Raw genomic sequence first — 272,029 nt, 5'->3', positions numbered from 1 at the left:
CAATATTAATAACCTACCTAAAATTGAGTGAACTACTGGACATAAAACTTTCCTGTATTATGTGTAATACACAAGGGTATTATATATTTTTAACCTTTATAAAAGACAGTAGCCTTTTCATTTATAATCATGTAATTTTGGGGACATCGTATGAAGTATTTTAGAATGACTTAATATACATTTTTATTTTTAACGCCAGGTACTTGTCATTTGTATTCAATTTCGTGCTTTTTTTGTTAGGAAAATATTTATATTTTACATTATTTTATAATTTTATAGGATTAATTAAAGGGGAGTATTTTAGGAATATAACCTGCTTTTGTGGTGTAAGTACATCTTGAAACATCAAATCTAAACTTAAATTTTTGTGCATTCAATATTCATTAACATATCTGAATACCTATTTTTTTGAAAAATACTGTTCTGCGGCATATTATATTATAATTGGTGCGTTACTGTATGAAAATTTAAATTTGATATATTTAACAAAAAGGTGATGAATAAATTAAATTATAGGTATATAAGAAAAACAATTTATTTTACTGGGTTTTACGTTAAAAGAATCACTCTGTATATTATGATAATAAGACAATTATTTATTGAATATTGTAAATATTAATTATAAGTAAAAATGTGAGTACTATAATGTATAGATGAAGTTTTTATTCAAAACTAATATTAACTAATAACTATTCATTAACTATATAATATTTTACAGGTTAGGTCACAAAATACAAATATGTATTACCAACACACAGAGCTGAACATTTTCATGAACATTTTTTTAAAATTTAGATTTAAATGATTTAATAATTATTTATTATTTTAAGCTTATGGACCATACATTAACTAAACACAAATCATTTACCGACAATATAAGGTGTATCATTATAATTTAACAAACTCATATTACAGTGAAACACATAATAACAGAATGCCTAAAATACCAGCAAGAACGTCAAAACACCGGATTGGACACGACCCTCGACATCGCATTGGGACCCAATGCTGTGGAGAACAATAAGATGATCCTTTTTTTGAAGTCAACAGGTCTTTATAATTTAATTTAATGATTCACATTTGTTTTATTTCTTTCTTATATAAATACTTAGAAACCATACTGTTATAACTTATCTTTAATATTGTAATCCCCTACAAAAAAAAAAAATGATGTAAAAATCTTAAACCATGTAAACATACCATAACTGTAACTAATGGCCATGCAGTTGCCGAGTTTTTTTATTTGATCAATAAAAAAAAAAAAAAACTCCTATTACAAAATATACAAATGTTATTATATTTATTAAATAGTTCAGGTAGTAGGTACATTCTGTAAAGTATTGCAACTATATAGTCTATTGTCATTTATCTGTATATTACCATTAACCTTATTATTATAATAATTAACACAGTTTTTGTTATTATTACAAAATACGTAATATTAGGTACGAAATTGTAATGCTATTATTTCATACGTCGAATGGAAACGTAATTAAAGCCTACATCTACATACATACCAATATGCACGTACTTCTTGCACAAAATATTTAAAAAAAATTTTCATATGCAAATTTTCAAGCTTACAGTTCTAATTTTTAAGGTATAATATTAAAAATAACGCATTTTAGAATTTAAAATTACAACTATCGAAAGATTTTAATTTGACATTATTGATGGTGATCCAGGGTTGAACAATGTAGAAGGATAATAATATAATATAATATATTATATATATTAGATATTGAGATGGATGTGGTAATAATAAGTATTCAAAAATATTTTAGAATTTATTTACAACTCTAAACTAATTAATAAAATTAAAAAAATTGTCTATTTCATGTAAATAATGTAGTATTTAATAATGTGAACCATTTACTTATATCAGTCCAATGGCCCAGCTGCCGCGGACTTAATTTAATAAAAAATAAAAAATAATAAAAAATAAGTCTTAGCTAGCAAATTCTATCATAAACAGTATTTTTATACTAAATATAATTGATGTTTTTCTATTTTTAATTTATTACAATTGTGTCTATTGTTTGGTTTATACAATTATTTTTGATACCATGTATAAACTGTGAATTATGATGGTCAGAGTGAAAATAAGTTAAAATTAAGAATGACATTTTTTTCATTTTTTTGAAAAAAAAGGTGTAAGTAAATGTGAAATAACATGCCGATATTTAATATTTATTGATGTTCAAATCCCAAGCAATAGCTATAATAAACTATGGTGGTGATACTTGTTTTTAATTGAAATTGTTTTTAATATAGTTAGTGTTAATCTGGCACAACAAAGGCTCCTGGAGCATTTTTTTTAAGTAGCCACAATGTCACTAAAACTTTACACTTATTGCACAAAGGTTTTGAAAAACTAATCAAAATATAATCTATTAGTTAATTTAATTACCATTAATCTGTCAATTTTTAAATAAATTGTTTGTTTTGTTATTAATAAAAAAATATTAGGCAATAAAAATGTTTCTCAAAAAAACTCTATGTTTTAAAGGTATAAAATAATAGAATGAAGTGCTTAGTTTTTACATTTTTCATTGAAATGACCCCGCAACAACAGTGACCATTGGATAGAATATAAGATTGACACGATTAAATTACATAATATAGATAATATATTAACATGGAAGTAGAACAATGCGTCGATGCACAAATGATAAATCTAATTAAGTCTACTTAAATATGATTTAGTAGGGAGAGTGTATTTTGTACATTGTATTAACGCCGACGATGGATTTAATTGAGGCAGATTTCTATGTTGGGATCTTGACCCTTAGTAATTGGTTAGGTAGTATATGGTTATATAGTATTAATATCATAAATAATAAAACAATTAAATATATTTCATTTATATTATCATATTTAAATGAGCATTTTTTTAAAATTGATTTGAAGAATTTATAAGACAATATTTTGTTTGACATACCTAGTAATAACTGTAATATAGCTTTTCATATTTTAAATAATCTATTAAAAAACTATTCGATGTAACGCACCAACTCGATAATCGTTTCTCATAAATTTACCATTTTATTTATTCTTATGAATGTGATACATAAGGACTTGATACGTCTTTATAAGTCTTACTATTACGACTTTAGACTAGAATAAGGATACCAAACTCAGTTTACTGAAAACGTCCAGGGAAGAGTCATAATATTTAATGACATCGCCTGCCGATGACGGTCGAATCCGTTGGTATAACTTTAATCCATGTAGTATGAAATCAATTTATGTTTGTTTAGAAAATACGTAATCACTTTATGGTTTTTTTTTTTTGTTGTATTATTTATTCATAGCTAGGGATAATTATCATAGGCCATTGGGTGCTGTAATGGTGTGGAACACCTTTACAGTTTTCATATTTTTATAATTATAATATTACGTATAGTATTAAATACTATACAATATACATATATCATAGACGCGCGTGTCATATTTCATCCATTCTGTAAAATCAAGGAGTAAAGCTACCTATTTACGTATATGTATAACTATTTTGTATAGTAAACAAAATTTATAATAATCGTTAGGCCTGCTAGACATTCGTCAGCCGAACTAGTCTCGTTTCACCACTTGCTCCGTGTATTGTTGCTGCCAGGTCATCGGTAAAGTAAAATATTTTATATTACATTTTGTTTACATTTTAAATATATACGTTAATTATACTCGGTATAACTAGTTGTCTTGTCGAACATCCAAATCCTCTCACATTCCCCCGTTTGGTACAGATCTATCACTGCGGATACACAATTACACACCGTATACCAGTTGTAGTGATAGACAATAATTTAATTGTTACCTGCACGTACTATATTAGTCAATGCAAGGAGTTACGATAGGTTTGATACGGGTGTTGGAAACTCGTGTGTGTGTACCAAGGTTTTCGCCACTAAGGACCCGAATCACCCATCTGGGAACTAGTGGCAGTGGACGGTTGCCTACTCTCAATCACGTTGAGTGACTGATTGCAGCAACCGCGCCACGCCAAGCCACACTTGAAAATGAGTACAATTATTATTTATTAGTTATTACCAATTCATACATATGAGAGTTTTATTGTGTAAATAATTCAAATAAACAATTCGTTATCGTTGTACATTACTGGATAGTATAGTGATATATTATGTTATGCTTACCTGTGACATATAATAGTCAAAAACAAATACAATTTCCTTAATGTTAAACAAGTTTTAATACTTAAAAAAATTATATAATTTGATAAATGGTTATTCGAATTTAAGCACTAGCTGTAACAGTTTGAATTGTATTTCCATGAATTAAAATACAAGGTGGTAAATCTCTAGTTATCACTTCCATCCAATACATATGTATTTTTTCTAGTTTCTCGGTAGTTTTAGATGATGATCTATAAGTAACACAAAATAAGTTTTTTTCGTTTATTTGTACTAAAATTATTTTGATTAAATACTCTTAAATTAATGTACTGTGTACTATATTACGCATTCACTTACATAATGATCAAATCAGATTGCATTGAATACGTTTCTAATAAATCTTTAACGTACAAGGAATCAATCACAGATTGTTTGTTATATTTTTCATCATCCTGTTGTTGTTTTTCTAAATTAAATATTAAGACATGTGAAAATTTTAGTAATTTGTTTTCACTTTTCATTCAATCTTGAATAAGTAAAAATAAAAACAATGGGCCATCATACAAATTTGGCACATTTACCTACTAAACTTACTCGGAAACTACTTTTATCTCCAATGCGACAGTGCCTACCTACAAAGCCTGTAGGCTGATACTCACTAAAGACTAATGACTAACGAGTAATGGACGTACACATATAAATTATAATAATATACCAATTTCTCTTTCAATTTATTCTACCAATATGAGGTGAATAATTATTGAGAATTGACATTACACAATTTTAAACAATGTTCATTTGTGTGTAATTTAAATTTAGTATGAAAATAAATTTTTATAGGCGATAACAAACCAGTACCAATTTAAATACTCATATAAACTACCAACTCAGTTGACTAAATTCAAACGAAATGTAATTATTTTCAATCATAGTTGCTGAAAAATAAATAAGGTATTTAAGTTTATAAAATATTATTTAAAAATATATTCTATAAGTATAAATTAACTTAAAAATACGTTCGTTTCCTCCCCCCTTTTCATTTTTAGTAATCATTGGACAAATTTCGATAAAAACGTAGGTCATACGGACATTTATCAGAAATTTACAATAGTCACTAAGATTAGTTAATCACGTTGTTCGTGTAGATATTATGGTTGGTAGGTTAGTAAATTATTATGCGAGCATTTATTCAAGTGATAAAATAGATTTGTAACATTTATGGGTATTTGTAAACTTCTAGTAGAGTTTCAGGTCTTCTGGCTACTTCGACACATTTTCATTTTGTAACTTTTCGTACATATCGTTTCGTATGTACATAGGTGGCACTTGGCTCTAATTATTGGGGGGTAGGGACCAAAATTAATCACAATTTACTGGCCTATATTCAAAACGATAAGTTTGCCATAGCAAAATTTATTTCGGGGGGTCGACTACCCCCCTGGTTACCCCCTCCTCCGCCAAGGTATATCCTATGCGTATGTAGGTAGATTATACTAAATATACATGATGCAATATATTTATAATCTTATAAGTTATAAATTAGATTGAAAAGACGTACAAAATTCATAGAAATATTAAAATAAAAGTAATCAACTGTTCTACCTTGATTAATAAACTGTTGGTCCCATAAAGTGGTGAAATTTGCCATAGTTGTAAGGCTAGTTGCTTTTGCTAATACAACGTCTACAAAATCAAATTGAACTCGATACATTGATAGTAATTGTTTTAATCTGAAAATGAAATTTTGTTTTACATTATTGGTAGATATAATGTGGAAATGGCGTTTATTTCATTTTTTAATTATCAGTCTAACATGAATAATAATTATTTTGTGACAGAATAAATTGAAGTTTGAATTATAAAGTTATGAATTCCCCTGACATGTTCGTGCCGTTTTTCCAGAATTATGCTATATTATCTCATTTTACACGGTTATTCTACATAATACAACATATAACATTATATAGGGTGATTCACCAAGCAAGCTCACCCCCATTTTTCGTTTAATAATTCTGATTTTTGGATTTTTTTTTGTTCTACTGAAGGAGTATTTTGTGGCGCTACTAATTTCTGTTTTTCACATGATAACCCCCACCCCCCTCATCTCTTTTAACTGTAAATTATTCAGTGAATAATATTTTTGTAAATGTCGATGCACCTAATTTAAAATTCAAATGAGTTGTTATTCAGTTATTAAAATATTTATTCTAAAGATTATAGTCCCTAAAAATATAAAATATATGTAATCTTTAATCTAGGATTTATTGTACTTGGACTATTTTTACAAATTATAAATGTTGATGGATAAATATGAATTACTAAAATGATCAACTTACCATAGCATTACTATATCTTGTAAACCCATTTACATGAATCTATTATATATCCTTTATACACAAACTTAAATAACTCAAAAACTATCCACTCGAATTTTGAATTTGCAACATAAACATTTTCAAAGAAAATGATCCACTGAATTTTTTATAGTGAAAAGGGAGGATTCTCGTTTTAAAAACAAAAGTTTGTATCACTATAGGACAACCCTTAAGTAATGCAAAAAATAACAAAAATTTAAAAATATGGTATTTAAGATTATAAGAAAGTGAGCATGCTTGGTGAATCTTTCTGTATAATAAAGTTACCATTAAAATATTATATATTCGAAGAAAAAAAATATTCATGATTTATTAAAAAACGAAATATACAGATTGATAAAGCTAATTCATATTGGATATATTGATAAAATAGTTTGTTTTATCATGATCAGTAGGTAAGATAAAATATAACTACTAAAATTTGATTTGGCACTATAATTTTACGATGAAATAAAATGTGGAACAGTACCACTGTAAAATGTTCAGATATCAAATAAAATGTAAAACTTTAACATATTATTTAACTATTGCGACGTATCGTATTAACTAGTATAAAATATACAAATATTTACAGTTCGTTGGTGCCTACATGTCCTATGTATGCGTGTAATTTCTGTATAATAAATGAACTTGTGCATCGCGTCCTATTAATTTAACAGCCGTATTTCATTTATGGATAATTTATTATCATACAATGTTGTACGTTACATAATTAACTACAATATGGCCATAATTGACTATAATAAACTTAAACGACAAGTTGTGAAAGCTAAATAGCCTATAAGTAACGTGCATATTTTAATCAACTAAAAGAAGAGTAATTAATGCAAAAATTATTGTTGTTATTATAAGTATTATTATTACTTATTTTTCTCCGTGTCTACGTTTATTAATTGATCCGTTACACCAAATATACGAAACTTGCATTTTTTCCAAACATTGCACGATTTAAAAATATGTGAGATAATCAACGCTAAACCTGCAAAATTCAATTTCATTGTAAATATTTTACACATTTAATTTGTTTCATATAATAACACACCTCCATCGTTGAACAGCCACCATACATCCACTGTCCCATTATTCCGTTTTGTAAGAAACGAAAATTGAGTTTCGTGGATTTTTACAGAACAATCAAATTCCCTGAGTTCAAAATAATTTGATTATCTTAGACTGTGCAAAATAAAAAAATTAAATGTATGGAAAAAATGTTACTTTGCTATATATTTTTCTTCTTCATTTATTAATGATGTACTGTTTACTTTTTCATCTTCGTAAAATTGTGTTTCTGTTTGTTTAGCCAATTCGCTATTTTCGTTTTCAATGGTTGTATCAGTCATCGGTAACCGAGCTATTATAGTCGCAATTCCATCCATATTTGATAAACTTTTTAATAAAAATAATTTTTTTAAATACATAATAGTTTATAATCACACACAAAACGTGTACCTACTTTAGTATATTTAAATAGATTTGAATATCATCATCCGTGCTTTCAAACCAATTATGTTTATAACCAATTAGAATAATATTAGGTTTAAGAATACCATGACCACAACTATTTATTATATGAACACCAATATCCAAATCGATATTATCAAGTACATTATACAGAGATTTGATCCCATTTTGGTTTAACCAATTCACTCCTTTTTCCAGTAATTCTTTTTTTGGTTTATGTATTAAAGGATCCTACAAAAAATATAATACATAATGTGACCTCTAAAATTGTAAATAATAAAATAATATGTAAAATTAGATTTTTTCTACACAATTTTTATTTATTATACATGCAGAAATTAAAAAATAAAAATTTTCATTAAATAGTATTATCAATATGCTCAATTTTTATTGATAATTAATAGTTATTTACTGAGCAATAATATACAAAATATAAATAAGTCAGCAGTCAATAACGTTTTGTTAAAAAAAAAACGAAAGGCTTCGGATTTCTAACACTACTGCTCTTCAGTAGTAGGAACCCAGGACCTACTTACTATTATTTCCATTCTACTAGCTATTATAGTGTATACCTACCTAATATAATTTATTGCAATAAGTATTTAGGTACGATTATTCTTTAACAAATTAATTGATAAATAATATAAATAAATAAATTATTGTACCTATTGATGGGTTTTAATTTTTCGTACCTACACTGAATAATAAAAATAAAAAACAGTTTTTAATATATTTTCGAGACATTCATATTAATAATATAATAATTTTATTAATGATCTATATCGAGGTAATATTGTATTTAATAGAAAATAATTATAGATGACTTTTTGAACTTGTTTAAATAGTTTAATTTGTTCTAATACTTTATAACTATCACAGTATTCATTACATTTTTAAGATGAAATAAATCACGTACCTTTATTACATTGATACACATTTGTAAACCATTATTTTTAGTTATTATATGAGCAAAATAAACCAATTCTTTTCTTGATTCAGGATCACCAGAAAGTACCATGATATTTGGTACATAATTTTTGACGTGCTGTTGAATGGTGTCAGCCATGTATACATTTTGTATAACGGTTTTAATCTGTTGTATTTGCTTTGATGATCCCCAATTTATATCTTTGTTTATTTTCAATAAAATAATGATTTATATAAGTTTATTATAACTCAAAACAATTATAAGAACTATATGAGTTAATAAGATTACTATTTTCAATATTTACAACTAATTCCATACCATCTTTCTTTCCAGCTGCAATTGTATATAAAATCCATATAACACATCCAACAATAACTGACATTTGTCTGTCAATAAATATCATCACCAAAAAACAAATAATAGCCCCAGCAAGACTTAACCATTTGTTATAAAACTAGAAACATAATTAATTTACATTTATGTCGTGAAGGTAGCAGCTAACAGGTATGTTTTAGTCTTTATTATGATTTATCATTAATGATCTAATTGTATTATAATACTATTATATACCTTGTATGATGGCCTCCAACCTAAAGGTTGAAAATGTGCAACATGAAAAGTACACAAATTTAACAAAGCGTATGCACACAAATAAATAGTTGAGATGAATGACGCGATCGCATTCAGTTCACCTGTAAATAATACAAGAAAATATATCAAAAAAGGTTTAAATTTTAGTTTTAAAATATGTTTGTATAAACTATTCAATTACGTTGGCATATACAGACATAATGAAAATACTATCCTAATAGTCAATAGGTTTCATAATGAAATATGAACGTATGATTTTCAAAAAATAATTATTATTATAATAGTTATAGTATTAAATATTGATCAACAATTGAGCAATATTATATAAAATACCTATCAAAAGAAATATCGATGATATTACAATAGCCAGGATGTGAGCTCGATAAGGTTCATTAGATTTTCCATAACCTTTTGATAAGTATTTAAGAAATGGATAAATATCATCTTGACCCATTCTTTGTAATATTTTAGGAACTGCAATTAAGGCGGTTAACGCAGTACTTAGGGTGGCTGCAAAACAACCAAGATATATGAGAAACGGCCAAAACGATATTGTCTGCATCAACTGTAACAATATATATTTGAATTCAATAGCAATATATATATATATTAGTATATTACAGTGTTTATTGCAGTATAGGTAATTCGATTTCAATTTTAATACGAACGATTCATATTAGTACCATCTGTTTATTATGTTTTTAAAGCAGCTTAGCTATTTGTAATTACTTAATTAATTACCCACCTATATAAATGTATTATGAATTATGATAAATATAAAAATATTTACATTTTCGTTTTGTTTTAATCCTTGAGTACAATGTCTAAATGAACAGTTTAAATAAAATTCATCTAGTATTTCGTTTGGATTACCACTTGCTTCTCTTAGATGAACTGCTCCGGGCACTACTACTAAAACAACATACGAAGTAATGGTAATGAGAATCGATAACAGAGTTCCCTTCGGTATTGAAGAACTTGGATCCTACAAAAACACCATATTTATAATTATTGCCAAAGATAATATTTGATATTTTTAGGCAGGTTTATAGGCACCTTAAGATCTCCTGATATGTTTGCCCCAGCTTGTATACCCGTAACAGATGGGAAAAAAACGGCAAAAATTGTGAAAAACGATTGATCATTCGTATAATCTGAATACCAATTTTCTTTAAACGTCTTCACTGAAAAATAATGATATTCATTTCTGTAAATAAATATCATCAATTTTTATCAATTGTGGTAATTAAATATAAATTTACTGCTAAATCCAGTGAAGCCAGAAGCTATTGCAGTTTTTTTATCTTCATTAACACCTGGTCCTATAAATGATCCGATTAAGACATCAAAAATTGCACCAACAATAAAAACTAGCAACATATTTTGAACCTTGAAAAATAATTAATAAATAAAATAATTAGTTACATTTAACAATTATATTAACTACCTTTAACTAATAATATTAATAATTAGCATTACTAACTTTTGCTTCATCATCCATGCCTACACCACACAATACTCCCATAATAAGTATCGCTATAAATCCTGTAAGTATAAATATAAAATTGGAATCCATTGCATGTATGTTAAACGTATGCAGTAATGATTTTAATGATAAACAAAATCCGATTGTGTTCAACGCCACTAAAATGGTGTTGGCTAATGCCAAAAGGATTCCAATAGACGCTCCAAATTCCGGTCCGATTGATCTAGAAATAATAAAATATAAACCCCCTGAGGGATTATAATAGTATGTTAGTTTTCAATCTATACCTACATAAACATATTTTCTATGTCATATGCCTATTATTATTTATAATAGAACGTTAATTAATTATAATGTAGATAGATTTTGAACAATATTAGCATAATGCATTTTTAAATCTATTCCCTCAGTATATTTTCAATTGCAAAGATATAATATGAACTAATAATGCTATAAATATTCTGATTTCCGGGACATGTATATAACAATTTTGGAATGCGGAATTATAATTCATTATCATTACAAATTCAATGACTAAATGTTAAAACTAAACTTAAAAAAAAAACACAGAAGAAGTTTCTTACTGCCGTGGTTCTTAACTAGTGTTCTCTGCCGGAAAAAATGGATTCTTCATGAAAATTAGTGAAATTTTACCTCCAAAATTTAAAAATCAGTGAAAAATAAAATCGTTTAGAAGAAGAATTTTTAGACTTTTCGTTTTTACTAAATCTAGTACTATTATTTGATTTATTCTCCAAGAAGATAATGACTCTCAATGAACATGTTCGAGTGTGGGGAGGGAGCGAGGGCATTAACAATATCCAATACACATTATACAACTATGGGCAATATTGTCTATAATCGATATGTCAACTGTTACGTAGGTACATAAGATGGAGTAGGAGGCAGGTATACGGATTCTGATTTCAGATTTACACAACGGAGGAGGCGAATTATACTGCACAATGCCTATTCAAAAATAAAATACCCGTCTATATACTATAGCCTATAGGTATGTGTGCAGTGTGCGTATGCATGTTTATTTCAACAAAATGTGAAAATATTTTTTTTTTGATTTTTTTAAGTGTTTAGTTGATAATTTTGATTTTCCATTCTTTCAACATGACGTCGCAACTCATTGTTTAATAAAATCGTTATAACTTTTTTAATTTTTAAGAAAGATACTTTAATTGGGGCTCATTTTAAGGCTTATTAAAAGAGGTTTAAACTATGCATGATCATCTTTTGATCAAAAGATTATTTTGTTTTTTATACAGACAAGTATGCTCAACAATATATTAAAGTATATTTAAGTCTCTATATCTTAACAATTAAAAAAGTTATAACAATGCTATAGATTTTTTCAATTATTTTAAAAAGTACTTAGAATTTTATATTTTTGACTCCCTCTTGACTACTAAATAGATCCAATTTTCCTCCATCGAGAAAGCATCTTTAATATTAAAGTTTAAATCATTTTTTCAGCTATTAAAACTTAAATGTGTTTTTAGACAAAAAAAACACCATTTTAAAATCAAATAGCCCTGTCAGAATCTAAAACTATTTACTAACCTATTGAATAAATGTATAATACAATACTAAAAATACCTCCTTTAACTCGTCCATTCGTGCTGATGGCTGAGAGTGAAAAGGTAGTGATAATTATTATTACTAGCGATATGAAGATAATCAAAATTGAATCAAATATGCCAGCTTGTCCTACGATCCACGGCATCCGCAAGAAAAGCATAACACCCCATATACTGAGTAAACATGGATTTAGCACACCTTCGATCCATCCCAATTTTATTCCTTGGTCCACATTTAATTTACTTTCTTCATCACGAACCAGTTTCTCATAGGATTGGATCTATAAAATGCATTTCAACAAAAGTATTAAAGTAGATAATAGTGTATAATTTTTGTATTTGAAAAGCAAAAGTAATACGCCAATAAGTAGCACATATTTACAGTATTTACATTATTTAGTGTAATATTATAATGAGTAGTTAAGACCACATAACACGTGCAATAGAATTAGGGTAAAATTCAATACCATAACATAATCGCTAATAGTCATTATGACGATGCAAAGCGATATATCAAATGAGATAACTGGATCAGTTTATTAGTTTTAATCTTCAATTAATTAGTTTTATAAAATCTTTACCTACGTAAAATAAACCAGAAATGGTACTGCAGTCTGTTGATCCATATAATATAATTTTATTAAGTGTTTGAATCAAATATTGTTTACAGGTTAGATATTGTTGTTGGTAATATTATACTCGTAACAGGGAATATAAGTTATTACAAACTGAAGTTAAACAAATGTAGATCTATCAATGATCGCTCAGATGATAATTTGAAAATCATGGATTACCAATATATTATACTGCTTAGTGTTCGTGTATATATAATATATATCAGATAATATATAAGATAATAAATTAGTTAACTACTACCATACCGTAAAAATCGGCCCTGAAAATTGTTCAGACCATTAAGGATCGCAGGAGTTAAATACTGCACCTTCGGCTACAAACGATTTATTTTGGAATCATTACAATGTAATCATGATGTCATCACTCATCATGATAAACTTATAACATAACATTAAATATTCAAACAAATAGACAGAGTCTATTATACTGCGAATTTTCAAGGATTCATATAAAACTGATATAGGTCATAAGTCGTATGGTAATTATATAGGAGTGGGTCATCCATCCATAACATTGTAATTTGTTAAACATCCGAACTGTGGACGAAAATTACGATTTAAATTAAAGATATCTGTTCAGATATTATAACTACATTAACACTATATGTAAAAAAAAATGTAATGTAACCTTAAAATAGCCTACCCATGGGTATAAAGTATATAACTTAAAATTAAAATTTCTAAAATTATTTTTATTAAATTTGCACACAAGTGGGAATAGACTACTAAAACTTAAAAAAAATCACGAATTAAAATTTTACCAAGTATTTTAACTCACTAATCCAAAATTAGTTAGTTTAATAGTTAAATAGTTAGTTTAGTGACAAAAATGTACATTATGTTGATTGAAGCTGAAAACTATGATTATTTTTGTAATTGTGTATATACGTAATACGTAATGAGTATAAATATTAAATTTCCCGTAAACATTGCAATCTTATTAGTTTCAACAAAAATAGAATATAGTTAAATATACCTACAAAATATGCCAACCAACCCACAATCATATTGTAAGTTTATACAGACATATTATATACGTGTCATAAAAATAATAAATTCTTAATTTTAATGAACAAGTACCATTGCACCAACATCGTTTGAAATTTTTTATTATAGCCCTTTGAGTTGCTGTGGTACCTTTTTAAATGATCTGGCCCGGGACTAGTATATACTTATTAAAACAAAATATATAAAAGCAAAAAAAGGACAATTAGCTTTAAATTGATTTTTTTTTATTCACAATTTATGGGAAAATAATTTTTATCTTTAACTCATCTATAAGTACAACTATTGGTACAACAGGCATCTGGCACATTGCCAAGACTGAAGTGAGAGCCAGGTCACCTAAGAAAACTCAGTGGCCCCTCAATAAAAGCCGGTTTTTTTTTTATTAATATAGGTACCTACTGCTCAATAATCATGGCTCACCATTATGAATTATAAATAATAACATGTAATAATATGTCTCATAACTTTTTTCAAATACAAATATCTTTTTAGTTGCTATAAAATAGTATATATATACGCAAATGTAGTTGCTACATCTACAAAAATAAATTGCATCCAAATAATAGTTCAAAAATAATAGCTTTAAGGATACGTCATACACGCATGTGTTATTTCCGTCTTACAATTGTATAACATAGTAAATTTGCGTTCTTCTTAATAGTATTCGATTTCAAATTTTAAGAAAGTAATTTATTTGCGATATTAGCAAAAGATATAGGGTAAGAATACCTATTAAAAAAAAACTTTGTAGGTATATAGCATGAATTAGTGTGTCCATATCTACAGATTTATATTATTATCTATAAGTTGCGGTTAATTTTGCATACGTAACAATTAACCATTGGAAAAAAATTACCAATACTTTAGATATAAACACTTCTGACGATTTATTTGCTTAGCAAATATGTAGATAAACCACCATACAAATTGGCAGTATATTTTATATTAGAATAAAACATTATTTCAAATCAAGAAAATAAACACTAATACCTAAAATAATGATCGTTATATCGACTAACATTGTTTGATTTTAGGGGGGCGGGGCTGTCGAAGAAATCAAATATCAGTATGACCAGACCAATATAATATGGACAAAATTCTGACTCTATTCATGAGCATATTATTCAAATTCAATAATTATTAGAAATATTTTGTGATCACTCATTAGTTGCCAGCAGATAAAATATGATTTTTGAAGTGATAATATTTTGATTGTTAAAAACAAGTACGCTTCAGTATTATTTAAACAAAAAATGCACTTTACAACTACAATTTAATATATATATACATGTAATAGGTATCTACTTCAACAAAAATAAACATAATATAACATAAAAATAAATTCAATGGTGTTGAACTATACAACTGCATAGTTTTATGAATTAAATTTTATCTAAAAAAAGTTTTAATTTACTTATTTAGGTAGGAACACCATTAACAACCACTTAAAGAGATACATAGTCATAATACAACTATAAGTATAACTATCACACGCAATAGAATAAATCTATTATGTTCTTTTTTAAATATTTAATCTGCACTAAAATATTAGTTAGGTATTGATTATTTTTATATTCTAAACATATCGAGTTAGTTAGGTAACTACCTAAACGTTATCCAAACGTACAACCGTGTTTTGAATTTAATTTTTTTCCTGTACAAACACCTTATGGGAAGTGAACACTAGGAAAATTTACGGTCAATTTACTGGAGAAATGATCCAAAAATTGAATTCCTATTAAAAGGAACATTGCAAACATATAGAATACCTAGTTGGTACTTTATAAGCATAATTATGGTACTCTTGAAAAAATACAAAAAACTCAAAAACTACTTACCTATATCATAATTATTTCGGAACACATACATTTTTCAATAATGTATACTGGTTAGAAATTACTACATATGAGAAGCTTGGTATTTTATACTTCATATAAAAATATTATTTTTATTAAAATTAAGTTAAATATTTTATATATGTTATATTTAAATTAATTATCTTAATTTAATTACCTGATTAGTCCAATGATGAGTTTTTAGTTTAACATCCGCCTGTTCAGTCATATTTGTCAACTGGATAGATTAATAATAATTTATATAATTAGTTAATACCAATTTCGTTATAACAAAGTATCATCAAGAAAGTATTTACATTATTGCAGTTGGTATTTGTTTTATGTAAAAAAGCTTGATTGATAATTTAGTGAAAAGAAAATATTAGTAGGTACTTAGTACATTTTTTTTAAATAAATTTATTGTTGGATTATGAGTATAATTTATTTTTATATTTAATAATTAATATTTGAACATGTTTTTAGTAAATATTAATACGTTTACAAAATGAAAAGTTTCTAAGTAAACAAAAATTGTATGTGATAAACTGATAACTGTTGCAGTAGTAACTGAACCGGTTTATACTGAATATAGTATATTATTTTGCATTAGGTGGGGAGCTGTATAAAAAAGTGGTACATCATTTAAAAGATCATGGTTATAGTAATGAATAATTAATCCCAATTTAGCAAGTATTTATAGAACAAACAAATATATTTAAAATATTAAGAATGTTTAATTAAGTGTACGTTTGTTAATAATAATATTTATAAATAAAATAAGTAGGTATCATTAATTATATTACCTACTATTTCAATAGACGCACACGAATTCACAATGCAAATTGTTGTTGCTATGGAAATAATATTAAAGTTTATTTTAACTGTGCGTGATCGATGTTTGATGGTTTTGAGGATTCATAACAATATGACAGTATGTTGAGAAAAAACTTTTATTTTGACTAAACAATACATGTTCTTTTATTGAAAAGAAAATCACTAAAGTTTTTGGTGAAAATGATAAGCGATTCATTAAACAACAGTACGCACCAAGGACGCGATTACGTGAGTTGTATTAAATTAATACTTATTAGTTATTACCCATGTCGTTAAAATGTTATCTTTATAAATGTGTGTAAATAATACTCTAATAATTTAAATTTAAAAATAATCAGCGTTATTTCACCGATTAATATACTGATTACTGGGTGATTCTGTTAAGTGGCCACAACACTAACATTTGTTTTTCGTGTCAGCGCATCATATATAGCAATATCTAATATATATCATTGTATTTAAATTGTACCGACATATAGGTAATACGTAAAAAATACGTTTGGTAATAAATAAATAATAGTAATAAAAATATTTCGTACTTCGACACTTTGGAACAGTTACAAAGGCAAATGAACCATTATACATTTAAGTATGTTTATTTGTGTACGTTTCATAAAGAAGGATATTTACTGCTTTAACGTTATCATTTTTTATCATGATAAGAGTATTTTAGTTAAACTTAATTTCTTTAATTTCTAATCATTAATGACTTTTTTTTTCTTTATAATTGTTAAACATTTTAATTAGTTTATTGACAACATTATTTGAAATCCTATATTATTTAAATAACATTTTTTACTGGACATTATGGTGTATTTAAATAGAGTTACGAACGCACTCCACTCACCTAAACTTGAAACTTCAACTTATTTATAAAAATAAGTTTAAAGTATTTTTAACAAAGTAAATACTGATAAGTAATTATTTTAAAACACCTATAAATAAGTAACCACTACCTCAAAGTTCGATTTTATGCATCAATATTATCAAAAATATATTCTACTCAGGAATATTGTGAGACTATAAAATATAATTTAAAGACAGTGAAGTCGCTCTGCTATATAGTAGGTACTAGGTACCTCGTAATTGAGTAGGTCACCGTAGTCATAATTATTTTGATGTGTTATTTGTATTCAATGACTTACCATTTTATATGACTAACGATTCTGAGCAAAAACCGTCTGTCCGAAGATATTTGATATTTTTTTATTATTAATACGGTAGGTTCAAGGTTGAACTAATATTTTTAGAAAATCATTAAGTATATACTACCCATATGTCAATAATAATTAATTATCAGTGAAGAGTCTTTAGTCGTAAAGAGTAATATTTTTTGAATTGCAACAAAATATTAATTATTAATATGAAACTAAAATTGTTATTTTTCGTCAAATTACCCAATTTATTCTTACTTAAAACGTCTAGAAAAAAATTGTACACGTGTGTTTTCAATATTCATAAATCGCTAAGTAGAAGTGCAACTTCTTGAGTCATATTTTGAAGATTTTTGACTGCTAAAAACTGTAATTAATTTGTTTTTAAATGCCTTGAAAAAATTCAAAATTTAACTATAAATTAAAATAGCATAAAATTCACCATAATATTTTGAATATAAAACTAATACGTCTTATAATAGTGGGTAGTATATACTAGTTATAAAATATCTTAAAAATTGAGGATGACATCTATTACAAATTCATAATTACAGTGGAAAACTCCAATGACGAGGTGCACTCGAAACCACAGCAGAGCATTTTCCCAGATTTTTTTTCCAAGTTTTTATAGCTTGAACAATAGATTTTAAAATAGGCACTCATATTATACCAATCACCAAATTCGTTTACAGGTTTCCAAGTCCTTTTGCTTATCTTTACCCTCATTTGATAGGTACTGAAGCTTGTAGAGTTATAGACAGTATATACTAATTAATAATAACTAATTAGTATTGTGTAATAACTAATAACCTTTGACACAATGATTTTAAGCACAATGAGTTTATATTTGGGTTGAGATGGTACTTGACATAATTTAGACTAAATGAGAATCGCTATTAATTTAACCTGGTCACGAATTAATATTTTTTTTTTTTTATATTTTAATTTATTTTTAATTTACTTCATGTTCACACCGTTCACCGACGCAACGTTCAAAAGCGTAATAATATCATGTTTCTTGCGGTTATCATTTTATACGTACCAATTAATTTTCAATGACAGTTAATACTTTTATGTACTTATATGTACATATAACTGTCTTAATTATAGAAGCGATTTTTTTCTTTGATGACATTCTACTTGCTCCTAATAAATTTCCCAGCATCCTTTTATAGTTGGATAGTAATTCGTATGCGCTAGCGCTATAATAACCCTTATATATGTTCCTTCGCCTCCATAATTAATAATTATACTTGTGACTTGCTCTACATTTTTTATGTTCAAGAATTTTTTAAACATAATTCATGATGTAAACAAAATTTGAATCAAGTATTGCATACATTACATTTATTGAACAGACCTAAACATGTATAATAAATATACATATGTAGTGTTGCTTACATAATATACTTATTGTTTACACAAACATTAAACAAATACCAGAAAAAATAGTAGATTAAATGTTTATAGAGGATTAGTAAATAGTGATAACAGAATCATATATATTTGGTTCAGATTAAATTAAATAAACTTCCAAGCTAAAAGCCAATTATATTTAAAATGTATTCACAGGAAAAAAAGAAGAAACAAGAAAGAAAAAAGTCAATTCTTTATTTGATAGAGAATTTTTTAAGATTTGAAGGGTACGAATAGTCAAGCGTAATTGTATTATTTCATCAGTCGTAATATAATAAAAAGTAAATAATTAATAAATAAGATTAAGACTTATGAGGTAAGTATAATAACTTATTTAGTACTTATATTTATTAAAACATATATAAGTACTAAATGCATATATTTTTGTAACTAAAATAGCAAAGAGTAATAGTATTTAAATTGTAAATATATATATTAAACTATGTACATTGTACACACTATGTAGCATGTGTATAGGGAACGTCCTACAACCACACAGACTAGAAGATGTATGTATTTACCTACTAATTATTTATAATAATGGGATAGTGGAATCTCTTTAATTTCGTTATTTTAAATGAGTACATCAAATTGAGACTGTGTAGTGCACTAGTGTGTGTATTATATATTACCAAGAAGTAAATAATCAGTAACTTTTAAATAATGTATATGGATTACCTTAATGGTAATTAGATTTTCTCGATACCGCTTTGTTTGTTGTTGATTAGTTCTTTAGTTATTGAGAATTGGTTAGAATACTATAACCCTCTAATCAGATTATTCGTATTTTAAAAATATTTATCAAAATATTCAAGAAAATTCGTAGTAAAGTTAAAAATTGTAATGATAATTGTTAATTACACTATAGCTCATATTATTCTGAAGTACGTAATGTATTAGTAATAGGTAATGAAATAAAATCTATATATTGCATATATTTTGTTAAGTTATATTATACAGAGGAATAATTCAAAAGGTAGATGATGAGTGGAGTGGGTACATAATGTGTAGTGTGGGTATAGTAACTGTAATGGATGTATTAAATTTGAATTCAATGATATTATATCATTGTAGGTATACGAAAAATTATTCTGAACGACGACGATCTATAAGCTTATATTACTAAATATATTATATGATATATTTATGTTGCTATTAAAATATTTAATTCATTCATTTTACTGATATTAATTTAGAATTTAACCTAAATTAATTTTTGTTTGAGACATTACATTTGAAAATATTATTGTGTGTACATGAATTATTAAGTATAATGTCAAGAGTGAAATCACGAGTAATATTTTTTAATTTCAATAAAACGACTAAAATCGTTATTCTTCATTAAAATATCTAATTTTGTCCAAATTCGAACATAAAATGTCTATAAAAAACCCTTCCTGCACAATCGTTTATTGTTATCAACAAAAACAATACTTATGAAAACATTAGCATTCCGCGAATGCGCCCAGCTGCCTGACGGACTTTCCTTGAAGTAGCACATATGTGTCCGCAAAGAAGCCCATCTCGGGGAGCTTACAATCAAAAAATTACAATGTTGCTTATGGCGTTGTCTTCATTGTACTGGTCTTCGCGATCCGACTTGACAGCCAGCCAATCTCCGTGTGCTAGCCTCCTTTAAGCAATAGCTTGCCTTGGGTTGGAGGTAAAAAGTTCTTAAACTAGCCAGATAAGAATAAAATAGTTTCATATAAACAATACAATTAATTTAAGTGTTGAATCTTTTGCAGACTTAAAAAAAAAGTAATATAACAAAATAATATACATATATATTGGTCCGATTAGATGTACAGTGAGTACTGAGTAGTGTGACATCTACATCTAACATAGTACAAAGCGTTCTGAATGTATACTTTTACCCGACCGTATAAAGTATCCACATTTCATATTTTTAATTATTGACTGTACAAATTGACCTAGGGAAGTATTTCCGTATTGGTATTCACTATTCACTATTACTACTAATATTATTAATACTATTACATAATAACTTTTCTATGTTGTATAATATCTACCTATAAATCCTCCGAAAAAACGTATTCCTTTTGGATTTTACAAAAATATGCTGTAATAATTTTGTACACTGTTAGAAATATTATAATACTGATGGTTATTTAATTATTTATTAAGTACTACATATAGTTTTTATAAATTAGGTACATCAAAACGGCATCAACATTAGTAGAAGAAGCTTGTTTAAATACAAGTCATCATGTAGTTTGTGATAACATAGACTTAGATACTATACTTATAGAATACGAAAATTATTATTTTTTACGTTATCAGAAAAGACCACAAATCAGTAAATCATTGGATATTGCTAAATCCGATATTCATGCTACCAAGAATAAGACCAAAACTTTCAAAAAATCAAATACAAATCCACATTCGCAAGATATTCAATCAATAGACCCAACGTTTTTTACAATAACTCCTATAAATAGTTGCAATGAATCCTTAGCAGAAGAATATTGTTCACCTTCTATTGATCTCAGCCATTGGAAGGACGAGTGGCGAGTATATGCTGAAATTATATCAAAAGTAATAACTAAAAAATAAAAATACATTTATTTTTACTTTTACCAATAAAGATGAATAAAACGGAATATTTAATATTAAAATAATTTAAAGGAAATTTTAGTCACTAATCCAAATGTGAAGTGGTCAGATATTAAAGGACTTTCTACGGCCAAGAAATTATTAGATGAGGCTATCGTACTACCAACAAAATATCCTGACTTATTTACAGGACTTTGCACCCCATGGTCGGCAATGTTATTTTATGGTCCTCCTGGTACAGGTGCCTATATTATTATTTACATATTTTAATATAATACTATCATATAATATACATAGGTTATATTATATAATACAGTGAAACTTCCATACAACGAAGTCGAATAAGCAACAAAAAAAATTCGTAATATGGAGTGATTAGTTTAATAGAATTACGTATTTTTTTCAACTTTTTTTAAAAATTGTATTGTATGCATGTAAATACTTCTGTATTGTATATGTTATGTAAAAAACAACATCAAATATAATATTACAGTTAAATTTAGTTTTTAATTTTATAATTCAAAAGAAATAATTAGTGAGTTTTGTTTGCTTATTATTTTTATAAATTGTACTTTTTTCGTAAAAAGTTTCTATATCATTAAGTTTTAAAATACTACGATAAAATTAATCAGTTTACCTTCCTCCGGTGTCTTATCTTTATCGGATACATTGTTCATGTACAGTTTTAGAACTTTGTTTAAAATTTGATAGTGACAACATTTATAAAAACCAGTTTTTATCGAATAATTATTTCGTTATATAATAACATCAGATTCGTTATTTGGAGATAAATTTACGTATAATTACAATGAAGGTCATGGTTCTCAAAAATAATTCGTTAAATGGAAGTTCGTTATATAGAAGTTTCACTGTATATAGGTATAATAAAAATACATACTTTTTCCAGGAAAAACATTGCTTGCTAAAGCAGTAGCGACTGAATGTAAAACAACATTCTTCAATATCACACCTAGTACTCTAGTTGCTAAATGGAGAGGAGATTCTGAAAAACTTATTAAAGTAATGTTTGAAATGGCAGAGCAAATGTCACCAAGTACAATATTTATTGATGAGTTAGATACAATTGCATCAAAGCGTATTGACCATGAAGCTTCTCGTAGACTAACATCTGAAATATTAATACATATGGATGGTCTCTTACGTTCAGAAAAACGAATTTTTTTGTTGGCAACATCAAACCACCCATGGTAAATTTGTAACAATTTATAGGTATTTAGACGGTAACATTAAACAAATGGTTTAAAAAACAATCACAATTCAGAGACTTTATTCAAAGTAGAAAACTCAACCATTTTGTTCCTTGTAGAGTTGTAGCCTTATAAGTATATATATTTATTACGTAAGGCACGATTATAATAATATTATTTATTAATATAATAGTACCTCATCACCGTTAAGTTCAACATTGACAAAATTATAAAAAGCGTACAGGATACCGACAATACATATAACATCTTTGACGTTGTAGATATAAATATATAAATATAATATACATAATACATAATATGATTTCGCTTCTCTCAACTAGCTCGTTGAGCTTCAAAAGTCTACTGGTCTAGAACGTAATTTTAGTAAGCGTTTATGCTGTCGATTAAAACTAGTAAAAACTTATAATTAATAGACCCAACCTATAGAAGTATAAATAGCTACACATACACTATTCAATATTACAATAATAATATTGTATAACTAGACATTTGAATACGGAAAATAAATTTAATCTATTTGTATCTTGAATTAAAAGCATGTAACTATTAAATTGCATACACCAATTATGTACATATCACATGTAAGACAGTAATTAATTAATTATTATTATTGTATTTTATTTTGTTATACATTGGTGAATAATTATTATTTTTTTAGACAAACGACAGGTGGGGGCTTTATTGATTTTTTGTACCACTTAAGGATGATCCTGTGACAATACAAACTTCTGTTTTTTCCAACATGAACGGGGGTTTCAAAAAAAGGGTGATTTAAGTTTTTAATTAAAAGGCAGAATTTTGTTTGAGAATTTTGATGTATCTATATTAAAATTCTTAAGCGTGGTTTCTGAGTTATTTAAATGTTTATACTAAGGATAATAATCTTTAAGAAAGGTTGAATAAAAATAAAACTATATGTAATATTAGATGTAGCATTTAATATTTATCATACTTGGATAATTTTTACAAATTATTTATAGGTACATCAATAATAATTAGTAACTTTTTTTAAATCGTCGAAGCCCTCGTATATATTAATCATTATTCCATAGATACCATATTATCATTGGTACACAAAGTTATATCTACCTCAAAAACTATACTCAGTAAAATTTTGGATTAGATATACCTACCTATCTAAATTCTCAAAAAAAAAAATTTAAAAGGGGGTTCTTGTTTGAAAAACGGAATTTTGTATCATCACAGGATCATACTTAAGGCGTATTAAGTGGCAAAAACAATTTCAAGAATTAGAAAATATAGTTTTTAAGTGTATTTAAAAATTCCAAGAATCAGAATGTAAACATAAAAATATGGTGAGCATGCTTAAAAAATGTAAAGAGTGTTTTATAAAAAACACAGTTTTTGAAATGCTGGGTAATTTTTTGTTGTTAGGCTGGTCGCTGGTGGAACTTTTCTTATTATTTCTGTTATCTATTGTTGTTGAGGTTTTTAGTGATTGACCAGTATATTTGTAGCAGGGTATTTTCTTAATTTGGAGTCATGGAGCGATATACAATTGAGCAACGTGTTTTGTCCATAAAAATTAAAAACCCATTATTATAAACATGGTGAGCGTGTTGCAGTAACTGTTAGGAAACTTAGTACAATTTTCGGACACCATGAAGCACCGACCGAGGCCAATTACGAGACTGGTCAATATACATTTGAAGAGACATGGTCAACTGCGAAATTAAAGGGCAAAATTAAAATCCCCTTGGGTTTATCATAAAGAACGCAGTTTTTAATTTTGATATTTAATTTCACAGTTGACCGTGTCTCTTCAAATTTATACTGACCAGCCTCGTTATTATTGCGGTCGATGCTTTACGGTGTTCCAGCCGTTCCAGGATTGTACAAAGATTCCTAACTTATCGCAACACACTTGCCGTGTTTATAATAATGGGTTTATATAAAGACGAAACCACTTTGTTCGATTATATACCGATCTATGACGACAAATAAACAGAATGTACTGCAAATTGCAATATTTTGGTCAATCACTAAAGACCTCAACAACCATAGATATCAGAAATTATAAGAAAATTCCCAATAGCCTAACAACAAAAAATTATCCAGTATTTCAAAAACAGCGTTCTAGAAACACTTTATATACGAGAATATAAAAGACAAACACCACTCACTCATCGTTATTCTTCAAAAAATAGCTCTATACATTTTCTTAAATTGCTCAAAACGAATAAAAATAATTTTGAAAAGTATATAATGCATGAACAATTGGTGAAAATGTACACTTAAAAGTATCTTTTGTTATTTATTAATTTTTGAGTTACCTACACCAAAAACCAAAGTAGGTTAAAAGTACAATAATCTATAAACAATTTTCTATCAGAAAACATTCACAAACTTATAAGTAGTTAAATCTATTTACAGAGTAGACACAAAAAATATTTATAAAGTAGGTACATCATTATTGTAATATAATTCATTTATCGACATCGAGCTTTCCCCATCAGCCTCCTCCTTAGGCCTTAGCTACGCCACTGAACATAATACAATATACATTATACATTAAAAGAAGTTTAAATTTGTAACTAGTTTTTTTTTGGGGGGGGGGGAAATAACCCAGGAATATCTTACCAGGGATAAAATTATCCCAGGATAATCATACCCCCCCCCTCAACGGTAAAATTATCTGAGGGTAAGATTTGACTGCGACACGCCGGCATTAAAATAATAAATAAATAAAATTATCGTATGTACAAGTATAGCTATTAAAATTTGTAATTTTATAATATTATACCATATTACATAGATATAGCATATAGATCACAATTCACAGCATGTTTATGTGTTTTATTCGAACAGCAAGGACATAAAAAGCAAAATAATTGCTAAGTAGGTACCTACTACATTTTAAACTATTCAATGATATTCATATCGTGTTGAATTTTAATCTAAAGATGTAAATTCGAATTTTCATTGAATATTTTAAGTACTTGTGTACACTCTACAGTGTGTAATGTGTATAACTACTTATTTATTTAAAATACTCTATGAATACCTATAGTAAAATAAAAATTAACATAGGAACCCAATGACCATAGTCCATAATAATATACAAGTAATATACATGGTATACCATTGGCTAAATATTGACGAAAATAGTGTATTATATACATACCAATGTTGAATGTAGGTACTAATGTACTATAGCCTATAAAAGATAGGCACCTGTATCAATCCAATTATTACACATATTACATTTATACATATAAATATTATATACTGTTACTATATGCGCTTAACTATTATTATTATTTAAGGGAACTAGACCCTGCGATTTTTCGTCGTCTTGAAAAACGTATTTTTGTGGACTTGCCAGATGCCCCAGCGAGAAAAGATATGTTTGTATATTATCTATCGGAAATGTTACAAAAACACAAATATATCAAATGCGATATTGATAGTGATAGCCTTGCTCAAGTATGCTATGAATAATTAGTTATAACGATATAATTAATAATACCTATTTTTAGGAAACAAATGGTTATTCTGGTTCTGATATAAGACTTGTATGTAAAGAAACAGCAATGCAGGCTATGCGTTCAATATTTCAAGTGTTAGAAAAAAAAACAGGTAATAATATCAATTTTACAATAACCACTAAAGAAGTCAACAATGCAATTTCAAAAACTAAACCATCAACAAGTGAGGCAGATAATAATAAATATAAAATTTGGCAAACACAACATGCATCATGCTAATTTAAAGATAAATAATTTAACTATAAGTCTAGAATAGTCACAAACATTTTTGTTTTTGTTTTTTTTAAATATTTATAAATTGTGAATTTATGTGATCAAAAATATATCAAAAACTTATATAAGTGAAAATAAACCATTATCTAACATGAATTCGTATATTAAACAGACACACACACACACACACACACACACACACACACACAGGTGTGTTTAGGTTGGTAGTAATTGTTTATAATTAATTCATAAACATTTTATAAAAATAATTTTGTATTAGCTGGTTTAATAATTATTATTTTTTTTAATTTATTATCATGGAAACCATTTGACTTATGTGTAGGTTACCTAGGTTCTTTAAATTATTATGTGAATTTCTGTTTGAATTTTTGTTTTAATATATCTATAAAAATAAAAATATATGGATTATTGTTAATTTGGAAGAAGCCTCTTGCTTCTACCATTGATTTTATAATATAAAATATTATAAAATAATAAATAAAATAATAAAATATAATAAATAATACATATAATTTATATTATAATAAATATAAAATATTATAAAATCAATGCTTCTACTTAGAATTTAGATGGAAACAATTATTCGTTCATCAATATACGTATTTTATATATTTTTTTTTTAAATAATCATAAAATTTTTAATTTATACATGTGTCATGTAGTCATCGTTTCGTTTAGAATTATACTATAACAGTTTTCATCATCTCCAGGATTTTAACTTATCAATCCAAAACCATAATGCAGCACTCACTAATTCCTGATTCGTTATTTTTATAATCAATGGCTAGCCAAACCTTTGAATTGAGTTACGAGATAAATTAGTCGACAAGTAATAACCTTTTAATTTAACATACAATGTGTTGTAACCTACAAAATACATTTGTAACATACTAGCATTTCTATTTTCTAAAATCTAAAACCTTTTTTAAAATTAGTAATAATTCTGTTTGTTTTGAATTCCTTACAAACTTAGATACGAACATATTTAATTTATTATTTGAAAAAATTATAAGTTGCTTAACTTTTATCTTTCAATAGGTATACAAAATATTGAAGGGAGCATTATGACTATTCAAGTAACCATGGAAATTTAAGAATTGGTAAAAGATGTTTGTACCATCAGAGTATCAGACATCAACATAAACAATCATTTTTGCTTGAAAAAAACTCTAAAATTGTATTTGCATGAAATATTTGTACATTGTATGCGTTCTTTTAAATTTCAGCATTTTTTAAACCAGTTATTTCACATTATAACAGAAACGGTTTTGGTGTGCAAAGGAGCATCTTTTAAACTAACATTCATCATTATTGATGATTTAAAAAAAAAAAAATGTTAGGTTAGGTTAATCGTCAAAAATATGAAAAGGTTCTAATTAAATTAGGAAATTTTATTCAAGTTTCAAGTTGTTCAATTTTAAATAAACGATTTAGAACCTTTTCATTATAGACTACACCTAGGGGGGCTGATATGGGTGAATACCCCCTTAGAACTTTATATTGGATATGTTTAAATCGCAGTTATAGCCTATAAAGTTAATAAAATAATATAACATTTGAATAGTCCCCTCCTAATTAAGCTCCAGCTACACGACTTTTCTAGATCCACGATAAGTGTAATGAGGTAGGTACCTAGCAAACTATGTTAAGGAAAATTAAAGTACCTAAGTGTAATACGATAGTAGGTAGCTCAATGTTTTTAGGGGAATTCACATGTGCCCGATTGATTCATTTTAAAAGGGCGTAACAAAAAAAGGGCTTGTTTCTATAAGTCTTACATTAATATAATATAAAAGATACCAAACTTTTACAATTGTCGTAGTTACCTACTTTTGGCTGCATCCGAGTTGGGTCCCGAATTTATAATTGCTACACTAGTTGGGTCCCGAATTATTTTAGGTACTACACTAGTTCGGTCCCGGATTTTTATAGTTACTACACTAGTTGGGTCCTGAATTATTTTATCTACATCACTAGTTCTTGAATATTTGTTGGTAAGTACTACACTATACTAACATTTTCATTCCCATTTTAATAGACTGTCTATGATCTATTTAGATCACAGGTATGGTAAAAAATGTTTTTTTTTAACCTAACCAACTCGTCGAGGTTTAACCGGCATTTATCGCTGTTCCAGATAGTTTATTATAAGATATGTCAAAAATTATCAGATATTACCGCTAACACTGAAATTATAAGACGAATGCTCGAAAATCACTTACGTCTTTTTTTACTACGAATATCCCAATAGTCATATTAATATTATTGTATAATATTTTTACTAACTATCAATTACTTATACTTTAATATTTAAAAAAAATTGTAAAAAACATTTTTAACCATACCTGTGGTCTAAATAGATCATAGACAGTCTGTTAAAATGGGAATGAAAATGTTAGTATAGTGTAGTACTTACAGAAAAATATTCAGTAACTAGTGGAATACCTATAATAATTCGGAACCCGACTAGTATAGTACCTTTAAAAATTCGGGACCCAACTAGTATAGCACCTTGAAAATTCCGGGACCCAACTAGTATAGCACTTTTTAAAATCCGGGACCCAACTAGTGCACTACCTGCGATTAGTCCCTAGTATTCAGGAGTAGTAGTGTTCACACAGATCCTCCTCTGCTGTCGGTTCAAACGAAAAAAAAAAAAAAAGTCCCTAGTATTCGGGACCTAACTCGGATGCGCCGCTACTTTTAAGTTAAAATAACCTTAACGATTATAATATTATATTGCATTAACAGGTTCAGGGCCATCCTGATAAGGGATAGGCATGGCCAACATAAATATTCCAGGAACCAGCTATTACTTTTGGTGTAATATAAAGACTATTATCAACTATTATTTATCCTATATCGAAAGATGGACAATTTTTCTTAAGTTCGACGTACGTTTCTCTAGCCCCCCCCCCCACCATTAAGGGAATGAAAATGTTTTTATGCAAATATATTGCATGCAATTGGAGGCTTTTAGATAAAGCGTAAAATCTAAAAATATCCTCGCATTTCCCCTGCCCAACCAAACATATTACAACTAATTCCTGTGCCAATATTTAGTACGCTATTAGCATGAAATTGCACGACCAAATACTGAAAACAAATTAACCGAAGATACTTGAAATGCTGGAAAAATGTTTTTTTTATTCATTTTGAACATCCTCATAAAGTAAATAGCACAACTATGATACACATAAAATACATTCAACAGACTTTTTGGTCTTTATCCTTGCCGTTAATTTTTGAGACTTTTGTACTGTACACAGTGACCATACTTATTGTAACTGCCAAGTTGTGTCAATAGACGAAGATTTCTGATTGGACGTTACTTTTTTGGTATCATGTAATAACAAAGTTGCAACAGAGTATACCAAAAATTGACCACAGCTCAAATTTTAAGCCAATATGGTTACATGTCATATTAGCTTTTTTAGTTGGTGGGACTGAAGGGTATTGCAGGGATACAGTATTTATGTTAGAACTTAAAAATAATGATTACATTAAAAAAAGGGGGATGATGGGGTTCCTTGATGTTAGACGTCATAGAATATTTTGAACACTACGGCGCTACCGAGTGACGGAGGGGTTTAAAGGTGGATTCACACCTCGTCGTGTACTATATTCCATATATTTAATAGACAGGTAATAAAATGTTAGTCACACTTTACCTGCAAGTTGAATACATTAAAGTCTACAGTTCTACACAACACGGAGAGTTATGCTTATGAACCCCTATTTACACTACCAGTTCCATTACGGTATAGGTACCTGGTTGTTCGGCTCAATCGGCTTCGGGTATGACGACTAATTACTTATCCTCGCCGACATATTACCTACTTGATATATAACGGGGCGCGAACGTCATCGATGGCACCGGCAGTTCTAATCTTTTGTGCCCGCCGCTAAAAATATATTATTCAACTTTTCGCAGTGTGGTTGCAGCATAGTCTTATTTAAACCATTTTCTTTTTAGGTCTATGGGGTACAGTTATGCAAGGTCACGGACTGAGATATACCTTATCACAGAACTATAATAAAATGGACTGGAACGAGCTGCTCATCAGAGGTCACGAATGTATGTACAAGGGGCTGGTGCGGGGGGTCGCAATGGGGACCGAGAGTTTACAACGCCATCTGTATAAAACATAGACTAAGTCATAAGGTAAAAATTACAAAATATGATGCCAAATAAAACTACCGGTAGCACTGTTAACATTCGGGCCCCTGTGTGAGGAACCTTTTGGTGGCCGTCTCCCGACCATGTCGTTTCCAGTCCATTATATTTCAATATATGTGCAAGGTTTATAGATATCTGACATCTGTAACTATCTATTAACCATGACAGTTAATGTTATGTGCAGAAAAGTGAACACAACAAATTAAAACATGTACTGGATACAGAACGATACATGATAAGGATCTCCTAAAGTGTACTACTGCTCCAAGAGAATTAAATTTTTACAGATTTTATGTAAAATTATTTTGAAAAAGTTGAAATAAATGTAATAACAGCTGTTCTGGTAAGTCAGTTTGGGTCCAAGAAAAATAGGTCATTGGGTTTTCAGTATAATTTAATTTGTGATGAACACTAAAATAAAATATAAAAATGTTATCATCGGGTATAATATTCATATCCTTGGTATTGCATTTTGGTATGAAGTGTGAATCTACATCAAATTATTTATAGTGTAAAAATAATATTTTGGAATACACGATACGAAGATTGTGAACGTAAACCAAGGTTTGACCACAGAAATAGATCATTTTTATAAATGTCTTGTTTTAAATAGTGATGAGAATAATCGAAATAATAAATAATAGTAGTTACAGATATATTATTAAAATAAAATTAATGAAATAAAACAATTGGATGAAAATACATAAATAGCGATATTTCAATGATGAAAAAATTAGCATATTAAATTTAACTTTTCAACAAATTTACTGTATAATTAAATTCAATATTTATGTTAGTGTTTAAAAAACTAATACAATCAAATTTTTTGGGGTGAAGTCTACTCCTATGGTAGTTAGTTGCCCAGCTTTAGAAAACACACTTTATTATGGAACAGATGTTGCATGATCATTCAAGTATTTCACCTGCAACAATTCTGAAAAAGTTATTTTATCCTTAATCATAATAATTTGATAATTCCAATCACTAGTTTTCAATGCGAGGAACACTAACTGATAAGTGGTTATTCAAACTTATCAAAATGTCATTGGATATTACTTTAAACCTAATAGTATGTTATCATAAATAATCTACAATTTATGACACAGAAATTAAGTACTGCACTGTATCATTTAGTTATATTGATTCAAAGAAGAAAAATACAGACAGTATAGTAAATAACATTTTCAGACTATAAAGATGATTTTTAAAAATTATCTAGGTGAAAATATAAATAAAAATGTATCTAGATAATTCTAAACACTGCCATAGGGTAGGTAATATTTGAATATTGGTGTAAAAAGATAAAATATATTACACAACAATCTACAATAGTTTAATTTTACGCTTGTCTACCAAATAAAAATAATATAACAGAATAAATTCTGTTTTATCCACCAAGATTATTGTATTTGATGCAAAAATAAATGTAACTACCCGCTAATGCACCTTAAATTCTTGACAATTTAAAAAATAAATACATAAATAATGGATACTTGGAAATTTATTTTTATGTATATTTATTGTAATGGAATTGTAATTTCAAATATAATATTCAATTGAATTAACTTGAAAACATGCAATTATGGAACACTTATACTAATATAAAGGGATTTTCCAAAATTTATTTTTATTTTTTTACAACTAAGAACTTTCTAGTTGGGTTCAGTATCTAAAACTTAATTTTATTTAAATACATTTAAAAATACTTACCAGTAAAATAAATTCACGCAACAGACGATATAAATAAAAATACATGGCAATAACTGACTTTAGGATTATAAAATAATTTATAGAGAATAATTATTATCAATTCATTTTTAGTTCACTGAAAATACCTACTTTAAGTAAAACTAATATTTACAATAAAAAAAAATAAATTGACAATATTGTGATTTTGAAGAATTTAATTTTAATATATACTAAATAATTTAGTGGGGTTACTATTGAGTAACTTTCATTTATATTTAGTTCTTGACCAAAATAACCTATTAATAGGTTTTAACAAAAAAATCAATTTTATATACAAATATGCTTGGACATAATCACGATAAAATTCATAAAAAAAAAATTAAAATGACAAAGTATTCTCTATTTATAATATTATTACATAATAACCAACAGGTAGATAAATACTTAAATGTTGATTAAATGTAATAATCAGCTTCTTTCTTATAAATAAACACAATCACAATGTGTATTTTATAGCTTATAATAGTAGTTTATTATTAATAAGAATAAGAATGATTAGAAATAGTACGAGGAGCATAAGTGAACATATGTCACCAGTGATGATCCAGTCAAATAATAATACGTTCAGTTGCGCCTGTAAGGATGGTATGGTTGTGCTTGGTTTGAATTATAATTATTCGCTCTGGTTGGTCCTGGGGCGTTATTGTAAGTCGCCGCCGGTACCCCGGCGGAAACGACAGGCGTCACTACTGGGGCCACTAAATTATAGAAAGTTGACAATTTAAAAACCTAATTTTTAATTTCAATTTTTTCTTTTGAAAAAATAGAACATTAAATAGATAGAAAAGAATAGGCAACACTGCAAGTAAGAAAAATTATGTATATATATATTTAAAAAATGGCCGACTTTCATAACTGAATGACATTCTTTACTAAAAATTGTTGATGGATACAATAAAAAATTATTTTTATTTCCTGTTTAAATAAGTATGGGAAAACACATTTACTTACAACTCGCAATGTCGCCCAAAAAAATAGGAGGGGAATTAATTAAAAATGGACACTCAATATTGTTTGTATTGTTTTTTTTTTAATATTTAAACAATTATTATTATTATTATTATATTATTATTTTGTTTTAAATCACGCCAAAAGCGACCTTCTACATCATTGAAAAAACACTAACTGACAATAAATAATAGGATTTTTTTCTCAAAATAAAAATTGTTACAGGCTAAAGTATTAATAATAAAGCTCAAATTTGTTTTTTTTTCACAAAATAATTAAACATTCATAAATAATAAATAAAACGAGAAATATATAAATAAATATCTATATAAATATTTCATAGCTTTTGTCACAGGTTAAAAAAGTTCTCAATCGTGTCCTATCCGTCGAATATATAAAATGTCTTGATAAAAAAAAATTCAATAATTAAAACAAATTCTTATTTAAGACCATAACAACTGTAAACCTAGACTTATTTTGTACAAAAAATATGCTTATAACTCATCACATTTAAGTCGTTAATTCTTTAAAAATATAGTTTTGGTAAAAATCATTTTTTGAGAGTAATGTTCTCAAAAAATAAAAATTATTATTACTAAGAAAATGTCATCCTATAAGTAAATACAGATAATATTACTTTAAAGTTTATCCACTAATTGTGTAATCTTAAGTTTATTATTAAATTTTAAAAATAGTGACTTTATAAAAAAACCAGTAACTTACTAGGACGAGCTTCTGTTATATATTATATATAAATATATATATATTAAAAAAAAAAAATGACAAATAGTCGGGACAAGATATTTAAAGTAACCTTGACTTATTCATTAAATAATTCAACTTCTACTTAAAAATGAAAACAACACTTATTTTTTAAACGATTCGAGAATCTTCCTTAAGCCTGTATGTACATTAAAATTTTTTTACCAATTAATCAGTCCAGTGGTTCTTTAGCTATCTATTACAATGTGATTTTTAAAAGTAATTTTATAAACCTAAGAGCTTGAAATTTACCCGAATTTTGTTAATATTATTTATATTCCTTAACCCGATTCCCTTCACACTAAGTTATAAAATAATTATATTCGAAATATTTTAGATGTACTGCCTAGTCTCACTTTTGGTTTCACCTTAAAAAAACATGGTGCCGTTACTTTTTTTTTTACTTAAGACCAAAGAAAAAAATAAACAAACTATGATAACAATTGTCATATGTCTAAAAGAAAAAAAAACAGGCTAAATTAAATATATAATAATAATAAAAAAAAAACCATTAGAATCTAGGGAAATAATAATTATTACGCTAAGTTCCATTTGTTATTCGAGTATAAGTTAAATAGTATTATGTAGTAATTATAAATAGATTGTATTAATATAGATATTTAATATATAATTCTATTATATACGTAAGAATTACAAATATTAATCGATACTATAATATTCCTAAATTTTTCTTTTTTTTTATAAGTTATATTATTTTTAATTGTTTCGTTATTATAATAATTGTGTTACCCAAACCAGTGAATATTGAGAGAAGTGTTAATTGAATTCAATCAGTCATGAAGTGGGCCATTCTTTAAAGTCAAATGGCTTACCATACCCACCGCCAGACCCGAGGCCAGCGGCTGTGCCGTCCGCCCCTCTATAAGTTTGGCCTGCACCATAGCTGGTCGAATCCTAAAAATATAATTTACTCCAATATTATCCCATAACAAAATGTAAAACTATGTATCTAATAATACCACTATCACTACATTTACTATTATTACTACAACTAACTACCATTATTATTGATTACTAATAATAATAAAAAAAAAACAATGATTATAATTATTAATAATAATAATAAATAAAATGATAACGAACTTAAATTAAATTAATGATTATCTGCCTTTAAAATTATAATTTTTTGATGTAAGAAAATTAATACAATTTGTAATTCTTTTCAATAAATGAGTTGTGTGTAAATAGTATTTGATATTAAATAGACACAGTCAATAGGAAAGAAATTAAAACATTTTTAATTCACAGAACAATAAGTAAATTATAATTTAATTTCAATATCATACTATCTGTTATAAGCATAATTTCAAAAGGCAGAATAAGCTTAATTAAATTAGAACTAGTGTAAATTGTACGGCCTTCATATTTATAACATAATTTTATTAATTAATGCACAAGAGAGTAAATATTAAAATTCAAAATGAAATAAATCTAATTAATTTCTCTTAACTTACATAAAGTAGCAAAGCTTAACACAAATGGTTTAAATAATTTATTTATATTTATTGATATAATTAATAATATGAAATGAAAATAGTAAATTAGTAATTTTATTTAATATGTAATTTATGGGATTCATAAAAAATTAAGCATAAAATAATACCTCAAAAATGTTCAATATACATAATTAGTTCTTAAACATGGAGAGTAAAAAAAGTACTTAGTTGTTTAGAAAATTTAAATAATGAAATCAAGTTCAACCCATCTACTTATTAATAAAATCTAACAATAAAAAAAAAAAAAATTATGTTGATATATAATATCTTAAAATAAATTATTTTGAGTAAAAATCATCAAAAATAGTTATGTAAAAATATTAATTATATGTAAATTATGCATATTATAAAAAAATTAAAATTATTAACAATTATTAATATTAAAAATATTTAACCAAGTATGAATACTAACATAATACATTAGTACACGTTAAAATCAATAGATAATTTATTATTTCATTACAAGAACTTAATTTATAATTATTTCAACAACATAAGCGTAACCAAAACAATTTAAATTAAAAGAAAAATATTTTATTTAAGTTGATTTACTGTTAAAGAAAATATGAATTGTCTACCATTTTTTAATTTTTAACTTTTATATGTCACAAAAGAAATAATTCTTAGATTTAATATATATGATTATGATAGGAGAGAAATATTGCTTAGGAGAACTATTTTCCTTATAATAACTTAAAAAAACATTTATAATCACAATAATATTGATAATACATGAAATTATATTTTCATTTATTTTTAAAGTACTCAACTTCAAAATATAATCCTAATATATGGATAAAAATTAAAATAGTTCTGAACAATTAACATGTACAATAAATATGATATAATTATGATAAAAATAAAAATTATAGATAAATACTCAAATAAATGAACGTCCAATCTAAATTCTAATTGCATTTGTCACATTTGTCTTATTACTACAATACATGTTTTTTTTTAAATTTCTTAAAGTGTTATAATAAGTTAATAAAATATGATTTCATTGTTATTCAACAATAGTTCAAGTTTTTCAATGATTCATTAATTTAACTTTGGGAAAAAATGTTAACTACAACTAACTTTTACCAAGGCACGTATCAAATGAACATTAAAATAACTTTTAAGAAATGGCTTAATTAATTATCCAATGTAGGAATTTAGTTTTGAGACAACAAATAAATTCTTCAACTGACACTTAGCACGAAATAATTTAATAATTAAATGAAAATTTTGAATTTAGCTAGTACATTTAAACGGTTTAAATAAATTATTAAAAACATTTCAATTTAAAAAAAATTCAAAAAATTGAATAATTTTTTAATAATAGAGTACCTAATTATTATAATTATATTATGTTATCATTATGGGTATGTTGGGTTCTTTATATTATAATGTTAAATGCATAAATGATTTGTAACCATACAATTTACATTGTCCTCTATTTTAAAAAAAAATTCTCTATTATAAAAAAAAAATAATAATAATTACATAATACATATTAAATGAATTCAGGAACTGAGAGACCCTAATAAATTATTTAATAAATCATACCTGTTGATAGCCAGTGTAATTTCCATAGCCAGCATAATCACCAGCTTTTTGTGGGGCAGTTCCAGGCGGAGTAGGTCCAGTGGCTGGTGCTGCTCCAGCAGAACGAGAATACATATCATCTGATTATGTCAGAATTTAATAATACAATAAAATCGTTGAAAAATTTAACGATATAGCTTACTTTGAGGTCCTGGTCCAGTTTGTCCAGGAGGTCCAGTAGCTGCAGCAGGTCCATTCTGGGGTATATTCCAATTCCAGTTATTTCCGTAACTTGACTGTGGAGGTGCTTGAGGTGCTATATTGTTATGGATTAAAAATATAAAAAATAAATTTAACACTAAGTAATAATGTGTTTACCATAAGAACCGTATCCAGGTTGTTGAGGTGGAGCATAGTTTGAACCCCAAGTTGGAGGAGCCATTCCTTGACCTTGCGGTCCAGGTGGAGCTCCCCAACCCTGAAATCCACCTGGACCAGATGGAGTGCCATAACCGGGGTACTGTGATTGAGGAGTAGAACTCCATCCTCCTTGGTAGCCTTGCATCATATTTCCTGGACCCATAGGCCCCATTCCACCCATGGGACCTCCCATTTGTCCACCAGGGCCTCCCATGCCCATTCCCTAAAAGCATAACTCATTAATAAGGACTTAAAATAATTTAGCTTTATAGTAGACACATACTAGCTCAATAGCCATTTAATCCAGGAATTAGTTAGGTGTTAACTTGTTGTTTAACACATTTATCAACAATAAAAATAAAATATCAGTCATTGAAATGAGATTTTATGGTAAACAAAACAATATTACAGAAGACTAAGTATATGAGTTTTTACAATAACATGTCCACTGAAAAGCTGTTTAGGAATTATGTGTATATCTTTTAATGTTTTTATAAATTAGAATTTTAAGTCACACAACTTACACCCATTGCTAAATGATTATTTTGATTCATGCCCCACTGATTGGCTCCTACATCATTCATTTTATTGGAATCTCTTGGTTCAGCTTTTTTAATTTCAACCTGAAACATAACAATATTAAATATGAATAGTAAATATTTTAGTTTTGATGATATTAATTGTTGATATATTAGCACATGAATTATAAAAGCATATTAAATAACGAAATTTTAATTAATACTTAGGAATAAATGTAAATATATATAACTATTACTATAATACGTATTCAAACAGATTAATTCTATAGTAATTTATTATACTGTATTACTGTTTATATATATTTTTAAACATTAACTTAAAATTATCTCTTAAAGTATGATTACACGTTATAATTTTAAATTATCCTTAGGAGAACAATATATTATAATTAAGATAAATATCTTTAAAATATGACAGTAAATATCTGCTTAATTTATGTATTCACACTAAAAATTAATTATTTTATAGAATATCTACTTTATTATTTGAGTAAAAATGCATTCAATTAATTAAAAATTAAAGAAATAATAACATTTTGTTGAAAAAATAAAAGTTTATCCATTTGTCAACCTTTTCACTGCTGCAAATTTTTATAATACAATATGCTATAGTATTTACATTTCAGAAATAATAAAATTGAATCACAGAGATCAATATAGTTAGTAGTTAAGTTTAATTTTTTATATCCTTATTTAAGTTGTAGGAAGAGTAAACAAAGTAAAATTGTTTCCCAAAATATATTGTTTAACGGCCACTAACTTTTGAGCCAGACAATATTTTACAAAGAGATATTAACATTCATTCAAAAACATTCTTTGATTAAAATTTGGTAGGATATCATATTAATACATTTTATACTCAGATAGTTCAACTGTGGCTATTTTTGTTTATGCATAGTGGAATTTTGTTTAATTTTTCATAGACAGGAAGACTGTATAAAAGTTATTAATATATGTACGAAAATTATAAGTTAAAAAAAAACAAAATTAAAAATATTTTAGAACATGTTATAATAATTTTATCATTGTTTGACATTTTGGAATGTGACAGTATTAAATAAAATAGAAAATTTCTCTTGTTAGTACAACATAGTGAGAAGATAACATAAGCATAATGCAATTATAACATAATAGTACGATAGTGGCAGTGAAAGGGTCTAACACGATAAAGTGTTGAAATTTATTTTATCATTATTAATGTAATATATAAATTGAAACAATAAAGTGTCAAAAGAAAACTATTAATATATAGATAAACCAAGGTAAAACAAGTAACTTTGAATTAAAAATTATCTTGTAGTTACTATTAAAGCTTGAAAGCAGAAATTTGTATCAAATCAAAAAATGTAACAAATCTATTTGAGGTTAACACATTTTTAATATTCAAAGTTACCTAACTTTACATTTAAGTATTCAATTGTATTTACTAAAATAATAATACCTGTTTGCCACTAAGGTTGACAAAATGCTCGGCTACACATCTATCAACAGCATCATCATCTTCAAACGACAAAAATCCAAACCCTAAAAACACCATTGGTTATGTTATGGTGAAAATTTAACACCATGTCGACACTGCTAATAAGCTATTATTTAGTCATTTCTACAATACACACATTATGTAATTAAAAGTAATTATCAAAATTATTGTAACCGCAAAAGATGCTGTATACATTAAATTACAGCGTAATAAATACAGAAAACTACTGAGCTATAAACTGTATAAATAGATAGATTGACCTATTATCTAAGGTAACAATAAAAATATTATCAACTTTGATGGCTTTAATTGATATTTCAACTATCTAAGAAGATAGGATTGTAAATTTCATTATCAATTCATTGTTATATTGAAATTAACAGCTCAAAACAGATTCTTTAGAATTAAAATATACTATATTATGATTGTAGGACAATGGTCTTTTTTAATCAAATCGCCATCTAGATGAGAAGTTTATTGCATTATAATCAGTACCATTATTATATATTATGTTTAAAATGATTGAATTATGGGTAAAATAAATATTATTGGATAAGATATCATAATGTAATTACTTATGAAAAATCAAAAAGCAGAAAATGTTAGCAATACAAGATCTTTTTGTTTATATTAAATTTAAAATTGTATGTTTAGGTACCTAAATTTTATGTACGGAAAAATAGTAATATAATACAAATATAACATACTTGAAAGTTTATATGAATAAATCCTTACATCAATTATTATTAAAAAAAAGATTAACTAATATACCAATAATAAACTAATAAAATATAATATAGTAGAAAATCACCAAAATTTAGAAATTAGTAGCAGTGTTATAATAATACTAATTTAAATTAAGTTACATAAATAGGTGTATAAACAAACATAAAAGATATAATCAAATTTTTAACATCTTAATATAAATAATATAGTAGAACAAGTACATTTTATTAAGGAAACAAAAACAGATGGATAATATAAAAAACCAAGAAAATTAAAAAAAATTATTTCAATAAGTAAAACTATTGAGAATACATTGCATAAAACTATGAAATAGCTGGTTCAAAAGTGTAAATAGATGTTTGTATACTATGTATACTCAATAGTAATACAATCAAATACTTATTCATAAGTCTCATAAACTGTAGATTTATGTTCTAGTTAATAAATTCCATTAAACAAAACAAACCTTATCACACAAAAATAAAATTTCAGAAAAGTTTACTTTTTAACATACCTAAATTAGTAAGTATATAAATATAACATGTCTTTAAAAAAAAAAATGTTTAACTAGAAATCTTAAGTTTCATTAAGGTCTAATTTAAACTTAAATTCTAAAATTAATTTACCTATATCTATTTTGAAACCTAATTATTATGAAAATAAAACCATATTATAATTATACTATAAGATAACTTAGGAATGAATCAATTATATAGTAAGTATACTCTGCATATTCAAGTATTGAAATTGTTATTAAATTGTTTTATGTTTGTTTAGAAACCTAACAATTTTTGTTTTAAATATTAAATTAAAAAAAAAAATATTAAATATTACCTCTTGATTTTTTCTTTTCTTGATCGTACATGATTACAACTTCCATCACTTTTCCATACCGTGAAAAAAAAGTTCTTAAATCAGTTTCAGTAACATTAGAGGGCAAACCACCTAGAAAAACTTTAGGATAACTTGAACTTCTCTTGGGCTTTTGCAAAGTTCTAGGATTACACGGTTTCGGGTCGATCTGTAAAAATAAATATTTTCTTAATAAAAAAAATCCTTCAAATAATTACATTAGAATCTGCTTATAGCAGTGTTTAGGGCACTTTAAGAATCAGATCATTATACCCAGATGACAAAAATATATTGCAAGTGAGATAAAAAACCAACCAAGTACATGGCCAGGACTTTTTTTTATCAGAAATATTGTTATATACTGCATCGTAATGGTTTCTACTGTATTAATAAAACTTATGACAATATTATCACTTACAGTGCGGCCATCCAAAACATGTGGTCCATTTTGTAGCACTACATTTACATTATTTGGATCAGCAAATGTGACAAAACCAAAACCTCTTGACCGTCCACTTTCACTATTTTTCATAACAACACAATCAATCACTTCACCATATCGATTAAAATATCTTTGAAGACTTTCTAAAGAAACATAAATATAAATCAAATATAAATTTTTTTTAACTAAGCTTGCTAAATTTTCAGTCATGAATATTTGAATATAATTTTTAAGTATAAGTTCATATTTTAAACTTTTTGATCACCAAAATGTTAGATCAATATTTCTCAAAAATAAAAGAGTGTGTGAAAATGTTTTCTATTTTTTTATTTTAAAAGTATATTAGTTAGTTTACCTTGTTGAGTTTCCCAGCTGAGTCCACCCACAAACAATTTTCTGCAAACATAATATCAAATAAATAAAAATATTGTTATTACACATAAATTAATCAATACCTAATAAAAAGATAAACAAATGATCGCCTAATATTTATTTATAATTGTCTATTATTACATGTCAGCGTGAATTCTGTATTTAAAGAAGATGATTATTATTCTGTTTAAGTATTTTAAAATTGTTGAACATTATTTATAATCATATAATAAATTCTCCAAAAATGTGTAGAAACAAGAAAAAAAATATGTAGAAACAATTCTACCTAAATAGAATAAAAAAAATTTAACTTTTTAATTTAGATAATAAATAACTGAACAGGTACCAAAACCTATTTCATTGAACTGTATATTTTTCCATAATAAATTAATTTTATAAGATTATTAAGAGGACACCACATCTGCATTTTGTCTCCGTTTAACAAACGTACAACATAGCAAATACAGTTTTGCACAAAATAAAACCACTCAAACTGTAGTCCAAGCCTAGCAACTAAATGTTCACATCGTAAACAAGAGAACATTTAGTGTGCAACATCATTTTTATTTTTTGATATCACAAATACCATAAGAGATTTAATTGCTTAAAAATTCATTATTTAAAACTTAACAAAATTTTTTCATTCAGATGAATGATCGTCTAGCATTTTCTCACTAGCAGGGTACATATAGGTATCTCAAATTTTAAAAAATAAATATTTTTGTTAAATTGAATTAAATGTTTTAAATTATATAATTTTAAGTTCTGAACATCATAAAATACAATCAGAATCATCAATCTGACACAATAAAAATTATTTATTCTGTTTAATTTTATAAATTACAAAGTAAATTAAAAAAAACAAAATTCTAGGTGTTTTAAAATTTGTTATTATTAACAATAATATATTTGATTAGCTCTTATTTAGGTAACAACTTTGGATTAACACGTTAACTGCCATGTGCAGGTGGACGGCTTTAATACAATGTTTAATTTCTATACTTTAATGCCTACCAGCGTCCTAGTGTATCATTACTATCACACTATATGAGACCGCCAGAGACCATAAACTAATATGGTTTTATACTATGAAACTTTCCATGGCACTACAACAATATAAAAAAGTGCAGTTGTGCAGCGGGAATCATTACAATTTTTTTGATATGATAAATATATTTTTAAATATTTATCCAAATATAGTAGCATATACAAATTTGGAATGACATAGAAAAATATGTTTGGTGTATTGATAAACATTATCACATGGCTGCCCGTGAGAACATGTTAAGTATATAAGTTGATCAATCAAAACTTGGAAAAAGGTTCTTTTCGTAAAAAAAAATTATATTGCCGTAATATGTGCAAATAGGTACACGAGTTTAAAACAATGATGTCATAGAAATTGATGGCTAGTTAAGTTTCATGTTTCTGAGGATACAGTTTAAGTAAAGTCTAAAAAACAGAGATGACATTTTTGGACTAACATGTTCCTTCAGAAAAAAATTTGATAATTAACTTTAATATTACAAGTAAAACTAAAATATTGTTTGATACATACAAAAAGCAGATTACGCCTTTTGATTATGATTATCATGCATTATTGGGTCGATTACACAACAATGAAACATTTTAAATTAGGTTATATTAGTATATAAAAGGAATTATACTAGTTAAAATGTATTTAGAACTTTGATTAAACTTCTTGATGCATCATTATTACAATCGGAAAAGGCCATGGACTGTTTTCCTTACAAAATATAGACTAATAAATTAAAATGTTCAAACGTTTTCGGAATTATAGATATTTGAAATATAATTTAATATTAAAGACTAGTAAGTTTTTGTAAATGAGCACTAGCTTATATATATATATATATATATATTTTTGTAATTATATTGGTACAACACTTAAAAATCTTTCCTACATCAATACTAGGAAATTTAATATAATTAATAGAAAATTATAATAGTTTTGTTCTGATGAGAACAAAAGGAAGTATGTTGTACCCATACGACAGACATTTAAAAATGTAGCACTGCAGCAGTCTTTTAAAATTGTTTGTTCAATAACTGCAAGCTAATAGACTGCACCAAAATAAAATGTTTGAATATAAAACATGGAAGATACCTCGTACCTACATAACTAAATGTCATTATTTATTAAATACCAGGTATGATAAAAATTATATGAAATTTAATACAATTAACTTATGTTAAAATTATATGATAAAATGTTTTAATAACCTAACAAATAATTTGTTAGAAAAATATGTGGCATAAAATATTTTAAATAGACACATAAAAATCTATAAAACAATTTTTGTGAGGATAGGTATAGAATAGAGGAATATAAAAGCCGAGTTGCATTAGAAATTAATTTTTTTTTTTAATGAATTAAATAAACTAATCATGATCCACTGAATCATGTTTAAGGGACCATTTAGCTTACTTTCGACTAAATAAATGTTAATTGTTAATGCATCCCGAGATAAATATAATAACCTAAGAAATTTCAATAAAAACAGAAGAATCAACTACTCTGTTAAGTGAGTCAATGTTACAGTCATGTGCTTAGGTCTTAGAATTCATAATTGTAGGTAATCATGAATCATCAAAAGACGCTGCACCTGTTTTAACCAAATTACAAAATTGTGAAAACGCGTTTTTAAATTTAAGAGGCGGCGGCCGTATAGCAATAGGCCGGTACTAAGTACTGCTAAAACAAAATGCTCATAACGACGTAACAGATGGATTTAGTGCGTGGGCGGTAAATCGAAAACTAACAATATTCAGGTTAAATGATTATGACAATTATGGACAAGTGGAGACAACGCTAGCCCATCAAACTTACCCTTGTTCGTCCTCCTCTAAATCAGATTTGCCTCTCATCTTGTAGTGTTCTATATTATATTGTATATATAAAAATATAAAATCAAATGAGTATAAAAAAAAAACTATAAAAAGTAAACACAACGGTTGTCAAAGACGTGCAATAATATATGAAAATGTACAAAATTTTTAACGAAACACTAAGGTCTAATAATTGTCCGGTTGTCGGACATTTAGCATATCGAATCGACACAAAAACACGACACGTCCGACGCAAAATGGCGTCCGCATTTTTTCTCTCTCCTAAAATTTCGGCATTTCACGACACGCGACGTTGTCGCACTCACGTCAACCGATTGATCGTTTATCCAACGTCTTTGGGCTGACTAGGCGCCGAAAAAGTCTGCCGGAGCCCAAGACCGGCTAACGGCCTCGCAGACTGCAATACAGCGAAATCTATGCCCCGCAAACATATTTCTTCGACAAAAATTCAATAAATCCAATACTTAAACAATTATTATCGTCTTGCAACAACAATAACATTATGTTTCATCGTTTTGCATAATATTATTTTGTACTCCGCTTTGCTTGCCGGGAAATTTAATGCGTCCTTGCTAGCCGCCCGATAACCGTGATAAACCAGCGCGTCATCGACGGAGCGGCAACGTCGCAGTCGCGCGCAACACGCTCTGTCGGCGGCTTCTCGTAGACGCGTACGGCGCACCGACTAGACGTTAAGGAGAAAAAAAAAACAATAACACGCTACACGCACAATATTATATTATACTACAACATATTATAATATATATAAACGTGTGTGTTTGTGTGTGTAACTTATCGTGTCTGCCATTTTTTCGTAAGCCTTTTCCGGCTCTACTGCACGTTACAGTGCAAGTAAAACGTTCGAGGTATTCACCGTTTTTATCGTACCGACGAACGGTATAGTGTAACAGACTAGGGACACTCACGACTCACTCCATCGACGCTACACCGTCGAGGAACGCCACCGTGAAGACTTGAAAATCGTGTTGTCCCGCACGCATCACAGCCGGACGCTTTCGATTCGCCGATTGCCGGCGATGTCTGCGACCAAAGTCGAAATAATCGACGAAGACGATTCTGGGTAAATGTTCTTTTCGTTATTTGATATTGTGTTTAAATATTTGTGTGTATGTGTGTTTGTAACGTTTGTGCGTTTAACGGTGACCGCGGCCGAGTCGACGGCGGTTTGGCGGGCCCATGATTGACGCGACGCTCGTTAAACGGTTTTCATTTGCATTTCCAACGCGATCTACGGTCCGCTTGAGCGGGAAAACGGCGTGCTTGCCGCGTCTTCGAAAACGCTCTTGACGATAGATCCTTGTCAAAAACTCCGTCGGGAGTCCATCCCGAGTATGACCTCCGTTCGGTTGGTTAAACGTCCGTTTCGGAATGCGTTAAGAATGTCAAAAAGTTCAACGTGCGTGCTTCGTGACACTATACACACGAATTCTGATAATTGTAGATTTGAAAACTTTTGAAATTGTTCATCGTAATTTTGTTAATGTATACATTTTTTTTATTTTTTTATCTGGTTTTCTAATTTTTCACTATTTTTTCGCCTTTTTCAAATTTACTCAAACTCAAGAACTGATGTTTAATGTTGAGAGTAATAGCTTAACTATTTATTTATGATTGAAATCATTATCAAATTGAATATAACTTATTCATTCATTGTGCTTGTAATTGACTTGGCTAAACTACCTATGTTATGGTCCATGTGAACCGCAAAAATCTATTAGTATGTGTGCAATTGTTGGTAACCAATTAATAACTACCTACATATATTTTGTAAGTTTGATTTTTCATTTATCAAAATTAAATATATGTGTATACCTATTGTAGAAACCACTAAAAACAGTTTTTTATCTGATATACTGTTCCTACCTATCAAATATATATACCATGTGTATGGGTATTATAGTTTATAATATGTATGAAATGTGCTAACTTAACAAAATGTTTTTGGTTCAACTATAGTATTTTAATTTGTTTTTCTAATAAGTATGTATTTGAGAAACCCCTAAACTTCCATAAACGAGGGTAAGATACTAAGATGCCAGTTATTGTTTTTTATTTTAAAACTGATTACCTATCTATATGTCTACAATAATTCAATTTGATACATTTTTTGATTTAATATATTATTTTAAAATTAAGTAGGTGCCTTGGTTGTTATGAAATTACAATATCGTTATTTATATACCAAATACATAGGTACTGGTTTATGATAGTTATTTGTAGGTTTGTGTTGTATAGAAGTATTTTGAAAAATTGGAACTAGATCATTTATTTAACTACACATGTCATTACTCAAGAGGTGTTTTCATAAATTTATTTCCTTATCGTATTAACAATATGATTTTTCCAATATAATATTTTAAGAAACCAAGTCTAGACTCTCTTAACTTGTAAAAACCCTCTTTGAATTATCAACATTAAAATCCCGTTCTCCTCATTTGGTTATAATAACCATTTTAGAATTATGTATACCGAAGAACCAAAATATAAGCGTATGCGTACAGAAGACGATGAGTCCCGCAAAATGAGTTTAACCAAAAAGTCGTTCAACCCAAACTGGTTGAAGTTTACCATGTTCAAAGATTGGCTGATGCCTCATAAACTGCCAGATAAAGCTGTATGCAAGGTTTGTCATTGTGTATTGGTTGCTGGAAAAAGTGAGCTTGAAAAACATTTAGCTACACGTAAACATGAAAGAAACATGGAAAAAATCAATGGTTCTCCTGCTGAACAAGATGATATTGAGACATATACAATAATTTCAGGTAGAGTATCCTACTCGATAATTGATAGGAAATTGTGTATTCTAAACTGTCCTTCAACGTGCGTAATGATATCACTTAGAATATCACTCTTTCCATACATTTGTGTAACTGATGAGGCAGAACCCTTTAACTTCACTGGCTATAAAACAAAATGTGTCTTTCAATTTTGATTATTTTTAATTAAATTTAACTATCATAAGTATATTGAGCAAGTAAATTCTGCACAATGTATAAAAAGATGGGTTGAAGGCTGAATGGTTCAATATTATATTGTGTGATGAAATTTAATATTTGTATATATTTTGTTTAATGTATTACATTTTCTACTTAACATTCTATAAATAAAAATTATTATTTTGGTTTAGTTTTATATTTTGAAGATATGATGTTTTTTTTCAATGCTTGTCTTCTTTTTTTTTTTAGGTTATTACTTGGGATAAAATTTTACTTTACCTGATTAATCACAGTTAAATTGTTTCTGAATAATAATATTAGTGTTCTTATTGTTTAAATGTTCTCATTTGAGAAATAATATTTGATATTGGTGTCATAAGCTTACTGAACTGTTTTAGTTCAGTCTAAAAAGTATAGGTAACCCCAACAGTTGAGTGTAGGTCTCTGTAAAAGATGCTTTAAATTTAAATTCAATAATAAATTCATTGTATAAGAAAAACAATTCTGAGCGGAGGTGGTCAGCCTATATTACTAAGTATATATTTTTAATTGCTATTAAAGTAATATATTTTATTATATTGTGTAATATGGTTTAAACTAAATATAGACAATGGCTTATAACTAACTTAAACAATTTGAACATGTCATTGCATATGCAGTAAAACCTCTAAATACCAGGTACTCTCGGACGCTAAAATGTTGTCTATTGTTTGGTGGTGTCCTCTATTCAGAGGACCCAGTTTGTAGTTAGTTTCCCAAGAAAACATCCGTTAGGGAAGGTTACATTGTATGCATTCAGATTTTAAGTTCCGCCAATATTTTGGATAACAACAAAATAACAAATTGTTATTTTTGGTTTAATTATCCAATTTCATTATAATTTGAAATTAAATCATCTTAAATAATAATTATACTTTTTAGATTTCTGAGTTTCAGTTAGAAATCCTCTTGATGAACCTCGTTTTATATTTTCAAACTTAAGCTTTAAAAACATTTTATCAATTTAAGCTTTCTTGATAAATTTTGTATAATTTGAACTTTAAACGCTTAAAAATAATATTGTGACTGTTTTTGATGATCTTAAGTTGGTATATGAATCAGTTGAGGAACCTTGTATTACATTTTCAAGCTTTTTACACCAAAGGCGATATTGTAACACTCATTAATCAAAAGAAAAAAACCTATTATCAGTACAAAAAGAGCCTAAATATTTTGAAATTTATTTCGTATCTAGTATTTGGTGAAAATTTAATCTCAACAGTTATTGGTTTTTGAGTTACAACTAAAAAAACCCAAATGCAATGTTGTTAATATCAGACTGTACAGAGATATTTTTATTTTACTCTCACAGTACCAACTAGATTTGATATTCTATCAGTTGCTATCTTCAAAGTTGACAAACAAAGAATTTTTCTTTGATAAAAAGTATAAAAAAAAAGTAAATCCAATACTTTCTGCTCTGCTCAGAATTTAAAAATTTGACTACAATGATTTGTTTTTATAACGATTGTCAAATATTTCTTAGAAGGTATTTATAAGTTTCTGGTTTCTTTGTCCATTTGTATAATTATTTTATCTTGGTAAATATAAGACATGTTGACATTTAAGAATATTTTTTACTGTAGTAAGTTATAGATTTAAGTTATTTTTTATTAAGGTGTCACATGTTCATTTGATTCAGTTATTATTTTTTGATCAGTTAATTTGTAATGGGAAATATAAAGTCTTAGGCTACATAATTAGTTTATATGTTATTATTTTTTTGCAGCAGATGAAATTCAGTAACCCGCAGCACTTAGGGAATTTCAAGGTATTTGAAGCAGAAAGACAACAAAATACATTTTTAAATTAAAATAATATTGTTTGATTCTACGCTATTTCAATGTCTAACAACCAACAACACGAAGAATATACAATTTTAACAACAGGCTCAAACAACCGAGGTCAAATGTCTCAACCTCATCTTACATTTACACCACCTACTCAAGTGTTTCGAACCGAATGGCAACGTTTTCCAGAATTTCATGCTTGGTTACGGCCAATTGATGGAGATGTAACAAAAGCTTGGTGTATTGCATGTGAACGAATGTTTCGAGCTGATTTAAAATCCTTACGAGTTCATGGTGTAAGTAAAGCTCATGTGCGTATGGTACGGGCTCGTTGTCCTAATGCAGATGACAATCCTGTACCACCAATTGAGTATAACGTGGTGACTGACAAAAAAGGAACTTACGGCATAGCTGTAGTGACTAATAAGGAAGACAAATCTTCACTTGGGTCAAGAGCATTATATATGAATCAAACAAATCCTACTGAGGAAATAATTACATCTGAAATGGCTGCACAGTCACAACGAGACAAATATGTAGTGGTATCATTACCCAATGAAGATGATGATGACAATGAAGGTCCGCAAGCTTCTAGCTCAAATACTCAATACATACAAAAAGAAGTGAATGTAATCGACGAGACTGGTAATTTGGTGTCTGTGGTTACTGAACATCATGTACATAAAAATAAAGGTAAAATTTAGGTATCCAGGTCAGAGCTGCAATAATAGTTGTTATAAAAAAAAAGCGTTTTATTTTGGTACTTTTAATGTTGAACAATAATAAATTAAAATTTTATTTAGGGTGAAAAACAAAATTTTAAATAGGCTATTGAATTAAAAGGTTTAAATTAAATAAAACTTCCCAAAGAGGGTTTTCAAGTTCAAAGGTCCAAGTGTTAACATAATGTTTTAGTGCATGTGTGTTGTACATTATAGCAGTACTTGTCATGTAAAATTAAATTAATTAAATTCCTCAGAAAGCAGGACATCCTGGTTGAATCTGAGATCAAATCATCAGATAATGCTGAAATACAGAAACAATCTGCTGATGAAGATGACATAGCAATTGAAGAAGTTTTGACCCCGCTACGAATAAAACAAGAATCGGCCGCTAATCGTGCTCATATGATGAAACGAAAACGAGGCTTACAAAAGTATCGTACAGACTGGGAAAAATTGTCGGAATTCAGAGGCTGGTTGTCGCCTGAACCAAAGAGCTGCTATAAAGCTCGATGTGAAGCTTGTGACAAAAGTTTAGTTGCTGATATCACAGTCTTACGAAATCATTCACAGGCTAAAAAACATGTGATGAAAACTGGGGGCACAGTTTACGAAGGTCCAATTGTTAGAAACAAATCAAAAGCTAAGACAGATGATGACGATGAAGATTCGCCTGATGAGTTACAAATGAAATCTTTGAGCATTAAAGGTTTGGATATTGGGTATTTTTTGTATGTCTCCTTGAGTTTATAGCTTTTAATTTTTTTAATTAAAATTTTAATTGATAATGATTTAATAATCTAATAATTATGGTTATATATTAATAATTTTATGAAGTAAATTCCTCAAGCTATAAACTCTGTTATCATACATTTTCTATTAATTAAAAATAACAATTGAAGATCATCAATCATTGTATTAAAACGATTTAGATTTTGTTTTGTTATTATTAAGTAATTATAATTTTTTATATCAGTGTTAGTTTTGGGTCTTCAGTTGTGAACAAACGTGTTTTGACCTATTTATTTATAATTGGTCAGAGCTTACGCGCTTAATGTTGTATTTTATAGCAAATATATTTTGTATATTAGGCAAATAATAAATCCAAAGATTAGTTTGAGACCGTATGTTTGAAGGACAGTTTTAATCAACAAGCCCTGAAAAAGTTGGTCAGAGCTTTTATTACCGTGTACATTTATTTTTATATTATAAAACAATTATTTATTATGTTAATACTTGTGACCTTGATAAACTATTTGTTATAACTTATAAACAATCTATAAAATAAAATTATTCATGTTTAATTCATATATTTTTAAGTGGCATAAATATATTTGAAGTAATTTTAAGAGAAATTTCTTTTTAAATTTATATATATATAATGTATATATATAAATAGTATATGCATATAATCGTATATATCATCGAAAAATTGCAGCTCTGACCGATTTTAATAAATGGTTGTTTTATTTAAACATCTGTTTGCCAAATCATAATATCATTACATTATAATTTTTTATTCAATAGACAATGATGACGATTATGAAGTGGGTCTTCAATCAAATGACTATCATAGCACATCTAATTATGAAAAAATGGATCAAAAACATGATGAAATTCAATGCAAAGCTATTGGTAGGTTAAATTAGAAACTAAAACAAATTTAAAGAGCCAAAACTATGTTATTTTTTATTTCAGTTTCCAAACCCGCTCCATTTTGGAAAGCCACAGCTGTTGTTAATGGTCATGTGACAGAGTTAAAATTAAGTGACTACAGTGGACGTTATTTAGTCCTATTTTTTTATCCTCAAGATTTGTAAGTTGTATTCAATATTACAATTTATTTAGTTTTAAGTTAAATAAGTTGGTGAAATAATATTATATATATGATGAGTTATTCGCTGTGTATTTAGTGTATTCAGTATTCATAATTTTGCCAAAAGTTTAAGGAAAATAATATGTTTGGATGAATTAGTTGTCAGTTTGAATTGAGTGTTCATTTTATAAATAACCCAATGAATAAAAATTATAAAATGTTATGTTAATACTGGTTATTTATAGCAAATTTGTAAAAAATAAGAGATTAAAATACTGGTTATAATAAGTTGGTATGTTAAGAATACAATTATCATTCTTAAGAGGATGCCAGCTCGCTATTTGTTTTCTCTTTCAAACTTACTTCCAACATAGCAAATTTATGTACAGCAGAACCAACCCTGTGTTGTTATTCTTTTACATAGCGAATAGGAGGCTTAACCATTATGGGCTTCTTAAAAACAGTTAGGTTATAGATATGGTAAGAACTTGGAAACCCTAAATTTTTGGTGAAATAGTTCCCCTTAAAAAATTTTCCTTTTTTAACCACTGAATTTATAAATGATCAATTTCATAACTTGTATTTTTGGAATGTATTCTTACTATGCCCTAACTAATACCGTACTTGGAAATTTATTGAGCTTACGGCTTCGCATTGGGCCATACTAAATTGTTTATACTTTAACATGATCTATATTTATGTTTATAGAACCATTTCTGTAATAATCAAATAGTTTTTTATTTATAAATGATCAATTTCTTAACTTGTATTTTTGGAATGCCCACACTAATACCGTACTTCAAATTTATTGAGCTCACGGCTTCGCTTTTGGGCAATAGTAAATTGTTTATATTTTAACATGATCTATATGTATATTTATAGATTCACTTCAATTATAATCAAATAGTTTTTAATATTTAAATGATCAATTTTAGAGCTGTTGCGTTGTTTATTCGTTCTTAATATGCCCACACTAATACCGTACTTCAAATTTATTGAGCTCACGGCTTCGCTTTTGGGCAATAGTAAATTGTTTATATTTTAACATGATCTATATGTATATTTATAGATTCACTTCAATTATAATCAAATAGTTTTTAATATTTAAATGATCAATTTTAGAGCTGTTGCGTTGTTTATTCGTTCTTAATATGCCCACACTAATACCGTACTTCAAATTTATTGAGCTCACGGCTTCGCTTTTGGGCAAAAGTAAATTGTTTACACTTATATGTGATCTACATCAATTATATGTACCGATTTACTACAGTTGTATCCAAATATATATATTTTAAATTTATACATCTCATCTTATTTTATATTTTTAACTTTTTAATATTATATTTCCACTAAAATTAACATAGTAATTTTAATTGTTTAATTGTTTATAGTTCCCGTATTTGTCCAAGTGAGCTGATTGCATTAAGTGATAGAGTATCTGAATTCAGAGCACTAAATACTGAAGTAGTAGCATGTTCTGTGGATTCATATCTTTCCCACCAAGCATGGTCTCGTACATTGCGTTCTGATGGAGGCATTGCCATACCTAAAATGCCACTACTATCTGATCCAACACATGTCATTAGTAAAAGTTATGGATGTTATTTATCAGAGCTTGGCCATTCTCTCAGGTGATTTTATTTATCATAAGGTTTTTCATTATTATTTTGATAATAAAGACTTTAAATTATACTGTTACATTTATTTTCAGAGCTCATTATATAATAGACATGAGGGGTATTTTAAGACATGTGACAATTAATGATCTACCTGTAGGCCGGAATATCAGTGAAATATTAAGACTTTTAGAAGCTTTCCAATACACTGATGAAACAGAAACATTATGTCCTGCTGATTGGAAACCTGGCGAACCAACTATATCATAATTGTATTATTATTATTTCTATTATTATTATTATTATCACTACTGCTAAGCTATTTTAAATTTATATTATTATTATAGTTCATTTCTATTACTGAATAAAAGTAAATTTATTGAACTTAACAACTTTATAATGAATAATATTCTTCGTAATAACCCTGTATTTTCACATACATGTACTATGTACATCTACAATACACTCAAGAATGTTATGCAATTTGTGTACTTAGTCTTAGCAAAACTGTTCCAAATAAAACCTGTAAGTTACATGTTTTATCTATTGTCAAGACCAACTGATGTAAAACAATATATCTAATTTATAAATATTGAAATAAAAAGGTAATTTTTTAAATAATGTCAACCATTTATTTTTCACTTAATTCATGCCTGACATCTACAAATATATGAATTGTTTTATGTAGTCTTCGATTTTGTACAAAAAGAAAAATACTTAACTGTACATGACAATAATATTCACGCGCGATAATATTTACAACGTGTCCATTCAGTTCCAATAAACACTAAATTTTTTTTATAAATATATCATAATCTAGGTAAAACAAAATTTGTTTCTTTTGTAAAAAAAAAAATTATATATATCATATATATTAAAATAATAATTATTATTATTATTGAAATAACATATTTTAGATTACATTATTAATTAATAAAGTCTACTTACAATTCATTTTGAGGCAATTTAACATTATTTTTTCCAGTTGAGATAAATTAAAAAATAAATAAAAATAAACGCACTTACAACATTATCATTATTAATATTATTATTTTCTATAGACACATTTTATTATATACAGTACAATACAAAGTATAAAATATTTTTTTGAAATATTAAAAAAAAAATAAATAAAAATCAATGTTACATTTTTTAAGTATCAGTTTTGACTAATTTATAATAACCCCCACAAAAATTTATTTGGGACATTATTTACATTAAAAAAAAGAAAAAAGTGTTCACTATACACAATGTTTAATGCGGAAAATGTAAACTATTTATAGGCTATAATATAAATATTAACAAAACCTCAATAATAAAGGAATTAACATTATTGATTAGCTTGAAAAAAATTCTAAAAACAATCACACGGTCAGTCTCTTTGTTTGATTTGTCTAAGGATTTAAATTTTTATATATATAATTTTTAAATTTCTTAGTTTTTTTTTTGTTTTTGTCCAACTGATTCAAAACAAAAGATTCCGGAAATTTGTTTGCGTAAAATAGTAAACTATTTTAATCAATTCAATTATAAATAAATAAACATAAACAAAATTAATTTGCAGTAAGTGAAAAAAAAACCGTTATACAACTTTAAATGAAAGAGTTAAACTGGAAGAATAAAAATTGCATTCGTATCGTTATTGGGCGAGAGGAGACGGCGTATTTCTGGAACATTGGAATAGGACTCGCGATATGAGAGCCGCCACTTGCTGATCGAGTATTTGGCTCATGACTAATGACAATAACCTCTGCTCTTGTTGCAAGAACAACGGTCTGTTGTCCGGGTGTCTAGATAGCAGCAACAATATGCGTGCTGCTCTCCTCAACATGTCTAAGCTTGTTCCCATCGAATCGGGATTATCGCGGAGTGCATTCAGCCCATGAGTGTTTACCACACTCAGAGCATTCTGTTCAGTCTGTTCAATAAATGCTACCAGTAATGAAACACATGGGCTTTGAAGCGCTATCGTACGTGCCATACCACTGTCTGCAGCTGCTAAGTAGTGTAACAAATTGACTGCAAATTCTCTGAGTACCTGGAAAATAAAAATTATTCCTATTAGTTTTGAATGAATTTGGTTAGTTGTGACTCACAGGGAAAAATAGCATAATTTTATAGTTGCAAATATCATCTTGCCACAAGTTATAAAATGGTTTGTAAAAATATTAATTTGTGTGAAATCAAGAATTTAAAAAATGGATATTTTTTATATGTATAACCAATAACTAATGAAGGGTTACAAAACTAGGAGATATAAGTAAGTAAATAAATAAAAACCATTTAGAAAGTAACAATTAAATAAATTCGGCACAACCCATTACCCAGGGGGCAGTGTATATTTTTACAAACATGACTTACTTGTTCTTCGGTCCTGCATAATAACCGAGTAAGGACATTGGCCAATTTTTCCAGTCGTGAATAAGGTGGGGTAGCGATGACCAGATCTACATTATTATCGGTAACACATAACTTGCACAGACATTCTAATGCTAGTCGCTGAGGTGAGAGCGGTGCTGAAGGAAATGGATCTTGGCCTGCAGCTGCCGGACATATAGCCCAATGTAGCAAACCGTCTAAAATGGGACGTGAAATATCTTCATTGAACGTGCTCAAATCAACATAACCAGCAATGTTAGCCAAAGAAACAAGCAAATTTTCCCTGACAACGTCTAAATAATCCCACCACCACTTGGCATCATTGCCTGGCTCAATTGTATCGGCATCTGTTGTTGTAGTGCAATTGAATAAAGTTTCCGTGTCATCATCAGCTTTATCATAATTCCTAGTTTTAGATGAGCGTAGTGGATGTTCGTGGTGAGTTAATAATAGTTTGCCAACCAAACCTAAAAATGGGCCACTTTTTGCAAACTCTAATTCATTGCCAGGAACAAATGAAAGATTTCGTAAGATATTCGATATGCACACACATCGTTTACCAATGGAATCTTGGCTTTCGCTAATTAATGATAAGCTTGACTCGTCTTTAGAATAACTTTCATCTTCGTAGTCTGTTATGCTCTTACGCTTCAGTACACCCATTGGATCACGCACATTAATATTTTTCATATTTACAATATTGTCAATACTGTTTTGTACTAACTCCTTATCATCTAATTTTTTTATACATGTCTTATCATCTAATATTTCTGCTTTAGGTTTATCACTCTTCAATAGTTTGACAAATGGCACAAGACCAAACTCTGAACGAAAACAAGGCACAAGAAAACTTGTATCTGTTTCAGCAATGTTATATCCCATGTCATAATTATCAATTACGTCCCATGATCTCTTGCCATTTTTAATAAATAATTCTTTAGATCCATCAATAATTGCAGAACTCTTAATTGGTCGTTGATTGGGGAAGTTAGGATCAGCAAAATATGCTTTTTCATTTGGATTTACATTATCTACAGCACCAACATCTGGTATTTCTTCTATCACTTTAGACTTTTCATACCAGCAATATGATTTTATATCAGTTTCTAGCATATCAACCAACGACTGCCGAAAATGTTCTAAGAGTACATCTAATAATCCAGGCATGTGTGTTAGTCCAAAAAAGGGTATAGACACATCATCAAACAGCAATATATTGAGCACATCCAAGGCCCAAGTAGACTCTGCTAAAAGACCTGAACGTAAAGACATCATCAATCGCCATGCATCCACGGGAGCAACATCATGTCGCATCATTCGGCGCCGCTTATAAAGGATTGGTGTTACGGCTTCTATGCTATCAGGGGGGAAAATTACTTCTCGCTTCATTAAGCTACTGCCTTGGAACATTGGTTGCCCTGGCATTCCAGGCTATAAAAACAAAAAATAATACATTATTTAAGTATATAATAATATAGCACAGATCATAATATAGTATATACCCCGTTTCAAAAGAGAACATACCAGTGCCACGGGCAAAATCAGTTTTCATATGTAAATCTGGTATATTCTCTTTTGAAACAGTGTATAGATGAAACTATGCCCATCTCAGTAGCGTTAAACATTTGAATTTTGAAGTAAAAAATATAAGCAATGACGCATTGTATTAAAGGCTCAATTAGTACATGTATGAGGCGAATTGTGGCGTATTTATCGGTTTGGTTGCTGATTGATTTATATATTTATAAATATCAATTCAAATAGATAAATAAGTGACATTTCTCTTTGAGCATGAGCAGTTTATTGGTCTAATACAGTAACAGAACACTTGTAGCTAATATGTGCTTTAAATGATTGAGATATGGATCCAAACTATAACATAAAAACTAATAAGTAGTCCCTCAGAAGATACAATTACTTAGGTTATTGTTATTTTTATTTCAAAATGAGATAAAGAAACAAATATGTTCATTAGGTGATACATAAATATAGAAATTAAAAATATTACACGGAATGCAAATAAAAGAATATAGCTTATTTTTATGCAATATAATAAACTGTTAAATAATGAAAATAAAAAAATACCGCCAATAGGAAGATACAAACTTTTAATTTTAATTTTAAAAGGTCAGAATTTGAAGATAAATAAATTAAGATTATAACCGATCTGCATAAAGACAAAGATAATAGTCCTCAGTTTAAAATAATTTTGAAAATTTATTCACCTTCATATGTGGTGGTGGAGCCATTGGACCATGTGGTCCATACGGTTTATTCCCATCAGGTCGATATCCATGTCTTGGCATTCTCATTTGTGCTTGCGCCATTGGACCCCAATGATTCTAAAAAAAGTATGATGGAATATTTCGAGGTACAACAAATTATAAATAATCAAAAATCAACTCACTTGTTGTGCACCGTAAGGTTGTCCTTGTGGCGGATATCTATGCTGTTCCCATTGGGGTGGTTGTCCTGGATGTGATGGAGGCATAGAACGCGGTGGACCCTGTGACCAATTCTGTGGTGGTTGAGATCCAGGTGGATACCCAGGTCGGGGATATTGATTAGAGGCAGCATTTGGTGTACCTGTCCATCCTAAAATTTGTTAAGACAATTCAATTTCAATTTTAGAAATTAAAGAATTATATTTCAATATTTACCTGGATACATAGGTCGCTGCTGAGGACCATAACCAGGATAACTAGCTGGTTGAGGAGGCCCAGCTTGTTGATCTTTAGCAAAATCAGGATGACGACGTGGCTGTGGTGGTGGCATTCCTTTCCCTGGATAAGTACCCGGAGCACTAGTAGGAGGATATCCTGGACTCTAAAATAGTGATTAAAATAAAAAATTATGTCAAATAGATTTTAATTAAATTGATTAATATGTATACTTACCGCAGGAGGTTCTTGTCGATAATAATCTGGTTGAGGTTGTTGACCAGGTGGATAACCCGGGGTAGAAACTGATCCCCCTTGTGTTTGGTTTACTGTAGCAGGTGAAGAATTCTGTGGAGGTGGGGGTCCAGGAAACCTGGGGGGTTGTTGGTAGCCAGATGGTGGTGGAACTGGTCCACGTCCATATGGGTCTTGACCATTGCCAGGGCCCTGAGGAGTATTTGGTGGGCCTTGTGGAGGAGGAACTGAACCACCATAATTTCTTTGGTAAAAAAAAAAAAGTTAGCAAACGGATATAGTTTATATGCACAAATTATTATTAGTTATTACCTGTCAGCATCATTTGAATAAGGTGGATATAAAGGTGGTCTCACTGGGCCACTCGGGTAACCAACCGGAGTACTAGCAGGTGGATAATGTTGTCCATACTGTTCATTGCTGCCTGGATACTGTTGATTGTATCCACCTTGTCCTTGGTAACTTCCTTGTGTTCCTATCAAGTCATCAGATGTTAATTGACAATAATAATAGTAACGCATATTTAAGCATTATTCGTCTTCAATATTAATAGCAAATACATGTATATTAAAAATTAAATCGACTATAAGAAACAATTAAATTATCAGAAACATAACAACATTATCTTATATTTTAATAAAGTAAAAAATAAGCCATTTAAGATTAAAAAATAAATAACAGTACGAAAAACAAATGATAACAAATAATCATTGTAGAGTATTGACAGCACCACTAAATTACATGTGACTAAAATTTAACGACCACTGTGTTCTCGCATTTTTCATTAGTCTTATCAGGAGGTCTTTAGAATCTTAACGAATATTATTTTTTATTTTTACAGGTGGCTAATTCTAAACATTTGATAACGACGCTATTTTTGATTAATACGACGGAAACTCTCTTAATTTATTTCTTTCTCTCTCTGTTTGTCAACGTGTATAAGATACCACATTTTTATCTATCGCGAGGTAGATTAGACAACGCAGGCAGCCGATAAAATTAAGTGGACTCGACCTGCATGCGTGTCTCCGCGTTTTACAAACATAGAACATAACAAATCTGAGTTCAGAAGAACCATTCTGTGTTGTTACTCATTAGATTTAATGTTAGAGTGAATTGATCTACTGTCTAGTATTAAATGTAAAGCTAAAGAGTCTTGTAAGCATTTACTGATATATTAAGAGGGTTATAAATCATAATACTTAACATAGTTATAAATTATAACTTGCATGATGTCTTAGATAATATGTTTAAGCTTTAAATGTTACTTGCTCAATTGACTCTAATACTAAAGCAAAATGCTAATAAACCCAAACTTGGTTCTTTTAAACGAAGATTTGCTGTTGTACGTTGGTAAGAGACTACTCAGCGTGTTCGGTGTCCTCTTAACATATTTTTATAATTATTACCGAATACAATTGCAAACGGTATCTATCGAGGTATCTATTATAAAGATAACGTACTTCCTATAATTTTAATTTCGAAAATAATTTAGATCGAGAATACAAATGTCGATATAATATTAGAAGTTATTAACTGGAATATAAATTAAAATCAACGTTACACCAGAGACCTTATTGTCAATCCAGAGCCAAATGTGTGGAGGTCTTACGAAATTTAAAAATGAAATTCTCTACATAACCGTACATGGATAGACGAAATATAAACATACATCCTAAAGTATACAGTACAAATAAAAAATGTGTATATTACGTAACCGATCAATAAACTGCTCATAATTTAATACATTGAAAAGAAGAAACCATTAAATTTACTTAAATACTCTATATTGTATGGTATTTAAGTATATAATTTAAACTTTAATCGGCAACTGGTAAAATAATAACTATTTGTAATTTATTACAGTTCAGGGTGGCCCACGCAAGCCATTATAAACATTTTTAAACTACTATAGTATATTATAAGCACTATATATATTTTAATATCTAATTATTGTAAATTCTAAGAAATATTACTCATTACCTTAGTGATAACATTTGGAGTATAGACATTTAAGTATTAAAATAATGACGTAGATGAAAGGGAAATGCAAAAATATATTTTATAAATTATGTCCGAAAACTAATAGGAAGAACAATTTTCTTAATAGTATTACTATTATAGCGCGTCATTTGTTTCCTTTCTGGGTTTTGGGTAATGAAAATTGTATTTAAAAATACATCTCTAACTTTGATAATTCGGGTATCTTCATGTTTCATTAGTTGAAATCTAAGAATTTAATTTGTAATTTTCAACATTCATTTTGGTTAAAAAATGATGAGTTTATATAAGGACCCAGCCCCAACAATGTAATCTGTCTTAAGTCGTTATTATACGTTTGTAAGATGGAAACGACCATAATATTATGTAGGCGTCTTCTTAATGTGGCTAATGAGGTACTTTTTAGACACTATTATAATATTATGAAAAATTGTTTTTGTATACATACATCTAACGGCATTTTTATAGAGTTACAGTTAAATAATCTATCTGCCATATAAAAAAAATGCATAAAACTAATTCATAATGATCGATAATTTGAAATAAGAGCGATTTTAACAGTGTATGTTCAAATAGCTATTACCTATATTATTAATTATTATAAAACAATTATTACTATCTATGCATTTTTAAGACGACGCCATACCCGCACGCCGCCTCTAAATAAAATGCAAAATATGAGATACCCTGATCTAAAATACATCAATGCTAATATTACAAATTACATGTATTAACAAGTAATTATTTGAAAGTAAAAATAAAAATCGATTATCAAAACATAAAATGATAAAACAATATTATAAATAAGTTTCCATATTATTAGCACATTTAAGTTAACCAATTTTTATTAGTGCATTTTATTTTTTTGTGTTTAGCTTTCGTTGACATAATATACATAAAACATAAAATGTATCTAATTGAAATATCTTTTTTTATTTCTCTGCTCTACTGTCGTTGTGTAGACGCTTTCTTGCTATTAATAGCATATCTCCTATCAAAAAAATTATTTCCCAATAAAACGAATTTAATACAGAACAGTTAGATATAGTTAGATATAGTAATATTATAACCCTTTAACAAACAATGACGTATATATATTTTTAAAAATACTTCCATGGGGAACGTTAACGGTTAGAAATGTTTATATCGCCAATGTTTTTTAAATTACTTTATAGGGTTTTATATTAAAACCCAACATATTTATTATATACCCTTAAATAAGACGTATTTATACGTCATTACTAAAAAATATGGTGTGTCAAAATAAAAAGTAAATATGTCATTGGTCTGAGATTTATAATTATTTTTTTCAAGTTCACTAACTGACTACTTGTAATTTATTCCTCAAAGAGTTGATGCAATAGTCAAAGAGTTAACCAATAGGTTAATTGTGATTATAATGAAAACAATTTAGTATTTTGAATTAAGAAATATTATAACAATAATATAATGTAGACATTAAAACCAATATTTGACGAACATTTGAATCAAAACAAATATATTCCTAATTGATAACTTACTAATATACTTAAACATAAATAAATTAACACCATAAAATCTTACCGTGAGGTGGGTGTGGAGGTCTTTGAGGTGAATTATAATCTTGTGGACCACTATAACCTCCATATCCTGGATATCCATCTACATGACCTGGTCCTGGAGCAGTTGGTGCAGATGGTAATGAGTCTTGTGAATTAGATCCTGCAGAACCTAATCGTAATTATTCACTTGAATCCCACATTCTCAACACACTTTGTGTGTTGAACAAGATCACTTACCAGGAGAAGGCACAGATGTTGCTTTAGAACTTTTTTTCTTTGAAGAAGATTCAACTTGATTGATTATAGGTACAGGATCTATGCCTCCACGATCAAAGTGACATTCATAAGGTAACAAATTTTTAGTGTAGTGTTTTCTTAGAGTGTAAGCCGCACTTGATGATGCACCAATACCCAACAAACCAGCTACATCCTTCCATATTTTATTTTTTGTTACCTAATAAATTTAAGTGATATTAAGCAAATCCATTAGCTAATGTTACAGGATAGTTAAGTAGTCCAGATTTAGGGGCACTAAAAATAAGCTAATTATTTATAGTTATGCACCAAAGCTGTTTCAGCAACATACTGTAACTTTTACTTTATATAATTTACATAATATAACTTGATATTAATTCATCTTTAATTACAACAAACATGACTTGATAAGAACAATCTCTAGTTATAAAAAAAGTAAAAATCAGCTAAAAACAAAATTGACTCACCTTGCATACCTCCATAAAACCCCCTCGCTCTTTAACATATATATACAAGCGGAACAAATCAAGAGGGTTTTTGGAGATAGTAGGACATGTAGAGATTGGTGATCCTCTTTCTTCCATAAAATGTAGCAATTTATCCAACCAAATGCGTCGTTCTGGATTATCATCCATTTCATATAGTTTACTCAAGCTATCGTGTTTCTAAAAAATAAAATGGTTTGTTTAGTTTTAAATTACTCTTTGCAAGTTAAGAAAAATATTACCTTTGGTCGATATACATGTTCGTTTTGAGGAGCTATGTGGCTATTAAATACTGGGTTATGTGATGGAGGTCCTCTGGGCCAAGCAGGTGCCATTGGATCTGGATTTGAATACTCATCATGGGCAGGTGAACATGGCGGTCCCATTATACCACCCATTCCTTGTTGGTACATCATGCTACCACTCATGTTTTCTTTTCTTTTAGGTGTTGTACAGTTTGAGTCATCACCAGAGGCTGAAAAAAAAAAATTGATAACTAAAAGTTTTAAAATAATTTTATAATTTCTAAATAAAATAACTTAAAAAACAATTTACCAGCTGAGGCATTTGATAGAGTCGATTGCTGACTTGCATCATCAATAGCAGTACCATCAGGTCCAGTGGTAACGACAGAAGTTACAACACCACTAAGACTTTGCTGTTGTTGTGAAACTTCATGATCAACTGACATCATTGAAGAATTTGGTGGTGCCATTGGAGGACCAGTATTAGATTGAACTGGTGCTGGTGGACCCATACTATGAGGAGGCATGGAATTTAAATAATTTCCTGGTCCAGAATTAGGTGGGATTGGGCCTGATGTCTGATAGCCTCCAGGACCTTTGTGTTGTTGCTATAAATTGAGAAAAAATAATAATTTAGTTTTAAAGGGATTTACAGTAATAACATAGAAAAAACCAATAATATCAATTGAAGCAAAACATTTTAAGCCACATATAAAGCATTAGTTTTGTGGTTGTTTGGATGTTCACCTGTAAGTGTTGCTTGAGGTAGTGTGGATGAGGTGGTGTATGAGGCCTGGGACCAGGTGAGACAGGTGGCGGTGGTCCAGGAGAAGTGCCTTGCTGCATTGGATGCATTTGATGAGCATGTGGATGCATGTGGGGTCCTGGAGGGGGTGGGTGATGAGGATGGTGATGGTGTAATGGGGATTGTGCAGGGGGAGGGTGCTGAATTGGTGGTTGTTGGTGTTGCTGAGACTGTGTTTGTGGTGATTGTTGTTGTTGTTGTTGCTGTTGCTGTTGTTGTTGTTGCTGCTGCTGCTGCTGCTGCTGCTGTGGGGAAGATGACGGGGGAGGTACTTTGGTAGGTGTAGGTGGTTGAACAGGACCACTATGGTGACTATTATTTAATGGAGGTGGTGCTTGTGGTGGACCACTACCAGGCCATCCCTGCAAAGCACACATTGTGTCACAAAAAGCATGTCATGGGATTTATAAGAAGCAGATCCAATATAAAAATACCAAATATTTTTTGTAATCAAACAATATTTAGAAGTTCAAATTATTTCAAATATATATATATATATATATATTGTTTAATATATTTGAAATACATTTAAACACCAAATAGGGTACCCAGCAAAATGTTAAGTATTAGTAATGACAACACATTAAACATAATATAAGAATGCATTACACGGAACACTTCCCAATTTAAAAACTTACTTGATAAGGAGGAAATTGATGAGGCGGTCCATGATGCATCGGCATACCTCTAGGAGAGTATTGTTGTGGAGGACCATTACTATTAGGTGGCGGATACCCTTGATAAGGTAAGCCAGGAGGTCTAGCACCATAATTACCTGCATATTTAACATTTATAACATTAATAAACAAAATATTTATGAATGTTGATGATATTTTACCTGGAGGTTGTTGAGGGTAAGATCCCATAGGCGGAACAGGCTGTTGTGCAGGATAACCACCATGTGAAGATACAGGTGGAGGGGGGCCATAAGGATTTGGTCCGGGCATTTTGTAAGGATTTCCTGGCGCCCCGGATGAAGGACCTGTCATATGAGGCATTCCACCTGGTGGTTGAGGGGATGGTTGTTGTTGATATCCTTGTTGTGGCCCCATAGGCGAATGACTCATTCTATTATTTTGAGTTGCTTGCCCTTGGTCAGGCTGCTGTTGGCTGCTTGGTGGCCTAGGCGGCATTGGAATGTTCTGTTGCTGTTGTTGAGGTGGTCCTCCACCCGGCGGTGCAGTGACCGCGGGCGACATGGAACGAGAACCAGTAGATCCTGTTGGAGACGGCGATGGCCGCAAAGGAGTGCCACCATTGCCAGCACCGGCACCACAATTGCTGTCATTACTATTTTGACTTGTCAAATCCTGCATAAAAAATACAGTAGGCGTTATTGACGCGGAAATATATAAATACAAATAGAATCAACAGGTCGAACTTAGACTGTAAAAAGATGCAAAAGGATCATACGGTTAGAAGGGTGAAGTGGAAAGAGGGGAAGGGGGTCAATAAAACATGTGGAGGTTTCGGGGAAGACCTACCGTCTGGTCGGGGAAAAGTACGAACGAAAGAGACGGAACGAGGAAGACAGAGAAAGAGAAAACATGGTATGTACTATATACACATAAAAGGTATTCCTTCTATATTGCGGTAATTGGAAAAAGAGATGATTGAGCGGAGGGCTGGGGGCACGTGGAAGAGCGCGGGGACAACAAAGTTGTGCACGACGAGACGCGGAGGGTTAGAACCTTTCCGATGACTGGTGGTGGAGAGAAGGGTGAGAGAGAATGACTGAGAACAAGGACCGCGGCAAAAGGGTGGAGGTAACACGCTATTCTCCGACACATATATTTACACACACACACACACACACACACTATATGTATATATGTATACAAAGAGTGTACACAAACGGATGATAAGGACACCGGTAAGAGACGGAACAGGGGATTGGTAGAGGGGAAGAGGCACGTGTGATGCCATTCATAACATGGACAGACCACACCAGTTATTTCACCATCATTGCCAGTTTTCAATATAAATCAAATAGGTTGTACGCTGTTACATCTTCGCAATGTGTAAACGGTTGTGGCTTCCTTTTTTTTCAATGGAATGGGGTCAAAAACCGACCATGACCTTTTGGGACTTATCAATCACTGTGCATTTTTAGCAGTGAAAACAACGGAAAGGGAAAGTACCTAACGAACGTATTGTCAACAACATCGTTTAAATTATAATAAAAATTATGATATGATTTAGAATATCATACAACAATAAACAGAGTAACAAAAGTTCATGAGTCCAGAGTAAGTAAGTAAGCCTTATGTTTCAAATACACACGCCCCATCAAAAAATAAAAATGTCAAACCAAATCATTACTCATAAGGACCTACAAGTCATGCAAAAAATAAATACCCCTTCAAAATGATAAAATTTACGTCATTCCAATAAAAAAAAAACGGGGGTCGCTCTGCTGAAAAGGTTTCAAATGTACGTTACGTTATCATTGAGTAGGTCGATGTAATGTATGTGTCAAAGTCGAATTCATTGATAAATCATTGCATACGACAAACGAATCTTATCGGAAATGATGTGACAGTATCTTTTATTTCTAAGGATATTTTATGATTTATTAAATTACTAGTTGTAATTAATTTTTTTTCAAACGGTATATATTGGACTATACATTTTTCCAAAAACAGCATAGTAGCATAATATACTATAATAATTATTATAATTGTGGTATTATGATGTATTATTTATAAAACTATTAAATGGCAATAACGACGTATCTTAGAACGGTGTAAATAAGATCGAGGTACAAATAGCTCAAAATGAGTAATACGTATGGTTCATTATACTATAACCAATGAGTTTAGAGTTAATTATAATATAATTATTTCTTATTTAAATATCTAGATTCCAGAGTTAAAATTGTTTAGTTCTTAAAAGAACAAAAATAAAATGTATTATGTGTATCTCAAATTTTATCAAAATTAACTTCATATAATGTTAAACAAAATATTGTGAACATGTAGTTTTGATATTCTTTAATCACTGTAATAACTTATGAAGAACCTTATAAATTACAGGTTAACCTATTAAAGCTCCAAGGCATTTAACTGAAAAAAAATTATCAATATAAATCTAATCTTCAATTTTAAATGTCAATAAACAGCTCAAATACAGCAAAAATATTTAGGAAACTATAGCGTGTAATTTGTTGTTACAACAACAAATGAACAAAATAAAATCTATTTGGTGAAAACTTATGTTGCTTAAATTTTCCTGTTTTTCAGTATTTATTTAAAAAAAGTTAACTGATCGTTCTAAAAATAAGGTATCGTGATTTTCCTTATGTTTAAATTTCAAAGTACTAACTAAATTCAATTTTCTATCAGCTACCACTCTTAAAGTTGAAAATTGAAACGTCTTGAAGCAAACTTTAGAACACAAAAATAATTTTAAAACACATTATAGTAGGACTAATGGTACGCTCAGAATCTGAGATTTGATATTCCAATATCTGCATCGTATAATATTTAAAATAATATAGAAATACGAGATATAAACCTAGGTAAGGTAATAGCAAGTATATTTTATATTCCGATGATTAAGTTTTTATAGATTTATATGAGATTTAAAATAGAATAATTTGAATACAGTAACTATAAAAACACAAAAATAAAAAATATATAGGATAAACAAATAGCATTAGGTATGACATTATAAAAATGCACTAATAATTAATTTTAAATACAATATATTATGGCTGTCTATTCGATTAAAGCTAAAGAAAATGATTCAGAACAACAGGGTGGTATTAAGTAATTACCTAATAAGGAATAATAAATGATAGAAAACATTACAATGAAAAACAATTTACCGGCGTAAACATATTTCATGAATCGAAACTAATCCCTATACAGTTTTCAGATATGATAATTGCAGTGTTTCAATACTTTGCAAACTAAGTGACTTTTAATAGAGAATTTCTTATTGACGATGATAATTTTGAAGCTCAAGTAGATGCATCAAGTCTTAAATCAAGTACGATGAGTAGTCACGATGAAAAAATCGATTATATATATATTGTATAACTTTTTGCTGCACCTACTTTAAACGCAATGGTGCTATGCTGCGGAACAATAAAAAAAATACAGACCAATTTGAATTTAGTCATTGTTTCTTTGAATAAATAATATTATAGTAAACCGATTACTGACACTAAAATGTAAAAATATTGATATAATCAATTATTATTGATTGTATAAAAATTATTAAAAACTACAATAATTTGTTGATTTTATATAAAAAGAAAAAGCGTAAGCGAAATATAATAATAGATAAATACAACAAAGCAGATGCCACGAAGTCGATGACATTGTTGTATTGATATATATTATATATTGTCCCTCTTTATTGATCCCAACGCGGGCGTAAAAGCATGGACAAGGCCGCAGCCGATTTAGTTTACGAGGAGACTTTTTTATTTTTAAGTTCAATATTACTATAAATTAAAACGTGTAAATTTTAGAATTAACAAAATACCTAAATTACTTAATATAATATTGCATTACGTTTGAACAAGACATGAAATAAACTAAAATTGAATAGAAGCATAACAAACAATGCACAATAAAAACATAAATTGTATTAAACTCAATCGAAAAAAAAATTACTAACAAGTTTCACCACAATGAGCAAACATTTATTTGAAATCTATATAGCTGAGATTATAATTTTAATGATGTAATACACTAATACGTTCCTTGTCAGTGAACGAGTGGTGTTCCAGTCCACACAATAACATTTTATTTGTTTTTCTTAAATTTAAATAATATAATATTCGATAATTGATTACCTAATAATCATATGAAATAATTTACCCAGTACTCAGTATAATAATTAATTAAAATATGTTCAACAACGTTTAAATTTACGGAATAGTTATGAAAACCCTAAAATGTAAATAAATTATACTTCAGTTGGAATTCTTAGTAATCCTATGTTATCCGCCAGTTAAAATGGCACAATTGATGCATAGTTAATGGAAATGTTAGCGATCGGTCCGTATAGTACAAGTCGTCAGTAGAAATTAAAAAGTGTACACGTGCATAAACAAAGCATCTCGCACTCGTACACATTCAACATACTGCTGATGATACGTTATTTTTGTGGGGTAAAAAAGAAACGAATAGAAGTAAAGCGATAATAATAAAAAAAAATACACAGCTCGCGGAGGCGATGCATCATTAGTACACGAATCGTTAACAGTAAAGACATTTGGCAAAAAGTATCATTGTGTACTAGGTATTATAGAACTATTGCAGTAGTAAATAGTAATAGTAGTAACGGCAGTAATAGTAGTAATAATGTTAAATGGCTCTTTTGCTAATGTAATACTTTCGACACGGGGTCGCGAACAACGGAGGGCCCGGGTCGTGGTCCGGGGAAGAGGGAAAACGATAAAAAGGGTTAGGAGATGACCTCACCCTTAAAATACAACAGTACAGATAGATGAGGAGGACGGTGTCGTCGACAAAGGCGGTGGGTGAGGGGCGAGGGGTATGCAATACTACCACGACGGAGCGGAGGGGCAACCTGTCGGATGAAAGGCTGGATAAGTGATTACGCGCGTATAGACGCCACCGCCACAGTGCCGAAGAGAACCTATCCATCCAACCGTCATAAAAACTTTGTACATTATTTTCGACTCTCCGACGGCCTCGAGCGGAAGAATGAAAGACGGAAAATGATAATGAAATAAAAAAATTATACAAGACGACGGTCAACGAAGACGACGTATGAGTGAGTCAGCGTAAGAGGGGGAAAATAATGCGGAGAAGGGAGAGCCGCGTTCAAGTACACATAAGCGACGTGCACGTTGGAAAAAAACCAACAAAGATAAGCACGCACACACAAACAATATTCCGGTTATCATGCGGCGGCCGGTTCGGCTCTACCGATCTCCCGAAATTACGGCGTCGGCGACGGTTACACACAAGCTCGCGACGCCCGCAGTGTTGCCAACCGACGGGCGGTCAAAAAGGAAAACCGCCGCGGAAATACGGCGACGCGATGCACGCAATGCGTACCAACGAAAATGAGGGGACGACGTCGGGCGCGGAAAATCGAAATTTTAGTTCCGGCCGTTGGCGACGGCGGACAAAAGTCGAAACGGCTAGCTCGACCAGCCGAACCAAGTTCCCTACATCCACATTTTAATCGTAGGGCAATCGACATGTACGGCATAGTCGTAATTATCATTATTACTATTGTTTTGTATTGTAGGTAATGGGTATGTAATATATTTATAACGATAGCCTCGAGAGTTTTCTCCCCGATTCGCAGCTCGTCACACACGGGCACCACGCACCGTCGATCTACGACGACGGCGGTGATGATTACTACTACTACTACTACTACTACTACTACTACAACTACTACTACTAATACTACTACTACTACTACTACAACAACTACTACTACTACTACTACTACTACCCCCGCCACCACCATCATCAACATCCCCTCCGCCGCAACTACTACAACGCCGGGGACCGAGAGCGGGAGCGCGCGCGCAAAACGCGGAGAGCCCATTGCCCGAATAGAACATCTGTGGCGGCCGTAATAAACAACGTACGGATAACGCGCGCTCGGCGCTATAACGGTGGGGGGAGGATACCCGATTTGACGGTGGTTGGGCGGCGGTAGGACCGACGGAGGGGCCGGCACGCCGCGTGGCGTTGGCGGGAAGTGACGGGGTCGGCGGGTCGGGGAGGGGCGAGAGCGCGCGCTGACTGGAACTCGAGTCGAGTGTGCTGCTAGCAGCAACGTTCGTGCTCGGGAACGACGTGGCGGGGCATTGGGGTAACGGCGCAAATAATGGATGCTCGGGACACCGAGCCGACCGCCGACCGAGCCCAGGCCGCTGGTAACGTGTATTCAAAGCGTGGTACACAGTACACACACGCCGTACACTACAACAACGATACGCATTCTTTGCACATGATATAATAATATATTGCTTGGTGTATGTGGTTATTCGTTGTCGTCGTAGATTGCGGCGGCGGCGACGACGACAGCGTGCGCGCCTAACCCGACTACGACGACGGTCCCAGGTACCTATGGCCGGCTTACTGCCATATTATACGAGCACAACACACACGAGAACGCGTGTGCATTCATCGCGCCATCAATAATTATTATTATTTATTTGTGTAATATAGAAAAGAAAAAAAATGTTTTATTTCGCACTGGCGCACCAACGGTAGAAACCGGATTGCAGCCGCTCATGAATGTGCATCGTGCGTATGCGGTACACGCCACTTAGGCATAACTGTTTACGCCCGTCCGACTCCGATAAGAGCTGGCGTAAAAAAAATGCGCCTTTTTCGTGTATGCTTGGGCGACTGACTCATAATTATTTTCCGTCCGTTTATCTACTGTGGTCGATGCTGCACCGGCTATCGTTTTTCGCCTATTATTCGTCTTTTATACCCTTATCAACTGTCAACAAAGTGGCGGCTGAGCTCAAAAAAAAAGATCCAGACACGCGTTTAATGAATAAGTTATTTTGTTCACTTTAAACGCCGAAAATCGTTACGTTGGATGTTACTTTTACATTTTTACAGTGTACGCGCAACGGCATCAAAATGCCACCACACATTCTGTTTCAAATTAATTTCAGTAATTTTCCTCCTAATTGAGATGCTTATTGCTTCTATGACTACACATGGCCACATTCCTTATTACTCAATAAGAACTAAAATTAATTAAATGTAAAAAAAAAACTGTTCGCGTTTCGGCAATATTGTCATTACTACGGGATCATTTATTTTGTAGTTAGGTGTCCTTCAATAGGTATTTAGAAAGCCGGGTTGAAACAAACGCGTTTACATGGAAATAATTCATACATATATGTATAAACGTTACGTATTGAGAATGAAAAAAAAATCAAATATGTAGCTAGATAGGTTTATTATTATTACTGTTTGATGCAAATTAAATGTAACGGTCAAATACTTTCGGCATTTGTAGCCAGACCAAATAGGAACCAGTAAATGTATTCTACACTTACATACTAAAATGCAAGAATAATTTGACGGAAAAAAATCTACAAAACCTGTCGTACTGCACATAATAATATTGGTTCCCAAACCAGTTGCTATCGCATTTTAAAGGCCACGACCTATATACTTGGTTCAATGTACTGTTTGTCCAGAAAAATTAGACAAATATTATCCATTATCCGTGGATTTAGTTTGATAAACCACAGTGGTTTAATAACAATCTTGATTTTTAAAATACAAGACATAAAAAGCATAGTTAAATATTATTCGGAATACTTGTAAGTTTAATCTAAATCTAATATTTAATTCTGTATAGTAGCCAACAAATGAAATTATTAACCATAAATAGCTAATGCAACAAGGATATCGGAAAAAAAACAAACATTAGAACATGTTTAATGTCTATAGAACATCGAATAATACATTCCTAACATAAAAAACGTATTATAATCTGTTTAACTAAGTTAGTCATCCGTTGTTTGCGTAGTAATTCACGTAATTTTTCTGTATCGTAAAAAGAAAATTAACCACCCAACCAAAAATTTGAAAGTAGGTAATATATTTTCGACGTATTATAACAAAAGAAAGTACATTCCAAGAAAAGAATATCTTGGGCTGCATCATTAAGATGTATTTAAAAAAATTGTGTTATAAATAATAAACCAAACTTAAAACGTTTTACTTTGTATGCATATTATTATCACAGTCGTTTTAAGAACAAACCGGTTGCCATTTAAATTTGTTTAAAAAAACCATTTTGAATACACAGACACAATAGAATAAAAAAAAGGTCTTATGCTCTGATATAGATTCTGCTGACGATAGTGCATCAATTTAATGTTTTTGCGTATGTGATTTTAGACAATGACATTCCAATAATAAAAATAAAAACATAAAAATTTTAGTTGCAAGGGTTAAGTTTTAATTTTGTTAATCAACTCCTATAATATAATTATTACGATCGGACAACTAAATTTTGTACCTCGGCGTTAGCACAACGAGCCACGTCAAATATTATTATTGTTCCCGCTGCAAAAAAGCGTCCCAAGCCATGTGTTACGCGCGAGCACACACAACACACACACATTTGAATCAGACCAGTAGTGTTAACGATTTGTATCATTTTAACACAAGTGTTTTTAGAAAATAGAAACAAACGAATGTTTGTCACATTTTGATAAAATATCGAATAACTCACCGGATGAACCTGCGGCGGTGACTGGTGAGGTGGTTGCTGCTGAGGCTGTGGCGGCGGCGTCGGCGACGAGTGTTGCTGGGCATTTTGGCCCTGCGACACGGGTGGCAAAGCGGGCGGGCTCGCCGACGCCGGCGACGACGTCGTCTGTCCCAGACCAGCGTGAGGTTGTTGAGGCGGTTGTGGAGGAAGTTGGGGCTGCTGCTGCGGTTGTTGTTGCTGCTGCTGCTGCGGTTGTTGTTGTTGCTGCTGCTGCTGCTGACGATCAACCGGCGGTTGCTGGTTCGGGTAGCTGCCATAAGGTACCTGCAGAAAAAAAAGGAACCGCGGTCAACACACAATTTATACCCAACCATACGTGTACGGCCGGGGCGCCTTCAGTTCTTTTTAGGGTTTATTAAATGTTTATTTGCTAGACGTGTTCCAGGTCTATGAAGGGAGTAGGGACTCCGTGAAGTATCTATCGGAAAATTGAACTCTACGTAATAATTATTCGCAATTTTATTAAACAGGGCCCCAGGCCGTTCATAATGGAGCCCCTTATAATAATTGATCCATGGGCCGTCGACACTGGTGAACACTGTGCGCATACTATTATGATTGTACCCAACGGTAGTAATAGTTTAGTAAGGATTAAAGTTAATAGAAATAATATTGCAGAAATAGTAGTAGTAGTTGTAGTAGTAGTAGTAGATCAAGTAGTAAAATACGGTATAGAGTAGTAGTAATTGCATGGTATATACTATAGTAAACACTAAACAACGTGATCACGTCCTAGTAAAGACTAATAATAGTTATAGTGATGATTATGATAATAATAATAACGAACGCTGGTCGTCGCGAGTCGTGTATGTGTAGAAAGTAAGAGTAGACGATCCCGAGGGTTTTGGGGTTTTGCGTTTATTGTAGAGTATCATTTCGGGGCCGACGGGAAAACATTTCACGGAAGTCAAGGTCGTGATGGGTGGCGGCTACTGACTATGCGGCGAGGAGAGGATCAGCTGTGTGAGTGATAATGCCACACCGCCCGCCAGCCCGCCGATATATACGACCGTTACCATTCTATTTGAAGTCGACTGGGCGACGAAAAAACTATAACGCACAGGTCAATGACGTTTACTCGTAAAGAGCGGTTTTTATTTATATTTTATAAATAACCCGGATATACTAAACATCTCTGTTGTTGTATTATTATTGTTATTATTATCATTATTATTGTCTGGATGATCGGCGTAACGTGTCTCTCAGTTGATTTGGCCCATTCCCAGAATAAGTCTTGAATCGGAGTGAAATATTTTATCGCAACCGTAAATAAAAACAACTATTATATGGATCTAGGTCATTCCCTCCCCCCAGGCAACGGTGCCGGTGTTGTTTACACATTTAATCGTAACAAAGATAATTACCTGTTGATGAGGCGGCGGTTGCTGCGATTGCTGCTGCTGCTGCTGTGACGGTGGCCCGGGAGGATACTGATGATGTAGTGGTGGTACTCGATGGTGCTGCTGGTATCCGGTGGGCGAAGACGGCGGTGGTGGATAATGAGCCTGGTGACCAGGCGATGGTGGAGGGGTCGGTCCTCTGGGATTCGCCTGCAGAGCAAAAACAAAACTTTAAGATATATTGCAAAAAAGATCGACGAATCGGGAGAAAAAAAGCGACCTTGAAGGTATCCGGGGTCAACAGCCGACAATAAACACAAAGAGAGAGAGAGGGTATGACCGACACGGGGTGAGATGTGAGAGGGATGCGGAAAAAGTAAATAGGGGCAAAAAGGATTTGTGTACAGGTAGGCACACACAGCAGACTACTATATATTGTATGTATTATATATATATATATTACCACGATTACTATTACTATGCACAATAAACGTAGCGATGGCGATGCCGAAGAGGAGGGTAACGTTAAAAAGTTTTGCACAATGCTTGTTTGTGTGGTTGGCGCGAAACCTGTTATAGACAGGGTAGTGGTGGAGACGGAGACGACGTTTGGAATCGTGAAAGAATGTGTACAGGGTGGATGGGAGAACCGGAGGCCGGATGAGAGGGGGGGTCGTCGGGCGACGCAATAGTGGCGGGTAACACATCGATCGTGGTGGTTGGGAATAGTTAAGGGTTGTAAAATTACGAAGCCGCAAAACTGTGGATTCTGTCCGTGATAATGACGTTCCTTCATTCATGAATCACGAGCACGTCGTGGCGCTAGACGATGCGGAAAAGGTGACCCTAATGGGTCCAATGTGAAATAATTAATGACCCATTATCGTGACTGTATGAGCATTTGTCCGCGTGTGTGCAAGTATACGCACGCGCATACCTAACGCAATTATGGACGCAGACCACGTGGTGTATACGACGACCATAAATCCAAAAACAGCCACGTAGAACAATAAAAATAAGAACAGATTTCATCAAGATACTATCTTTAGTTCACTGGGTACTTGGTTGACTCGATGTCACTATTACGGTGTCTAACAAGATTTTAACAACTAACTTGAAAATAATTACAGAAATTGTATGTTAACTTACAACTAAATTAATACATAGAACGTCAATACTTATTTATTATTTTATTTTAATTACACACAGGACAAAACAAGAAAACATAGTAAGGAATCATACATCTACACCCTAAATTTTAGATCATATTTTATAAAACACATTTGTTAGTTTTTTCAATTCATACTTAAGCAATATTTTGAAAAGTATTTTACTTTTCATCAAATTTCAGAAGCATTCTTACTGGCTTACAAATTATTTGAAGAAAATATAAATTTAGAATTTGATTATGTTCTTCAGTATATAACTGCGTATCAAATAAATAATAATACATTGTATCTTTGTTTGTTAACAACAATTATTTATTAATTGACTATTAGTACCGGTTCCAACAATTGTAATTGAAAAGTATTTTACTCACTCCAGCCACATTATTATTATACTTTTTAGGTTTTATTTGCACCAATATATTGCCGGCTTTTTATAATATAAACTCCGTTAAAAGAAAAACAATCTGAAAGTAATAAGTGTTAAAAGTTAAGTTTCAAATAGATATAATTAGTAAACCATATCAGATCCTATAGTATCAAGCACAAAAAAACGTAAACGTAAAAAACTCAATAATCTACATTGTTGGACAATTCAATTGCCAACAACTGAGATGTTATAAATTAGGAACGATAATATGTAATAACAATGTAGTAAAACAAACAATCGACATAATAGTATTTATCTACTAGGTAAACAGAATTCGAATGCACATTGTACAACACATCGAAAGAGAATAGGTTTCGCGCCTTGTTTGTGAACCTTAAACCGACACTCACACATAAAAGTACTAAAATATGATAGTCTTCGGTCTTATAACATGTACACTCAGGTAATAGACAATTAATTGCATTACGATAACAGACTATACACTATTAACACGGGCGTGGTGAACAAAATCGAATACAAACACGCGTTATCGTATTGTTTTTCCCAGGACCACATAGCCCACGTGTACACAACTAACATAATTCCAACGTCAGCGTCGTAGATTTTTAAACAACACGCGATGATTTTCCCGTACAATACATTAATTATGTAATAAGCGTGCGTACAGAGTAGTGGAGATGTCAAATTTTCAGAGAACATTTTTTAAGTCTACATAAATAGGTAATAGATTTAATATGTAAAGGCTACTCTAATAGGTAACAGTGTCACCGTATTCTGTATAATCATGTGGTCAGTGTTCAGATTCTTACTATTATGCATCAAATTAAAAACTACTGTGTACTTAACTATACAGTGAAGAATATTTTCAACTATTTGGTGTATTATGGTAACGGGTTTACAAGGAATACTGCGATAGTGTAGTAGTGGGCAGAAGGTAGATTTAATACGTTAAACAATAATGTAGTTACGTATATTATATAATATTATACCAGTTTTAAATTATAATATTTTTTACTAATTATTGATTCCATGGTCACTAGACAGTGTTTTGTGTATAATATGACTACTATATAAGTATACTATTATACTTGTAATATAGGACAACTTATACAGTTATAGATTATACCATATAGTTATAGTTATAGTATTACAATATTGTAAATTTGTAAAACAATTACATTTTTTTTAAAAATTAGTTGTTGATTAAAAAAAATTGTTACCACCTGCCGGGTTAGTTGTTAGACCGAAGTTAATTGTAATGGATTTAAATAGTACTATCCTTGTACAATTAATCCGTCAAGAAACGCACGCACACCACAGACACGTTATGTACGAGACGGGAAAAAAGTAGGCGTCGGAGCGACCACGACATTACGCGTGAAGTGACGAAGACGACGAGATTTTATGGACGAGGCACTACGCATGGATACGGACGTACGACGACAACGATTTGTCGTCGTATAATGCCAATACATCACGCACAGACGCACACTGTGCAATTCTCGGCCACGGATAGTTTTACAAGCAACAAACGAACGATCGCGATACATACCGATCGCATACAGACGTATATTATGCTGTATTATTATATATAATAATATGTGATATACGTAAACACAAACGATTTACGATGTCGTCGACGGTGCGGGGGGAGGGGGGCGTGAGGCGCCGCCCGTCCTTTTGCATCCGTTTTTACGACGGACGCGCGACGCGGCGTTCTACTCTCCAACAGTTGTACACACACACTCACACAAGTTTACACGCACCGCGTAGTATCATTAATACTATTATTATAATATACGTGTATCAATTATGTCTAAAAATAAAATAAAACGTGGGCCCAAAATATTCCGTGTGACGTGTGTTTTTATCTGAATGTATTTACACTCGCCAGCGCGATCGCGTACGCGCCGCGCGTGTGTGTGTGTGTATGTGTGTGTGTGTGTGTGTGTGTGTGTGTGTGCGCGGTGTTGTTGGGTAAGGGCATGGGCGCGTACATAATGCGTGTGCGGTGTACAATAAACAAACCCATTCTCTCCTCACCGCACTCTCACGCACCGTCGTGTCGTACACACACGTGTGTATATATATATATAATATTATATATATATATATTTATATACATAAACTCATTCACTCGTTCTTTGCATGTATATACGTATATTATAATCTGGGTTAATAAACTAGGCTTGCGGTACACGCGGAGAATCAGAAATGATAGATGTGCATTTCCGCAATCGCTGTCACCGATAAAGGCCGCGGGGGACTACTACTACTACTACTACTACTACTACTACTTGCAAATTCTACAGTCAATGACCTATATAAATATACATACTATATGTACCAATAATGCATGTACTGTACTACTGTGACACCGGTCCTATGTAATAGTAGGTAATGACAATATTAAAACAAGGCACTGGTCACACGGCGGATTTAACATTGTTAATTGTAGATAAATAACGATTGGGTCGTCTACTCTTTAATCGACTATGTATGAACACATACTGTCGACCACTATAATTTTCAGTTACGATTGTTTATGTATATTAAGAAATATTTTTGAAAAATATATCGTTGTGAAGGTTTTTCCACTATACTTTGTTATTAAGAATTTAAGTTAATACACAAACAAAATAAGTAAATTCGGATGCTCTGTTATAATACGATTGACTACGATGGACAAATAGCCGACGGTTTGCTGAGACTCAAGACTATCCACACAGCGAATTCCTTATAACACCCGTTCCCATTGTACAATTTTTTTCATGCATAATCATATTATCACATCAGCAACTACATACATTTTGTATTTAAATAATAAACAGGGTTCACAACAACCTATTCACTGACAAAACAAATTCTAAACTCTTGGCTCTACAATTTAAAAAAATTCTGTAAGTCTATTTTCACAAGCTAACCGCACCTTCACCACAAACGACGACAGAAATTGTGCGGTTTCTACTAGTCATACTGCTGAGTAATATTTTGTAAAATCCATGAAGTCGTTTTAACGAGAAAGTGGCATTTGTTTTACAATTATTGTCATTATCAATAACGAGGAATACTATTATACTAACCTTGACTTAAATCCTTACGGCTTAGACTAATCGCCTTCACCGATGACATCACTATCGCGATGTTATAATGACGTAGATATCGCACTTAACATACTACCTATCTATCATATATATCTACATAGATAATATAAGTTGTAGATAACATGCCAATAACCTATCAATATTCAATGCTATTCAAGGTCTGTCGATACCGGCTCCCGATTGCTTATGACGACACGTCGATAATAATTATTAGGGTTACCGAGAACGGATCACTGATCCTCCATGAAAAATTAAACGTCACGATAATTAAATGACGTTTATAAGAAAATGATGTTAGATGTCATTAAAATAACTATGAGAAGTATACGATTGTATTTTCTATACATAGCAATGTTGGCCATTTATGAAATATACCTATCATCATCATCATCATCATCAATGTATTCACTATTCATTATTATTATTTATTACAATTATAATCATCATCATCTTCACACCACACTCGAGTTCCCAAATATTACATCAAAATCTATACAACATTATTATTATTTATGCAACCAACTTTAATATTTGAATTATTCAATCTCATTATAATGTTATTTCAATAAACCAAAACCAAAACACAACAATAGCGTCAAAAATATAATTTCTTTCAAATTAATATTCAACCGCAAATACCTACTACGTTTCTTGTATGATTTTGAATAAAAAATATAGAAGTTAATGACGAAAATACAATTACTATACAGTATAAAATCAAAACATATAAGTGTAATTTGAATTCTCAGTTTCCAAAGTGGCTATAATTTAAAAAAAAAAGTTTTAATCAATTAGTATATGTAGATAATTTGAGAAAAAAACACTGAGTAACCACGAGAGATTGTAAAAATAGTTCCTAATTATAAATTAATAATAAATATAAACTTACAAATTGGTTTTAAATTTTTAAATTATGAACTTCAGTTAATTAGAAAAGTATAAGTTACTCTCATAGTACTACCAATTTGCGTAAAAAAATGTGAAACATTTATAAAATTGTATTGTATTCTGAACACATTTATCTGAAATAATAACAATTTTTAATTTTTTACTTTTCTCCGATTTATTATATCATAATATATAATATATAATTAACCAAACTGAGCATTTTTGTTTTTAAATTCAGAATTTTCAATTAGTTGATAAAAAGAAGTAGCAGAAAAATATTTATTAGTTTGTACTCATAGTATCAACACTTATGTAAATACGACTTACTTAATATTTAAACAAAAAGTTAAAAACGTAATTGCATTCAGGTACCCGAAACCGTTTCGGAGAACATTACATATAATATACAAATATTAGGAACATATACGTACACCACGTCGACGTCGTATATAATATACAACAGGGATCACCCCAGGGTTCATCAATTGACATTTTTGAATTGCCAGTTTATTAAGGGTAGTAAGTTTAGTAAGTTGTATGGGACTATAAAATATGATGTATACCTATGTTTATTCAAAGAAAGTAAAGGCAAAAATAAATGAAAATCTCATTTAATTCATCACCAAAAATAAATTTCTTTCCAAAGGGCCACAAATTTCGTCCACGGGACCCTGATATTTGGTGACCGCTGATATACGGGATGTCTAAATTGTCACCCTAAATTAATTTATTTACGTATTGGTAAGGACAATTAAGTCAATAAATTACAGTGCCGCATAAATAACTATATGCATTCAAAATTTAAATTATTAGATAAACATAATAAATAGATTAATTCCTACTTTTATACTACAAAATCGATATAGCTAGTTTACAATAAAATATAAACAATTCCATAACTTTTGAAATTGTTTGTACTTAATTTCAGTACCTACGTAAAATGAAAAAACTATGATTATAACTGATTAATATAATAATTAATTAGATAGTAACCATAGTAAATTATTAATATTATAAATATTAAAATATGTAGATACTATATTCCTACGGTAGGTGTATATCACACGATTTTTAAATATTAAAAACTAAATACCATAATGTAACTAAACTCTAAATGTATATAAATCGCCATTCAACAGATTATATAGGGACACAATTTATGTACTGTAATTTTAACTATTATGTTGAAGCCAGTGGAATTTTATCTGATTCTGTATGATATTGCATGTCATGTATTTTAAAATATTTAATAATAAATAATAAGAAAAAAACTATAAATGCTATCCTAAATATTTTATTAACAGTGATTAGATATAATTTACAGATATTAAATAATATGTTCTCTTTAGTATTCACTATTTCTAGAAGTATTTCTCTAAAAAACAGTTTAATATTATTGTTTATTTAAATCGCCGTTTCACAAATATAATTTGATATTTTCCAGTAATAATATTTTTGAAAACATTAAAATATATTATTGATTATTAATGGTCATAAAAAAATATTTGAATAAGAAAATTACCACAACATACATAAGCGTTAAAAAATATAAGTAATATTATCTACACTTCAAATTACGCCACCATGAAAATTAAATTAACCTTCTCCGATGAGCGATGAACATTTAAACGCACGATAATGTACACAAGCAAAGTACATCAACAACGTTTAGAAATCTCAAACATAATGTAAAAATGTATAAATCATATGTATCAAAATTAATTAATTATTAATTACACAGTTTAGCTTGTAAAATGTATCACTGCAGTGTACCTCCGTCTTCTTAAATTAGTAACATTACTTGTTAATTAATTTACAAAATGTATCTATCTTGAATTAACTTTACGATGGACAAAATACAATTTAAAGAAAACATTTTTGTATATTAAAGCCAAGAAATTTCCCATGAAAAATAAAACCCCAAAGTTGCCTAAATAAATATTTTAATCCCGGATCGCATGAAATAAACAATTGAATAGGTTAATGATTCTCTAAGATTTAACAGACCCATCGTAGGCCACTGAACCTTGTAAAGGGATCATTTATTGATCGATTAAATTTTTATGCAACCAGAGCATAACGGTTTCAAACTTTCAAATAATATTGAATGTACAGTAAAAATTAGTCAAGAATATTGTGAATTCTTAGAGTACCAAACCTTTTTGTATATTAAACGTTATAATATATTTAAATTGTTGGAAAAATTGTATTTATATAAATAATCTAAAAAGAACTCTTCTATAATCGGTGGCTTTGTGGTTTGGAAAATTATTCGTTGAAAATAATAATAATAATAATATTTTTTTTGTCATAAAAATAATAGGTACTGGGTCACGCCGGAGAACGAAAAAGTTGTTCAAAAACGGTTTTTCGCTTGAAATATGTATTAAAAAGTATATATACGAGATAAGAAATGAGAAAAAAAAGGAAAATTTCCCGGCGCAACGCGGTGGCCCCCACGATACGATTTTTCTTCTCCTCAAGGTTGCCATTCGGGCAGCCGTAGTGTCATTATATAACACAAATGCGGCACCGACGCACAACGTGGCAACGCGGCGGGACTGTGGGCGTGGCGTCGAGCGAGCGGCGTTCACTGGGAATAATATATATATATAACGCACGCACACCATACAACATAATAATATATACATTCTACCCAACACGCAGCTGCCGCGCGCGATAGGAAAACGTAACGAAGTGAATGCCGCCGCCGCCGCTGGTTGCGAAGCTATAGCTCGTTCTCAACAAAGCCCGCGTACACATAACTACTCAGGAGCGAGCGAGAGAGACGGAAAAAACGGGGATAAAAAAATAATATAAAATGTTTTTATTTTTTTTTTTAAAGAAAACCCATTGACGCCGACCGTAGGAGAAGCCCTGGCTCGTGCTTTATGATAATTTTTTCAGATACTTCTATTTATTTATTACTATTTAATACGTCCCCAGAGCCCAAACACAATCACCGATTTTCCAGACATTTCGGAACACGTCGATATTACAAATCATAAATGCAACAAAATTAAACAAAAACTATGCGACAATGGATTTAAAAGTAGTAGTTAGACTCACGCACTCGTACACATCGGGTCACGGTGAAAAATATTTATGTGAAAACACAGGTTAATCATGGTATAAAATATTATGCATAAATACACTTGCAATGGATACAAACATTAATTCGGGAAATATAAATGTGTGTGCGGTGGTAGTAAAATAAAAATTATAATGACAATAATGTACCCGCTGCAGACGTTTATATAAATTAACGCGACGATTATCGAAGGGGGCGGAGACACGAACGGTGTCGCGGGACGTTAAAAATAAATATTTGGGAGCATTCCGCCGATCGACTAATGAATGAATCAATTACCGCCCAATAAAAGCGCCTCTAATTCTTAAAAATATGTATACCACTTGCATATAATTATAATATGATTATATAATAACGTAACAAACACACACACAAACATATGCTCACGTATTACAATATTATTATGGATATCGTGATACAGTGTACGGCGGCGATTTTTTTTGTAAAAAACTTGAGACGCGCAGACGAGCAGCGAGTGGCGCATGAAGAACGTGGAAATGCTGCCGCCACGACGACTCTATACATTATTAATACATAATACAAGTATACAACGGAATAAATAATAATCGCTATCGCGCGGGACCGCTTATTTATTGTTATTAATATAATAAGTTATTATTATTGTACTTCCACCGGACGCGATCAGCGGCAGTGGTCGTGGACTCATCGGAAAATGTGTGTTGCGGTCGTCATAATATTCTTATTCTTATTGTTTTTTTATTGTATTCAATTAATATTAATAACGAATTAAGTATTGCTCTCTCCATTCAAACGGCGCAGGTACAGCCGGCACGGATGGACGTAGTGTGGAAATATAATCGCGCGGTTACACACTCACACACGACACGATCGTTAATAACAGCCGGTTATCAAAATCCGAAGAACGGTGAAAACGATATTATTATATTATTAAACATGCACATGCCGGTTTTTTTCCGCTGTTATCTCTTTACGAGTGATATTATTCCTACTATTATTATAATCAATTACTGAGATGCATTTTATTATTAAAACACAAGGAGGAGACATACACGATCAAGTGCACGTTATTTAATAGTATTAAGTACAAAATACATATTAAAATAATACAAACATATATATAATATATAGTATGTGCGTGTACACACCACACACGATGGATAATTACCGCGTAAAATTATATTATTATCCAATATTGTGGTCTCTGCAGTTGAACGTACGTGTATCGTATAACCGACTTGCCAGTAAAACAACGCGACTCTACCCATGTGGCAAATTGATTCGACGGACGACGACGAGAGCCTCACGCGATGCCGATATTATTATTACATTATTATAAGTGACACGACGGAACGCGTCAACTCAGACATTGCGGCAGAATTCGAAACCCAATTGGAAACGTATCGAATTTTAAGAAAAAAAAATTAATATTAATACATATTATTAATGTAAATCGTTACAAATACGATCGTCCCTATTCTAACGATTGCACACCTATTACATTTTTTATTTTTTAATCCGTCCAAAAATACAAGTTTTTGAAGACTTCAAAACGAACGGTTTTCGTATTGTCAGAGCTTTTAATAATTAATTATTCAATGTGTTCACATCTGGAACCCTCCCTTGTCTTTGAAATTGCGGTGTTTGTGGATCACACACGATTGATATAATACAATTTAAAAGAAAAACAACTACCTACAATAACGTGTGCACTGTGCATTTGTATTAGTAAACAATCATTGACATTATATGTCTTATTTTCAAGTTTATATTTTCTCAATTTGTTTTTATCGTTACTTGAAACGCTAACAAGTTTTTTAATAATTAAAATCCGGAGTACGAGTTAACTACTTTAATACTATATACACTTTTAACACATGCTTCTCTCAATAAACCAATCGAAGTAATACTTTTGAAGTGCTTTTAACACAGACAACGTATCATATTTTCCGTAATCACTACGTTCCGACGAAACGATAAACCTATGAAACGATGATTATTATTAAATGCTATAAGGGGTCTATCCATAACTTCAAAAGTATTCGATATTACCTACATCAATTTTACCTCGATTTTTACACAATATTCAAAAATTCAGTCGTGTATTGTATAGAAACCCATCAAATAATTATTCAATTTTAACAATAAAATAAACTAAATTACATTATTTAGTTAGATTTGATTACTGTTAATATTTAGATGATGGACATGACAATATTGTAGGTACTCGTTATAAAAATGATTTCCAAAATAAAGAAATATATAGAATTGGAAACACTATAATACGTATATAAGGAAAACAACAATTTAATTTAATTCAGTTTATGAATTATTAAGATTATCTGACTGTCAAAGTGATATTGGTAAGTTATGTTCCGCTTCAATAATTAATTCATTAGGTTGTTTTAAAAATTACATAAAATAAAATAGTTATAACACTTTAGAGTTAATATCGGTATTATAAATAATACTTAATATTAATTTTAATTAATTTAATTAACTAAATATTTATGATAAGAAATGAGAAATTGTAAATTATTTTTGATAGTTAATGTATTATCAAATAATAGATACTCCCTAAAGGTATTAGAATTTTAGGTTAGCAAGTACCTATAAAAATAAAATAAATGCTTCACCATTGTAAATTAAGTACTTTTGGACTAGCATTAGAGGGACAAAATATATAAGATGCCTAAAGGAAATATATTTTGTGGCTTAATGAAGTTCCTTTAGAAATGTTCAGATGAATACTAAAATATAATATTATAGGTACCGGATGGATACCTATCAAAATGGACAGTTATTAAATATTAATTAATACCTAAAATAGATAAGTATATACCTAATAACATTTAATTGTGCTTTAAATATTCCAGTAATATGATCTAGGTACCTAAGATAAAAAAATGATAAAATATTTATAAAAGAAAAAAATGTATAAAGACCAACAAATTCAGTATTAATGGTATAATTCAAACAGCAGATGCTCTACTAGTTAAATTAGATTTATGATAATACATTATACACATTTGATTTGAAATAGTCTAATTTGTATGTCATGCTTAACTACAAACACAGTACCTATATTAAAGTTAGATTAACAAATTAGGAAAAATGTAAGACAGGACGTATTACTTTTATTTTATATATTCAGACTACAATAAGATTAAAGCCCGTGTTGAGCCATGGATACTAGGATTCACCCTGCTTGGTATCGACTAGAGTAAGGGAGTAACTAGTAAATTCAGTGCTCAATCTCTCCTAAATATTGAATAACATAGTATTTATTGAACTTAGGACAATATTCTAAATGAATATTGATTAAAAAGTTTGGAAATCAGCTAAGATGAGATAAGAGTAGAAAAATATTTGTATTTAAAAGCTTTAATGCATTTGCAAAATAATTAAAATATAACTGACCGATGGTGGCATATTCCTATAAGGCATGCCATGTTGAGGAGGGAAAGGTGGCATGTTGTGTCTTGGCGGTGGCCAATTTTGGTTGTAATGTTGCTGTTGTTGATTTTGAACCGGTGGCGGTTGAGAACCATCAGGTTTGGGATACTCATTGCCGTAATTATTCTGATAACGTGTCGCCGGATTCGATGACTGCAGCAGCTGGTTGAGCGTGGGTGTTGGTCCAGTCGGTTGAGATATACTCTGACCAGACAAGTACTGCCGCTGGGGAAACATAGCTCCTGGCGGTCCTGGCACCCGCATCATCGGTTTGGGGTAAGCATGCCTGAACTGGCCAAAACTGTTGGGCTCAGCATTGCTATTGGCATGGTGCTGTTCTGGAGGTGGTTGATGGTGACCAAAACTGTTGCGATAGCCACCAGGAGGAGGCGGCGGATAGCCATCCTTGTCAGGCGGCGTTTGTTCGAAATTATTAGTTTTTGGCATGTCACCGTCACCGGTCGGCTGGTCACCGTGCTCCGGCCGGCCGTACAGCTGTCCACCACCGTTTCCACTGCTCATGCCGTCGTAGTTATGGTGGTTGGTCGGCACCTGCTGCTGCTGCTTACCTTTCGGCGATTCAGGCGCCAGCAGGCTGCTGCCACTCATTGGCGCCCTGCGTTCGTGGCTGCCGTTCTGGAAACCGGGCACATCCAGCGGCCTATCTTGGTCGCGATTGTTCACGTCGCCGCCCGGCTGGTTTTCCGCGTGCGTAGCAGCCATGTTAGACGACGTTACAGGCAGCAGAACGTTTGCCAACACCCCGCCACCGCCACCCGTCAACGACAGCGTAGTACATAGTAACACGAGTCATCTACGTTATGCCCGCGCCGTTCGCACTCGGCAAACCGAATATTAAACATAGCAATGGCGCAGCGTACATAATTACCACACGACGTGTCCACTGCGTCCGTGCACGTCGGTGTCCGCACCGGCATCGGACATGGCCCGTTCGTTGGCACTGCGTGTGCGCGGCGGCGGTTCGACAACGGGAAACAAACGACGACGACCACAACAACGACGACGACAAACGGCGGGCGAGAAACGCGAAACGAGGTTAGGACGGCAAAAGGTTACGACGCACCTCTCGGACGAATATCCTATTCCCGGGGTATCGGCGGCGGCACACGGACGCCACGAACGGAGAAAACGAAATCTACAGTAATTCGATTCGGCCGAGGTACGCCGAGCGGACGAGGAAAATATTATCGCAACGCACGGCACAACAATAATCGCGTACACGCACACGGCAGACCGCGCACAGCACTCGTAATTCGTATACGAAAAATAATAACAACACTAGAAAATCATACGTGCCCGTGTGTGTATATGCAATACCCTTTTTCCAATAAATTTCGGTCGAGTAATACGCCGCGCACACTCACCGATTATCTCCCGTAGACTCTGAACGGAACAAAAATGTACGGCGGCCTACAGTGTGTACTCTCGGCCCGGCCTCACGCGCGCGTCCCGTGGCCACTCTGTAACGGGTGAGACGACGCCGCCGCCGCCGCTCGCTTGTGCTGCTGCCGCCGGCCTGTACATCGACATTTTTTGTTTCGTCTATGCTACGTATTCACTTCATCGTGCGTAGTAAAATAATATAAAGCTAAAATGTTTATTATTTCTGCTCTCGGAACGACGGCCGTACGCTCACGAGCAAATAATGTTTTTCAGATCCGTCCCGACCCGGCACATTACGCGTCCTGAAAAACTTTACGATTTTCCCGGCCGCGCTGATTGTCATTGTTCCACCCGCCCGCTGTTCACGATTTTTTATTCCATTTTTTAGCGCGCGCATCGATAAAAACTATTATCCGCCGGCCGATACGACGCGCGCCATCTACCCGAAAACCACCGCGGTCCCGGCGACGCGGCTGTGGGTGGCCACGACGACGCCGGTCACGAACGATATAATATTACGATACACTATAATTTTTAAACGTACGTGCGGCCGCGGTTGGCCGTTCCAACGGTCGGTCGCCCGCGTCTTTGCGTTTTTTTTCGGCTCGGAACATTCGTTTGTTTTTGCGCCGCCGCGTTTTTGCACCTCTCGCGACCACACGCACACGCACACGCATTGTAATATCGCCGTCGCCGTGCGTATAATGATATTATTTTATGCCCGTCGTCCCAACGGCACGTTATAACCGGCGGCGGGCGCGTTCCGAGTGTTGTTGCCATTTTTCTTTAGACGGCCGAAATTTTTTTCACTCCTTTCCCCCGTCATAATGACACGATGACAAACTCTGTTCGTTATTATTATTTTTATCGTCGTAGCCGGCGCAGAAAACCCGCACAGGTCGATCTACACATCATAACATTATATTATTACAACACACTGTTCGCTTTATACGAAATGTCTTCAGAATACGTGTATTGTACCTCTCCCTTTTTCGACTTGTTCTCAAACTTATTAAGGCCAAGATCTCTATTCTCTACATTATAATATTATTATTATTATAATTATTGTAAAATATATCACTGTAGGTACCTATTATGACAATGACACGGTTTCTTTCTTATATCATTATTATTTATACTATCCGAACCATTATATTGTACATCAAAATTACAACAATTAAATCGTTCGAGAAGTGCACTAGTCATTTTAAATAACACTTGTCTCTAGTTTCATTTATCTTATTATTATCAATCATAATATTAATAAAAAATATTACTCAAAGGACGTCCGTAGATCTGCTTTCCATTTATATAACTTTAAATTATCAATGTTTGCTTAATTTTAAGTTTATTTAGGTAGGTACCTAACATCCTAAAGCAAAATATTGATTTTTATTCTACTTGATTCGCATGTGTGCTAAATTCACAGTACCCATCTAAAACAATCATCAAATTACACACTTAAATAAATACATTACATTATATATATATATGATTGAAGGATACAAATAGAATACAATATTATATAGGTAGGTCATCAAATTAAATAATTGCCAATTACATAAAACAGCTATACAACAATAATGAATTACTTTTGTGTAAACAATATTACATAATATCATTTATCAGTATTGATTTGAATGAAATATGAATGTTTTAAAATAAATAAACATTTGAAATCAACATTAATTATAGGTCTGTGATGCAAATAATTAAATATTTGTGTATCAAAATGTACAAACAATAATTTAAAACTGTGCCATTTAAATTATATTTAATATGTATAATATTAAAATTGTTTAATATTAAGGTGTGATATGTATAGTAACTATTTTTAATTTAAACAAAACTCAGTACTGTCATTATATTTCATAGTACTTGAATGCTATACTGCAATACATTATAAACAGTAAATAATGTTTTAAACTTATTACTTTTTCTATAAAAATAAAATTTTTAAATAATCCATTTGTACAAAAAAGGTTTCAGTTTACATTTATAAATTATACGATACAACATTATTTAAAGTAAAATATATGTTTAAAATGTTTGATAATAAATTTGATGAAGATTAAATATATTATACATATATATATATAAATAATAAAAATATATATATTATATGAAATTATTTATAATAATATAATAATATACATTTTATATTTACATGAATATTAAATATAGAATATTATTTTTTAAATACTTTTACTGAAAAAATAAATGTTTAATAATTTATATACTTGAATGGTCCTACCACAATTATTGATTTATTCACATATGTGTATTTATTAAGTTAGGAATATATAAAATATTTTATGTTTGTTTTATGAAACAATAAAACAGATTATAAACTCATCTAAAGTTGTTTAAATATTATTTTTAACTTATTATAAAAAGCTATGAAGTATCAACCCATTGTATAGAAATGTATAAATAGATAGGGTGATAAATAATTTTCAGTATTTATAATAAACAAAATCACTTTTAACAAATTGTATACAAAATTTTCAATCTTGTAAATTTTATATTAAATAAACAAGAAAACAATTTAAGTAGCACAGATAAACTACAAAAATATATTTTTTCATACCATTAATTAACTATATTAATTCAGTTTAAATAAAACAATTATGCAGTTCCCATAGCTTGCATAGTCATAAAAATGTAAATATGTATTGTACAGTTATAATTCATAGTATTTACACTATCCCAGATCACCATGATTTTTCAAAGCAACTAATTTATTTCTTCTTTTGAGCAGTACCCCTGGCAGTCCAGGCTTTTTTCAAATTTTGTGCAAAATATATTGAGAATCCATGAATTTGAACTGCTATAGCAATAAATATATACCAAAGTATACCATAGGGGAAATTCTGAAATTAAAAAAATTAATTAAGTACAAATAGATAATTATCAATTCTATAGTACGATACTTACCCGCCACAGTTGAATAGATTCAGTCGAGGGGCTTTCTGTAATAAAAGTATAAACTTCTGGAAGGTATGTAAAAAAGCCATAGACTACTGGTAGAACACCAAATGAAATAATCCATTTGATGTAAAAGGAAATATTTTTTATACAATTATGTTTGATTGCACGTAATGCCAGAAAAGATGCTGGCAAACTCAAACACCATAAATATTCCCAAAGCAATGGCTGAAATAATAAATTATATTTACCTTTGTATATCCAGCCAAGTTAACTCAGAAAATTAAAATGTATACTACCAATACTTAAAATTATAATATAAAATAGTTTTTATTATTCAGTATTATAAATTGTATTCAGTAAGAAATTATTTCATTCTCAAATTTCATTACCTTAGGAATTTCAAGTTCTTCAATTTCTAATACAAATATATCCAATCTATCCAAAACATCTGGGCATAATTTTGCACCCATAAGAAAGAATAGAATATAGTGAAATAGTATACAGTATTTAAGTCGACTTTTGTTTTGTACACTAAAATTAAAATCAATTATTAAAAAAATATTTTAAAATAATTTACTATAAAGCTTAAAATATTATTAATTACATTTTTTAAAACAAAATTTATTGATTGGAGTATATATATGACAATAAAAAATGCATTAAACTACTATTCATGTACATTGTATAATATAATAATAATTAATTTGTAGAGTATGTAGTAAGTAGGTACCTGATTTTGTAATGGTCGGCAACTTTTTGACGATGAGAAAAATCTGAGCCGTCTGAGCCAGCAATTGTTGGGCCCTTCGACGACATTATCTGGTTTTGAACTGTTTTACTTAGAGAGTAAAAAATAAACCTAATAACGAAAAACTGTTACATAAGAACAATGTTCACACAAATAATATATCAAAATACATTGAGCTACATTCTCAAAAATAAAACTGCCAAAGTGGTCGGGTAATCGGGTCTCTGCTTAGTGATAACAGCGAATTCTTAACCTAAATTTAATCTGCATAAGCAGCTGTTTGCTAGCGTCAGCATGTAGCTAGTGATAACTATTTTTTATACAATTTTGGTTTAATTTTAGTTCCGTATTTTATAGAATTATTTTTGTGCGAGCATTGGGCAATACCTAGGCTTTGGAGTAGGTACATCGTATATCATGCTAAGGTGGACATGCTTAATATGTATACTATTTAGTTATGTTGATTATTTGGCTTGGTTTGGCTTGGGGGCCAAAATATTCGAACCGTGGTTGGGAGGCATACAAATACCTATTGAAGTTTAACGTTAACAGTTCAAATTGCAATTTAATCAGTCAATATTTGAACTTGTAATCATTTCTTAGATTTATTTTCATTGGAATAAATTTTAATTTTTGAGTAAACAAAAACTGTAAATGTATTATTTTAAACACGCCCTGATCTAGGCGTGCGCACAGGGGGCACCAGGGTTCGGACCTCTCACCCAAGGTCCTAATTATTAAATAAATAGACCCCTAGGATTAAGTTTTCGATATTTTTTGGTTTAATCAGCTAAAGTATTAAGTTTTTGAAGCTTCACTTAAGATAAGTTCTACAAATATAAATACCGAATATCAAAAGCGCATAGCTAATAATAAATTATCTTTAGTGAAAGTCGTCAATGAAACAACAAATTTCGTTTTTTTATCAAAAAAAGACCGGCTGTGTTGAAGTCGTTTACTGAAAATTTAAAAAATTTCTAAAAAAATGGTATGTTACTAATTATTTGTATAGGTATTTACCCCTATTTTTTTATTGTTTTCTACATAACTAACTTAGTATTAAGTGTACATAGGTACACTTATTTTTATTTAGATGGAGATTTTGATAAATTTTCACTGGAAGAATTATTAATATTATAAACAAATGACCTGTATCTAATGGTTTTCAAAAATCTTGTGAACCCTAATATTTAATGAGTACCCCAGGGACCAAAAATTTGCTCACGCCAGGAGCGTAGCTGGACATTTTGAAGGGGGATGTTATTCAAAATTAATTGACAAAATTATACACCTATGTTTTTTTATTAATTTACATGAGTTAATTAACTTTACTTTTACGGTATTGTACAATCATACAAGCACATTACAAGTGAATTCCCTTGATATATTTCAATAGCTAATGATTGATGTGAAAATGTTAATAAATATTTAGTTAAAATTTTTTTTTTCTTTATTAATATATAATATATACACAGTCTGTAGGTACCTCCGGCACAATAAGAGTATGAGCTACGATAAATATAAAATTGAAAAATTTGATTGAAGAAGCCACCCATCAATGATACTTTAGTAGTTAAAATTTAAAATGTACATTTCAACATTTGTCTCTTATGTATTATTAATATTATTATTAATACGAAACAAAAAATGTATTTTTTTTTTTGAATTAACGTGAGGAGTTGTTAAAGCTATAGTGCATCTCAGGGCCGGATTAAGATTTTTGACGCCCATAGGCTGAAATAAATTTACAGCCTAATTTACATAGGTATTGACATTTTACTAATATCTCAACGTAGTTTTTGGGTCACACCAAAAACAAATTTGCCGCCCTAGGCTTTAGCGTACACAGCCTAAGCGGTAATACGGCCCTGGTGCATCTATTATTTCATCCATTGTTATACAACTACCTAAATTGCCATATTCATAACTACTAAAGCATTCAAGCGATTTTCAACAGATATTTCTTATAGGTTTTCAAGCGACTTAAAGAGGAAAGAATCTTTCACTACTTGTCGTGTGTTCATTGATAACGTTATTGATATTAGTAAAAGCCGATGAACACTCAGGAATATTTTTTCATTACAGCCAATTGTTAGGAGTTTTGTTTAGTATCTGTTGATGCGTTATTTCAAATTCACCAACGTACTCTCTGTATATGAAAAAAATAAAATAATCATCGTGTATGAAACGAGTAGGCAACGACACGAAACGTTGTAATGAGAAACCGTTGTTATCTTATTTTATATATGTCGTTATGATAAATATGTGAACATTACGGTTTATGATGAAACTTTACCTTAATAAATGATAAGTCATAAATATAACATGGTCAAATGGGTGTCACTATGCCTGGCTCACGCCTATGATCCTGATATCTGTTAATCCTGTACTGCATATCTTTAATAGTTAATGTGCTTAATAGCACTAAGACACTTTTAAAATATTAATTATGATTATTTATTACAATATTATTACCAACAAAATACTATTGAGGTAAATATTCATTATTTTTCGAAACTATTAAATTTTTCAGAGATATTGGTTGGTCACATTAAAATATTCACTCTCTAGTCTTTATTATCTCGTATTTTAATATAATTTTTCTTATAAGTATAATATATTGTATACCTAAGTATTTCAAATATTTGAAAAATACAATTTAGTAATATGTCAATTTCTCCATTTGTACATAAATATTTTTATAAGATACATATACGATTCAACTTGACAGTGTGTTAAATATTTATTTAAAATGTATTGAGGCGAAATAACTGAAGTCTGTAAACAGTATAGTAGTTTAGCACCTAAATACTTTAATAATTGGTTATACTGTGGTTTGGTGAGGAGCCGTCGTACGCTCAATCTGCGGCAACTTTCTGATGAGCGTACTTACCGACCGTCGTTGCTATCACTTGGATGGGTGACCACACATACAAATGTATGTGTGACTACTCATACGTGTTTCAAATCAACCGTATCCCCTATAAATGGCTATTGGCCATAGCTGCCGGCTTCAGGTAAATAAAAAAAAAAAATTTGTTATAATAAATATTACGTGTACCTACCTAATATATTACTATATTTTTTAATATAATTATTTTCTAACCATGAATGCATAATTAATGTATTTTTATATTAATAATTAGTATTATCAAGGAAGTATAATAACAGAAGAAAGGGTGATGGCTGATAAGTGACGAGTGATGATCATTACAATATGTTTGTGTATATTCGTATCAGTTCAATGTTCTGACTTTCAGATAAGATACTTTATACCTACCTATGTAGTATAAACAATAATAAAATGTCTATAACTTATAATATATCAAAATAATATCATGATATTATTTTGTTTATACATTTTAATCGTTTAATCGTGATGATAGCGAGGCGTTGTGGATAGGCAACTAAAGTTATTCTGCTGTCGACGGTCTGTTTGTCTGGTCAAATTAAACAAACCCGCCGACAGAATAAAAATAAATTTAAAATGCATAATTCGGTACCAGGAGTGTACGAGAAAAAACGTCTATCATGATGCGGCCAGCCAGCGAGGTATGGGCGTACGGGTCAGTTCCGGGTGTGGAAAAATGTATCGTTGCTATAATATACCTAGTTGCTTCGAATCTGAATAAAATATCTAGCACGGCATAAAAAACGGAAACCGGTCTGGGGAGTTGGAAAGAACAACCACGGCTGCCGAGTCGTGGCTAAAAAACGCGGCATGTTCACCGACCACGATATTGACACAGAAATTCGTATTTTATGTCTTCCTGCATATTATTATGTATGTATTTTTTATATCGTCCCGCAGGGTTTCTTGCTTCCAACCGGAATGAATATAATGGACATTATATTGACATTTTATTATAATATAGACATTATTATGAATATTAGTATATGTTGTTGATATATTTAACCACCCTGATATTGGGATGAACCTTTTTTTTTAAAAAAAAAGACACGGAACTAGACTATTAAAATGTATGGAATACAACTTTAGCTGCTATGGACCAACACCGAATTATATTAAATATCATGTATATAATATTATATAACCGATAAAAACCCGACCTTAAAAAGGCCAAGTCATGCACAATATGAACAAATTCATAAATCCTTAATTTTGAAGTCCTATCCGAGATTAAGTGAATGAGGTCGTCAGTGAAATCTGGTCTTATGACTTCGTACAAGTTTGTGTTTATATTATGTTAAACACATTGATATTAATCATCAAACATATTAAACTATCCAACATTGTTACCGTCACTAAAAATATACTTTTATAAGACAACATATCGGAGAGAGAAACGATGGTTCTCATTTGCATAGAAACTTTTAAGTAATAAAGAAACTAACATTTACACAATAAGAGTGAATAAAGATCATAGGCATAATTTAGAGGAAGACTTACCGGGACAGACCAGGTAACCGCCACGGTTAAGCCCAAGCGCCGCCCAATGTAAAAACGGCCGAAGCTATATTCGCCCAACACTTATTTTGTTAGGCTTAATTTAATCATCAATTAGAAACAAAAAAAATGGGCCCTACTCAATCGGGTATCACCAAATCGGGTTGCAGCCCTTAGCATGCTACAGTTGAAAAATAAAGTTATATCTGGATTGACTTGTTATACTGCAAATCTTACTATGATTTACACACATACAAACGTTTTGGTATGCTACCTATTTAATTGGTTTTTATATGATATTATTATATCATTGATCATTATTAATAAAAGCTTCAACACGCTATAGCCTATAGGTATATTAACTATTAGTGGACAATTAATGTATTTGATGCGGCTTGTGAAAATCATGCCTATATTGTACATGTATACTTTCAGTATTTTATGGAACTGATGAAAAGATTTCTTTTTTTATCGAAATTTAAAGGAAAAAAACTAAAAATTAAAGTCTATAGATAGCTCGAAAAGTTTTAAAATATTTTTATCAGAAAATCTTAATATAAACATTTGGTAAAAGTTCCAAGTATATATTATACTTATTTATACTATACTTATATTTACCTATCTTTACGGTTATTTGTTTTTGAGTTACATTCAGTTTACATAGGCGCATTTTAGGAAAGACTTGGAGGGGTTGAGTCCTTCCAAATTTTTTAAATTTAATTTAAGTATTAAATCTGTTATTAGTTATCTTTTAACCAGTTATCCAGTAGAGTATCTAGGATTTTCTCTAAGGGGGGGGGGATGTCAAGTTTATAATAAACATATTATTTTGTACACACATTTATTCATATTAAAATATGGTATATTTACGTTAGGTACAGTGCTATATTATACAAAATGTTGTTCATTAACTACAGAACTAAGTCTAATTTTCTCGACGACAATGAAAGTACATTGCGTATCTCATCAGGCGTCACTGTTATATTTATATGCACTGATAGCATACAAAGTCCATTAAGTAGATTCTAAAAACAGATGTAGGCCAATTATAACCAATAGTAGGTAAGTGTAAAATTGTTTTAACATTTAAATAACCCGTAGTGTTCCTTAAATATGTTTTTACTCGTCTGAGTGTTGAAAACGTTCTCTCAGGGGTCACTGTGGAAACGGATAATGTGCATACATTTTTTAATAATTTATTAATGTTTGGAAAATGTATTGAATCACACTGCAAAAAAGCTTCAAGACTAGTTTGTGAACAAAATTGAGCCTGGAAAGTTTAACTTTCCAATTTCCACAACTTTAATTCTGATATTGCAGAATTATTGGAATCTACTAAAGGTGTATAAAACTCTAATAAATTGTTGAATGATTCGTGTTCTTCTTTAGATATTGAGGATTGATTAGAAAATAAACATTCAAAACATGCATAATTAATGAACCATTAGTACACGCAAAACCAAATTTTATAAAAAAAAAAGAACAACAATTAACTACTTAACTTAATAACTTACCTTCAAACATTTTTTTGTGATCCACAAATCTTAACTCGAGTTCAGAAATAACACTATCAGTACATGGTATAAATATTGAAATTCTAAAATACCTTATCAACTAATTCAAAGTTTTCCATCATTTCAGTATTGTAATTAGCTTGGCGTTTCTGCTTATATTTGTAATTCTTTTAGTTTTTAATTTTACATCACTACATCAATAATGTTTGCCATTTCCTGAAGAAAAATGTGAGTTTATTTTATTCAAAAATGTATGATTTAATTTTAAATCGACATGTCGACTCGTTTTGATCACCATTGCACCATTCGCTACCGAGGTTATAGGTTTAATATACAACCGTGGTTGCTACCGATTCGCGTCTCTTAAGTCTCGTCGAGCTTAATAATAATCTAAAATCCCTGTTATCATGCTCAAGTAGGTACAGTAGAAGTCAGTAACTATTACTTAATATTTTAATATTTTATAAAAACAAAAAGCTATAAGAACTAGGTACCTATGAATTTTGTTTTATTGATAGGTAGGGAGTTAAAATGTATCAATTAATATTTAAACATGGCATATTGGCATAGGTGTACAATATAACATATTACGAATTACGATATAATAATACTTGTATTCAAAGAGCCTCGGAAGCGAATTTGTCCTCAGATCTGGCCCCGTTAATACGCCTCTGCTGGGTACTCTGTTAATTTTGCCTTTTCTCCTTCCAATAAATACTTTTTTTTATTCCTATTTTGTGTTAAATTATTAATTTATTGTAATAGGGTAATTTATATAAGCATAGGAGTAGGTAGACAGAAGTTACATAGTTAACCTATTCCAACAGGGCCCTGGCTCACTATGGTTGATAATATTGACGAATTAACTAATACCTTAAACTAGTACCTAATGACAATATTATAATATAATTAAAATCAAATACTAATTTTTCTTCGCCAACGACCATACCACGTTGAATACACCAGTTCTCGTCCGATCACTGAAGTTAAGCAACGTCGGGCGTAGTTAGTACTTGGATGGGTGACCGCTTGGGAACACTCCGTGCCGTTGGCGTTATTTTAAAAAATTTTTGGAAGAATTCTAGTTTAGCAACCTATCGATTTTTTGGATTTCTTTTTATAATGTATGTTTTTGCATGCTTTATAAGAATGTAAAAAAAAAGGTCGGACAAACTTCGTTTTGAAGTTATCCGTGAAAAAGGTTATGCCTCAGAGGGTAACGGCGAGTACCGATACACCCATAATCACTGCCCAAGAAAAATACAATTTGGATTTTAAATTTTCATATATCCACATTTCTTTTGTCAATGTCACCTACTTGAGGTGGTTTTGCATAATAAGTAGAGGGATATTTTCGATGGCGACGACGCCTAGGAGCGTAGCGTCGAGTGCCGATATACACGCGTAATCACTGAGCAAGGAAAATAATTTTTGATTTTACCAATGTGTATTGAGCTTTGAAATCCACACAATTTGAAAAAAAATTGAAAATATTCAATTCTGCGTATTTTTTGTAAAAAGAGTAAAAGTTTGTAAACGTTTATCACGAATAACTTCAAAACGAAGTTTGTCCGACCTTTTTTTTTACATTCTTATAAAGCATGCAAAAACATACATTATAAAAAGAAATCCAAAAAATCGATAGGTTGCTAAACTAGAATTCCTCCAAAAATTTTTTTAAAAAATGCCAACGGCACGTAGTGTTCCCAAGCGGTCACCCATCCAAGTACTAACTACGCCCGACGTTGCTTAACTTCAGTGATCGGACGAGAACTGGTGTATTCAACGTGGTATGGTCGTTGGCGAAGGAATGTTAGCATTTGATTTTAATTATATTATAATATTGTCATTAGGTACTAGTTTAAGGTATTAGTTAATTCGTCAATATTATCAACCATAGTGAGCCAGGGCCCTGTTGGAATAGGTTACCTATGTAACTTGTGTCTACCTACTCCTATGATTATATAAATTACCCTATTACAATAAATTAATAATTTAACACAAAGTAATAAAAGGAATAAAAATAAAAGTATTTATAGGAAGGGAAAAAAGTAAAATTATACAGAGTACCCAGCAGAGGCGTATCAACGGGGTCGGCTCCATGGCTCCGTTCCTTATAATGTTCCTATCGTTCTTATTGTTCCTAATGTTCCCATGTTCATGATTCATTCGGTCGGATTCCAGGTCCGAGGCGTAATTTTAAAATGTTATTATAATAATATAGAATCTATATTATAAATTGGCTGACATACCGTCTCCGCTTAGTATGGTTGTTCGTTTACAATAATATTATAACATTGAAATATTGAATTGATATTCAACTAAAATACTCCATCCATTACAATGACCCACTTGCAAAATTGATTTAAAATAATTTTTATTAAAAGCGACAACTTGTTTGGTACCTATGCAAAAAAATATATCATCGAAAAAATTTTAAATTACATCATAATTTTGTTGACATAAAATACTATTTTAAAATAGCTATTTGAAGAACTGGCCCACAGGGAAAACTCCTAAATTACAGTTGACAGAATCTACCCGTGGTTAGTAAGTAGGTACTTACCGTTGGTACCATATTATCAATATTTTGTTACTATCTACTGGCCCCTAGGTACGTTGTATACGTAACACTACACGAAAAAACGAAAAGGTATTGTCTGTCACCTGTGTGATTTTTAGAACCTCAAAATTATTGATATTGAGTATTTATATTATTTTCATAGATACATATCACGACTTACGAGTACATCTATAATTGTGGTGTGAACCGCCTTAATTCCACTGTATAATTAGCCGCGAACACCGAGTCAGTTAGCTTGAAAGACGGATACGTAGGTATCAGCTGAATATTGAAAAAAAACGTACATAGCAGAGTTATCTAGTGGAGAAATAATGCAGCGACACGGGTGGCTCTCGTTTTTCACCCGCTCGTCAAAAGTTGAAAATAACAACAACAGATGACGCTGTTGTAATCGTTAAGATCGAATCGTTGACAAATATATTTTGAGAATTGAGAAATGTTTGATGTTAACAGTTGGTTATAATCTTATAAGTTATAAACTTATAAACATAATATATTTATTAATGTTATAACTCAGATCATATAACAGTACATATTTTAAGCAAATGTATTGGAGATTTTGAACTTGTAAAAATATTTTAAAAAATCAATGAAGTTTATTGGTTTCTCGAAGGTAGTAGGTACAAACTATAATTATTGCGATTTCCGATATCACAAACACATACTACGATACACAATAGTACGAAACCTCTATAATATATAGATTGTAAAAAATTATAGGTACTAGGTAGTAGGATCGTAGATAATATGAACTGAAAAATATTACGAATAGAACAAAATGAAAAATGTCTTAAGTTTTAAAATACTTTTGTTGTGATTTCCAAGTAGCATCGGTGAGTCTAATATTTTATTAGATACAAGTTCTAGTTTTCTAATTACAAATTTAGATAAATAATCCAAATGAGTAGGTGCTCTAATAAGGCATACTCGACACTCGTGCTTATATTATGATTATCTATTTATGAATAGGTACATCAAATACTGGGTATAAATCAAAACAATCGTAAAAAATGTATGAAATTAAATTTTTTAAGTCAATTTTTTTATTGAATTTCGTTTATACTAAATGGTTGGTCAACTTGATCAAGTACGAATTCGGTCATAAAATTTCAATAATATTTTTTAGATTCTTAGCTTCAGCGTGAACTACTTAACTATGAGGAACCTTGTTTTAAAGTTTAAAATCTTTAGCTTTTCCAGTACTTTTATTTAAGAACAAAACCTGTCAAAAACAATTTAACTCGTTAAAATAAAACTATTGACAATTGATACCATTGTCGCAATTGGCGCTGGGATATAAATTATATAGACTCTTGAGGCGTTGAAGGCATTTATAATGTCGTCAGTTTCTCTTTTGATATACGCTGCACGTCGGGCGGTACAACTGAGAGGTTGTAAATTCCGCCCGAAATGAACAGGTAAAAATAAGGTCTATGGTAAATTCCGCCTGAAAAAACGTACAAGTACAAAAATGTGTTTGTAAATTTCGCCCAGCAAAATAAATATTTTTAAACTAAGCATTCCCGTCCCCGTACTGTTCGCGACGCGGCGTGTTATATAGTATTTGGAAGTCCAAATTTCGAACAAGGAACAATCGTCTCAGACGAAAATCGTCAATCATGTCATATTGTCATATCTTATCACCTTTTACTATATTATCGTGGATCTAATGATTGGAAATGTCAGATAGAAATATTATTAATTGTTTGAATCACCTGAGTTTCGTTTAGAATTATGATGTTTTTATGTTCAATATACGTTCCTGAGTCTTATACGCAGATACCTAGGTATAGTGGCAGCTCAATTTATCGAATCAGAATGTGGAAATATACTTTTGGTATTAGACGATTTTAAATTTTCATAAAGTAAATAGACCTTTTGCTTCTGGGTTAACAAGATGGCGATGTATAATTAAAACTTGCTGCAATGCTTTTGTGAAAACCTTTGGTGAAACTACAAGCATCACTGAACAAAATGTTGATCATAGCCATACTGCAAATAGGTATAAGTACAATAATATGATTGGACTATGTGTGATTGAAAAATGCATAACATTTTTGGGCGGAATTTACATGTACCCGTACAATTTTACTGTCCGATTTTCATTAAGGGGACGTGATACCTGCATGTGTTGTCTCTGTCTTACAATTGCGTAATATTGCAAATTTTACGCTCAGCAGAACACGTGTAGCTCCGTTAGTTTAAAAATTAGTGCGAATTGACCTCTTTTTATACATCTTAAAATACTTATAACTCGCGTTAAAATAAAAATATAATAAAAAGCCTATGCGATTGCCTAGATAATAATCTTACCTTTAGATTTTATAAGAGGTCAATTCACTTTAATTTTTAAATTAACGGAGCTACACGTGTTCTGTCGAGTGTACAATTTGCTATGTTACGCACTTGTAAGACGGAGACAACACATGCAGGTGCCAGGTATCACGTCCTAAGAGGGTTAAGAACCCGTAACTGTAGTCAAGACTTTTTCTGTCATCTTAGAACCGAATATCGGAATATACCATTAGTCATTACATAAGTGATAGGTATCGCATTGTAAGTACGAAATTGACAATAATTATTACGATTCATCGTCATCTAGATAACTTCCATTATGACATAATATTATTATTTATTTATCTCAAAATGTCTCCACTGCAATACCCGTATTTAATATACAGCATGCATGGTAGGAACTTGGGTATTCTATAGAGTTGGTAGGACGCGCGTTCGTAATGTCTTTCGATGATTTTCTGATTCCGTTATTCGAATTTTAATTTTATGAATAAAATCGTTATTCGATATCGTGTACTTATTTTGTAGTCAACTCTTCCATGGTTGCTATATTTTAGCTAGCGAATAGTGTTATAATAACTATAATCATTCGGTTGTGTACTTGTGTCCGTGTCAAATACAAAACGGCGTTGGACTTGTCGGAGATATTGCAAACTGCCGTGATCCGAGTAAAATGATGGATTTTTAATTGTCTGCAGTTTTTGAGATATACGACGTACTAAAACAGTACACGCGAGAGATTTAATTTAACGTCTTGCCGCATACACGCACGTCGCACATGTAGAGTATCTTTGCCTCAAATTCGTATTTAATTCTACACTATCTTCATAGTTCATTTGTTACACTCGTGTGTCGTGTCATCGTCCAGAGTTTTATAATATATCACTCAAATGAACCCCGTAGTGTATTATTATATAGTCAGAAATACAAAATATAGATATTGCTCAGTTAATAATTAAATACTTATTTGAATTACAATTATTATTATGGTAATATACCAATATAATGTATTTCTGCAATCTGCTTCCGTAAATATTCCACAGGCTATAGGGTTTGGTTACAATGTGACCTTTGACTTTATAAAGCCTATAGGATACATATAAGTATATAACTATATAATTGTATAACGTCGTATCTGTATATTATTATTTTAGTTTAAATTTTTTAAATATGATTAATGGTCTATTGAGTATTTATTATATTATATTATGATGAAAAATATATATTATAAAATGTATCATATTTATATACATAATATTTAATATATTTGTGTGCCTTTATTACACGTTATTATATTTTATATTTAAGTTATCTTAGACAGCAATAAATATTTTTATGATTTTACAAAATATCAATGGTACAATTTTAATGACACAGACAAATAAACCTATGTTAGCTATTACTGATAAGTAATAAATGACTGGATTTTTTTGTTTTATTTTGAGCATAATACTATATAGAACTATAACGTAACTAATAATTTAAAAAAGCATTTATTTTAATTAAAATAAATTATTGAGGTTGCTACAAAAAGTTCTTGGTCCATTGGCATTTGGAAATATGAATGTTTCACGAAAAATTAAATAAAAATGCCAACGGCACGTAGTGTTCCCAAGCGGTCACCCATCCAAGTACTAACTACGCCCGACGTTGCTTTACTTCAGTGATCGGACGAGAACTGGTGTATTCAACGTGGTATGGTCGTTGGCGGAAAGCCTTTTGTATTTGATTTTATTTAAATGTTGAATTTCTCAATTAATATTGGTATAAATAATAAAAATTGATTATTAAATTAAATTAATATTAAAAAATAATGTATCTATTAAATCTATTATTTCATGGATTATGGGCTGGTTATTGGTTTTAAGTTGATTGGACAAAAACATTTTAAAACAAAAATTTAAATTATGTTGATGTTAGATTGTTAGCACAGAATAAAAGTTAGATGATATTAAAATGATGTTGTTAATAACTAGTAAAGGCCTTATTGAAAAGTGGCCTAAAAATAGAAAATATCGGTTTGCCCGGTAAGAATTATTGGTACCCTGTAGGTATCAAATATAAATGGTCTACCATCAGTAAAAGACACACTCCTAATATTATAAATGTCATTGCTAATTTTATTTAAAAAAATAGTGAAATCCATAAGTAATTGCATTATTTGACATTTTAACTTATATTTTATATTTACATTTCAAAATGTTTGTGGCCTGAAATCATAAAAGATATATTTTAAATTTTGTGTTTTTATCAGTGAATATTTTGACAGATTCAATGTGTCATTGCTTTTGAGCTAGGTATTCTGTATAATGACATAGTCATTATATTAGTTTAAAAATGTATATAAAATGTTCAGTTTTTAATTCTTTAGCTATAAAAAGTTTTTATAGCTAAAGATTGAAAAATTATAACAATGTTCCTCATAAACAGTTCATATTGGTTATTTGTTGTAACCAAAAAAATACATAAACACATTATAAATTATAAATATTATTCGTGAGTACTTGAAATGTCTACATACTGTACTGTTATATTTTGTATCATACAATGATGTATCAAAAATGATACCAAATTTATTCTATTGAATGAACAAAATGAAAAATGTTGATCAATTTGACATTTAAATAAAAAAAAATACTCAAACATCTCCGCCAACGACCATACCACGTTGAATACACCAGTTCTCGTCCGATCACTGAAGTTAAGCAACGTCGGGCGTAGTTAGTACTTGGATGGGTGACCGCTTGGGAACACTACGTGCCGTTGGCATCTTTTTACTTTTTTTTGTTGAAGTTTTTGAAAAATAACGTACTAGATTGCTGAAAATAAGTTGGTAGTATTTTGTTAATATTATGGTGCCAGGACAAATGTGTTTTTTCAATAGCAATTTATATGTATACGGGATTATAATCAATTTAAAGAAATTGACAATGATATAAATTTGGTATTTTAAACGCAATTGCTTAATGTATACGAAACTTAATCGAACGCAATAATAATTGTATAAAATAATAGTCTTTGGTAATTTTAAATTAATAATAATTTATAATAAATAATTATTTACAAAAATAAATTACAAATGGGTCAAAAATAACAAAAAAAGAAAATATTACAAATAAATAAATTGAGAAGATTCAATAGATAGGTAAATTATGTATACAATATTTTTACAAGCAATGTAATGTATACAGTATACATGTATATATTATAATGTATAATCGTATGATCTGTCCGATAAGAAAAAACTTTACACGTCGAAGCAATCGAAAATAATTATTACTGTAAAAATACAAACTAGGTTACGTCTACAAAACACAGCTCGAATAGATTTTCACAAAAATTATAATATTATTATTGTAGCCTATTCGTATCACAGAAACAAACCATAAAACTAAAATAAATCGAATTTACGATGACAAACATAAAAGTTTTAAATATAATATAAGGGAGTGGTTTACGAAAACATGTTTTGATAAAAATCAGTTTTTGTGCAATGAATTACATATTATTAAAATAGACGAGCAAAAGTCTGGAGAGAAATATAAAGTTAGAAATTATTTTCATAATGATATCATTTAGTAGGTACATAATAATATAATATTTTATATTAGTAAAAATAAAATCGACCAACGACGATATCGATATTATAATAGAGGTGTACCTACGTCATGTAGAGTGTAGGAAACCCGTTTTAATCGCCGTAAATAATATGATAAGTACTTATCGTTGCCCCCCGGTGATAATATCACTCGTCGAGCAATAAAAAACTCTCCTTACAAAAAAAAACGAAAAACTTTTCGTCTAAATACGAGCCAAGTGGAGTATAATAGTCGATAAGCTATGTATTTCATGAATACGCCTTGAGAACTTTTAAATATAGACAATTTAGTTACCTATACGGCTATACCTACATGACGTATGACAAACAGCATATAATGTATTTATATTATGTTATTGAACGAGCCGGCCGGTCGCGCATTTCGGTTAATGCAGGTAATCACTGGTTTAACAGCGTGTTGGTCACCTCCGAGATGGACAACAGAGGACTGCAGTCCTGTGATTTAGCCGGGACTGAGACGGACTCGGGTACTGCGCCGGCGCCGGCATTACAGCGGTTTGGTGGTGAGCAGTGTGATTGTACAGATGATAGTAGTTGTTGTGGTGGTACGGATCGTGATGATAAGCATCGACCATGCTGCTGCTGCTGCTGCTGCTGTTGCTGGTGCTGCTGCTGTTGCTGCTGCTGTTGTTGTTGTTGCTGCTGTTGGTGGTGGAGGTGGTGGTGATGGTGGTGTTGTTGTTGTTGTTGTTGTTGTTGTTGTTGTTGTTGTTGCTGCTGTTGCTGCTGAAATCAATACAAATCGACGTGGTCATTGTCGCAATTAATGTTACGCACGAGTTTTTGGTCATCTCTCTACCGTCTGTAACTAATAACTATATTATGATATGCGATACATTATTTTACGTGCTGTATACCCATTCGATTAAATAAAAGGTACTTGAACTTAGTTTTTTTAGATAGTTTTTACACGGTTTATTATTCTGAACTTGACAAGCACGTTTTTTGTTAGTTTAAGACATACCGCTTTTTCGTTTAAACATTCGACAAAATAAGATCCAAGTTTGAGTATCGAAATCATAATTATTATAAATACAATTATGTGTACATAATATTTATGATGTACATTTAAGACTAATATTACTCTGGAAATGTCTTTGTATGAATTAGCTTAACATTTGTTGTTGTTGTTGATTTGTATTACTTTAAAGTTTAATTATATTCTGTAAACTATTATAAGCTATATCCATTTATTGGCATTGTATAAATGCATAATATTTAGTATTTACTGTTTAGTGTTCAATGATCGTATAATTGCGGTAAAGCATGATTTATGCGCAGCGCGATCGGATTAGAAAACTAAAAACAATTAATTTCTAGAAAAAGTATTGTTATTTAAAAATTAAAAACGCATGTTTGCTTACAAAATTGTTTCTGGTTTTTTCATGTTTAGAATATATAAAGAAAATGATTTGATTTTTGGATTCGATCGCATTGCGCACGTTTGTGCTCAAAAATAAAAACACTCACTGGTGGTGGTGATAAGCATAGAAGTGGTGCGGTGGAGGTGGTGGTGGTGGGTGCGCGTGCGGGGGTGTCCATACCTCAGGGCCCCCGGTCAGATGATGCTGCTGATGATGATGATGGTGGTGATGATACTGGTTTTGGTGATGGTAGTGATGGTGGTTAGCATACGCGGCTGCCGCTGCTGCGGCCGCCGCCGTCGGGCTAGGCGGTGTATCTGGCATGTCCGTTTGTAGATGCGACTTGCAAAGTTGGTCGGACGGACTTCCGGTTGGTGGCTGTTGCGGCGCGGGTGGTGACATTTTCTTCCGCTGTACGTACGGCGACGGTGGATGGCCGTTGATCTGCGGTGACGTCCTCGGATCACCACCACCGTCGCCACCGGCACTACCATTACCTACATTTCCAGTAACGCTGGCACCACCACCAGCACCACCGTTAGCACAACCAGCACCACCTCCTCCCGTTCCACTGCCATTGCCGTTAACACCGCCGCCAACGCCGCCGCCGCCGCCTCCGTTACTATTATTAATACCGTTGCCGCCGCCGCCCGGCGATTGATTGGGCGGCGACGACGACGAAGAGTCCCCAACACACGTGCCCCACATGAGTACCGTTTGCCTGGGGACGTCCGAATCAGACGATTGCATTCCGTATTCGGATTTCGAGTCTTCGATTTTCAGACCATTCGGCACCGGTGGCGAGGAGCTCTTCGTGCGGAACTGAACGTCGCACAATGGCACCAGGTACGGTAGACCGGCGGCGGCGGCCGTGGAGGTGTCCATATGACATTTTCCTATGTTGTCTTCGCCGCTCTGTTGTTGCTGTTGCTGCTGTTGCTGTTGGTGGTGGTGGTGATGGTGGTGTAGGTGCTGCTGCTGTTGTTGGTGATGATCCATCGACACTACTGGTGGCGATCCGTACAGCTTGTCGCCGCATTCTCTGCCACCGACAGTCGCCGTCGTTACTGTGGTCAGTTGATCGTATGTGGGCAGACCACACTGCACTGGTCCCCTGGGACTTATGTCCAAAAACCCATTGCCCATGTATGGTGTAGTGGCCGGTGTGTGGTATTCAGTGTAATAGTTGCCCAAAGGCCTACAAAATTAAATAACGTATGTTGTACAATAATGAGGAATAAGAATGCTTAATAAAATTCACTAAGCATGTTCAGCCCCTTTTATCCTTTGATACTAAATTAATTCGAATTCTGATTGTTTTAAGTTATAAGTATACTTAAGTAGTATATTTTTAAAAGCTTGTAAATTTTGTTGTGCAATTTAATGAGTGGTCCGTCACAATACAAATGTACTTTTTTCTAGTGAGAACCCTTCGTTTCTACTATTGATTTAGTTATGACTATAAGTAAATTAATTTTGGTGTGCCTAAATTAAGTTTAGAATGAATAGCTTTTGAATTATTAAAGTTTGTGTATTAAGGGTAATAGTCCTGAATAATGATTTTACGTAGAATATAAAATATATTTAATATATAGTCAAGTTCTTATTACACTTAAGACATTTTTACAAATTACAAAATGTTAATAAACTATTATTAATTACTCAAGTTTTTAAACTATAGACCCTATATCTTTCAAACCTATTATCATCGACATAATATTATCTTTTAGTAGGTACACAAAGTTAATTAACTCTGTAAAAACTATTCGTTCAAATTTTTATTTAAATTCTCAAATATTTTAAATAAAAATTTTCTCATAAACGGTAAAAATGATTTTATTTTTTGAAAAACTATTCTAATCCTTAAATTATACAAGAATAGGTATAAGTATTAAAAAACATGGAGCTTTAAGGTGTATTATAACATTTAAAAATCAGAATTTGAATAAAATTATTAATGTATAAAGAGAGGAGGGAGTGAGCGTGCTTTAGCGAATTACCTTGTACCTATAGATAATATTCCTACTATATAGGTTTATCGTATACATCTCGACATAACTGTAAAGTTCGTTTTACAATGCTATATAGGTAAAGGTATGGTTTAAATTAATAGATAAATGAAATAATTTATACACAATGTATGGTATACAATTTTTTTTTTTTAGAAACTCAATTATTACTAAACATTATATTTTACCTATACTGGAACAGGTTGTCAGTGGCCGTCAGGTACGGTATTCGAGTATCGTAGAGGGTCTGATGGAAATTCGTCTGGTGGTATCCACCGTTATCAGCGACTACTGCCCCGTTGTACGGTCCGGCCGAGTACAGCGCCGCCGTGTTTAGGTTTGTGTAAAGGACGTCCGCGGTCGGCGGCGGGGCGGTGGGCACCGAAGGCGCCTGGACAGCCGTCGGATAATCGACGGCCACGGTGGCGGCCACCGTCGGTGCCGGTGTCGCGGTGCTCGCTGACAGTTTCCGCTTCGTCCGGCACGTTGACAGAAAGTCGCGTAGGTGCGTTTTGTACCGGCGTCTAGGCTGCGACGGTTGCGTTTGACCGGCCGACCCGGTTGTGCCGGCACCGGCGGTGGACGCCGCGGTGGTGGACGTCGTCAACGTGCCGGACAGTTGTTCCGAGTCGCTGAAGTAGCTATTCGTCAGTCCCGCGTCCAAGTAACTGACCTTGAAGTCCATGGTCCGCTTGCCCAACAGATCGCGGCCTTCTTCTTCCCTGTATACGGGGGACCAGAAAAATCGATGCTGTATTATAATATACACTGTTGGTCCGCTGTTCAATATAGGCGTGGCGTCCGTGACTTATGGGGTTCACGCCTATACTCTGTTCAGTGAGAGAAAACATGCGACGAACCGAAGAAAATCGGTTCTTCTGCTCATCCCCTCACGTTTCACGCTGCCGTAGGGGAATCCGTTTCGATGGCAGGGTGATGCAGGGGGATGTGCAAAATCGGTGTGTCCTCTTGCTGGTCAGAGGATACATCCTTATTATTAGTTCAGGCATAGATACTTACATTAAAGGTCTGTGCGTGCCAATCACAAAGTCAGGTTTCGAGTTTTTATAAACCAGTCTGGAACTAGTCTGTAGCCATTGCCACGTGCCCGGTTTGGTCTGCACCCTATAGGCAATCATTCCTGATGCTCCAGTCTTCAACACTAAAAAAAAAAAACGATGGACAAGTTTTTATAAATAAACATCTAAAGTTAATGCAATTATTATACCAGCTTTTTAAATGTATATTTTTTTTTAAAAAGATTTAACTCTTTTAAATTTGTATATTCGACTGTAATGAATATAAAAATGTAACCCAACATTTAATCGGGCCTGGGAATTTTATTTTTGATAGTACTATGTAGGTAGCATAATAGCGCGATTCTGTGATAAACTTATAATCTTTATAATTAAATATTCATTATGAATTTGAATATTTATTTTTGAACCTATAGGATAAGATAAGTTAATATGTTAATTATACCACCAGTGTAAAAAATAGTTACCTAACTGTGTGTAACCAAACAAACTAACCTAACCTATACATGTAACAATTTTTTTAGGAAGCTTCTATTAAGTTATCAGATAATTTTAAAGCATTTAATTTCTGAAAAACTGACATAATATTACTGTTGTTGGTATTTTTATTATTATTTTTAAATACTTTGATGTATATTTAATAGTAACTAATACCTACGTATTACCTACATTATTACATTCAAAGTTTACTTAAAGGTAAGGAAATGGCAAGCGATACATATCCCGCTTATAGATCTGACATTGATTCTACAATATTATAAAAGTAAATTTAATATAACGGGCCAGAAAAAACATGTTAATCACTTAACATATTTGTTGATAACTTATTTAAACATAAAATCGTGTAAGTTAAAAGTAATAATAGTATAATAAAAATGACGAATCGCGAATGCTACATACTATACCCATCAATATATATCATAAAATATATTTGTTATAAATTATAATAAGGCAACTGGACTGAGATTACATTTTTATTACCTACGCGAGAACTATAGTGTACCTACCTATAATAATTATAAGCTAAGATTGTGGGTGATTATGTGAGATACAGTATGATATTATAAGAAGTATTGATGTACATAATATATATAATATAAAAACACTTACGTTCTTGATGGGCGCTCGCCACGTACGCTAAATCATCATAATGGACTAAGTCGTATCCTCCCATATTAGCGAGTTCGGAATCGCAGTAACCTAATAATAACTTGCCTCTGAAAAAAAATTGCATGTTCAATTGTGTGTTTATGATTAATTATATACTGTGGTATTACGAAATTCTATTATCTCACAATGTATTAGTGTTTTTAAACTTTAAACAATTATAAAAAAGTCATGACAATGTTTTTTTGATATTTTTTAACTGCTAAGTTTTCAAACTTTTCAGAATGAAATCCAAAATAGAAATCGAATAAAAAATGGGAAATGTAGAAAATTTAAAATTTCTGTAAGTGGAGATCAAAAGTGCCAAAAATTATAGTAGGTATGTTACAAAATACTAATGTAGTTATTTAGTAAAAATGTTAATTCTTCAGAATTTTTTTTTATTATTTTTAATAAACAATACCCTCGGCGATATTTGCCACTAGGAAAATAGTTGTTTTACAAATCTTTTGAATTATTTTAGTTTAATTAGGTACATAATACTATCAACATTTTTGGATAACAACAAAAATACAAAATCGATTTTTAAGATCTATGATATGTAGTTTTGCCTAAACATTTCTTTTTTTCAGCTTTAAGATTTTAAAAGGAGTGTAATTTTTTGCTTCTGTTATTTTGCGTATTACAGCAAATAAAATGTTTCAATCACACGGAGCTGCTCCGCTTATAATCTAAAATGCACCTATATAATATGTCTAAATTGTCAATCATAAAACTAAAGAACTCACTAAATGGCAACAATAAAATATAGTTAAAATAACTTTGTTTCTTAATTTTCATAACTCTGAATTATGTTATCAAATATTTTCAAAACGATAATGAATGTTAACAGCCGTTAAAACAATCTATGTATAGGTAATAGAATATTGAAATAATATTATGTCCGTTTGATACTAAATAATTATTTAAATTATGCAAATAATTTGTGGCTTTGAAATTGAATTGAATAATGTATAATATAACATATCAGAATAAGTATATCTGCATGACTGCATACAACAAATACACAAAATAAAATAATGAGGTATGAAATAATTTGAATTTTTAAATATTTAAATTAAATTTACCTACCTATGTCAAAATTAAACAATAGAAAATTAATATAGATAACACAAACCTTTGGTCCATAGACACTAGGCTGAGATCTAGCTTATGTTTACTCTTAAACATGACTTCCTTGTGCGGTATTTCAAGTAAAGACGGCGGGCCGAAGGGCGTGCATAGCGCGAAAAGGCCCAATGGTGGTGGTTCGTCTGACTTGCGGTTTTGGCCATGAATTACTTTGATCCGTCCGCGGACGTCCAGTCTCTATCCACAAAACAAAAAAAATAGTCGCATTTATTATTATCGTATTATTGCACAAATGAGGAAGACACGAACAAATTGGGCTGCACATAATTACAGTAATTGTATTAATATGTTATATTATAATATAATATTAAATGTTATTCATTATTATTATTGTCGTTGTTGTAATTTTATTTTACCAAAAAACCGGAAGTGTTGTCCAACAGACACCGGAAACGGATGGTGAAACTACGCTGCAACAGACGGCCGTTATCCGGGTGCAAGGCCTCGTGCAATGTGATGGACGGAGACGGCGACCCCGGTTCCGTGGGTATGGCCGAATTCCACATGAGCTGTCTCTGCAACTCTTCTCGGTCCTCAGAATGCACTAGTTCGTAGACTGACTGGTGAACGATGTCGGACTGTGAAATCAAACCAGACAATATAGCTTTATAATAGCATTATGATAAGAACATATACATAATATACGACGACGACGACGACGACAACAATAACAAGGCAATCTTGAAAAAGAGCGCCGACGTCTAAACTATCACTTTAAAATCGAATTATAAATGCCATTATTGACGCATTTGAAGTAATTGTGAATAAAACCATTGAACAAAAGTAAAAAATTTCATTAACTAAATTTTTGTATTTTTATACTCTTGACTTTTTTTTTTAGTAAAAACCAGAGTAAATAAACACTTAAATATACAATTATTTTTTTGTATTTCATAGACAATTCCATTGCTTATTCATCATTATAGTATAGACAGCACTATACGGAGTTGGTTGTTTAACCATATTATATTATTGTGGTTGAAGAATCAGACTTTAAAACATATGGGTAATTGATATTTTTACACACATAATGTACCACAAGGTACGGCATTAAATTTGTAGTAAATAAATGGAGACTGCTTTTTTGGTGACGAGTTTATGATTATTTCCTGTTAACTATAAGTTTTTATTTAAAAAAAATGTTAATAGTTCATAGATTTTTTGGGGGAGGTTTTGTTTTTTATTTATCGCGCATTAATTATTATGCGGTAGGTTAGTAGAATAGGTTTTTAACACGGCCGTCATGCATATTCATTTTAATTCATATACATATTCATATTTGTGTAGGCTCACTTAAGTTATAAAAATAATAACTAATAAAAATGATATTTTGTACCTTTATGTATTTATACCAAAAAGTAGAAAGTATTACAATTGGAACTGTGAGTATTAATAATTACCGGGATAATATTCAAATGCGCACACTGTTACAGGAAACATGGTTCACTAACCACGCTATGTTCTCTAATATTTCCCTTTGGTTACTCCCACCTCTTATTTATATCGAGGAAAAATAAGATATAGATCTGTGAATAACTTCCAAAATTTTTATTAGGTTTTAGCATAATTAAAAATCAATGACAATATTCAAAAAAATATTGATATGTGTTCAATTATATTTTTTTTTATAATTGTAAGTTAATTTCAATTTAAATATTTGTAACTTGTAGAAAAGTGGATCAACAGTTTTTGAAAATGCAATCAAATGTCTATATTTTCGTTAACTAGTTTATAACACGAACATTGATATTATTATTCAAACACGTTTCATTTAATCTATTTTACTATGTTAGCTAGTATGTGATTAATAATCTACAACTTCTTTCATTTTTGTTTATACAATTTCTATATTTTTTTTTGGAGAAATATTATTTAATAATAGCTCACATTATTTTTATAACTGAATTATCATTGCAATAAAAAAAAATATTAGGTGTACAATATTGTTATGCTTGACTAGAATATTATAACCAGCATAAATAGGATAAACCGAGTAATTACCTTGTTGGACGTTAGCGTATTTAATGCATATAATGCAACCTTATTATGGTTTATTCAAATTTTGAATTGATAGTTCTATTATTGTTTTGATTAAATAAAATGAATTCTATTGTGAAGGGTTCTATCAAAAGGTGGTCTGTTCAAAATTATTGTTGTTATAGATTATAATAGTGTATTATATACCTTAAACATTATAAAGTTATTATATTTATTTATTGTGTTGACAAAAATAAATACATTGTAAGTTTATCTCATAATAAAAATAATTGGCAGTTAAAGAATAATCAAAGTGAAGCTTAAGACATTAGAATTGTTTTTATTCATTGAAAAGGTCGTTTAAAAATAAATAAATACTTTGATGACTATTATTTATTTCAAGGGTCGTAAAAACTGGTAGCAAGCTCATTTTTTATAAAAGTAACTAATCATGTTACAAAAAATTAAGATTTAAAATTAATTAATTTAAAAAAAATGCTATAGGTACCTAAATAAATGACAAATATTACAAAATATTATTGTTCACCTTAACACGAATGTTTTTAAAGCTTTATTCAATATTTCTTACCAATGTGGTGTAGTTTGGCTGTTAGATGTCTAAGACATGAAATAATGGATCATCGTTTACTGTAGTATATTACGTACTTAAACTTTATTATTTATCTAATTCAACCTTTAAAAGGGACGGAATTCGACGTTTTCTTATGTAAATAATTCTCACCGTCAGACTTTAATCGCCTTGTAACAAATATATCTGATATCAGTATAAAAATATTTTACTTTTTATAGCTATATATTATACAATAACTAATTTAAATATTCTACAACCGGCTAACGTAATCTTTAAATCGGCTCAATCGACAGTGATTATTAGGAAACTTGGTGCGTCAGTTGTCGTGTAAATGATAGTGAGTTGGCCTATTTATTATTATTTAAAAATAATTTTGTGAAGTTGAAAATATCTATTTTATTGTTATTTTATACTTATGTAAATGTCTGCAAATATATAACCATAGTCCGTAACATAATATCGACGAACGTTTGACTTCCTGTTATAATCCATCCAAATCAGAAGGGAATGTATTTAAAGACAATATAAATTATAAATTATTGTGTATGATAATAATTTGTTTCATTAAAGATGTTTATTATTGTTGTTAGGTAATAATATTATTTCCTGATATTTATGTCCAATATTTGTGTCTTTTATAAATGACCATTAGTAGATTTGAAAAGTCGTAATTTTAAAATTTCAACTGACACAAATACATTTAGCTTATAATATACATTTTATTGTATATACCTGAGGGTCTCTTGTTTGACGAAAGTTATGCTTTAATAATATTGCTTTGTATACAAATGTTGTCTACATATGTGGTATAAATGTTCAATTAATTTGTCAGTTAAAAATTAGTACCATAATAAAACATAATTAAAATAACAATAACAATGAAAGTGTCTTTTATACACATAGCCACATACGAGTAGGTATATATTGAAATAATATATGGTATGATATATGCGTATATAAATGTATATGTATAGGTAGGAATTATTTTTTTTTGTTAGAATACATCTGCATGACCCATTATATTGTACCCACGTGTATACGGAGTACAGATGCAGCTGTTGAAATGTTACTATAATATTATGTAGGTACCTATTACTACTTTCAATTTTCATTACACATGTTTATACCAACATTTTTAATAAATCTATCGATGATCGGCTTTTAATGTATTTTCACTATAATATGGTTGAAATTAAGAGTTGATTAAAATCAAACAGATATTAAACTTAACACAATTATATTAATAGATGAAACATAGGTACGTTTTTCAAAATTAACAGAAACATAGACTTAATATACATTATATATATGTATATATTTAAAAAGTCCAATAAGTTTAAGTTACCTGGTGGAAGCCAAGGTAATTTTCTATGGTATGTGTAGCAAAGAAAACTTCCCCGTCACAAGTGAGCATCACCAAAAATCCGTTTAATGCCTGTATGAAATAATAATTAGAATTTATATTAGAATCTTTTTGTATTGTCACGATTAAATTTCGTATTTAATTATTCACTTGTAGGAACATATCTCCGTCCAAGTACAAATGATGTGGCTCCGGGCACGTCCTGGAACGCTGGTACTGGGAGCTGGTAACATTGGCTTGTTCTTCTTTGGACTTGTGCATAGTAACTGTAAAGAAAAAAATAAAACATTATAATGCTATTAATCACACCATGAGTAGCAGAAATTATGTCAGTCATCCGTATAACGACTACCTATTATTTTAGTAAGTACACCCTCGTGTGATGATTCAATTTGAAACTGATATTTATCTATACTCCAACGCTTACACATGCACGCGTGGTATCATTAGCTATAGAATATGTCGTTGCTATAACATTTTATTCGAAATTTAAATAAGTCCTGCATAAATACAACATTTTTATTTCGTTCAGTACCTATATACTACACATATACATACACATAAAGATTAGACTACGTGCAGGTTAAGCTGGTTCGATCTTCAATGTAACACCATAGAACTTCATATCGTAACTTTATATCACGAATTACACAAAATGTTAATTGAAACCATTATAAAATGTTATTTGGCGAATTGCCCAATATACATATTTATCGAGATTTATTTTGTATAAATAATACGAACGTATAGAATACAAATTTAAAACCGGTATTCACAACATAAACATTTTAATCAGATTTTCTATGATTTCCTTGCTGTTTAACCCTAATAAAATCGAAACGAGTATAAATCTATTCTTTGTCATGTGTTTTAAGTTAACTGCTATAGTAATACTAGTCGATAATTTGCATACCAATGTCAAAATTATCCAGATTACTCGAGGCATGACGTTATAAAATAGCCAGGAACATTATTCCGTTTGTGCATTTTATGTATTCGTTATTGTTTTTTTTTTTTTTAGGTAATAGGTACTCTGATTTAAATCATTCAAGTTACTAAACATTATAGCCAACAATTAAAAATCGTAACAATCTCGCCTGGTAGAATGGTTCACAAAAACTTTAAATTTTATGAGTGTTAATATATTTATGTTCTATACCACATCTACATGACTAAATTGTGCCTACTATAGTAAGTAATAATATAGAATTTTGAAATTTCTTATCGTACCTCCAACATTTTTCAAATCGGTAAATTTTTTATTTTTACTATACCTATTTATTATCCAGGTTACATTATCGATTGAAAAATATTAACATGTGTTAGAGGTTTTAACTTGTAACTTATGTAAAACTAAAAATATCGTTTGAAGATCTGCGTTGGAAAGACAGTAACTATTTTTAGTGTTTTTTTTTTTTAGATATGAGGTTTCTTTCGAAAGCCATTAAATAAAATATTATTGAATTTGAGTGAAATAATAAAACTATTTTCGTATGTAGATATTTTAGTATGTTAAGTGTCTTTATTCGAGGCATTAGAAATGTTTGATTTTATTTTTTTTTAGCTGTAAAATCATTAGAATTAGGCGTGGGAATATGTAAATTTTTTTTTGGTTTTTATGAAAAATAAATAATAAGTGATCTATTGCATTTTTTTTTCTCTTCGTTGGAGCGCCATGTTCGTTAAAAAAAGAACCCTGAAAAAAGCAAATCGCGCGGTGTGTGCTTTGCGCAATAAATCCATATAGTAAATAAATAACGAAAAGACAAATAAATAAATAATGATAAAAATTATCGGCCGCCCGCTGGTGATGGCTTATTTACATCCCAAACAAATCGTAACCCATCGGCGCCCCACCTTAAAACGACAACTAACGAGCCTAGTTTATTACCTCTAACTCTTCGGTCTGTATGCATACCCTTTTCATCCTGTTCCCCATCTCCCTCTCACTTACTCTCTTCTACACATTTGCTTGTCCTTTTTATCCCGACGGTCTTTCAGTGGTTTTGCTTTAATTAACCGGACGAAAATTATTTATTATTGTGTACACAGCGGTCTTTGCCTGGATGGTATGAATGTTTTATTATTTATGAATTATCAGTTGTACGTATATATTATATTATATACACATAAAAAATAAATTATAAAAAAAAACCATGATTCTGTATGTAATAAAAACCGGATTCATAAACTTTGCCCGTGACGTACGATTTTTATAAAACTTATACCGAAGTAACTACCTATATACTCCTTACGTGTACGAACATTATACCTACGCCGATGGAGTTTTTCAGGGAAACTTTAGCGTGCGTAATGTGGGGGGGAGGGTAGGGGCGGTGGCGATGGAATTGCTTTTCTCACCGTGAGACCTGCAACCCGTTTGTAAAGTGACATAAATAGATCACATGTCAGATTTTTGAAATAAAAAAATAAAATTTGTGAGAAAAACTATCCCACCGCTATTGCAACCGCCAGGCGACGCACGTGCGACGGCGTACTCGGCTTTCACATGTTTCATCCTGCGCCGCATTTTCGCAGGTATATATAGTTATACACAGTACGCATACACATTGTATCATTGGCTGCATATGTGGGTGTTGGAGAATTGATGTCGGTAGGTGGTAGTGGTGGAAGTGAAAGGAGGGTTATCACAAGGGGAGGGTGCCAGCGTCGAAAAACCGTTCGTCGCACGCGATCCCACCGCGGCCGTTTATATGTAATCCAGTTACCATGGGCACCTGGCGTCAAAACAAATCATCCCCTATCCACCACAACCACCCCTTCGGTCACAAATAAACGATTTGTGTCTCCCTCGTTCCACTCTCCCTCCACTGCCGATCATTTCTTTGGATTGCTGCCGCCACCAGGTAGTACCTACCTGCCTGCCTACATTTATATATATATATAATATAATACGCATATATTATACATAATATATTATAGTTTATACGTATTACGTATACACATATCAGTACGCGTGCTCGAAAAATAATATTTCGGCGAAATACCATATAAACTGGATTTCGTCCCCCCTGCAGCCATTGCCGCCGCCGGATATGAAGTCCCAGATACATCAAGGGTGAAGACGTATTATGTTGTAAAAAATTATCGTGGTCATTTTGAACATGACGTTATCCAGCTGCGATCACGGCGTGTTTATTGTAATAAAAATAATATCATATATCTTTTTATGACTTTCGAGATGTTTTATTTCCCTCCGCGGTGCATTACCCCGCAACGCCACACGCGTCCTATTCTTTCTACAATATCGACGTGTGGGAACTGTGTTGTGAATTATGTAGTATATAATGAAATTTAGTATATGTTTATATATTATATTATATATACGTATGTTTTATACTATGTGTGTATATATATTTAGCCCACACGAACACATTATTTAAATGCCAAATGAGAGTAAAATTGTACCGACGTCTGTGGAATTTGCACCGGTCACCACTCATCGTTTTTTCCATATTAAATTGTTAATCGCGGTGTTAAATAGGTATAATGTTTTACACATTACACTTATGTCTTGTAGAAATAAATGTTCATGCATTGAATCTATCACCAATTGTGCCCGTTCATACATATACAATTCAATTACTATTATTATCTTCGATTTAAAATAGCGTTTTAATTTTATTTTCTCTGAGTGTTTTTATACGATTAAAAGATAACTTACAAGTATATCGTTCAAATTTTAAATTACAAATTCAATCGACCAATCGAATGCTTTAACGCACGAGTAAACTAAACCATAAACATTTTAGACATATAATTTAGTTTTATTTTATTACAAATAATATTTTTAAAACATTTTGAAACTACAAGATTTACAGCTTATAGAAGTATATTTTATTTATAGTGTACCTACCTATACGAGAGGATTAATCTTTGATTTTACAATAATATTTTTCTTTATTTCCAAAAATACATTTTATTGCTTTTAAAGACGTATACGCTAAGTTAAAACATCTATCAAAATAAAATGTGTGTATAATATACCTAATTAAAACATAATTACATAATAAAATATAAAGTGAAGTATTTTAAATACAACACTTATATTTAAGTATAGGTACCTATAGTAAGTGCAAACATGAAACATTTAAATAATTATTAGATTCTAAATATTATACATTTTTTTTTATTTTTACTATCCGGGTATTAATATGGTTCTAAATTATCAGCTAACTAAAACATTTAGTAAATTGGTTAAGGATATTTTTAGGATGTTAGTTGCATTAATTAATGTACCGTGGTGTCTATTGTCCATGAACGCACTAAATTCATGCATCTATTTTGTATAATTTATGTATTTATTCACTTAACATAATTGCAGAATAAATACACAATAATAAGCAAATGTACTTATATAATAATAAATTGTTAGATAATTTTATCAATAATTTTAATAATTCGTTTAAAATGTTTTATTTAATCCTAAATTAATTATAATTCACATATTATTGTCAAAATATATGTAAAAGTGTTTTTATAAATATATTTTACAAAGAGTATTCACAATCATCAGCCCATATGATAAAGCGTTGTTAAATGATTGAGTATTTTATAATTTAGGTACACATTATTTAAAAAATCTAAAATGTACAAGTTTAGTTGTATTATCCTTGGAGAAATAAAATTGTAAATTTTATAAAAATACAGTATCTAATTCATTAGATTACCAAATTAAATACGTCTATGTGAATTCCTCGCAGCCTAGATAGGTATAGTAAGAATATAAAAATAACAATTTATTGCTTTTACTTATTTCATATAACTGTATTATGGTATTTTACAGAACACAATATTATTTTTACTTTAAGTGTAATCTAGAGGAATATACAATTAGGAAGACCGTAGGTATAGTTCAAAACAAAACTGACAGCTGCCGTTCTATAAAATGTTTTAAGTGCAACGTAGAATATTTAATGTGATCTTAGCTCAATACTTATGCATAATCATATGGATCAATGAAAATTGTCAGCTATCCAAAATATTACTTTTATATGATAATTAAAATAATGAAATATATAGAAACGCTAGGTATTACTATTGCGTTTAAGAGTCGTTTATTTAAATAAAACGAATATTGACAAGCAACAAATTAAAATAATAATTTAATTTTTTTGAAAAAATAATAGCTTTCCGTACAATATGTGTGGATATTATAAATATACATAAAAAATATTACTCGAGAACATCACTAAATAAACATGTACAAATGCCGAACGAAATCAATGACTTATGAGACCACATAGAGTTTTAGACGACCATAAAATATAATGTAAAGTAGCTGCTGTGGTAGAATAATCGTATGTATATTTGATCAGTTGCTAGTGTTTTATTCTCGTTACAGCAGAATGCAAGACGTGATACATTACGTGATAATAGTATAGACATGTGTAATTTATAGCCTCGTGTGCATTACTGGAATTTTAGTAAACTGGAGTTACACCTCACACTGCAGCGGTGCGGTGAACTGTTAATATAATACTATATTGACTATTTTTATTCTATTTTCTTGGCGTATATTTTACGATAAAATACATTAATCATAGAGCGTTTAAAATTACCCATTGACATCGCGAATAAGTCCGATTTTGGAATGGAAACCAGAACATTCCCATGTTTTTGTACGGTTTCTGTTAAGTTGTTTTTTTGTCGTGCATAACATGACCGCAAAATAATTTGGTTAGTCCGAAACACAGCTAATACTATATATCTCCTATATGACTATATGTTTACATATACATTAATACGTACGAAAACCTTTAAGTTATATTGTTGACAACTAATTTGCGAAATCAATACAGAAATTGATACTCCAAAATATACATCTAGAATATTCGAATTATAATTAAATCTTTGTAGTTTCTACCTTCGGTTATATTATAATAAGATGGTGTTATGTATAGTAGGCACCGACTATAATAGCTTATTTTACGTATGTAGCCCAAAATTATATACGAGTAGGTAGAAGGTACGTAAAATATAAAGTATCGAGGTATTTATTATTATCGTCGCAGTAGACTATTAATTTAACGACAACGATGCGATGCGCATTTAATCTCTATCGCACCAACATTCTAATGTTCTATCTTTTCGAAGATATTTTTTAAAACTATTTTATCAGTTCAATATAATGTCAAAATGGCAAACAGTTTTACGCCATATTTAAATTATTTAAATTTAATATTATATATTTATTTTTCCTTACTTGACGTTTCTCTTAGTGCAAATTAATCATGACGTAAAATGGTTTTTTGGGATTTTGAATTTTCATGAATATGAATATTATTAATTATATGATATTATAAATTTACTACATTTTTTTGCCAATGCATTTAAAATTTTTTTCATGCATATCTTACAACTTTTTCGAGTATAATTACATGTATATTTTTCTTGTTTTTAGCTTTTGTAACTTCCAAGCCATACTCATAATACATTTTGATGCCATATAATAGGTACCATATACAGTAAGTTGCAGTTGCAGTTATTGTTATAATACGTTGTTCGACTTACATAATAGATCCTCTAACGAAAAAAAAAAACAATTACAATTTAAAGTAATTAATTTCCAACTAGTTCGGGAAAGAAGGCGTATACCGAGAGGTGGGGGCGATGACATCATCGTGGGGAAGGTAAAAGGGGGTGAGGGAGGGGGTGCCTGCCACCAAAACATCTGGTCGTTTGATTTATATCTGTCATTAGGACATTATACCTATACGGTTTAGGTGTAATTACCAGCGGCCCGCTATCATGTCCCAAACGGTCACACGTCAGCTGCTGCTACAGCAGCAGGGCCAGTCTATGCCGCTGTCGTCTCTCTCTTTCCTTTTTTTTCTGCTGTCCGTTCAACTGTATAATAATAATTAATACGTATACATACACGCGTAAGGTATTATTATTATTTTACGAGTATGCATACGTATACTTGCGTAAAATGTATATACAATAAAACACGGGCCGCACACCGACCGGTTTCCTGTGGGCATAACTCACAGTAGCGTTTCTGCACCTAGTCGACGACGCTGTAATGTAAATGAATCTCGACCATTCGGATCAGGTACTACTTTGTTTTGGCGTACCCGAGGGGGTCGCTTTTGCATGGTTAAGAAAAAAAAAGAACTTTTCAAAATATGTAATTTTACTTATTATATTATTATTCATTGTTTTTTAATGTCGTACATGTTACGCGACAGCCATAAAATATTGTGTCCCAAGTGAATAAAAAACCATAAACTAACTTGTTCTATTATTATTATTATTATTATAGCACTGAAAGTTTATACAAAGTTGGTACGAAATTATTTTAATTTTTTATGAATATTCTTATATTTTAATTAGCATTATTCCCCTGAATAAACGACCCTTTCGATAGTCACGGTCCAAAAACTTTTATTAGGGCGCCCTCGCACATGCCTTAAAAATTACACACCATATTATAATAATTGACAGGGTCAGCTTGCGAGAATAATTGCCAGCCACTGTCAGGTACCGACCATATACCTAATTTACCTATAAACAGAGTATGTGTTGGCAATATTATAAAAAAGTTATACAGTGTTTTGAATAAGTTTTGATTTGTGCATACATAAATTTATCAGACATTAAAGTTAACATAATAACGGGCACTCAAAATCGTATAATTTTACACAACAAAACCGTTTTTTTATGGTAGACTACAACTGTTTTTCATAACATATGTATTGCAACACTAATTACACTGAAAGATTCAAAATTGAGTACTTAGGTATATAAGAATTAAATACCGAAATTTCACAATAATATTGAAAATTGTTTTTTATTTGATGAAAAATATATATCCGGATGTTAAATCCGAGCTGGTTAACTGTAATGCAACTTAATTATATTATTATCATGCTGAATGCACGTATGAATATGTGTTTAATGTCAAGCTGTGTTGACGTGTTGTGTGTAAATATAGATTATCCAACATATTCAATACTTTACTATTGAACTGAAGAATATGTCTTATTGCAGTAATACAGAACAGCACATTTTATTATATACGTACATATATTTTGACATCGAAAAAGTTAGCCTAATAGAATTTTCTTTATCTGAGTTTTAATAAAACATAATAATAAAATTGCTGTTTAAAATTTTTGTTTAAATATGTCAACAAATCGGATCTTAATAAAATGAAGCATCTAAACTTAATTGGATGTGAAGATGCTTTGTTAAGAAAAAAAAATTGATCCAGAGTGCAATACTATTTTATATAGCAGGTTTTATTCCATAGACCATACTCCATACCATATAACATTATAACATGTCATACATAGTAGTATGGAACAATGAATTGTAAAGAAAACATAACGCAATTTATTATAAATATTTTATATTGTTTTTATACAATTGAGTCAATTATTTTATATAAGTAGTTTCAATATTTATTGAATGTTTAAGGATTAATTATTCGAATAATAATTTTTTTATGATGACTGTTATGTATAAACGAAAATGACAAATAAAATATTATTCGAATATTTTCTGAATGATGATTTCTTCTAACAGATATAATACAAAGATTGTAGTTCAATTTATGGCAAATTGTGCTGCAGAAGCCAGAATGTGTTCACTTTGATAAGTGATAACGTTGGTTATATAACTGTTTATGAAACATTCAAATACATACTCGAATCTAATATCTATATAGAATAATATAAATGCATTTAATTATAATAAACGTTGTTTTAATAATTAGAATACTGTCCTTCGGAAGACCTGTCTGGTTGTGACCTCTCTCTGAAGGCTGAATATATACCTACCATATGCGCAGACGCATTGTGTGTATGCATTAAATCTTTTTAGTGTTAATTTCTCGAAAATTTAGTACGGCGTATATTTCGACGATGATATCTATACGAACTACCATGGATTTATATAAATAAATATATATATAAATATATATATATATATATATATATATTTAACGTAAATATAAAAATGTGTGTATATTATATTTTGGATATTTTTTTTTTTTGTCTTCGTTGTAGTATATACATAGGTAATATATTTTATTAACGTATGGATACTGACAAATTGTACTTCCCACGTGTCTAAGTGACCCGACGTTGTACTAAATTTTGTGAGATCACAAAAATATTTGCATGCGTACACGGTAGAATAATAGGTATGTATCTTTATATCCAAACACTATTAATTTAACAAATAATAACAATAATAATTAATAACTCAAACTAGTTTAGTTGGTTTTAATATCGGCAAATGCGCATGCATAATATTATAATAATGTTAGTAGCGTGTGTGTATGTGTGTGTGTGTGCGTACTATTGAAACGGCTGCCGGCGTAGCCGTCTGTCGACTCCTGGAATATTGTTTTACTGTGGGACACGATACATTATTGGCTACACAGTCGGAACAAAATTATGTTAGCCACCGTTCGCCTACTCAACCTGTTGTAATGCTCCGTTTTTCATTAATAATTAGCGATATATGCTTGGGTGGAGGACCCCTTGTGGCGGTTTACTCATTGATACACATTTAAGAATAATAATAATAAATGTACCTCTGTTTAAATGGCTAGTATTATAATATATACGATGTAGTCGATGTACCATATAGTATTCATTTTTTTCTTCTTGGGTATCGTACCATTATTATTCCAAGTACCCCTCCTGTTCCGTAAACTTGAAGATTGTTGCAGTATTCGCTCGACAGAATTCATTAAGATCGTGTGTACAGTATTTACGAAACCGGACATTTTAAATCGAATATCTCATGTACAGGAACGGAATATTGTTTATGTTTTAAAAAAATACTAAACTAACGCATTTATTCGCCCGACGTATTCTTCAAGACGCATTATGTTGTGTAATGTTAGTTTACTGCGATTAAAACTCATATTTTTAATATCCAACCGAGTGTGTACAGATATATGTGTATATCGACTTTATCGTTTATACTTTATGGCTTTTTGTTAATTGTAACTTTCTTCATTATATTGCCCCCGCGGCGTTAATAATAATAATAATAATAATAACCGTCATATAAACAAAAGGGAACCGACTGAATTACGGTGTATTAGGTTATAATATTTTACCACAAATTATATCGTAATTGACACAACCGCATGTTCAATCTGTTCAAATGTTTTCCATTGTATTTATAGCCATATAGGTATGTATAAAACCGTTTACAAAGTAAATATGAAATGGGTACAAAGTATTACAACTATATAAATATACATTTAAAGGAATAGGAATCTAATAAATAAATTAAAATAAAACGATTAATAAATACCTATTACAAGAACTATTGCTCGAGAAAATTAAATATAATCTTGGAATATATATTTTTTAACAAATCGCGGATTAGAATATCTCAATTATTAAACGCTGTGTGTTGTTGAAGACACTACTTGGTAAATTACAAAAAAAAATAGTTGGCCTATTGGTGTGAATATAATCCACGTATATAGTATTACAGTATATACCTATGCGAAACAGTTTTCGGCACAGTTTTGTGTCGGTTACGAAATCGATTTAACTCTCGATGTTATGTCGTGACCATTGAAAACACAGAGATACGCACGACACATTCGTTATGTGTATTATATACGCGAGTCACTTAGTGTGGCCTACCCCAATATTTACCATCAAAGGATTACAAAACGAAACCTTGTAAATCCTATTGACAGAAGCCAAATGCGTGTAGGCCGGCGGCGACCGGCCGGCGATGTGTAGGCATACCTATATAAATTATAATAGTTCATAGTAATAATGTAGTATTCCCGGTTTTACGTCCATTTATTATCATTTTTTTTTCCACAGCAATCGCCCTCTATCGCTCTGTAATAACAATAATAATAACAACAACAATAACAATAATACCGAAAACCCGCAAACCCACAAACCGATCTCGGAAGTTAATCGATCCCGCGTGAATTATGCACGCGTACAATAATAATAATAATAATAATAATAATAATAATAATGATGATGATATTATTGTAATATACGAAACGTCAAAACACGCACAAAAACCCCCGACGCACAAAAACTCCGTCGCACAAAAGCGCGTTGACCAGTGTCCGCCGGCACATGAATACGTGTGTACTTTTACGGTGCGCGCGTGTTAATGTTCCGGTCAAACAGAACGAAATAATGGAAATGCCGTACGTACGTGTACGCATAATGGACCGGGCGGCGCGTGTGCCAGCTTTCCGCCGGGGGGTAGCTGCCCGGCGTGCATAGTTATTGCCGGCCGCTTAACGGTGAAATAATGATATGACAATGACGCGGTGTCCGTCGCTGTTGTTGTGTCACCGGACCCCGCGGTCGCGGTCCATTACGCCCGCTGAGCGTTTTCGCATTGTGGCGATTTCGTCCGGAGCGAGAGAGACGGGGCGGGAGTGAGATAGAGATATAGTGTGTGAGTGTGTGTGAGACAGAGATATAGTGTGAGTGTGTGTGAGAGAGAGAGAGACAGAATTGCGATCGTCTCGTCTCGGTGAACCGCTCGATACTGCTCGGTACCGGTTCCGGGACGGGTGAAAAAGACGGCGTTTCCCGTCGCCGAGTTTCTAGGTATAATATATATTTGCCGCCGGATATTCGCGCTGTCGTCGACGGTGCGTTCCCCAGAACAACATTCACCCACCCACAACAGCCAAAATTCGCTAGTTCCTCCTTCGGTGAACCGCCGCGCACACTCGCCACCCACCACACCCGTATCAATACGTGACGCTGACGCTATGTAATTATAATATTACACAAGAAACAATAGTACCAACTATCTACCTGTATTTATAAAACACGAAATGGCCCCACGGTTTTTAGACCCGGCAGCGGTGTTATAAGTACGATACGTATAATAGTAATATTGTTGTGCAGATACAGTTTTTGCGCAAACACCGTGTTATTTGGTGTTCGTCCCGGCGGAAAATTAGAGAAACGTCAGTCGACGAACTCGTAAGAATAGCCTGAATTACAAATGTAATTTAATATAATTTTTTTTAACACAAAACGAATTTTTAGATTTCATTTTAATACTATCTCTGAAAAACTTCTATAGGCCAAAACAAAAAGTCGACGTCATTGGAAAATGTCGAAAGACAACTCTTAAATCTGTCACTGAATGAACTCGTGTTATTATAAAATGTGTTATAGGTACACATATATAGGTTACACATATAGCGAGTATAGAGCGCGATACTACTTCATATTATACGACATTACGGGATTACAATTTTTAACAGAAGTGATGGTAGGTATTATTGCATTTTGTTTACTAAACAACCTCTCCGGAACAATATTTACGTTTTCGTGACTAATGGTAATTTGTAAATAAATATCCAAGTTTCAAATCGTTTTTATAGAATGTAAAATGTAAATATACATCGATTCACCACTCTCAGATTAAATAATAATCCCGTCCACCCCGTGTAAATCGCCTTCATCCGTGTCAAGGGGTGTACGGGGGGTGTAGTGTGCTACAGCACCAAGGGCTGGTTAGGGCATCACCATTTTCGGCCAGAATTTAGCCTTCCCTTTTCGGCCTGCAGTATCACTTTTGGGCCAACACTTGCAGTTCCCTTTTTGACCACCTTCCCGTTTCCGCAAGTATTTAATTATTATAAGACTATATTCATTTTCACGAATGAAAAATATCTTACTATCATAATATAATTATTATAATATGGGTACTATAAGGACATTTTATTTTATTATTTTTTCCCACAGACCACAATTGTGGCCTGTAGGTGTCTGTGTATATAATATAATAGTATAAAGTATATTCGAGTTCTGCAATGTACATTTTTACTCAAATTTAAACAGTGGATCTTATAAAGTAACCATTTACAGTTAAACCTAGTTAAAGAATCTATAAAATAATATAATTTATACTACGTAGATTGTAGGTACATAAAAACATTATACAAATAATGAATGCAAGAATGTACTCCCCAACAATTTTTTGGTACCTATATAATGCATTGGCTGTAAATTGATATATGGAATAGAATTTATTTCTTAGTTATTTCATATTGAATCATGTAACTGTATACTATATTTAATATTTATGTAAATTATACTTCAATCATGTGTGCACAAACTGTGTTAATTGCGGTTAATTATAATTCATTACTTCAATTTAATAAACAAAAATAATTAGTTATTTACAAAATATAATATGAATTTACCATGATGTTATAACTTAAAATAGTTTTAAATTTTTTTTTCTTTACCGAATATATTATAGGTTGGTATAATAAGTAGGTATATACTTTTAAAGATGAGATATTAATTTATTTTAAAACTTTTAACACTTTATTTTTAGTATTTTTCTTTACAAATACTTTTCATTTAAAAAAAAAAAATAGTGCTTGCATATCAGCATAGGTAAAAGACAATAATAATAGGAAGGTATAAGATTACAATTGATCTGAATATTATTTTTTGATAATGCAATAATTTTACTCTCTTTATTGAGCCTATGCGATAATACTATCAGTTATAATATATATTTATTTATTTATTTATTTGTTTATTTAACGCCAATCAGTTATTCAAGATATTTACAATACAAGTTATAATACAGAAAAGATTATAGTAATTATAGTGATAAAGTAATCTTATAGAAAAAACAAGGTGAAACATAGTAATTTACAGTGCAATCAATTAAATATTTAGTACAAATATTAATATTTATGTACATTAGGTTTAAAAATATTATGTTATAACGTATATGATATTTAATTTTTTCATTAAATTTGAACTAAAAATATAGAACCGTAATTATTTTTACTATCCACTGATTATATTTGTTTACTAACATAATACGTGGAGAGCAGAAAAAAATTAATTGGCAAAGAGTGGTAATTATATCAGTATACCAAAAGAGTAAGCCGGGGCGCGATGAAACGAGAACCCGTCGCGGTCGTTCCAATTGTTTCAAAAGACAACCAGTGACAAGGTAGTCTGGGTAACACTATCGGATCGAGTTACCTGTGACGGATTATCTCTTTGGTTTTGGCGAATATATATTTTTTCCGTCTAAGCACCCTACCAAGACTGGTTTTTCTGCGACGCGGAACGGAAACCCAACACGACCGTAACCACTGGACCTCTATCGGACCGCGATTAACCATAAACCGGTAGTTTTGGAATATATAACATGTATATACATTTGATCTTCGTTACACTGTACTCGAGTCAGGGACAAAAGGTTTTTGGTAAAATTAGAATTAAGACGATAAAATGAAAAAAAAAACACCACATGTCTAATACGATTAACTTCAGTATTTGAACAATATATTAATATTTATATGCATACAACCGCGCTCGACTGTTGAAAATGTAACGTAACTCACGTGTTATAATAGATGTATATAATATACATAATAGTCGTGTTATATCTAGGTATATGAAAATAGAAGCAGAGGTATATTTTGAAACTAACTCGAAAAGATATATTTGACGGATCGATAAATTTAACGCGACAAATCCTATACGTAGTTAGTATAGGTGTTGAACATCGTATTCTCGTCGTGTGGTCTACGAAACGGTACACAATAAACGCGTATTTAAGAGGCGAGTTAGACCGTTACAATAACCACGATGACGGTAAACCGCAGGGCCTGTGTATTATATATATTATTACACAGTATAATACAAGATACAAATGACCGGGTTTTGTATTCATCGTGATCCATGTACCCCCAACCCGGATTAAGAGAGAATAAATCGGGTTTGGAGGCCCTCAAAGTTATCGAAAGCTTACCGTAAAAGCCAATACCTACCTATTCATCTAAGTCGGTACCTATATTAGATTTAAACATTTTAAATATTTTAATATATAATATTTGAGTTGATAGAACAAACTCTTTCTGACTCTTTAAAGGGGGGGGGGGCAATATTTTCTCAATTTGAATTTGCATTTATACAAATTGCAAGTGTTTCTATACAACTAGTTCACAGTCACGTATACTCACATAAACCATATAGTACCCCTTCCCCCTCAAATATACCTGACAAGTGGCATGTTATATTAAGTACGTGTAAGCTATACGTTCTGAACAGGTCTTCCCATACTAAAGAGTACTTACTTAAACCGTACAGACTGAATGTAATAATATAAATTATACAATACGTATGTCATAACTCATAATGCATACATTACAGTATTATGCATAAAACATCAGCTACCTCATTGTACGCGAGTGTATATAAGTGTGTGTATATATATATATATATATAAATATTAAAACGGAAAACTCGCGTAGGTACCGGTGTCGTCAGCCTGTATAATATAATATGTAGGTGCCTACATATTTTATACACAGTAATCATTCGTGGAAAATCAATCGCGGGGCGTCCATCCCGTGCAAAGGGGGTCTGACCTCAAAAGCGGCGGGACGGCACGACCAGGAACCGAGAGTATATACGTATATTTAAACACACACAATATATACACTTACCTACCTATGTACACCGCACACACACACACACACACACACACACACACACACACACACACGTACATAATGCCCCCAATGATCAATACGACTTTCTAGCGCCCCCTTCTCCCCCGACATCGCTGCCGCTGCTGTACGTATATTATCGCATATACAACGAAAGTTGTGTTCGCGTATACACAATATATATGTTTATGAATGTATATATACACACACACATATATTTGTAAGTATATAAATTGTAATACGGGCGAGACCGCGAACGGCACGCGATCCCTTTATACGCCGCACGGCGACGCCCCATTGGTGCGGTGCGGTGCGTCGCGCGCGCGCTTTCCGACGGCTCACCCTACACCCCTCGCTGTACCGCAACGTTTTCTCCGTAATATATAATGTCACGACGACCCCGACGCCGGCGGCAGCACCGGAAAATCGTCAAAGGCCCCGGTCGCGACGAGGGTAGCGCATTATAATAATAATAATAATAATAATAATAATAATAATAATAATAATAATAATAATAATAATAGCAGCGGTGTATATGCGATGTATACGTATTATATTATACAAGCGTGGCGTATATTGGGTTGCGGAATAATAATAATAATATTATATACTCGTATATTGTTATATTATTATGTGTGTAACGTAAGGGTTTATTTATATACGTACGAACATATTATGCAGGTTTATGGAAATTAAACTTACGGCGGCACCCCGTTTTCGTACGTTCCCCTTCGCCCACGCCACTGTCGCCGCTATACTTTTTACCGCCACCGGTGGTCTGGTTTTTATACATTTTATATAGGTACGTTTATACTCTCCCCGAGCCCTTTGCGCCGCCGAGACCCGCCGCCACCGATTTCGTAATCTGGATAATGGATGGGACGCCACTGCCATCGCCGCCGGTGCTGAACCTATAACTCAACCGATGGCGGACGCTTTTTACCTGCCCAACGAAAACTCCCGTGTTATTACGTATTATTATTTTATTATTATGCAACGGGTATGTATATATATATAAGTACACGCTGCAAAAAAAGGCCCGTTGGTTAGTTTAAAAAGGAAACAAATTACGAGAGACAAAGCAAGTGCAAGAGTTTTTTTTTTTTTTTTCAGTAAAGACTTAGTGAGATAAGCGCAAAGGTGTTTGTATTGTTTTTATTATTTTCCATTATTCCACGCAGATGACGCACGACGCGATGATTTCGAAGGGGGGACACGTAACTTTGTATATCTGCACGCTAAATTCACACCATAGTATACTAAATACATTGCACACACACACACACAAACACACACACCAATATATATGATACACTTACTATTGTATAATATCCTTTCCGCGTGTAACAAGAGGCCTTCGTGACTAGACGATTTCAATGACCAATAATAACTCTCATGAAAATCTTAAGTATTTTATAAATTGAGTCATTTTACTATTTCACAAATAGCTGGTACGATACAATAGCTAGTGGAATAATGATAAAGATAGTTTTATTTGCGTCAACTAAAACTTAATCAATTTTATATATTTCTAAGGTGTTAGATAATAAATTCTACCATGAATAATAATTAATATTTTGGCTATATGCTAATAGCACGCGATAAATTATTGAATAATAGATGCTCTATAATCAAATATATATGATAATAGCAGAATTTTTATATTTTATAAATAAATCAATATATAGGCACGTATCAATAAATTGTGTGTACAAATATAAGTAACGAGTATTGATCAAGTAATTAACATTGCATAATTTATTTATTTTGTATTTGTTTTTATTGTTCTCAAAGCATAAGCACGGCATCTATGGCCATTAGTTCTTTAATTTTTTTGTATTAGGTACAATCTACATCACACTTAAAAATAAATACATTTAGTATGCACACAATGATATTTTATTTTATTCAAAAAGAAAAAATCCTTTTTTATCACAGGTATGTATTTTCAGTTAGTTAAATTAACAATATATTGTGATTAAGTAAATATTTTGTTGAAAAATAAATATTGAAACTTAATTGATATTAGATTAATTATAAATTTAAGCATAAATAAACAACATAAGTTTGAAAATTTGGGTCTACAATGGCGTTTGTCACCAGTCTTTTAAACGGCGTATTCGCTAAAATATTAGTGGTGGTGATATTATTAGGTAGATACAAGGAATAAAAATAATGTGATACGGTATAAATTGGTATTTGGTAGGTGCATTAGTTAATTTTTAGTTCAAAACATTTTTTTTTTTAATGGTAACTAAAATATTGAACTGAAGGGTTTACTAAGAATCATTAAAAGGAATAAGTATAATACTTTAATAAAAAGAAAAATATAAATAAATTACAAACGCAATAAATTCAATTTTGTTAAGAAATAAGCTTTATATCAGAGGTTGCAGTCAAACAATTTTTTTGCGTACCACCCTATGTGTATTACGGATCAATCCTATACCATTTATGACTATAATAATAGATTTATACAAAATGCCAGTATAATTATATCAATCAAAATATTTACAAACAATAATTTAACAGTATTTAATATCAATTTACACAAAACGCATAATATTTGATCCGTTACAATTATAATAGATAGGTAGTAAAAATAGATTTTTCACACAGTCTTTCGCGTACCATCAATTTTAGAACCACTGATTTATACTAAATATTAAAAATATGTTAAAAACAAAATATGTAGTTTAGTTCTTTATTCTTAAGGAAATTAAATCATAATTTTATTCTGTATAACCCAACATCTAAAAATCAATTATGTTTTATACATACACACTTAAACATTTTATAATAATTCACCAAGATACTGCTGCATGCGTCACCGTTGATGTCTAGATGTTTTCATATATGTGTCTGGTCAGTGGTAATTTTATGTGTTATTTATGGTAATGACCTTTCATCGCAACCGGTTTTTTTTTGGAATAGTTCAATAAAATTTATTCATATTTTTTTGTTACAGAAATAGTCCTTATTTACAATTATACCTAGGTCTTATTTGTTATCCAATAAAACATTTATTCTAATCATATTTTATACGATAGTTTATTATTTCACTGTTTAACCACCATTGTATACAAATATATAGGCATCAGGCACACATAATCGGGCTCCTCGCATAATAATATGATACAGTTTAGTATACAGACAAGCGGTTTTTCAAACATCATTGATGGTCAGGATTAATGTATAAAAACGAGCCAAGACAGTTGTTACGCCATTTTTTATTGCTCACATAAAAATGTACGTGAACGATAATAATTAGTATTTCCATTGCTCTCCCTTGTTTACGACATTCAAATTCTATTGACTTACATTACGAACTACTAGACTCCACGTTTTGTATCTCTTTGATGTCCGCCGTCGGTTAATCGTTTTCAATTTATATGAGACCTATTTAAGTCATAATACTCATCAAATGATGCACAATGTTACATTGCGTTATTAATTATTTAAAAATTAATTACGATCATAGACTATTATATGTCTATATAAAAACAAAATGGTACACATTTGATAAGAAAATAATTCTGCAAAATTTAGGTATGTCATTTTCTTAACAATTATACTGTTTAAAGCGTTGTTACATATTTTTGTTTAATCGACTTTTTTTGTACATTATTTTAATTAAGACCTAATAAAAAATTATAAAAGTATTATAATTATAAATAAATATTTTAATTTACATTTTATCGAATAATGGTACAAATTATTTTATAATGATGAAAGAAACATTAAAATAATGATATTGACATAAATACTATTGTAATTGCTTTAATTTACTTTATTACTTACCTACAAAACATGTTTTTATAGGTCACTTTAATAATATATTATGTTTCTTTAAATAATTTCTACTACGAGTGTGTTATTAAATATTTCATACAAATAATCCTAAATGCATTTCAATATTTCATGTACATTTTGCATAGAAAATAATTCATTATTATTAATAAATACCTACATAAAATTATGTCAAGATTGGAAATTTAAAAGTTTACATTTTACGATACCTACGAAACTCTTTCCAAAATATGAAAAGACTCAGATATAAAATTGCTGCAGTGATGAAAATGCATCTCTCTTGGGTTCTTATTTTCTCCCTATTAAGCGGGAGGTATATTAACATGATAATATCGACCACCTTCAATGATTGTTAATGGTTTTCGACTAACTCGAGGACAGACAATTAAAACAGAAACGTGTTTTAAATATAATTTATTTACCTTGCGAATACAATGGAATTTAATCCTAAAATAAAAAAAATTATACTAGCTCCTTTATTTGTATTTTTAAGACTGTTCATCAAGATAACATATTATTCAATGAATTTTAAAGCGCATTTTCTGTAAGGCAGACTGCGGATGTCATTCGTTAGAGTACCATCTACTTTCGAGTATTCGGTATAATATTATTATAGATACCTACGTGTGAAAATATCCGATTAAACAGTAAAAAAAAAAAATTAATAATAAATTCGTAAGAAGTAAAAATTATTTATTATTTGCCTTGTATCGCAATTGAACATTGTATGAAAATTCATTGGCATTTTAATTTATTGCTAACTGAGTGAATTTTGTTATTATCACCAAGATCGTTTTATACAAGATTAATTGTTTTGCATAAAACTTGTTAATAACATTCAATTCTCTTTGTTTTTTTAAACTTTGTGCACGTATATACAGTAGGTATATTATGCATAATATAAACGTATATAGGTAATAATATATGCTATCGAGGTGACGAGGTGTACTGAATTTTATCGTCTTGCACTGATCCCCTGGACGCGCATTGGAAACAACATATTTTTAACCAATAAACGAATAATAATTATTTAAACGCTATCCGGTAACCGGTAATGTCATTGTGTGTGTTGTATTTTTTTCACACTATAGGTTCGTAAACAACAGTTCCAGAGCATTATCGGTTCAGACTATCGGATTGCAAAGACGTTTTTTCTTTCTCTCTCTCTCTCTCCTATTTTATACATTGGCTCCCAACGTTTGAGGTGTAGGACACATATATGTACATAATACTACCTATAGATATACATTTTACGCATATAATATACACAGTGCAGCGATGAAACGGCGTGTGTGCTTTCTTTCCTTCGTCCTCTCCCCCCACCGCAACCACCCGTGCACCCTTCACCGTTGGCGAGATGGACTCAGCAGATACAGTAATTACCGGGCAACACCTTTGCAGCAAGTGTTTGCCGTAATTGATTTAAGGCGTGTTTATCACACGCTGGCTATACGGAAAAAACTGGCTTCGTGGCTTCGGGGGTATCGGTATCCGACATCTGGGGCTGTTCTCGGTTCGTTTAAAAAAAAACAAATAATAATAATAATACAAACGAAACGAATGCAAGGCGGAAGAGGGAGAGAGAGAGAGAGAGAGAGAGAAATTGAGAAATAGAGAGACAGAGAAGTGTATATCTCTCACACGCATATATTATGTGTAAATATATATACGTATATATGAGAATAAATAAGTAAAAAACAATATCTTCAATCGGCGCGCACACGGTAGCGAACAGGGGACCCTCTCAACGGTAATAAATTGTCCGGTATATTTATAGTTGTTTAACGTTCGCCCCGTTATCGGATTTAATTTTGCATCTGCAATTCGCGCCCCGTTTTCCACTCGTACACACACTTATATGTATATATACGGCTCTGTAATCTAAATCTTCCCACGCATAATAAAACATCGCGACACGCTTTTCCACCATCCCCCTATCCATCTAGCGTTTCATTACAGATAGGTACAATGACGTGTGTCGTGTATATATATATATATATATATATACACACATGTACTATGTACATTATAGTACGTATTATAAGTTACGCCTGCGTGTTACGGGGCTGCTGCTGCTGCTGCTGTTTCCGCAGCGTATTATAGGCGTGATTTCCCGCGACTCGATATTATGTTCACACTATATAGTCTAAATGAGCGCGTATATATTATAATATAAGACGAATGCACGATGAACACGATTAAGAAACGAACAATTTTTGTTGTTTTACGAGTTACGCTATACACATAGCCACTACATAGGTACTTATAAACGAAAAAACACAACATTCACAATAAAATATCATGACCCGACATAGACGGGAAATGTACCTACAAGTAATTTTGACAAATTTAGCACGTAAGGTAAGTACTGGGTTATGGGTAATATAAGATATAAATAATAAATTAATATTTTTTGTCTTGGCGGCGTATGAACTCTCAAGTTCGTCATTATAAGATATTGTTATATTATACAATATCATAGTCCTTTATAATTAACCAATTAATTATATGAATTTAATTTTAACGCTAAAAATGTAAAATATAATGTTTATGTACGGATCTCCTTATCGCATAATGAATATGTTGTATTTAATTTACAATCATAATTATTATGATTATGATATGAATAATTATACACAATATGTTATGTAAGTTTAAAAAGATATACATTCAAATTATAAACAGATTTTGTCATCAGTACTATAACACACACATTTATTTGATTTTTATTGTATGTCATTAGTCATTTAAGTAAGTATTGTTTAGTTCTTAAATCATAACTACCGTGACTTGCTTCTTATTGTAATCTGTAATATACTTATCATATAACTACATTAGCTGATTTTGCAAACAGTATGATTATAATCAATTACTTACTTAACCTGTTTGTTTTGATTTTCGAATTATTCAAAAATGTTAATTAACATTTTATAAAAGCAACGAATATTAAATTATTTTTATACTTATATAAGGCAACGGAAAATAAAATTATTTTCAAATCATTTTATGTATATTATGATGAATTAATTGTAATTTACACATACGTGTAATATGAATATTCATGAACCGTAATGACCTTTTTTTTATTTAAAAATTATAATATAGTTACGTAATATCAACTCCACGATTCGAGCATGCGTCTCAGTATTTTCTCCATAGAACCATTAAGGGTTTTAGGCATGGAATATTTATTCGGCTCTTGGTTTTGTTACGCTTAGTTTTTTATGTGGCTTTTCCGTTTCAATCTAAACTATAATATGTATATTACGTATATTTACATATTTAATAGGTAACCTCATGATGCTGAAAAAACATTACAACAGTACTCCATACTATGCATACGTATAATTAACACCTGTAGGTGATATGACTATATACATAGTTAATAAACATATATTATGTACATAATATATAAATTAATATTTAACAATGTGTAAGCTCGCCGCACCCGTCTAAAAGTAGTACCTATATTTTTAATAATTGTTTTATATAGATATATGTGCAGAAAAGAAAATAATGCTACAATAATAATAGTTTTAGTTGATTGTTTTATTACTCCGCATAAACGTGAGAATTAAAATTGTGCCTTCGTAAAATACGGCGGAGAACGATTCCGCAAGTTTGCGGAATCGTGTAGGTTTTAATAGCCATTAATATACATAAACGATTCCGCAAATTTCATATATATTTACATGATTCCGCATAATTTGAAATGTAACGTTGCAAAATTATAATTTAAATTTTGAAAACTTTAATATTTTTTATAATTGAGGCGAATAGCGAACCTAATATACTTTATACCCCACATTGTTTTGACAACTTTAATATTATTACATGTTTTATAATATTTTTGTTTAATATATAATGCATTTTTAACTAAGAAAATATTAGCTGTTTAAATAGTTGTGTACAATATAACTGTTATTTTTTTTTATATTTAATGAATTTTATTTTATTTTTTTTAATTTTGATTAAGGCTTCAACTACTAAGGTCATTATTATTTTATTTTATGTATAATATTATTATGTTCATATTTTTATTATGTCATTTAACTATATTATATTTAGCAATTGATTAAGTAGCGCTCTAGATGGAAGCACTTACTCATTTTACTAACCAAACAACTTAATACAATTAAAGAAAAAGTTTAATTTGTCAAAAATAACAAGAGCAGACAATTGTATGGCAACGTTGCATTTAAAATTATGCGGAATCGTGTACATACATATGAAATTTGTGAAATATGTATGTCAATATGTATGTCAATGTGTATGTTTGTCAATGGCTATTAAAATCTATACGTTTCCCCAAATTTGCGGAATCGTGTTGTAGCCGTAAAATAATCATTTGAGCAAACTGCGCATCGCAATAGACGGGCTTACATGAAAATATTATAATCTCATTAAATAATAATAACCGTACATACTAGTGTTCCATAACAGTTGTAGGCGTACGTGAAATTAAAGACAACTGGCACCCTACCAAAATACTGTCCAGTACCTACTCAAAGTTACTTCAGTGAGCTTGGGTATTATATTTATTTATTTAATATTTATGTATAGGTATGGCCAGGATGATCTATACGTTTGTACTCATACTGAATGCTGTTGCTGTATACTGTATACTAAATTTACAGGTCCGATCAGGCACGTTTACATTACTACCTTATTGTGAGGGGGGAGGGGGATCAATTCAAGATGTTTACAAACAATTTTTTTTCGTTGTCTATGTAAGATTAAACATGTCTGTGACCGATATGAAAAAATAAAAAATATTATTAAAATTCTATTTCCTTAGTTTATAATAAATAGGCATTAATGCATCAGTATTCAGTATAATAATTATTAATATACCTACCTAGTATAATGATGATTCAATATATCAAGCATTTTATATTTATGTATAATTATTAGATGCATTTATTATCAAAATATAATAATGACAACCTATTTAATACGATTTGTTAATTATTCGATGTTTTCTGTTTAATAATATTCCATGAGAGTTAAAGGGGAAGAATTCTTAATATATTTTCTTCAGAAAACGCAGCACCGCATCAATAACTCTCGGGCCTTACAACACACACAAAGTTCATTCTATCTACATCACGATATTCACGTATAATTTATAATTTGGGAGCATAGCAGAGCTAGGATTTTGATACAATAACAATTTTTTGTTTAGAGTTTTAAAACGAATCTCCGTAAGATGAAAACATGTGTTTTATATACTTTTATTGATCTTGATTATTTCAATCAAACTTTTATTTTGCATTTTTAGTGATAAATTCAAATGTCTATAACATTATTCACAACTGTGGTGCAATTGTAGGGCAAAATTATTGTTGCAATAAAAACCAGTAATTTGGTAAGGAGTGTACGATAAGTACATACTACACAGATAGTATTGATCGTGTTGTAGGCATAGATAATATGCAATACTCGTCGACCACCGTTTTCATATCTATATTTGTATACAAATAATTCAAATACTTGTATTAGTGCACTTATAGTATTTTATAGTGTCTTCTGAAAACAAATCACCATTGTACAACACATTTCCATTGTATAATTTCTTATACTGAAAGAAATACATATTTTTATAGAGCAAATTTTAAGAGCTTTGATTTTTTTCACGACAATTTTTCAGATGTTTTTGTGGATTAAAATCCCAGCCCTAATATACACAACTACTTGACACCGCACGCGCATAATATGTATTATATGGCGTGTACAATCGATCATGTATGAATATAGGTGTATACTGTATACGTCTGATATAATGTTATATAATCATAAAATAATATCAACAAGGTGGGTTTGTGTTAGGTGAAATATTATATTATGTTCTACACGAATGTCTTGTCGAACCAGGCGCAGTATCCGATTTTATTGCGGTTGTTTTTCGATTTTTTTTTCCCCACTCACGGCAACAAATCGTTCGTGGTCGGCCCGAAACCGCAAGAGACTATAATATTATTATATTCGCATCGTCCAGCAACACCTTCTACAATGGATTTTTCAAGCGAACATTCGTGCATCACACGTAAAAAACATCTTGATCCAATAATAAGTCGAGTATAATATAAACAAATAACATTATATTATCGTACACAAATGGACGGATTCTGCCGTTGACCATGGTCAAGGTCGCGTGTCCTAACTATTTTTAAAATGCCAATGTCGCGTGTAAAGTGTTTCGGTCACGTCACGCGCGTCTGCGGCATCCGTCAGACACGCAGCCGAACAGCCGCCGCCACCTGCACCGACTCGACTGCGGCGGTACTCTATATATTACTCTATATAGTCTATATGTATATATATACCTGCTACGCACAGCATAATGTATAGACACGATAGCGACCAGCCACGTGCGATTTTTAAGAGTATATTAAATAACAGTACATTTTGTTGTGATGTTGTGTTAAATAAGCGTTATAATATCATACCTATATCGCTTATCTGACCTATGCGGATATCCTATACTTTATATATGCGACACTTACCTTGGAAATAGCTCTTGGTACGCAGGTAGCTGACAGACAACCGGAGTATGGACAGCCGGTCCAACTTAGATAGGATATTGTGTTCGAACGGCAACAGGTTAGCCAGCGTGTCCAACTCGGCGTTCAACCGTTCGCGGTGCCGTTTGCTTGGGTTACTCTTTCCCACGCCCCCGTCTTTGGGCGTCGTCTTCACACTAAAAAAAAAAATTGGTTTAACTCGTCGGCTTTAGATACTTTAGTTAAACCTATGTAATGTATTAGTGTACGACTTTAACTATAATAATATATCGTTCTAATAATATAATATAAACTACAATAGGTATACGTGGTCTTCTCGTTATTCATTGTTAACGAACTAAAAAATTCTTGAAAAAATATGTAATAAATCACAATATAGGTACCTATACAACACAGTATGTATATTATATATTTGTATGTGTACGCAAAACGACTTTTGACTTCATAATAAAATATACAATGTACATGGTATACTTACATATTTTGTACGTCACGTTTATCATTTCTTGTTTTATTTCACTTAAAATATATTGCGTATTACAGTTAACCAATACTTTTACTAGAGTATCTATATTGAAAATGTACGTCCGCCATTTAACCTAGTTAACGCTGGCAATAACTTTGTAAATAATAATAATTTATCTACTTAAAATTGTTTAATTTTCATTATTATTGGAATGATTGTAATTTGCAGTTGGTATTTATTTTATGTATTAGATACCTAGATAGCTGCAAGTTAAAAATATAAATACCTATAAATGTCATTAAATATAATGATAAATTGGAAGTTTGAACTTAATTATTGAATATTTATTATGTTATTTATTTATTATACACATTAAAAAAATTATGGGTTTAAATCATGGATCAAGTATGATTTTAAAGTTTATATGTCTAAATTTAAAAGTGTCTATCAAAATTAATTTATAAAATAAAAATATTTCGAAATATATTTTGAAATAGCAAATGGATTTAATGGATATTTTTAAGTGTTGTAGAGGAGTACTTACATTTACTAAATTACAGGCTATAAAATTATGTAACTGATCTCGATTCTCCAACAACGCCATTAAAGTTAGATGTTAGGTAATAATATTTAGCATATCACAACCAGAAAATGAGCATAGGTAATAGCACAGATAATAAGTAATATAATATACAGCTATATAAAATATTATACAACTGTTGTACTTGAAAAAAAGTAATATTTTGGTAAATCAAATTCAAAAACGTCTTTCAAAAATCGTATATTTGAATAAAGTACAGATGCTGATAAATCCTGTTTGATTAAAAATTCAGGAATATTATTTTTTGATTTCCGTCTATTCTTCAACTCTCATATATTAATATATAGTATGTAGTTATAAAAAGCTTTCGCTGTTTTTGGTATAATAAAACGAAACTTCAATGATTCACTCACCTGCAAATGTATTTATATCTCACTCGCTTATTCTTAGCTGGAATATGCTCCTTTAATTAAGGATAAATAACAGCAATGGACATAGTGATCAACTCGAAAAAGTTCAGAACCATCGCTTTTTATGATAAGTGTAATACATCAATAACCTATCACACCGGCTACAAAAATATTTTAAGAATTTTTAACTCAAAATATTTAAAGATATGCAGAAGTATAACCTACAAGTTATAAGACGTACTTTCTTTCTTTTTCTTTTGGTTTCATCGAATCACTTAATTATAATTGTATTTTGTTTGAACATATAATATTAATATTATTTATCTACTTGTATACTCGTATTTTATTTTATAGTATTACATGTCTTCACTGTAAATTATACATTGATTTATATGAGTTAAAATGAATAAATTTAGTAATTAATAAAATACAAAAATAAAACTATGTTTAAATGAACATACAATTTATGATTTGTTTGATTTGTTTCTACTCAATTGACAACTGATAAGACATTCGATTATTTTCTCTATGATGAGTTCAAATGTGTAAATATTATCATAGTCGAGCAAAGAGAGTAGAGTTGTATAATAAAGTTATAATTTTATTTTTGACTGAAATAAAATAAATATTGTATTTGTTTTACTCATTTGAAAATCAAAAATATTTTCATCCTCGGAATCTCCTGTTCGTACAATTTGTATTATTGTGAAACATTATGTTCTCTGTAGGTAATTGTTTATATTTCACCGTAATTATTATGTTTTTTTTACCTGTAGACGTCATAAATCCGCTACTCTTATATTGGCCGCCGGCGGTTCATTATAATCATGTTGACTTCATTGACCGCACAACGTCGTTATGGAAAGACCATTCATAATTTCTCTCTGGACAAAGATCTACGCGTTTCAGTATAAGTACATTGTACAATACTACAACTATACTATAGTTATAATTTATAAGGTAGCCCGTAGTCGGAAATTATAGAGTAATATAGAATTGGATTTACTATTCCTCTAATTTAAAAAATTCATATTTTACAGTAATAAATAGCTTAGATTACTATCTATAGCTCCCGCTGTTACTTGTTAGAAATATATAGGTAATAAATACTTTTTTCATGACATTAAATGCTTGGACTGACGGAGATCCCCTCAATGACTTAACACCTATATAATATCGCTAAACCTACGGTTACGATAATGTTTTTTTTTATCTTTATATACCTACTCGTATTTTATAATATATTGAACAAATACTAAGTATGGTAATTAAAAAAGTCCAATGTTTTCAGTTATAATTGTTAGCGATAAGTAATAAATGTTAATGTAAATATTATTTTAGAGCATACAAATAACTGTTTTCACACTCATTAAATAATAATTCTTCAAATATAAACTTTAGTCAACTATAGAAATTAGTGATAAAAATGTGACGATGAATAAATATGGACGAGAGCAAAACAAAAAATGATGTGTAACCTACGTCAACAAAAAACACGACATGATGAGAAGTTAAATTTAAAAAAATACTTTTTTTAATATCATATTAATATGTAGTGAAATCAGAAATTCTATTATAAAACAATATATTGTGGTCAAAATTTAAAAGCAGTAGGTATGTAATAAACCTAATGATTATATAGGCCTAAAAGCAGGATATCGCAACCCCTTAAAAAAACAGGAAAAGGTGCAATTACGTCGTCTTATAACCCTAATGTGTTTGTAACTGTCGCCAGGATCATAGTATTATGCAGTTATAAATAAAAGTGTGTATATTATACACATTGTAATATGTATATACTATTGTACGTCTATATATATTTATTATTTTATTATATACAAACAAAATACGTCTTCCATTAACCATTATTCTGCAGTCAAATAGCCATAAAATACGGCACGTGTCATCGACTTAACCCTTTACATATAGTATCTACCATTTTATTGGCATTTTAAATCGAATAGGGCTAACTGACAGCCAACTGACAGGAATAGTTTTTAAACCAATTTAGAAACATTAATCATCATACTACGAAATTAAATAACGTTATTTACTGAAATAATATTATCAATGACTCAGTATAAAGATTAAACGGAAAACTGTATGATATACCATCGCATACTATTGAAATGTTGATTTTAATAACCCATGATTATTGTCGGTTGTTTTTTGTTGTATACATTTCATACCATTTTATATACCTACGAGTATTGGTTTCTAAATTAATAATTCAGAACAAATGTTTACGTAACGTAAAAATACAAATTCTAATTGACTTATAATATTAGTTATTATTTATTCTATGATTTAAATGAAACCCAGCAAAAATACAAAACAATTTTACTAGATGATTTCAAATATGTTTTAATATTAATTTTAAAGGGAACAGTATTTATTTTGTTTCGTTATAAATGTAACTTTAATTAGGTAATAAACAAAAACTATTTATTTGCAAAATGTATGAATTATTTCATTTTCTGATACTTTATAAGGAATTTGAAATTATAAGTTAGGACGTAGATAATCGAACACATGAAATGAAAATACATATTATATGATAAATATAACAAAACAAACCGGTGGATAAAATTTGCGTGTTTCATTAAATTTCTTAATGACTATGAATATGTCCATTTGTATTTTTTAAGTTTGAATTGTTTGAAATACTAAATTTATATAGTTTTCTATAGTGTAAACCTGTATTGTTAAAATACTTATATTGATATAGTTTTTACATTATGCCTCTATTGTAACTCAACAGTATATTAAGGGCCTAATATGTACTAGAATAACACCATTGATCCGCTGTTTCTCTCGTCTCTGAAAATACAGCTTAAAGGGGGAAGCCAATCAAAAACTAATATGCTAATAATACATATACTATAGTGAACTTACAACCGTCAATAATACTTTTACTAAAAGTATATATTACTGACCCATCGAACCCATTCTACTGTTTGTGTCATACAAGCATCAACAACTAGAATTAGTCTAAGTACCAACCAATTGGATTCAATATTGTACACTATGTACAATCTATTTAATCTAAACTGAAAATATACTACCGATGCCCTTGTACCATCATAATATTATATGATATGTAATATATAATATTCTACCATCTACCCAGAGAAGTAAATAAAAATATGAAATAATTTGTATCAGTAAAGAAACACCGTGGTTTATAATAATAACTATACTTCAGATGTTTAGTTTAAAATTTTGTGTTAAATATCATAACAAAAATTAGATCTATTTTTAATGGATTCATCTTTTCAAGACCGTTGGTTTAAAAATGCACTCAACAGCATTGAAATGAAAACTAAACTAAATTATATAGCACGATAAATTTATAGAAGAAAATACAAAAACAATACTATGAATAAACTGAGAATCGGACATACCAAATTGCACAAGTGGCTTAGCGGTTTAAGTTTACCAATGTTAAAATATGATCAACCAATTTATGAAGATTGACAACCAACACACACTGAAAGAACGTCACAAATATTCATTCACAGAAGAATAAATTCAACAAAATGTAAAATACCAAATGTTATGGATTTCGCTGTGACCAAGTCTAGAAAATAATCATACAAATATATCAATCAAAAAAACTCAATTGTGTGACGTAGTATAAAAAACTGTATTTATATAGTATATAATATTATAAAGCTGAAGAGTTTGTATGTTTGAACGCGCTAATATCAGAAATTACTGGACCGATTTAAATAAAAGTTATATCAATAGATTCTTTGAGACTCCGATGGTGTTTTAAGCGTATCTATTCTTTCAAACTCAATTTGTTGGTACGTGTGGTTCACACATGAATTTCGTTTTGGATCATGAGAATTGGATAATTGTTTTATTAATAATGTGTTGCAATTGGTTATAGAACTAACATTTAAAAATAAATATACCATATAGGTACTAGTCGACGATGGTGACTCTATAGGATTTTTTTTTCAAATAAAAGAAAGTAATATTTTATTATTTTTATTATACAACAATAGGTATACCTACATTGGTAGCGAAATCCTTGTGTTTGCAGTTTATAGGCTCAAAAAGTACTAGATCGATTTTGACGAAAATTTCAGACATTGTTCTTAGAGTTATCAGTTATCACTATATCAGGAAAGCTTAGAGATTATAGTTTGGACTATGTTTGAAAAAATATCAATAGGTTGTATATCCAATCTACCATAAGCGGAATGCTCGTTTTGGTTAATTCACAAAACGAGGTACATCAATTTAATAATATATAATTTATAATATTATAATGATATGTTATAGTAATAATTCTAAAAATTTAAATGTAGCTAAGATATTATATTGGCCACAGAGTTACAAACAATATCTGAACCAAATGTTGGAATCGCAGGCAGTCGAATAAATCTAGCTAGCAACAGTTATAAATACATATTTTATTCGTGCGTCATCATGAAATGGTCGCAAACCGGCGAACCCGACATTCGAATTATATGATATAATTTTCAATCTTTATTTAATCCCGCCACTAACCACGCAAAAGAACTGTCGGGCAAACAAAAAAAAGTACCGTTTAACATATACATAGGTAGGTACATAATATTATGTCCGATGTGAATAACTTAGAATTAAGTCATTATGAGCTGGAACCATCTGGTTCATCCGCCTTTTAGAAAACATATTTTTTAATTTACTCGTTTTTGAAAACTACTAATCAATGAATCGTGGTGAATGGTATAAACAGAAAAAAAACTACCTGTATAGTATTAGAATTCGCGAATTTAAAAATACCGACGTACACATACATCACTACATCAGTGTTGGACGATAATTTGCGTAATACATTTCCATGTACCCATGTACAAAATACGGTTTCACCTGTCAAGTGATTTACACACACACGTATATTAAACACACGCTGGTACATGAATCGAACGAACACTACTCGATGTATTCTTTTTTCATTTCGTGTATACTCTCACTGTTATTATTATTAGTTACCTATGTTTTTTTTTTACCTAGAACGCGGAAAACGTCGGCGAATCGGAGAAAGGCCGCGTTCAACCCGGACAACCGTATAATTTAAATGTATTTTAGACGTCTTCTGACCCCAGCAATTACCTCAAATTATCCCTGCTGTATACAACGCACACACAACGGGTTTGTTCTCGATTTTATTTTTTTTTTCCAGTATATAGTTTGTTATTAAAAATCACTTTTGACGTTTCTATACCGGCCTGTGTCTGTTGTACATAAGTTTAAAAACCGTATACAGTACATAATATATTATATATAGATATGGTTGTATACTTGTATAGTCACAGGTCGTCGGTGGTGCCCATTTCAAAAATTGAGAATATCTGACATTATAATGTAATATTATTATAGTCTTAAGTCGTTTTTTTTAAAAAAAAAATAAGCCCAATCAAAGTAACAAACAATTTACATCTATTTAATGAAAAATATTCACAATTATATTACGAATTTAAAAATGTTTTTATTTTGCATGCATTTTCAAAAGTATTAATACTTAATTTGAATACTCAAAAAGCACTAACAGAACGTCTTATAATATAAGACTTATATTATAACGACTAACGAGTGTTTCGAAATCAATTGTTTCACAAAGTGTAAAAAAAATAAGATTTTTAAGTTTTCATTTAACAATGAATATTATGATATATTATGTTCAAGGAAATCAAGTCGGTGTAAAAATGTTTTCAGGTACAAATGGTAAACGTAATTGTAAATATAGGTATAGATACGTTAGATAATATACGTTTTAAGTTCTAACGCTATATTTCTATGACAATTTAATGGTATGTTATAGTATGCCTAATGTTAAATATTAATACATATATATAATATTATATGTATATAATTAATTATACAATATTCCTTAGATCATTTTAAGTTTATAATTTTTTATTAGACAAGTCCTATCATTTTTGATAAATTATAGGTTTATCAAAGACCATAGAATATTTGTTCCTTATTCAATATTTTAAATCGTTTTTATAGGTTGTAACTTGTCTTGTATATTTTATTCAGACACTTTTTTGAGATTAACTTGTAATATTTATAGATACAAGATATAAGTAATAATATTTTATTTGAATAGTTAATTGCATAATTTTAGTTCACAATGTATTTGTCTCATTTAATATGCAATATTTGGATGATATTGACACAATTCGGACATATAAGAAATTCAACGAACAAGATAATATTAGGAGTTTCAATCACTAAATTATAGTATTATGGTAAATTAGTACACTATACAATATCCCTGATACTATAAATATGCCAGTATACTATATCATTCACTTTTTAACCCGTCCCCACTAGACATTGAATTGATTGCATGATTCTGTTAGTCTGCAGTTATTATATTTTAGCAAGAAATTAAATAGTGTAATAAAGCATTATTTATTTTCTTACTATTATATTTAAAGATAATGATATTTGATCTTAATATAATTTATTTCTCAGGAATAGAATTATCTGCAGTACGATAACAGATGCTTTTACGGAAAAATTCTAATTCGCCCTGTTTTCATTAAAATCTCAATTGGTATGATTAAAGAAACAAATTTTCACCATCATACATACAAAATTGTTCAATCGACCCAATAATCTCTAATTCAGAAAAATAGATTTAGCTTATTTTTAACCTTTCGTGTGATGTGAATAATGCTGCATATTTTCGTCCCAAGTTCTAAATAAATATCGCTACTTATAAAATACGTCTAGGTATACACACATGTTCACTATTGTTTTACAACTACAATATTTCAAAAGTTAAAGCACGGGTAATAAGATGTATAATTATGTAATAAATTATTGTACTTATGTATGCTCCGTGGTACTGATCGCAACCGAGCGTAATTTTCTTTCGGAAGAGCTGAAAAATCGAATTTATTCGGGTTTATCTTGTGGCAATTTTCGAAATAGCACTAAAGGTAATTTGCCGCAGACACACCACACACACACACAAAGTGTAAGTTCTATTTTATATATACCTATGTATACATACGAAACGAAAAGTGTATATAATATATATATATATATACAACGTATACGCAGTCTTTGTATGTATATAGGTGCATATGAAAGGATGGGCGGAGGGGATGCGAAGGGAAAACAAGTTATTACGGGCCGGATAGCGGGGCACCCGACCCCGGCATATAAGTCGTAAATCCGTCCCTGCAACGTGCAAGCCTACCTATACACATATTCACTCTATATGGCTATACACACCACACACGTGCGCGAGAGTTTAACTCGCGGAGGGCGCCGAGCGACCGATAGGAATTGACCACTGATGATTACTTTTGCAAAGGGCGGGCACCGCGGGAACCGAGAGCAGCGACGGAGGGCCGGCGACGCGAAGGTTACAACACATATGGCATAATATATATATGTACGCTCACACACACACACACACACACACACACACACGCACATGTATATAGTACTCGTACCGTACTTAAATGTATATACATATATATGTAGGTGTATATATTCGCGCCGGCCAGTGGCCCCCTCGGCCGTGCCCGCGATTGCGTGATGGACAAACATTACATTACCGGTCCGGATCCACTGTGTGTTGTTCTTGCGTTGTATATGATAAATATATATATATATATATACTGTATAGGTATATGTGCGCGAAGTTACCGGTGTAACATAATCTTCGGTAATGGAGCTAGTGACGTCACACTGCGGGAGTACGAAATGCATCAATTACACAAACACACGTGGCGCCCGCTGTACGTATATACCCGAGTATAATATTATATATATAAATTATAATAACATCACGTAGACGCGCGAGCGGCCGATTTGTATCAATCAACGCGAACAGCGGAACAAAACAAAAAACAATAATAGCGCCCGAGAAAAATGTTTTGAAAAGACCACCGCGCCTGATAACAGTGTTGATGTCCCACACTTATAATGTATAATAATATGCGCACGTCACACGAATGGATACCCTTTTGGAAGCCATTCACTCGCGGTAGTCGCCAAAAAGAATTACATACATATATAGGTAGGTACCTAAATAGGTATAATGGTTTATATGTATACGTGTACATCATAATATATTGTTTTACGTCACGATGACGGCGTATGTGTTACATTCCCGGGATTATTTTGTTCGCCTTTTATAAACCGATTAAAACGGCGACAGTTATACTGTCATAATATGTGTAGGTAGGTTATATTATACGCATCGTTCTGCACGTGTATTATTGTATAATATAATATTATAGATCGTGCTCTAGTTCACACACGATTATTGTATACGATTGTTTGATTATAAAATCATGATTTTCAAAAACTAATAATTAATTTCGGTATCGGAAGTCTATAATTTTAATTTGTCATATTACCGTATAAGTACTATTACTCTAAATACTTTATCGAATTGTATATTTTTAACATGTTGCCAACAAAATCAAAATTAGGGCATTTACAGATTGTATACTTTGTTTCACACATTTGTTGAAATTCTCAATAGAGTATTATTTTTTTTCTAGTTGCAAAAAATATACGTATCGCATAATACAAATAAATAAATTGCGAAATATTACTAGAAATTCGTCAATACTTTCGATAAGTAACCTCGTATCTTCGTAACCTTTATATTTTCGTGAATACAACACATAATTGTTAAGCTCTAAATATATTTTATTTTGAAACAAATATTTTCACATCGTCTTGATGATCGGATGTTATATAAACCTACCAATTTGAAGTAATTTGAGCATTCTTTTTAAAATCGAATAAAAAGTAAAAATTTCTTTACACGAAATTCATACGTGAGATACACCAAAGAATCATAACTTATTAAGTTAATATTTACATAGGTAACTAACATAATAATATTATCTATACCCATTATATTTTAACGCCTAATTTGTTAGATCACTTTATAACAATATTTTTTTTAACATTTTAACTTTTAAAGGTGAACACTAATTTGTGGGCGAATCGACCAGCATAATATAAGCAATAAGCTAGAAAATAAATGAAAATGTAGTGTACCTCTTGCCGTTGCGCCGTCGCCGCTTGGTCGCGTAGACGGTGCTCAGCGGGTTGACAGACTGGACTGGCGGTGCTGTGACCGCGGCCACGGCCATCGCGGCGGCGCTGGACTGACCGCGCAACTGTCCGTTGGACGCGGCCACCAGCTGATGGTGTTGCACGTGGTTCTGATGGTGTTCGATCAGTGGCTGATGGTATGTGGCTGGGGGGGCGCCGCATGGCCCCGTCCCCGTGACGTACTCCGTTTTGGGGGCGCCTCGAGCAACCTGCGATGTCAGCGCCGCGCGCCCGTTGTCACTCGGCCGCCGATCACATCACATCACATCGCATCCGTGTGTCGGTGGTACGATGGGTGTGGTGACTTTCGACTCGTTGGGCCCCGCGTGTGACCCTAGTGCCAATCCGTTATTGTCTGACACAAATATCGCGTCCAAGAGTCCGTTATATGTATTTAGGTCTGAGGACAAAAATCATAGTTATTAAGAACAAATACCAACAGTAAGGTATGAATGTGTAATTAATAATATAATAATAAAACCAACGTGGTTATAAACAATGTTAGAAATGGTAATACCTAACCGAATATAATAATAGCTATTTTATTTTTAGATTCTGCGAGGAGAGGAGCTATTGATAAAATATACCAACAAATTCTCAAACATTTACAAACCAATTGTAATTAAAAACTCGGTAACTTTTAAACAATAACATACACGTTTGAAAATGTAATACATATTATAAAGTTCCTCATAATAAGTAGTTGTAATAGAAGTTTAAAATGTTCAAAAATATAAAGCTTTTGAAGTTTAAACTATAATTGTATATTGAAAAGAACATAACAATTTGTCATTCGTTAGAATTAAAAAAAAAAAAAATTATTCGAATTTATTTTAAAAATATTAACCAGATATAGACTTGAAATTCTATAAGTGTATTACAATTTTCTATACACTATGAAATAGTCAAAATATTCAGACTAATGGTAAGCTATACCATATTTAATACCATGAAGTACATATTATGTACAGTGTAGTGTGTACACCTCATCTACTCTGCTGTACATCGAATACCTATACATGTTCACGCTATCCTACGGTACGTCGGTATTGACTTTATAAGTTATAACGCCAGATTTAATATGCCATACTTCTTACGACCTACCATAGGAGTCAACAGCTTACCCCATACCACGGTTAATGCCCGTAATAATATTATGAGAGTATGTACTATGTTTAAGTAATAAATGCAAAATGAATAATTGTTCATAGCATAAACAATATAGACGAAGTGCAAAGCTTCTGGACTACTTATTCCATCGAAATGTCATGAAAGTATTAGAGTTAAAACTTATAATAAATAATATTAAAATATAAAATCTCGTAAGAAACCATTAATTTTTTTTAAGTTTTTAATAGAGTTGTACTACTTATAAGTTAGTGATAAGCTTTTTCTTCAGTATGAAGAAGTATGAATAACGAAACTATGGTATGAAAACGACAATTACCATGTCTTGCTACTTTGCGAAAACGAATTTTTTAACATATCGGATATAAGAAACTGGAAACGAGCAAGAAGAGATATATCAATTTCATCTTCTGTCATCCACCCACAGATATATTATTATAATACGACGGAACAGCGCCATTACGCTGTTATTACAACATAATATTATTGTTATTGATAATTTATCATGTAGATATGTTGACAAAAAAGATATTTTATATTGTGCTAGGTTTTGAAATTTATCATAAGTTTATAAATAAATAAATAAATTATAAATAAATCGCTAAAAAATTCTCTTTGCGATTCGAATAAAATCATTCGCGTCCTATTTTGTAAACACTTATTAAAATAAGTATTCAATACTAAAATAGTAAAATATAAACTTAGATAGATACCTGCTATTACCTACATATTATAGGCTATAATGCAATAGCTGCAGGCTGCAGTTGAACAGCGGCATTTTAGTCACAATTTTAATATTTTATCCGGCGTTGCGTGCAGTAGAGTGTAATTTGTTTTGACATCATATAACAAAATACACTGTATGTGTATAACGACTGAACAAATATTTTTCCTGCCGTTTAAACTTACGTGATTTATGCGGTTTAATAACACAACGTAGTAGAGTCGTACCTAATGGATTATTTTATTTTTTTAATAATATTTTACGTATATTATATAGGTAGGTACATACATAATAGAGTTTTTCGTGTATATTTTTATTTTTTTTAATTACCAACTACAAATTTAAGTTTTAACGCGTCCACATTATATTAATTTTAAGTAGGTTGCTGTTGGTTGGGTCACTGCTTTTTGCAAGATGTATGTCACAATGTCACATTATACATACATTATATATACATTATACAAAATTTACAACTGAACAAATTACATACTCATTATAATTTTTAAAAAACCCGGATAAGTCGCTCTGCTGTATAGTAATAGGTGTTTACTGTATCTTGTCATTGAATAGGTAATAGTAATCAATGAGTGTAAAATTTGAATTTAACTCAAAAGATGATTCTGAACGGGGACAGTCACCTACATTTCTAAAGAATTTTATATTTCAAAATGTTTGCACTTGCACTAATATATTTAAAATATCAGTGAGCCTTAATTTAAAAGGATATTTTATAATTTATTTACATTAGGTACTATATTAGCTATTTTTTTTATTAGTTATTTGATAAGTTGAACAAATATTGCATAAATACCTATTATTGTTGTTAACTTATCAGTTATTACTGAAGAACTATTTTATATTTTTTTATATATTTATAAAATATTATATAATTTAACTAGGTATTATATATAAATATATATTTAGGGGTTAAAGTGGGAGAACGCAGGGGACCTAGTCCCCCTACCTCTGGCGGTGGTTTAACAAATTAGAAACAACACTACTCAGAGCTAAAAGTGGGATGAGTAACATAAAATTATATACATGGTACACTTAAAACTATATTGAGACATTAGTTCCCCCTTGGAATTTTTTCAAACTTTAAACTCTGGTGCATATACTACTATAATATGTATTATAAAATTAGAAAAAAAATATTAGTCATTGCAATGATATTCTATACAAGAAAAATGGTTGATTTACTCAAGTATGTTCAAGATTTTTCTTTCATTCTTTCAATATTGTTGTGGTTGTCTAAATACTACCGTTTTTAATAACAGAACGTTTCTAAATGCACAATCGCTATTATTGAATTATTATTACTGGCATTTGATGAATACCCCTCCTCCATGACGAGTTACCTCTAACGGGCAAAAAACATTTTTTTGAATTCAACACATAAAAAAAATATTCGAAGAAGTTAATTAGGTACAATAAGTCATGATATGAGGCTCGGATTGTAATGTTATTATTTTTTTGTTTTATTTCTGATAGCAAAAATAGAATTATTTTTCAATTAATATTTTAAACAAAAAAATGGTTTTATAAGTGTTGAGTTAATAAAATTGACATCTCTAAATTATGTAATCAACTCAGTGGTTGTGTGACGATTAGGTCATTAAATAAATCCGAGACTCGTGCAAGTTATTTTAAAACCAGATTACGACATGTCATAGTACAAGCATGGGAAAATACATACTAGTAGATAATATAGTAGTAGGTATATTATATTAAATCTAATATAAATTATTTTTGTTTTAGTCACAGATATTCCTAAAAATAGGAAATTTATAACTTATAAATAATGATCAAAAAAAAGTCATGTACATTTTCTGTAGTTATAAATAGCTCATTTGACAACAGTTGGCTAGGTAGGTATAATTTTAGGCAATTCAAAAGAAGATGCAAATCCTAGCTCTAGTCATGACAAGTTTATTTTAATATATTTTACTTTATAATATATAATTTATATAGTAGTATGAATATATGATATTAAATCAAATATTATAAGTGCACATCATATTAAAATTGCAGCGATGTATAACCTTGTTTAGAGCCAACCAAGTTTACAATTGTTTTTCATCTTATAGTGATTAAGTAATGTTGCGAAAGTGTAATATAATGTTATACAAATATAGGGAAACTAGACCAAGCAACTACGCGTAATGTATTATGTTTATGTATATATGCAATTATACAGCCGTATAGTCTAACACTCTAACCTAAGAAGCCTATTTAACGCGTTTATTACGTTCATTAACTACATTTTTATTCTGACGTTCTGTAACACGTTAAAACAATAACATTTATAGACGAGAACTAACAGTTTTATGCATCAAAGAGATTGCATGCCGACGGGCGACGACAAGTTATCTATATATAAACACATATAATATATACGTATACCTAATACCTAAATAGTCTGCGTGCATTATATATATATAGACACCTATCGTGCGAAGAACTTGAACGCGAGCTTCTGATTTTGTGATCAATATTCGATACGGTGGTACTTAAATCGTAATAAAAATATTTTTTAAAAGCGCAATCACTTTTTTAGTGCGCGCAATCACACAATTTACTTACACTCAATGTAAACAATACCTTCGATTAATTTGACTTTACGATGAAAAGGAAATTGTTTATTTTTTTATTGTATGGATATTTATAACTTAATAAATATTAAGTCACACTTTTATGGATGGAAATAATGTTTTCCTTTATTTTCATTCAGTTTTATAATTTTTTTTTTTTTATTGAAACTACAGCAACAAGGATGATTCCTTCTCTTCATTCAATATGAATACGCTTTTTTATATATATATATATTATTAATGATGAGGTACTAAAGAGTACGACTTATAATAATTTATAATATTATATACTTATATAGCAGGTATATCGCACTATATTATATTTTCGTATGAAATAAAACAATTATTTATTCATCCTGGTGTTAAATGTGATATTTTATATTTTTTAACACTTGCAAATACTTACACGTTACATCTACACGTCGTTTTGTTTTTCGTTAAGCAAAATTTATAGGTGAGCTCAATGCCTATGTGCTAACTGAACAACGGACGGCGGTACACATTGTTGAGCCTGCGTGCGTAGAAAACCCGTTATCGGACTGAAGACAAAAGCGATTTGTTTATGTGCGTGCTCTAAGTAGGTATACATCGTGGGTAAATATTATCCGAGCAATCTATACGGGACACTTGTCGCGATATGTAGGTATGATTCAAAAACAATTTCTGTTACATATAGAAAGTTTATACTTTTAAATTAATTGATAATAAATAAATATAATATAATTTTATAAGTTTTTTCGCATTTATGAAACACTGCTGGTTTTACTCAGCTTAAAACAGTTTTATCAAAAAATAGGTAGGTATAGTATATCCACATCATACCTATTTATATTTTTATTACTTTGCGTTGAAATTCGAATAAGGTAGTTAAATGTATAGCCGTATTGGTGCACTTAATTATTTGCTAACTAAATATTTTAAAATCTAAGAATCAGATAAATACTTATATTATGTGTTTATTATTAGGGTCTTGTTTCAGATAACTACTACACGTTTCTGTATTACATTTGGTGTTTTATTATCTAGTATAGAAAATCTTAACAGCGCTCGATTTTTATAGTGGAAATATATAGTGTCCACGAGTCACGACCATGACCATTAATATATTATATTCTGTACATATTTATTAAAATACAATAATATTTAATACATTGTTGAACACTTCATATAAGTTTTATTTTATTTATACCTACATATAGGTATTATATTATTATCAATCTTGAATTTAATTTGTATACGTATTATTATAATAACAGAGACACCTTTACTGATACCAATATTATAAGTTACAATTACTCTTTCAACAACGAACATATTATTTGAATTATATTGATTTTATTTTTAATAATAAAAAAAAACCATTAGGTACATAAATTATAGTTTTTGTAGATTTATAAATTATAATTTATGTATAAGAGATATATACGCGGCATAGTACATATTATATATACCTACATAATATGCAAGTGTATATGAATATTTTACCACTTTTATGGTTTACCGGCCGGTTCAATTATTTTGAAAACGTATAGGGCATCTAAAATGTATACGAACTACTTATAGGTATAGTCGTATAGATTATTTAAATATCCCAAGTCTTAGATAAAGTATGCTGATAAATATTTTTTATGTTTCACGCTCGAGTTGTTTGGTAAAAAGTATAATACAACCTGTTCCTATATAAAAGGTGAAAAATTATTTGGAAGTTATATATAAAAAATGAACGTATTCTTAATAATTGTTACACAAATATAGTTACTGTACAATTGTATAAAAAAAAAACTCCTAAATAACTTTATCGAGTTAATGCGCATGATGATAATTATAAATTTAAGTATTTTATTGGGTACCTATACAGAGATTGTAAATTATTATAACAATTACCTTCTATATAAATATTTACGTATATATATTTAATTAATTAACAATACGATTTCATTAACAAAAATCTTTATCTCACATAATGGCATTAAATATGGTGATACGGCATTACGGGTAACTTAAAATATAGTTATTGATAACTTAATGAGTCATAATCGTAACGAATCTAGTACCTGCCTATATTATGAAGTTATAAACTTGGATACCAATTAACCAGTGCCTATGCCTATAAATTATGATTTAGAAAAAATATCATTGCAGAGGGGTATACAATGTACACGGCGGCGGGCAATAATTGCATCAGGACAAGTTCGATCTTTTCAGTGTTGTGTTACGAAATTACGTTTTTTGCATCGATGTCGCCCGCACCAGCAGCTATAGATTAGTCGAGTTCGGACTTCGGAGCAACCCGTCTATGAATAATTCTAACTGCACATATATACATATATGGGCGGTTGCGCGTCGTAACCGTTTTAATAGGTATTATTAAAATATAATATCTATAAAAGTCCATGCCCACCAAACATAATATATATGGATATATGGATAAAGACTTACGTTTGAACTCGAAGCGACGGACGACACTGCTACAGGTAAACTGTTTTGTATATCATACAGGTATGTATATATTAAATCGCGTACCTATACAGTGGTGCAGTCCATATAAATAATAAGGAAAACTATATTGGCGCACTTTTCGCGGGCGGAACGCGCGATCCCCGAGTGTGGCACCTACCTATATATTATAATATTTACCGCTCAGGTACCGAAGTAGCTGAAGTTATGTTATATAAACGTACAACTAATGAACAAGTAGAAAATATAACGTCGGCAACTAAAATCGAGAGCTGACGCGTGTCCCGTCTTAACGTGTAGGTGGGTTACATTATACAACTTACGAGTGAAATATAAGTATATATGTATACCTACGATCGGACGGCCGGAGAAGAAAACCCGCGACCGGCGACAACAAATATGTTATGATATTACGATCCCGGGCGTAGGTTATAGACGTAAAATATTAAATTTTATTCTCGTCACACGAATGTGAGTACACACGCGTCCGCGCACTCGCACACAGAAACACGACACACACACTAGCAGGCAGACGCAGACGCACACGCACACACTGGACACCGTACGCGATGGCACGACGAGGCGCACTGCTGTTCTGGCGCGCGGTGAACGGATGGAAACGGCGCGGCGGCCACGGTATACGCTCGCGGACTGTAGTTCGACTCGTCGGTGAGCGGGTCTGCGCGCGCGCGGGCGCGTGTGCTCCCGCGCGCGCCGTCAGGTTCGGGTCGGGTGACGGTGGCGTCGGGGGGGGGGGGGGGCCGCGACGACGATTCCGCCGAGTTTTGTAATTTCGTCCCCCTCCGGCGGCTGCTGCTGCTGCTGCGGCTGCGGCGGGAGGCATCGAGCGCGCACCGCGTTCCGTTCGTTTTCCATTCCGCTTGGATTGGCGGCGGGCCGCCGACCAATGGCGCGCCGACCGCCGCAATGGCTGACGACTGCCGCCGCCGCGGCGTTTACACTTTTCCTATTACAATAATTACACCGCGGCCGTACGCTATGCCAGTCATCGCGGTCGTGTGTGTGTGTGTGTGTGTGTGTGTGTGTGTGTGTGTGTGTGTGTGTCCGTCCCGTGGGAGTCCGTCGCCCGAGCCGCGAGCGATATTGTTATTACACGCGTATATTATTGCGATTGCTTTGTATTATATATATGGCAAAGCGCGCGCGCACATCACACACTCAATCGACCCGAGTACCCGACTGTATTATTATATTATAATATTGTTATTATAACAACGTTTTATGCACCGCACACACACACACACGTCTATAATGGTTTGTATTATAATAGATAGTGTACCGACCGCTCACATACGACGCGTACCTGCCTGTGTAATATTATATGTATAATATGATAATATTATAATTCGTAGTATTGGTACAAGCAGCAGCGACCACCCCTGCGGCATTGCAGCGGCTTGCTGCAGTCAAATCCGTCGCGCTGTGGTCTGCTGTATTGCTGCAGGTCCGATCGTGTACATGTCGATAAGAGTACTATACTGTATATAAACTGAAAATATAGGTATATATAGGTACTGGTATATATTTGTAAAATAGGTACTTAAAGATATTATAGATAAATTATATTATATTATTATAGCCCATAGGTCCTACATTATGACATGACAACGATAGTTGGTTGTCGGGTTGTACACATGAAGGACGCAAAAATGTACTTTCAATAATTTACCTAGAATATAGGTACAACGTATATTACATACCGAAATACATGTATATGCATGAGAAGTCTCCACGACTTGAAATATGTCAAGCAGGAAAATTAAATAGAGGTACGCGTCTACCCTGAATTCTGAAATATTATATTATGGATTAAACGAAATACTACGTATCTATAGGTACATACTCCCTCTCCCCCGTCATCAGGATTCAAGTACTGCTCTGTAATAATAAATATTATTACTATTATAATTTATAACGTCCGTTATAAATATAGAGAGGAGTAGCTATATATAGTAATAATAATTATTAGTTGCTGTATAGTTGTCTTGTATTTTTATATTATGCTACAGCTAGATATCTCCTATAACTATAATTATAATAATAGATTATATATATACATACATAATCATAATACATATGCACAGAGGTTATTATATATGTATGGAGGATTTTTCCGATAACTCAGTCCGCCTCAAGGTAGACCACAAATACGTACATTATAATGTTACATTGGACGGCGTCTTTTTATCTTTAGCGGCTGACTACGCGTTACATTATTAATTATCATTAAAATATATTATATTATATTATTATTTTGTTGTAAAGAAAATTCCATTTTAAGTATTTCCAATGAATTATTTTATTCAGGTATACCTATTAAATACAGGTAGGCCTATATGTAGCTAGGTACTTATTGCCGCAATGATGCTCTCAGGGAAGGTTTTAGGGCTAAAATCTTCCACCAAAAAAAAAATTATTTCTATATTTTATATTAACGATTTATATGTAAAGTAGGCACCTACCTACATTATTGTTCTGTCACTAATATATTGTTAATATTTTTTTTTTTGTAGATAAAGTTGTACATGTCCAAGTTGGCAAAGGCCATCAATTATTTAGTTGAAAATAATTTTTAGATTTATGTAGGTAGGTAATGGACAATTGCGGTATTAGGTCAGCACGTTGTCATAGATCGTCGATTTTGGTCCAAATCACGACGGTAAAAATAATGTCGACTGCAGATATCACAAAAGTCGAAGAGGTAATGTGTACCCACTACCTGAGTATTCTATACCAAAAAAAATCCTCAGTGTGTGTCTGTAGATTGCAATAGAACAAAGGCTTGTAATAATATGTACAAAGAAAAAAGTAGTTTTAGTGTTTTATTTTATTATGCTCTCCCTGATAAATTTCCTGTGAACGCGTATATGAACGTATATGTGACTATGTGAGTACATTATAGTCGTCGCTTATTATTGGACTCACAATAAGACTAGAGCATTTTAGTCCATATTAAGGTTGTCGGAGCTGGTTTTTAAAATTCTACGCAATTCTATAAAATGTGAACATTATATATTTTAATTACTATAGCTTATGTATAATATAATACTTTTCCGTTAATCTGTTGCCCTGTTCTATGATAAGGCGTGCATTATATAAACAAAAATAATTTCATACCAATGCACAGGAAAGACTCTCACGCCTCATCTATTATAAGTAGGATTTTGATAAATTTTTTTTTATCAGAAATATGAGAACTTTTTGCAGGTCATCTTCATATCCCTAATTTTCATTTTACTTTTGATCGAGCCTGAAAAATAATAAATGCTGCAGATTATTCAAATATTAAAAGCATAATGTCTCAACTTCTATTATTATTAGTTTGAAAATCGAGCTGTGATCCGACCTGCAAAATGTTATCTTCTTTAAAAAAAAAATTAATTAATGAAAACGAAATCTGACTATTCTACAACGCCTGAGAGTCTCCTATAAAACATGTTTTTGCACTAAATATAAGCACCGGCTACGACACCCTTATAAGTTATTACCAAGAATCAGTCAATAAGGCGGAAAGTCCAAAAAAAAAAGATATACCTACAATATGCAGTATAATAAACAATTTAATTTTTACCTATAGGTATATATACATAAAATATATATATATATCAATTTCACATGAATTATGACTGTGGGTATATATATACCTATAACTTTTAATGTTAAGGCTATTGACATAGGGTCTCCCAAGGTAGGTCCGGGGGGGGGGGTTCATAGGACCTTATTCATTACATTAAAAAAATACTGAACATTTTTTTTAAAATTTAAATTATATTCATGTTAAAAATAATTTGATTTGAACTACGAAAAAAAATGTACAGCTGTGGAGTCTATTATCGTGTATATTATCTAATTATGTACGTCATTAGTTTTTCAGGGCGGTTATAATTATAAAAATAAATGATCATAACCTGTAAATCGTTATAATTGCAACACAGCTATAAGAATAGGTATTATTTGTAAGGCAGCCGCTATCATATATAGGCTCCGCAGCTCTATAACCTATTGATGAAAATATTGTAGTTTGTACGCCCTTATAAATTATAATTATTATTTCCATCCCCCAACCGGGCATGGCAGAAACCTACGGGTGCCCACTAGAAATTCTGCCAAACAAACACACACGTGTTCCATAACCCATACAGTCCCAAAACCCTACAGTCCCAAAACCCTACAGTACCACAACCTACAGCTAATGGCCTCAGTTGCTGAAGCTATAAAAAAAAAAAATTATTATTAGTTCTTAGAATCACTATTTATAATAATCAATATTTGTATTAAAGTTTAATTTATAATGCGTTAAAGAGGGCCTCGCTCTTATGGCCATATATATAAAGCCACTAAGATTTTTGCTACGCCACTGTATAATGTTATATAATAAACCGTTGTTTTAAAATTCTATAAATTTAAATATTTTACTTAAAGATTTTGTCCGTTTTCTCCAAACAATGAAGAGGGCGTGAACGCGAGCTTGCGTGTCACCGTTATACTGCTGCATAGTTATAACTTATAATATACTGCTATTAGGTAGGTACCTAAAATATCTTTCCGCAATGTATAAATGTTAAAATTGTATAATCTCTCTCACTCTCTCTCTCTTTCTATTAAATTGTAAATTATATTTTACATTAAATAATGGAAAATTAACTAATTATTAATTATTCTGCTAAATGGACATGCAAGAAAATAGGTTTGAAGTAATAACATATAGTTGTTGTAATAAGCTGTGATAATTGTTTTACCTATATATTCGATTTTCTCTAGACTAAATTATTATATATGTATGCATGGAATTTGTATATGTTAGGCAATTACACGTATATATACCTATTAACTATATATATATATATAGATTTACCATATAGTACTCCCATATATATAGATACATCGGCTACATCTGTAATACCTCCATAATATATATTATTGTATATGAACTATACTAGTACCAATAGTTGCATTATAATATCTTTCATCTATAGGTAGATGTAATATTTCCATGATTATAATAAAACAATATAATTTATTTGTCACTTATAGTTAATAGTTATATGTACATAAAAATATTATATTATAATAATACATACCTAATCTGAGTATTGAAGTTGGAAAAAGTTATTTTCATTTTTGACTTTGCAAATCCAATATATAATGTATACCTATATATATACAGGATGTAACAGTAAGAACTGACTAATGCAAAACTTTTTGTAATAATCAATATTTAAAAAAAAATGTTTTCTTTTAAATAATTTATAAACACGAAAGAACAAGGCTGCGTATGTTTAAAATATGCATTTTTTCATTTTTAATTCATGAAACTGAAAATTTAAATTTTTAATTCTTTTCGAAAATTTAAAAATATCCGATTTGTAAATCTAATCATAAGAACAATTTTGATGGGAAAATATTTATCTAAGCCAAATATTAAGCAATATTTTTTAAAATATCAATATTTTGTTGGAGTAAATTAATTTAAAACTTAATAATTTTTTTAAATATATTACTTTTGTGAATTCCGGAATCCCTGACATGAGTATTTTTCTTAAATTATTTATCATCCATATAATTTTCATAATTTTTGTCATACGTTTAACTTGCATAATATTTTTTTTGTCAGATCTTTCTGTTACACCCTGTACATTATATACAATATACGTATTATAATGTATTTGGACGGTTGCTACCTACTTTTAAACATATAATATATATAAGCATGTATATAGTAATGTTATAGGTATATCGTACATATTATGTACCTATATTATGTATATAATGAGTGTACAATGTACATATATAACCATGCAAAATTATTTCAAAACACCTGCGTCTATAATTTGAGTATAATTTCCTGAAATTTAAACTTTCTGTAATCATATGTTTATATCTACCACGTGTTGAACAAAATAATTCTATACTAGGATTCTATACCTTATGTCTATTAAATATGTATTTCCGCTGAAATGTAAAACAAAAACAGAAGATATAAACTAATATATATAGAATAAATATTCTAAATAAAATTTCAAATGATGCATAAAATATACTTTGAAAATATATATTATTTGTGCTGGATTACTAAAATATACAGATTACTTTCATACGAGTATATTGACAAAGGGAAAATTGACTGCTGTAGATTGTATATTCACATCATATTATATATTTTAATTATATATTTTTTAAATTGTTTAATTAAGTTAAGGTTTCAACATCTATATGGTCATTAGCCTGAAGGTTATTCGGTAGGTTTTACACTGTGAAAGAGGTTACGGTCGGTTAAAACACGTGTATATGTGACGAAGATTTGCCACTAAAACCCCGGCGGTCACCCATCCGAGAACTACTAACACCGGCTGCTATTTGACCTCAGACGACGTTTGTGACTGAGGCTCAATACCACGCCACACCAGGCCACATTAATATGTTTATTGATGTGTTAAACTTAATAATTATCTCAAAAGACATAAACATATTTTAATAGATTGAATAAAAACTATTAATTCAGATTTGAATTATCTTTATAATTCTTCAGGCATTTTAATTAGTTGGAAATAGATTATTACTAATTGTTATATATAATATGCATGACAAAAATAAAAATAAACAAATAGAGTATATTTACAAGAAGTGATGAGAACATAATTTAAGTAGAAGAACTTATAGGAATTGTTTAGAGCTTTTTAATATATAGTGATTTAAGATAAAGATCAATTATTTGCATCAGAATCATAGACAAATATTCGTATAGTTAAAAAAAACAAAACAGAAAATATTATACACTCCCCAGTCCCCATACTAAATTGTTATTGTGAAATTCAAATAAATAATATATTATTATAGGTATATCACAGGTATACCTACATTGATATTATATTAATATATATTATGAATATCGATGTCATTAATAAATTATGTCTGTAACGAATAAATAGCCAATCAGAGAGTTTATATGACTTTCTAATTGTATTTTATTGACTATAGGTACAACTTTAATATTTAATGATCTAGTCCTCCCACTCTATTGTAATTTTTTATAATACGTGTATATAACGATAAATATTGATAACAATAATTAATATTATGTCAGAGCGGTTATATTATTTTATACGTTATTATTATATTGATGAGGCTAATTAACGAAATAATACTATGGAAATAAATGTCAATAAGAATGTTTTGTGTTAAGAATAATTAAATTCTTTCATATTGTTGCAGCCGTCGGAATCAAAATAGTCAGTCAGTCAGACGATATGTGTTGATTGGGAGAGGATATGATATACAATCTATATCCCCTCATCCCCCCAGTTTGACTAGATATGTAATGTCATATTATATAGGCTATATATACTACAATAGAGTATTTTGAATTCTTATGGTTATGAAGTAATTTCTAGTTACTATTTACATTTAACATAGATATTTTAATGTTTAAAAAAACTTATTTACGTTTACAACTCATAAACCGTAGGTATTAAGCACCTAGTAGACCAAAGGCGTTGCGATGTAATCACGGGGCACGATAGAGCATGTTATTATTATATTAAGCGCATTCTGTTACTTGATTCACGGTATATGTATAGTGTGCAAAAAATATAAATTATACTTGCAGGCTGCAGTTTACCCATATATAATGTCGGCGATGTACGATAAAAACTCAAATGTCAATATACCACTTTGTGGTGCAAGAATAATTATGCACAATAATACTATTTAATAAGTATTTCTTGCTGATAGACTCGTTACGCGTGGCTCGTTTATATATACCTGTATATAACACGCAGACACGTTGTATCTATATATTACTACGCTACCTATGTGTAATATATGGGTGAAACAAGTTGATTTTTTAACCTAAGATCCTCATTATTTCAAACATTTTAGATACACTCATCATACTTAACTTAAGTAATTAAAATTGTATTAATATTTTTAAAAACGATAAATTTTCGAAATAATGAGCGTCTTATATGCGTAAACAATTATCTCTTATAGAGATCGATGTAGGTCAAATCGAAGTGTAGGCGACTGGACGTGTGGACAATTGGAATCAAAAAATAATAATAAATCGATTAATAAAAAATATTAGTAGTGAAAACTAAAATTGATGTTTTCTGATTTATACACATGTTATTAAACTATTGATATTATGTTCATAATATGACTGATGGTATCGTATATTATTGAAGCTGCAGGTAAATTCATTTTTTGATACATATTTTATATTAATTTTTGACGTATTATAAAATACACTAACAAGTGGGTTTAAATCACTGTTTTTTATATTGCACTTTAATTTTTAATTTTTACTTCTAATATTTAAATATTTTTATTGATTTATTAATTTTTTTTTTTGTTTTACGTCCAATATAGTCCTCACGGCTATGTCCATTTTACCCCATTCATGGTTACATATTTTAATAATCTGTAGTACATTATTTAAGTCTTATTGTGTAATATGGTATACATATGTATACCTTATTTATAAAACCTTGAACCTATGTATTAGTATATGTATATAGGTACCTAATATTTTTGATTACATTTTAAGTAGTGCTAAATTTTGGGTATACTAAATATATAACATCATGATGACGAAGACCCGCTGTATGTAACTGTGGGTATGGTAATATTATGCAAGTTATTACTATTAAAAAAAATAGTGCAGTAACGGACTGGCATACATACAATATTGATTAAAATAATAACGCCTATGCTGGTTGGCGGCGGCGATGCGTATATTTTATTATCATTGCGTGTACAATCAACCCTTGTAGGATATATACGTATAGATACGGTTATTACTTATTATACTTAAACAATTATTACGTTGCAGCTACACTTGTTTGACTATGTTTTATACTGCTATATATCCCTGTTCCTCCTACGGTAGTTAGAGGAATGGTGGACGTATGTGGACTGTGGTGAATTAATGTTCATTATATATTTGCATGCGTATATATAATATACTTTGATTTTCTGAACGTTTCTCACTGTGATTTTGCGTTTATAGGATAGCGTCTATGAGATTTTACACCATTCAGGAGCAGGGGGTCTAGACGTCTTACGAATTCTAACCCAAGGATATGGAGCTCAGATTTAAAATGTTTAAGGGTCAATTTATTATATAAAGTAGGTATACAAATATTTCAATAATCCAAATTTAGTGTAATAATGGCATGTGCACAGTGCACTATGACGTATACACACAGACATGCTCCTCAATCCTAATTTATAAATACATAATTATATATATATATGTTATAATTTAAATAGAAATTGTCTCGTGTATATATATAGGTACGTAGCTGGGAACTTATATGATAATACACACCAATTAAAATCATGATACGAATATTATAATGGTATTTATATTTATATTAGTATACGTATGTGTGTGTGTGTGTGTGTGTGTGTGTGTGTATCTTAACATCGATAACACCTTAAGACCAAACGAGGGTAAAAAAAAAATTGTATCGACGTTACGACTTCTTTCGACAACAATAATTATTGTGTTTTGCGTGTGTACCTACCTATATATAATAATGTATAGTGTGCGAGTGTCGGAATAAAAAGAATCAAAAATGCCTTATGTAATAATATGTATATATATATATGCACACGTATTATATACCTATATAGGTAACGCGTATAATATAACGTACGCGCCGGGAACGCGGCCAACACCCCCAACCGGGTTCCCCGCGGGTAATCGTCGCGCCGCCGTAGGAGTCCCGCCGCGGGCACGACACAAATCAAATTATGCGCTCATATTCCGCATCCGTTCGACAAAAGCCCTAATGGTCGTTTTTCGTATAATATATAATTTAACACCCGTATCGCAATCGGCTAATTTATCATGTTGCGGGCACACTGCACGCGTATTATAATATGCACTGCTATATATAATATAATATATATTATACCTTATACATATTATTATAAGCCATACGTCCTGCGTATATTATACCATGTATGTGTGTATATTTAGCGACACGTCGTCATATATATTATATGTATACAATAAACAAAATAATATATACATTTTATTATAATATGATAATAATAGTATGATATGATTCGTAATGTATATACCTAGTTTAATTTTTGGATCAGTTTAACTATGTAATAATAATTTATATTATGTATATTATGGTCACTAAGTAAGTATTCGTATACGTACTTTAAGTCGTCGTATATTTTATTGTCGTCATCTAGGCTTGTGGTTCACGTATTAATATATTATAATACAATACTGCACAGACCTCAAATGCGGTGTGCTGGATTATCATCACACAACATTCGATAGACGCCGCAGCTGCGGTATACCCCAAATTCAAGAACCTTCTAGCTACCTCCCCCCCCCCTCCCCCGTCAAGTGACAGACGTTCAAAAAACGAAAACTTCAAGTATTCTCGTATGCCCATAATACAATTATAGAAAATTATAAAATAGTATTTAGCATTTAGTATACAACCAGCAGTATGGGCGTAGATAATAATAATAAACCTGCATGCACTTCAAACCACTACAGTCTATAGGTAGCTTATAGGTAATATGCAATTTAACTGTGATGGACTAAAATAATAATAAACACGACAATAACATCTTGGGATAAAAAAAATAGGTGGTATATACATATTATATACAATTATTGTATCAATAGTTTTTTCAGGTCGGTCAAACACATTATATAGCTAATGTCCGCACGAAATACACTTGTATACACTTACATCCACAATATTATTATTATAGATATTTACATCGTCTCATACGAGCGTACATTATATATACCTATTACCTATACTATAAACGCGAACAGTTGGTACTTGGTACCTACTTTATTTGATTTTCTCTTTTTCGAGTTTTTTTTCTCACGACCTTATGTAGATAATTTAACGGATCAGTTATTTCAATATAAATAGTATCCATATATAGTATCTATATATCTATACACTTGTTTTTATTAATACACGACATATAATTTCAAGACTTTTAAACACTGTGTTTTTAATGTTACTTATAGTAATTTTTTTAACCTATTTTTACATTTATCATTCCTATAGTATATATATAATATGACACACCATGTGCAATTTTAAGACTTTTTAAAAGTTATTTATTTAATGAAACACATTAAAAAAATATATGTTCAATAAATCACATGTATATAATTAAATCTTTATTTAAACATACGTTTACCTACTAAAAAAGTCACTAGCAAATTCCCATACCGTCCTTTGCAAATATTTAATTATTTAATTACTAGGTATTCAAACTACCTCTATATTCTAGATAGGTACTTCAGTATGGGACGATGAATGTATAAATAAGTTTTCCAATTATTTATGTTTTTATATTGCGTCTGAACTTTTTGCAGAAAAATAAATGCTTACATTTTCAACACTGATGAGGTTAAAAATAGAAAATTATCAGAATTTTTAAAAATTAATTGTGAAAAACGTATGAGTTTTTATTAATTAATTAACTTCTTATTGTTGTATCTGAAAACACTTTTTATAATAGATCATATGCATTGGATCTTCAACATTAAAGTATAGAAAATTGAATATTATTATTACTTATTAGATACTTTTATGAATAAAATGTAATAAATCGGCCTTACTTTTCTTAATAGCCGTTGAAAAAATTAGTTATTGACAATATCGATTTCGTATTATTTTGTTACACCTATATCTTATTTGAAAATGAACTGTAAATATTTGAAAGTGTCATTAATATTTATAATATGATTAATATATATACTTAATATATTTAAAGAAATTTGTAATTTTAGACTTTTTTCATAAATAAAATATTTGCTCTATAAAAAATCTATTGAAAATGTAATATAATATTTCCTGTAAATTTTTCTTACTTCATAGAAAAATGAAACTTAAATCTATATATTTTGAAGTTAGAATTTTGATAAGTCATCAAAATTGTGCAATTTGCTAATTATTCTGTAGTTAAAAATTCATAATATTTTTAATTTTAATGCCAGAAACTTTAAAATTTAATACAAGATTCTTCGCTAGTTGTCCTTACTAGAACTGAAAAAGTTTATTTCAAGTTTAGATTATTTTTTATGTTGAAGTATAAATTTTGATGACATTGGATATTCAAATGTAACATATAGCTACAGGTAATTATACCTACACAACAACGAATTTTGTTTTAATTCAACAAATATTAATTGTAAAAATATTAAACAACCCGCTTTAACTCAAATTTTCATTTTCTATACACAATGATATTTTCCAAATATTAAGACTATAATATTTAGTCAATTAAAAAATGGTTTAGCTATTTTTAAAAGATGATTCAAATTTGTATGTTTTTAATCAAAAATGTGTTTATTGTAAAAATGGGACAATTTATTTTTATAAGCCATTTTAAACTTCACAAAATTCGTCAAAACACAAAAAATGCCAATTATTTTATAACTAAAAATGCAATTAGTTTAATTCAAATTTAACACAATAAGAGTACCTAGTTATCTATTTAGTACAGTGACCAGCTATTCAATCACATGGAACTTTTGGAACCTACTTAAGCCTATTAAACGGAAGAGCTCATATCCAGGTTTTTTTTATCATACACAATTGTATTTAGTTCAATATATTATTAATCTTTTTTATAAATATATTGTTAGTCACCTACACGATTGGCATGTCTATTCATTTATCATTTATTTGGCTAGTGTCCAAGAGTTATGGACAACTTGAAATTGCATTCTTTCTTACTTCTTTTATTTATTTACTGCATTAATGCATTATTATTTTTTTTTTTTAAAGATTTGTAAATAATGAAACGTTTAATTAAAACACGCATTCTACAGAATCATGCTGTTGATATACCTATCTGACCAGTAAGCAACTTATTATATTTATAATATGTATATATTACATAAAATAAAATATCAAAGCAATGTCCAATATAAATCGTAATGTTATTGGCTATAAATCTCGTTTACACTCGTATATCACTATAATACTTGAGCTGTATGTAAAGACTACATTATAGTATATATGACGCAGACGACATACAACTTAATAATAGTAATAATAATAATTACTATTATAAGCATGCACCCGACTTCGTTATAATACGTATTGTAATAGTGATAAGTGACTTGAGGACTCACAATATACGTAGTTTATTTTTGTTCAATTTGAATATAAGACTTAAGTCTGCGCACTCCCATCTGTATAAATGTAAATTGATTATATTATAAGTCATCACTATTTTAGTGCTTTTTCTTCATGTTTAAAAAAAAAATAAGTTTAAAACAGTAACAATAACAGTTCTGTGTTCCATTTTAACCAATAAAAATTAACGAAAATTGATCAATTAAAAAATACGTTTCTAGATTGTCTTAGAATGAATAGTGATCCAAAATCTTAAGGTTATTAATTGTCTAAATAAAATGATAACCTTCGTAAATATAAATGGTGTAGAGTCCTGCAAGTTTTGTGTACTTAAATTGTGTACACAAAATTGTTGTACACACCACACATGTAAATTTTGTACAAATTAATTTTCGCTATTAATCATAATTGTATTTTAAATATTTGTATTACTATAAGTAATACAAATTGAATAATAATAATAATATACTATAATATCGTCCTATCGACCAATTGTTACATTTAATGATACGAATTTTAGATTATTTATAGTTTTAAATTTTGTTATAACCAATTTTACAATCGTTAATTGTAATATTAAATATTCATCAAAACTCAAAACTATATTTTATACTAAATAGAATAAGAATTATGTAACTATATAACAGGTATATTTAAGTGACTAATATATATATATACTTATACCTATACTTAATAGAATACTGTTTACTATTATTATACTTCGTTATGATTATTTTACCAGGGTAGTAAATTGGGGTTACACAAATAATTAATTTACCCTTATTTCTATTTCATTGAAAAATAAATTAAAAGTATTAAAACTGTTTCTAGATTTATGAAAATATATTCACACCATAATGGCCTTGTAGTCGAAGTTACTAAATAAATCAATAAAAAAAAAATGTATAAAAACCATATAAGTATAGGTAGTTGCCAGAAATTGGAATAAATTATTTTGGCTAGTAAAATCTTCACATATTACAACACAATATCTAAAACATTAAAAATTATTGGTACAATACTCATTAATTATTATCCTTGTTCGTACGACTACCTATATAAATTATAATACCTATACTCATTATAATGTCCAATAATATTTTAAGACCTATAATCAGTTATAACTTATAACACTTGAATATTTTAGATTTATTTAATAGGTAATAGGTATGTGTTATTCGGTTTATCTGTACTGTAGTTGTAGTATCCATACAGATTATTATATTGATCTATAGTCTATACAGTATTCATATAATGCAATAATTGTATTGATACTGAATGAGCCTTGAAGGTTGTAATATTTTGGTGTATTAACCTTTAACAACCCAGGAATACGTTTATTTAGTAGGTTTCAAGTGTATATACGTACCTCACGGCCAATGAGTTCACTGCAGTGCCCGTGTTGAATATTTGATTTAAATAATAAATCCATGTTTTCTATTCTAGCTGGGAGTCCTGCTACCTCAATTTCTAAAGATATTGTAACGTGGTCAGGGGAACCTTGTTACAATAATAGTTATCCAAAGAAGGTTTTCTATTCCTTATAGATAAGTTTTCCGTAGCTGGGAGTTAAAGCTGTGTATGAGGTATTATTTTATCAATAACAATCAGAGACGTTTGGTTTAAAGTTCTTTATTAATTATAATATTAAAATAATACTTTACTAAACATATGGATTTCAGATGGCTGTTGGTAGGTGAGTTCGTTCCTGTTGATGAATGTTTCCGAACTGCCGTCGTGTGTCATTTTAATTACTATAAATTATAATAATGTGTACGGGTAGAAAAGTGTTGAGTGTGTATATTTTGTATTGTACATTGGGCAATTCTATAGTATGTGTGTTTTGTGTATAATTTATATGTATAGGATGTAACCAATGTTACAATATTTTATAATTTATTTATATTAGTAATTGCGACAATATATTTTTCCATTAGTAATGTATGGAAGGTTGAACTAATTTTAGACAAAGTAATCGTATTCGTATGTATACATTACATAATAATAATTATTATATTACAATATTATAAATCGTAAATTATTAAATTATTGTTAACTTCTTATAAGTCAATACTAGCATACCATATATAAGTGGATGAAGACAGTGATGGTATTTGTTAGTTAATGGTATATGTTTAATATATAAACATGTAGAGTACCTACAGCACTTTTCCTACAATCACAATACTAAATGTTTTAAAAATGTCATGTAAGTAATCACATATATTTAGATTAATTGGAAGAAAATTAGAGTAGTAAGTACATTTAATAACATGTAGTTCCCTATTATTAGTTTTCCTAATAATGTGACTATGTGAGGAAAAACTACCGACAACTACCCAACATTTCTTTTTGAGAAATGTTACTATTGTTAGCAATAAAGTATGAAGTTATTCATAAATAGATTACTAACCATACACTAAACTGCTTAAACTATCCTATGCTAAGGTGGGAGAAGTGAGGCAAGTGTGGAGTGTCAAACACTAGATCATTGTATCCAGGCCGTATTTATCTTTTAAAAACTCAGTATATTTATAAGATGAAAAAATCTGTTTTAATATTGATTGTATAATATATATACATTATATAGATATAAATAAAATTCTTTGATTACTTGTGGTAACTTATGGTTATAATCTATATAAGAAGTTAGAAAATTGCATAAGTAACTTATAACTAATAAGTAAGATTTTCGCCGATTTCCCATATCATACCTATGTTTAGCTTTACTTAAAATCCGTTGATATATCTACAAATAATAAAAAAAAACTTTCTTATAATCAGATTTTAAATTAGCCTCTGGTTACAATTCACATCCTTATAACATTTTTTTTGATCCATCACACGTATATGCAGTCTTTACAACAATCGGCATAATTGAGACTGTGGTACTTGGGTGAAGGGGCAGAATCCCCAGGGCTCCAATACGTAATTACAGGCTTGGGATTGGTATTATAATCGTCCAACATCGGTTGGCCTTCGATTTTTGTGTTGTATTTTTCTATAATTTTATCTCATTTATTCCGACAATATTTTCCCTATTTATTTTTCAATCGCATTTCAGTCACGCTATATCACTTCCTTCGCTTCAAAAAAAAAAAAAATAATAATAATAATAAAAATAAAAAATTACGTAGGTACCTATACATTATTATTATCTTCCTATCAATATAAAACTAGTTTGTAAGATAGACGTCGCTCATAGGCCATAACCCCTATGTTATTATTACAGGCATAATCGATGTACATATTATAGACATATTACAACAACCATATTACTGCAGCTAGTGTTTTTACTAAAATCATCATTTTATACAAATTATTTGATATTCCTAAATTCTAATTAATAATAATAAAAAAAAAATTCAGAATTATTTACAATTTTAAATACCTGATTTGATAATTTAAAGATTTGACACTTATCGTATAAATAATGATCATCGAGCCATTCAGGTAATTTACACATTTATTTTAAATACGTCAATAATTACATTTGATCATATTATGTTTTTCAATAATTCCTACCTGCTTTGTTTTATTCTTTTTATTTTATAAAATCACCTTTCAGTAGGTACTTCACAAGTCACAACAAATATTGAGTATGTCTGTTAGTCTGTCGTATATAATTATGCCATATGGGCATTATACGTTTGATGAAAAGTTTATCACAGAGTTTTAAGTAGAAGACTAACCAGGCAGAGGCTAGCAACTGAGGCAAAAAGTAGCCAAATAATATAGCATATTGAATCTGAGTTAACATGTCGACAATATATAATATTATAATATTTAATAGTTAATACATAACATAATTAATTAATTAATACGTAAACTAATATAGTAAATTGTAATTGATAAAACTTAATTTTCTTCTTTTCATATTTTTTTAAAAATATATTAAGTATTTAACGATTTTTTTGATTATATTTATAAGTTATGGGTGTATATGATACTATACGAATCCGTTGTTAGGCTTTTATTTTGAATGTAAACAACATCACGAAAGTCCGAAAATTGTAATATAATAAAGATATTTGTTTTAGCAAATAAGATGTTAAATTTATTTTGTTTTCAAGATCATAATATGTGATAATTAATTATAAAATGCCATTAATATTGGTTTTCGTCCTTATCGTGTTCTTTATTGTTTTTGTAGAAAATGATGTCAAAATAATGGTAAATAATACAACGTTTCAATTTTATTATTTATATTGTATATATCCTTAAATTACATTATCAGGACATCATTACATTCTCAGGATTCTGGTGTAATTCCCTGGAAGGAAGGGGATTTCGCCATAATATTTTGTAAGTCTACTTAATCATATTGAAAAAACTTAATAAAATATAATAATAATGACCTTAAAATAATATATTGTTTATTGATATCGTGAAGGACACATCATACATGTTTATACAACGACTACCTAGTTATTATTTTACTATTTTCTTGATCACACGTAATTTATATATGAATTATAAAGTGCAGCAGTTTAATTGTTGAATTGTTTTATACAGATTTAAGATTTTAATATAAATACATGATATCATGTATGTATTCATATTTTTTTCATGTGTAAGTGGAACCAGGTGTTTTAGGTGTATACAATATAAAATATGTAATATTGTGATCAATAGATTTTTATTGATTAAGTGTCTATTGTGCCAGCTTTATGGCTGTATTATTTATATTATAATTTATAATATACTACATTACATAGGTACCTATTGTAGGATATATTTGTGTTTTATAAATCAGCAACACATTTTCCGCGTTATTACCTCATACAAGACATGCATGTAGACAGCACACTCACACACAGGCACACAGCTGCTGTATCATTATCACACGCACGGCGGTACCCTTTAATCATAATATTATCTTGTGCAGCAAGTAGCGGATTCGTACTTATATATATATTTATATGTATAAAAGGACGACGGAGACAACCACTTCACCACTTGCACAATAACATCCACGCGCTCGTTTTCGGAAACTCGACTACCCGTGTCGATCGACGACAGTGCCCGCGCAAGTAATCTATATAATGTTGTTATATACGTACATATTATTATATATGACGATATTATTATCTAAAATACATTTATATAACAATAATAATACTGCCTACCTATATAATAATACGTATAGTGTGGTTTTGATTGAAGTTTCCGGTCGACGCGGCATGGCAGTGGCGGGGTGGTCCGAGGCTGGGCTCCTTGTTGCGAACGCGCGCCGCTAAAGGCGAAAGACTCTCTAGTCGTTTTGTATTTACGTATATATATTATATATATATATATTATACACATTATATGTATACATTTTTGTATCATTTTTGTTTTCACACACACACACGCACGTATGTATGTGTATACAATTATTACTCTTATATATACATATATATATATATTCGACCAGAGTATAGGTATATATATTAACTACGTATTATTGTACATACGAGGGGGTTCGCGTGATCAACTGCATTACGGACGCGTGTTCATTTTCGCATGTTGTCAACATAAACAATGCACTGTTTATACCATACACATTGCACGTATATATACACAGCGTACACCCAGTCTCGTTTCAGTCACATAATAGTAACAACGACGTATACGTTCTTTTTGTCCGTCGGTTATAGGTGTGTGTGTGTGTGTGTGTGTGTGTGTGTGTGTGTGTGTGTGTGTGTGTGTGAGTATATATTACATTGGTAAGTGCAGTATACATAATACTGTGAAGGGTGTGTGAGTGTGTGTATGACACTCGGTTTTTTTTCTAAATTTATCGTTTCCCCTAGAATTGTCCGATGTGATACGTATACCTCTGCGAATACCTGTTTGCAGTAGGTATACATCACAGCGACGAACTGCAGTGTGTTGCGCTTATCCCGCGTTTATTTACCGTTGAATGAAAACTATAATTAAATCAGACTTTGTTTCTCGGTACGTATAATTGCAATGAATCCCGACAAAAAAAATTGAAATACTATACATTACAGTATGTCAAAAAGACGCCTGCAGATGATAAAATAATATGTTTTGCACGTATATAAACTGAAAACTGTAAAATATTTTTTATCTCGTAACAATTGTCTACTATTCTAATCACTGCATTATATATTGCGCAGACATAACATTGACAAATTTTGGCTACCGCCCTGTAACTGTGGTGGCAGATATGATAAAATGCTGTGAACATATCGACGATACTGATATTGATTGCGACGTACGTATTAAAATATTTAATTTAGCACACAGTGTCACACTCACACACATACCTATAGTCGTATACTCGTATCCAATATAATAACTTTAAAGGGTGGAGTGATTTTATATAGTGGTTTTATGAACAAAAAAGTAATAATAAATGTGTGCAACCTACATGGGTATACTAAAAAAAATCGACGACGAGGGTGTGAACCCGGAAAACCAACCCCCTGAATATACCATCCATTATTCATGCACACATATTAATATAAAAGTAATTGTATGCTATTCTGTTGTCTTTGCCCTATATATAATAAAAATATAAACATATTATAAATATTTGATCAAAACATTTCTGATGAAAACCAATCCGTATAATACTTAAGTATTACTTATGTAGGTACTTAACACTAATAATGCATTACGTATCTATCTACTGGCTACTTATCCATTTATTAATTGACAATATTATTTATTTATGCTATGACTATGTCATATACCGTTGATTCCAAAAACCATACGCTTGCAGTAATAAAATACAAGAAGAAACCACACATTTTTTAAAATTGTTGTATACAAAAATCGCACACTTTATAATGATGTTTGATTTATTATTCATATTTTTTCAAAAACACTTTCCCCCTTTATTACTATCAATAATTTTAATATCCATTATATTTATATGAAAACGCTAAAATCACATACTTGTTATTAGCATGATTATTAACTATTGTACTGCAGTATCTTATTATCTTATCTATTCTGTTATTTGCGACTAATAATAATGTGTGATATTTTGCTATGCAACGAACCAAGATAAAGTGTGTAGCTTTTGTCTGCCGACCTTTTTAGGTTCGAGTTCGAAATCATAAGTGTGAGGTTTTTGCATGCAACCTCTTATACGAATACGAAACTTGCCTTACTCGAAAATTGGGTAATTTATTATTGATTAACCTATATAAAATTGTATAGTATATTGACCTATACGTATTTTTAAATATGGCTCGTCAAACTTAGATATTATATTATTAAATCAATTTAAATGGACGTGTGTTTTTTTCATTTATATTGTATTCAGCTAAGAGGGTTTTGACTATCTTATTAATAAAATACAATATATTTTATTATATTTGATTATTTGAATACCTATCTATAGGTTTTACCATATTTAATAAATATATTCGTAAATTATACTATATTATATACTATCACTCATTGGCAATCTTCGTTGAGAACTTAAAAAAGGCACCTATTGATATATTTTAATTTCAAGTCAAATATCAGTACCTACCTATATATATATAGTGAGTACAATGAGTATCATGGATAATTACCGACTTCTTAATCATACTTCATATGAGTAGTTTTTTTCACTTTAACTCACAACCTCAATTATAATGTACTTACTTATTGTATATATGTTTTTATAGATAGTACTAAAGTAGATACTTATATCTTATATAGGTATTATATATTTCTCCCCTGAAAAAAAATTACATTGTTATCTATAATTTGCTTTGTTTATATAATCTAAAATTCTAAAATGTATTTTAATATATATTTTAATTTGGTTCAATTGTAGAGTATAGACTATAACATAAATACAATATGTTATAGTTATATTAGTATTATTTTAACGATTAACCTATATACATATAACATATTACTTTATAACTGTATTATAATAAATACCATAGTAGGTTTACGGTAAAAATAGTGGGTAAGTAGTAAGTAGGTATCCATTTCTGTATAGAATAAAAACATTATTTTTCAATACTTATACCAAAATGTATAGTGGAATAACAGTAGATTTGAAAACAAAAATGTAGTTATGAATTACTAATTACTTATTAGTACAGTCACAGAACTGTTATTTATAACAATTGTGTTAAAATACATTATAGTATGATGATCATCGATTTTTATTTAAATATTATTGTCATTTGATTTAAGTTTTAATTTATTTATTTTTTTATAGGCTTCTTGTAAACTATGATACCTGAGTTTTAGTTATAACTTGTATTTAATTTCAAAGTAATGGCTAATAACCATTGTTTAAACTTTAAATGGCTGTTTAACATTATATAGTTAAATAACTGTAATATTATGTCTTTTAAGTTTTATTTATTTAATTTTATTTTACCTACCTATATTTGGGTATTACAGTGAATTGCTTATAACATTCCAGCATCTTCAACTAATTGGAAGCGGCTTAGATTTGGCAGCACAACGTTCTAAAAATATAACACTTCCGTATCTGAATATTGTAAGTTATTTAAATTATGACGTACGTATAACCACTTACATTACATTTAATAACATAAAAAGGTATATTATGATCATAATATTATATATATATGAACCAACCCATAGGTTAGTTTTATTCCAGTTTATTAGGAATCAAGTAGGTATTTAGTAGGTATTTAGAAATTCGATCAATATAATGTTATAGAGGTTAAATGTCATTTATTGTTGCATCGCATCACATAGATTATTATTAATATATGTGTACAACTAATAACTATAGATGTGCCAATATAAAATGCTTTATAAGCAAATGCATCTAAATCTGTAACCAAATTTATATTGGTGTTAATAAAAGAAAATAATAATGAAGTCACTGCAGCACTGAACACTAAAATATCAACACACAACTACTGTAATATACATATTATTTACCATCTCATTTTGAAATAAAATACTTTTTAACATGCAGCTTATGTTTGAGTATTTCATTTAATAGGTAGGTATAATAATATAATAAGGTTCATCAAAGATTTCTTTTCTTAATTTTTTTTTTATGACTCTTCAACGTACGGTATCATTTAATAACATTTTTAAATTGCACGCTAGTACCTAAAATATTATCAATTATTGTACAATATCCATTTATACATGTATATACAACTCATTTCGCTCTGGTCCAGCGGTCTATGCGGCCCTGTCCATTTCGTCCTTAACGCGACGTGAAAACTGGAAAACGGCTAGAGTTCATTGGGCGTGACCTTTCACCATCCAATGAAACCGCAGCAACCGGTTGTATTGTTTCCTCGGGTGCATTGTGTATGCGTTATGATGACGATGATAATAACGACTGCGGCGATGATGTTGATGATGACGACGATGACGATGATAATAACAATATCGACGTCGGGACTACATAACCTAGCCCGGTTATGTCGTAATTGACGTGAAGCAATTATTTGACGGCCGCCATGTTAATAATTTATATTGAATAGGAAAAATAATAAGAAAAAAAGTGTAGGTAATAATGAAAGAACCGGACGTACTCCTTTATGTTTATCATATAGATATACACACATTGCACATACATATAAATATACTTACATACATACATACATACATACATATATACATACATACTTACACACACACACACACACACACACACACACACACACACACATATAATATATGTATATACATTCGGGCAATCGATGTGGGAAAAATAACTAACCTCTGCCGCCGCCGTAGTCGTGTATACCTATGTATATGTATGATATTATATTTAATAGCGACTGCGCATATTACAAAAGTTTCGAACGGAAATCCAAAATTAATTCATCGTAATTTTCGTATACGTAAAACAATAATACACAAGATTTTGCCCTAAAGTAAAAATAAAACTACTATCACGAATTCCGATGGTGAGAAAATGTTTTCATTCCTTTAACAACGAATAGAATGTACCCACAACCCATGTATATGTATATAAATATAGTATATATATATTATATATATAAATATAAAATATAGATATAATACATAGGTGGGTATAATATAATAGGTACACATGTATTTATCGTTTTTTTTTGTTTTTGACGACGTCCTCTTGAATAATAATTTTATTATTCACACGATTGTCCGCACTATAATGTACCTAATCCATACGACCATACTCCACAGAATTAAAATATTTTTGTTTAAATTTTGATTAAAACCACATGTTTATGAAAAGTAAAAATTATGAACGATTTTTAAAAAAAGTATAAATGGTAGAATACCTTGAAAAAAATAAAACCAAAATTTAATAAAAATGCAATCAACGCACAGTATAATAAACTCTTTTGTTTAGTATTGATTGTTAAATTGTTTTAATATTAATTTGTCATAAACGTGATGTACCTTTTAAGGGTAATTTTTGTAATAGTTAGAGAGGACGTAGCAGGTCCTACCGACAAACCAAGTATTAATTTAATTCTTAATAATCAAAATAATAATATTTACTGTATTTATTTACAAGCAAATAGTTATAATTTATGAAAATAATATTATATACTATTGTAGTATTCTGATGTAACAGATTGTTACCTACGTCCGTCTTATATTATTATCAGCTTACGTATTATATTAAAATATGTCTTAATTATACATCATATAATTATATAAATATCTTTATATAATATCATGTAGTTCAAATTAAAAATATACTGTTGGAAATATCAGATAGGTATATTATAAATGCAGTCAAGCACGTATGGTGCCTGGAATTCAGGAAGAATTTACAATTAACTTACTTGCATTTATGTAAACCATCAGAAATACTTAGAATTCATAAATTTTACCTATATCACCTGCATATTATCACATTTGGCCTTTCAGATTCTGAGCTGAGCAATGAATATATTAATTTTAATACGACCTTCTTCACACGGAATCGTCTTTCGTATACAATGATTTTACATTAATAAATAATAATATCATTGAATTCAATTTTAACACAACCATTAGTGACCCGATTGACACCTAATGTACAGCAGAGTGGTACTCATTTGTCCACCTTTTTTTAAATGATCGGGAAAAACTAATATAAAAAGTGGGAAAATGGAAATATTTACACCACACGTTTTGACAAAATCGATTTTGTTTTCAATAAAGAGAAAAACAATTTATTCATAGAGAAAGTGTAGGAACTATTTTTACCAAACATTTTTTATTTATTCTGTTGATAGAATTTTGTTTCTGGGTCAATTCTAATAGCAATTCATTTATTGCAAAAAAATTGTCTCAACGTAGTATTTTAACTACTTTTAATTTCAAGTTTTGACGTTTTTGGATAACATTTAATCGTAAATTAATTATGTTTTTTGAATAAGGAAATTAATAACAATACTGTTATTTTTTTTCATAGTGTAAAATAGTAATAATAATTAGTAATATAATAAGTTCGATGTTGTTGGAAAAAATTAGTTCAACCTACCTTATAACTCAAAGAAAAATAAATTACTTATAGTACCTACTACCAAATATAAATGAGTAATGACCTACTTAATGACGATGTACGCTCGATATACCTTCTACGCAATTCCAGACTGACTTCTCCTGTTATTTTTTACCTTATCACAATTTATAATATTGCTTTAAAAAAAATACGTTTTACTTATTTTTATAACCACCATGTAATCAGATTATAATATGGGTTTATGTATTACACCTCGCTATTACTTATAATATATATTTATGTATTATGTCCTATCCCAAGTAGCAAAAAAATATTTTTAAATGTTTGAAAAAAGTTTATAAGTTATTTTTTAATCAATTATTAAAACAATTTGATTGCTACTTGGGATAATAGTTAGAGACATAGAGTATAAAGACTATATATGTATAGCCAAGTAGGTGCCTATATAATATGTGCTTAATTGATCTATGCCGTAAATGAATTAAAATTAATTTTCGGCCACTTCATACTATGCCTTGCTAATGACTATTGCCAACAATTCTAATATTATGAATACAGTATACATTTGTAGTCGCAAAGAAAATTATTGTTATTTAGTATCATCGCTTAAAAATTGGTATATCCGTCATTTACCAATTATTACATATTTACATCATTATTCAATATTCAATATAGGTATTCATAAGTAGTTATTATTTTGTACAGTGAAATTTCCGTTTATATATTTTTGATTTTCATATAGTATCTAATGTATAATTGTACAGAATAATGTTAAATCGTTTATTATTGCACAATAATATTATATCTTATGCTTACTAATTACCTAGTATGGATAATTAAGTATCAATTATTCATCGTATAGGTATATATTTATATTGTATGATAATAACAAACGTTCTTAAACGTTTTAAAATAAATATTTAAAAAGTTGTAACTCAAACATGAGTATGATGTTTGATTATAATATATAGATTGTAATAATTGTTTTTTTTACTAAAAAAAAAAACATGGTACATAAAAAAAAATATATTATTATAGTATGATATAAAAGTGTCGAGTGTACCACTGTACCACGTATACCTATTCATATTATTTTTTCTATAATAATATTATCTATATAGTTAAATTGAATATTTTTTTAAAATTTATCATACACTGTATAATTATATTGTTAGTTTGTATGATGTACAAAGAGTAACTGCTACATTTTTAATTTTTAAAAACAAACAAAAACCTTTGTTTTAATGAGTTAAAATAAGCTACAAATTGTAACAATATAATCTAATATCATATATACCGTGCATATAATTATAGATAAAACTAAATATCATACTATTTTATTTAATATTTGCATTAGTAGTCAAGTTGAAATTATATAACGTATAGTTATAAAATAAAAATGTTTAAATTAGACTTATCTAATATCTCCCCCAGTAATTTTGTATATGTGTACCTAGGTATATTTATGACACACTCCAATGTTAATGCCTTATTTTTTATTGTAGTTTATAACGTTACCATTGGCAACTAGTAAAAAAAACCTTCAGGGAATTTCCCTTCACATTGCTGCTGTAATATGTAAATACCAACTTAATGTAAATATGAAGCCACGCAGTTAGGTATATATTATATATATACAATACCTAGTACCTATCTAATATTATATTTAAAACTTTTCAAAATGAAATTACTTAACATAAGTATTGGTATTTTTTTTAGAATTGCATATACTTATTACTTTCGACCAGTGATAGGCCAAATTTGGGCCAACAACAATGTTCAATGTCGGCCACATACCACAATATTTTAGGTTGTAAAATAAATCAACATTATGATACGAAAGATGTAAAAATACATGCTTTTTTTGGCCACTTTTATTTTTATATTTGGCCCTCTGTTTTTTAAGTTTAAACTGATTGATCAGCTTGTTATCCATTGTTGAAACAGTTGTAATAACTATATTGACATGGATCTTAATCCGTTAGCATTGACACGAACGGTGAGGAGAGTATTTGTGGTGAACGAATTGATTGGTATTTTTGTTGTTTAAAAGAATTGAGTGGTTTTATGTGAGGAATATTATATTTTTGCCTTTTGGATTGTATATTAATAGGCTATTGGGCCTAATTATTTTAAGGATAATTTACAGTCATACAAATCAGCTACACTGAGATGTCAATGGAAATAAATTTTAAATTATAATTCTTACTAATTAGCACTAATATTATAAGAAATTCAAGAAACTGCTTGCAATTTGTACTTATTTCTATCATTTTATACATATAAATATATTTTATTTTTATGTTCACAGATTTATGGAATATTCAATTTAAATTTAGACACCAAATAATAATTATATATGTAGTCACGAATCCTAGGTATATACTCGTATTCTAATAATCACATGAAACATGATTCACACTGTCTGTTAAGTTATTCATCAACTAGAATCATAAATACTATATTATAGGCTTATAAGCTTCATAAAGGTGTAACTTAAATATATAATGTATACAAGCATAAATACATAAATCAAATTAATATTATTATAATAATACAACAATTATTTTGTAATTATTTGTTCTATAACAAAATATTAAACTATTTTTTTATTTAATAATATAGGACATAGGTAATCAACTATAACACATGGTTTACGGTATATTCAACTCATATTGATAGTAAATAATTATAGTTTAGGGAAAAAGAATAGCAACTTTTTCGTGTTAATTGTATATTACTTAGCAAATCGATCAATGTGTCTGACGAAATATATTTCTTTTCTTTAATAATTGAATCTTTTTTCGACAGTATTCATACAATCGCCAAGGAGAATGTGACATTCGTGTCAGTATAATATCTAACAGTCATGAACATGTGGAATCTACAGTCATTCAAAAGATTGATTTTGATACATCAGTAACACAAGGTATTTACTATTTTCTAGTTGACTATGAGGTAACTTAAATGTATACTTTTATACACTACAGTTATTTAGTATGACAGGACAATATGACGGTATCATGACTGTATAAGCATATATCATACCTACATAAACGTTGGGTATAAATTTAAATTTAAATTATGTTTAAGGTAGATGTTCGACTTTATATAAATATTATTAACCGGAAGTACTTTTAAAAATAAGTACCTAGGTATAGTATGTATGTATGTACATATATGATGTATTCATTTACTTAACATAATATTAGGAATTATAATAATTGTACACAAATTTAAATAAAGGATCAATCTCGTCTATGGTGCACTGGCGCACTTAAGGGGATGGTTACACCACTAAGTCCTTAATTAGCACTCCCAGATTATTTTGAGTTAAAAATATTGTTTAAAGTGTATAATTGTGCGTTTATAAGAATGAGTTTATTCCAGTTTATATTGGTAACGCACTAATGCCACTGACATATATTTCCTGTTTAAATATGTTTGGCATATTTAAATTGAACAAAACAAAAATGATGAAAGTAGTGAAAATGTGGATGACCATGATTGCATCGCTTGTTCATCGAAGAATGTAATAGTCCTTAAAATAATTGGTTATAATATATCAGTCAAAAAAAATTGTTTATTGAAAATCAGATTCACTACTTCGATTTTTTTAACGTAGTTATTTATAATTTTATTTGAAATTCGAATTTTATTTTGAAAAGCCGTATAGGGAGGGAGGGTGCAAATCCCAGAAAGGTCACTTTGGAGTAAAATATTTTAGCACTCCCAAGTTATGACTGAATGTGCGCCTATGATATGGTGCCAATTTTGTTCACTTTAATAAAGTGACTTTATTGTATTGTATTTTTATTTATAGTTTATATAATGTTGTCCAATTTATTATTAATTTTAAAATAATTTAAATAGTTTCGTGCACATCGATTAATATAAAATAAATGATGCATACATTTTTATAATCCATTCAAAATTAAATCAAATGACATAAATATTTTCAAATATGGTACCACAAACTGATTAATACGTATTATTTTTAATTTATATCTCAAAGTAGGACATCATATAAAAATGTTCTGAAACATTGTAGGTCTTACCTTGTAAAATATGTAGGTATATTTAAAATAATGCAATAGAGTTTTTTTGTTAAGGACAAAAACACTTTAATGAGTATTAGCCGTTGAATTATGTAAGTAATAATAGCACAAAATACGTATAAATACGCATTTATGTTTTAACTATTATTATATTTGCCTGCTGCCTACAAATTACTAATCTATATACACACATGTGACGTTTTAGTTTTTTTAAATATAAACATTCACGTGGTATAAACTGTACGAGTATATGCATAATGTTTGTGACAGGGATTTTAATTTAAGCAGAAATACATTTTTCCCCTCTAGCTAGTTCAACTTTTTTGAAATTAAACTATAAAATGGATTTTAGCTATATAATTATTGTTGTATACGGTTATTTTGTAAATTGTAATACGCAGGTGATTGACGTCTTGAAATACATACCGTATCCAATTTAATCGACAAATATCAATAATAATAATAAGGTTACATTGGTTACAGTAATTCTATACATAGTAAAATCTAAAGATGTATAGAATTAAGTTTACAGACGTCGAGTCTGAAATTTTCCCCGTTCGTACAATAATTACATTTGTCACTTAGTTATTGTGATCACGCGATCTGTTGAATTTCATTATAAACTATCCAATCGAGTTTAATAACACAGCTGATTGACTATACTGATAAGTATATATATTTATCTAATATAATATGAATTTCGAAATATCGAAAAGTAATTTTATATAATATTGTATGGTGTATAGACACCAAACAATAACAAATAAGTATACACCTACCTAAGTAATTAATTTTTTTCTAATAACAAAAAAAAATATATTCAATGATTTTACTTAATGTGGTTTCATTTTATATTTGTGTATTATAATATCATTAATTAATTTAATGTATTAATATATTATTGGTATGAGTTGTAAAATTAACTAATATTATATTAAATCATTTAGGGAATCATCATAATTTAAAATGTGAATTTCCTGATAAGGACCATTTAGATTATTGTAACATTGTAAATTGTCATATGAAATATTCTGGATATCGAGGATTTTTTAGTACAACAAATCAAAAATGTGTACGAATTCCGGAATGCCGATCGAAAAATAATAGTGATCACGTAAATAAATTATTTACTATTAATTTGTTAAGATAGATATTAATTTTTTATGTTATAGGATTTGCATTGTTTTATTTGTTTTATTTTTATATTATATAGATAATATACATATAAGGAGTATATATATATAATCACATATAAAGATGACTTAGCTGTGGTCGATATTGTTTTTTCACTTTATTGTCCATCCGAATAATGTAGTTTTATTTTTACAGCTAATATTTGTTTAGTTATAGGGACTTCTTGCATTTCTAATGTTTAGTTGAATAATAACATGCAAGTTAAAAAAAATCCTATTTGCAATATAAGGAATCTATAAAAAAAAAATGCCAAAATACAACCTATATTATTTTAATACTTGTTATAAGATGTTTTGTTAATGCGGCATATTTATTATACTCTCATTATTTTCTAACTTATTAGTGCTTTTTCTGCAAAAAAATTCTATTTATTTATTTATTAAAATTTAATTCAAAATTTAAATGCCTATACTCAACTTACTGATCAGTCACCACCAATGGTATAATATAAACTATAAATTCTATATTATATTGACTAATGGATTTACTTTTATTAAATGATTGGATGACGTTAATATGTAAATAATATATGGTTATTCAAAAAGAGAGAGAGATCATTAATTAAAAACACAAATAAGTATTAAATTAAATTATTCAGTCAAAAATAATTTGTCTTTACTTTTATAGGGCACATTTGTTATTTTTTTTTAGTAATGGTTGAGTGTTTTTTTATACCTACAACATATTTAAATCACTACATGTTTATAATATATATATAAGGATGTTGTATGTAAATACTTAGGTACTATTGCGATTACTTAGTACTTGAGTATGTTCATTAGACAAATATATTTCATTAAACTGATTTAGAAATAATAAATATAAAAACTAATTTAAGAACCGTGTACATATAGGCCTATATGTGGTCTAACAACCAATGTGTAGATCTAAATCATACCATTACTCATGAAGACATTCAAGAAGTATTGTATAGAATAGATAACAATAAGACTGATGAACAGTTCCAAGCATTCGACGAAATTCATTCTAACCAAGTATAAAATCATTAAAATTAACTATAGTTTAAAATTCAATTAAGCCAAATACTTTCTATACATTTTAGAAAATTCGTTGTCGCAATGGATATTTGAACAACCATACCGATTTTTGCGAATGTGATCTTGGATGGGAAAATGAACAAAATATGAATTGGGATGATTTTATACCGTCTACTATACCATTACAAATGTGTACTGTCCGTGAACACATTTCTAGAAATCAAGTGCAGGATTTTAAACATGTCACTATACCAGAAAACTGTACATTCGCGGAAGTTGTATCCTTTAATAAATACATCATTTATAATTTATATGTAGGTATTTAAATATTTCTCATAGGTATAATCATGTGGAGACTTCATAATTGAATCATTGACCTATACTACATACTATACACCTATAATCGGGCTATATTCATCAAAAAGTTATACTAAATATATATTATATATTATATTATACTAAAATATATACATATGTATATTGTATCTTATACTTAATATTCCATATTAAACATAATCTTATGTATAATTATTAAACATGTATTGTGTATAATTATGTATAATTAAAACAATTATTTAATTAACGAACAATTTTTGATTAATCAATTAACCTTTTTGCTTTGAAGCAAATCATTAAAACTAAATACAAGATACAGGGCCCTAATGGGATAAGTTCCAAAATACCTAAAAAAATTTAATTTTGAAAAAGATGCTTACTTATATTGGCAAGTATCAAATTATGTCCAAAAATTATTTTGATTAAAATAAAAATTTCATCAATAATATATAAATTTCAATAGTGATTGTCTCAACGTTTATTTCATAGATACATATTCCTTTTATGTTATATACTTATATCACATAACTTTTATTAAAACAAAACATATTTATTTTGGATACACATATCATTATGATATAATGTATCTAACTGACTATTGTTAAAAATAAGTGCAATAAATATCCACTCGTCACCTATCTGCAGTACCTAGTTATCTTAACCACATAAATGTCCAAAATTCTATTATTGATTTTTTTCACCACAACTACCAATTCTTTTGAAAAATAATTTCCTAAATTTAATTTCAGATTATATCATTGTTCATAAGTGGTGTGATTATAATGAGTATTGTGCTGCAACTATAAATATAGTGTTGAATATTCATCAATATTGTTATTTTCTCACAGGAAATTTTTAATTTTTACTACAAAAATGTGTTTTACAATTGTTTATTTATATTAAATAATATACCATGTAATATGTCTACAACTGTATATATATTATAAAAAATATTCGCTATAGTACTATAATTAGTAAATGGTAAATACTGTCAACAGCATTTGATTCATTTTTTTGTTATAATTTGTACTGGACATTTCTGTAAATGTTCTTAGTGTTTTTAATGATAAAAAATCTGTATCAATTTGAAATAAAGAAAAAACTCAACACAATTATGAAGTAAATATATCGCAGGCGCGGTTTATTATATTTTTTACTTTGATCCAATAAATATATTTAAAAACACCGCCGAATAATAGGTTTGCTCGTAATAATACCTTGAAATTTAGTGTAACAATGAAATACAGACGTTTTTGATCACGAAATAATAATAATATTAATAATAATAATAATAATAATACATGTAACGTATCCCTTGAAAGAGCGACTTCAACTGCGATGTACCCATACGTAATGTAAGGAACAACTCTTCAAAAACCTGACAGCCTGCCATTAGAGTTATTGATCCTATACAAATTTTTGACCCGCCGATTACCCAAGGCATCATTGAGAAACCAATTTAAACGTAATTCCTATACTATAATATAAGTAGGTATACTCGGCATCGACATGGCGCCAACGTCGTATACACATTTTAGTAAAACTGGTAGGTATATTGTAAAATATAAAATAAAAATTATACTTTTAATCTAAATGTACCGCCAATATAATATTATATACAATAATGTAATATTATATATAAGTTTAAACTCTATAATTTCCAAGTGTAGAAGACAAGTATTTTAGAAATAATATCAAATTGATCAGCAGTTTTTAAATAATTGCATAATTGGGTTGCAAATAATGTGAATACTATGTATGATTACGCTCTGTATAATAATGATTCTTTAGGTAATTAATAGTTATATATACTTATTTTTGATACTTTATATTATACTATTACGTTTACGTGGAACTATGTAGGGTGTATATTACAATGTTTGTCCTCGTCCTTCGCCCCTCTGTGACCTGCCAAATTATTTATTATGTATAATGTATATATTCCTAACCTCGCCAGGACCTGTCCAAACTTTAAAACTTATATGAGTTATACAACTAATAGACAACAGTGCCTGACAGAAATTAATAATTCATCTTTTGAAATATAATCTCAATACAGTCGCTTCTTTTTTTATAAAAGATTTTTAATAAGAACGAAAACAAACATTTTGATTTAGATATTATTAGATATGTATATAATGGTAAATCAAAAAATACAATAAATTATAGTCATATTGTGACTCTAAATATACAATAATAATTCTCCAAAATCATACATATTTTATTAATTTAAAATCAATGATTGACGGGGACTAACCAGTAACCATAAACTGATAGACTTATAAATATATATTTATATTATGTCTACTGGACTAACATGTGAATACTCTCTGTCAGTATAGGTACTATATATATCACATTCAATTAATTTAAGCTATATTGAACATATTTTCATAACCTATAAGGTGTAGCGGTATAGCCGTGTTATAGGTAATTTTGTATAATATAATATGTTTCTCAATTGTCTGCCCATTGCCCCATTACAGCTCACCAGTAAACTCACAAAAACTGTAATCCATTATACCAACTGCTATAATTAACATTTATTTTAAAAGTAAGCACTCATTTTCGAGAAAATTATTAAGATTAATAGAAATATTTTTTTTACACAATTTAAAATATCACAAAACAATTTTGAAAAAAAAAGATTATTGTTTTCATTTTATTTTATCAGTGCTTTAATAGCTGGATACATTTTATTTTAAATTCCAAATCAAAATGTCTTTCGGAGCTCTTCAATATAACATACATTTATGAAAATTGAATTTCTACCGAGTTGTTAGGTAACTTATTAGTTTTCTTTAGTTACAATAGTTTCTATATTTTAAATTTTAGATGAGCAATGGTTTAACATTTTGAGGAGTACCAGAAAATTATAATTATTTTTTTCTTAAATGTGGTTTTGTAATGATTTAAAATGATTTAAAAAGAATATTTACAAAAACGTGTGTATACTTTTCAATACAAAATGTGTTTAACTTTAAAAGTATCACATTGATATTTTACTTCAGCTTATTCGTTTCAAAATATGTTTTTAGAATTTATTTATTATTTTTTTTTTTGTGGAATTCTTTCTTATTCTAAATATGACGAATTTCTAATCAAAACGTGTGCTATACTATACACTAAACCTTAGATGCATCGTGCGACGTGCACCATCTCATGACGACTAATGACTGTTATTATTAAATTGATCGACTAGTGACTACCTACTGGCTAGGAAAAAAATCTATCACAACTAACTGCGCGAAGAAGAACCACCTGATGGCTGATTATATAATGACCTCAAATGTATGTATACGGACCAAACCTCGAATTTATTATCACAAACATTTAAACAAACATCTATTTGAAACAGAAAACCATCCTTCCCGCACGTCCTTTTACCACGTTTATTGGCCAACAAAAACACAAATAAGATTCGACACAAAAATAAAAATATATTACTTTGTTTCGCCCGCTGCCGCCGACGCGTCAGTGGCGCGTGGGCCGTGTGGCTCACGAGTATAGAAGAGTTTCTATAGAAACCAACACAATTTCAAACGATACGTCGATGTTGCTGTGAGCGACCACCCCGGCCTTTGGTGTATACCGTTTAATAGCAATAAAAAACATTGAGCATTATATACCTATTTACTGCAATACCTAGGTTCTGGTACTGAATGTCCAATGTCGATACTCGATTTAAATGTTCAAAACAACAGCCACTGCTGCAGTCCTCGTGCATGTGTGAGGACATGCGGTCACCTGCAGCTCACGGCTCTCTCCATATTTACTATAGTCTCTAACCGCATAATAATCGTCGTTTCTGTCCCCAGACCTACTATGACCGGACGCAACGACGGGAAATATGGTCGCGATTACCCGTTCTGGAGTTTACCGTACACGACATACCTACGACCTACCTACTATATTTTGTCACTCACTCACACCTGGACAGAAAATTTAATTTTCAGACTTTTCAAAAATATTTATAATTATATAATTTATATTTTTAATGTTCAAAGAGTGCAAAACGTTTTTAAAAAGTTGTCAAGTCCAGTTTGAAAAGTCGCAATACGCTATCCTTCTCCTTTAAAATCTAAGTAACACAAACGGCGCTTGAAACACGATTTTTCATCTCTTTTATAGTTAAGACTTATACTTTCGATTTTTTTTTTTTGCTAAAATGAAACTTACACATATGTTACACATGCATGGAAATGGCTATCACCAGGTGTCAACTGTATAAGTATTAAACAATTAAAATATATATTATATAATAATAAAAAATTAAAACATATTATATAACCTAGGAATGAGTTCTGAATTTTGAATATTTTTAAACATTAATTAAAGCAATATTATTTTTAAAAAAAATAAAGAACTTATTTGTCACTAGTTTTCATTAAATGCATGATTTAACAACAAAATAAAAATATTTTAGTGAGCTGTTAAAATTTGGCAACCTTTAGCATGCTTACAATAGATCGCCCTCACTGACCCATATGGCTATATGTAATATCATTCCCAGGTTACTGTTGTAGACATCGACAGTTATTCAAACGCTTCTGCTATCGTAATATTGGCGTTATTTAGAATGACTATGTTCTTAGCATATTGTATAAATCGATTATATATAATTATTAATTATTATACAACTTCAATCTTCGAACACTTGTAAGATTACTAGTTAAGCCTAAATACGATTTTTAGAATAATGTACAAATATTTTTAAGTGAATATAGGTATAACCTATTGTTGTGGATCATCTTCACTTCATTCATTACTTATAATGCACATAATAGGGGAACCCGGGACAAGATGAGTACATGGGGTAAGGTATAACAACTTTATTCCTCCATAACTATAGATAATAATATGTTTGAAACCTCTTTGGATAAATAACTACGTACCTATAACCTGACGTTAAAGGTATTGTAACATTTAAAGACTAAAAAAAACTACCAAGTATTCTTAATGTTTTAAGTTTCTAGTTTTGTCGTTATAATTTTGTCGAATTTTAAATTAAAAAATATTGTTTCTCATAATTTTAAGTACCAAAATGTCTATTTCAGTATGGCCAAAGTCAGGCTTAAAATAAAATATGTTTGTGCAATATTTATTTGTTTTTTTTTGTGAAATTCTTATAGATAAGTTCCTGTGTTGAAATATTAGAAAAAATATATCTGATGTGTATTTATCTGTCTCATTTTACCCCATGGTGTGGGTAAGATGGGACAAATTCGGTTTTTTTTTTATTTAATTTTTTTGATTTCAATAGTATTTTTAAATATTTTAAAGTGAACAATTTTAAAACTAAGGAACATTGACTTATAAATGATACATAAATTGAGTATTTTTCTCAAAAATCCAACATACTGCAGCAAGTTAAACACTAAGTGTCTCGTCTTGCCCCGGGTTCCCCTACATAATGTATATAATATTATGTTATACATGTTAACAGTGACGGATCCAGAGAGACCTAGGGGCCCAGCCCTCCCAATCATATTGTAAATTATTATAAATTATATTCATAACATATTCTACAGATCCTGATATTACTATATTTCAAATTACATGTATGTCTGATAATATACTATATTGTTATACGTATCATTCTGGTGTGCACAAACTAAGATAGTACTATCTTATTTCATGGTGGATAGTGATTCCAATATTGTAATTTTACATTAACAAAAAATTGTGCCCCCCCCCCCAGATCTTTGCTCTGGATCCGTACCTGTTTTAACGAGTTTACAATAAAAGTTTAAACCTTATTATGTGTTGTACGTCGATTTTTAGTCGGACTATTATATAATTTAATAAATGTATAATTGAAATTGAAACATACGACAGGCGTGTGAGACTGTAAGCGCTCTTAAAACATCATGCTACATTCGAAATCGGAAATTATTATTATTGTAACCTTGATGGAACACACGCTATACTCGCAGTGACATCTATCCGCTATCGTCACCGCGAAAAAACACATCAATGTCCAATATACTCTGTACAGACTATAGTAATTAGTAGTATAATCTTTACTATAAAAGTATAGACATTAGACTCTATAGTCTATAGATTATAGAATATCTATATTGGATATAATATAGAGTCTATACTCTATAGGTACTTTTGTTGTAGATAAACATAATGTATAATTTGGCATAAGTACTAAACGTCAATGATTATTATGTCAGTGAAATCGGCGCGTCATTGCTATTTTAATCGCTTACTTTACACCTGTATAGCTGTATGTACACCATCTATGATTATAGTACCTACCAAGACAATACATTTTTTTGTTTATTTTTATTTATAAATAATATCCAAACAGACTTAGGCCTAAAAATCCCAATAACAATTTCTAAAATAGGTATAAAATAACATGATATGAATTTACCTAAACGGAAAATACAGCACCAACGGTCCAGCATAACCAAAGTGATCAAGAAAATGGTAAAGCCGAGTGTCCCGGATGCATAGTGCCAAAGTATTACATATGTATATATTTTCCGTGTAGTAGCCATGACCATTGGCACTTATCGCATTGAAAGTCACATTCGGAAAAAGCCAGGGACGCCCGCAGAAAATCAGCTCAGTGGGTGCAAAATAAAATTTATGTGATACATACATAGGTAGTCACATATTTAAATTATTACACACTGATTTTTTTGGTTCATTAAAAAAATCCTAGTGGTTACAATGGCACCCACTGGCCCCTCTGCGGGCGCCCCTAGAAAAGGCTATGACGATCGGCGCAACCACAAGACCCAACCTATGCGAATGTATACAGTATTTTTAGAGAAGTTATGTACCTACATACTACATATTATAGGTCGTCGCGTATAGGATTGATCGTTTTTAATCAACGGATGATCACAACATTTGGAATTCAGAAAATCAGAAATCATAATGAAAGTCTTTGAAAAAATAATACTTCCATATATTACCTTAACTTCAATAATAATTAATAGTTATATTTTAAAAAATAGGTTTTTTAAAGCAATTTTACCTTACAAAACACTATTTCATGTTTTTTACATACGTACATAAATAAGATACATATTTATTGTCCGCAGTTACGATTGTTTATTTATACCTACCCGGCTAGCCACCTAGGTACTTGGGTATTAAGTTTTATAACGATTCTATTTAAAGTAAATTCATACTACCCAATAATAAACAAATAAATACCAAAATATAAAGGTTACCATTTAGGTATGAGGTACCAAATACTTTTTAAATTGTACATATTAGGTACCTATATGAAATTATAGCTAATGAGTTATATTCGAATACGTTTAAAAACCTGGAATCTAACAGAGTAAGCTTTCTTAACTTATATTTTAATTCTTTGGCATAATTTTACTTTTAAAAATAAAGTTATAGGTTCTTAGATTATAAGATATTGTTATACTGCAAATCCTATTATGATTTACACAAATGAAAGTTTTTATGTTACTCGCCTATTAAATTTGTTTATATTTGATATTATTCTATTATTATTAATAATTAATAAGCATGTCAACAAGCTAGAGTGGAAAATAAATATTCTATAAATGGCTCAAAATTTTGAGAAAATGTTGAAATTTGTTTATCATGTACCTACACACCTATCGCTGGTTTATTTGATGTTAGTATATGGTAGGTAGTTATCTAACTATAGCTTATATTGTGAATGGGACGGTGGCAAAATACCAAAATTTATTATAGAACATAAAACCGCCATTTTATAATGTACTTTTTAATACCTAGGTAACTACTTAAAAATATTATTTAATTAAACAAAACTATATAAAATAAATAACTGTCAGCTAATTACTCATCACAACAATATTATTATTTATTAGGTATTTAGGTTCATAATAATTCTTCTTAGGTAGGACACGACCAAGAGCTATACATTACAATAACAATTTCATTTACCTAAGTATTTTCTTTGTAAACATAAAAGTCATGTTTTCATTTTGGATTGTAAATAATAAATACTAATTATTAAGAATACCACAATTTAAAACAACATTTAGTGCTACTACCATACCTTTTGGTAAACCCAGTAAAAGTAGATAATAAATAACCTGCGGTCCTAAGTTACCCACTATAATACCTAATAAGTGTGCGGTTTTTGTAAATAGAGCTTTCTGAATGTTGTCAGTTTAGGAAGGCATATATATACCATTGAACAACCGATCATAATAGATTGCATACTATTCTTATTTTATATATATTCAACAAATAAAGGAAATGTCCTGTGGCGATACAATCTTGTTTTTCAAATGAGAACTCCTTTTTTTAATGTAAATATTAATTAATGCATAATTTTGATGTACCTACCTAATTCAAAATTTGACTGAGTAATGTCTCAGTTGTTAAAATGTTTATACTAAAGGTAATAGTCCTTAAAAAGGGTTTAACATAATTATAAAATACATTATGTAATATGGGATCAATATGGTATTTATTATATTTAACACAAATTTTACAAATTATGTATGTTGAATGTTGATAGATTAATACTAATTATTTTAAAATCATCCATAACCATCAACCATGTACATTGGTAAACAAAGATTGATAGCTAAAAAACTACGCATTTTCTTTTTTGATTTTGAAAAATTGGTTAACATTTGATAATTAAGTATCATATAAATTAATAATTAGTAAAATTTTTTATTTTTCTAATTTTATAACCGTACAGATATAATTATTAGAATAATAAATAAACGCAGGCCAGGCTTATAACCTTCACTGTTGAAGCCTTTTATTTAAATAAGTAAACACATTATATTTTAATTATGTATATTTTAATCTCAAACTCTTTAATTTAGACAAATACAAATCTCAATTTAAAATTAACCTAACAATAACTTACTTTGTTTTTTGTTAATAATTTAAAATATAATTACTATAATAGCATAAAAGCCATAAAGCAAATTTTCAATCAAACTTGAAAGTAAAATTCAATTATGATATAATACTTTATATGAATACACGTCATGAGATTCATTTATTAAACGGCAAATTATATGATGAGTATCATTATGAAAATCTAGCTTTAAACTCCTCAAGGTTCAATACTGGCCCAAATTCATTTGAAGGATCCATTGAAATGAAATTGTCCAAATTATGATCTTTATCTGTAATGATAAAACACAACAATTTAAATACCCGTGTTTCATTCAAATTCTAAAACGTACTTTACATTAATACTATTTATTTAACAATTATTTCAATTTTTCTTCCATAATTTGTGTAAAAAGTCAATAGATCAAATGTTAAATTATTATTGTATTTAATATGTTCACTTAATTATTTAAAGCACTATAACTAGGTCAACGTTACAATTGAATAATTCATTTTTACCATATTATCTTTAATTATTATTATAAAATTATACACGTTCAAGTCATACATCAATAATTTTATTTATAAATGTAAGATTTAAAAAAAAAAATTCAAACATGTTGAAGAATAATTTAAGATTGTAAGTGTATTAGTGACTTGGTCTACATTTTAAAATTAAAGAGTCTATTATGAAAGTCATTGCAAAGTTAGCATTTGAAAAAAATGCAATTTATTTCACGCTATCCATTGTACAAAATACTTAAGCAGATATATTGATTTTTTAGCGGCTCACAATGTACAGGGTAATTCATTTAATCATTAGGGCACTTATAATAAGTGTCTTAAATTAAATAGATCACTCTATATCACTTTGTATACATAAATTCAGTCTTTAATTTTCAATCCAAATAATAACAATGAATAGTAGTAAAAAATACCATGTTTATACCTTCGTTTAAAATTGGAGGATATGGAGGTGGTGGTGACATCCAACGATCATGTTCTATCATATGGTTTCTGTCAGATGAAAATTGAGACACAAATACATCAGCATCAACAACTTTAAAGTAGCTAAATATTGGAAAAATAATTGTAATTTATATCATATTATTATTACTAAATTAAATATAGGTACCGTTTAGAATGAGATTCCTTAAATTCCTCTCTAATAGCTTCCTTAGCGTATTGTGAGAAAGGAACAGGGAATGGTAATCTAGTATCCATATCAAAAACCAGAGTTTTATCAAGATGCTGAACAATCAAAAACACATGGTAATCCTATTGATCCATTATTCAAAAAAAAAAATGTATGAGTAAATTTTTGTGATAGCAAATGATTCATCATTTTTATACCCAAAACACAAGTCCTTCGCTATGGCTACTGTTTTGATTCCACAGGTGTACGCATTTATTATAATTTGACACAAAAATAACGTAACATTTCATATTTGGTGTGGATTTGTTTAATTCTAGTATCAGTTTTGCTAATTGCCAAATATTTTCTTCGCTGCAAAAATAAAAATAACAAAAAGTTTAGTTTGTAGATTTAAGTTTGACATGTAGAACAGTGGCACTGATCAGTCTAGTTGAAATTATTATGTTCAGTTGTCGTATGAACATTGGAGATATTTAAGAAAACATATCTCATCCCTATTTGTTGCATCCGTCGTAAAAAGTCCAAGACAAACCTAACTTGCACTCCACAGTTCATGTTTTGTTTGGTTAGTTTGAACAATAGAGTGAATAGATTTATTATCAAACCCACGGGTAATAACATTATCTGTTGTTAAACATGTTTTTCGATATTTTAATTTTGAATTGAGTTATAAATGAATACGATAATACAATTTTAAAATGCGTAGAACTCGATTAAAATTGAAAAAACGAACCTCCAACAAATCACAAAGGTAACAACCTTTGTGTTTGATAATAGTTTAATGTGCCTCCAATATTAAAACTAACGAAGCGATACGCGCTAAAATTAAATTGCATCGTTACGCACTTGTGTCAAAAAGACAAAATATGGCGGTTGAGAACTAAGACGCCGCTGAAATATTGACCAAAAAAATGTTTGGAGCGAACGATTCGGATAAATAAGACATGCGAAGAGTCAGTTCGCTTTCTTCGTAATAAAATGGAATAGTGGAGGCTGTTGTCAGCCATTACGAATAAAGTATACACAACATGTATACGTATGTCGGATATACATACCAGTAGCATGCCGTGTACATGCAATCGGATTTCTGAGGGATTACCAAACTCGACGACTGTTCCGAACTCATCTCTCAGCCGTTCGTGACAGATTCTGTTGTCGATATACGGTCGTCAAATAGTCGGTAGATAGACCGTACGCAGCAGAGACCTAAATGTATTTTCTAATTTTCTATGGATACAAACATCAATACTCAATAATACCAGACGCACGGCTTAGTGCAATTGTGCGTCGTCATCGAACTGGGTTATCATCTGGGTTAAGTATTTCACCTCCATCAGTGGTATAGTATCGTTCAGTTGAACTGCGGTTGTAATCTTTGTAAACCATGTGGTTCACACGATACCACAATATACCAGTGAAAATATTCAAAATAGTTAATAGTAGTAACTAGTAACGTGAAATTTGTTGATTAATGATTATTAAATGACAAAATATGTAATTGTTAGTTATTAGTTATTACTAATTAATAACATGCCTTAATATACTTTACACCATACTATTAATGACTAGTTAAATCGTTTTACATCCATGTTACATAAACAATAATCCATTTGGTATAATACATAATTTAAGATATTAAGATATAGTATCTTACATCGTCGTATAATATAACTATAATAAAAAATTCTGAACACGAATGCACGGTCTACACGGAACACGATGACAGACCGCCTTGCAAACGTGCGTTTGAAAACATTACCATTTGCATTAGAAACTTTCATTTATTTGTTAACTCAATAGATAACAAAGAATTCAGGAGTACAATAAAGAAATTAAAAACGAAAATCGGATTGTATGAATATAGGTAGTAGGTACGAAGATTTAAAATCAGTAAAATCTAAATTTATTTTTCAAAGAAGATGTTAGATGCATAATTAGTTTTCTCTCTCACTGACCCACCCTTTTATCATGAATACAGAATAAATGCTATTTATTTATATTATTTCTGTAATAATTTAATAGTGTATTTTATTCACATTTCACGTGAATCTCGGCAGAGCGTCCAATGCAAAACAATGGCAACTATCCGCATTCCGTAGCAGTAGCAGTAGTAGTAAAGTTGTCGTAAGACGTAAAGAATAAGCGATCGATTTGTGTCGCACATAGATAATAGCCATTGAACAATAATTATAGCTAGACGTCTATGGTATCATCATAGAATAACTGTGGTATCATTGGTATCGCAGCTCTGATTGATAAGGATACAAAACGCGATCGGGTGTCTGATAAAAAATAAAAATATAGGTATCTAGGAGCTATGATAATGATCTGAAGATTTAAAAAATACAAATCGGCCAAATTGACAAATTGTCGTGTCGAATGTAATTAATTGATCGTTGCGTGTCGTCGGCGTATTTATCGTACACGTCAATGTACTGCTCGCTGCCGCGACGTCAGAAACACCTGCTTAGTGCAGTTGATTGTTGGCATTCGTTGGTATTCTGATATTCGAACTGGCACATCACATCTTGGTGATAATATGCTGTACGCGAATTGTGTGTCTGAGGAATAATGACCACGGCGAATCCAAAAGGCGATGATGCACTCCGGATATCCGATCACAAACCTCTCATTACATGCAAGCTACTATATACTGTTGTTTAGATTTTCCAGCCTTGCATTCTGCCTCTAACAAGTCAAAATGGATATTGTTCTGTTTTAGATGCCGGTGACAAGGAACTATTTGAAAATTTGAAACTTGTGCTTAGCCAATCGCTTAGTCAAGAACCGATTGAATGGAGGCGCCAGTACGGCAGACCCATGAAAATGGTCACCTTGTCCACAGACTTTGTCCCGTTCAACAAGGATGCTGTGGCTGAACAAATCGGCAGTCGTAATTTGGTTGGTCGTCCAATAATGCATACATTTTGGACTCAGTGTTTGGTATGTAATTTGTTGGATAATTTAAATACAAACATTCAATAGATTATTTTTCTGTTAATCCTTTTTAATAAAATATACACTTATCTACCTATACTTAATCCATTATCTGTTTATTAAATTGTGGTTCATTTCATGTTAAATATTTTTTTTTAACCTAAACTATTTTTTGTATTCTTAGGATATGGAAGTGTATAAATCGTTACTAAGAGATGAAATTGATAAATGGATGAATGAAATGAACAAGCACAATATTATTGATTGGGTAATAGTTGTAGTTGAAACTTATGACCTGAGAAAACATAATAAATTATTGCCTCGAACAACTGTCTTTGACAAGATCAAAAGTGATTTTGCTGAAAAAAAAGCTGATCGGTATGTCTTGAATTTATTCTAATTAATAATTTTTTAACATTAATAACTGCAACATCATATTCATATTTAGCTGTTTATCTGTAATAAATCCTCCAAAATCAGAAGTCCGATGTGGCAGCAGTGCATGGAGGGCATTGATTACCAATGTACGTCTATTAATTTTGTCCGCATTTGATAGATTGTTTTTAAAATATGAAGATAACATAAGAAATTATAGAGAACAGAGAAATGATCCATCTTGGAGTTTTTGCAAATATTTTTTGTATCAAGTAATAAACATTTTTGCATATTTCTAATTAACAAAATTATTATTTTAAATATCATATTTATTTAGGAAGAATTGGCTTTTGCCCTAGAAATGCTAGGAATTCATGATGAAGCTTTAGTCCAGTATGATGAACTAGATGCCATGTTTACCCAATTTATATTGAATTCTCAAGTTGGAAGTAAAAATTACTCATTTAGGTAGCACATTAACTTTTAATTTATTGATGTTTATTTTTTTGTTTAGATGTTCCTCAATGGCTGACTGAATTCCAAGTTGTCTTAGAATGGTGGTCTGCTGTATTATTTATGGAAAATATAAGTCGTAAACAAAGGGAAGCCATTAAAATTAAAAAACTATCACTTCTTGAATTTAGATGCTATTTGTTCTCACGCCAAGCGTCTCTATTGATGGCTGCGTCTAAACCTTGGATTGTGCGTATTAATTTTGTGTTTGATTTATTTTCATACACAGTAAGTTATTAATATTAATTATAGGTGGCAGAAAGAGCATTAATATTTCTCCATCAGGCAGTAAGTGACTTGAAAACATTAGAAATTGAATGTCCACAAGGCTCAGTTGCATGTTGGGTTTTACAATGCTGCTCTCAAATTTTAGTCATTTGTCAATCTGTTAAAAAACCAGAACATTTAGAAGAATGTTCTCATCACACCGCTCCGCTTCTATATTATTCATTAAAAAAAGTAAATATTAATGATAATCATTCATTTCTGTAGTTTATTTAATTATTTATTTATTTGTTGTTTACATTTTGTGTTAAGTTATACGAGTTAGGAGATCTTTGTGGACTACTCCCAGGCAGTGTTCAAACTTCTGAACAACTTCATACTGTACAAGTTTTATGTGGTGGAATGCAAAGTGGTCATGATTTGACTACAGCTACTGAATCTGTAGCAACTCTAAAAACAGCTCTTTCATCTTCCGAAACATTCAGTAAACATTATTTGGTATGTTATTAAATATTCTACAATATATGTTTTATGTGTAAATAATAATAATTTTTATAGTATCAATAACTGTACAATTTTATTTTTTCAGGATATAGCTGAATTGGCAATCAGCACTTATAAACATAACAAATTAATGAGATGTGCGCATAGTCTAGTTGGTTTGGAACTAGCTAAATTTTACACATTGTCTGGGGATACAACAAAAAGAACTATGTTTTTAGTTAAAGCTCTAAAACTATTTGAACAAGATAACTGGAAATTATTAATAGTACAAACAAATTTAGAATTAGTCAAATGTTTCAAAAAAATTGGCAATATTGATCAGTATGTTTTATTTTTTTTATTAATTTACTACTGTTTTAATCTTTTTACCACGGCACAATGCAAATAATTCAACTAATTTGATATTTTTTTTAAAACAGATTTGTAAAAACATGTTTACAATTAGCTTCTGCAGCTGAATGCAACCTACAAATTAGACAAGATCATTTTGATCAGATGTCAAGAATGATTCAAGAATCAAGTATAGGTAAGATATTTTAGAATTAATAAATTTCTATGTTCATATTAAAATACTGTAATTTTATATCAATTTTATAATTTTGAAAGAATCAAAGATAATATTTTGTCTAATCATTCAAATATTGTCTAAAAGCAATTAAGTTTCATGCATACTTAAACAAATTTCTTTTGATGTATATTAAAAAAATTATAACAATCATATTTACTATTATAAATGAATACATTTGTCTTAACGATAATATTTATTGAAATTAATGAAAGTATAGTCTTTCTCATTAATGCTTAATTTAAAAATATTAGCACATTACGTTATATATCCCTGATTATATTTACTCAATGATTATAATTGCTACATGAAAATTATGGAAACATTTAGTTCTAAGAAGTGTTTGAAAATACATACTGAAATCATTCAGATTTTTTCAATCTACCAATAATTTAATATTGACTTGAAAAATATCTTAAGTATTCTAACTGATCAAAATGTTAATAGATACTCCATCTACACAGAACTAATTGACGGCTATTAAAAATGATTAGCTATATTGATTGTAGTGTCTTAAAGTATATATGTATCTAAATGCATATGATAATATAAATTATCAACTAAAGTGAACAAGTCAATGATATGCTTGAAATTTGTTGTGAATCAAAATAGTTAAATTAGAAACCATAAGATTAATGCATTGTTTTCCATATTTCATTGCTTCCCAAAAACATGGATTAAACCTACATTCAAGTATTAAATAATTTGAAGAATCTAAATATAAAGTTTCGAATAATATTTACTGATCATAATTTTAAATAAATAAATAAAATTCAACTAATTATTGTCAACGTTTTAATTAAGAAGACGATTTTGTATAAAAATAAGAACCAAAGAAAGTAAAATAAAATATGTGTTCCATTTTCTACTAATATACAATATTATTTATAATTATTTATATCATTTATGTCAGTATTTTTTTTGCAAAAAATAAGAGTAAATCTCTCTTCAAGAACAAGTGTTTTTATTTTTATAAAATATAATATTTAAAATTATTTTAGTCATAGATTTGTAAATCAATAAACATATCAACAGATTTTATACTTGCCTTATATTCAAAATATTACTATTGTTTACAGTATTGTTTTCATAAATATCATAAAATTACAATCATAACCTATAACAAATTATACAATACTAATTAAAATTAAATTGACCAATAATTATAGAATGTATTTATCCAATGGACGATGTAATAGTGTTGGATCAAATAGATGTAAAATGCAACAACGAAGAAAGTAATTATCCGTCAACAGTGTCACTGAAATTTAAAAGCAATCTCCCTAATACAGTATTGTGTCCAAAAATCGCCATTTCTGTGGTTATTGGATCTGCATTGAAAAAAATGAAAAGTAAATTAAGCTTAGTAAAAAGCACCTATAGCTATGATATAAACAAAGGTAATATATTACCTATGACTTACAACCACAATTATCAACAAGATGGCCACTTTGCATCTACCGGTATAACTTGCTTAAATCAAAAATCATACTTGAGGTAATCAATTGTGAATTCAGATTATTTGGTATTTATTTTGAAGTACTATTAGTATTATAAATTTTATATTTATATTATTTATTTTTAATTTGTTTATATGTAGGCGACAAGATAGTCAAAGAAGGAAGCCATCTATGAATTATAACAAAAATGATTTTCATGATATAATATCTGCAAATAATGTAAATATTCAACCTGGGATGAATAGTATCGATCTAACACTGAATGTAAATACTAAATAATAAGTATTAAGTATTCATAGGTTTAATAATTGTATTAATAAACTTTTATTAAACTATAAATTACTGATAAAATCTAACAATAAAATATTAATTTGTTACTATCTGACCTTAATTTTGTAAGACTACTCAAACTAATAAACTAAGACTAAAAATAATTTGTTGTTAATATTTTAGAATTCAAAAAGTATAGAATCTGGAATATACTTCTTAGACAAATTATCTGTAGTATTGCAACCTCGTCTAGAATTGTTGACAAGTATGCCGTTTGGTCTTATGTTTGCATTAAGAAATATTAACTCAACTGCTCAGCTTGTTTTACCAGATAATAAATGCTTATTTGCTGGTATTGAAGAAATGTCTACATTGTGTCTTCAGTTCGGGACAAAATCAAAAAAAGTTATTAATTTTTTCTTATTATACGAATTAATAACCTGCTGATGCCTACTAATTTTTTTTTTTAAATTTTTCTTTAGATTGTTGAGAAAATCCGATTACATTCCACGCCTGGCTTAACTTTTTGTTTAGAAGACGGAACAGAATTTTGTTCTGAAATGTATGTAAAATCTCCATTATCTATGAATTCTAGTCATTCAGTATCTTTACCTATTAAATTATTCGCCCAGTTGCCGCCTTTAAAAGATCATCCAAGAATAGCTAACCATAAGGTAATTTCTGTTTTCAGATTTTTTTCAAAATTTGTTGATATTAACTATAAATGTATTTTAGTTGTGGATAAAATGTGAAACTTCAACAGATGATGAAGAAACGATATGTGTTTCAATAGACTTTAATCTTCCACTAACTGTAACTCATCGCTTACATACTTGTCATTATCGTAAATTTGTTGGCATAAACATTGCTTGTCATACTAATTGGTCTTTGGCTCTGACGATACCAGAAATAATTGGTGTTAACCCTACTAATTCTGTTGTTGAGTTAACCTTATTGAACCCAACATGTGACTCGTTAACTGTAAGTATTCAATAAGTATTTCAAAGTTAGTGGATTTTTTTCTTTTTATTTGTCGGGTTAAACATTAGGGGTTTAAATTTAGGCTGAAGATTGCATGCTGTGGATTTGAAGAATTGTTCCTTTTTGGAGGTATTTACCTCTTTATAAATGCACCTTTTTCTTAGTTTATGCAATATGATTAAATTTATAGTGTTTTATTTTTTGACATTCAGGACTATGTAATATTGTGAATATAAGATATATATAATAATATAATATAAATATATTAGTGAATTAAACATAAATAATTTTCTTTAGTATTTAAAAAATGGTGAAACAATTGGCTATTTGTGGGAAATCAATTTGTCTTCAACAGACATCAAACCGTTAGGAACGTTAGCTGAATCATTGAAGTTGAATTTCAAAACAAAGTATTCATCTGCTGAAAAACTAGATTGTACTCAAGATCTAAATTTTGAGTTTACAATTAACAATTATAAGGTAAACAGCTTATGTTATAATTTATAATTACTCTACATGAGTTTTAACAGTAAATTTAATTTAATTAAAATTATTTAAAACAGACGCTACTATTAATTGAAAGTGGAGTTGAAATGGCCGGTAAAAGTGGAGAATTCTGTCGCATGAATACAGTGTGTACATATACTGCAAATTTCAAGAGATCTGAACATTCTGAACATTCGAACATTCCTCTGGGTGAAATTTCATTTAAATACGAAATTGTTGCGGACAAAACAATGTGGGCAGTTTGTGGTCGTGGATCTGGTATGGTCAATAATATGAGCTTTTAATAAAATTGTTTTTCTAAAGAGAATGCCTTACCTGCACTTGTTTTCTCTGTCCTACAAACGCATAACATAATTGTAAAATTACATTCATCAGTTTACATTTAGTTTTGATAGTTATATTGTTACTTTTAAATTTGACTATAGTTCACTATAATAACAAAAACTAAGTAACAAAATGAAATGTTTACTGCTGTATATAATTTTGCTTTACTGTGCACTTGTAAAACCAAGACTATTGAGATAATAAATGAGAATGTATTATACCTATGTTTAAACTTAATGCTAAATATAACTGAATTAATCTTATTATGTTCTCTGATTTTTCATGTAGATGTTATTACATTTTCACCAAATTCAATAGCACAGACTGTTTCAGTCGAAGTAATGCCATTGATGAGTGGATTTTTACCTATACCCACGTTAAATGTTTTTCGGTACTTTCCATCCAATTCACGTCAAAACATTGGTAAGCTATCAGCATTAATATTTTTCTATGATTAATTTTCCAAGGTAATTTACGACTGAATTCCTTCTAATGAAGTGTATAAATTAAAACAATGTTAGTATTTGTTTTTACATTAATTTCCTAATTTTTATTTTATAGAATCTAAATTGGAACAATTTTCAACTGGTCAAGTATACGATGCAAGTAAAGGTGTCCAAACACACGTATTACCTCGTATAACAGCAGAATGATACATCCTAAGTATAATAATTATTTTTATAGTATTATCCAAAACATTTTATTGCTCATATTATAATGTACGTCAAGTATAATATTTTTAAATTCAAATTTCATATACATATAATATATATTTATATAATTATTCTTGTTGCCATTGTTTAAAATATGTTATACATATATATTATTGTACAGGGTTTATAATACATAGTATTATATATTACATGTTATTTTATTTTCTAGACAACTGACTTTTTTATTATTTATCAATTTTTATAAAATATATACAAATTATTATATTTGATTAAGAAAGTAAAAAAGTTTACTTTTACATTTTATTGCTTACTTAATTGAGTAAGTTATCTACCTATCTATCTATATTTTAAGTATAATAATTGTCCTCTTCAGTTTGGACGACTTCACTCCTAAAGTTCTAAACATATTAAATTGAATACAATTTTTGAATATTGTCTTGAAGAATATAATATTATACTATTACATATTATATAATAAAACTACAATTTTTCTATAATCATAAAGTGTAGATAGTATGTATATTAAGCAATCCTGTAACCTTGTTTTAAATTTTCACTGCTTAGTTATAAAAATTGATAATTTTTATCAAAATTTAAACTTTAAATGCCTATAAAAAAATTGTGTCTATGTATTTTTAATATTTTTCAACTACTGTTGAAAAAATATATCAGGAACATTGTATTAAATTTTTAAGCTTTTCGACTGAGTTAATATTTTTTTTTATCGACATTAATTTAAAAAAACTAATATTAATTGAAAATTTCATATGCCTATAAAAAGCTTAACATGGGTCAAAATATTTAGAAAATTTGATGGTGAAAAAGAAAATGCTTGCATAAACACTCAGTAAAAATTGCATGTATCTAATGTCATTTTTTTTAGAGTTACACCAAAAACCAAAATCGATTTTGGATAACAATTCCTGTTTTCCCTTAATTTTCTTTTTGTTTTTCAGGGTGCTTTTGAAATCTTCAGGGAATTGAATGTATTGACCTCCCCCATATACCAACTAGATTCACTATCCCATTGAAAAAGACAGGGTTGAAATAATTAAGTACCCAACATTCAAATGTTAGTGAACACTGAACTGTAAAGACTTAAGATAGCTCCCATACATTTGCTACATATCAGCATTAAACATCAAACTTTCTCATCATCGGATACACCTATAAATTAAAATTAATATTTTAATAAAAAGTCACACACAAAGACTTCAATCTGGAACCAAAAAATTAAAAAAGCACAATTGTTTTCATTACTGACCTATTCTAGATTCAAATTTGGATCAAATTAGGTATTTGAGCAAAGCATAACAATTTGGTTATTTTGTTGTAATTTAAAAATATTATTTGTGTGTACTTGAAACTTTAAAAGTATATTATTGTATTTTATACATACAAAATAACATTTTCAAATTTAATGTCTTTAAAAAACTTCATTCAGTCAACCATATACTAGTAGTAAAATAAATTACTTAAATAGCAATAATATCATATTATCATGAAATACCTATAGGTACTTATTTAGGTATAAGATGATCCAATAGTGATAGACTAAAGCCTGCTATAGTTCAGCAAGACCTGCTGTCTTTGCTCAGAATCGTTTTTCGTGTCCAATAATTTACCCAAAATTGAATAGCTAACTACTTGTACATAAAATAACAATTTTTTCACAAACATTTATCTAAATTCGGATTATTTCCATCTACGATAGAACGAAATATTCTTCAAAATGTGGAGTAGTTCTTGAACCGATAATCACAACCATAAATCATAATATACCAAGATATATAAGACTACAAAATAATGTGATGCAATTTATTAATCTAAGGAATTGAAGAATGCCAAATATAGAATGCATTTTATATGAATTGCCTTGTCTTCTAAACAAATTTAAGTCAGGATATGGACATATGGTGAATTAGTCAGATGAGGTTCTCAAGTTCATAAATGTACATATATTTATATAAATCGATTATATCAAAATATATATATTTGTATAATATTATCAATTATTACGTATCGATGCCAATACACAGTATGTGCACAAAATAACAGTTATTCCGTGGTATGTGTATCAGATCATACTACATAATTTTTATGAAGTTTCATCTATGTTTTAGTATATTAATAATTGAGTTTTAACAATTTTATGAAGAAGTAAATAAATAATTAATACATTTCATAATACAAAATAATTAAAAATTCTCTTACGTTTGATGTACGAGAATAGGACGATATTTTTGTACATCGAGCGTCCTCTGAACTTCAAAAAATATTGAACTCGCGGAATGACAATCTTGCAAACGGATTCGGATGTAACGAAGGTCAAACTTTGCGAATATTTCTCCACGTCCACAAAACTCTTGCAGAAGCCAGAAACATATTCTACGAGCAACATTCATCAAGGATTTCCACACGAATCTTTTGGACTTCTTCCAAACCGATCTACGTGTAGGTTTACTTTGAATTTCTGCTGACTCGTGGGGGACAGTGTTCACTCTGCATTAACTCCGGCGACGACTGGAAATTCCCAGTAAATGTGTGGTGGCTCGCAAGTCGCAGACAGCTGTGATTCTCCGATCGACAGCCACAGCCCACAAGTCCAGTGCTTCGATCCATAAATATCGGCGATCGAGTTGCACGAATCTTGGAGTGTCCACGATCCACGTGGGCGCCGTTCAACTCTGCAGTCTTGCTAAAGGCTTACACCGGTGACGGGTCGGTTTCTGCTATGACGTGATACACAGCTGCTGGTGATTCAATTCTGAGCTCGGGTGATGACTTGGTACGCCGCAACGGTGACCCGACCGCCGTTATCTCACCGTCTAAGGCCAAATCTTGTTTGTCAACCACTCAACCACTGCGGATCGTTCCTAATCGGCATTGTCAAACGACTGCTGACCATAAGGAATTTCCACGTGCAAGGCTTCTGTCATCCGTGTCGTTTAATTTAACAAAACGTAAAGAAAGATACTATAAACAGTTTTTTTCTTCAAATGTCTACGTATATCTCGGACGAGCGTTAAACATAAACTAAATAACTAACTTAATATAGTTATAACAACAATATGTTTGTAAACTCCAAAATCTAAATACTAGAAGTATTGTTTTTTCCTGGTTTATTGTGTGGCCAGCAGGGCCGGATTTAGGGGAGGGCAACCGGGGCCTCCACGGCTCCGCAATAGTGACTTCGGAAAAAAAAATCTTTCAAATATTACAAATGCACCGTCACCGGCGTCACCCCGCCGCGAGCCGTCCCGTCGAAAGTGGCCAATAGTATAAAAATAAATTTAACACTGATTGCCGATGGGTAATTCCGTAAAATTTTATGTCGCCCGCAAGTTTGTTTATCAGTAATTTGCACGCTGCAGCAGAGGCATTGGTGAAAGTTTATGCGGATGATTTAGAACCTAGTCTTGGTAATGAGTTGGTTCAATTTGTGTCTTTGAACGACGCATACAAAAAGGACTATGGAAAATACCGATCTCCGGAACTATTTTACTACCAAATTCTCGAAGATCAAAATTTCAGAGCTACATTCCCTAATCTTGAAATTGCATTGAGAATGTATTTGGTTTTGATGGTATCAAATTGCACTGGAGAACGCTCATTTTCAAAAATGAAGATTATAAAAAATAGGCTTCGAACCACGATGGGACAAAACCGTCTATCAAAACTTTCTCTCCTGAGCATTGAAAGTGATTTACTCCGAGAACTGGATTTCAGCGAACTTATCAACGATTTTTTGTCGAAAAAAGCTCGGAAGGTTCCGTTTGTTAACACTTACATTTAATTTCTTGTTTCTGATTATAATTATATATATTGTATAATATATATTTGTTAAATACTAATAAAAGAAAAATAATCTACTTTAAAAAAAAATTGTTCATTTTATTTGTAAAATAATTTGGGGCCAGGGGGCCCCCACTCCTTTGATGCCCCGAGGCCTCCACTCCTCTAAATCCGGCCCTAGTGGCCAATATAGTTGGATTGTAGCCAGCTAGTTGGTAGCAAATAGTTACTATTAATTAATCATAATTTTACAATTATTTCGATGAATAAAACCTACCAACGTTCTGAAAATGATTTATCTATCGGTTATCAAAATTACGTCTGTAGACTGTAATTAGTATTATTAATATACCTACCTATTATTTAATATACATATTTATAAGATTAGTTATAACTGAGACGTATAACGTATTAGTGTGTTACCTATTTTTAAATGTTTACATTTTTGTGGCGGATTCCCCTAACTAGGAAATGATGTATCCAAAATTTGAACTTAACTAAATATATCATAGTTAATGTAATTTATAAATATATATATATATATATACAATATACATTAATTGGCGCAATAAGTATTGTACATTTAATATATTATAACGTTATGATCTAAGGACTATAGTATCTTGTACTCCCCTGCCAATCTGCCATAGATGAATGATATACCTACCTCTCGGCTCTCGGACAAGTAGAACCGTAAAATGGGGGTGAATTGCAACGATATTAGAGTCTTACCTAACTTTGAACTTCATAGTTACATTAACAAACCTAACCTAACCTACCCAGAGGCGTATATTTATACATCTACCACCTGTAGGGCTGTGGAAAATGTCCGCCCTTAAATACGATAAAATAAAATTTAATTAGGTAGTTACGCAAAACAACTATCATTTATATTTTAAATTCAAAAAACATGACAATTGAAGTTGAAAAACAGAAAATAAATAAGGAATAACAAAATGGATACAAAATGTGGATAATGGACAGCGCTTAGAGAGAGGCGTCAGGTGAACAATATAGAGAGAGAGAGCGAGAAAAGAAACAAAATACCTACAATTTATTAATAAGCGGGCTCTTTCACTAATTCACTACTTCTTAGCACTGTGGACAGGGCGGAGTTGAATGTGCTGTACATTATCTTATAGGTCTATGACGGCGATAAGAAACTTTAAAAATAATACATATTTTGTTGTTGACTGTTGTGGTTATATAGATTATATTTTCAAATAACAAAAAAATTTGGTAAATGGTAAATTTGGGTTCAGTAGAACCAATCTCGTGGCATGTGTTTTTAGCTTTGGTATTAAAGAAAATTAATTTATAATCAAACTTAATGTTAAGAACATCATTTGTGTTCTTGCGTAGACTTTTGATGATATTTAAACTGTATTGGGACTTAATAGTTAATAGTATTATGTAATATATTACAATTTATAAATGTTCTAATCTTGCGTTAAAATTGAAATATTGTAAATAATCCATAGTTAGAACACGTAAATGTTTTCAACTTAAAGTTTTATTATAGGTCAATTTACTCTAATATTAAAACTAGAATGATTTATGTACTTATGTCTATTATATGAATTGGGTTTGGTGGGATGGTGTGTATAGCCATCCAGTATCCACATTAACACTGAAACAATATATCGGTGGGTAGGTGCTTATTTTAAATAGTCACTTCACAGAAAATAAAAATTCACACGTCACACCGCTACTGAGTGACTGGTTCGCACTTTCCATGTTATAACTCGGGCCACCGAGAGAGCTCTACTCCTTGGCGCATACAAATGATCGAGCTCCGCGGTTCCGTACCCATATTTCTCCCACTCTACTACCTATTCGCCGCCCAAAATACTCCCACTCGCTACGCGACAACCATGGGCTAATTCCACGGCCGCCGCCACCAAGCGGCAACATGTGGCTTGTCTACAGCGGCTCAAGTAAATACAATGGAAATAATAACGCCGACGACCGTCGCACATGGTATATGTTTGTATTTTGTATATATGGTTATTTCTTATATTATATTATAGATATTTAACATCGCATCCTTTCTTGAACATTTTCAATCACTCATTACACCATTAATAAATCTCCTCACAACATTAATAAATAGAATTTTAACCAAAAATGATAACTAGCCCAAACGTAAATCATCCATTATCAATTTTCTCTTGGAATGCCAATGGTCTTAGACAACACATAAATGAACTCCAGCACATCCTATTAGAAACAAACACCGACATTGCACTAATTTCTGAAACACACTTTACCCCGAACACCTGCGCGAAAATATATGGCTTCAATGGCTACTTTTCTTGTCATCCTGATGGCACGGCTCATGCAGGTTCTGCAATCAACATCAAATCAAACATACCCCATCATTCACTAACCCCCTACTCCACTCCTCACATTCATGCAGCCAGTGTCTCATTAATTGTACCTAACAACATACTTATCACCGTCTCCGCAGTTTATTGCCCTCCTGGCCTCATCACCACATCAGACCACTTTTCCAACTATTTCTCAACCTTGGGTCATCGTTTTATCTCTGGTGGTGATTTCAACTCTAAAAACCCTGCATGGGGTAACCGTTCTCCCAATACCAGAGGCAGAGCTTTACAGCAATGCATAAACAACAAAAACTACTCCTCAATAGCCCCCCCCCCAGGTCCTACATACTGGCCCTCTCATAGTAACAGACATCCTGACATTTTGGACATTTTTGTCAAAAAACTACCTAGCAACATACATAGTGATCTCATCAACCTCTACGACCTTTCTTCTGACCACTCCCCAACAATGCTTAAACTCGGATTAAATGTCCCTCCCCAACAAAGGGACTCTTACCCCAAGTCAACTAAACTGGCCTAACTTTAAAAAAGTAATAAATAAAGATATCAAACTCTCGATCTCATTAAAAACAACGGATGACATCAATGTTGCTGTCAATCTCCTCACAACCTCAATCCAAAAAGCTGCACTAGAATCAGCAAAACCTTATAACCATACAAACCCAAAAAAACAAACCCCATATCACATAAAATCATTACTAGCCGAGAAACGTAGAATAAGAAATAAATGGCAAACATTCAAGTACCCAAATGACAAGGTAAAACTTAACAAATTGAATAATGAAATAAAAAAGGCTATCCAATTCGACAGAAATCAATCCTACAATAATTATGTAGAATCACTAACCACAAAAAACTCATCTCTTTGGAAAGCGACCAAATCTCTACTCCGCCTAAATCAACCTACCCCCCCTTTAAGAAATGAAGACAACTCATGGGTTATTACCGACACTGACAAAGCAAATATTTTAGCACAACACCTGGAAAACTCTTTTTCTCCCCATGATATCCAACCCAGCCATTCCCAACTAAAAATTGTTGAAGAGTACCTTGAAGCTCCTCTACCAATGTCCATGCCTGCCAAACCTACATCTCCTGATGAAATTAACACCATAATCAAAAAAATTCCTACCAAAAAATCCCCAGGTCACGACCTAATAACTAATTATATCGTAAAAAACCTTCCACGTAAAGCCATAGTATACCTATCTCACCTTTATAACGCAGTACTTAGATTATCCTTCTTCCCAAACTCCTGGAAGCACTCCATCGTAATACTCATTCTCAAGCCAAACAAACCTCCCGAAAATCCAGCATCATACAGACCGATAAGTCTTCTCCCTACTTTCTCAAAAATCTTCGAAAAAATTCTCTTAAAAAGACTCATCCCTCTTGCCACTGAAGCTAACATCATTCCACACACCTAGTTCGGTTTCAGAGCCCATCACTCAACAATACACCAACTTCATCGCACTGTCGATAAAATATCCAACGCACTGGAGAAGAAAGAATTCTGCCCTACTGTGTTTCTGGATGTCTCACAGGCTTTTGACAGAGTCTGGCATGAAGGGCTACTTTACAAACTAAAAAAGTTTCTCCCAGCACCATATTTCTTACTAATAAAATCCTACCTATCTGACCGCTCCTTTAAGGTTCGTTTAAATAACAGCTATTCAACCAGCTGTCGTATTAGTTCAGGTGTTCCCCAAGGTAGTGACATCGCCTCCTTTCTTTATTCTGTGTTCACTCATGACATCCCCAAAACACCCTTCACTTTTCTTGGCACATATACCGATGACACACTAATTTCAGCTTCACACCAGGATTCCGGAACTGCTTGTCGGATGATCCAAAGTCACTTTAATATGATAAACTTATGGACAAAACGTTGTATAATAAAAATTAACGAAACGAAGTCTACTCATGTAACTTTTACATTGCGCAAATCTGTCTGCCCTCCTGTTACATTTAACAACCAAATAATTCCTTCGTCAGATGAAGTTTAATACCTAGGTTTAATATTTGACAAACGCCTCAACTGGAACTCGCATTTAAAACAAAAACGTAAATCAGTAAACTCCAGACTACATCTTTTGAGACCCCTATTAAAATCTAAACTTTCTTTAACCAACAAACTTACGATATATAAATCGATAATCCGTCCGGCTTGGCTCTACGGCATCCAACTTTGGGGGCCAGCAAAACCATCAAATATTAAAACTCTCCAAGCATTCCAATCCATATGTCTACGCCTAATAATTTCTGCCCCTTGGTATGTTACCAATAAAAATCTCCACAAAGATCTGAACATACCAACCCTCAACGACTTAGCCAAATCCTATTACTCAAAATTCCACTCAACCCTCCGCGCTCATTCAAACCCCATAATTAAAAGTTTATCCTCTGCCTCTATTATTCCTAGAAGGTTAAAAAGACAATGTCCAAGAGATCTGCTCAATACCTAATTAAAAAAAAAATAATTATGATAAAATGAATTAAAATAAAATTCAAACCGTAATTTCTTGTCAGGTGGCACTGCTGGGAGCCTTCCTTCTCTTTTAATTGTTATTATTGTTAATTGTTATATTCTTTAAGTCACCACACTTACTTATTATACACTGTATGTATAGATTGTAAATACACTTTTATTTAATAAAAAAAAAAAAAGATATATAACAATTTATATTATAATATATGCATTTATTTATTTAATCAGTCATGTTTATTTATACAGATAAAATGCATGTTGTAATATATAAAATAGAAATAATGCAAAAAAAATTTAAATACAAAAAAAAAATTATACAAATAAATTATTCAGAGTCTGAATCAAAATCAGAATCACTGTCATCACCTGTCCCTATTGTTAGGATGTGTTGTTCACTTTCAGGTTCTTCCTCCAACATTTCATCTGTGATGAAGTCGATTCTCAAAAATTTATCTTCCTCTTTTACGACGTGCTGAACAAAATTGGTCCACATCTCTGGTGTTACGTGTTCTACGCCTTGCTTTAATAATTCTTGTACGTCTTTTAATTTGTAGGTATTGTTATGCGTCCGGACATAATGTTTGACGGATGACCACGCGAGCTCTATTGGGTTCAGCTCGCAGTGGTATGGAGGCAATCTTAAAACGGTTTTGCCATTTTCTTTTGCGTACTCGTCGATTACATATTTTTCGTGTTCAGATTTGATTTCCTTCACTCTCAGTAACAATTCCGCCTTGACTATTGGTTGTGTAACGACCTCACCTTTACTTTCCAGCCAGTTTATAATATCCTGTTTTTTCCACGACATCACTGGAGTTGGATCTTTTTCTACAGAATGGTATGAAGCATTGTCCATTATAATGACTGCGTTATCTTTGAGTAACGGTAGAATTTTAACAAACCATTCAAAAAAAGTAGAACCATTCATTTCGTCATGGTAGTCGAATGAGTTTGTTTTGGATTCGAAGCACAAAAAGCCCCCCGACACAAAGCCGTCGGATGATCCAATGTGTAAGACGATGAGCCGCTTACCTTTGCCCGAGGGTTCCTTTTGTCCTGTTGTGAGACCTTTCTTGAATGCGTCACGTCGTGAACTGACTGAACTGTCGACCCATGTTCTACTATGTGTTTCTCCTGCGTTGACCCACGTCTCGTCTAAGTAATAAATTTGTCTGCCCTCAGCTCTGTACTGTTTTATTTTTTTCAAATATTTTTGCCGCCAAGCCACAAGGTCATCTCTTTCAAGAAGCGCACTATTCCGACATTTTTTTACGTACACAAACTGCAATTCTTTCAGTATTTTTTGAAATGATGAACGTTTCATTCTTGGCAACGTTTCATCTTCGTTTATGGCAGCCAACACCTTTGAAATTGTGGGCACTTTACGGTTGAACCAAAAACTATGGATTTTTTGACGTATTGCGTTTTTGTCAAAATCGTCCACTTTATCGATAATTGTAGGTCTTACTTTCTTTTTGTTGGGTGATGACACAGTACCTTTATTTTTGTATTCGGACAAAGTTGTTTGGACTGTACGTTGACCAATACCGGTTGATTTTGAAATTTCCAAAATCATTTGCCTGTAGTTTATTCGAGGGCTGTCTGGATTTTCGCTTTGTTGATTAACTTTTTCTTTGTATAGATTGATGATAATTTGCCTCTGACCGGTACCAATAAACTGCAGAAAAAATTATTTAAATAATAAGAATTATAAATAGAGAAATATTTTTAAAAAAATAGTTATATATTTTTTATATTAACACTTACCTTTCCACTAGGATTTTTTTTCTTAGGTGAAATAATATCAATAAGATCCATCGTAGTCTTACTAATACAATAGTAAATACTAAAAAATAAAATATACTAAAACACGCAAAAACAAAAACTTGATGATTATTGTATGGCAATACGTAAAATACGGTGACAAGGAAACACTTCAGTTCACGCTGTATACAGACAACAACCTGAAAGGCTGAAACGTGCTACGTTTTGGCGGTGACGGTCACGACATTGGCGGCGGCAACTGTGACGGCGGCCTGCAAAACGGGAGGTTTGGTGGTGGGAATGCGCGAGAATGGACGAATTTTGATCGCCGCCCAGTAGCGGTCTCTCGGCCCGACATATAGTATGTTACGACAATCCGATGTTTAGAAATCAAATAAAGTTAACAATGCGTAAATACACGGCTAACATAGCTGCCATATATCTTATAGAGTCATGGTTTTATAAACATCCCGATTCCCGAAGAGTGGAATTCGACACTAATACCTACCTATATGTCCAAAATATAAAAAGGACGACAAAAAAGACTGTAACAACTAACAACCATAGAGGTATACAGTATACTGCATAGGCGTATACTCCTTAGTGAATGTAACTTATAAAATACTATCATATGGTATTCTAGACAGAGTCAAACCTTTTGCTGACAAAATTAAAGGGGTCTACCAAAGTGCTTTCAGAGATAATAAATCCACATAATAGATCAAATATTTATTATGAGACAATTATTTCAGAAAACTTGAGAAATAAAAAAGATAGGCAATAAAATATAATTACAATGATGAATATATAACCTGCTGGTGGGGAAAAATTGGATGGAACATAAGTCTTTTAGCGTATGCAGACGATATAAGTAGGTAGTGCTACTGTAGAGAACTACTTAAATTCAGTGAAAAGTTTATGTACTCATAGAAGCAAAAAGTGAGCTTGATACGAATTAATAAAGGGAAAACAGAATATTGGGAAGCCGTTTAGGTTGGTGCAAAATCGTGATGGATTTGAATGGAGATAGATATGTTTGGACATTGGATGTGTGGTCAAAAGGCCGTAAACAAAAAAAAAATATATAAGCATAAACATTTTTTTGGGCGGGCCAATTTTTCTTGGAGTAAAATACTTATCAGATATTTATCCATGATTGCCCTATGTTTATATCGGCGACCAAACAACATTTATGTTTACCTTCACTAATGTTTATTAAATCCATAGCATCATTATTGTTCTATGTGGTACTATCGACTATCGATCGTAATAAACTGATAAAGTGATAAATAATAATAACAATAATGTAGATTGTATTGATTATAGATACTCACTATCCATTTAAAATTATTTATTATACCTACGTATGAAGTGATATTTTACTTTTTGGTCGTTCTCGTTTGCACGGATCTTTCGATCGTCATTTACTCTTATGTGGTCGAGCTGTTAAACCAACTTCGTTGTCGCATACAGGATTGGAGTTGTTTGTTGCCGACACACAATGTCTTTCCACGATAGTAACATGTCACCATCTTCGACTTTCTCAATGGACGACGACGACGACAACATGAGTGTGAAGAACGAAAACAAAGATTTAACTGACTCTGATGGTACGCAACAAAGTTATATGAAATAAACATTCGCATTAATGTCATTAGTTTTCGTTTTTCAGAAGAAGGCAAAGAAAACCGTGAGAAACACACTGAAATACAGGAGCAGTGAGTAGCTCATGTTTCCTCAATGCACAACTTAATTGTGTTGACGGTCGGTAAGCAATTTTTATTTTAATATTTTTTTCTGTTATTTTAGGGTCTACCAGGATAAATTAGCTGGTATCCAAAAGCAACTACAGCAGTTGCGTGATGGGACACACGCAGAATATGTAAAGCAATTGAAAAAATTGGATGCACAGCATAAAAATGAGTAAGTTAATATTTCTTTATTACCTATTATACTAACAGTTAAATCCTGATTCAAATGGTTTTTCTTATTAATTTATCAATAGACTAAGGATGAATAATTTGTGGCGAGACTGTTTGCTTGATGCTATCGAAAGAGAATTTAATAGAGAACGGCGTCTAGCTCACAAAGAGTTTGAAGATCGTAATGCTGAACTCACTGAGACTTTGATATCAGAATTAAATGAAAGGAAAAAAGCTATAGAACATGACAATTTAAATACAGAACTTTGTATGTATTATAAACATCTGTATACAGTATATTTTATCTTTTTATAATGTTATGGTGGTTTTCAGCTCCAGACTCATCAGATCAAAAACCTGCTATGACAAGAAAACTGAGAAGAAGACCAAATGACCCAGTGGTTCCCGCACCTCAAGAGAAACGTCGCAAACCCCCACCTGTATCAAATATCTATTATTTGTTGCAGGAACACGAAATTGATCACGATGTAAAACTTATTCAAGAGTCATTAGCTTCATTGGCATCTACTTCTACCACAACAACCCCTACTGTCAAAACAAGGGATACAGTAAATTCTTCATCTATTAGGAAACCAGGTTGGTCATATTTACAATTACATTTTGATAGTTTGTAGTATATAGAATTATTTTTTAGGGTGTCTTCCAAGTACTAGTTCATCAACTGCAGGTAATATGAGTCCAAAAAAATGCCAGAATTCAGACACTGAAGGATCATCAACTATTCCAGATACGCGTATTGAAGATGGAAAACTGCTGTTTGAAAAAAGATGGTATGAAAACTAAAAGTAATAATTGTTTCCTAAGATAAGAATTATTTTAATTTTAGGTATCATCGAGGACAACCTGTTTTTGTCGAAGGAAGGCAAATGGCAAAATTCCCAGCTGTTATATCTGCCATTGGCAACGAAACTGTAAGTCATTCAATTTATAAAAAAAAGTTTAATATTATAAAAAATTGTGGTACAAAAATCTTTAAATAATTTCTGTTTTTCAGATCTGGGTAAAGAAAACGTCAGACAACAGTAAATTTCGTATCAACTTGTCTTACCTATCCAAAGGTAAAATGTCTATCAAACGTCGAGCTGCTGTTTAAACAACTACTTATATTCAGATGTTATATATTTATGCATGTAGGTCATTTATTTTTATTTATTCCTGTTTTTTTTTTTTATTTACAGTTTATAAAAATATGAATTTGTATCCTATAGTAATGTTATATTTCCTATTGTGAAACTAAGGTACATATTCAAATGTAATGATTTGTGAAGATATTTTCAATTATCGTATATAGTGTAATAAAATAATATAATACATTTTTTCTCTGTATGGAATTATAGTGTAACAATTATTTTATTTTAATCATGTTTACAATTTTTATTCTATAAAGAAATGATTCAAATTTTAATTTTTGGAATATACTCTTCAGCCAATATATCAGTCATCTTACGTTTGATGTGTGACAAATTTTGTTCAATATACTTCCAGTTAGTTACAGTATCTTGGAGTAATACTTGAGCTTTAACCAACTGTTGGTCCGTTTCGTTCATTTGATTCATGGCATTTATATACATTTGCTTGTTGAATGTTGTGAGATTTGAATAAAACTGCATATTTTTCTCTTCTAGAACAAATTGAATTAAAATATAGAACAGTTACTCATTTCTTATGATGAACATTTATCATTAACAAATAACATTATTATACTTAAGTAATTTACTTAATTTTCGATGCAGTAAAGTGTCTTCAGACATTTTGAAATTGTCGGAACGGCCAGCAAAACTTTCTCTTCCCACTCGACTTTTTCTATTTTCTACAATAATTTTCATTAATGAAAAACAGTTGATGCGTAGACACAGTTGAAGTACAATTAAAATAACTAACTAAACAACTTGTGTTTTGTAAAAGTGAATAGTCATATAAATAACTGCTACGACATACTTGAATTGCTTGCCTGGTATTTGGAATCAGTGTCAAACTCTGTGTGGTCGCTCTCAGCCATTCCACTTCTTGAGTTCTGAAATTAATCATTATCTTTTTGCAGCAAATGTGTGTTTTGATCATAACAGTAAAATCTATTGCGGATCTTACCTCAATTTGTTGAAAGTCTTCATCATCAGATTCAGAAGCTTCGCCCAGAACAAGCATTGCTTTATCTGACATGATAGAAGTATTTTATAAAACTATATAAAAAATAGTTTCTGCACTTTAAGATTTAAGACTTAAAGAATGTAATAACTAGTAGTATTAATGTAGGCTATATTTTACTACCTGGGAAGAAGACTTATATTCAATTGTTATTTTTTACCACTTGTTAGTTTAATGACAACAAAAATACTGATAACAATATCATTGTTTTTTTTTATCATTTATTCTGTGATAATATTATTATTATAAACATAGACTATTAGTGGGCATCGAGTATAAGGTAAGCTGCAGTATAATCATAGTATAACAGTAATATGAGGTCTATGATTATACATTTATTATTTATATCAAGGTGGATTTATACTTAATACATTTTTATTTAATTCGCCCAAGGTGGATGTATGTAAATATTGCTAACCTTGAATCCACCTCGATTTATATCATACCATCACACATTCACACCTTGCAATCTTGCATACCATAGACAGTAGACATAAAATAAATAATAATAATAATATATTATAAAGTTATAGCACAGAAAAGGGTTCATCTATTCGGTGGTTATAGCTGAGTTTGTTATTTCTTTCCTTTTGCGGTCTATTATATTATAAGTCTAATGTCTATGTTGCATATAACTATTTATACCTTATAGGTCTATCCTGGTCGCAAACTATCATTGACATTATCATAGAATTGAACACATTAATAAATTATGCTCTGTGAGATTATAGTATTATACTTAGATCATATACATAATCAAAGGTATTATACTACTTGACAGAGCATCTGGTCAATGCGTGGGTGGGCGGTGTGCTCTCGACCTCTCGTGATAGATGTTGCAATTGTAATAACAGATATAACTAAAATTATTATAAAATAGAAAAATTACTGTCAATAATATTAATAATCTGAATGACTGTATGTGATGTGTACGTTCAGACCGCTGGAAGTACAGCAGTGCTCCATATAATACCTAATTACCTAGTATATATAATCAATGCTAGTACCTATAATAATGCCTATGATTTATATACATATCTGTTTCTTAATAGACAGTGTTGCTGAACTTCTAAAATTTAACTCAGTCCAAATGAAAATACGACTTCCAGCCTCTAATACATGGCCTCAAGTCTACATTTTAAAATGTTGTATAGAATAACAATTTGTGACAGTTTAATTTATTTTGACTTTCAAAGGAAATGTCCATATAGAATGTACATTTCTACATAATGTATTAATATTCATTGCACGTAATTTAATTTGAGTATAAGAGAACTGTACAAAGTACCTATGCAGCTATAAATATTTTATTAATTCATTGTGTAAACATACTGTCTAAATTCTAAACTATTTAAATAAGTAGGTAAAATATTTAATGTATCCCTTATTTTCATCTAGTAATCAAATATTTTCTGGTATGAATTTCAACCACAACTGTTTGAACCAGTCCACATTTAAAAAAAATTATTCAACTGTGGCCTGACCTAAACAAACATAGAGTTTGGCGCTACTGGCTACTATAATACATATTATATAGGTATTTAATTATTATCCTACACAATTCATGAAAACTATAAAATTATATTATTTTAAAAATCATCCACTGTTATTGGTCTTGAAAAAAAACAAAAAAATTTAACTATTCAATGGTTGTAATATTATTTAACTATTTATTTATTTATCGAATAAAATTTCCTACAGCAACAGAAATACTTAAAATAAAATTATCATTATAACAAAAAAAGGCTAATGGCTGTGCGGAGACGAGAGTTTTAATAAAATAAAATAATATTATAAATTGAATAATTAATCCAAACATAATATATAAATTATTATAGTATTAATTTCAGTATGGTTAATAGTTATCACATTTTATTTACTAATCTCTTAGAATAATTTGTTAGTTTTATTTTATTTGAATACAAACAGAAATTTGATACTCAAACTTTGTTTTTCAAATCAAATGTATCATATAAGTCAGTTCTTCTTTGATTTTCAGTGGGTATTTGCTGTCTCATATTTTCCCGAGCATCAAAGTCTATAACAAACAAATAACACTCTTAATTTAAGATTTAACAGAAAAATAAAAAATTATATTTACTAAGATCTATATATAAATCCATGTCTTTTTCAGTAGCTTCTTCTAAAATGTTACCCCATGGATCGACAACCATGGAATGACCCCATGCAACATAATTAGAATTAACTCTAGCTGGTGAAACAACAGCTACAAATGCCTGATTGTCTACTGCTCGGCATCTAGTTAATAAGCTCCAATGTAAAGGTCCGGTTGTCATATTAAAGGCACTGGGGTATATTAACATATCACAACCTAAACACCAAAGTGTATAATAGTGTTAATAATAATATAATATTTATTAAAAGTTAAGTAAGCAGCAAACCTTGCTTTCGGTATATTGCTGCCATTTCTGCAAATCGTATATCATAGCAGATCCCAAGACCGATTTTAAATTTCCCCAATTGAAATGTATTTAGTGAATTCCCAGCAGCTAAGGCATCAGATTCTTTGAAGCAAATTCCACCAGGAATATTTATATCGAATAAATGCACCTACATTAGTGTGCATATATTTTAAATACATATTATGTAGTAGCATTTACAGAGAAATTGTGATGGTTTTTAACTAATATTAGTAAATAATCAAGATTACATTTAATATTTTGGGCCTTGGCTTATTTGACAATAAATAATAAAATAAATATTCACTTAAATAGTATACATTATATTCTGTGCATGTTGAACTGGGGTTCAGTTCTATGTACCAAAAATATTTTATTTAGAGAAATTATGATTTCAATTCATAATATTATTATAATTGTATTTATAGGTACTTCTTGGTCATGAAATATCAAATGTGTAAAGTACTTTTTGATGTTTGGCTATCAGGTTTCCATTCGGATCCCAAACTGTGCAAGTGTTGTAGACTTTGTCATCACATATCTCTGGAATTGAACCACCAACAATATACATTTCATTTGATTTGGCAGCCTGAGACAAAGCTTTACACGTGTAACCTCCAGGAATAACTTCTGAGTATTCTCTGAACAAAGCTAAAATAGAAATAATAGAATTAGTTCATAATTATGAGATTTGAGGTACTTGGTAAAATATTTGTGTTTTTTAATTTTTAAGAAGACATTGTACCCAAGTGTTTCTCGTCTTACTAAAGCACAACATACGTTAAAAGTAAGTAGTTCCAATTTTGTTTTGATAGTTTCTAAACAACAAACTGATTGTTTGAATGTAATTCTTTGTGAGTGTTTCAATTTTATTGTTTAAAACTCTCAAGCTGGGTTGCATAAAAAAGGTTTACTAAAATTGAATAGGCCAATCATGTCCCACTAAATCATGTTTAAGTGACCATTAGCTCGCTATAATTAATTCGTTTGATGTTAGTGATGATTATGTAACCCACCAACAGACTGTCTGATATACCTACTTACCAGTGTTATATGGAGAGTTAAAACATTCTGGTAATATCGCTAATGTGCAGCCATTCAGTTTTGCTTGCTTCAAATGTTCCACTGCATTGGCCACATTTTTCAACTTATCAGCTGTGACATTCAACTGCAGTAAGGCGACTCGAAAACCTAAATCAAACACCATATATCATGCTACAAACAACAAGTACCCACGATGGCAAAATAGAATAATGTAATTTTACAATAATTACCACGAGAACTCGACGAAACCATTCTAATTTGAGTGAATAACGAGATTGACTGTTGCAATAGTTTTTGACCAGCAAACATTTATGAGCAAGTTATACACCGTTCACCAGTGCGGCAATGTATGCTGTGGTGTTAATTCTATATTTCTATCTGACTTATTTTCGATAAGTGGCTAACACCAATTTATTTTAATTTTACAGTTAGTTTAATTACTGTTATGAATCATAACTTAATACTTATAAGTTATGAATTAATGATATCAGATATTGCACTATTGCAGCAACACAGCTATTAAAGTCTTATAATTAAATAAACATATTAATTATTATTATGCATGCAACCGAGGAGTGACAAGAACGCCGGTGATAAGAAACTCAGCCGATTTGAAATTTAATTGCATAGGTATTATGTTTTATACTATGTTTATGGGAATAAATGTAGTTTACCACCCAATCGATTTTTTGGTAATTTTTTTTTTTAATGTGTTTTTGGCATGCTTAATTTGATGGTACTTTCAAAAAGTTGCTCAAACGTCCTTAATAAAGTTATGGTTAAAACATTTTAAATCCTCGATATTTTCAAAAATTGTGTTTTTTTAGTTTAAATGCCATAAATTTGTATTTTTGGAAATTTGTATTTTGGAATTGTTGGAATTTATATACTCAACATTTGGTGAAATCTGAATGTACCTGTCAGACGTAGGTACCATTTTTTTGTTATTGTTAATAAGCCACGTAAAACTTAATTTTGAAGTTGTTTCAAACATTTACATATTATTATTAATATATAACTTAAAAATTAGTAATATTAAATTGATTAATTTCATTATGTCGCTGGCCCTCATCGGGGGGGAGAGGCGGCCAAATAATCAATCTTGAGTTACTATAATATGCAAGTAAATAAATATACTTATAGTTCTATAGATACCTAATTAACATAAACAATTCCTAACCCAATCATAGCAAAATTACTAACATTCACTTAATAACCATTTCTTTCATATTTTTAGGATTTCGTGAACTAGAACATTATAATTTATGTAATATTATTATGGCGTAAAAGTAATTGTTTTAGGATCTCCCCCCCCCCTCTCAATAAAAATTTAACTCTGTATCCGCTCCTGGTTGTAATAAGTGTCTAATACCTATACATATTTCTTTTTTTTTTTTACAGTACTAGAAAAAAAGTTCTTGTCAAACGTACTGGCGGTTGATGACTCCGCCCACCACGAGGCGTTCAACATGTTGTACCGCCACCTGCATATTTTGAAAGCGCACACCCTTTGCGTATGAACGTTACCTAAACTACTTTTTCAATTTTATCAAATTCTCGAAGGAAATAAACATTTTTAATATTATCAATTTTTAAATTTTTAATATTAAATAGGTATACATATAAAAAATTAAAAAATATTGAATATTTGCTCCAGCCGATGCAAAGTAAGCTTCTTTATCAAATCCAAAAGATTTGCATTTTTAATCGAACCGCTATAGAAGTACTTTAATTATTGTCAGTCTCTAAGGTTTTTTTGGTGAAAAATTGTTAGGTTTTGCAGCAGGGGCCTTAATAATTATTTGATCGCTTTTTTATACATGTATATAAACGATAAACCACACGGAACTGAATCATTTTTAAATTGCCCATCATCAATACATACACAATAACTTATAAACGATTATTATTTATTTTATTTTAAAATGAATTACTTTAATTTTAGATGCACCGTGGCCCGGTTACGTAGTAAGTGTAGGTTTACGTATACTGCATAGTACTGCTCAAATTATGGTTTAGTATTTGTACATTGTAATTTGTTTGCCAAATTTTAATTTTAGACTTCCTACCTGAATTTCTGTAATATTGGGCTTACATATGTAAAATTTTTTTTTAAAACAAAATATGACTATGATAAAAGTTAGTTTTACTAAACTATTGTCTTATATTAAATAAATTATTGAGAGTTTCTTTGACTCGTTGCATCTATAATAATATAATTTGATTTTTGATTTCCTGCCATAACTAGTCTTACCACCGTTTGGAATCACACATTTAAACACTATATTTACTTAAAAAGTATGGCTTATAAGTTGTTCACAAAAATAAACAACCGCTCAGATCGTAAAAGAAAATTTTTAGAAACTGGAGCTCATTTTTTTTTCGCCACAGGAACGAGGAACGAGAATATGCTCTCTTTTTTAGAACAGGGAAGAGCAACGGCCGAACAGGAACATTTTCTTTCTTAAAAAGAACTTTTCCAATGCTGCTTAGACCTTAAACCTAAAGTAGGTATAGGCTGGCGTACGTTGTCAAGTTATCAATATAGACTTTATAATATATATACTATATATATTTAAGTACTAAGAGTTTTTGATTATGAGTTAAAACTGGAAAAGTTGTGTAGAATGTCTGAAGAATATGTATACAAAATAAAAGTTACCACCATATAATTGAGTGCAATATTATAATATGAATTGATATACAAAACCAGTTCAATCATTGATGCACTATTCAACTATTGTATAAAGATGCTAATATATATATATATATACATATCGTGCTAATATGTACATAGATATTAGGTACATCGTTATAGAATAGAATTTTATGACTAATCCCTTGGTTAAAAGTAGCTGTACCTACTATATTTGTTGATGTTATAAGTAGTACCTACTTACTAACTATTTTACTTTAACTATGATTTTAACATATTTAAGAGTTTCACAATGTCCATGTACATTAGTACATTACCCATGGGTTTGAATTTCATAATTTTCTTTAAATCTATATATTCAGTGTTGGTGTTAAAAGCTTAGACCTTATATGACTGAATCGCTAACTGCAGACACGGGACAAGTCCACTTTTCCTAATTTTTCAGGAATGATGAAAAACTAAACAACTTATGAAATGTTAATGTAAAAACTTCGAAATTTTAGACGATATTTTTAGTTAAATCACTTAAAAATTTCATTTAATTTGTAAAAAAAAAAATTTTTTTTTTTTTTTTGTAAAAAAAAAAATTTTTAACTTTTTTTTAATTAATAAATTTAAGTTATGGACATGTCTCCTTTTTGCTGAAAACATCGTTTTCATATCTTATTTATTGATGTAGGGAGAGAAACACTATCAAAATATGCAAAATATTGTTTTTATTCATCAATTTATTTTTACCAAATATAACTAATATATATTATGTTATTATTAAATATAAATATAAAATTATTTCTTACATTTTACAGTTTTTTTTTTTTGAACTACAACTTATAATTAAAATACATTAATGATATTATTTTTAATACATTTTTGTCATTATATTTTTAGTCTAATACATTTTCATCAGATTTTGAAGGCCATTCACTTATTGGTTTCCAAAATCCAATATACTCCTCCGGAATAAATTTCAATGTATTTTTGATATCTTCCAACTTTTTTTCGTTGATTGGCAACTTTCCGTTGTATGCTTTGTCGATTGGAAATAAAAAGCCCGTTGTGGAATTTCGAAGACGAAATGTATGTTCAACCAACGCATTTATAAATTCACGACATTTTATTTCGTTTTTATTGGAACATGAAACAGTGAGGTGATGAATGATGATATAAGATGATAAAGCAAATGATGATTTATTAGCTCTAGGCATATTTTCCCCATATGACTCGATATGAGGCATTACTTAAATATGTTTTTTTGTAATATGTTTTCCACCATTTTTTGTAGTCAATTATAAAGTTTTGATCAACTTTAACAACCGAAAATTTGTTAGGAATTTTCGAAGCTTTGGAAATTAAATTAATGTATTGGTCTATTGTGTATAGTCTTTCGTATTTTACTAGCGATCTTTTAATCAACCCAAAATCACGGTCACAAGGCATGAAAGAATGACCTCTCATTGGATATAAAACTTGCACTTCTTTAAATCTTTCGATTTCCACCAAACCCATTAAAAACCTAATAATTGCGTTGTTTTTGTTCTGACCTGCACAGTTATCACAAAAAATATAGAGGCGTTCAACTTCTTTGCCAATATCATTATTGATGTAATGATTTATAAATGATATGACGTTAGGTCCTTTACCAGCTTCCCCCTCATGATAAACGTATTAATAGTACATTAATAATTGGTTCCAATACAACTAAGATAAGATAAATTCAAAATAATTATATGTATAAGATGTTTACTGCAGAAATGGGACATGTCATGGACATGTTCTCTTTCTGCAGTAAAGTGAAATTTCCAAACACTATATTTAGCGTTTGGATAGTCGGATTTGACTCCTTTCTACAGTAAACGATGTATTTACGCGTGCTTAACGAAAAATGATAATAAAATCAAAATTGATAAAAATGTACTTGTCCCGTTTCTGCAGTTAGCGATTCGTATAGACATCTAACCTATATATCTATAGTTACAACTTAGTACTTAATATACATGCAGTAATATTGTTTCGTCTCATCGCCTACTCGCTTTACTTGTTTTTTTTACAATATTTCGTAGTTATTTAAGGTTAAGGTATTGATGCGTGTAGGTATCGACGTATTGTGTATTATAATACCTACCTATTTAACTATGTAATAGGTAGGTATACTTTTATAGTTTTACACTATAAAAATATAAATAATTAAACTATGGTATATGATTGTAATATAATATTTATATTTATAAATTTATAATTTACTATAGGTATCTGCTTTTATTTAAATGATTTATCAGTTTTACATTTTTTTCTTTTAATATCTTTATGATTAAAATAATTGCGGTGATCCGATTTCCAAAAATGCCATTTAGACTATATTAGGTATTTAAGTCTCAGTCAATCAATCAAAATGGTATTACTTTAAATTTTTTTTCACGTCAATTGTGTCGTATATGTCAGTTCTTCTCTGACTTCCAGTGGGTATTTGCTGTTTAATGTTTTCCCGAATCGTAAAATCTATACATTGTATGAATAACAACACGTTTAGTATAAAACTCATTTTTAAACAGAAAGGAAAGATCTGTTCAAGAAAATAAAAATCATGTTTACCAAGATCTACATATAAATCCATATCCTTTTCATCAGCTTCTTTAACAATTTTACCCCAGGGATCCACAACCATTGAATGTCCCCATGCCACGTAATTAGATTTAGTGTCCCTGGCCGGCGAAGCAGCAATCACGAATGTTTGATTTTCCAATGCTCGGAATCTAATTAATAAGCTCCAATGTGGTGGTCCAAGCTCCGTACAGAAAGCACCAGGGTATATCAACAAATCACATCCTTAAATCCAAAATATTTATAGCATAATATAATAATCATATATGTTTAATATTATGTTTTATTATTCCGTATTCGCGATGAATAAGGACAAACCTTGTTTTTGATACAACGCTGCCATTTCTGAAAATCTCATGTCATGACAAATACCCAATCCGACCTTAAATTTACCCATTTGGAACGTATTAAGTGTATTTCCTGCAGACATGGCATTAGATTCTTTGAAGCAAGTACTACCGGGGATATTTACATCAAATAAATGAACCTGTGAAGTTTGAATATATTTTTCGTAAATTAATTGCATCTTAATCTTTCCAGACATAAAGAATTGAAATAAATATAATATGTTCAATGTGACGTTCAAATAAAAGTTGAAACATATAACTATTATAAGGTATCTAAATATTTAAAACTTAAAATGCTAATAGTACTTTTCTATGTTTGGCTATTAGGTTTCCATTTGGATCCCAAACTGTGCACGTGTTGTAGACTTTGTTATCACATAACTCTGGGATTGAACCACCTACAACGTACATTTGGTTTGACTTGGCAGCTTGTGACAAAGCTTTACACGTTTCACCACCGGGAATGATTTCGGCGTATTTTCTAAACAAAGCTAAAAACAAATAATAATAATGGAATCAGATTAAAAATCTCCTACTGTAATCAACTAATTTTATAACAGTATGTGGCTGGTATATGCATTGGTATCATACGGGTATGTGCTTATGTATACCTACTTAAATCAATTATTTTAATCCACTAGAAAATCATTTAATATATATATGCAGGATATTATGAATGGCGCCAACGTAATTGATAATTTATACAACTATATTACTTTATGTATATTGTATATATATATACATATATTGCCTCGCAGACTGCAGTTGGTTGGTGTATGCTGTAGTTGTATTTTTAGTTGTTAGTAGGTACTAGGTACATATTTTCTACAGATTTAACTATTGTATAAGTACTGTATAGTGTATAATTATAAAAACTTAACATGGTATAACAATTGTATACGTTTTCTAAAAAAAAAAAAACACTAAACATTTTTAAAAATGTAATTAAATAATAGATATTAAACGTATTTGTAAACGCTATATTTAATTTATGACTTATGTAAATGTTTTAAATCTGAACACAATTTATAATTAAAATTTCATTCCAAATAATTCATTCATTAAATAATGTCGATAGACGATAACTGTATTTTATCTAATTTTACCATTATCGTATGGTGTAGTGAAACATTCTGGTAGTACGGCTAATGTGCAGCCATTCAACTTTGCTTGCTGTATACGTTTCACAGCGATGGCTATGTTCGTTGATTTGTCGGCAGACACGGACAACTGCAATACGGCCGCCCGAATATCTAATAGGTAATATTTGAATATTAACAATGTTACTAATATTATGTTAAATAGAAATATATGTATAAATAAAATATATTGTAATTTGTAATATTCTATTTTTATTTTTTTATTTATGTATTCCGTATCTCACCTGAAGAACTCGGAGAAGTCATTTTCACTTCCGCAAGAACGCGATTGACTGATCTAATATTAAGGTACTACTACTGAACTAATATTATATCTTTGATAATATCAAGCATTTATATAGGGCGAGTGTTACACTTTAAAAGATTCACCTGCAGAGTTCAATTCTGGTATCTATAAGTCCATTTTAAGCAGCGATAAGCATTAAAGCATTGCAACCATTTTAACAGGCCAACAGTCATTATATTATAATGATACTGCCTATTTCTGTTGTTTTTATTGTTTGTGTTATGATTATGAAAGCAGCAGCACGGGGAGCGGAAATATTACACACGAGTCTGATAAGAAATTCAATTATAATAATTTTATATACTCATACTTACCTAATTAAATTAATCAAAAAAAACCATATAGGTACTATAAGATTAATTTAGGTACTGAAGTTACTTATCAGTCACCAAGTATGATTTGTGGTAATTGACGAAAAGAAAAGTACCCTTATATGCATATTATCTAATAAAATATAAAAATATGTAATTGTTTAAATATATAATAGTGTCCTAATATTAGACATTTGTCTTCATAAACTAATATCTAATAAAATATGCATTATTTAAGCATTTTACTTCTTAACTGTTAAATATAAGTATAATGAAGTACCTATACATATAGATTACAGATATATTATAGAAATAGATCGATAATTTATTATTTTTCTTGACTACTGTAAGTATTGCCTACATGGTAATACCTAAGAACAATACGTAGGCAAGAATTTTTTTTATAAGGAATTTAAAATTAAAATTTATTGATATTTTAAGTTCAAATTTTGACAAAATTAGATACTTAACAAAGATTAACAATTTTAGCAATTTAATAATTTTATTCGTGAATATTTGAAACTTTTAAAGTGAATTGTATTCTATCATATTTCAAATACACACAATAACATTTTCAAATGCAATGTTTCCGGCAAAAATTAATTCAACCTCTGTTGTTGTACTAATTGTAAAATATATTATTTTAATAGCAATAATATCATAAACTATACTTATAATAATATAGACTAGACAGTCTTCGCTCAGAATCGTTTTACGTATTCAATGATTTTATATCATCGAATTCATATATTTAAAAAACCTATTACAGTGACCTATACGGCTATATTATATACACGAAATCTAATGTACAATAGAGTGGTACCCACTTGCCCACTTTTTTTCGTATTATACAATATTCAGTGTTTATGAATTAATAATTCACTATACACAATATAATTTAACTACTATTATATGTAATGTCGTGTTTATGATCTTATTGAAAAATTAAGAGCTGATGGTGGATAAATGTGAATTATAGTTACTTTTATAACACATCGTTAAACGCCGCATGCCTATTAAAAGTTCATATAATAGTAGGTACCTATTCGGATGGGTGAACCTTTTCTCAACATGGCATGCTATATATACCTTTTGGCTAATACTTATTAAGACATTTAGAAAAAATGGTTTTAGTAGTTCACAACGTTATAGCTACTAAAAACTCATTGGGTATAAAATTGCGATTGCGTTATTATTACCAATATATCATACGAATATAATATTTTATTAATAAATGCGCCATTAAGCATAGGCACCAGAAATTACCATCACAGCAAAAAAACTTTAACTTTTAAACCTTTTTAAATCTTCCCAGTCAAACGAACTTTTTTTTTCATTTTGAATTTCTTGGTACTTCGATGAACCTTTTTTTGAATAGACGTACAACGCCGAAGTGCCGATATCTTACGAGTCATCATTAATAAGTGTAAAATTGTCCATAAATAAATACACCTATACATTTTATTAAATTGTTTAGACTTTAGGTTATACACATATATACCAGTATAATACATTTTAAAATTGTATTATTTGTGCACATTTTAATAAACAATTAAATAATTATGAAATACGAATAGGTAATTATTAATTGCAGAATTCCATAGATTCGGAAACGTATATATATTTAAATATTTTAAGGCTTAAGACACTCCTTAATTTTAACGTAAAGTAGATTCTAGATAATTCAGAGGTCTAGGGGATAATAAAAACTATCAAACTATCGAGGGTTAAAAGTTTTCAAATAAAACATGAGTTTCATGAGGCCTCTTTTTTTCAAAATGTTGAGAATAACGGGTTATCAAACATCTAATTAACAAATGTATAGTCTATAATTTAATAGAATTGTTGTTGTTGTTGAAAATGTGTGTTGTAAACAATTTTCAGGTAATATTAAGTTTATCAAGTATTGACATGTTTGTTACAGGTCATCAAAACAATATATTATTAAGTATTAACTTACTGATTAATGATTATCCATACCGACTGGTGGCTATCGTAACATCCTTAGCGAACTAATTAGTGATTATATACCCAATTAATAACAAAGTATGTCATGTGGTAAAAAATGTTATCTAAAGGTATAAACAGAATAAATATACTAAATATAACTTTAGAGTGTGATAATTGTATAGCTGTTTTGTTCTACTTCTGTTTGTGGTTAATAGTTTCGTGGTAAATGTCATCGCCAAAACACTTGCTGTAAACGGTTTAAAATTGATTGAACCCATCTACATGTCATGTATTTTTGTATAACTAATGTACAAGGTAATTATTTTATCAGTAAATACTGATAATTCTGAAAAGTAGGTATTAAAAATGTATACAATTTATTTTTACATAATTTTAACTTCTAAGTTATTATTACACTACACAGTGCTTATGAACTTCGTGGTTATCAATCATTCTATGAACTTTTAAAAAAATCCACCAATATGTGATAGAAAATATGTACTGTAGGTAATAGAGAATCTATTGGAAAAAAACTTCGAGAAAAAATCTCCAGAAAAAAGTCCCTTATAGTAAATAATTATTAAATAAATTGATCTTTAATATCAATATTAGATATATTTATTTGAATTACATTGTCGATTGTTAATAATTTTCAAGATTTTAAAAGTACCTATAATAATTAAAGGTAAATTCTGTATAGGTTATACATTTTTTTGAATTACAACAAATTAATTTAAATTATTATTTTTCGTAAAAATATTTGATTGCAAACAAAGACATATAGTAAATTAATTTGGCTTTAACAATACTTTTTTTAGTTTTAGTGAGAAAAACTTATGATGAGATAATGTGTCAACAATTATTCTGGTTTTAAATCTGTAATCGTATTGTGACCGATCATGAGGTTATATAAACAAATTACATATATTTATTAACGATATGTTTTATGTGTATAAAAATAACTTGTGAGGAACCTTGTTTTAAATTTGTACAATCCATAACTACGTATTAAAATTGAAAATATAGTTTTTGTCAAAAGTTTAATTTATATATTATATGAATATAAAAAAAATGAAGCCTGTTGATTTTAAATATTATTATTAATATAATATTTATTTATTTTTAATATTATTATATTCTTGTTTAAATAAGAACAATTTGTAATAAGGGATCTTGTACATATTTTTAAGCTGTTTGACCTTCGAGTATTAACATTTTTATCAAAAATAGTTTGAAATGTTTAATCCTAACGATTTTGTAACTGATCAATTAATTTGATTGCACAACTATGTTTTTTTAAATAATATTTACAGGTTAGGTGGGCTATTTTTTTAGGTTTTTTTTATTTGTTAAAAATCTATGGATTTCTCTATGAAGACTTAATGAAATGAATACAGTATTTTGTGGTATTTAGATTACATTGGTTGTATGTTGAACAATTTTTATGCCATTTTGTCAAAGCCATGCTAGAACATGAACAACATTCTTGCGGATTTAGTTTTAGAAGACTAATTCCAGTAACATTTATGATCATATTTGTACGAATAAAACCAATAAAATATGCTGTAAATAAATAAACGTATACTATTTCGTAGGTAATGGTGTTCAAGTTAATGTATTAGAGTTGGTGCTATTCCAATACAGCTAGCTAAAATGTAGAAATATTTTATTTATATGTTTAGGTGACAAAAGGCGGAAGACAAAAATTTGACAGTGTGAAGTCATTGTTAAATTCTACTCCCATCTTGTTTTGTATGAAAGCATCAAAGTCTGGGCCAAAATGTAAGTTCAGTACCTACAGCAATTGTAAATTTACTTTAAGAAATTAGTGCCGAATTTAGTATATTTGATATACTGCCAGGTCAAGTTGTTCGAAAAAAATTATAAGCATATCCCAATTGACCATTCACAGGTATATTAATTGAAGTTTTGTAAAGTAAGTATTGTAATATTATATTACAAAATATGTGTTTTTATAGCTTTATATCAATGGTGAATTATTAACATCAATATCTTATTAATATAAAAAATCTAACCTAGAGATATAATTTTGAATACCATTCTCGGTTAAAGAATTTGGAGATTTTAGATTTCAGTCTCCAGTATTTTCTAAATTTTTTTTTGAATTCTTAAAATTCATTTGCCCGTAGGCGCTCACGTCCCCCTTCACAGTTTTTTCATTTATTTTAATGTAATTAATTTTTTTGTATACATTTTTTAAACTTTGATAACCAGTCGGTGCCCTCTAAAATAATCAATGTTTAATGAGCTAATTATTTTGAATACTATTTTCAGTTTAAGTATTTGGAGATTGTAGACTGCAGTCTTTAGAGTGTGTCCTAATAACTTGACTATATAATAGTTTGGTAAATCTGAACAACCTTATAGCGATCTCGGAAGCAATTTTAAAATACCGTCAATCCTTCTATTTTTATATTATAAATAACTGTTTTGTTTTTTCCTTGTATATATTTAAGTACAATACACAGTATACGATATATGTATAATTTTTTATTACCGCCATATACGTTTACTCGTATATAATATACGAACAATATAGGATGTGGACGTCAACATTAAGAAAGTCATCATTCAATAAATCGAAGAATCAAGATCATCCGTTGGATCACAAGGTACCTATATATACATTAAAGCCATGTGATGTGAAAGTTAAATATCCACTAGTATATGAACTGCGAAGACGACAAAACTGAGAGCAGCTTCTGATGAGGATATCTGAGATGTATGTACGTGACAGAAGATTGCTATATGACTGTCGAAGAGAAAGTGTCATACTACGAGACCGGCAAATACAAGTTAAGCATACTAATCCCTCCTACTTGTATAAGCACGATAAAACAATTCGAAAAAATACAAAAAATAGAGTAAGGACAAAGGTCAAAACACATAAACGGATTATTTATAAACAATATACATATTATGTAAAAAGAACAAAACAAAACACGTTAAATGTTAATACTTTAGCAGATAGGTCTTAGAATAACAACATTCGATATGAAACATAATATATAAGGAATAAGGATATATTATTATATAGGAGTATAGGACCTATATATAAAGGCACCAATGGTGAAATATCTTCACGGCCTCAAGCGTGTAATATAATAGTGGAAACCTAAATATATTATAAAAATTAAAAATTGATAATATTACAAACATAGAATGCAATGCACAAACGGTGAACTATACTAAAACGATAATTAGGTATGCATTAGAAAACTTGTGAAGATTTAACAAGTAAAGTATTATTTCATTCTTCAAAAAACCATGGTATCTGAGCACAAAAAGGATATTTCGGTATTAATGAATTCCCAACGTAATTATTTCGATAGAAACCCCCATTAATTTAACGAAATAAATTATCTTTCTATTATATATTATTATTTACTAATTACATAATAAGTAGACCAGAAGTGTATCATTTAAGATTAGTAATTACGACAATACTTTATTTTCATAAACACAATTTTGTCTAAAAATGTACTTGCCTTTAACAAAATGATGACAAATAATACCAATAGTTACAATTTAAAGATAGATAATACTAAATAATACATACAATAAAGTGAAAACATAATTGTTTGAGATGATAGGAGTATTAGAAATATTTTTTCTATTTTTGCAAAAAAATCACCTAAATAATTTTTTTTTTTAATTGAGCATTACTATTTAACTATTATAGCTCAACAGTTACAACTAACATAGATAAATTATATTACCGAAAAACGATCATAATATTATAAAAAATAAAGAAAAAGTTTTTATTTTCTTGAACAAATGCATGAGTAGTATTAATACCTAGGCACCAAAACATTTATTTTGCGTTTATATTGTTACAATATTTGTTGGGTAGTACATCTTAAAAGAAATTTGAGTAGATTTAGCTATGAACAATTAGATAAAATGATAGCTATTATACCTAACATAAAAATTATATTCAACCTACAATCCAACCTACATTATTCATTTTATTCACTGTTTCGGAACTTTTATTCGTCTTAAGACTCGCTTATAGGCATACGATTTCTCTTCTATTCTATATAAGTAAATCATATATTCATTATATACCTACCTATGTTATATATAGTTATTTAGTATATACGGTTCTTATTTCCGTTCTTTAAAAACGTCTTCAATAGGTTAGGGTTTTTGTTCGATATTTTCAATGAAGTTATTTTTTGTGTGTAAGACCATTAAGACGAAAAAAAGTATTCAATTTTTATATGAACCATTGAACCACGATCCGTTGGTTTGTGCACCTATACATAATTGCACATACCGCATTAATTATATATTTTTTAATATTAGTTAAACAGTGCCGGGTGCTTATTATACAGATATAATATATTATTAAATGGACTGCAAATGACAATTTAAGTTTGTGGTATAATTTAACATTAAAATTTAAACCTTTGCAAGTCGTCACCAATATCTTTAACGAGTTAAATTTAGTCCTAAACCTTCTCCTAGCTACTCTAACATGCCTAGTAAACAAAATATGTAAATATTAAAATATTATTGTAACCACATTACTTCTGTTCATCTAAAATTACCAATTGTCAATTATCCATAGTACTTACAAATATTTTTAATTATCACGTTAATCTGTTAAAACTAATATGTAAATTGTCAAAAGTCACTAGATTTAGGTAGCCTCAGGCTAGGAATGTCTTTTAAATAATAAAAAAAAAACATTACAATTTTTTAATCATTTTGTTTAGAAATACAGTTATTTATATGATTTTCAGTTTGCATAACTCAATATAAACGCCATGTATTCATTTTAAACCCGTAATAAAAATACACACTTTATTTGCAAGATCATTAAAATATACACGTTAGATTAATATTATAATGAGGTTCTAAAAATTCTGAAAATAGTATTGAACCTATAATTTCTTTAATAAAATTAATATTGCAAATTCAAATACAAGTATACTTTAATCATTTCATTTTGCAATTTTTTCATAGGAAGTTAGTGGATTTGAGTACTTACATTAAAAATATAAAATAAATAATTGTTTATTTCATAAGGTTATTGACATTCCTTATTATTTGTATACATAATTATAGTATTGTGGTATAAACATTAAGTTGCGATACCTAGGTTTTCTATTAAAAAAATATATCTATTATTGATTATCCGTATGTATAAAACATATGTGTTTACACATAAAGTTGAGTAAGATTACAATATTAATTTCATTCAACGCCTTGTTTGGATAAATGTTTATTGGGACGCAGTGGGATTGCAGCTGCAGGTACGTGATGTGTATAATATTAAAAATATACTATGATATTATTCAAAAATATTGATTATATGCGTTATTTATCAATTATTGTACCTATAGACATTTTTTCTCTAAATCATTTGAGTCTCTTTATTAAAATTTATATATAGACTGTGCGGGCTTGTTTCATTGACAAACTTTTAATTCATAATCATATATTTCCCTTTTTATTGTAGGTATTTAGCTATTGTAGCTATTGTAAAATTTAGTTTCTAAACTCTTCAATTTGTAGAAAATAAATTATATTACACATTTTAATAGTATACAAAAGTATTATCATTATGTACTATCATCGAATGTTGAGAATCCATGTAAGACTGTCGGACATACCTTGCGTTCCGAAGCCCCACCACAAACTGTTTGATTTTCGTGTTCACAACATGATTCTAGGTCAAAAATGTATCGATACCCTTGACACTCCCGAGTACCTGCCGATTTTCAAGTCTTCTATTGTATACAATCTTGACTCTTGTCTTTTAGTATAGGTGTAATGTACATTTAAGTGAATAATTAAATATTTTGTTATTAAGCGTTATCTGCAAGTTGTAGTATTAATATCATTTATTTTATATATTGTTGATATACATAATCAAGATTCAAAATCTATTGATAAATTAATTATTATTTTAAAATTTATAAGTTATTACAACAAAGATGTTTATTCTTACAAAAAATATCTTTGACTTGATTGATTATTAATAACATTTGATAACTTACCTATATTCATTGGTTTATATAGTTTAGATAACACCTATACATCGTATAATATTAATAATTTATACTTTATATGTAGGTACCTACCTAGAATATTTAAGTTTTTTTTACAAATATTCAATGTATACCTATAGGATTTGCTGAGTTTTTATGTGTCAGGCGTGGCATCCTTACGTGACGTAGGTGGAAAGTATAGGTATTCACAAGTCACAAACGACCGACATATGTATCTTATCAGTTTGTCTTTACGTATATAATATAAATAATATGCACATTACTGTGGTATACCATATACGTGTGCATAACTATTTTATTACTGCATGCAGCAAGACAAATTTCAGTTGAATATTGACTCTCTTTTTTTAATTCGAGTCTGAAATATTGTAGAACATATTATATACTATACATAATATATTGATTTAAATTTTATAAAACCATTGATACATAGATAAAAACAATTAAGCTATACACCTCAAGAGTCACAGCCCAGGGGTCAGATTTGTAATTGGTATGCCTATACTTATATAGTTAAATGCAACAGCGCATAGCTATTTACGCTATTATTTTGGCTTCAGTGTGTTTAGCTCCTACACCCCACCGAACAGTCTCCACCATACATTACTCAGTAGAAAATCATAAAGCCATAAAGGATAACATCATTAAACTCTTGGTTAGAATAATTTAGTTCGGCATACGTTGTTTAAGTACATTCGTATTCACTTCAAATAAATGTATTGCCCAAGGCTGGACTTTCAGTGGTTCACTAGATCGCAATCTCATTGCATTAAATCATTTTTTTTTCATAAAATAATATTAGGTATATACTTAGTAATTATATAATATTAATAAATAATAATAATATTATTTTAGTTAAAAATAAATTTTTCAGATTTAATGATACAGCCTGCATAATATTATAGGTATGTACCATAACAAATAACAATATAAATACCGATTTACTTAAAATTATCAAATTGATTACTGATTAGCGTTACTTACTGTATTGCCTATTGATTATAGGAACTTAAAAAAGTTTTTGGCACCTATTATTTGGGCTAATATTCAGGGTCCTTCTAATAAATTATTATTTACTCATATATAGGTATTAATTATTATGCATAATGCATTTCCATTTTTTTTATTGTTTACTATAATATGATTATTGTATAACATTTTGTATCTTTAAATAATGTAAGTAGCTATAAGTGTATAACCAGCTATAGCGTTGTATATATTACAACCAGTAATTAGAAAATAGATATGTATAAGTATAGATAACGCATTTAACTATTTACCTAAGTGTTTATTTAATATTCAGCATATTTTGTGAAACATTTTTTTATTAGACATCATTTTCCTTTATAACATTATGTATCTTTATATAGCTAAGGATGTACTCATGTACTTGAGTATTTTAAAATATTTTCATCGAGTAAAGTTATTTAATGTTCCGAGTCTTAAAAATGCACTCACAAACAAATTTTAAGTCGTATTTGGCAACATGCCTAAATTATATCGAAAAAGATATTTTTGTTTTATTTCGTTGGACTAATGTTAGTTTATGTAATTTTTTAATATTTGGAACATACTTATACAATTATTATAGTTGCACTCATTTATAGGATACGCATGTTCATGAATAGTTGCGCCTATGGTTTTAACTTATAAAAGTATTAGGCATATATTATGTATTGTATTTTCATACCATGAGTATTACACGAATTATGAATGGTAGTCATGCACATCCACGAGTCATAGTATTATAGTAATCATTATTGTCCATGTAGTTATTTACTATTATTTTTTATACATATTAAATATATTGATTTCATTGACACTTCAAAGGGTTCGAGTTGTGACAAATTGCCCCTTCCCCTCCCAGGCCGGTTCATCACTGCCGGGTGCACTAACATTTTAGAATATGAACAGAGATATAACCTCTATTTAATACATATACATATAATATATATTTATACACAATACACTACCCATATACACTCTTGTCTCTTGCTCACTTGTACATATTAATAATATTTATATTTTTGTCATCAAGCTAAGTAGGTACTTAAACCAAATATTTATTATAGTAAATACTATTCGGGAAAATATTTATGTGGTGTCATAAAAATAATTTTGACCATTTGATATGCTCCTATAGCAAAAAATCGTAATGGTTTGAACGATTGCAGGTATGCTATACGCTTATACTTGTCACTTGTATAAGTGGATCTGAAGATGAATTTCTACGAATATAATATATTATTAGTTATGTCTCTATAACTGCAGCGAACCATCGTCGTGACCATATTGTTTATTATTATGGGACGTTAACAACGTTCGGGTAATATTGTAATATTTTAATAAATAAATATTCTCAACCGCCAACGTCGGACATTTCTGCTACGTATATGGCATTACGATACCTAATATTAATATTATTACCTATTATTTCATAATATAATCGTTTTAACCAACACGGACGAGTGACGTCGACGGACGATGGCGAGCGGATGAGGCACCTACCTATTTATACGTATAATATTATTCTAAATTCGTATACACGACGTTGACGCTGCCACAATGAATCACTATAAAATCATCATTCATCATCAATAATAATAATAATAATACTACTAATAATAATAATAATAATAATAATAATAACAATAGTAATAGTAATAGTAGTAATAGTAGTAATAATAGTAATAATAATAATAATAATAATAATAAAAAAAAAAAAAAANAATAATAATAATAATAATAATAACAACATCAACAACAACAACATAACAACCGGGTTAAATATTACCATAGAACAATAATATTACCGTACCGGTCGCCCGGTATTATTGTGCTGGTCGTACGGTTTTTATTGGTATTGTTATAGAGATTTTGGGCCGGGGGGGAGGACTCTACTGCGGATCCGTCGCGAAAGGTGATAAACTATGATTACGTTATCATATTTATGGTTCGTCTCGAGTAGACTCACGTCGTGTCGTTACGTTACCATTGGCGAACCGCGGCAGTGAGTTTTCTAATTTATGGCGTTTGCGATGTGCTTTCGTTGCCACCGTTAACCGACAAAATCTTCCGCAGAACACATCCGATACCCGTAACATACTTAGAGGCCGCTGGACGGATTTTTCGTGATGCGTCGGGTGTCGTGTCCCGAATCGTCTGATGGCGAAAAGAGAAGTCGAGCGTACAGCAACAATAACCGTCGTCCGGGAACATTCTAGGGCACTCCGCAAAGGCACAGTGATCGCCAATACCGTCGTCCGTCACTGGTGAGTGCAATAATGTTGTCCTTGTTTTTTTCAAAGAAATGGTATACACCAGACACACCAGTCAGCTGGGTAGCTGCTTACGGTGCTTGCCAGACCATTCTGTGCCTTGCCATGGCTTAATAAATAGTTATTCAGCCATGTTCATGTGTCCTACATATCGGCTGGTTTTGGAGGACACGTTGTTTGTTGACAAATCTGAGGAAAAGTTATACTACTTGATACAACTTTAACTTGTTGAATTTCTGTTTGGAATCGATGAACACAAAAAATGTAATTGTTTTCATGTTAATTTATAGAAATTGTCTTCTACTATGCCTTTCAAATTGCGTCTAAAAAAGAGTCGACAGTACAATGTCGTCTCCAAATCTCTGTACGTTATTTGTGTCGAACTCCTGGACAGCACATCTATAGAATGTACCCTATCGGCAGAGAGCGTTGGACAAGAATGCCTAGACAGCGTATGCCAAAGACTTGGATTGCATCAGGTTATTGTTTAGGTCCTTAATATTATTCAATTTTTGTGATTTTAATGTGTTTTTAATTTATTTATAGCCGGAGATTCTAGGGCTGCGCTACATATCTCGGTCTAGAAATCCGCGATGGGTTGATTTAAGTAGACCATTAAAAAGGCAGTTGGACAAATACGCTTGTCATTTTAGCTTGTATTTGAGAGTCATGTACTTTATTTCAAATGTATCTTTTATAAAGGACGAAATGACTAGGTTAGTATTTAATTTTCATGTTTAAAACATATGTTTAACACAATATTGTAATTAATACGATATATGGTACCTAAAATTGAATAGTATAAAAATCATCTTTGTACGGCTATTATTATTAATTTTAAAGGAATTTTACATTTTATAACCGGATAACTTTCAATTTCCAATACACAGTATAACATTTTTTTTCATTTGTATTGTGTATGACATTCTCAGTCTGGTTTATCAAATATATATATATTATTATTTAGGTATTATGTTAACCCTTTGGTGAGCATTGACATAATATTTATATTACATACTATGTAATTTTAATTTTTAGGGTTTTACCTTATGAACAATATAAACCATTTAGAACTAATTTAAATGTCATCGATAAAGATTTGGTGATTAAAGTTAGACGTAATTATATATTTGCACTGAAATTAATAATAACTTTTTTAAATTTTCCATTCCTCATTGGCTCTCTGAGTAATGCTATGTGTTCTTAATTCACTCCTTAAAGGGTTAATGACGATACATCATAAAACTATGTATATGTTAATTTATTGTGAAGGATAATTTACATTTATTGGTTACTAATAAGAATATAAAATGGAAATAAAACAATTCCATTCATTCAAAGAACAGTATTAAATATGTATAGTTTAACTTTAAAAATATCCTAGCAAAGCGAATCTAACAATATTAGCATAAACATAGATTTGTTGTTTGTTTTGTATTTGCTACTAGTCGAATGTTTGTGTTGAAACCAGCATTAAATATCAGAATTAATATAACTATTTACATTATCCATCTAGACTATTTTTATTTATTTTTTTGGATCGGGATAACATTTGATATAAATGAATGAAAATTTGAATATTGTTATACATCAGTGAACTTTTAGGATTTTTTTAATGAAAGGAGTTGGATAAATTGGAATATTGATTTCAAAGTTGACCATGTGGGGTTTTAATCTGTTAACTCGTACTCATAACAATAACAATAAAATATACATTATACCTCAAAAATATAATATATTTGAAAACTATTTTAATTGTTATTTATAGTTTATTTATTTTTCTTGGTTTTAAATACATAACTTCAGGATGAATAACCATTTCATTATGAATGATCAACAATATAAATCTATTGAGATAGTTCTAAAAAATTACATTAAATCAGCAAAAATAATCAGACATAAGTAAATTTACTTCTTACTTCAGTTATCGTGTCTCTATTAAATAGGTTTTCGGTTTTTTTTTATACACGCAAATGTTCTCTCAGGATTTGATGTAAGAGCAGTGGCTGAACAATATTTTAAGTAATTAGTAAATATTATGAAAACTAGAAAATATGACATCTATGATGTGGGTGGTATTATAGCCATTGATCAATGTCATACATGTTACTAAGATTTTATTATATTTTAGGACCTGTACAAAATTTGAAAATTGTTATTTTAAGTCTACTGCAAGTTTAAATTAAGTTCATAGACACCATTTTAAACTAAAATTAATATATTTTTAATAACTGTTGAATATTACTAATATCGCAGGAAAGTTATTAAATAGATTAAAATGATCTGAAATATGAATTTAGATTAAACATTTGATATGTCGAAAAAAATCTTGGTCTTGGCTTTAATTGGGATTAATTTCAATGATTATTTAGTGTTAGTTAAATGCATTTAGATTATAATTTATTACACCTTGCATATTATTAACTCTATTTTTATCAAATGTATTTTGATTCTAAGTATTATTTATCTGACCACAATGTTCAAGAACAATTGTTTTTTATAATCTATTTTTGATATATTATGAGCTCTTTGATATTTATTCTTTTATGGTAGCAGAAATAAATAACAATATACAACAAACACTTTATTCTTTAGATAAAATTGTACGCATTTATATATGGTTATTTCATATTTTAGGTACTTGTAAGTTGTAGTTCAATATACTTGAAATAATGTGACTATCTATAATGTTATTTATGAGACATGCACTTAAAAAATACTAAATGTTCCCCACTATAAAGATAATTAATATTCTGAGTTCTGATAAATTAAGACTCAAACCCAAATAAATATTCAAATATGCATTTATAGTCATGAAATTGTATCTTATCATTTTATAAAATCATCAAAAATCAACACCCATATCAAATTTAGTTTTAACTTTTATTTCATTGGTATAGGGTTAATAGTTGACTTATAAAATTTTAATCTAATCTATTAATTTATTTTCATTATAATTTAATGCTTGAATTGAAATTGGAAAATAAATAATCAATATTTAATATGTCTATGTTACGGAAAATGTATGTGTGTACCAGGTCAATTTGAACTGCAAATACAAACAAATTATTTTTTGTGCAATATTTTCTATTAAATTTATTATTTCTAATAATACTATATAATACTGATAGAAAAACAAAAAAAATATATTTAGTATTCATTTTAATTTTATTATTACCTATTTATTAAATTCTGAATATTTTTAAATAATTATAATAATTATATACCTAATGGCTAATATTGAAAACACCACGCCACTAGAAATAAATAAAATAAATAAATAAGTTAGGATATGAAGATTATTTTGAATTGTATTATTACTTATTTATTCGTACCTACACAATTCCATATAGTGACATTTAAAATTGAAAAGGCTGTCTGCTTTCCTACACTTGCATTTACTTATTTTACAAAGCTGTGGAAGTGTATCAATCATCTGGCAATATTCGACATATAATTACTATCATTATTAAATTTGTTTTAAAATATTCAGAATATAATAAATGGGTAATAATGTAATTATAGTTAGTACAAAACTTATTTTTTTCATCAATATTATATAATTGTTATTAATAATAGATAGACAAAAATACTGCATAACAAATAAATAGGTTATATTTGGGGTTCAAATTGCCCAGACAGGAAGAAATTGATCAAGCAATGTGTACACTTGGTATATAATATATTAAGTATGAAGAATAAAAATCTGTTATACATTGATAGTTAAATAATAATAACAAAAAAAGGTTGATTATGCTAGATATTTAGACATCGTAAATTTTCACTTTAAAATATACAAAGCTATAAAGTATCTATTATTATACTAAAAATTTAACCAAATTTATAAAATTAATACACTTAGCAATTCTTGTGGAAAGCGTAAATTAGTTTTTCTCTTGCCATAATGTGGAACAGTCATATATTAGTCTCGGTCTTTAGCATGACTGTTAATAATTCATGGTGTCATTTAAAATGTTTATGAACTAATTTTGTACTGAATAGTTTCAAAATTGTAAAATTGTTTAGTTATCATGCCTTATATTTTTATCATTATTAACATGCTGGTATATAAAATTAAGATTCTGAGTGAAGTGATGAATGTATTGATTTTACAATGATGCGTGTTTTTTAATTTTTTTTTGTGTCTGTGTATACGATAAGTAGTCAAAACACTGCTTTGATTATTAACTTCAGTATCTTTTTCCTTGGGAAAGTGAATCTAGTTGGTGTGTTTGGGAGGTCATTTTTAATGTTGGTAAAAATCACGAAAATTTGTAAATTATATTGTGTGAGAAATTTATAAACAATTTTCTATTTTTATCTAGGTTTTGAAAATCCCCCTTAAATATTCTTCCTACATCTAGCAAAAGAAAAAAAAAAATACTGGAAAGTCAAATAAAGTTTTTACGAGTAAAGTGTTTGAAGTTAGACATTGAATTCATCTGCAAATTTACAATTTTTTTATTTCGTTGTTTTTCAAAAAGTATAAACTTTAGTTACTTGACATTTTCATCAAATTAGTATTTCGTAATTTTTTACACGTGATACTTTTTAAAAATATTTTGACTTGTTTGGAGTTATTTATAGAGATTTTCAATTTTTATTTTATTTAGTTTTGTATTCTATAAATGTTAATGAAATTTTATTCATTTTGTCAAAAAGTTTGAAAATGTAATATAAGGCTCCTGATATATTGTTACCATAGAAGTTGAAAAATATTAAGAATACATAGGCACAATTTTTTTTTTAAAGCATTTAAAGTTACATTTTTGACAAAATCGATTAAATTCAAATTTGATAAATTATTTTTTAGTTCAAAATGTATAAAATGTTCAACTTTTATAGCTAAGGAATGAAAATTTAAACTAAGGTCGCATGCAAGTATTTAATTCTGTTCTATAAAATCTAAAAAATATGTATACACAGTTTATTTTTAAAGACATTTTAAGTTCAAATTCGGACGAAATTACATATTTAAACCAAGAATAAAGATTTTAGTTATTTTGATGTAATTTAAAAATATTATAAGTGTTTACCAACTTTCAGAGTATTTATTTTATTTTATTTTATACACTTCTTTTTGAGTACATCTTCCAAAAATGGAAGTTATGTGAGATTTTAATTGACATTGACGACAATCCTTTTCCAGCACTTTCAATTTTCTGCCAACCTAATGGCGTCCTCCAGGGAATGGTCAGCAATGGTCTTTATCTGGTCTATTCAACTCATTGATGTTCTACCGCGACTCCTTTTCCCTTAATTTTAAACACACAATGACATTTTAAAATGTAATTTTTTTGACAAAAATAAATTTAACTTACTATTTTAGTACTAATGAGAAATGACAATTATATAGTGTTCTGAAATAAATTACTTAAATCACAATAATATCATAAAATATACCTATTTAGTAATATTATAGGCTGACAGACCGTCTTTGGTCAGAATCATTTTTTTTGTGTAGAATGATTTTATATCATTGAATTCAAATTTAACACATCCATTGCAGTGACTCTCTAGATACCTAATGAATAGCAGTTTGACATCCACTTACTCGCTTTTTTAAGTTGCATCCATAGTAATCATTTTTCTCAACAGGTAATTCTTTACTTGATTTATAAATTAAATTTGTTTATATCAGTGTTATACCTATATTAATTGTAATTTGATGTCAGTTATATTATGTGAATTTTGTAATTTTGTGAATACTAAATAAAAGAAAAAAATAATCTAAAATTTATGTATAGATAAGCAAGGGAACATGTTCCACTCTCCCTATTAAATAATTTTAACAAAATATTAATGATTATTTCAATAGATGCATATGTCGCTTAATTAGTTTATAGTTGTACACTGATCTAGTTGCAATAGTCTAACTATTATTGTTTTGATGATTATATTTTACCCAAACAGTATGAAATAAATTGGAATGCTAATTTGCTGTGTTAGTAATAAATAATTATCATATGTATTTACCTATTTTATTTTTATGTCTAGCTTTGGAAATGTATAAAAAAAATTGTATTTATACACAATAAATATTTGATATGCATATTATGTTTGAAATTAAGAAATTCATCTTTATACATGCAATATGTCTACTGTTGTTAACTCATAGTAAATCATTTTACTGATTAATATTTATTAATTTATTATATTAAGTATAATATATATTCTGACATTTTTAATTATTTCATGGCTATAATGTTTAGGTATCATTTTTTTCTTCAATTGAAAATGGATGTTATTGAAGGTCGTATTCTTTGTGATGCCGATCAAGCAGTATTACTAGCTAGTTATAGCATGCAAGGTAGTAAAAACATATAAGACAAACATCAATCACATACAATTAAGAATTTAATGTACGCAATTAAATTAATTCATTTTTTTTAAAAATATATATAGCTGAGTTTGGAGATCATGATTTAGAAAAACATACATCTGAATATCTTAAAGATTTTCAACTTTTCCCAAAGGTATGAGTTTAGTTTAAAACATAATACTTTTTATTTGCTTAGTCAATTAATTTCCTAGAAAACAAGTTAAAATTAAAAATATTACAAGTTTTGTTTAATTTATTACTTAGATTAAACTAATTTAATTTTGTTTTGTTGATACGTAGCAACTAATAGCGATACAAGGGCGTCTGGAAAGTCTCACAGAAGCTGTTATCTGCCAACATCTGGCTTTAGCAGGCTTACCTCAAGGGACTGCTGAAGAATATTATATTATTGCAGCACAACAGCTAGAAGGATATGGACAGGAAAAATTTCTAGCTAAAGTATATTGCAAAATATTTATTATTCATAATATTTGAATTCAGTAATGGTTTATTTTTGGTTAATGTTTTAATATAAATAATTTAATGGTAATTTAGGATGATAGTTCTACTGAAGTGACACTTGCAGTTAGTCTCAGAGGTGTAACAATTCAAAACCAAAATAGAAATACAACATTTTACCAGTAAGCATTCAGTATTTTTTTTAATATATATTTAATATTACAATAATCGTTATTACTGTTATTTTATTAGATGGGAAGACATAGCAAATGTTATAAATCATAAACGGTATTTTAGCATAGAAGGGCAGCATGAGAATTTTATACAGTTTCAGTTTAATGATGTTGAAACTGCTAAATATGTATGGAACATGTGTGTTTTGCAGGTAAACTATTATTTTTAAGTAAAACTATCATTGTTCATTAATTTGTGTGAAGTTGTTTTTTTTACTAATTGTTGTTATTATATGTTTTATAATTTAGCACATGTTTTATGGGCTGCATGAAAAAATTGATCAAACCGGTGACAACAAGGCTGACATTATGAGAAAAAATTTAGAATCTCATATTGACGTAAGCAGTCAGAAATATTATATATATATATTAAGAGAAATTGATGTAATAACAATCATAAATATTTTTTCTCTAGAATAATATAGAGAGCAGCCGAGAGGAATTAGATATTGTTGATGCTAAAGAATCAGTCATGATAAGAGGTTCATTTCCTTTTAATGGAGTTCGTGCTCAATCAACATCTTGTTTAGATTTGTCCTCTTCACAGGCAACTGAAAAAGCACGGTTGGAAAAAAATGGACACAAATCTATGTAAGTAACAAACAATTATAATGATGATTTTGCTGTAGAATTTATAATTATTAATTACATCTTCTAATAGATTTAAATTATAGAATTATAAAGTTTATGTTAATATTTTTTACCAGATCTAAATTGCCATCATATAGATTGGCCCCAGATTATGAAACTGCTGTTCAACGTAAATATTCCCAAGGGGATTATTACAATCAGACTCCAAATTTAATTCCTACAACTTCTATTAGTCATCAAGATATAAATCTTCATCAGGTAAGATTATTTGACAAAATATTTGGGCATATTAAATTAAATTAACTTTACTATTTTTTTTTTGTGTTGGAGATATCTACGAGCTACTAATAGTATTTCTGAATACACATTTAAACATGTATTAAAATCTTAAACTTTTATTTAATAATTTAGTTTTAAAATTGAGACTCTAGGCTTAATACAAATGTTGTCTTTATTAAAATATGTTATGTCTATTAATTTGATAATAAATTGTTTTTTTTTTGAGGTTTGGTATCAGTTTTGTTAATTGCTGTTGATGTGTTGGAAATATTTGTAAATTAATATTTTTTATAGATGCTCACTGATCCAACATAAAATAAATAAATTCCAATATTTAACATTTTATACTTACATAACACTTTATGATATAAAAATTCATATTTATTAACAATTTTACATTTTTTGTGTTTTACATTGGCTATTTCCAAAAATAATTTTTTTTTAAATTTAAAACTATTATCTTTTAAGTTTCAATTAGTGTGGTTGCAAAATGACAGTAATTTTTGATATTCAAAGAATAGTTAACCTGTAGGTCAAACCTTTTTTTATTCGTCAAATTGTAATACATTAAGACATGTACCAATGAATTATATTAATTTATTATAGTTTATGCTATTTATCATTATTTATTGATCAGATCACTAAAGATACTATACATGAACATACATTTTAATACTTATATATTTTGTTATAAAGTGGTTTATTACTATTTTTATTATTTTAAGTAATTTAGCCATCTAACTATTCTAATCAGACAGGAATTTTGGATTGCAGTTGTCATTTTATCATAATGAATTCAATAGTATAGTCATAAATAACTAAATAAGTCTATTGGAATCTATTAGAATATTATATTATAATAATAATATAAAATAAATTATATTCTATATTTTGCTTACAACACATACGCTTAATTTTTTTGATCAAACATAACATTTAAATTAATTTCTGAAGTAATACATTGTTTATTTTATACAGTATACTGTGGGATTAAGTTTTTCTTAATTTCTAATTACAAAATTTACTTGAGTTTTTAAGTTTTTAAAACTGATACAAAATAAATACACCAGTCAAGTAAAAAATTATAAATTAAAATATATTAATAGACACCTATAGATATCCTTCAAAAATCAAAATTATAATTTTTATTATTAAACTTATGTTATATATTTTTAAGAAGATAATATTTATGTACACAATTCTTTTATCAGAATGTTCTATTTTTAAATACTATTTATATATCAAGGACTTTTGTTAAAAAATATTCCTAGTTATAATATTTTAATTAATTACAGTCTTATTTAATATATATGGTTTTAAGAATAAAATGTTACAATTAGTGTCTCATGAAATATACTAAAATTGCGATTTTTGTGTGTTTATATGATTAATTATTATTTTTTTTATTTTTTTTTTAGTACAACAATGATTATAAGCAATTTCCTGATGTCACTCAAGTGAACATAGTATCAACTGCTCATCCCATTCATGGGTGTGTACCTATAATTGTCATTAGTCGTGTCACACTTCATAAAAGCTTAATAATATACTGGTGTTCATTGAAATATTTTCAGAAAAACATCAGATTTAGATATTCCAGCCCAGGATACTGAATACATCCAAATATTCAAACCACCTCCACCTTATCCAATTAGTTATAGTACACCAGATTTAGCAAGAGCATGTCCATTAGGGTACATTCAAAATCCAGTTAGTTTTTATTATATTAACTTATTTAGTTTTTAATAATATGTGTTGTATATTTTTGAAATATGTTTAAATATGTACATAAATTTCTAGGTAAGTGGTTCAAGTCCTGATCTTTTGTCATCAAGAGGTCCTAATTTCCAGATTGCTCCAAACCGTTACAATGCTTCTCATATGTTGACAAATTCTGATACACACAGGACTTACACAAATTTGAACGCGTTGCTTGAACCAAAAAAGGTTTATATTTTTTCTAAAAACTTCTTTAGTTCAGTTACTAATAGTCATCACTTATTAATTTTTTTTTAAAGAATTTAGATGAGTTCCGCACAGGTTTTAATGGAAACAACATGATGTACTATATGGGTCAGCATGGTCCTATTTTAAATCAACCAATAACTAGTGTGATTGTTAACGAAAGGCCACATAATTGCAGTACAGGTAAGTTTTTAACTTATAAATTAACTCTTAACCATAACAAAATTTCTAGGTATAATTTTTTATGATATCAAATCTAAATATACTAAAAAATATTCTCACTTAATAATGTAAAATTACTATAATTGTTTTTTAAAACTTATTAATTTTCATAAAATTGAATAAAATAAAGTTAAATGATCAAAAAGATTTATATCAACCTTTGTTGGATTTTTTCACTCAGTATAAACTCATGATAAGTATAATGACAGCTGATCACGTATTTTAAATAAAATTGTATGCATTATCTCAAAAATCTCGTATTACCCTAATTATCTCTAAGGAAAATCAATATATATATATATTGGGTTTTCAATAGTTAAATTAGAATTCTCTTACAGATTACTTTAAAAAAACCATATTTAAATAAACTGATTTAACAGTCTTATCACAGAGATACATACAGTGTTATACAATTTTTGAGACTGACTGTAAATTTAACGATTTAAGACTTATATTATGTTATAAACAACAATGATAATATTTCAAATACAATTACTTTATATGATATTTACTAAAAAATTACATTGATGGACTAGATTTTCAGTTAACAATACATTGTTTTTTGCTATAAACTCTAAACTTCATTAGTTTGATAAAAAATTTCTAATTAGTCGATCATTTAATAGTTCTAGGTAAATGTACAGAACCTATTTATGAAAATGTACCGTTACCGTGGAATTCTAAAGATGTTCGCAACCGTGCAGCTGGTCCACAAGTAGCTTCTGAGATCAAATCACCCATTAGTAAGGTGCCTCAACAAGTGCAGCCAGTAAAAGAAGAAATTATTGTGGAAAGACAACAGCATGAAGTTATGCCTATGAAAAACAACACTTTGGATATGAGCAGTATTTCTAATGCATCATCACAAGTAGTTTCAACATCAATTATTCATTCAGCAGAACAGTCTTTTGGTAAATATAATATTATTATTAAATTATAGACATTAGTTTATTTAAGCAAATTAAATAGAAATGTACCTTTTATTTATTGTTATAATTTTTAGATTCTTCAAATCAAAGCAGTAGTAGTGGAACATTGAAAAAGGAAGGAAGAAGTAAAAATCGCCGAAAGTGGGCAGGTTTGTTGAGTGGTGCGGTGAAAAGTAAAACATTAAACAGAAACGGTGACATAAGTGTGGAGGAATTTAACAAACGTCATTCTACTGTTCCACGACTTCCTATACCTTCAACTATTTCTAAAGACACTATGGTATATAGATTATAATTAATTTATATTTTTACAACTACAATTCTAATTTTTTTTTCTTAGTGCCAAATCTTAGAGCATAAATTAGAAGACACAGAGTTATTTCATGAATTTGACAAAATCACTAAAGTTAAACCAAATGCAGAATTTTCCACAGCTTTTGTATTAGAAAATTATTCAAGGAATAGGTAAGTATTCTGTTTATTTTTTTTATTGATGACATATCATTAAAACTATTTATATAGGCACAAGGATATTTTGCCTTATGAAGAAAATCGTGTTCGTTTATCACCGAGTAAAGAAAATCGATTTGGATATATCAACGCATCTCATATTACCGTCAGTTAGATTATTTTGTGTTTTTAATAATTATCAGTTAAATCATCAATTTTTAAGCGCTGAATTTTTTTTTTATCAGGCATCGGTGGGAAACGAACAAAGATTTTACATAGCTACACAGACACCATTGCCAAGTACGGTGAATCATTTTTGGCAAATGGTATGGGAGGCTGGAGTACACCTTGTCCTTGATTTGTCCCTACCCAAAATCAATACTATAGATGAAAATTATGGAAAATACTTTCCAACAGTTGCTGATCATTCTGTACAATTTGGAGAGGTAAGTTTATTATTTTTTTTCAATATTATTAATTATTATTACTTATCGTGGCAACTGGTGAATTTTATCGACTCTTATTTTAGTATCATGTATGGCTACAATTCACACAAGAGACTGGTCATTGTGTCACTAGTAAATTAAAATTGCAACACAACTCATCTAGACGATCAAGAAGTGTTTGGCATTTACGGTATGATCAATGGGTTGAGCAGGATTGTCCGACTGATGTTTCACATTTTCTTGGTAAGTGATAGACATTAGTAAAATCAAGAAGACTAGAATAAGGATACTATACTCTATTTAGAAAAAAACTTCCCAAAAAAGTTACCCTATTAAACAGTCACAATCTGCGCGTGGTCTGATTCGTTGTTACTTTAAACCACTTAGTATAGGAATTATTTGTTTTTTTATTACTTATTAGAGTAAATCATTAAATTTAACAATCCATTATTAATTATTATTTCATCTGATGTACTGGATTTAGTAGTATTATATAATAATACAATTTTGAATATATATATTATATTATTTATTATAGTCTGTTTACTATTATAGTGGTGTAGTGATGACTTCGTTGTTTAATTGAATTTTACTCATTATTAATATAATAAAGATAAAGTGTACATACTTTGTATGAAATGCCAATTTACATGTTACACAATTTGCATGGTTCAAAATATTACGTAATATTATGTGTGTTTTCCAAAAAGAAAAATAATAAAAAGTATAAATAATTCCAGTATTACAAGGGTAAATTAATTAGCTACAGATGTGGCTGTTTAACTGTTCGTCTCATCTCGGGGTTATTCAAGTGGGGGGTTGTACATATTTGGTCCCCTAGTTTATTGAGTAGAATACATGGTTCATCATAACTAAATGTATTTGTTGTCAATAGGTTTCTTGGAAGAAATGAGTTCAGTGCGTGAACACACAATCACAGAAATACCAACTGGACAAAATCGTAATCCACCAATTCTTGTCCATTGTAGTACAGGAGTCGGCAGAACTGGCCTAACAGTATTAACTGATCTTCTACTGTATACTCTAGATCACAATCAGGTATGAGTTAATTTTGAAATTGGGTTAATAGAACTATTACACAATGTATTTTCTTATGGAAGGAATTAAGAATTTTAGATTATTATTTTATTTTGAAAACTGTATTGGCAATGTAAATAACCAATGAAATCAAATTAGTTGTTCTAATTTATCGTATGATAAAATAATTATTGAATAATGTGTGTTTTTAGGAATTGGACATACCTAAAACCATATCATTGGCTCGACACCAGCGCATGTTGTTTGTGGAAACAGTTGCTCAATACAAATTTATACATTCATTGCTCATTTACTATTTGAAAAATTCACGTCTCATTTAGTAAAAATTATGAATACAGTATGATTGTTATGCTCAAAATACCAGTAAACAATACAGGGTCAACATGTTAAATATTGATTAAATATGTAAGTTTGTGTGTTTGTGTTTGAACCCAAGTAAAAATAGAAAATGGCACCCATAAAAGAACAAAACATTTTTCAGTATTTTATAATAATGCAAATAATGCAATTGATATTAAAAACAAATAACATTATCAATATAATTTTTTTATTGATTTCAGTAATTTTTTTTACAATGAATTTAGTTCATTAACGAATATTTTATTCCTTTAACAGTAGTAATGTACTTGTTTTATTTTACAAAAAATGTTTGTTACATTAACTTAGTATTACATATTATTGTTTAATTTTTGTATCCTAAGAATATAGTTCTTAATTTTATAAGTCAATGTCTTAAGGGCATAAATCAAGTATTAAATCCTTACAAATGTTAAGAAATTAGTTCATTTTAATTATAAATTATTGTTTATAACTTGACGTGCACATTGCACTATGTATTTATAAATTATCTTTAAATGAAGTATTATATATTATTTATTATTTATGTATGTTATATAACAGTAGCATGCATTTATCATGAAGCGAACTATATACGCGCCTAGTGATCAGTTATATTATTGAATGAAAATCATTAATTTTATTTTTTAAGAACAAATTTTTTTATATTTTACTACTATTTCGGTATTAATAATTTAATTATTGTTAAATGTTGATTTGTCGATACTATAAATTTGTTATAATTATTTAATTTTGTTAACAGCATAATATTTTATACGAATAAATCATGATTTTTGTAACATTACTCAACAATAACTAAAGTCTTAAATAATTCAGAATAATCTTACTACATTTAAATCCAGTGTAGTCGAGTAGTTCACCATTCAACGCAGCCATTAGCTTGATACAAAATAGGGCTAGCTGCTGAGTGTTGGTTTTGGGTTCTTCTTCAATCATTGTGTTTGTACCAGTTCACCATTATATTGGTGTTCACCAGTTTCCATACAATTGTATCTACCAATAAATACAGTAAAAACTGCACCATAGGGTTGGGGGAACTGACTGTAGTCTTCACATTATGCAGCTGCTTTACTGGTAGTGGAAGTTACAGACAAAGATTGACTTGGTATTAATCTTAGGTTATTTATATCCACTTTTTGCTGATTTTGGTGTTATTACAGTAGTTATAACTATATTTTAGCTATGTGACCGTTAAGATGTGTTATATAAATACAAAGCTTTAAAAATATTCTGTACGACTCCTCCACCCATAGGTACAAATAGGAGGGGGCTTTAGGGGCTAAGCTCTCCGAACATTTCTTAAGTTGTGTTTAAGCTCAAGTCCTCCAAATCTCAAACGCTATTGCCAACTACTCCTCTGCCTCATGCAGAACTTTATCACCCAAGTCAGTCAGGAGGTCCTCAAATTAAACCCACACAGTAGGTCAGCCGGGTTTGCCATCGTTAGAGAGTGCTTGAAATGTGAGTGGAGACTGGAAAACTAGGCTATTTCTACTTTATGGGCATAGGATCAGGGTGTACTTAGGTGTATTGTACTGTTGTATAAAGCAGTAATATAGCTATATAGGTATGGCATAAGACTTAAAGTTTCCACATATTGATGGAAATATTATTAATAGAAATTGAGGTAACTATATAAGATAGCTTTATAATAAATGAATGTTGATAACTTACTGCCCACTGGATATTGATCTATCTGTAGAATTATTTTTTAATTTTTTGTTTTCTTGTAGAGTAGGTAACAAAAATATAAAACAATATAATTTATAGTGATATGTACAATGTACATATTATAAGTTATTACATTATACCAGTCATGCCCAACCCGCGGCCCGCGGGCCACATGTGGCCCGCCAAGGTATTCCATGTGGCCCGTTACAAATTATTAAAATAAAACAAAATATTCCAAAAAAAGTAAAATTATTACAAAATACGATTTTAATTAATTTATAAATAAAAAATACAAAAATAAAAATAAAAAGTATATAAAAATGTTTTTATATTGCAACCTACTATGTGTACCTAACTAAATTGTATTAAGATTGAGATTATGAGTACTTTTATATTTGGTGGTCCGCTCGATTACAAATGTTTACGAAAGTGGCCCGCCGAGGAAAAAAGGTTGGGCATCACTGCATTATACTATGAGTATTTTAGAAATATGTTTGTACTACAATCGAATTATCTCGATTAGTCTTTTCCGATTTGATTGAACTGACCAGATAAAATCAGTTTGTTGATTGGGTATAATATGTTTTATTATAAATTATTGTACCTATGTAAAATATAAAATGTAAAAGGTATACAATTCAACGCTTCTATCCCGCCATAATTATATGAGCCGAACATATTGTATCATAAAGTAAAACGATCAGAGTTCTTAAAGTGGGGTCTTATGTTATGGGTTGATATCTATTATATAGTATTATGTATAACAATATTATTTTTAAGTTTCGGCTATAACTCATTAACTACTTAAACGTTAAAATAGGTGAACTAACGTGATACAAACTCAAGAATAATCTCAAGAAAACATATTTTCAGCTTAATTAAATAATTGTGTCACCTGTTACGTTATGCAAATGCAAATTTATAAATGTTTTGAATTGGTGATTCTATTAATATTTAATATCATTTGTTGTAGGTATAATGATTTTGTTGATTTTTGAAAATTTACGATGAATTCGAGACGGTTGATTCAATCTGTTTAAAATTTTTATTTTGATGCGTTGTAATTCATCAAAACTAGTATGGGTACTATAATATAACTTTGCTAATATTATAAGCATCGCCTTTTTTTTGTATAAACCGAGACTGGGGACGGAACTACTTTCGCATTACTTCGACCTGTTATAAGCACTACCTATTATCTAAGCATTATAATTTTACGTTAACGAATTCATAGTATTGGGAACATATTTTACTAGATATATCGCAAAGTTTAGACAGGTAGTTTTAGGAATATACCTTAAGTTTCTGGATACGATGGGGGCGTAAGGTTTAAAGCATAACGAAAATGAAACTTAAAAATGTTGATATTCTCAACTCGTTGGTTAGTATTTTAAAATGTATTAGAAATAGAATAAGTGACTGTTTTGTTTTTAAGAAAACACATTTAATTTCTTACGTTGTAATGTATTATTTACCTACCTATGTATTTTACGCAAAATATCTTAAGCTATCTCTAAAAAAAATCGTGCTATATGAGAATGAGATTGAAAAGTTTTATGCTGATTACATCAAGATTCAAGGCTGATGGATTGTGTTGAAAGAATAACGTTTTACACCGAACCAGAGTATATTTTAATAAAACATTTGTTCGGGAATTATACTAAAATGGTACAGACAAGTTGATCAGCAAGAGACAAAATGACGTACTGTAGAAGGAAAATATTTTAATATACTGAAAAATATTCGGTCAGTTGTTATTGGTGATTATTTGAAAAATACCAGCTGTTTTAAGAATATTTGAAAAAATCATTTATCCAAAAACGTTTATTATGATCTTGGATCAGTTTTTATTGAGATGTATACCTAGATATAAAATGGTTGGTTATAATTTAGGGTTAAATTAAATGTAAATTTAGAAAAGCGGGTAAGTGGACTTAGTCACTCTGCTGTACATTCGGTGTCTAGGAGGTCGCTGTAATGGATGATATTAAATTTAAATTCAACGATATCATATTATCATTGTATACGGAAAACGATTCTGAGCGAAGACGGTACCTCAGTCTATTATATTTTATATTGTTATTACTTATTAATATGGTAGCTGATAAGTTCAATTGATATTGTTCTTAAATTATCAGTGATGCTGGAAAAATATTAAATATACTTATGTAAAATTGGGCTGTTTTGGAACCGAATTACAACAAAATGATAAATGTTATTCTTTATGTTAATATGCAATCTTATTCAAATTTGAACTTAAAATGTCTGTTAAAAATAACTATTCATATATTTTTTAGATTTTTTAGTTACGGAAAAATCTGTTTAAGTGGAACCTTGTTTTAAATTTTCAATCCTTAGTTAAAAAAATTGAACATTTTATACATTTTTAACTACAAAATCATTTTAAATTTTCAACTTGATAAATATTGTCAACATTTGTACTTTAAATGCTTATAAATAAAAATTGTGCCTATGTATTTTTAATATTCTTCAACTGCTATTGTAACAAGTTGTCAAGAGTATTGTATTAAATTTTCATGCTTTTTAACAAAACTAATACAATTTTATTGACATTTATAGAAAAAAATGAAAATGGAAATGCCCGTCAGCCGCCTAAAATGGGTCAGAATATTTTGAAAATTTGTTTTTCCTGTTGCTTTTGAAAACTATTGGGAATTTTAAATTTTGACCTCCCGAATGCATCAACTAGATTCACTTCCTTACCAGAAAAGCTGCTATTTAAGGAAATTGAAGCACTCTTACTGCAAGAAACCATGGTGGCAGACACAAAAAAAAAAAAAATATAAAACACACATCATTGTGAAAGCAATACATTCATCACTCCGCTCAGAATCTAAAATTAATAAAAATAGTTTCATCAGGTACTATACGCGTATAATGATTGGTTCGTTATTCGTATGTTCTATAATGACTAATTAGTTAATTGTATCGGTATGTACCTATATAATACTCACCTAATTACCTGCTTGTATTAATTAATAATGTTTTATACACTTGATTACATGACACAATAATTCGAAATACGATCATGTTGTTAGACGTTATAGTTACACATTTCGATTTTCTGTTTTGTATAATATGTGTGGAGATGTGATATACTTATGTACTAATATTTACCAATAACGTCGATAATACAAAATAATGGAAATAGAAACATGAGATTTAAATTTCGGTGTTAAAGTGAAACAAGTGAAAGAATATGCATTCTTGATTATATATAACATAACACATTCATCAGTGTAAATAGTTGGATTATTAGGAATAAATACATTTTGATGAATAAGCGCTTTAGTATTATTTCAGATCAAATAAAGAAATTCGAGAAGAAAACATAACAAATTAAATTTAGCCACAAAAATGGCCCGTAAAAAAATCAGGTGCTCTCATAATTCCAAAATCTGACCAGCTGGCAGCTAGGTACATGGAGCCCATCTAACGCCCATCTAACTCATCTTCTGTATACAAAAAATACCAAATAATGAGAGTGTAATTCGAGAGAAAAGTATATCCACATCGAATAGGTATCTTATAATTATATAATTCTTGTTCTGTTGAGCTAAATATTTTATTTTAAAAGCTAATAAAAAAAAATTATTGTCCAAGTTGTAAGCCTGAGAAAATGTTGTAAGCTCAGGTCAGAAGTTACTTATGTATTATAATATTACATACGTGTTACAGGCGTTATAGCATCAATATATAATAGCATATTATGTTTATGTAATTTGAATTAGATATAATATACTTGTTTTGTCCTTCTTTTGAATAACATATTTGTAAGTACAATGCTAAGTGCCGTATTAACTTTCATTGGTGCCTAATGGCCAAGGGCAATAATACTTGGCGCCCCTAAGAAATAACATATATATTTAAACATTTGTTTAGCAAATGTTACAATTTTGGCCACCCTAAGGCATTTGCCCCTCCCCCCTGGCTCTGTCAGTGACATGGTTCTACGAAATATAAAAAGCATAGGTGCTTCATAGACATCCGTAGGGCCAATACATTTATAAACCTGAACTTGACTATACAAAAATATTTATAATATTAATAACAACAATTTATTTCTTGTACATATTTCTAGGTTATAACTTCGATTTGAGTTAAACTGCGAAACGGTTTTAATAGTTTAAGTCAATACATAACATTTGTGTAAATAGTGTTTAAACATTTTTACAGTTGTGAATTTTGCAACAAACATCCTAAATAGGAAATGAGTTTAAATTAAATACTTAAAAGTCGATTTATTGGATTGGGACCGGGATTATTGGATCAGAAAATAATTGCTCCAAGATAAGTACCTAGTTTAATGTGAAATTGCATAAGTAAAATGTTCAATAATGTACAAAATAGTTTATTGTTTTTAGAAAGATAAAAAACACAAGTTTATTAACAAGATAGGGACACTTCAAATGAAATGCCAAAACTCAGTTTGTATGAAGTAAACAATTTTTGAAATTGAAAAATTCTCTTTAATTCAGTATCAATTATAAACATTTTTCAAATATTTCTTTGAATAAATTCTTTTGCGTATGTTCTTACAGAAAAAATCTAAATTACAGTCTCTATAGAAGTCACTAGAGTCCAATGATTGAAACTTTGAATTCTAAGTAAAATGTATGTCGTTGAAAAAACGAATTAAATGTATCGATGTTGGAATTAACATGTTACAAAAAAAAATTGTAGCTTATTATTTAAAATAGTTGCTTAGTTAGGTCTTAGTTAATGTATAACACTGTTTCATGGGCATATGGATTAAAATTGCTAAATAATTTATAGGTACCTTGCTAACTTGGTATCTGTTTCCAATTTGCCTTAAATATAATATTAAAGCTTCAGTATTTGTGCAATTTGAATATTGGTTGAAAGCTTTTAATTAAATTTTTTTTAGCTGTTTGTAATTTTTCGGAATGATGTTCAGTTGCATTAATTTTAGTTTGAGTTTTTGTTTAAAAGGTTGGTTTCAATTCTACCTATGCTCAATCGGGGTTTATTGATTAATAAATGTTACAATTTTGCACCATACAGAAAGAGTATAATATTTTGATTATAAAACGTTATCTACGTTAGTAATCATAAACTTTTAGTCTACGAAATATTATAATAGGTACGTTATAACGTTATCGTAAAATATATGTTAAAATAAAAACGGGGACATTATTTTAAATGAAATTTAAATTTATGGACTTGTAGAAAAAATTTAGAACTCGGAGTGTACCTAACTAACTACGATTTTGTTAAACATACGGAACTTATTATTGTTTGGTGTTAAAATATTTTATTATTCATAAAATAACTAAATATTCAACATCGTCAAATATTAATCGGTACTGAAATTATGACGATTGTACACTCAAATTTCAGAGTACGTTTTTTAAACACACTTTATGATTATACATTTATATTAATACATATATAATTGTTATATTATTGTTTTAATACAACTGTCTCTATTGCGATAGTTCGTGTTATGCGCAGGTATGCAATATTATACTTAAGTCACCGAACAACGATACAACGATTTCTATAAACCTTTATGGTTTATGTCCTGAAATAGAGAGGCAGACTTAATAGTCTTGCGATTATTGAGGTTTGATTTATTTTAACGATTATTACTTCTTTTCCTTTTTAGAGACTGAACGTACGGAACTCTTAGATGAACGTATATTATTTTGTTGACCGTATTATTCTTGGTTGTTTGTTTGCTTATTGGTATATTTAGGAAATTTTTTCATCTATTTCTCTACATTATGGCACATTGGCACGTGCAACAAACAGATTAAATACGTATTAGGTTAGGTTTAGAGGTATAAACGACTTATTTGACGCATTAGCGCCTAAAGAGTTTGTAGTTGTTTAATAATTAAGACGAAAACCCACCTTAAACTTTAATAATATTCTTGTTGTGCAGCATAAAGTTTCTCGTATCCGTCCGCTTCACGTTTTCATAAATTGTTCCAAAGAAACGTCTGCGGACTACGGTCTATAGGTTCCTGCTACCTACTACCTACAATAATTCACGTCGACGAGATTGAATGTAACCTACCCTCTTTTCGAGTGTAAGCAGTGCGTGTGCGTCAATCCATATAATATGACCATAATACTATTATGTATTACGTTGCGTAACACTATCATATTTTACATTTGAACTCCGTTGCAGTTTTCACCGTGTTCCTGCAGAACAATAATAATATTATGTTTATTGTTTTTATTTTATACCTTTTCCAACTGATATTTTGCACATCATTTTCGTTTGATGATAGCGTATCAGATTATTCATTTTGTACACCAACGTGACAATACTATTATAACACCCCTATAGCACCATTTGTAGGAAAGTGCATTATAATAATGAATAATAATATACATATCGTGTTAAAATAATATGTAGGTTGTTGGTACATTTTTTAAAAGTTATAGAAAATATCATAATATACTGATATAATATGCCTTATGGGCTCAAAAGAATAGTTTTTTTGAATTGTTTAAAGTTTTTATGAAACGTTTGGTATTAATGTTAGACATTTTGATTTCACATTGAATAAAAAAATTATATAAGTTGTATTTTGATTATACTCAAAACGGCGGAGTTTAATGAGCCGTTGTTGCAACTTTATGTATAATAATTCTAGTAGGCTCTCTCCATTTATTGTTATAAGTTTTAGCTTAAGTTTTTTTATTAATTTAATTTAATTTTAAGATTAAACTGTTAATGTTATTTATCTGTAATTTTTCAAAACTGTATTATACCCTATATTAGGTATAGGTTAAAATATTGCGATGTTTAAGCTTCCATGACAATTATTATTATTAATGATATAATTGAAAAAGAACATTGTTGTGTATTTTTGTAACATTTTAGAAAATCTTAGTTCCTATAAAACTCACTTGTAGCCCATTATCAAATATCCGTACACGGTAAAGTGAAGATTTTATGAAAAATATGACCTGGGCTGGATGAAGGGAAATTTTCGACCCGAAATGTTTTTCCAGACCGACTCTGGTTTTAAGTTTATTTGAAAATTCAGAGTTATTCTAAATAGATATACATTTTAAGATACGAAAAATGTTTTCTTATTTCTTTTGGTTAGATATTATAATGATTGATTGTCGAATAAAATGTATATAGTAATACAGAAACAAAAATCATTCATTTACTAGTTGTTTGTACCTATGTACTGAATAATGTTGTTAGAAATAAGAAGTTGATCAATTTCGTATTATTCGTCAGTATGATGTTTATATTAAATTTTACATTTCATTGTTTGACTTCTATGAATTTGGCAGAGAACATTATGCGAATGTAAACACAAAATACACAATAACATTTAATTAATTACGTTTCGAGTTGAGTTCTAAAATAATAACCGCGGCAGGTTCTTTGCAGATATTGCGCAAAGTAGTTAAACAATACAATATCAACTATTGATCACAGAGTGCCATAATTAAATAAGTATCGAAATAATTACTGGGTGACCACATACCACAACGCGAACGTCAACCAGTTACATATTATGCAAAAGTGTCACCTTGGAGTAATTGATAGGTAAATATTAACTCACTGTTGGCATAGATGGCATAAAAATATTGGTTTCGCAATTAATATTTGAAACATATAAATGTGTAATAAGTAATAACTCATGTTTGAAACTTTTGAAAATAATTGTGCGGTTTTAAGAAGTTTGAAGCCAAAAATAAATCTTCGTGTTTGTAATTTGATAATAATATTGAAGAGGATCCCACTCACATCCTCTCAACGTTATAAAGTAAAAGAATTTATTTTAATAAATGTATAATTACTTTTAAATAATTTAAACAATATTTAACGGAAATCGTTATTTTATATGAGTTATAAGTTTGTATAATTAAGGGGATTCAATCCAATGATTTTCTGTATTTTGTCTAACACAAGCGTGGCATAGGATTTTAGTAGGTAGTGTTTTTTTTGTGAAATGTAAAGATTGATCTAATGAAGTGATGAGAATTATTAAAACAAAATTCAATTTGTCGTCAAGTCTTCTTGAGATCAACTTTAAATTTTTATATTATCCTCCAAATTCCTAAAAATATTATGTCAAAAAAGAGTAAATAAAAAATTGTAACATTTTAATTTTGGAGTAGTTAAAATCAAAAAATCAAGTTCATATCAAAGTTATGAGTATGTAAATTATTAATATTTGAAAATGCTTATAATTCACTTCAAAATTGCAATATCCTAAAAAAAACAACTAGGGAATAAACACAGTTAATGTTTTTACATTCAAGTTTGACAATTATTGGTAAATTTTCTCTAATATTTAAGCTAACAGCACAAAATTAAAACTGCAGGACGTACATTTTGGTACATTGTGTGTTAGTTAGACTGAGACGACATTTGAGGGTACGACGTTCTCTTAAATATACGTTCAAGAGTCATTTAATGCAGAAAATAGTAAAATAGTAAAAACATTAATAAGTAACATTAAAGGTTTTTAAATTGTTTTTTTTTTTGTAATAATATTGTGGTGTAATTGTTTTTTGTTTGATTGCGGACACATAATTTAATAGACTATCGGTATAGATAAGTATTTGCAATCGCCGATACGTATTGCTTAACTCTTTAGGTACATGGAGTTCATATCGTTATAAATTCATCACGTTTACGAGTACTGCAAGTTAATTATCGTACAATATTAATATTTTCGCTTGGCATTGAGATACTAATTTTTAAAAATAATTCTTATTTATTGAGAACGTAAATACTCAATATTATATTTTATTTCTCTTGCTACTGAAACTCCGGCTTTAACGACGCATAGCGGGATTAAGGGTTTAAATTTTAAAATGAAAATTTCGGTATTGATACTTGACTTATAATGATAAATTGTTTTTATTTTATCAGCATGATTTATGGCATCGACAATATAATCTTAGCATGAGGGCCACATTGTTCGGGCAAAACTTTCAATATTACGGGCTGGAATCTCAAAGTATGTCATTT

At 29.8% G+C, this 272,029-nt stretch overlaps 16 protein-coding genes and 2 long non-coding RNA genes across 35 annotated transcripts; 8 read left to right on the top strand and 10 right to left on the bottom strand.

Annotated features, from left to right (window-relative positions):
- Positions 1 to 4,053: 4,053 nt before the first annotated feature.
- LOC111028989 (bumetanide-sensitive sodium-(potassium)-chloride cotransporter-like) lies at positions 4,054 to 17,112 on the bottom strand. 3 transcript variants are annotated; one of them, XM_022307796.1, is made up of 18 exons: positions 16,845 to 17,112; positions 16,220 to 16,279; positions 12,583 to 12,844; positions 10,972 to 11,222; positions 10,751 to 10,877; positions 10,545 to 10,672; positions 10,279 to 10,473; positions 9,822 to 10,053; positions 9,468 to 9,589; positions 9,216 to 9,351; positions 8,886 to 9,097; positions 7,962 to 8,200; positions 7,724 to 7,894; positions 7,551 to 7,651; positions 7,373 to 7,487; positions 5,736 to 5,863; positions 4,491 to 4,599; positions 4,054 to 4,384 (listed from the first exon to the last, which is right to left on the bottom strand). In XM_022307796.1, the coding sequence occupies exons 2-18, from the start codon at positions 16,268 to 16,270 to the stop codon at positions 4,255 to 4,257; spliced, it is 2,709 nt and encodes a 902-aa protein (XP_022163488.1). In that variant the 5' UTR covers positions 16,271 to 16,279; positions 16,845 to 17,112; the 3' UTR covers positions 4,054 to 4,254. The 3 variants fall into 3 exon arrangements, with proteins under 3 accessions (XP_022163488.1, XP_022163486.1, XP_022163487.1); XM_022307794.1 differs by having other exon boundaries at positions 4,255 to 4,384; positions 16,849 to 16,962; XM_022307795.1 differs by lacking the exon at positions 16,845 to 17,112 and adding an exon at positions 16,359 to 16,399 and having other exon boundaries at positions 4,255 to 4,384.
- Positions 17,023 to 27,339, top strand: LOC111028990 (katanin p60 ATPase-containing subunit A-like 2). Of its 2 annotated transcripts, none has more exons than XM_022307798.1 (7): positions 17,023 to 17,103; positions 19,602 to 19,672; positions 21,620 to 22,004; positions 22,095 to 22,257; positions 22,930 to 23,230; positions 26,539 to 26,698; positions 26,752 to 27,339. In XM_022307798.1, exons 1-7 carry the CDS (start codon positions 17,056 to 17,058, stop codon positions 26,977 to 26,979), a joined length of 1,356 nt encoding a protein of 451 aa, XP_022163490.1. In that variant the 5' UTR covers positions 17,023 to 17,055; the 3' UTR covers positions 26,980 to 27,339. The 2 variants fall into 2 exon arrangements, with proteins under 2 accessions (XP_022163490.1, XP_022163489.1); XM_022307797.1 differs by having other exon boundaries at positions 22,095 to 22,263.
- Positions 27,340 to 33,060: 5,721 nt separating this feature from the next.
- On the bottom strand, positions 33,061 to 45,624 carry LOC111029008 (heterogeneous nuclear ribonucleoprotein 27C-like). Of its 2 annotated transcripts, none has more exons than XM_022307821.1 (11): positions 45,363 to 45,624; positions 42,495 to 42,535; positions 42,116 to 42,282; positions 41,680 to 41,866; positions 40,081 to 40,163; positions 38,625 to 38,723; positions 38,059 to 38,323; positions 37,883 to 37,996; positions 37,702 to 37,820; positions 35,467 to 35,548; positions 33,061 to 33,621 (listed from the first exon to the last, which is right to left on the bottom strand). In XM_022307821.1, the coding sequence occupies exons 1-11, from the start codon at positions 45,398 to 45,400 to the stop codon at positions 33,488 to 33,490; spliced, it is 1,329 nt and encodes a 442-aa protein (XP_022163513.1). In that variant the 5' UTR covers positions 45,401 to 45,624; the 3' UTR covers positions 33,061 to 33,487. The 2 variants fall into 2 exon arrangements, with proteins under 2 accessions (XP_022163513.1, XP_022163514.1); XM_022307822.1 differs by having other exon boundaries at positions 37,702 to 37,790.
- A 469-nt stretch (positions 45,625 to 46,093) lies between these two features.
- LOC111029009 (peroxiredoxin-4-like) lies at positions 46,094 to 54,949 on the top strand. Of its 4 annotated transcripts, none has more exons than XM_022307825.1 (6): positions 46,094 to 46,463; positions 51,148 to 51,599; positions 52,418 to 52,525; positions 52,589 to 52,706; positions 54,098 to 54,337; positions 54,418 to 54,949. In XM_022307825.1, the coding sequence occupies exons 1-6, from the start codon at positions 46,420 to 46,422 to the stop codon at positions 54,590 to 54,592; spliced, it is 1,137 nt and encodes a 378-aa protein (XP_022163517.1). In that variant the 5' UTR covers positions 46,094 to 46,419; the 3' UTR covers positions 54,593 to 54,949. The 4 variants fall into 4 exon arrangements, with proteins under 4 accessions (XP_022163517.1, XP_022163516.1, XP_022163515.1 ...); XM_022307824.1 differs by lacking the exon at positions 51,148 to 51,599 and adding an exon at positions 50,111 to 50,861 and having other exon boundaries at positions 46,095 to 46,463; XM_022307823.1 differs by lacking the exon at positions 51,148 to 51,599 and adding an exon at positions 50,108 to 50,861 and having other exon boundaries at positions 46,095 to 46,463.
- Positions 54,950 to 55,717: 768 nt separating this feature from the next.
- LOC111029014 (trithorax group protein osa-like) lies at positions 55,718 to 89,060 on the bottom strand. 5 transcript variants are annotated; one of them, XM_022307833.1, is made up of 18 exons: positions 87,583 to 89,060; positions 75,568 to 75,753; positions 74,165 to 74,467; positions 65,787 to 66,258; positions 65,587 to 65,723; positions 64,891 to 65,310; positions 64,454 to 64,751; positions 64,141 to 64,373; positions 63,881 to 64,078; positions 63,396 to 63,612; positions 63,181 to 63,327; positions 59,929 to 60,091; positions 59,599 to 59,860; positions 59,362 to 59,527; positions 59,109 to 59,287; positions 58,927 to 59,043; positions 56,684 to 58,132; positions 55,718 to 56,360 (listed from the first exon to the last, which is right to left on the bottom strand). In XM_022307833.1, the coding sequence occupies exons 1-18, from the start codon at positions 88,339 to 88,341 to the stop codon at positions 55,962 to 55,964; spliced, it is 6,105 nt and encodes a 2,034-aa protein (XP_022163525.1). In that variant the 5' UTR covers positions 88,342 to 89,060; the 3' UTR covers positions 55,718 to 55,961. The 5 variants fall into 5 exon arrangements, with proteins under 5 accessions (XP_022163525.1, XP_022163523.1, XP_022163524.1 ...); XM_022307831.1 differs by having other exon boundaries at positions 59,109 to 59,296; positions 87,583 to 89,058; XM_022307832.1 differs by having other exon boundaries at positions 59,109 to 59,296; positions 63,181 to 63,318; positions 87,583 to 89,058.
- A 2,445-nt stretch (positions 89,061 to 91,505) lies between these two features.
- On the bottom strand, positions 91,506 to 92,935 carry LOC111029022 (protein jagunal). Its single transcript, XM_022307843.1, has 4 exons — positions 92,684 to 92,935; positions 92,343 to 92,484; positions 91,960 to 92,178; positions 91,506 to 91,895 (listed from the first exon to the last, which is right to left on the bottom strand). Exons 1-4 carry the CDS (start codon positions 92,767 to 92,769, stop codon positions 91,764 to 91,766), a joined length of 579 nt encoding a protein of 192 aa, XP_022163535.1. The 5' UTR covers positions 92,770 to 92,935; the 3' UTR covers positions 91,506 to 91,763.
- Positions 92,936 to 106,759: 13,824 nt separating this feature from the next.
- On the bottom strand, positions 106,760 to 161,645 carry LOC111029000 (aryl hydrocarbon receptor protein 1). 6 transcript variants are annotated; one of them, XM_022307807.1, is made up of 12 exons: positions 160,975 to 161,645; positions 154,036 to 154,492; positions 143,562 to 143,755; positions 117,912 to 118,027; positions 117,744 to 117,833; positions 114,186 to 114,407; positions 113,816 to 114,006; positions 112,642 to 112,748; positions 111,515 to 111,656; positions 110,683 to 111,216; positions 108,592 to 109,683; positions 106,760 to 107,847 (listed from the first exon to the last, which is right to left on the bottom strand). In XM_022307807.1, exons 2-12 carry the CDS (start codon positions 154,128 to 154,130, stop codon positions 107,523 to 107,525), a joined length of 3,108 nt encoding a protein of 1,035 aa, XP_022163499.1. In that variant the 5' UTR covers positions 154,131 to 154,492; positions 160,975 to 161,645; the 3' UTR covers positions 106,760 to 107,522. The 6 variants fall into 6 exon arrangements, with proteins under 6 accessions (XP_022163499.1, XP_022163505.1, XP_022163503.1 ...); XM_022307813.1 differs by having other exon boundaries at positions 106,760 to 107,844; XM_022307811.1 differs by having other exon boundaries at positions 161,316 to 161,645.
- Positions 161,646 to 179,863: 18,218 nt separating this feature from the next.
- On the top strand, positions 179,864 to 193,041 carry LOC111029026. 2 transcript variants are annotated; one of them, XM_022307844.1, is made up of 8 exons: positions 179,864 to 180,098; positions 180,284 to 180,381; positions 182,551 to 182,628; positions 188,377 to 188,494; positions 190,571 to 190,737; positions 191,672 to 191,812; positions 191,881 to 192,093; positions 192,901 to 193,041. In XM_022307844.1, exons 2-8 carry the CDS (start codon positions 180,334 to 180,336, stop codon positions 192,955 to 192,957), a joined length of 822 nt encoding a protein of 273 aa, XP_022163536.1. In that variant the 5' UTR covers positions 179,864 to 180,098; positions 180,284 to 180,333; the 3' UTR covers positions 192,958 to 193,041. The 2 variants fall into 2 exon arrangements, with proteins under 2 accessions (XP_022163536.1, XP_022163537.1); XM_022307845.1 differs by lacking the exon at positions 179,864 to 180,098 and adding an exon at positions 180,127 to 180,218.
- Positions 193,042 to 200,921: 7,880 nt separating this feature from the next.
- LOC111028992 (protein N-terminal glutamine amidohydrolase) lies at positions 200,922 to 203,454 on the bottom strand. The gene is made up of 5 exons (XM_022307800.1): positions 203,192 to 203,454; positions 202,334 to 202,487; positions 202,116 to 202,258; positions 201,930 to 202,051; positions 200,922 to 201,273 (listed from the first exon to the last, which is right to left on the bottom strand). The coding sequence occupies exons 1-5, from the start codon at positions 203,260 to 203,262 to the stop codon at positions 201,176 to 201,178; spliced, it is 588 nt and encodes a 195-aa protein (XP_022163492.1). The 5' UTR covers positions 203,263 to 203,454; the 3' UTR covers positions 200,922 to 201,175.
- Positions 203,455 to 204,426: 972 nt separating this feature from the next.
- On the top strand, positions 204,427 to 211,484 carry LOC111028991 (trafficking protein particle complex subunit 10). The gene is made up of 19 exons (XM_022307799.1): positions 204,427 to 204,774; positions 204,859 to 205,079; positions 205,258 to 205,451; positions 205,522 to 205,720; positions 205,786 to 205,897; positions 205,963 to 206,150; positions 206,214 to 206,420; positions 206,499 to 206,684; positions 206,776 to 207,011; positions 207,110 to 207,216; positions 208,425 to 208,752; positions 208,856 to 208,979; positions 209,169 to 209,390; positions 209,468 to 209,659; positions 209,721 to 209,966; positions 210,264 to 210,446; positions 210,530 to 210,731; positions 211,086 to 211,220; positions 211,359 to 211,484. The coding sequence occupies exons 1-19, from the start codon at positions 204,708 to 204,710 to the stop codon at positions 211,448 to 211,450; spliced, it is 3,441 nt and encodes a 1,146-aa protein (XP_022163491.1). The 5' UTR covers positions 204,427 to 204,707; the 3' UTR covers positions 211,451 to 211,484.
- An 8,865-nt stretch (positions 211,485 to 220,349) lies between these two features.
- LOC111028993 lies at positions 220,350 to 222,099 on the bottom strand. The gene is made up of 2 exons (XM_022307801.1): positions 221,873 to 222,099; positions 220,350 to 221,783 (listed from the first exon to the last, which is right to left on the bottom strand). The coding sequence occupies exons 1-2, from the start codon at positions 221,921 to 221,923 to the stop codon at positions 220,431 to 220,433; spliced, it is 1,404 nt and encodes a 467-aa protein (XP_022163493.1). The 5' UTR covers positions 221,924 to 222,099; the 3' UTR covers positions 220,350 to 220,430.
- Positions 222,100 to 223,077: 978 nt separating this feature from the next.
- Positions 223,078 to 225,143, top strand: LOC111028995 (sin3 histone deacetylase corepressor complex component SDS3). The gene is made up of 8 exons (XM_022307802.1): positions 223,078 to 223,479; positions 223,542 to 223,587; positions 223,679 to 223,792; positions 223,875 to 224,059; positions 224,125 to 224,388; positions 224,447 to 224,582; positions 224,639 to 224,723; positions 224,807 to 225,143. The coding sequence occupies exons 1-8, from the start codon at positions 223,371 to 223,373 to the stop codon at positions 224,903 to 224,905; spliced, it is 1,038 nt and encodes a 345-aa protein (XP_022163494.1). The 5' UTR covers positions 223,078 to 223,370; the 3' UTR covers positions 224,906 to 225,143.
- Positions 224,971 to 226,150, bottom strand: LOC111028997. Its single transcript, XM_022307804.1, has 4 exons — positions 225,901 to 226,150; positions 225,751 to 225,826; positions 225,530 to 225,622; positions 224,971 to 225,433 (listed from the first exon to the last, which is right to left on the bottom strand). Exons 1-4 carry the CDS (start codon positions 225,970 to 225,972, stop codon positions 225,207 to 225,209), a joined length of 468 nt encoding a protein of 155 aa, XP_022163496.1. The 5' UTR covers positions 225,973 to 226,150; the 3' UTR covers positions 224,971 to 225,206.
- Positions 226,151 to 227,861: 1,711 nt separating this feature from the next.
- On the bottom strand, positions 227,862 to 229,853 carry LOC111028996 (omega-amidase NIT2-like). The gene is made up of 6 exons (XM_022307803.1): positions 229,652 to 229,853; positions 229,422 to 229,568; positions 228,844 to 229,028; positions 228,360 to 228,528; positions 228,059 to 228,289; positions 227,862 to 227,995 (listed from the first exon to the last, which is right to left on the bottom strand). The coding sequence occupies exons 1-6, from the start codon at positions 229,728 to 229,730 to the stop codon at positions 227,898 to 227,900; spliced, it is 909 nt and encodes a 302-aa protein (XP_022163495.1). The 5' UTR covers positions 229,731 to 229,853; the 3' UTR covers positions 227,862 to 227,897.
- Positions 229,854 to 230,056: 203 nt separating this feature from the next.
- On the top strand, positions 230,057 to 231,010 carry LOC111028998. The gene is made up of 2 exons (XR_002603961.1): positions 230,057 to 230,347; positions 230,823 to 231,010. It is a non-coding gene; the product is annotated as an uncharacterized LOC111028998 (long non-coding RNA).
- A 3,303-nt stretch (positions 231,011 to 234,313) lies between these two features.
- On the bottom strand, positions 234,314 to 236,541 carry LOC111029021 (omega-amidase NIT2-like). The gene is made up of 6 exons (XM_022307842.1): positions 236,407 to 236,541; positions 236,129 to 236,275; positions 235,329 to 235,513; positions 234,994 to 235,162; positions 234,667 to 234,900; positions 234,314 to 234,573 (listed from the first exon to the last, which is right to left on the bottom strand). The coding sequence occupies exons 1-6, from the start codon at positions 236,426 to 236,428 to the stop codon at positions 234,473 to 234,475; spliced, it is 858 nt and encodes a 285-aa protein (XP_022163534.1). The 5' UTR covers positions 236,429 to 236,541; the 3' UTR covers positions 234,314 to 234,472.
- Positions 236,542 to 238,896: 2,355 nt separating this feature from the next.
- On the top strand, positions 238,897 to 245,627 carry LOC111029023. The gene is made up of 3 exons (XR_002603963.1): positions 238,897 to 239,044; positions 240,144 to 240,324; positions 240,412 to 245,627. It is a non-coding gene; the product is annotated as an uncharacterized LOC111029023 (long non-coding RNA).
- A 2,086-nt stretch (positions 245,628 to 247,713) lies between these two features.
- On the top strand, positions 247,714 to 262,155 carry LOC111029003 (tyrosine-protein phosphatase non-receptor type 21). The gene is made up of 23 exons (XM_022307815.1): positions 247,714 to 248,042; positions 248,339 to 248,527; positions 248,595 to 248,764; positions 254,261 to 254,358; positions 254,454 to 254,524; positions 254,671 to 254,829; positions 254,926 to 255,011; positions 255,082 to 255,214; positions 255,312 to 255,401; positions 255,478 to 255,653; positions 255,770 to 255,911; positions 257,351 to 257,424; positions 257,507 to 257,642; positions 257,733 to 257,879; positions 257,951 to 258,080; positions 258,746 to 259,030; positions 259,123 to 259,328; positions 259,389 to 259,513; positions 259,571 to 259,664; positions 259,744 to 259,944; positions 260,028 to 260,187; positions 260,840 to 261,003; positions 261,195 to 262,155. The coding sequence occupies exons 2-23, from the start codon at positions 248,354 to 248,356 to the stop codon at positions 261,321 to 261,323; spliced, it is 3,150 nt and encodes a 1,049-aa protein (XP_022163507.1). The 5' UTR covers positions 247,714 to 248,042; positions 248,339 to 248,353; the 3' UTR covers positions 261,324 to 262,155.
- Positions 262,156 to 272,029: the final 9,874 nt, after the last annotated feature.

The sequence above is a fragment of the Myzus persicae genome, unplaced genomic scaffold (assembly GCF_001856785.1).
Source record: "Myzus persicae strain clone G006 unplaced genomic scaffold, MPER_G0061.0, whole genome shotgun sequence".
In the NCBI taxonomy this organism is placed as follows: domain Eukaryota; kingdom Metazoa; phylum Arthropoda; class Insecta; order Hemiptera; family Aphididae; genus Myzus; species Myzus persicae.
The sequence above is the reverse complement of the archived record's forward strand: the minus strand, read 5'-3'. Positions and strand labels throughout refer to the sequence as shown.

What these genes read in the sequence shown, in the direction of transcription:
- LOC111028989 (XM_022307796.1), bottom strand. Translation starts at nt 16,270, where the DNA reads ATGACTGAACAGGCGGATGTTAAACTAAAAACTCATCATTGGACTAAT. An exon ending in TGCAGCTGGAAAGAAAGATG is followed by an intron (nt 9,098 to 9,215) that starts GTATGGAATTAG and finishes AAATAAACAAAG; the next exon opens with ATATAAATTGGGGATCATCA. An exon ending in GAAGAAAAATATATAGCAAA is followed by an intron (nt 7,652 to 7,723) that starts GTAACATTTTTT and finishes TTTTGAACTCAG; the next exon opens with GGAATTTGATTGTTCTGTAA.
- LOC111028990 (XM_022307797.1), top strand. Translation starts at nt 17,056, where the DNA reads ATGATAAGCGATTCATTAAACAACAGTACGCACCAAGGACGCGATTAC. An exon ending in GCAACATCAAACCACCCATG is followed by an intron (nt 23,231 to 26,538) that starts GTAAATTTGTAA and finishes TTATTATTTAAG; the next exon opens with GGAACTAGACCCTGCGATTT. An exon ending in ATAGTGATAGCCTTGCTCAA is followed by an intron (nt 26,699 to 26,751) that starts GTATGCTATGAA and finishes ACCTATTTTTAG; the next exon opens with GAAACAAATGGTTATTCTGG.
- LOC111029008 (XM_022307821.1), bottom strand. Translation starts at nt 45,400, where the DNA reads ATGAGAGGCAAATCTGATTTAGAGGAGGACGAACAAGG. An exon ending in TTAGAGGAGGACGAACAAGG is followed by an intron (nt 42,536 to 45,362) that starts GTAAGTTTGATG and finishes TTATGTTTGCAG; the next exon opens with AAAATTGTTTGTGGGTGGAC. An exon ending in ACCTGGATACGGTTCTTATG is followed by an intron (nt 37,997 to 38,058) that starts GTAAACACATTA and finishes ATAACAATATAG; the next exon opens with CACCTCAAGCACCTCCACAG.
- LOC111029009 (XM_022307824.1), top strand. Translation starts at nt 50,222, where the DNA reads ATGTCTAACAACCAACAACACGAAGAATATACAATTTTAACAACAGGC. An exon ending in TCATGTACATAAAAATAAAG is followed by an intron (nt 50,862 to 52,417) that starts GTAAAATTTAGG and finishes TTTATTCAATAG; the next exon opens with ACAATGATGACGATTATGAA. An exon ending in TTTTTTTATCCTCAAGATTT is followed by an intron (nt 52,707 to 54,097) that starts GTAAGTTGTATT and finishes AATTGTTTATAG; the next exon opens with TTCCCGTATTTGTCCAAGTG.
- LOC111029014 (XM_022307831.1), bottom strand. Translation starts at nt 88,341, where the DNA reads ATGGCTGCTACGCACGCGGAAAACCAGCCGGGCGGCGACGTGAACAAT. An exon ending in TCTATCAAATGCCTCAGCTG is followed by an intron (nt 64,374 to 64,453) that starts GTAAATTGTTTT and finishes TTTTTTTTTCAG; the next exon opens with CCTCTGGTGATGACTCAAAC. An exon ending in ATCGACAAGAACCTCCTGCG is followed by an intron (nt 59,528 to 59,598) that starts GTAAGTATACAT and finishes TCACTATTTTAG; the next exon opens with AGTCCAGGATATCCTCCTAC.
- LOC111029022 (XM_022307843.1), bottom strand. Translation starts at nt 92,769, where the DNA reads ATGTCGTCGAAGGGCCCAACAATTGCTGGCTCAGACGGCTCAGATTTT. An exon ending in AAGAACTTGAAATTCCTAAG is followed by an intron (nt 92,179 to 92,342) that starts GTAATGAAATTT and finishes TTATTATTTCAG; the next exon opens with CCATTGCTTTGGGAATATTT. An exon ending in AATCTATTCAACTGTGGCGG is followed by an intron (nt 91,896 to 91,959) that starts GTAAGTATCGTA and finishes TTTTAATTTCAG; the next exon opens with AATTTCCCCTATGGTATACT.
- LOC111029000 (XM_022307807.1), bottom strand. Translation starts at nt 154,130, where the DNA reads ATGGCCGTGGCCGCGGTCACAGCACCGCCAGTCCAGTCTGTCAACCCG. An exon ending in CGACGGCGCAACGGCAAGAG is followed by an intron (nt 143,756 to 154,035) that starts GTACACTACATT and finishes TTTTTTTTTTAG; the next exon opens with TGTGAAGACGACGCCCAAAG. An exon ending in ATTACCTTGGCTTCCACCAG is followed by an intron (nt 114,408 to 117,743) that starts GTAACTTAAACT and finishes TTGATTTCACAG; the next exon opens with TCCGACATCGTTCACCAGTC.
- LOC111029026 (XM_022307844.1), top strand. Translation starts at nt 180,334, where the DNA reads ATGATAAAATGCTGTGAACATATCGACGATACTGATATTGATTGCGAC. An exon ending in TGATACATCAGTAACACAAG is followed by an intron (nt 188,495 to 190,570) that starts GTATTTACTATT and finishes TAAATCATTTAG; the next exon opens with GGAATCATCATAATTTAAAA. An exon ending in ACTGTACATTCGCGGAAGTT is followed by an intron (nt 192,094 to 192,900) that starts GTATCCTTTAAT and finishes ATTTAATTTCAG; the next exon opens with ATTATATCATTGTTCATAAG.
- LOC111028992 (XM_022307800.1), bottom strand. Translation starts at nt 203,262, where the DNA reads ATGAGTTCGGAACAGTCGTCGAGTTTGGTAATCCCTCAGAAATCCGAT. An exon ending in ATGTACACGGCATGCTACTG is followed by an intron (nt 202,488 to 203,191) that starts GTATGTATATCC and finishes TTATTTTTGCAG; the next exon opens with CGAAGAAAATATTTGGCAAT. An exon ending in TCCTCCAATTTTAAACGAAG is followed by an intron (nt 201,274 to 201,929) that starts GTATAAACATGG and finishes TTATCATTACAG; the next exon opens with ATAAAGATCATAATTTGGAC.
- LOC111028991 (XM_022307799.1), top strand. Translation starts at nt 204,708, where the DNA reads ATGACCACGGCGAATCCAAAAGGCGATGATGCACTCCGGATATCCGAT. An exon ending in AATCAAAAATCATACTTGAG is followed by an intron (nt 208,753 to 208,855) that starts GTAATCAATTGT and finishes GTTTATATGTAG; the next exon opens with GCGACAAGATAGTCAAAGAA. An exon ending in CAAGAATAGCTAACCATAAG is followed by an intron (nt 209,660 to 209,720) that starts GTAATTTCTGTT and finishes AATGTATTTTAG; the next exon opens with TTGTGGATAAAATGTGAAAC.
- LOC111028993 (XM_022307801.1), bottom strand. Translation starts at nt 221,923, where the DNA reads ATGGATCTTATTGATATTATTTCACCTAAGAAAAAAAATCCTAGTGGA. An exon ending in AAAAAAATCCTAGTGGAAAG is followed by an intron (nt 221,784 to 221,872) that starts GTAAGTGTTAAT and finishes TTTTTTCTGCAG; the next exon opens with TTTATTGGTACCGGTCAGAG.
- LOC111028995 (XM_022307802.1), top strand. Translation starts at nt 223,371, where the DNA reads ATGTCTTTCCACGATAGTAACATGTCACCATCTTCGACTTTCTCAATG. An exon ending in CAATTTAAATACAGAACTTT is followed by an intron (nt 224,060 to 224,124) that starts GTATGTATTATA and finishes GGTGGTTTTCAG; the next exon opens with CTCCAGACTCATCAGATCAA. An exon ending in CTGCCATTGGCAACGAAACT is followed by an intron (nt 224,724 to 224,806) that starts GTAAGTCATTCA and finishes TCTGTTTTTCAG; the next exon opens with ATCTGGGTAAAGAAAACGTC.
- LOC111028997 (XM_022307804.1), bottom strand. Translation starts at nt 225,972, where the DNA reads ATGTCAGATAAAGCAATGCTTGTTCTGGGCGAAGCTTCTGAATCTGAT. An exon ending in AAGACTTTCAACAAATTGAG is followed by an intron (nt 225,827 to 225,900) that starts GTAAGATCCGCA and finishes GATTAATTTCAG; the next exon opens with AACTCAAGAAGTGGAATGGC. An exon ending in ATACCAGGCAAGCAATTCAA is followed by an intron (nt 225,623 to 225,750) that starts GTATGTCGTAGC and finishes AAATTATTGTAG; the next exon opens with AAAATAGAAAAAGTCGAGTG.
- LOC111028996 (XM_022307803.1), bottom strand. Translation starts at nt 229,730, where the DNA reads ATGTTTGCTGGTCAAAAACTATTGCAACAGTCAATCTCGTTATTCACT. An exon ending in GGTTTCGTCGAGTTCTCGTG is followed by an intron (nt 229,569 to 229,651) that starts GTAATTATTGTA and finishes TGTTTGATTTAG; the next exon opens with GTTTTCGAGTCGCCTTACTG. An exon ending in TGATAGCCAAACATCAAAAA is followed by an intron (nt 228,529 to 228,843) that starts GTACTTTACACA and finishes ACACTAATGTAG; the next exon opens with GTGCATTTATTCGATATAAA.
- LOC111029021 (XM_022307842.1), bottom strand. Translation starts at nt 236,428, where the DNA reads ATGACTTCTCCGAGTTCTTCAG. An exon ending in CACTACACCATACGATAATG is followed by an intron (nt 235,514 to 236,128) that starts GTAAAATTAGAT and finishes ATTTGTTTTTAG; the next exon opens with CTTTGTTTAGAAAATACGCC. An exon ending in AGCGTTGTATCAAAAACAAG is followed by an intron (nt 234,901 to 234,993) that starts GTTTGTCCTTAT and finishes TTTGGATTTAAG; the next exon opens with GATGTGATTTGTTGATATAC.
- LOC111029003 (XM_022307815.1), top strand. Translation starts at nt 248,354, where the DNA reads ATGCCTTTCAAATTGCGTCTAAAAAAGAGTCGACAGTACAATGTCGTC. An exon ending in ATAAAGGACGAAATGACTAG is followed by an intron (nt 248,765 to 254,260) that starts GTTAGTATTTAA and finishes TATAATGTTTAG; the next exon opens with GTATCATTTTTTTCTTCAAT. An exon ending in TGATGTTTCACATTTTCTTG is followed by an intron (nt 260,188 to 260,839) that starts GTAAGTGATAGA and finishes TGTTGTCAATAG; the next exon opens with GTTTCTTGGAAGAAATGAGT.